Here is a 288,358-nt window from a genome sequence, read left to right as displayed (position 1 = left end):
GAGGTCGCCACTGATGATGTTACCTAACCAGGTAATTGAAACGTCTGGATATCAAACCTACAGCTCAGTGAGCAAACCTACACCCTAAACATCAATCTGAGCTACAAACCTTCACAAACCTTGCAATTGAATTAGTTACCTACTGACAACTCGTTCTTAGGTAGCAATTATTTGACATTTATTTGCAAGTCAATTTGAGAACTAAAGTGAGACAGAGTCAGTTACTCTCACAGGATATGTGCAAATTCCACAAGAAGAAAAAAGTAGACAATTCTCTTTAACTAACTGTTGGCCTAAAATTAGGTCTGTTCTCTTGTCAAAGGGGACATGTCAAGTTATTCTGTTGATTAACAAGTATCTGTTAACGATCTGGAGCTCTAAACACACAGCTTCAGCTGCAAAGCCACACCTAACACAATTCACTGGAGGTATAAATCAATGCAAAAAATATAACCTATAATCCACATTCAGAGTCACTCTTACAGGACCAATTAAGGCATTTATAAAAGGAATGTATCATGAGGCTTACCTTAGAGTACAGATAGCCATCAGTCTATTTGATACTATAGTTTCAAGGCAAAACATTACTTGACTCGCCCTTTCTGTGATTTATTCTGTCAATGATACAATATTTATTTATTCAAGATAGAATTGTCAAGTATTTGTCACTTCTGCTATTGAAACTTTAAAGGTCTGGAGGACTGAAACTTTTGTTGTACTGTACTAAATTGGCTTCATAGAATCCCCACAGCATGGAAACAGTTCACTTGGCCCAACAAGTTGAGGGTGACATGGTGTCTCAGTGTTAGCTGCTACCTCACAGCACCAGGACCTGGGTTTGATTCCAGCCTCAGCCAACTGTCTGTGTAGAGTTTGCACATTCTCCCAGTGTCTGTGTGGGTTTCCTCTGAGTGCTCTGGTTTCTTCCCATAATCCAAAAATGTGCAGTTTAGGAGAGGGCCATACTAAATTGACAATAGTGTTCAGGGATGCATAGTTTAAGTGTATTTAGTCAGGGGAAATGTAGAGTTATAGGGTAGGGCAATGGGTCTGGATGGGTTACTCCTCGGAGGATCAGTGTGGATTTGTTAGGCCAAATGGGCTGTTTCCACACTGTCGGGATTCTATCATACTAAGTCCACACTGACCCTCCGAAAAGTAACCCACCCAGGCCCATTTCCCTACCCTATTACTCTACGTTTACCCCTGACTTAATGCACCTGACCTACACATCTCTGAACACAATGGGCAATTTAGCATGGCTAATTCACTGAACTTCCACATTTTGGATTGTGGAAGGAAATTGGACCACCTGGAGGAAACCCACACAGACACAGGGAAAATGTGTAAACTCCACACAGCTTCTTTTAAAAGAAGTAGAAATTTATTAATGAATGATGGATGTGCGGAAAAGCTGTAGAAAACTAATCAGTTCTACTGGGTTTTTTTGCTTCTGTCCAGTGTGTGTATGGGTGAATGAGCATGGTTAATTTCTGTAAGTAGGGAGGATTTGAGGGGCCAGAAAAAGTCTGAGTGGGGGGCTTGGTAAGGGGCTTTGGGAAAGATCTTTTAAATATACCTTTCTAACGTTTCCCCTGCCCAGGCACTTCTGAAGTGCTGTGAACTGCAATATCTGGAAAAAAAAGCTGGCCTGTTTCCACAAAACCTGTGAGGGGCTGTGGTGGGGAAAGAGAGACCAGGAGATGCCTGTCCCCCACCAAGGACAGAGGAGAAAGTGAGGACTGCAGATGCTGGAAAGTCTGAGTTGAAAAGTGTTTTGCTGTGAAAAGCACAGCCAGTCAGGTGGCATCCGAGGAGCAGGAGAGTCAATTGTTTCAGGCATAAGCCCTTTGTCAGGAATGTGGAGGGGGAAGGGGGCTGAGAGGTAAATAGGGAGAGTGAGGTTGGGGCTAGGGGGGAAGGTGGCTGAGATGGCGATAGTTAGATGCAGGTGGGAGGTAATAGTAATAGGTCAGTGGGGAGGCTGTTCTGAATAGGTGGGAAGGAAGATGGACAGGTCAAAAGGTGCCGAGTTGGAGAATTGGCTCTGGGATAAGGTGTGGGGAGGGGAGATTTGGAAACTAGTGGAGTCAATGTTGATGCCGTGTGGTTGAAGGGTCCCGAGGTGGAAGGTGAGATATTCTTCCTTCAGTTGGCATTTGATTTTGATTTGGCAGTGGAGGAGGCCCAGGATTTGCATGTCCTTGGGGGAGTGCAAAAAATATATTTCCCTCCCCACCCCTATCTGTTCTGCAGAGACCATTCCCTCCACGACTCCCTCATTAGGTCCATGCTCCCCATCAACCATGCTCTACACCCAGCACCTTCCATTGTTGTCAAAGGGGGTGTACAACCTGCACCCACACCTGTCCAAGGCCTTTAAAGAAACCTTTCTCATCCAGCAGAGATTTTCCTGTGCATCCACCCACCTCATCTACTGTTACTCTCAATGTGGTCTCCTCCATATTGGGGAGACAGGGTGTCAACTTGCTGAATATTTCAGGGAACATCTCTGGGATACACTCATCAAACAACCCCACTGCCCTGTGGTCAACCATTTCAACTCCCCCTCCCACTTCCCCAAGGATATGCAAATCCTGGGCCGCCTCCACAGCCAAATCCAAAGCCACCCACCAAATCGAGGAAGAACGCATCTTCCACCTTGAGACCCTTCAACCACACAATATCAAATATAAGTTTCCAAATTTCCTCCCTCCTTCCCCGTCTCCTAAACTTATCCCAGATCCAACCCTCCAACTCGGCACCACCCTCTTAAACTGTCCTACCTGTCCATCTTCCTTCCCACCTATCTGCACCACCCTCCCCTTTGACCTATTAAAATCACCCCCCACCTGCATCTGCCTATCGCCATCCTACCTACCTTCCCCCACCCTTCTAATTGTCTCTCAGCCCCCTTCCCCCTCCACATTCCAGATGAAGGGCTTAAGCCAAAATGTTGACTCTCCTGCTCCACGGATACTACCTGACCTGCTGTGCTTTTTCCAGCTCCACACTTTTTGATCCCCATCAAGGACATGGCCAGGCTAGTTGTGCACTGGGCTCATGGACTGCACTAGCCTGCACCCTTCTACCACACTGGTGAAAATTGGCAGCACTAGGAGCAGGGCTTGAAATGCCAGAATCAGGTGCCGGCTGCCATTTTTAAAGATCAGAGGTCACTCTGTAAAGATCCACACCAGAAATTGCAGGATAGGCCCCCTTTAGGATGCTCCCTTCTTTGGGGGATTTGGTCCCTTTATCAAAGGAAGGATATATTTGTCGTAGAGGAAAAGCAACAAAGTTTCACCAGACTGATCCATGGGATATGGTACTGCCCTATAAGGAGAGATTAAGGAAAATATTCTCAAGTTTAGAAGAATGAGATCTAATGTCATTTAAGCATATATAATTCTTACAGGACTTAACAGAGAAGATGCAGGTAATATGTTTCTCCTGGCTGCATGGGAAGGCAATGAAAGGACATGGTCCTGCAAAAAGAGAGAGATCATTTAGTATTGAGATGGAGAGGAATTATTTCATTCACATGATGATGAATCATATGGAGGCCTATGGAGGCTCAGTCATTGAGTATTCAAGCTATTGATTTGCAGGTTTCTAAATATGAAAGAGTTTAGGAATTGTGTGTGAGATCCTTCAAGATAGAAGATCAGTCATAATCTTTTGGAATGGCAAAGGAGGCTGGGTGAATTATCTTCTACTGAAAATGTATTGCTGGAAAAGCGCAGCAGGTCAGGCAGCATCCAAGGAGCAGGAGAGTCGATGTTTCGGGCATGAGCCCTTCTTCAGGATTCCTGAAGAAGGGCTCATGCCCGAAACGTCGACTCTTCTGCTCCTTGGATACTGCTTGACCTGCTGTGCTTTTCCAGCAATACATTTTCAGCTCTGATCTCCAGCATCTGCGGTCCTCACTTTCTCCCTGAATTATCTTCTACCCTGCTCTGACTTGTATTAGAGTCTAAGGGATGTACAGCATGGAAAAAGACCCTCCGGTCTAACTCGAATGTGCCAACCAGATATCCTAACCTAATCTAGTCCAGTTTGCCAGCACTTGGCCCATATCCTTCTAAACCATTCCTATCCACATACCCATCCAGATGTTGTTTAAATTTCTCTAATTGTACCAGCATACACAACTTCCTATGGTAGCTCATTCTATACACATACCATCCTCTGAATGGAAAAATTGCCCCTTAGGTCCCTTCTTATATCTTTCCCCTCTCACCCTAAACCTATGTCTTCAACTTCTGGATTTCCCCAGGGAAAAGACCTTGTCTATTTAGCCTATCTGTGCCCCTCATGATTTTATAAATCTCTATAAGGTCATGCGTCAGCCTCCGATGCTCCAGGGAAAATAGCCCCAACCTATTCAGTCTCTCCCTATAGCTCAAATCCTCCAACACTGGCAATATCCTTGAAAATCTTTTCTGAACCCTTTGAAATTTCACAATATCATTCTAATAGGAAGGAGACTGGAATTGCGTGCAATATTCCAAAAATGGCCTAACCAAAATCCTGTACAGCTGCAACACGACCTCCCAAATCCTGTGCTCAATACTCTGAGCAGTAAAGGAAAGCATACCAAATGCCCCCATTACTACTCTATTTACCTGCGACTCTATTTTCAAGGACCTATGAACCTGCACTCCAAGGTCTTTGTTCAGCAATACTCCCTAGGAGCTTATCATTTAAGTGTATAAGTCCTGCTCTGATTTGCCTTTCCAAAATGCAGAACCTCACATTTATTTAAATTAGACTCCATATGCTACTCCTCAGCCCATTGGCCCACCTAATCAAGATCCTGTTGTACTCTGAGGTAACCTTCAGGTACCTCCAACTTTGGTGTCATCTGCAAACTTACTAACTATATCGCTTATGCTCACATCCAAATCATTTATATAAATGACAAAAAGTAGTGGACCCAGTACCGATCCTTGCGGCACTCCACTGATCACAGGCCTCCAGGATGAAAACCAAACCTCCTCCACACCCTGTCTTCTACCTATGAGCCAGTTCTGTATCCAAATGGCTAGTTCTGCCAGTATTCCATGAGATCTAACTTTGCTAAACAGTCTCCCATGAGGAACCTTGTTGAAAGCCTTACTGAAGTCCACATAGATCATGTCCACTAATCTGCCCTCATCAATCGTCTTTGTTACTTCTTTAAAAAACTCAAGTTTGTGAGACATGATTTCCCACACACAAAGCCATGTTGACTATCCCTAATCAGTCCTTCCCTTTCCAAATACATGTAAGTTCTGTCCCTCAGGATTCCCTCCAATAACTTGCCCACCACCTATGTCAGGCTCACCGGTCTATAGTTCTTGGCTTTTCCTTTCCACTTTTCTTAAATAGTGGTACCAACTTAGCCAACCTCCAGTCTTCCAGCACCTCACCTGTGACTGTTAATGATGCAAGTATCTTAGCAAGGGACCCTATCTTCCCACAGAATTAAACAGAACAATTTAATGCCACACTTCTTTTCAAAGGGAAATCATCCTGGAAGCGATCAATAATCATAGGGTAAAGATTAACTATTGAATATGTAAACACGGAACTATTTATGTTGGTAGTGATGTCATCATCACATGATAATAGAGTAACAATGAGAATGAGTGACAGCCTAGAACGTTTGCATGTAAAAATTAATTTTGTTGAGTTTCATTAAATAATTTTAATAAAATTAAAGTGAAATTTATGGAATTATTGTTTTGCATGGAAAAATTAATAGAATGCATTTTTAAATAGTTCTAGGTTCCCCCATAAGAGGAGTCTTACCTGGGCCTGACCAAGGAATACACTGGGATGAACTGGGTCTTACCATCCAAGGCATTTTGTCGGAGCACTTGTTGAATACAGCTTTACTTTGGTTTTAATCAGGATGGCCAGCATTTTTGTATCATCCCTCATAATTTCAATATCGATTTTTAACGTGAGTGAAGTAAACACAGTTTAATCCTTCTACTGTGGAGCTAAGGTAACTATGTGGTAGATCAGGGTCATTTCCGTACGTGGACAGACACATGGCAAAAGAAACATTTAGAAAAACGGTTCCAAGAGTGAGAAACTTCGGCTGCGAGGATAGTTTGGAGAAGGTGGAACTGTCTTTGGAGAAAAGAAGGCTCAGGGAAAATTTGACAGATGCTGTCAAAATCCTGAAGAGGCTGGCTCGAGATGGTAGGGAGAAGCTGTTCCTGCTCATAAAATGAAAAAGAACAAGAGGGCATAGGTTAAAGTGATGAGCAAATGAAGCAAGAATAAATGAGAAAAACCTTTCCCAATGGTTGGTTAGGGTATGGAATGTACTTCCTAGAAAAGTGGTAGAGGCAGGTTCATTTAAGGATTTCAAGAGGGCATTGGATGATTATTTGGATATAATTGTAAGGATATGAAGAAAAAGCAGGAGACTGGCACTATGTATTAGAATCAGTGCAGGTATGATGGGTCAAAAGGCCTTGTCCTTTGCTGTGACATTTCTGCATTAATCAGATGAACTGTAGACATGGAGTTTGAGCAGGACCTGGACTAGGCTGTCACTCATTCTCACTATTATTACTCTATTATCATGTGATTATGACATCATTATCAAACACAAACTGTCCCCTCTTTGCATGTTCAATAGTTCACCCTTTGCCATATGATTATTGATCTCTTCCAGGATAATTTCTCTTTGAAAAGAGTGGCATTAAAGAGACTGGACGTTTTTTCCTTTGTCCCTAAAGGTGCTTCCTTCACCACTGCCTTTGACACAAGGCTATGGGTCAAAGCTCAGCTCTGGGTTGGTGATACTATGTGTTGAATTAAAAAAACAGGAAAAATTTAGGAAAATTATCAGTATAAAAACTAAAAAGAGATGACACAAGTACCAATGAATCATTCTTTGATTTAAACAGAATAACGCACAATTATTTCCACCCACAGATCTGTTATTAGCTTATGTTTGATTTCTTTAGTTGTTAAAATATTTTTCCCCTGACACATTCCAGCACCATCTAAAAGCTTCACAGTGGAATTCCCAAGTGTCCCATTAAACGTGAAAGCTTATTTATTTATCAGAAAAATGTCAGTTATGGTGGGATAAACAAAATATGATTTGAGATGAAACTATTTTTCCAGTGTGCAGTGGGTTTGCCATTCGGATTCTTGGCAAGAAGCAGGGATATTAAATTCACAGCCTTAGTTTACTCATCTGGAGACAGGGAATCTCTCGGTCATTTGAACCCAGCAGTAGGGGATGAGTTACACTCATAGCATAAGCAACAAACTTAATGCATCTTATGGCACATCACTGGTGCTTTTGGATGTAAGTATGTAGCGTTGAGGTTCAGAGTTTTCAGTTTGAAGTGCTCCAGTGCACAGGATATCATTCCCTTCTAATAAGGAGAGATTCTGGGGTTATATACTTCTTCAGCACAATTCCTGATTGCTGAATATGAGAGCTTAAGGGAGGAGATGGGGAGGGTTTGGGGATCTTGACTCTCTGTGACGGTCTTGGACAAAAAGACAAGACAGTGTCACTTATGTTCAATTTGTTCCCACTCTCAGCACTGAGTTGGCAGATTTCCATCAGGATGTGGTAAGAAACCAATGGAAACTCTAATGATTATAACAAGGTCAGCCAGCTGTACACCACAGAATAGGAGTTCCCTGATTGGTGCTGTTAATCTGTTCCAATCAGGGAACCCTGGCTGACACAAAAAAGGTTGCGTGCAAGGGATACTGACACTCTGACTCCCTATGGGCTAGTATGTAGTCATGGAGTGTTGATTTGTAAATAAAGAATGATTTAGTGATGGGATACCGGCCTCTGGGGAGTTATTTCAGAAGTTACATATTCTGTCATATAAAGGAACAGAAAACAACAGAAGTCACTCCAAATCACTACTTACTCATTATCCCTCATGTCCAATTTGATTACTGTTAGCAATTCCACACCCTCAGCTGGAGTTCAACTCAGGGAAAGAGGAAAGAAAATTACTATTTTACTGTTTTGGATCGTGAATGGCATTTTCAAAATGTTTTATGATGGAAGTGATTGCAGCAAATGTGTTTTAGAAATTTCCACCAGTTAAAGTAGACTGTTTTGACACCAAATTATAAACAGATAGAATCAATTGCTATCAGAATCAGAGAATGTAAAATGTGCTGACTCATTGAAGATCATGCTGGATGTGTTCCAAGCTATGGCTCAAAGGTGAACTTACATATGAACATACAAGTTAGTAACAGGAATACTTTTGACTTTCTAGCCTGCTGCATCATTCAATAGAATTCATGACTGAATTGCTTGTGATCTTGACTGCACATTCCACCAACTCAATGACCTTTGATTCCCATGGAAGAGATGGGATCAGAAATCTCTGTCTAGAATGCAAAACCTAGAGAAGCTCAGAATAATTCAGACATACCAACCTAGTTCCTCTTATTCTGGGGCTTTTTATTTTTTTCAGAACAGTATTGCAGAGAAATTCACCCAAACTCCAAGTTGAACTAGTGGGCATTAGCTGAAAAACATGGGATGATCACAATCATGGAACGTGTTCAAACATTTACACTGCAAATGAATCAACGCATATTAGTTACCACATACCTACCTGGATTAAATTTATATGACCAGTCACTACATGACTATGAACATGATGCAGACGAAATAAAGGAATTTGGTTAGGGTGTTATCATGTGGTTGAGTTGTAATTTTTCACAACAGATTGAAGGAAATTCAGGCATAATTGATAAGCAGTCCTAGTCACCTCACCACCTCCCCAACCTTGCACTGCCTTGCCCAAGTGTTCTTTCGTTGTGGGTGGATGAGGACAGAATTTGTGTGTTTGGAGAAAGTTCAGTCATAGAAATGTACAGCATGGAAACAGATCCTTCGGTCCAATCAGTCCATGCCAACCAGATATTCTAAATTAATCTCATCCCATTTGCCAGCATTTGGCTCATATCCCTCTAAGCCCTTCCTATTCATACCCATCCTGATGTCATAGTTGTATCAGCCTTTACCTCCAGCTCCTCTGGCAGCTCATTCCATACATGCAGCACTATCTGTGTGGAAAATTACCTCTTAGGTCCCTTTTATACGTTTCCCCTCTCAACCTAAATCTATGCCCTCCTCTAACCTGGGGAAAAGACTTTGCTATTCACCCTGTCCATCCCCTCATGATTTTATACTGTGCATTCACTTTTAACGCGGTTTGTTGAATATTCTGACAAATGCAGCTACCTGTTCAGCGCAAAGATACACTTGTGAATACTGGAGGGAATGTTCTTTAGGCAGTATTGAGGACACTAAGAGTTTGTATGTCCTTGACTCGAACAGCAGAGCATGATAGCCAGTCATCTTGGACATTCTTCCATCTGGATCAAGGCGAAGCTTGACCAAGCCCATATGGTAGCTTCTCCAACCCTCTAAACAATGTTCAGGAACCCTAATGGACAGTGCAATAGTGAGTGACTAAATTGTTTTGCTGTCATCATAGCACAGGAGCATTTATGCTTCAACATTGACATCGTGGTCCTAAGTGAGACCTAGTGGACAGGGGATGGTCAGCTCAACAAACAAGATGGTGATTACACTTCCTTCTGGTAACACAAGCATTCCGCTAACCCAATCCCCAACCTCTTCTTCACACCCCCCCACCCCCTACCCAAAACCATCACCTGTTCCACCTGTGCCAAGGTCTGTTAGTCATGCATTGGACTCTTCAGTCACCTGAGAACTCATTTTTACTTGGAAAGCAAGTCACCGTGGCACCTGAGTGACTACCGAAGGAGAAGCATGATTCTGTTTACAAAATTCAAAGCAGCTTTATTTTACCAAGTAGCAAAGTGACACTTAAACAAAAACACTATACCAGCATGCGCAGATTCAACTCAAAAGGTAACTTTCTCGTTTAAGGTGGTCTGGTTGTAAGATTCTCACTAAGTTATAATTAACGAGTTGAAAGAATTTGTCTCCCTTTAGCTTCTAGAGAATCTTAGAAAATGTAATACTCTTTTTGAGCATTTTTTCCAGCATTTCAGATAGAACTCTTGAAATGTTTACTTATTAAATCATTCTTGATTCTTTTAATCCAAACATCAACTGATTAGATTAGATTACTTACAGTGTGGAAACAGGCCCTTCGGCCCAACAAGTCCACACCGACCCGCCGAAGCACAACCCATCTTCCCCTTACCTAACACTACAGGCAATTTAGCATGGCCAATTCACCTGACCCGCACATCTTTGTGACTGTGGGAGGAAACCGGAGCACCCGGAGGAAACCCACGCAGACACGGGGAGAACGTGCAAACTCCACACAGTCAGTCGCCTGAGTCGGGAATTGAACCCAGGTCTCAGCCGCTGTGAGGCAGCAGTGCTAACCACTGTGCCACCGTGCCGCCCACAACATGCAATACATTACTTCCTATTTTCATCAGGTAGTAACTCATAGCCATGTAGGAAAGCAAAAAGCACTGTTTCTGTGATAATTTGCTCAAAAGATTCTATCAATATCACAGCCTTGAAAACCAGTGTAGTCAAAACCCCTGAATCTGTTACACAGTAAGTTGTCTTCACTAAATGAAGATGGTGTTTAATATAGTGAAGAATAAGGATTTGAACATATCTCCAATTGATGTCAGCAGTATTAGCACTGAATATTCCCAGGTCAAGCAAAGTAAGGCATGACATAGAATATCTTTGCCTGTTTTATGTCTGCACCGAAAAAAAATACTGGCATTTTTGTATAAGTTTTAGCTTGTTACTATCACATTAAATTTAATCACTACAATTAAGTTATTTTTATATAATGGTTTCAGTAACAAAGATTACACTTTATCCAAACTTATTCTAGTAGCCATTTGGTCGTTAGCTCGAGGGAGCAGAAAGACTACTCCAATACAAATTACAGTATTGGATGCAAAGCATTTTATATTTTATTTTCATTCATTCATGAGATGTGGGGGTCACTAACTGTGCCAGCATTTATTGTCCATCGCTAGTTTCTCTTGAGAAGTTAGTCATGTTCTACCACCTTGGACCACTGCAATCCATTTGGTGTAGGTCATCCCCTAATGTGGTTTCGGAGAGAGTTCCAGGATTTTGATCCGGTGACACTGAAGGAAAAGCACCATGTTTTCAGGTCAGGATGGTGAGTGTTTGGGAGGAGAATTTGAAAGTGGTGGTATATCTGCTGCCCTTGTCCTTCTAGATGGTAATGATCATGTGTTTAGAAGGGGTTGTTTAAGGAGCCTAGTGAATTCCTTCAGTGCATCTTGTACATGGTACATTGCTGCTTGAGTGTTCACGGTGGCCAAACTACTGGACTGCTTAATCATGGATGGTGTTGAGCTTCTTAAACATTGTTGAAGGTGCATTCATCCAGGCAAGTGTGGAGCATTCCATCATAATCCTCAATCTCAACTTGTAGATGTTAGGCAGAGGAAATGAGTTAGTTGCTGCAGGATTCCTAACCTCTAACCTGCTGTTATAGAGTTATAGAGTTGTACAGCATGGAAACAGACCCTTCAGTTCAACTTGGCCATACAGACCAGGTATTCTAAATTAATCTAGTGCCATTTGCCAGGACTTGGCCCCTATCCCTCTCAACCCTTCCTATTCGTATACCCATCCAGATTCATTTTAAATGTTGTAATTGTACCAGCCTCCACCACTTCCTCTGGCAGCTCATTCTATACCTGCACCACCCTCTGTGTGAAAATGTTGCCCCTTAGATCTCTCTTAAATTAGATTAGACTTACAGTGTGGAAACAGGCCCTTCGGCCCAACAAGTCCACACCGACCCGCCGAAGCGCAACCCACCAATACCCCTACATTTACCCCTTACCTAACACTACGGGCAATTTAGCATGGCCAATTCACCTGACCCGCACATCTTTGGACTGTGGGACGAAACTGGAGCACCCGGAGGAAACCCACGCAGACACGGGGAGAACGTGCAAACTCCACACAGTCAGTCGCCTGAGTCGGGAATTGAACCCGGGTCTCAGGCGCTGTGAGGCAGCAGTGCTAACCATTGTGCCACGGTGCTGCCCACAAATCTTGCCCCTCTCACCCTAAACCTATGCCCTCTAGTTCTTACTCCCAGGGAAAAAACCTTGCCTATTTATCCTGTCCATGCTCCTCATGATTTTTATAAACCTTTCCAAGGTCATCTCTCAACCTCAGATGCTCCAGGGAAGACAGCCTTAGCTTATTCAGCCTCTCCGTATGTAAACATGATACTTATATAGATACACGGTTCAGTTTCTCATTAATGGTAACTCCCCCAAAATCTTAATAGGAATTTATTGTGATTCACATAATGCACCTTCTGAACCTAATTCATCTAATCCTACCATCACATCCTTGGATTCCCTACTTGCTGACTTGTTTTATTTAGCATCTCCATAAGTGCTGCTACATGTTATTTGCCTCAACTTTTCTTTAAAGTAACAAATCCCACATTCTAGCCACCCTCTATTAGAAAAGTTTCCCCTGAACTACTCATTGGATTTATTAGTGACTCTCTTGCATAAATATGAGCCCTATGTTATATACATGAACCAAACAGTTATGCCATTGATGAATCCTTGGATACTGTTCTATGGACACTTATTAGGCCATTTTTAATTGATTAAAACTCATCTAAACAATTTAGATGACTTTGATCTGAAGTCCTCAATATGATTGTGTGACATGAACTATTTGAGAGAGTAAGACAATCCAGAAAATCTCCTGCGTTTCTGATGAGAGGATTAAATTTTTAAAAAACCTATATACAAATATAATTTTAACATTACTGAAGAGAGCTGTTGAAACTTTTCATCAGGATACTTGTTGAAAAAAAATGCCTCATTTCAAGCAATCTCAACAAGTTAGGGAGAAACCATGAGATTGGATGACAGGTCAAGACTGATTGACCTAGACATTGCCATGAAGAATGCAACAGGAAAATAAGGACTCCTCAAATTCCTGGGCAATTCAAAAAGTCTCAAGATCTGAATAGATTTCTTTTATTTACAGAGAACAGGTCCCTGAATGTATTTATGTAACTTCGAGCAAATATAGAATAGACACATTGCGAGCTCAAATGATTTGTAAATTGGCTGTCAGTGGAGCAATGAAAGCATTTTGGGTTGTTGACCAAGTGCTGTCCAGTTGTGGAATCATACATAATACTAGATGTTTTGTGTGAAGTTTTGCAAGTACGGGCCATTTGATTATAATTTGTAATCTGTCAGAAATGAACAATTGGAAGAGCGTGCAATTTCATTCTATCAGTCAATTGTCGGGACTGAAAAGCTATGTACTTGCATTCAAGCAGTGAAATACCCAAGTAACATTGCTCAATTGTTTGGAAGGGAGACTGTGTTTCTTCACATGGTGATCAGTATTCCATTAGTGAAAGAATACCACTTGCATAACCATTATATGGTAATGCCATTAAAGTGGCATTGTTTTAATATTAGAGATGTGAACTGCAATACTGTTTCCTAATATTAAAGCAAGGAAAAGCAACTTTGAAGTAATGTTTGTCAGAAAATAAGCCAAAACTACCTAGTGAATGAGATGTAGGAAACTCCTTTTAACTCAATTTCTAATAGGCATCATCAATTACATGGTACCATATTTTTCCAGTTTCCACATCAATAATTGTTAAGTATCATTGCAACGTTTGTGAAAATTCATACAGATCAATGGACTAAGTTGGGCTTTGAACTATATCCTCTACTAAATGTCTTGAACTTATCCAGCTGATTTTCCTCATAGCAAGCAGAAAAATACTTACATCCAATCAGTCCCAGTTAGATTTGTCATTAGGATTCAAAAATGAAAGAACAATGGAACTAATTTGACTTGTGTTTAATTCTAAGTTTTATTCTAATACTAAAATAAAATGATAAATTCGTGATATAATATCATTGACAATCAACTGCCCTTCTTCCTAAGAATGTTTCCTGTACTGAGCAGACATTCATGTCATATATTTTAGAATAGATTGGGCAATGTGCCATTGAAAACTGACCCTTAGACCTTACCCACCTATTCAGTGGGTGCTGCTGTTGCTAATGTTAGGCGTGCCTCTAGGTAACCTTCAATCTATAAGAGATTTCACTTTCAGCTCCACCTGCCCCACAAAGTTCACAGGAAAAGTGACTTGAAGGTGGGAGGGGAAGGGATTGATGGATTTAGTTTTCAATTATTTGGTCATCACTCTAATTCCCCTTGAGAAAGTGTTGGGGAGCTGTCTTGCACTGCTCCATGTCCTATCGGTACGCCCACAGTGATGTTATGATTGAGGTTCAGGATTTTAACCCAGTGACAGTGAAGGAATAGTGGCATAGTGCCACATTGGGGAATTATGTGGTTTGGAAGGGAACTTGCAGATGCAGTTTTCCCCATGTATCTGTATCTGTTGCTGTTAACCTCTACCATATAGAAGGGCATGGATTTGAAAGGTGCTGTCGTAAGAACCTTACTGCAGTGCATGTTTAGATGTTTACATATTTCACAATCTGGCTCCTGTACTTGGTACCCACCCATGATGCAGTAGGGCCTTCATTCTTGGTGAAGGGCTTTTTCCCTAAACATCGATTTTCCTGCTCCTCAGATGCTACCTGAGCTGCTGTGCTTTTCCAGCATCACTCTGATCTAAACCCAACATTGAATCTTGGCCATGTTGCTGTTTTGTTGGTGTACTTTGTGCCCAGTTTATCAGAAGAATGAACACAATCTATATCAGTTTCTATCCTCTTATCTATACTGTGCCATCTCTGAAAAGTTTGAGTCATTTTCTCTACCTGCTGTTTTCAGCACATATCAGAGTTCACCTTAAGTAAAGCACAGTTGTCTGAAGACTGAAATAGACCTCTGTAATTTCACTGCATGTTCCTCATCAACCAGAGACTGCATGGCTCCAGTTAGGAAACTGAGCTCCTGACATTAGTAACTCTATAAATCCCACCATGGAAATGAGTCATACATGCCAGAAGAGTCCCAGGTGAGTCTGTGTTGAGTTAACTGATCACAACCGAGGCAACACTTGGGACACTTTTCTGGCCTTGGCCCCTCCGGCAAAAGAACAGGGAAAACAAATCTAACATTTCTCACTTATGATCATTGAACAATGGAGCCTGCTGGAAAGTGTGTAGGTATTGGCGAGAAACAAGAATTTGGCTCAGATTTGTTTCTGCATACTCTTCAGAATAAAATAGTCTGAAATTCGCTTGATTTTTTTTAGATTTCCACATTTAACCAAGGCACAGAGAATTGCCAACATTATGTCATAGGCACTGCACCCTATATTGTGTCACTTAGAAAAGTATTGTGGGGACAAATCCAGAAATATGATGAAATCTGTTCATGCAGTCTGTGTCCAAATGAATCTACAGTTATAGCTTTGGATGGCTTGAAATAGATATGTTTTTGTAAACAAATCACAGCACTGTTGAGGAGGGATCTGGCAATGTTTGCATGTTAGGTGATTAATTACTTCTAATCTCAGACTGCATATCCAGAAAATCTCTCAAAGTTTCACACATTCATTAGTAGCACAACTTATTGGTGATGCTGCTTTGTCAAAGAGTACAGGAATAATACAGGAGTAGTACAGGAATAGTGCTGTGAGCTGCATTTTGTTAGACTATGCTGGTAGCACTGTGGGCAAACATGATTTAAACATAGTGAAAATGGAAGTGAAGAGTGTTAAACCACAATCAATATTTGATCAGTACACATTCTGATTAACTCAAGTGACTAATAGGTCAGTGTTCATAGTGTCCGTGGAAGGGTGATGTTATTCAACTCAACACAAAAGGTTGAATCTTGGACTTTTGCATGGTACAGTATACGTCATATGATCCAAGAAATCATTGATTCTTTGCTACTTAGTGAATCTGGTGATGCTCCCTCCAGCAGTTTATTGATATTATTACTTGAAATTAATTTAAATTGGTAGAGTTATCATGCTTAGATATCTAAGCAGACAGTCCAGCATTTTATAAAAAGGCAGGCATGCAGAGAGAAAATCAGCAGATTCAACTCTTAACTCTGCTGTTACAGCATTTATGTTTCACATATATGTTATTATGCAATTTCTTACTGACTGTTCTGAACAAAATTATCAAACAAATGCGCCTCGACTTTCAATTTGGTGCCAGGATAATTTCTAGATCCTGACACTGCTCCACATCGATGATGTTCATGTGATATAATCATCAAAAGTGAATGCCCTATTTAGATTTCTGTGAGTTCAGCATCAAGTCTGAGGTGTAGAACAGCAAACACATACCGCATCTAGAAAGGGGCCAGCTGTTGACTTGCAGAAATAAGCTCTTTGAGAGGCCAGAAGCCTGACTTGAGCACAAATGTGACCTAATTCTAAATGCAAGATAAAGTGCACAATCTCAGAGAGACTCTCCAGGTCCCAATTGTTTACAACATTACAATAGGCCTTTAACGTCTGTCAGCGTGGTACCTGACAGTTGCTCACTAGCACGCACCAGACAGCTCCGATGTGGTGATTCGGAAATTGGCAATTGCCTTCTCGTCCTCCCTGGCCTGTTAACAAGTTCCTCCAAGAGCTCAAGTATGCCTTTAGATGAAAGAGCATGTGTTCCTGATTCCCTCACCCCTGCTTCCTCCCATCACCTGTTCTCATTTATAAAATTCAAGCATATCTGCAAGTCTTTGGACATTGTCTTGCTATCTGAGGGTGCCAGATCCAAATGTTCTTATTCTGGTTCTCATGGGCAATTGAAAATCATAGCCTCTGGTTCAGTGGTAACCCTTTCATCTTCAAGTCAGAAATGGGTACAAATCCCATTGCACTGACTCATGCACACTATTCAGGCAGAAAATCCAGTAACAGTATTGAGGGAGTGCTGCACTGCCGATTTGTCCAGTCATTTGGGCGAGATATTATTTTACTAAACCCTTTAGTATAAGATCCCTTTCCAATAGTACAGACTTTGTCATTTGACTTAATGCACTCATGCTAAGGAAGAAAAATAAATTCAGCTAAAGTTCCTGCTCTTGCTTATCATCTGTTGATATTATGTGTTGTTTAATATTTATCATTTAAATTAAATTTAGGGATCAAATTTGCTTGTGTTACTGAGACTGCTGCCTGAGTTCAGTTGGTTGTCTTCTAGAGAAAGGTCAATTAGAAAGGCAGCAAGTGGTACGCAAGCAGAACTAGCACTTTAAGTACTCTGACATGATTTTAACAACACAGTTGCCCTGTTTCTGTTGAGTAGCATTGTTTAAAATTATCCTTTTGCATCTGTTCCTGGCCAGAATGTAGAATATACTACAAATAGGAGTCATTAAGGTGAATAGCATAGATAACACATAAGGGAAAGCTGGCCAGGTTCATGAAGGGGAGGAAAAAGAAGGAAAGAACTGACTGGTATATTGGTAGAGTTAGGTTTTGTAGCATGGAAGGAAGCTTATGTGGAACATTTAAACACAGGCAGGGGCACATGGAGCAAAACAATATTTTCGTGCTGTGAAATTCTATGTAATTCTGACCTAAGGACAGAGAGTAAGCACAGCTCCAAAATGAATAGGTTTCGTGATTCCAACCATAACTCGGGTATAAAACCCTGAGGATGTGACAGTCTCTTATACCACTTTCTTGCGCATACCCATTCATCTCCTTTTGAAGGACTTAAGGAAGACTCCTGTGTGTCTCCTGAAACATTGGAGGGCTAATGTTTTGCATTAAGATAGTGTTCAGTTTATATGATTAATTAATATCCCATCTGCTGTTCATCAACTTTAACAAGATATTTGCAAGTTCTTTCAGACAGCTGTGGCTCACTTGTTTAAGGACCACTGGTTTTTCTCTAAATTTTATAAAACATTTGCAAATATTATACTGTGTTACTTAACAGCCTAGCACAGTATTTCTCTCTATACTTGGATTAAAATCCCAATCCTGGGCAATTGAAAGTAAGGTTCACTGTAACACATTATTTCACCCACTGATAGACTTGTAAGTACTTCAGCAAGCAATGGAGTTCTGCTGTCAATCACTTTAGCAGTTAATAGAGCAGAGGCTGGGATCGTGCTATGCAAGGTGTTCCATGTGGACATTCAACAGTAATATCCTCTCAGCATTTACCTGTCAAGAGTAACAGCCATTGGAGGTGGCACAGTTAATGCTGTTGGTAATGACTATTGACATACGGCCTGAAGTGAAAGTATGAAGAGGAAGAACATACATTTATGTCATGCCTTTTGCAGTCTTTATGACCATTGAATTGTTTTTGTGAAATGCCATTACTGTTTATCATGCAGAAAGATACCATTATTTAGCAAACCAACTACAAAGAGCCATTAAATTATTGACCAGGCTGTGTTTAAGTGATAAAAACAAAAAATGCTTGCGATCACAACTGGTCAGGTAGTATCTGCAGAAAGACAGCAAGCTAACGTTTTGAGTCTAGATGGCTTTGTCAGAGCTGCTTGGCCAGGACTGCATGAAAACTAATCTCACAAACCATGTCTCCCCTACCTTTTATATACAGTATCCTCCTTAAGTTAACTGTGCTAATTTCAGAGCTTCACTCCTAATCTCAGCCATGAAAAGCATCAACATGAGAACTGTACAAAATAACGCAAAATATGTTGACAAATCCAATGAAGTGTTTCAACTTCTGAAGACTGTTGAAATAGTCACAGTAATTGAAAAAACATACTTATTGAAAAAATTCCCATGCAGCTTCCTGACAGCACACTCTCTGGTTTGTCAAGATACAACTGGCAGTGAATATTTATTTTCCTTTATTTTGTAATAGCTTGAGTAAGAGAGGAATTCTCATTTTAAACAGAAAAACATTGTTAACACAACAAAAGCATGTAATCACAACCACAAATGTGCATTTCCCGGATTACTGGCCACATGCCTAGGAGATTAATCTTCCACTCCAGGATAATCCCAGTTAAACCAGGAAAGTTGGTTATATAATGGTGTGAATTTAAACACCATTTCACTCTTCCTTCAGTTCAAAGGAAAACGATATATTTTCTCCTATTACAAGGAAGAAATAAAAAGTCTGTCCACTTAATTTCCAATCACTCAATTTCCAATCACTCAATTCCCATGATGTCTTGGTAGTTCCTTTGCAGTAAGTCGGCAGCCTCCAGGGAGGTTTCTTGTGATGCAGTGGTTGTGTCCCTAAATCTAGGCCTCAGGTCTGGATTCAAGTCAATCTTTCTGGAAATGCATCATATTTTATCTAAACAGGTTAATTAAAAGTAACCATCATTTTCAGAAACAATACACAAAATAGCTAGAATAATAAAGTCACCATATGTATTTGGTTGCTACAGTAACAACTTTCGCCTAAACACAATTGTTAGTTGGGAGTCCTGCTGCCTACAGTGCTCACACAGGTTTTAGTATTGTCCACCATGTAAAAGAAACACTCTTTGTGCTTGTTTCCTAAGCCGTGCCTCACCTCATTGGTGCTGTGTCACTGTACATCAAGTCTACTTTGGTACTTTCTCCTGGCTGACCAGGGACCAAGAGATTAACATGTGGTTCCAGAAGTTGTGGTGATTGATTACGAGAACCCACTAGGGCATTTTCGGTTTTAAAATGCTTGTACCACTTTTTTTTCCTCACATTTGTTTCAAACGGGTTAACAATTTTGTAAGAACAACACAGACATCGGTATGAGTGTGTTAAGCATTTGTGCCTCAGATGTGTCAATTGGATTTTGACACATCGCCTAGTTTCGAGATAATTTTCTAAAATGCATTCTGATGCCAGGTCAGACTGAATTTCTGCTGAAGGGTTTATGCCCGAAATGTCGAATCTCCTTCTCCTCGGATGCTGCCTGACCTGCTGTGTTTTTCTAGTGCCACCCTTTTCAACTCGTGACTCTCCAGCATCTGCAGTCCTTATTTTCTCCTAGCCTTATTGTCTAGAATGGTCTTCCTCCTCCACCTGTAAATGGATTGCTGCCACTGGTAAAATGTAATGATCATGTAAAGGATGGTATTGAGTCAAAGCTGAATGAGCCACTTGTGACCAATTCTCTACCATGAATAGAGTGCCAACAGAATTGGAAAGGTAATGGGTACTATGTTCTCCCCACCATTGCATCTAATTTTATACCTTCCATGAGAACCTCTATAGCTGCATAAAATTCAAATCAGAACCATCATGAATATTTATCCATGGGTTCCCCCTTGGTTGGACTGCTTGGCAGTCTACATTTAGGATGTAAGGCTTAATACCATGCCCTTCCAAACCGGGTGGCAAGAAAAACCAGCAGATTGTTGTGATGATTCAACATGCCATAGGCCAACATTAAAAATGCCTTAAAAATGACCCTGACTATCTATCCTTCAAGCCTGAATCTATGCTGCACAGTTTGGGAAGCTGCAAAGGAAAAGGTCAGGACTGAAGGCAATTTATAAAGCTTAAGAATGACTAAAGGGACATCAATTATAAATGTGGAGAGAAATGAAGAGAGTCAAATAAATCATTTCTGATTTGATTTCTTCTGTTAGAAGAAGCAATTTCTTTGATGTCCCACTTTTGACATTTGCTGCTGTAACCAAAGGAAATTAGTCCTGTTTTAGATTAAGCAGCTCCACTCCTATTTTTCAACAAATGTTTTGAATGGACCCTGAGAAGCTGAGACCCTGAAACCCCCTCAAGAGATTCCTTCAAATGATTTTACTTACATACAGGAAAACAGTCCAACTCTGGGTTGCATATAACTGTTACTAAGCAAATCAAAAACACAACTGAGAAAACAAACCCTCCCTGTCACTCTAGCCACTCTGATCAATTCACTGCTCATTCTCTCAGATTAGATTTCCTCGACTATTTGAGTTTATCCCTACACAGCAAGTAGTGATAGTAGCAGAATATTAATAAGTGACATGTTCAAAAATATTAGAAGCACAGCTTATGAAGAAGGCTGATAGGTTATGGAAAATAAATTTAATCTCAAACAAAAATACAAATGGGCAGACCATCCACCAATCGTAGTGGCTTTGACAGTTACTAAATTATCATCAAAGAATTAACTTTTTAAAAAATAAAATGTTGGAGATAAGACATTTAGTAAATTCATTTGGCCTAATTATTTGAGTTGTTATCACATATGTAGTTTTATTTTTGTGCAGTTTCTCTCTTCATTCATTGTCAGCACTTGATTAATGTACTAAATGCTTAGGGCCTGAAACCGCATTGCTATAAGCCACTGCACATACAGCTCAGCTCATATTGCTAAGAGTATTCCAAGATCAGACTAAAGAATACGAGTTGAATTTGAATATATCTTTCCTATTTTGAGAGATTTGGCAGCTCCAATATTGGGAGTTGCCTTTTGATTTGTAGAAATTACCTTAAGCCTGCAGTAATATTTACTAAGTTCTGTAACAAGTATCTTTGTGGACAGAGTTAAAGGGAAGTCACTATAAGAAATCACAGGATGATAAATTTATGTTATTGTATCATACATAGTTCTAGCCTTCAACTTAGAGCAATAGTTTGACAGATTAACTCTCAAAATGCATGTTCATCTCTTTGTGTGCTCCATTAGTTGAACAATCCTGTCTGTATTTCCTGGTCTCTATACAGGTGTACTGCATCTGCCTCCAACATTAACAAAATGTGATGATGATAGGTGTAATGTATTGGCTTCAGCATCTCAAGACATAACAATGAAACAGCTTTGTCTGTGCTGTACTGTTCTATGTTTTGTATGTAATATCTTTCACAGCTTCAAGGTGTCCCAAAACATTGTAGGCCAAATGAAGTTCCTTTGAAACATACCCAAATTATAGGAAATTGATTGTGAACATGGGAAACTTCCTCAGTTTGAGATACTTGAGAGGAAGTTGATGAAAACCTGCACAACTATGCAAAAGGTCAATACATGTGGACATACCACCTGATAGTTAAGCAGACGTAAATCTTTCTCAACACTAACTGTGAAATAATAAATGATCTAATGACTAACTAATTACATTCTGGTCACTAGAATACTGAAGCAAAGTCTTTAGTTTCAAACTGTAATTATATCTAGCAGGTTGTTACTCCACCAATGAAAGTAGTCTTCATTCCTGGAGTCTGTTTGTTATCTGTAAGTAATATCTCTCGAGATTTAACAGATGGAGTCCAACAAATTTTGGTACACGGACAAGATATAATTCAAGAAAGAACAGAATACGGCAAAAATGCAAATCTGTTTATGGGATGTTTTAATGGATTTATTCAATTGAGAAAAGGCAAACTGACTTTTAATTTAGAATGGTGTATGTCGAATAAGCTGCTGTGATGAAATTTCTCACAGCTGTCTCAATGTGAGCAGAGTTGTCAGGTCAGGTTATTGCATGTGGATTGGCCGAAAACCACGTCAGTGAGATTGAAGCTGTTAATAAAAAGAAATTGTGTTCCCATCTATGTTGTAACTGCAATGAATGAAATATCTTTTACAGCAACAAAAAGCCTCAAGGAAAAGTTGTTATACTATTAAACACAGTGTGTATGGACTTTTCTGAGTGTCCTCTTCACTTGTTTTAAACGGAGTTTAATCTTTGGTCATTATTCATCATCAGTGGTACTGGTTTATTGTTCTTTATACCTTATGTTTCATGGTATTGTTTAAATATTTTGGTTTGAACTCTGCTGCGATATATTATTTAAATCTTAAAGCAAACAAATTAAAAACACATTGAATTTGATGTGGTAATTTATTTCAGTAACGTCAGTGACCAATGTTTAAAGATTTATACACATTATCTATGACCATGAATGGTAGCATGGTAGAATGCTTCTAGCCGTGTTCATAAATTGTGCAAGTTAGACTGATTTGAATGTTGATGGATTCTATAATCTCACCCCCTTTACAGACATGTAAACTGGGCATTACTGGCTTAAAGAGGCAGGAAGCTTGCTTTGCTGGGAGCAGCTGCAGTAAGCTATCAGCTTACAATTGCTTGTTCAGATCCCCTTCAAATCACAGGCCTTCAAAGACAAGAGAGAACCAGGCAGCCCATTATGGGCTAAAAGCAATCAATCTCTTTTGGACATTTAGCCAATGTCAATTATTTTAAAATGCCCAATGATCCCACAAGATGTATCATAATTTAGTATTGCTTTAACATTGACTCAGTGCCCCATTTCAGCAATAAACATTTTAAGCTTTTGAATTTTGATTTCTATGACTGATCTGGTCTTATTTATCGACCTGCACTCATGGGTTTTGGTGTGCAACCAGTTGGTGAACACTGAGTATTCTCAACATTTTAATGAAGGATAAGTTTAAAGTGAAGAAGAACACTACAAGTCTGTTTTTCAGTTACATGGTATAAGTACTTGATGAAACTTCTGAAAATTTTGCTTCCTCTCATGCAGCTTTAAATGTTCCTTTTCTGAGATGTTCTAAGTAGCTGTAAGCTGGTTCTATGTCACTTATGTTAACTTGTAACATGAAGTTGTGAGTGTTTAAAGGTTCTAACCTGTTTTATTTTATCAAATTGTTACAACACAAAAGGAAACTATTTGACCCATTGAGTCCACACTCGCTGTCTGTAAGCTAAACAACTCAGGGCTGTTCTGAGTTAACATGCATCTATAAGGGGGTCATTCTTAAACTATCATCAATCGTTATATACTTAAACCGTGTGACTTACTTGCAGGCTGGCTGTAGCAGCCGCAGTAGAAGTTGGATGTCCTCCTGTGAATATTATTTGTATATAATCTAGTCTTCAACTGAATAATCCATGTTATTGTTTCACCAATCCTTGTCTTTGGCAGTTACATTTACATCTGAGGGCAGAGTTGTAAACTTCGTACTCTATAAATTTAATACCTTCTTAGGTTTTTCTCCAACTCCCTATTGAAAACCACAATCCAATCTCCCCCAGCATGCTCGCAGGCAATATATTCAATCATAACCACTCACTGCATAAAAAAAATCTTTTCACATCAACTTTTGTTGATTTATCATTCACCTTCAATCTGTGATTTCTGGTTCTTGATCCCTCAGCCCAATGCAACAGTTTCTCTCTACTGACTCTGTACAAAGCCTTCATGATTTTGAGTATCTCTACAAAAGTCACCTGTCAACCTCTCATTTCTCTAAGTGGGACCGAAGTACCGCATCCCGGAAACCATTCCCATCCTTTTCTGTTCTGCAACTACCTAAATACCTTCACATTTTTCCTACAGGGCAGCACCCAGAATTGGACATGTTACTCCAGTTGAAGCCAAAATGCTGTCTCATCATTCCGTAACTTTCTTGCTTTTGTACTCTGCATAGCATGTATTTGGGAATTGACAGCCACACTTTAAATGCTGCCTGTTATAATTTCTGCTTCACAGAATTCACCTTGTTGGCCAATGCATGAGCTTCACATGCAGATTGATGTAATGGCATTTGTAATTCATTTCAAATCTTTGAGTGCCTGATTAGGGTGGCACGGTGGCTCAGTGGTTAGCACTGCTGCCTCACAGCGCTAGGGACTTGGGTTCCATTCCCACCTTCGGCAACTGTCTGTGTGGAGTTTGCACATTCTCCCTGTGTCTGCGTGAGCTTCCTCTGGGTGTTCCAGTTTCCTCCCACAGTCCAAAAGTGTGCAGGTCAGGTGAATTGGCCATGCTAAATTGCCCATAGTGTTAGGTGCATTAGTCGGGGTTAATATAGGTTGGGGAATGAGTCTGGGTGGGTTACTCTTCAGAGGGTCGGTGTGGACTTGTTGGCCAAATGGCCTGTTTCCATACTGTAGGGCATCTAATCTAATGGAGCCAGCTCCCATAGCCAAAGCAAAACAAATACTCTATGTGTGCTGGTGGCCATTTTTCATCTGCACAGCTGAGGTGTGGTTGAAGATGGAAGGCTTTCTCAGGAGCTCTCTGCAATGACTTACAGGCTCGGCCTGTTATTCCAGGTGACTCAACCCATCCTTCATGTTCTGTTGCTTTTAACAGTTCCTTTCAACTCTGAGCCTCCCATGTCTCATCTGACCCCATTTTTATAACCATTAATAGTCACAGGTTTCTGACTAAACCTGGAGGCCTAAGCATAGTCGTGCCCAACATTGTTATTCACGGCCTCCTCACACCCAAATACTGAAGCCAGGTGGGTAGTGACTTCCGATACCACCCCTTTTCCCACAATACCCCTTGTCTTCTGTGCTATTATTTTGCTCAATATTCCCTCGGTATCATACTTACTGGTGACAATCTCACACTTGACGTCTCAACTTTCCACAATGCAGCACTGTCATATTACATAAGTATGTTGGGCCTGGAAAGTTAAATTGATAGTGGGTGGGTTGAATCAGCTATAGTTGCAAATTAACTGAAAGAAATATCTGAATGGACCAGCTGGTCTTTATCTGTTGTTTTCTGTGTCCCACCAAGAAGTAGATGTTCAACATTCTGAAAGCCCGTCAATTCACAACCTCAATTCTTCCTTGTAATCTATAGTTTCTAACAGTTGGTGCCATCTAATCTCAAATTGGTGATTTCCCTCATCAAGTCTTTTTTCCCTTAGTGCTGAAAACATCCTGTTGCAAGGTTCTTGGTTTACTGCTTAAGTTTTGTAATACATCTCAAAGTACCAATGCATTATCTTGAAGGAACATTGAACAAAAAACAGGGCTAGATGTTTCGTGGTGTTTGCTTTGGAATAGGATAATTGATTCCTGGCAAACATTCAAGAGTTGGCTGAATTTACTGGCTAGGGTAGTTGAACTACTGGTACATGTGCGTCATGATCACTGTAATCTCTGAAACATAGGGAGCTCCATGGGTTTGGAAATGGGGCTGCCAAATTCCTATTCCCATGAATTAGTTGAGGCTTTTGTTTCTGTTGTCTCTTCCGGTAAGCAAAATGGTTGATAGTGGGTGGGTCGCATGAGCTATAGTTGCAAATTGATTGAAAGAGACCACCTGAATGGACCAGCTGATCTTTATCTGTTATTCTCTGTATCCCACCAGGAGGTAGATGTTCAAACTTTACTCTGTCTTTTACATGGCTCAGGGGAGCTGGCCCCAGCCCCCATATATCTGAGATCCTGAAAGAAGATCAGCTGCAATATTAAGTAAAGATGGTTATAAACATTACAGATGTAATTTCATTAATTTAAAATGCAGCAAAATAAAACTGTATATTTACTGAACAAAGGCATAGAACCTTTTTAAATATACCCACACATTAAAAACCCAGAAATGTTCGGTTATATTGTTGTATCAAGAATCTCACTGGTTTTGCGCCACTGTTCAGAGCTAAATGAGTGCTAATATTGTATTTTGTCTTCATTATGTTGCCTAGACGTAATTTCAGTCACTATGGGCTCTCTTTATAACATTGTCTTTGGAAGTCAAACAAAAATGTTTCTTGTCTACCAAAGATACTTTCATAAAGCAAGTTAGTTTATGTGGTTTTAGGAGGGATCCATTGAAATGAGCTTTGAATTAAAAATAATGATGCACCAAAGAGTTTTGTGAAGGGGAGTCCTGCCAATATTTGCAATAAATTTTTTGCTGCCTGAGTAGTCTGTTTTTATTTCTAACGAATAAAACAATTTTATTATCTGATATAGCACACGGATCAGAGAAAGATTGAGCAGCATTTCTTACCACAGCCCTCCCTTTCTCCATCCCCCCCTCTTCTTCTCACCCTTTTCATTCCCCGGCCCATTCCCTCCTTCTCACCACCTTAACGCCCTCCTCCTTGTTCTCCTCCACTCCTGTCTCCCCCTTACTCACTCACTCACTCACCCCCTGTTTATTCCTTTACATTTCCTCCCTGCACAATAACTAACACTGGCGTACAGTTCACTCACCCTTTCCAGGGTATGGTACGTCACTCAATTTCACTGAAACAGGAAGGCCCCAAAATCCCCTTAGGCCATCAGTCTGTGAGTAAATGCAATGCTGCTTTGATTTACTGGCATGTCGCTGCTCGGTGAGGTAGTGAAAGCCTGATTTATCTTCCCTGGCCAAAGACAGAGACCAACTGCAGCATCCCCTGCTGAAACCCCAGACTGAGATCAATGACCATGGAACAGTGCATGAATCAGACTGGAGTCTTAAATTGCTAACAGACACACTCAATTCCTTAAAAGGGTGAGATAGACATTCCTGGAATGTTCCCGGAACATTTTCAGGAGCCAATTGACACAATTAAAGATAGTGATAGGCATCCCTATCCACCACTCCAGCTCAATGGGTTTAAACTTCTATTGCATTGTTTTAAAAGATGTATCTTTCTGAGATATACCCTGCCTGAGGTTTTGAGATTAAAAGTTTTCAAACTTACACCGGACTTTTCCATAATAATGTCCTTGTTGGGTTGTGTTTTCTGTTTTGGATTCCGACACAGCAAGGATAATATTGAAACAATTTAACTCGAAAAGTATTTTGATCCAAAGTATATGTATTTGTGCAAGTCACCAATCAAATACAGGAAAATTGTAGAAGTTTGCAGGAAATTAAAAGTATTATTATCTCCTTGTGGAGGATGAGAATATGAGATATGAAAGTCACGAGAATAACCACTAAGAAATTCAGGAGGGAATTCCTTGCTGGGAGAATGCTTATCTAGAAATTTCCAACAAGCACAGTATTTGAGGCAAATCATAAAGATACACTTGTAGGGCATTTGGATACGTAAATGATGGAAAAGGCTGTCAGAGTTAGACGAATGAGCAGGGGATGGGTTCAAATATGCAGCATCAGTGCTGCATGGATCATTAGGGGAAAATGGCCTTTTTCTAAACTGTAAATTCTAGCTAATTCTGTATTTTATTCAAGTTTTGATTAAAATTTCCTCGAGTCATACAGCACAGAAACGTACCATTTAGTCCAACCAGTCCATGCCAACCATAATCCCAAACTAATCTCATCTTCCTGTCCCGGCCCATATCCCACCAATCTTTCATATTCCACTTTTACTTCTCTTTATCTTCGTATTTTCAACCTTTGGTTTAACGTTTCACTTTAGTTTAGAGATTAAAATCAGGACAGATATCAGGGGTCCTCCTGTGTATCATCAGACGTAATGACAAAACACATTAGCCAATCTGGCTGAAGTCTGTCAGAGAAAAACTGGGTGTGTTCCATTGAGGCATCCATATCGTAGAGATTTTGCTGTAGCACTGAGTAGCAATATCCTGGCTAGCATCTGCAATTTGCCACCCATAAGTACCAATATTTGACCTTCTTTTGTCATCAGATTCTGAGCAAGGACTAGCTGTTCTCCCACATAAGCGGTCATTCGCCTTTGAGCTGCTGAACAGTGTTTTTCAAGTAGACTGCTCATCAATTCATGTGACTGAAGAATTGAGCAGTACGTAAAAAGCTATTAAATATGAACAGTCTGCATATAGTAATGCAATTATAGAAATAAATAAAAGCCAAAATTTCTGATGAAGGGTCACTCGACCCAAAACATTAACTTGGATTTCTCTCCACAGATGCTGCCAGAACTGCTGAGCTTTTCCAGCACCTTTAGTTTTTATTAGAAATAAATAATTGCTTATTCCTAATCGTCTGCTCTATATCCAGTAAGTAGAGGACTGCTGGTTTAAAGGCTACGTGGATGTAGTTACACACTGATCACAGAGCAGATAGAGCTGCTTAATATAATCTTTACAAGTGTGATCATCAGTTCTGGTGCAAAGCTTTCTAAGCACCTAAGGTGAATCATTGTAGCTGGTAAAAACAGACTTGTTTCCATTTATGCTATGCATCATGATTAATTTCTTTCTGTTTTTAAATGAATCACAAGATTGCTTTGAAGTGCAAAGATCACATGCAGGTGTGTTATTGTCTGGACACCTGGGAAGAGCAACATTATTCTTCCCAGCTGTTCACACCAGAACTATTAAGATCAAAGGAAAGTAAAATATATAAGTAGCTTAATAACTTTCTGACCTGCATAGATTGAGGAACGATGTTTTGAACCATTCACAAAGTATAGTGTGTCAGGTGTTTATTATGTTACGGATAACTGACATAATCAAGAAGGTTTTTCATGTGGTTTTTCATTATTAGTGATGGAATTACCATGAAAACTATGCCAATGTAATGGCCAACAGAGAATGCTACATAGATTGTGTTTTCTGTTTTGGATTCCGACACCAAGCATCAAGGAGGCTATTCAGTCTATCTCATAATTCAAAGGTAATGTTCTTTTATCACCAGTACAGCTCATGCTATATGTCTAATAAACCATTGGACAATTCGATATAAATAATTCAATGAGTAGGAATTATCACTTCACTGACAATGAAGTTTGGTGCACTATAGAACACCAGACTACTGTCAGCTTTTTGGAAGAGCTTATCAATTAGTCCAATTATTCAGTTCTTTCCCCAAAATCTTGCAATTCATCACTTTCAATAAGCAGACCATTCCTTTCCAAAAGTTACTATTGAATCAGCAGGGTGTTTTGTGACTGGAAGCTTGTATACAGAGGCATATGTCAAGGTTCAGTGTTAGTTTCTTTGCTGCTTGTTGTGTCTGTTAATGATTTAGACATGAAAAGAGGTGGTATGATCACAAATGACACAAAATTGGTGCTAAGTAGTCACGAGGAAAGCCTTAGGCTACAGGATTATATAGATTGGCTGAACAGTGGCAAATGGAATTTAATCTTGAAAAGTGTGTGTTGAAGCATTTTGGGAGAACTAACAAGGCAAGGATGTACATGTTGAATGATATGACCTTAGGAAGTGCAGAGGATAAGCGGGACCTTGATGTGAAAGTCCATTGATCCTTGAAGGCAGCCGTAATGGTAAATAAAGTAGGTTAAGAAGACTTATGGGATATTTGCCTTCATTAGTCAAGACATCAAATACAAGAGACAGGAGGTTGCAACAGAGCTGTATGCAATATTAGTTAGGCCATAGCTGGAGTACTGTGTGCAGTGCTGGTCACCACACTATAGGAAAGATGTGATTACACTAAATAGAGAGGGGGCAGAGGAAATTTGCCTGGGCTGGAACCATTCTTCTATGAAGAGAGACTAAAGAGGCTGGGGTTATTTCCCTTGGTACAGAGAAGACTAAGGGGTGGTTTATGTACCAAGTTCTGAGAGTCATAGACAGGCTAGATAGTGAAAAACATTTTCCCTTCAGAGAGGCTTCAATAACCAGGGACATAGTTTTAAGATAAGGAACAGGAGTGGATTTGAAGAAAGATTATTTTCACCCAGATGGTGGTGAGTATCTGGAATCCACTATCTAAAGAAGTGATAGAGGCAAGAACTTTAAGGCATTTAGAAAGTATTTATATGAGCAGTTGAAATAGCATAGCAAACAAGATTTTGTAACCAAGTGCAGAAAAATGGGACTAGATTAAATAGATGCGATTGGCATAGACGGAATAGGTAGAAGGGCCTTTGTCCATGCTGTAAAATCTCTATGCCACTCGCTCTCTCACACCCGTGACCAGATAATCCCAAGCTTGGTTTTTCTTTTAAAGTTTGAAGCAGTGAGGTAGAGGAAAGGCTGAGTTGAGGAGTTCCAGAGCTTTAAGGTTCTTGGAAACAATGGGTGAATTTTCCCAGCATCTAAACAACATTGGCCAATGGCAAGTAAGATGCCAAAATGTTACAAGAATGACATTGAGAAACTCACTTTTTCAAAGAAAAAAAATCCTACTTTTCCTTGAAGGTTTCATTTGATGTGATGAAATTCTTGCCAGTCAGTGGAGAAGCCCCCATTTGCATACATTAATGTCTCATTAATTAGGTGAGTTTCAGTAATAATATGCAGGTTCCTATTCTCCCAGGTATGAGTGAGAAATTAGAACTTGAAAATCCAACCTGGCAGATGCAGCTCACTGGTATCTTCTTTGGATATCTGTCTTGGCAAGAATTGTCCAACATCTGAGGGCCACTCTATCATTGTGGCATATCTCTGATTAACCACACAGTTCAGCATTCCACAACTGCACTTGGGAGCTCACCAATACCTTACAATTCAAAGCTGCTGCCAGATAGCGTTTTGAGCACGGACGGGAAACATCTTGGGCATCAGAAAAGGATGCATCTCAGGGCTGTTAGCACTCATTCACTTCATGCTTACTTGATTGCTCATGTCTCCACCTTGTCCTTTTGTGCAGACACTGGCTTGTCATGATTGCCAGCACTATACAATGAAAAGGGTTGACATGTTGGTGTATGACATTATGTTACCCAATGTCTCACTGATAGAGTGTATGAGCTGTCCTGCAGCAACCACAGTGCATAAGCTTCAACAAAATGATCCAGTCTGAAAGCCTATTAAGAGTAAACTTTAGTCCAGTCAAAAGGGATATGGTCAGTCAGGAAAGGTGATGAGGTGCCCCAAGGGGGTGGGTAGGAAGCAGTGAGGGCATGAGGGGTTAGTGGTCTGGAAGATGGAATGATAGCGAGCCATTGAGGGAAGGTGTTGCATTGAATGGTGAGTCTTTATAAAGGGTGGGTGCGTATTGCAGAGTTAGAGTCTGAGTTATCATAAAGAAGAAGGTGACACCAGCCTAGTGTAGTTTACAACGTCATTTAACCTTTTTGAGGCAATGCTCCTGACTGCAGATCCTGCGCTGATCCTGGTTGCTACAGTGGCCTCATCCAGCAATCCTAATAAAGGACAGAGAGCCATAGAGATATTCAGCACAGAAACAGACCCTTCCTCCAACTTGTCCAGATATCCCAACCCAATCTAGTCCCATTTGCCAGCACCTGGCCCATATCACTCCAAACCCTTTCTATTCATATACACATCCAAATGCCTTTTAAATGTTGCAATTATACGAGCCTGCACCCCTTCCTCTGGCAGCTCATTCCATACACATATCACCCTCTGCATGAAAACATTGCCCCTTAGGTCTCTTTTATATCTTTCCCCTCTCATCCTAAACGTGTGCCCTCCAGTTCTGGACTCCCCCACCCCAGGGAAAAGACCTTGTCTATTTATCCTATCCATGCCCATCATGATTTTATAGACCTCTATAAGGTCACCCCTCAACCTCTGACCCTCCAGGGAAAACAGCCCTAGCCAACTCAGTAGGTGAACAGCAGAGAATTCTGTTGCCAGGACTTGGGGAGAGTATTCATTCGTGAAGCTTCCTCATATTGACACTTTACCAAAATATTGTAAAATTTAACCAACGAATGAAGAAAATATTTGGAAGAAAGACATTTATTTTCAGCCAAGCAAAAATTAGAGGAAAGTTTTTTAAAGAAGTTCTGATTTGAGCACCACTGACAAAATGTGACACGATAGAAAGATTATGACAGAGTGGAAAAGATGGTTGGCGAGGAATAAAAGAGGGAAAGAAATAAGATTGTTGATTGGGTGACATTTCTTTTATTTCCCACAAGGATTTGTGAGAGAAGAAATCAAATATCTTCCTTGGATTTTGAGGCCCTATTCAAGTGTCTCGATTATTTTTAAAGGGAGTCCTGACACCCAACTGTGAAATGATGGCCTCTGAGTAATTAGTCTGCCTCATCTTTCTGCTGGAGAGAGTTAAAGGGTGTGTGATGGTAGAAAGTGGAAAGTATCAATTTATGATAAATTCAAGTTCCACTCTATTAGTGTACACAAAACAAATCCTGCATTCCAGATCCCACGACCTCATAGAACGTTTTACCCCATGAGAGCTGTGGCTTGATATTTTGTCTATTCAGTCCCATCGAAACCTGTGGCAGAAACTCATGACTTTGCACATTCAGGCAAGTCCCTAGGTCGCAAATGAGGTCTGTTCTGGAGTCTGTTTGCAAATCGAATTGTACACAAGTCAAAACACAATGATGGAAAATAGCTGTTTAGAAGTCCGGGAGTTACTCATATGAACGTTAAAACCAAGTATGGGATTGCATTCGTAAATATGAGTATTCATAAGTCGCATGTTTGTAAATTGAATACTCCCTGTGTGTTATTCGGAAATCAAGGCACAGCTGACAATGAAAACATACAGGTCCCAAACTTGAGACTTTCTTAACAGTAAGAAATATGATTAATAATGAGAGTGGAACTGCATTTTTAAAAACTGTTTTGTATATGTGAATTGATGTGGTGCATTTAATGTTATAAACAGCATCCGACATGGTCAGAGCTTAGAACTTGCTTTGTCCAATGTAAAGTATCTCTCGTGAGCTCATTGCTCTTGAGGTATGATATCATCCACACATGCTAGACACATTCATATCTCACCATCAGCATGTTGTTCTACTTTAGTCTCCAATGAAAACCTACAGAAAGGAGAACAGAAAGCTAGTAGTAATTTATTGACCCCAGATGCTTAATGCTCCACATGATGTGGTGTGTAAAAGTACACCAGCCTTTAAATTTTCCATCAATTCATAATTCCTCTCAATATTGTTGTAAATCAAATCCACACGCTAATAATTTCCAGTATCAATAAATTCTTGAATATCAAAGTGGTGTTAGCAAATGTTAATTTACTAAACATTTTAAAATATTGCTCTTCAACAAGTATGCCAAGCACATAGTAAAATGCTGACTGATGGTCAAATACGCAATCGTAAGAATCTAGAGGCAAGCATTTGAGGAAATGGAATCAAGTGCACCCACACCAAAACTGTTATCCTGCAGGGACAAACAGATTATGGAGGAGCAATTTTTGTTTGGAAAAAAGAAGTTGCTTCTATGTAAAGCAATTTATCATCGTCAGAATATCACAGATGAGCAGAGAATTGTTTCTGATTTACTGCCTTGTTATCAATAAATAACGTTCCAAATCGTGCCGTGGGATCTTTTGCTGTTGCACACATTTGCTTTTGCATTACACTTGATACATAGTGGGGTTCACCTAACTTAACCTGTGCACTGGAGTTTGTGTCAGTATCGAACTAGGAAAGGTGGTAGGTCAGCCATTTCTGTCCATTTTCTCATTTAGCAGCTCTGGCAATGGAACACTCTTCCACCTTAAGTCCTCTGAGCGAAAGCAGTTCTAACTCACTGTTGCAATGTCCAGGACAGAGATCCACATTCCAAATCGACTCTGTGGTGATTGTAACAAGGTTAGCCATGTGGAGCTCATGGGATATGAGTTCCCTGATGGAGGCTGTTAACCTGGTCCAAGCTGGGAGCCCTAGCTGACAGATATAAACATGAGTATCTAAGGTTCTGCTCACTGAGGGAGCTAGATCTGTTCAAGGACTCTCCACATGTAAATATTGGGAGACTTGGTGATGAGATACTGGCCTCTGTGGAGTTATTTCACACTCCGGTTAGAATGGTGATCAAACATTTTACTGATGGTAGTAATCTGGTCCACACTGGCCATCCATGTACTGAAACAATCACCCTGCCCAAGAGTCCCAGTTACCGTCTGGATCTGGAGATAATCATGACAGACACTCCTTTTTTTTCCATCATGTGGTTGACCAAGAATCCCTCCCACTATTACCACTTGCCGCTGGCAGGTGTTAAAAGGGATTTCTAAGTTGCTACTCACCCTATGTGGCTGCAGTAAAAATTCACCTTTCTTGGTCATTAAGTCCTGGATTGAAAGTTGAATCTGGAGCTTTTTGGTCAGAGACAGGGATGTTGTGCACAATGCCACAAATCTTCTGTTTCTCTCTATCATGCACTGAACTGTCAGTCCCAATAATAGGCAAAATCCTTGGAGTTGGATTTGAGACCACAAACTCTAGATTCAGTTGGAAATGGTACCACTCAGTAACACTAACAGCATGATTATAAATAAAAACAGAACTAGTTGGAAAAACTCAGCAGTATGTGTGGAGAGAAAGCAGAGTTAACATTTTGGGTGCAGTGATTCTTATTCTGAGACTAGGAAAAGTATGTGGGTATGTCTATGAAGTTGGCAGAACTACATTAATAGATATTAGCAAGTGCGCAGCCCTCATGTCCAACCTTTTCTTCATTGAAGTCAATGGAAAAGAAATTTAAGCAGTATGTAAAATAAGCTGCCAATTCATTGTCATCCACTTAATATAACTATCAAAAATCAATTTCATTCTCGTGTACTGTCTCATTTAAGAAATCATTGGCATTAAAATAAATTATGACCAGACAAAGTATCATGCAGAGACCACAAACAGAAATGTCAGGAAATCCCCAATTTCCAACTGAAATGAGACATCGCAGAAACCAATGAGGTTGCAAAACAATTTATGAAAGAAAGGTAATAATAGTCAGTTTTTCTTTAATACAATGATTTTATTCTTGTGTGACCCCCACGTTAGAGAAAAAGCGCACTTTAGAAAAAGCACTTAAAATGTTGGCAACGTAGTCAGGACTGCTGCAAATGTGTTGCTGGTCAAAGCACAGCAGGTTAGGCAGCATCTCAGGAATAGAGAATTCGACGTTTCGAGCATAAGCCCTTCATCAGGAATAAGAGAGAGAGAGCCAAGCCGGTTGAGATAAAAGGTAGGGAGGAGGGACTAGGGGGAGGGGCGATGGAGGTGGGATAGGTGGAAGGAGGTCAAGGTGAGGGTGATAGGCCGGAGTGGGGTGGGGGCGGAGAGGTCAGGAAGAAGATTGCAGGTTAGGAGGGCGGTGCTGAGTTGAGGGAACCGACTGAGACAAGGTGGGGGGAGGGGAAATGAGGAAGCTGGAGAAATCTGAATTCATACCTTGTGGTTGGAGGGTTCCCAGGCGGAAGATGAGGCGCTCCTCCTCCAGCCGTCGTGTAGTTGTGTTCTGCCGGTGGAGGAGTCCAAGGACCTGCATGTCCTCGGTGGAGTGGGAGGGGGAGTTAAAGTGTTGAGCCACGGGGTGATTGGGTTGGTTGGTTCGGGCGGCCCAGAGGTGTTCTCTGAAGCGTTCCGCAAGTAAGCGGCCTGTCTCACCAATATAGAGGAGGCCACATCGGGTGCAGCGGATGCAATAGATGATGTGTGTGGAGGTACAGGTGAACTTGTGGCGGATATGGAAGGATCCCTTGGGGCCTTGGAGGGAAGTGAGTGTGGAGGTGTGGGCGCAAGTTTTACATTTCCTGCGGTTGCAGGGGAAGGTGCCGGGGGTGGAGGTTGGGTTGGTGGGGGGTGTGGATCTGACAAGGGAGTCACGAAGGGAGTGGTCCTTGCGGAACGCTGATAGGGGAGGGGAGGGAAATATATCCTTGGTGGTGGGGTCCGTTTGGAGGTGGCGGAAATGGCGGCGGATAATACGTTGTATGCGCAGGTTGGTGGGGTGGTAGGTGAGAACCAGTGGGGTTCTGTCTTGGTGGCGGTTGGAGGAGCGGGGCTCAAGGGCGGAGGAGCGGGAAGTGGAGGAGATGCGGTGGAGGGCATCGTCGATCACGTCTGGGGGGAATCTGCGGTCCTTGAAGAAGGAGGCCATCTGGGTTGTGCGGTGTTGGAATTGGTCCTCCTGGGAGCAGATGCGGCGGAGACGAAGGAATTGGGAATATGGGATGGCGTTTTTACAGGGGGCAGGGTGGGAGGAGGTGTAGTCCAGGTAGCTGTGGGATACAGCCAACACCGTTTTAAAAGTTTGTGCTGTAGAAACAGCATCCCCAATTCACCAAAACACGCATTATAGCAGAACAACCTGCATATCTGGCTACGTCATTAACATGTCACCTGGGAAGCGAAGTAATAGCGAGAGACTGGGTGTTCTTTTGATATAAATGAATACTGAAGGAGCAAATATATCATTAGCATTAGGAACATTTTTTTTAAACAAGTAGAATTACATGACCTGAAATACTGAAGGATGTTTACTGAAGGCTTGTGATCCGAGAACTTTTGTTTTTTCAGCCAGTTATCCCAGAGCCCAATAACTTGATCTGCTCTTTTAAATTCACATATCATTGGGGAATACTACAATGATCTGCTTTCTCTGAATGAAATATGCAATAGAATCTGGTCACTATGTTGGAATTAATCAGCAGGCTTTTCTCAGACAAAGGTATTAAACATAGAAGCACAGAAGATAGATGCAGGAGGAGGCCATTTGGCCCTTCAAACCTGCTCCACTATTAATCACAGTCGTGGCTGATCGCCCAACTCAATAGCCTAATCCCGCTTTCTCCCCATAACTTTTGATCCCATTCACCCCAAGTGCTAAATCTAGCTGCCACTTGAATACATCCAACCACTTCCTGTGGTAACGAATTCCACAGGCTCACCACTCTTTGGGTGAAGAAATACCTCCTCATCTCCATCCTAAATGGACTATCCTGAATCCTCAGACTGTGACCCCTGATTTAGGACACATCCACCATCAGGAACATCGTTTGTGCATCTACCTTGTCTCGTTGTGCTAGAACATTCATCAGTCCTGCCATCCACGTATTCTGCAACTTCAGGGAGAATAGGAGTTTAAAGGTATCGCCCCTCAAAACAATCACAGGGATTCAGTATTATGTGCGTGCTTTCTAATTTATCCACTAGATCCAGATTCAAACTACGTGATGTTACACTTTCTTAATAGAACGTAGTAATCTTGTATCATCAGTAAAACTTGGGCCTGTGCTAGGGAAACTTGATACTCTCTGTAACTATGTATTGGGCATCATCTTTACTAGTGTTTACTGGAGCCTTCCAGTACACATGTTGGCAGAGCGTTGCAAATACCTTATATATGCTGATCTATTCTGGGTTGCCATCAAATTATAATGGAATTTTCCATTCTACAGCAATGTTGTGCTTATGACAAATGCTGCTTTGTGAATACCATCCATGTGTGAAAATTCTACAAGTGACAAATTATGAAAATCCAGAATTCTCAGACTCAGAAGCGTAAATGAATAGAAGCTTTGACGAGCAAGCCTTTTTATGAGCAACTATTTTTATTCATGTCAGCCAGTTGCTTACAGTTGGATTCTGCCATATTAGCAGTTCAACATAGACTTACTTCTCAGTCAATACCCAGCCATGTGTGGGTCTGTCATATAAATACAGATTGCTGTGTTTATTTATCCTCCAGGAGATAAGTTGAAGTTGAATGCCAAAATGCATCAGCAAAGCAGAGCAGAGCCTTTGAGTAGGCCACCAGCTTCAGACCAAGAATTAGTCATCAATTAAAAGTCTGGTTTTCAGGCTAGCCCACAGCACCTTAAACAGACTTTACAGGCTACAGTGCATTTGCTTCATTTTTAGACATTCCCAATGACGTACAGTCCTCATATTTCACCTATACTGAAATGGTACTACTTTTCTTCTAACTATGCCTCCAAAAGGTATCCCAAAATCAATGGAATTTCGATTTTTTTTTAAATTCTCTTTGGTATTCCATAATAATTATCTGTTAAAATTTAACTGACTTTCACCTTGATATTAATCTCTCGTTGCCTGTTGAGAATTGAAGAAATACATGACTAGCAAAAACATAATGGATTATAATTGGAAAAGGTATTGAGCTTCCAACAAATATGGAAAGTCCAAGTTACGTCCGATCATTTCAATCTAATTCTCAAAAGAGAAACAAGAATTCAGGCAGAAGAACCGGAGCTTAGTGCTTTCTATAAACTCTAGTATTCCAAAGCACTTTACAGCCAATTAAATAGCTTTGAAAAGTAGTCACTGTTTTAATGTCAGTCAGTTTAAGAACACAGCAATGTTCTACAAACCACAATGTACGAATAGCCAGATAATCTGTTCCACTCATTGCTATGGGACAAATACTGGTCAGGACGCCAGGAAGAACCCCTGTCCTTTAAAATAGCGCCTTGGAATCATTCGCATTTACCTGAGAAGGGAGATGGGACCTTTATTTTTACATCTCATCTCGAAAGACTTCAACACTGACCTGCCCTGGCAATACTTTTGGGTAGTCTGCAATCTGCAGCACAGTTGTGACATTCAACACACATATTAGAACATGCAGAAATTTGCAGACAACTGCTTTTCACAGTTGGATTTCGAAAAACAGCATTCTATAAAGCATTCATTAGTGCTATCTGCAGCAATAGTACTGTAATTTAGTGGTTATGCAGCCATCTAATCTATGATTCTGACTATCAGGTGGAGGCCCATAGTTTTTTAGATAATAGCCAGTTGCTGTTGCTTCACTCCCCTTACCGTGGCGCGAACTGATTTATTTTTAGATTTTCAATCTTCGTAAATCAACACATTTCTCAGACTCTGACAATAATGAAGTGTACATGCAACGTAGACAGTGTAAGTGCCTTAGGAAATAGCCACCATGTTTGCTGGCTTGATGTAAAATACAGACAAGAGTCTCAACAGAACAACTCAAAACACTGAGTCTAAGGGTTTGCCTGTGAAGGCCTGTGATCTACTCCATTTAAATGCAGTCTATAAGAATAAATGATGTAGGAGCAGAATTAGACCATTGAGCTCATAGAGTGCACTGCCATTCAATCTTAGCTGATATGTTTCTCAACCCCATTCTCATGCCTTTTCCCTATAATTTTTGATCTTCTTCCTAACCAAGAAGCTATTTATCTCTGTCTTAAACACACTCAATGACTTGGCAATGAGTTCTGTGGGTTCACCACCCTCTGGCTGAAGAAATTCCTCCTCATCTCCATTCTAAAAAGTCATCCTTTCACTCTGAAACTGTGCCCTCAAATCCTAGTCTCTCTCCTAGTGGTAACATCTTTTCCATGTCCATCTTATCCAAGCCTTTCAGGATTCTCTAAGTTTCAATGTGACCTTCCCCTCGTGCTTCTAAATTCCATGTATAGAGCCAGAGTTTCCAACAAGCCCTTCATCCCCGGGAACATTTTTTTGAACCTTTTTATGGATCCCCTCCAAGGCCAGCACATCCTTCCTTAGACACACAGCCCAAAACCGCTCACAAAATTCCAAATGCAGTCTGACCAGAGCTTTATCCTGCCTCAGCAGTACGTCTTTGCTCTTGTATTCTAGCCCCTAAAACAGCGGGTTGTTATCTTATTCAGCAGTCTCCTCTGCACCACCTTGTCAAAGGCCTTCTGGAACTTCAAACAGATCGTGTCTACTGGCTTTCAATTGTGGCTCAGTGATTAGCACTGCTGCCTCACAGTGCCAAGGACCTGGGTTCGATTTCAACCTCGGGCTACTGAGTGTGTGGAGTTTGCACATTCTCCCCACACCTGCATGGGTTTCCTCTGGGTGCTCTGGTTTCCTCCCACAGTCCAAAGATGTGCAGGTTAGGTGGATTGGCCATGCTGTATTGCCCATAGTGTTTAGGGATTTGCAGGCTTGGTGGCTTAACCCCAGGAAATGCAGGGTTACAGGGATAGGATAGAAGGGTGGATCTCGGTAGGATGCTCTTCAGTGTGGTCTCGATCGGCTAAATGGCCTGTTTCAACACTGCAGGGATTCTATGTATTTGTTCATTACCTCCTCAAGCTGTATTTTTAAAATGAAAGACATTAATATTTATTTAATGTTTCATAGCTTTGTGGTTCTGAACTTAAAATTGAATTCTGAATGTTGGAGATTTATTTTGTAGCTTTAAACAATAGATATTAAATCCAAAGGTGACTCACCTGGAGAGGAAGATGAAGGGTCTCTTCCAAAATGTGTTTTGTCTCTCTTGCAGGCAGTTGTTGGGTAGTTCCATCACAGGCATGGAGTCAACATGATCCTGTTTAACAATAACAGAGAGGAAGTGAGAGAGCAGTTGAAATATTGACCAGGATTTTGAAGTCAGTGGTGAAGTCACTGTGTATTCCACTGACCTCAAAAGCAGTTGGTCACTGAATTAGAAAGCTCTGTGGCACAGATTTCTGTTTTACCAACATTAATTTCATCTCAGCATTAGCTATGGGGAGCTCTGGCAACCAAGAATACTGATGTCATTACTGAGGCTAAGCAGCCAATCACATTGAAGAATTCTCCCAGGCAGCAGACTAGGAAGTGACAAACAAGTTTTATTATTCACTTTTTAAAAATAATTTTATAGAAAATGAAATAAAGATTGGAAGGTACACATGGGATTAAGACACAAGCTGAAACATTGCAACTGTTTTTAAAAAGCACTTTTTAAAAATTACTTTAAATGCTAAGGATTTTTATCATGGAATGGAAAAGTTTGACATTTCGTAAAAATTGAGTTATTTTCTCGGGTGAGAGAGGTTGTCAGCAATAATTATGGTTAAATAGTTCAATGAAAAGTCAGTTATTTCTCATTCAATAAGACACAAATTTTTCAAAGGCTTTTTATAGCAGGAATAATGGCATAAAATGTATATGTTCACGTGAACCCAATCATTTCTAATTGTTTTCCATCTACAAAGACTTCAAAAGTATCCTGTGTAGAGTGGTGGTGAATCACTGACAGCAAGTTCCAGAATTCCACTTCATTTAACTGCATGTGAACATACCAACTGTGGCTGTCTGTTTCAGAGCAGTAATGACAGCAAATGTTAACAATTTCCCCGTAGTTTAGTTTAGGCCAATTTTACAAGAGAGGTAAGGTGGCTCAGTGGTTTGCATTGCTGCCTCATGGTGCCTGGGACTAGGGTTCAATTCCAGCCTTGGGCGACTGTCTGTATGGAGTTTGCACATTCTCCCTGTGTCTGTGAGGGTTTCTTCTGCGTCCTCTGGTTTCCTCCCACAGTACAAAGATGTGCAGATAAATGGATTAGCCATGGGAAATGCAAGGGTAGGGTAGGAGTGATGGCATGGTTCAGATACACTTTGGATGGGCTGAATGGCTGCCTTTTACACTGTAGGGATTCTATAATTCTATGGAAGATACCATGTTAGCTGTAATCCCTATTTATGTGTCAGAAAAATGTTACCCCTGATTGTTTTAGATTAGATTAGACTTACAGTGTGGAAACAGGCCCTTCGGCCCAACAAGTCCACACCGACCCGCCGAAGCGCAACCCACCCATACCCCTACATTTACCCCTTACCTAACACTACGGGCAATTTAGCTTGGCCAATTCACCTGACCCACACATCTTTGGACTGTGGGAGGAAACCGGAGCACCCGGAGGAAACCCACGCAGACACGGGGAGAACGTGCAAACTCCACACAGTCAGTCGCCGGAGTCGGGAATTGAACCCGGGTCTACAGGCGCTGTGAGGCAGCAGTGCTAACCACTGTGCCACCGTGCCGCCCACAACTACAAATCAGTTTTTTCTTAGCAACATTCACTGTAAATAATATGTGTGCATTGCTGAGCTGCAGTTCAAAACTTACCATGTAGCAGACAAATAAACTATACACAATAAGTGGTGGGGTGTAGAATTCCCTGCCTGAGGGGCAGTCGAGAGACAAAGCCTTGTTACATTTAAAAAGTACTTGGCAATGCAGTTGAGCTGCAGGGCTATGGATGAAAAGCTGGAAAGTGGCATTCAGTAGAATGGCTGTTTTTTTCTCTGGCAGAGATACAATAGACCAAATGGCCTACCTTTTTTGCTATAAATTGTTTTATTCACTCGTGGGACATGGGCATCGCTGGCTGTGCCATCACTTAGGGCATGCTAGCTCAGTTTTTAACACTAGTGCCTCAGCTCCAGAGACCTTGGTTGAATTCCTGCCTTGGGCAATAACCTGTGTGGAGTTTGCACATTCTGTCCATATCTGCATGGGTTTCCTCTGGGTTCTCCGGTTTCCTCCCACAATCCAAAAATGTGCAGGCCAGGTGAGTTGGCCATGCTAAATTGCCCGTAGTGTTAGGAGCATTAGTCAGGATAGGGAAATGGGTCTGGGTGGGTTACTGTTTGGAGGGTCAGTGTGGAAAATGTGTTGCTGGAAAAGTGCAGCAGGTCAGGCAGCATCCAAGGAGCAGGAGAATCGACGTTTCGGGCATGAGCCCTTCTTCAGGAATGGCTCTTCAGGAATATCATTTTCGGAGCTGTGAGCTGACTCTGCTTTCTCTCTTTTTACAGTTTCCACATAATTATTAAATTTTGAGAACTATGGGCATGCATGCAAAATGCATATGACTAAGCAGCAGTGATAGCTAATCTTTGGTGAAACCTACCATCAGCTGACAATGCTGCAAATACTTTTGGACTATAATACAGTCTGCTGGACAAAAACGGTAGTTCTGTAACACAACTTTACTGGGTGTATGAGACCCATCCACTGTCCAGCAACTAATTTCGGACTACAGTATTGAGAACATGGGTTCACAAGTTTTACCCATGAACCAATGCGGAGTGAGTTTTACAACCACTTTGATTGTCAACAGCCAACACTTCATCCGTTCCACACTGAGCATCTCCTGCAATGATCTCCACTTCAAACTCTGCATATTTTCTGGCAACAGTACAGAATTTGTCATTGTAAAGTTTGTTCTCAACACTCACCTTCCTCCTATCATTTTTTTCAGTCTTGCCCTCCCTGACCTTCCCAATGATACTTTGTTCCTTCCCTCTATAATCTGTCATGTGAATCCTATGTGCCACCAACTTGATCCTGAGAATGCAACTTCATTAAAAACCCTTTCACACTGATAAAAAATTATTATCATGCAAATGCATTGCAGGTACAAACCTGCCACAGGCCAGTGTAATGTTCAGCGCTTTGCAAGCTTACTGTTGATTTTATCTCTGCATCTCATCCTATCATCAGGAAATTCAAAGTTTGCATCCTGCCTTATTAAGTCGTCCCAGGAACTATGTTTCTTACACTTGTTGTTCAATAAAACTCCCCTTTCAGTTAAGGACCTCAGTTCCATTTCAGTTTCTTCAGTTCTGTAACACCCGTCCATATGGAAATATCATGTATTAGAGGAAATAATAAAAACCATTGCACCTTCTTTATGCGTGAATTTTATTGTAAATAAAGGGATTGTGTACTTGAAATAAAATATTTGTCATGATAAGGTATTTTATAATAGGTGACAACATTTAGGAAATGTGTTATTATGAATGAGTTCTCTTTCAATTTGGTAAAGTCTACAAAACACATGGATTTTATTTAATAGCATTTCATTTGATCCTAGCACCACATGGAATCTGTCTAGTCAATGGGTAATCTCTTTGTGATTCATTCGTAGAGTTATGTAATAATACTCCTGAAACCATATTGTGGATTCTATTTAATTATAGAATTTTGGCAACATAACCAGGATATATAATCTTTTAGTAAACACTATTCATTCACAATATCTATCTTGTTAGTGTTTTGTGAACCAAGGAATTTAATCTTAGCATTTATTAACGAGGCATTATGGTTTTATGATGGAGAACAAAGGGATCAAAGTCATCATTAGCCCACGTTTGGTCAAGGACCTAAATTTGTCTCTGGACAAGTTTAGGTCACCTGCCAGTCTGCACTTCGATGGCACAACAAGGGAATCTGCTTCTGAATAATGTTTGCTACAGTGGTGTAACTTGCATCAAATACATGTATTTTAATTTCGACAGTCCAATGTATACAGAGAATGCATCTCTAAATTGAAGCAATGGCCAAAGGGCGCATCCAAATCTAAAACTGCATCAGTAATACAAAAGGAGCACACTTCTCCTTTGAGCGGCCAGTTAACGCTCCATTAGGTATATGCTGATTTTTTTCTTTATTTTGCTTTCAGCTACAATTAGCAGATTAAACAGAAGTAAGCTTTCTCATGTGTTTTATTTTGTGATTTCTCTTCAGATAATCAAGTGTGTCAAGTTTGAATCAGACTGCAATATGCCATCTTGTATACGGTATGGATATTAAAGGCTCAATTTATCCCCAGTTATTGAACAATTTACCTGCTTTTAATGTTTAAGTAATGTGTGCTTCCATTCTGAGAGCTTTCCTTGCCTATTTCTGCTGGCTGACAGAATTTGTTTTCTAATCAGTCAGGTTTAAATAAAATAAACGTTGGCATATACCTAGGTATAAAACCAAGATCACGATAAACCTGGAAATTTATTTCAACTTAACTTACAAGGTAAAGGCAAGAGAGGGCAGTTGTAAACAAGAAAAATACAAGTTTGGGACCAATGACTGGAAATTGTTCTTTGTATGGAGAATGATTAGTACTCTGATTGGGTTACTTAGCAGCGCAGTGGAGGTGAAAACACTGGAGTTGACAGGGAGACCAGTAGGATCTCTCTGAACAAATGAACTAAGAGAGTCAAATTACATCCCTCAACCATATTAATCTTGTGATCTGGAAGATTATCTAATCAAACTTTATGAAACGGATTCTGTGAAACCACAACTGATTATATCATGAAGTTAATGTGGGACTGTCTGGTAAGCTGACTATGTATGACAATGATAGTTTAAATCTGATGGCTATAGGTCATGTGAAGAGAATTAAAGATCAGCGATTATGCTTTTTTAAAGTTGAATTTTATAACCTATTTAATCATAAAACTTCTCATTTTTGATCTTCAATATTGTTTTCTTTTTCTAACCTGATTAGATTCTCCACCTTCACACAACAGACCATCAGGACAATGTTGTTTCCAGACTACTTTCATTTCTAGTTATATTTAATTGGTGGAAGAAAGTTAAGTTATGCCTTTTAAATCACTAGGTAGGGCTCCTCTGATATGAGACTAATTCTCTAGGCACTTTAAGAAGGATGCCAAGGTCTTGGAGAGGGTATGGAATAGATTCACCAAAATGGGAACAGTGATATGAGACATTGGATAAATGGTGAGAGGGAAGCTTGAAATGTTACCCTTTGGAGCAGAAATTAAGGGATAATTTAAGAGAAAAATGTTCAAAATCATAAGCTTTGGTCAGGAAAATAAGAAAAAACCTGTTTCCATCAACAGGTTAGTCAATAATTGAAGGACATCAATTTAAGGTAGTTGGCATGAAAACCAGAGAGCAGTGAAAATCAAACCTCAATGAAAGCAGATACCTGTCAGTATAAATTCACAGTGAACTTTCTCATGACTATCATTCATTGTACTCTTGATCTTTTTGTTCCTCTAAGTTGCTTTGTCCTCAAACACCTATTCCCCTACGCAGATTCTACCACAAGCAATTCCACCATATGAGGGTAAGCTTAATTCCCCTTCAAAACTATCAGTAGCAAAATCAATATATATTACTCATTTGTAGATTTCTGTGTCTGATGGCAGCATAAATAAGGTTGAAGATTAAGAATTTTTTGAATGCTGTTTTCAAATTCAAGAGAACTCAATAAGAAATTATCAAATGGAATAATACTTGGGTTCATTTCAAACAGCAGATAGCCATGTGCGTAAGAGAAAGACAGGTGAACTAGAAAATGCAGAGCTGCGTATCCAGCTAAGTAACTATAGATTGTGGAAAATGGGGCTGAATGGAGGAAAAGAGGGATTAAATGTTGAAAATGACTTTTATGTCAAGTGGTCTATATGGATGTTGTAACTTGTATGCATTTCTATGGGGAGGGAAAATCTGATACAGGCAGTTGCTGGCCTGGGAATGGGTTCCAATCTGTTTGCAAGTCAATTTCTTTGCAAGTTGGGACACAATGCAGAACAATGTAAAGCAGCTGTTCATAAGTTCAGGAACTGTTCATGTGTTGGATCTTTAAAATGACAGCCCTGTATGGGATCACGTTTGTAAGTACGAATGTTCGTTAAGTCGGGCAATCGTAAATCAGGGAGCTCATACAGTTTATTTGCAATGGTTCACTGATATGGATTATGTGATACTTCATTATGTCCAGAGCTGTGTGTGAGATGGAGAGTTGATTTTCTTAGTTGTGCAAGCCCCCTGCTACTAATGCAGAACTTCACTCCCAAAAGGATAGTTCTGTTATAAAGAGTTATTTCTCATTACAAATTTATTTATCATCTGACCTGAAAGTGATAAACATCAACTTCATTGTGATTAGGACGTACACAAACATGCTTAGTGGGTCAGTGGTCAACATCCAAATGCATCATTGATATGAGATTTTAAGCAGATATGCCTGTCCTTTTGAATATCAGAGAACATATTTTATTGGGCACTTCAAGTATGCAGCAAATTTCTAATGGTAGTGTATTTACAATCCTGGATAATTTTGAAAATACACGTCACAGTTTCTCTCAAAGCTTTAAATGTGTGTTAATGTCTGTGAAATTTAATGTCCGTCGTACTTAGAGACATTTTCTTACATAATTTGACAAAATAGTCATGAGGGTTGTCAAATATCCTGAAGTCATAAAAGTATACAACATAAGGCCCATACCACAATGCAAATAGCTCTCTTTGTCTCCTATTTTTGTCACTACCATTTTAAGCAGAGTGAGCGATGTAGCCACTTACTCCTACATTTGATTTAATCTGACTGATTAAACCATGGGCATGATTTTTCCCTCCCAGGATGAATCATAAAGGGCTTTGCCCTTCTCGTCAGCACCGTGAGATCTATTGGGGAGTTTCTTGATTTGACTTGCCACCAGTTAAAGGCCCTAAGACGTGAGCGAATCATCACTGAAGGGCTTCTACTCTCACTGCCTGATTACTAGCCTTCCCAGCTAAGATTCAATGTGGTGGATCTCCCAGCTGGGTCTCAGCATGACCTGTCTGCTGATTTGGGAGAAGCCTTCAATTTCCCAAAAATGGTGCCACTCAAAGCCAGGGATTGTGGGGTGTTGAGGTTTAGTCATAGAGGCCTACAGCACTGAGACAGGCCCTTTGGCCTAAAGTGGTCCATGCTGACCAAAATATCCACCTATGCTAACACCATTTCCCTGCACTTGGCCCAAACCCTTTCCTATTCATGCATTTGTCCAAATGCGTTTTAAATGTTTTTTAATGGACCCACCTCAACAACTTCTGCTGGCAGCTCAGTTCATATGTGTACCACCCTCTGCATAAAAAAGTTGCTCTTCAGGTTCCCTTTTATTATTTTCCTTCTAACGTTAAACTGATGCCCTCTAGTCCGTGATTCCCTAACCCTGGGAAAAAGACTGAGTACATTCACCCTATCCATGCCTCTCATGATCTTATACACTTCTATAAGTTCCTCCCTCAAGTCTCCTACACTCTAAAGAAAAATGTCCTAACTTGACCAACCTCTTACTTATAACTCAGACAGTTGAGTTCTGGTAACATCCTTGAACATTTCTTTGGCACTCTTTACAGTTTAATAACATCTTTCCTATAATAAAGTAACCAAAACTCCAACATTCTGTACATCTGTAGTATAACAGCCCAACTTCGATACTCAATGCCCTAACTGATGAAGGCCAGTCTGCCAAAAGCTGCCTTCGCTGTCCTGTCTGCCTGTAACTCCACTTTCAGTGAACCATGCACCTGAACTCCAAGAGGGCTCTTCCACTACACTCCTTAAGGCCCTTCCATTCACCATGAAAGTCCTACCTTGATTTGACTTTCTAAAATGCAAGACCTCATACTTATAAGTCACATTATAAGTCATTGGATTTTTTTTGAACTGGATATGAGTGCCACAGGCAAGGCTACCATTTATCACCCTTATTTAATTACTCAGAGGGCATTTAAGCATCAACCATATTTCTGTGCGACTGGAGTCACATGTAGGCCAGACCAGCTCAGGCTGGCAGATTTCCTAAAGGACATCAGTAAACTGGAAAGGGTAATCAGCAGTAGATAAATGGTCACTGTTAGGCTAGCTTCCAGATAGGTATTGCATTCAAATTTTGCCATCTTCCATGGTAGGATGTCCCCATCACATTGGCCTGGAGTTCTAGATTACTAATTTACTGACATTATCACCAAGGCATTGCCTCCCATATTATAAAATTTTGTATGTTATTTTGTAATATAAGGAAACCTGACAGGCAGTTTACAACAACCAAGTTTTCACAAATAGTAGTTATTCCATTACAGTGGCAGTTGCTGCCAGATTATGCTGAGTTTCTCCAGTAATTTCTGTTTTCGTTTTGGATTTCCAGCATCTGCAGGTTTTTGGTTTTGTTTTTCATTATACTGATGTTGGTTAAGGGATACTTATTGGCAGGACACGAGGAAAATCCCTTTCTCCTCTTTCGTCAGTGCCCGGAAACATTTCGTGCCCACCTTCGAAAATAGACACTGTCATAGCTTAATATTTTATCTGGAAGAATAGTGAACATACAACATGGCACAGCCTCAGTAATGATATTGTAGATTATTCAAGTGTCTGGAGTGGGCTTGAATCCATGACTTCTGGGAGCAAGCACTGAGTCAATGCTACCTGGCAAAATAGAAATACTGAGGTCTTTGGGAGGTATTTTTTACCTTGGATGGGGGATATCAAGACTGAGGGGACACAGTTTTGAGGAGAGCGATTTAAGAAAAGACATGAGGGGCAAATGTTTTACACAGGGTGGTTCGCAAGTGGAATGTACTACATGAGGAAGTGGAGGATGTGGGCATAGCTACCACATTTAAAAAAGGTATCTGGTTAAGTATTCAGGGAAGATTTGGAGGGATATGGGCCAGGAGCATGCAGGTGGGACCAGTTTAGTTTGGGATTATGTTCATCACAGACTAGTTGGACCGAAGGGTCTGTTTCTGTGTTGTATGACTCTGTGGCTGAGGCTCATACCTGGAGCCAGAAATATACAAGCAGCTTGAAATCACAATTAACAATCAGCTGCAATGATCAGATTCACTTTAAACATTTTATTGAAACGTTTATTCATACTCGAGAAGACAATATTTAAACATTATTTTTTTGCAGTAACTAAGCAATATAAATTTTACTCCAAATTGTTATCAATGTTTGCAAAATTCCTATGTTATTTCAATAAGTTTCAAATTCGTGGCTTTCCGTGTACTTTGAACAATGACCATAGTATGAAAGTGAGCAGCTGTTATTCCCAGATCTGTCTCAACACTACCAGGTATGCAATAGCAGCTTGCGTGTCTTATTCTTCCAGTTCTCCATTTATCAATCTTGTATGTGTCACATCAATGCTCAGTCCATCTAGCAACTCAAAGCTTTAAGTGTTTAACGTTTGATTTTAAACATGTATGTTACTGTTATAATTCATCTTACTTTGACAACTCATAAGCTGGTTCATTCAATTAAACAGTGCATCTTTAATGCAACAAGAACCAATTTTTGTACAAATTGATTTTGGTCTTAAATTTAGAAAGCTGAATATATGTATGACAAGGTATGTATTCAACAAAGTCCCAAATGTAAGGTATACTAATTACCATGTAGAGTTTAACAATAGAAATCCTTCACTAAAAACAGGTCTGTAGCAGACTTCAGTGAATAGTTGATATTCCATTCAGACAGTGCAAACATAATTTCAAGCTATGCTCATGTTTTAGAGCTGAACCACCAATGAGAAATACAATGCCTCGTTCTAGGTATATAACTTAGGAACAGGAATATACCATTTAGCTGTTTGAACCTATACCATAATTGAATGAAATCATCGTTGTTCTGAGACCTAGCTCCACATGAACCACTTTGTCCCTTTAATAATGTTGGATAATGAAAATTTTAATGATCTTGCATTTAAAATTTGCAATTAATCTTGGGTTTAAAACTTGCAATTGATATAGTACCAAGCATGGTTTACAAAAGAGACTTTTGAACCTCTAACCTTGGTTTGTTGAAGTTTGTCCTGACTTCACTTCTGAAAGGTCTTTCCATGGTACCTTTGCAAACATATTCTGTATGTGGGTACAGACTGGGGATGTGTGTGTTAAGCATTATTTAAAATAAATAGAAAATGAACTCATACAGCACAAGAGGCCATTTGGTCCAGCATACCTGTTCTGGCTCTTTGAAAGAGCTGTCTCGTCCATCATTAAGAAGAGACTTGAAGTAAAAACTTTTGATCTTGTACTTGTCAAATTAGCTACCTTGTTAGATTCAACTCCACTGTTGTTTGCTAAAGTCCTGCAAAATTTTCATTTCCAGCTTTTTATTCAGTTCCCTTTTAATGAAATTGTTGAATTTGCTTCCACCACCCATTTCAAGAAATGAACTCCAGATCAATAAAAGAAAATTGCAGAAGCTTGCATTTTCAACCGATAAAACCATGTCATTTACAGGTTTGGAATAAGAAGGGTAGAACATTTCTCAGTGCTGAGGAAATGTTATTGCAACAACACAAATACTGAGACGTAATGAAGCATTAACAGCGCTCAATATAATTACAGTCATTATAGCCATTATTACAGCACAGAAGAAGACAATTTGGCCTATTGAGTCTATGCTGACTCTCTGCAGAGCAATTGAGTCAGATCCATTCCCTTTATCTTTGAAAACACTGTCAGTATGTCAAGAACCGTTTCTGCCATCAGATATTGCAAGTGATACGCAATCTAATGTTGACAGATCATTATAAATATGAAATCGTAACCATTTGCCACCTTTAAATATATTAGATTGGTTTGTTTCTATTGGATTTCAAGCAGTTGTCAGCAAATAATAACAGATCTGCAGCTTCTGATGATGCAAAGTTTATTGCCATAATGATGTAAAGCAACAAAGAGACTATGTTCAAAGTCAGATTTGATTTTCAATTCAAATGACTGAGATACTAATATTGGTATATACCACATACAACACTAAAATTATTCATGATCAATCCGCATTTGATATTAGTAAGTGATTAGCAAGTTAGTGTCTAATATTGAATTTGTTACACAATTAGTGGCTAACAATGAACATCAGATGAACATTTAATTGTGCATTCATCTGTGCCACATTAGCACATGATTCATTGGATTGTTGATTAGTATGTACATACCTGACAGATTTCTAGTTTGTCCAGATTTACTACAGGACTACAATTAAAATTGGAAATGGTAATAATTTAAAAGTTTCAACTGTTGTGCATTTGTTGTGATTCCAGTTTCTGATTTTGGTCACTGCTTATTATTTATAATGACATTATACAATGGGATAGTCCCCACTAAAGTTGGTTCTCTTTTGCAAACATTACTGATCGTCAGTTTTTCTTCTGGCATGGAAACTGTACCAGTTGGATTTTACCCAGATGGGAAGGTCCACTACTTGAGGCAGAATATGAACTAGTGTATTTCTGCACCTCCTACAGTGACCAGACGTTGGCTCCTGTGGTGTTATTGGGGTGTTATTGTGGCGGGGGTGCAATTTTCTTTTACTCTTTCAAGTCACATGAGAGTGACAGGAAAGCCCACATTTGCTGCCCATCTCTACTTGCCCTGAAGGCAATAGTGGGGAGCTGCCCAGGAATTATCCTTGGTCTGCAGTAAGAGAAACAGGATAGATGTTTTGAGGCAATCATAGTTGAGAGTGACCCGGAAGCCAGGACAGGATAGTGGCTTTCCTTAAGACCATAAGATATAGGAGTGGAGGCAGACCATTCAGCCGATGGAATCTGTGCCACCATTCAATGAAATCATGGCTTTCGGCACCATGTTTCCTGATGCCAAGTCATTTGATTGGAATTAAAGTACTAGTGCAAATGGCAGCCCAACTTTGCAAGCCTCGGACAAATCCTGAACAGCATTCAGGAGGCATGGGAAAGCAGTGCAAACCTCGGAGCTGTCATTAAACTTCAGTGGGCTCTATGATAATTGGTATCAAGTGGACCTCAAATGATTCTGCCTGAGATCCCTACATTAACTTTTCCCACCATTGCACAGTTGCGCGGCCTTTACTGAAAGGTACTGGGCTTGCCTCTGTTTCCTACCATGATGAGCTGAATTAAATTTCTCCCAAGGTGTGCTGAGGGTGGGTGTAAATCCAGTATTATATCTGTCAGAGCCTTCACCCCCACAGTCACAGACACTGTATAAAACTATGGTAAATCATTCTGCGGATAGGCCACTGTTTTCCAGTGGGGAAAGTAAAGAAATCATGGCATAGTTTTCTTTTGGCTTATTCAAGTCTTTATATCCCAATTTTGAGAAGAATATTGCCATTCTAAGTTCCCTCAGCTTCTTAAGAATAAGTCTACTTTATGGTGTAAGAAAACTTACCCGTTTGTTAAAAGGTCAAAACTGAAATTTGGTTACAATGTCAGGTTGAGGTGAAAACAACAGACAAAACTTGACGTTGGAAAGCTAACCTGTCCAGAGCTGTCTTTATGTGCATTAATCATTTGCTGATTTCATCTCATACTTCATGAGTTTAGATAATTAGAATCTGATTTCATTGATTACTGTTTCAATTCCTATGTGTTCTGGCTGTCATCAGCCTTGCCAGCCAAATCCTGCATGTTAGAACATCAAAGTCTTGACCCATTCTGCGCCACTATCAGCATGAGGGGAAAGAAATTAGCTTTTTATTTGTGTGCCAAGGTTGCAAGGAGTCTGTTTTACAAGCTGTATCTTGTTTTGTTAATAAAGTGTAACCTTACCACAGGCATTCACATTTGCCAAAAATTGTGGGGTTTGCGTCACTGCCTAGAATTGCTTGCAAATGTTCAATCAAGGTAATCTCTCCCAAGTGCTTCACGTTCGTCATGTTTTTAGCAGATAAGACAGCTGCATGATAAGAATTTTAACATGAATTTTGATTCTTTCTTTCTTCATCACTTGTGTTGTGCCAACTCCATCCAATTATTTTTTTTGAAGTACAAACTATGATTTGAAATGTCCTTACCCTTTTTGTCTGTTACAGACTCCTAACACACCATCTACCTACCAATAATTCAACAGTCTTCGTGTACACGCATGTTATACATGGACGTTCATGATTCATGAATACGTACAATATATTCCATTATAAACAAAATGTGGTAACTATTGAATAAAGGATTAAAGACTTTTTACAATGAAGGATAGCAGTTTACACATCTGTTGAGCAGTCAGTTTAGCAGTGGCTGGAATATGGGAAATGACATTATAAGCATGTGCTATAGGTTTCATGTAGTTATAGTCCAGTGTGAGTAAAGCATTAGTGGAAATTGCTGTGTAATCAAATGTACAATGCTCATCGACACCTTCAAATATAAAAAGCATAATTGTCTCAGCTAGAATAATTTGTGCAGTAAATTAGAATTAACATCAAAGCAATATATATTGTTTCTTTATTGCTGTAATGACAAGCAAGTGTTTGAGGACCATTCAGGCTGCGAATCCCTCTGATTGTCTTAATTTTCTCTGGACCTGCTTTCCATTTGCCAAGAGGGGAACCTTTCCATGGTGCTGATGTGCACCTCGCTGTCACTTGATAACCCAGTGCAGTGAAGACCAAGCTTCTAACGACTACTGTATTTGTGGCAATTACCGGAGAAAGCAAGATCAAAATTCATCTCATTCTGTTTTACCACCCTGGTTTTCACAGGTTGAACTGACGGATTTGTTGACTAATAATATCAATCAATTGCTCATCTACAGCAGATCCAAATATGATGTGAAGAACACCCCAATAGTGGAGAGCTATGGGAGTAATTATGTAGAATCCACCAGAAGGGGAGATGTGTGTGAGTGACTGACTTAGGCTGATGCAAAATCCAATATTCTGATGGCAAGTTGAAATGCAACAATATAGTGTGTTTACAGCACTAAAAATGTTGCAGGTTCATATCTGTAATATGTTTGTATGCTGTAAGTATTAACCAACCTCCAACAACTTTCAACACAGTCCTATCTTCAAGGTAAAGTCAGAGTGCTCAGGAATATAATGGCACTTGATCCCTGTTTGTTTACAAGAAGCTTCTTCCAGTTGGTTTTTGTTCTTCCATGCAAGGCCAGCAATTTTCCTTGTTAAACCCTGCAGCACAAGTGAAGAAAGCAAGGGAAATAGTTCTTGTGTAGAAATGTAGGGCTGGCAAGGATAAGTCACTGGTGAAGGGGTATTGATGTGGAGCCAGAGCATGGAAGAGAGAAGTGGAAATGGCCTAATATCCTAGATTTGGGAGGGAGGGGAATGCCAGTGTGGTCAGTCAGTCAAGGTAAGAATGTGAGGAGCCTAGAGGGCAGTGTCTGGACTGTCCAAATGTGTGTTCATCTCCAGATATTGGCTAGCAGAGATCTTACACAGCTCTGTGTTCATCCACAACATTACAATTATCCCCACTTTCACAAAAACACATCATTTCTACAACAATAACGGCAATGTCCTTAACTTCTCTGAAACCGCTAATGCAAGCCACTTATGAGGCATGCCAGTATATTTGGAGGACTCTAAATAAATTACTGTCCACAAACAACAATGATGTGCACATGAGTAAGGTGAAAACAATGCAGTATGAAATATTTGAGTGAAATTTGAAAATTTTGTGCCATCTTCGTGCTCTCAAGTCTTAAGGGAGTGACAATAGAATTAGACAGGAAAGTTGTGGCCATTATGCTGAGCTTTGCTGTTTGAACCAGAAGCTCTTTAAGAGGTCACTTGTGGATGCAGAGTTTTCAGCTGATAATTAAATCATATGTGTTTCGCATGTACATCGCAGACAATAGAATATGGGAAAAGGCAAAAAGAGAGAAAATGAAGTGGCATGCAGTTCCAGTTATCATGTTGGGTATTGCTAGGCTAGATGTCTGCAGTGCATATCATGTACCTCTAAGGATATTAATAAGTAATTTAAACTTTAAATGTAACTGGACAAGGACCCTAAAGACCATCTCCCTGGTTGCAGAAACACATGTAATAGCAACTGTAAACATAATCATCTTGGGCTTTTAGGAAACTAATCCTCTGGTTTCGTTGCAAAGAAATCTTGGAGGTTTTTACATTGAGAAAAGTTCCAGAGTAATTAACTTAGAACAGTACAGCACAGGAATAGGCCATTCGCCCCACCATGTCTGTGCTGACTATGATGCCATTCTAAGCCAATCCCACCAGCCTGCATATGATTCATATCCCTCTGCTCCCTGCCTCTTCATTTAAATGTCTAAATACCCCTTAAATGTTACTATCGCATCTGCTCCATCACCTCCCCCAGCAGCACTTTCCAGGCACCTACCACTCTCTGCACAATGCATTTGCCCCACACAAATCCTTTAAATTTCCTCCCTTCCCTTTAAACCTAAGCCGCCTAATATTTGACGTTTCCACTCTGGGGAAAATATTCCAACTGATCCATCCTATCCATGCCTCTCATAATTTTCTATATATCTATCAGGTCATTCCTTAGCTTCCGATGCTCTAGCAAAAACAATCAAGTTTTTCCAACCCTCCTTATATTTAATAGACTCCAATCCAGGCAATATCCTGGTAAATCCCTTTTGCACCCTATCCAAAGTCTTCACATACTTCCTATCGAGCGGTGACTAGAACTGCACTCAATATTCCAAAATGAAGCTGAGATAAAGGTTTACTTTAAAGTGTTACATAGCTGCAACAAGACTTGCCAACTTTTATGGCGAAAGTGAGAACTGCAGATGTTGGAGATTAGAGTAAAGATTAGAGTGATGCTGGAAAAGCACAACAGGTCAGGCAGCATCCGAGGAGCAGGAAAATCGACGTTTCGGCAGGAGCCGTTCATCACGAAAGCATACAAAAGGTCATGGCTGATCCGTGTTCACAATTCCACTTTCTCATCTGACTCCAAATTTTTAAATTTTCTTTGAACTCATCAATGGAATATCTATATCCTCTAGGGCAGAGTGCTCTTAAATGGAAAAATATTTCCTTTAACCTGATGAAGGGTTCCTGCCTGAAACTTCAATTTTCCTGCTCCTCGGATACTGCCTGACCTGTGCCACCACTCTAATCTTGCCAACTTTTATACTCAGTACCTCAACCGACGAAAGCAAGCGTTCTGTACATCATCTTTATTACCTTATCCACTTCTGTTGCCACTTTCAGAGAGCTATGGACTTGCATCCCAAGATCACTTGCATCTGTATATCAATGATCCTAACAAATTTCTGCCATTCACTGTATACTTTCCTCTTGCATTTGACCGCCCAAAATACATCACCTTGTACTTGTCTGGCCATAGAGATCAAAGTGAATTCTATGGTCTGTCAATCTTGGAGAGAAGATTTTGGGAAGCCAGTGCATTTTGAGCATGAAAGGACAGTGGGGAGAAAGTTAACGTGAAAAGAGATAGGAAAAAGCGCTTTTATTTCTTACAAAGCAGCATACAATATATGCAGCTTTACAGATATGATTGCTACATTAACTCCAGTTTCTGTTTTGTAGTTAATGAATGAGATAGTATGTATAGGAGACTGAGTTAGTACGGCACTTTAACAAAGCCATGTAGCCTAGGGGGTCTCAACAAATAGGTATAGGAATACATCTTACGTCCCCTCTGGCATACACAAGGTCATGGCTGTTCAAAATTCCACTTTCTCATCTGATTCCAAATTTTTAAATTTCCTTTTAACTCCAGTCTTATCAGTCTCAGCTTTGAATATACTCATCAATGGAATATCTGTACCCTCTAGGGCAGAGTACTGTAAGTAGAGAAATATTTCCTCACCACTGTCCAGAATGGCTGATTTCTTATTAAAAGGCAATGCTCCTTCATATTCAAACCTCCACCAAGGGAAAACAACACCTGAGCATCTACTTCAGCAAACCCTGTCAGAACCCTAAATGTCTCCTTCAAATCACTCCTGTCTAAACTCCAGCCAATTGGAGCAAAAGAATAAGGAGTTCTTGCTACAATTGTTCAGGGTTTTGGAGAGACCATATCTAGAGTTTTGTGTACAGTTTTGTTCTCCATATTTAAGGAAGGATATACTTTTGTTACAGGGAGTGGACTAAAAGCTTCACTGGATTGGTCTCTGCTCAAAAGGGTTGTTTCATGATGAGAGAATGACTAAACTGGATTTACACTTACAGGAGTTCTAAAGGGTGACAAGTGATCTCATTGAAACATTCGTGATTCTGAAGGGGATTGACCAAGTACAAACTGACAAAATGCTTCCCCGGCAAAGAAATCTAGCATATAAGGTGCAGTCTGAAGGTATAGAAGCAATCACTTAGGAGAGATATGAGGAAAATTGTTCTCAGTTCAAGGGTTGTAAAATTTTGGATTTCCCTACACCAGTATGATTGTGGAAACTCCATCATTGAATATATTTAAAGCTGATTGAGTCTGTCAGGGAATCAGAAGTTTGGGGAATGGGTGGGTCAGCACAGCTGGAGCTGAAGGTAAGCCATAACCCTATTGAATGATGGAGCAAGCTCAATAAGGTTTGTAGCCAACTCCTGTGTCTATTTCTTCTGCTCTACTTGCTTTTATTTATAATATGATGTTCTAGATTTTATATTCCAAGCAAATACAGTGTAGGAGTTTACACATTCTCCCTGTGTCTGCATGGGTTTCCTCCGGGTGCTCTGGTTTCCTCCCACAGTCCAAAGGTGTGCAGGTTAGGTGGATTGGTGATGCTAAATGCCCATAGTATTCAGGGATGTATAGGTTGGGTGGATTAGACATGGGAAAGGGACGTTACAAGGATCGGGTATCAGTCTGGGTGGGATGCTTTTCAGAGAGTCAGTGTTGACTTGTTGGGCTGAAAGGTCCAACTGTGGGGATTCTATAAAAAGGAATGTGGTCTTTATGTGACATTTGACACTTAGATATGGAACCAGTGGACCATGCAGTTACTGAAGCACTGACTGATGCATTCAATCCTGGGAAGTTGAGATCTTCAAATTTATTATTGTCCTTACCCTGTTATTTGTCACATGTTTGTTTCAAATTACACTTTAGTCTAATTACTGTACTCGGAGCAAAGTATGCAAATCTCACATACAGCTGTCAGGGAATAAAGCTTTCAGCAGTTGGAAAACAACAGCATTGGCTCCTTGTCAGGAAATATCACAGTTGACCAGCGAGACGGCCTATAGTTTAAATCTCTATTCTATTTGCAGTTGACTATTCTGTGGGCATTACAATCAGATTCTACCTTTTGAACCTGTTAAGCAAGACGTTATAGAGATCAAATCAGCAGCACAAATAATCCAGCCCTGTCATGAGTGAGAGGCCCGTGATGTTAAAGAAAGGATATCTGAATGAAAGGGAATATTTTTATGCATGTCTGACAAAACCATTCAATTTGCAAGTTCATGACAGTTCTGATAGAGCAAAAACCAATTCTATTATATTGGTCCAGTGTTAAGCAATTTGCTTTACTGATCCCATTGCGCATACTGGGATTCCACTAAGCTTTAAAGCCAAATTATAAATCTCATTCACTGTTCAGTTATCCCTGGAGAAAAGCTGGATGCCAGTTTGGCTGCAGACACTGTTTCATTTGCCCACCACAGATATCCCTTTATGACAAGCCATAACTATGCAGCACTTTAGTACGCTCAATAAAGTGCATGTTTCACTGATTAGTATGTCTGAAAGTTAAATTCGGAACAAATGGCACATTGAATTCTGCTTGGACATCATGTTGTAAATAATATGTAACCTAAATAATATGCATGTTATTGCACTTAAATAAAACTGAATTGTTCAATGGTTTTTAATGCAACATTGAGATGATTTTCTGTGATCTTTCCCTTGCAGCATTTTGCCTTAAGTTGGCAACTTTCAGCAGCAATGTTTCCCCATTGTTTACCTATGGAAAAGCAATAAGAGCATAATCGGACCAGTCAATATTTACCTGGGGCTGCTTTATGAAATGTGTTTGCAATAAAAAGAAAGAAGATCACAGTCCTCAAAAACAGAGTTAAAAGTGCAGAAAATGCTGCTGATCTCACAGCATCTGTGGAGAAAAGAACAATTTAATATTTCAGATCAATAACCTTCTATCACACCGGTTTTGACAGGAGGTCATTCATCTCAGTGTTAACTGTTTCTCTATCCATAGTTGCTGCCAAACCTGTTGAGAGTTCCTCGCAATTTTTGTTTTTATTTCAACTTTCCCTACATCCACAGTATTTCGCTGTTCCAGTTATATCACAATTAAAAATGCTTACTTTGTCACTGAATAACTGTTTTGGAAATGTTTTTGTTAGCCTTATAAGGTTAACTCCAGAAAAAGTTTAGATATGTCAGACAGATGAGAAATGAGTCACTATTTGCTCAATATTTTTCCATATTAGTCCTGAAGCTTGTGGGTTTATTGAATTTGCTATACTTTGTCTGGGTCCATTCTCAAAAAATTGATAGTAGTTTAGTACACAGGGGCCTCATTATGTTTGTGTATTATTTGTGTATCTGTCACGTTTCATGAAAAACAGTTCTGACTTCATTAAACAGCATTTATATTTTTCTTGATTGTGAATGGTAGATTATTGTGAGGTTAAATATTAAGGTGTGTGGAAGTAAGGGAGGTAGAACGTATTAAGATACGGACCAATAATGGTCAAATTGACTGGCAAAACGGGTCTGAGGGACTCGGTGTCCTACTCCATTGATTCTTTCACCCATCCAGAGATACTGATTTGCTTGATTAGACCAGTACTTGGAAATCTCTGTTCTTGCCCAGAGTCATAAGTCATTGACGGTACAGAATGAGGTCATTTGGCAGTTCACATTCATACTGATTTCCCATTGTGCAATCCAGTCTCTCCCATTCCATTTCACACTGTCCAAGTTGATTCTTTTTTGTGCTCATTCATTTTTCTTTGGAATTCCTTGGTTGTTTCTGCTTCCACCAAATGTGTGGGTAGTGAGTTCCAGAATGTAACAAAACACTCTTCATAGATTGCCTACAGTGTGCAACCAGGCCATTCAGCCCGTCACCGACCCTCCAAAGAGCTTCTCACCCAGACCCAACCCCCTACCCTATTTCTATAACCCTTCGTTTCCCATAACTAATCCACCTAGCCCACACATTCCTGGACATTATGACCATTCCACCTAGCCCACACATCCCTGGACACTATGGCCATTCCACCTAGCCCACACATCCCTGTGACACTATGGCCATTCCACCTAGCCCACACATCCCTGTGACACTATGGCCATTCCACCTAGCCCACACATCCCTGTGACACTATGGCCATTCCACCTAGCCCACACATCCCTGTGACACTATGGCCAGTCCACCTAGCCTGCACATCCCTGGACACTATGACCATTCCACATAGCCCACACATCTCTGGACACTATGGCCATTCCACCTAGCCCACACATCCCTGTGACACTATGGCCATTCCACCTAGCCTGCACATCCCTGGACACTATGACCATTCCACCTAGCCCACACATCCCTGGACACTATGGCCATTCCACATAGCCCACACATCTCTGGACACTATGGCCATTCCATCTAGCCCACACATCCCTGGACACTATGGCCATTCCACCTAGCCCACACATCCCTGGACACTATGGCCATTCCACCTAGCCTGCACATTTTGGAATGTTAGAGGAAACCCACACAGACACTGGGTGAATGTGCAAACTCCACAAAAACAGTCACCTGAGGGTGGAATCGAACCCAGGTGACTGGCACTGAGGCAGCAGTGCTAACCACTGAGCCACTGTGCCGCACCATACCACATTCTTCCTCCTATTTTGTCTGCATCATCTCTTGCCCCGAGCCTTAAAGCTGTGTCCACTCATTCTTGTATTGTCAGCTAGTGGGAAGACACTGGGAGACGCACTCCATATGCTTGAGCAAAGGTTGTGTCTCTGCCCTCTCCCATCACCTCACTATTACAGTCTCTTCCTGCCAACACCAGCTCCAAAAGTAGCACAGAAGGAGCTGAAAAGTTTTTTTTAATTATTGCATTTTTATTTATAAATAAATCATAATCTCTACGGTATAGGCATGAATCAATTTTATGAAATTCATCAAAAACAAAGCATATTTAAACAATTTCATTCCATTTGTTTCACAGTATAGGAAAGGAAGCTACTTTGCAGTATAGCATGCACTGAGTGTTTATTTGTTACAGTAAAAATCACCTTCTCTAATGGTCTTCAGAGCCAAGCATCATGTCCCAATCTGCTTGTTGAATGACAGCATCACATGGATCATTCACATTACTTTCATCGGCAATCATTATTGGCCATATCATCTCACAAGAAGCATCTACTTTGTTTCGAGTGCATTGGATATTCCACATTTCTCAATTGATTTGACAACGATGCCATTCTGATTTCATCCCAGATCTTTACAAATCATTCATACAGGTTTGCTGGCATCCCTATAGGGATCCTATAATTGGTCACCTTCGAACGTGGTGGCAATCTCACTCCTAAAGGAGAAAACCTGATTTATAACTATCGAGGTGAAACCTCAGAAAGAGAGATGTGAACAACCAGATCAATGCTGGTGCCTTCTGCAAACATTCTGAGATTCACAGATCTGTGTAAAGCTACTGTAAATGGTGATCCAAATATGAAAATCTCAGAGGTTCACTTGATGATCTGTGATGGAATGATGATCACACCAAGAGGATAAGTTACTGTGTGAGCCTAAGGCAAGAAGACTAAAGATCTAAAATTCCAGATATTAGACAAAAAGTCACTCAGCTCAGCAGAAGCAAGTTGAAAGCTGGGACTTGTAACTCTGATCATGTCTGGAATGATTTCGTATTCTGCAAACCACGTTGACTGAAGAACAGTCAATAGGTGGAGTAGGTCTAACTACAGCATCACAGAAAGCAACTTAATGTCTAAGTCACAAAACAAAAAGATTGCCTTGCCAGACATTGCAGGTGCAACTAAAGGGAAGAGGTATCTAATGACGAGAGCAGGAATCAGCAGAGTTAGCTGAGATAATTTTGAAGTAGAACCAGGGAGCTTATTATTCTAACCAGCTGATGTTGGAGGGACCATCACAAGACACAAAAGTTGGAAAGACTGTGGGCAGAATCTTATGGCATTGGATCAGAAGTCCTATCTTAATGCCAGGGATGCATCTTTTAGGTGTTTCACATGGAGTGTGGTGTCACATTGTCAATTCAAGGGGACTATGCACTTTTTTCCCCTCCTGGAATGTGAGGCAGGTATTATGGGAGATGAATATGGGTAACACTTTTATGCTTTTCACACATGGCACAGCAAGTTTCTCATTAACCCTGACAAGGTGAAAGCTATGGGGACTATTGCTTGTTAAATGCCACATGTTGACGACCTAATTCACCACAATACTATTCAGATTTCCTCTTTCCAATCTCTCCAAACAAGCTAGGTATCGAGAAAGGTCAACGTGAAACCAGAGTGAGTCGCTGGTGAATTCAGCTCATTCCTTGCTCAGATGGACCCCAGGCATCAGTATCTTGTGATAGATTTCATGAATACTGTTACTTTTGGAGCAGGTGGGAAAGCACCCCAAATGAGTGAGTTGGGGACATGCGTGGTTGGTGTTTTAGGAAGTTGTGCTGGGTGAGAGTGAGGAACAGAAGATGTTGTTCTGGAGGAGCACTGTGTATTGCCCAAGACTTGCCCCGAATATCGTGGACAAGGGAAAATGGCACCCTGCTCTGTGGACAAAATCTCAGACGTCCTGCTAGATGGGGTGGTGCAGAGGTCAGACATCCTCTTCCCTCAGGACCAGCAGTGGTGGCCATGACACCAAGTCGTGCCAGGCTGGTCTGACTACATCAGTAAAGGTTCCATCTGGAGGATTGCCCAGCAATGCAGAAACAAGATGAACGAGCTTCTTCACTGCGCAGGTAGAAATGCCACTATCTTCTCTCTGATACTTCACACTCAGTAGCTCCTTTGTGGCCCAGTCCAGCTCCCATCTTTACTCATGCTCTACCACTTTGACTAATGACTGTGGCATTAGATTAGATTACTTACAGTGTGGAAACAGGCCCTTCGGCCCAACAAGTCCACACCGACCCGCCGAAGCGCAACACACCCATACCCCTACATTTACCCCTTACCTAACAGTATGGGCAATTTAGCATGGCCAATTCACCTGACCTGCACATCTTTGGAATGTGGGAGGAAACCGGAGCACCCGGAGGAAACCCACGCAGACACGGGGAGAACGTGCAAACTCCACACAGTCCGTTCCCGCCTCAGACAACTGAGTGTGAAGTATCAGAGAGAAGATAGTGGCATTTCTACCTGCGCAGTGAAGAAGCTCGTTCATCTTGTTTCTGCATTGCTGGGCAATCCTCCAGATGGAACCTTTACTGATGTAGTCAGACCAGCCTGGCACGACTTGGTGTCATGGCCACCACTGCTGGTCCTGAGGGAAGAGGATGTCTGACCTCTGCACCACCCCATCTAGCAGGACCTCTGAGATTTTGTCCACAGAGCAGGGTGCCATTTTCCCTTGTCCACGATATTCGGGGCAAGTCTTGGGCAATACACAGTGCTCCTCCAGAACAACAGTACTTCACTAGATGCATAATGGCTTTATAAAGATCGCACAAGGGCTAGGGATGCCAGTGAATGGCATGTTCTTGGAACAGTGTGTGTTAATTATGTGCCTGAATCAGACATGTGGGATGCCATAGGGTTAGGGTAAGTAGTTAATGAGGTGAGTTTGTGAGATATGAGAGAAAAACAGCTCAGCCTCACAGTAGAATTCCTTCCTTAAAAACCCGACACAACTCGAACTTAGAGCTGATACTGATGGATTTTTTTTACTATGTCTAGAATGCATGTGTGGAGACCACTGAGAATAATGGACTGCTAAAGCATGAGCTGAAAATGTGTTGCTGGAAAAGCGCAGCAGGTCAGGCAGCATTCAAGGAGGGCTCATGCCCGAAACATTTATTCTCCTGCTCCTTGGATGCTGCCTGACCTGCTGCGCTTTTCCAGCAACACATTTTCAGCTCTGATCTCCAGCATCTGCAGTCCTCACTTTCTCCTGCTAAAGCATGAGTAATTTGCAGTGTGAATGATAATAATGCAACTTTTTAAAAAACTAATAGGACACTATTTGGGATAGAAATACAATACTGTACAAATTTATTCTTCTTGGCTTTCTGAAGTGATGAGATCTCTAGCAGCCACCATTCTGTTCCATTGAATTCTTAACATATAGAAAGGAACTGCACCCCCTCGCATTGTGCTTCAGGAACTTACGTAGAATTTACCAGCTTCCACATTTTGCCCCCACCCCCACCTCATCCCAGGTCCAGCCCCTCCTTTTCTGCCCCATGCCCTTGACCTCCTCTAACCTGTCCTTCCCACTGACCAATCACAATCATCTACCTGCATCCACCCATCTACCTTTCCCCAACCCCAACCCCAACCCCCACCGTCTATTTATTTCTCAGCCCCCTTTCCCCCTCCCCAGTCCTAATGAAAGTCCCAACCTGAAGCGTCGACTTCCCTGCATCTCTGATGCTGCTTGAACTGCTGTGCCTTTTCCAGCTCAACACTTCATCAACTTTGACTTAGCAGCATCTGTAGTCCTCACTATCTCCAATCAATGAGCAAGCCTCAGTTACGGGGATTAATGTTCATGGATTCCCGATGCTCAAGTTTAACTCAAAATTGCATGTGATCAGCTGCTTAATGGTCAGAAACAATACAAGATGTTCCAGCTCCCAACACAAAGCAATTGTTGCATTTATATCAAATTATGATGCAAGTAACATGCCTGATCATGACTTTATTATGAGAGTTCATGTAGGTCATCTCTGCATTCTCATTTTCTGTGAAACTTAAACTTTTTACTAGCATTAAGGAAACCCTGTGAGAAGAGAGTGCTTGTGTTTGAATTAACTGCAAGACCTTGCTCCAGTAAATACTAGCTGTATGTGTTTTGCATCAGCTGAACAGCCGTAGAGAATCATCACGTTATCTTCACCAGAATGGTAAATTCCAGATGCTGTTACAGTCAGAATAACAACTCACACTTGTGAGCTTTGGGCAGTGAAAAATCTTCTGGAACTTATTAATGTCAGCCAGACATCTGTCCTGCATAGTCTTAAACTACTGCTTTAAAAAGAAAATGTAATGTAGTCTCTGTTGTGTAATGCAATGTTCTTTCAGGTCACTTCTAGCTTTATTAATCTTTCACTAACAAGACACTGCCTTCTCTTAGCTGCTGTGCTCAATGATCTCAGTGTGTAATTGTAGAAATAACTCGTGTGATAACTGCAGATAAAAATCAGCATAAATTAAAAAGATAAAACTGAGAGCAAGAGCATTATTTTTCTGTTTCATTGGAAATTCGTGCGCAATGGCAAGACAAGTTACCCAATCCACCATGTGACTGACTGTGATTCAGACCATGCCTCCTAAGTTTCTATCTGTCACTTTGATGGAGTCAATCTTCCTCCTCCCCTGTCTCTCCTTCACAGCACTGCCCTCTTGAGGTTCCTGTCCTAATTCTCTATAGCTCCTACATTGTGTTTTCCTGCTGCCACGCCACCACCACCTTCGTGTCCCAAGTTATAGAGTCATAGAGGTGTACAGCATGGAAACAGACCCTTCGGTCCAACTCGTCCATGCCGACCCAAACCCATACCTGTTTCTGATGCCCAATCAATATTCAACTGATGATAATGTACCTTCAATGTTCCGGACAATCTATAACAAGACTTCAAAGACCACACTTAATCCCATCACCAAGCTGACCCATGGCTTTGGGCTCCAAACATTGCTTGCCTTTACCCTGTCACATTGCTGCTGCTGCCATCCATTCCTTTGCCACTTTCAGATTCAGCTTCTCCAATAACCATTTCACTCTTTTTGCAATCTCTGGCCTAAATGCTATTCCTCAGAAAATCTTGTTCACCATTACCTTATTGGGCTCAGTTGTCACATTAACTTCAACACATTCATTTTGAAAGTCCTTATCCCTGACTTCAAATTCCTCTATAGTCTTACTCCTATTACAAAATTCCTCCAACCATTGGTCCCTTCTCACATCAACACTGATCTGCTTCTCTTCCATCTGTCTTCTCTTCTCTGATCTGCAGAATTTCACATTACATGTAAATTAAATGAATGTCTTCATCTTGCTGCAGTTGTCCCAAACGTATCTTCAAACATCACCATTTTTGGTAGCTCTTTCCCGCTTTCAACTATCAATACTTATCACCCCTTTACTGACCAGCTTAATTGTCAATACTTTTTTTGAGAAGTTGCGTTTTCCTGCAATGATCAAAATAGAAATTGGTCCATTCAGTCACATAACAAGTGCTAATAACAGTCAATGAAAGACATACTGGGTGCCGCCTCACTAATGGGAAACTTTACTTTATTTATTGCAAATATTGCAAAGAGTACACGAAGGTCAATAGTATAGTGCAAATAAATGATTGTATGACACTGGCTGCATAATATAGTGTAAGGCATGAGACAAGTGGTTGACTTACAGCCTGTGTATATTCTCAATGCAATACTTATCATTTTAGGCATTTCCATTTCTAAGAATTTATCTCAACTTAACTATTATTTCCACATGTTGTGACATTTACACTGACATAAAAATCACTGTCAGAATATCTAGTATTTTTGGGTCTTGACAAAGTCACTCATAGGAGACCATCGATGGAAAATCCACACACATCATATGAATCAATTGTATAATGATATGCTAGGGTAATTTACACTACTTTCCTGTAAATGGCAATCTCAGTCACTCATTCACTCACTTGTGACCTATAAGTTCCCTGTAATCTCTTTGAAAGTACAGTAAGATTGAGTAACAACACTCCGAATAGTTTGAGTTTGGGAAACTGGCAGGAAGCCTCTAACCAATGAGTCATGGCATTTTCTTTGAAATTCAGAGACATCAGAAAATGTTCATCTCATCGAAGTGGGTAGTGTTCTTTAAGACAATGGTTCTGAAGGATTTAATGTTCATGTTGTACCCAATCTGACAATATCATATAGTTTTTGGGTGGAGGCAATTGAGTTCTGCACATGAACTCAAAGGAAAAGTATAAAGTTTTTTACAGTACTTGTAGGTCCTTGGCAATAGTTTTGAAGAATCCCTACAGTGTGGAAACAGGCCCTTTGGCCCACACTGACCCTCCAAAGAGTATCCCACCCAGACCCATTACCCTTCATTTCCCCTGACTAATGCACCTAACCTGCATACTATGGGCAATTTAGGATGGCCAATTCACCTGACCTGCACATTTTTGGACTGTGGGAGGAAACCAGAGCACCCCGAGGAAACCCACGCAGACACTGGGAGAATGTGCAAACTCCACACAGACAGTCACCCAAGGATGGAATCAAAATTGGATCCCTGGCACTGTGAGGCAGCAGTGTTAACCACTGTGCCACCATGCTCAGCAGCTTAATGTTACCGTGTAATAAAGCACCAGGTATGTAGGACTAGTGACTCTGCCGTTTACCAGAGGTCTGACCTCTACTTGTGATAATGCAGGCCTAGACTCAGCAAAGAGAAAGGAAGATTTGTAATATCAAACTATTCAAATCAGAAAATATGGTGCACCTGGTGTGATAAGTTTTTTTCTACAAAAAACTCTTTGTACTACTATAAATGATCAGAGAATGTTGAAAGTGAATTGAATGCAGTAATTGGATCTCAGTCCTCAGGGCTTAACTTGCAGAAGCTTTCCTCCATGGTTATCTGATCACCTTTTGGTTGGACTACTGTCTTGAAAGAAGTAAAACTTAAGCACTTAAATCACTATCTTCCAGTTCATTTAGAAAAAGTTTTACTTCTTAACTCGGTTCAAACGATATCTGGATTAATTTTACAAAGTATACAACTGTGTCACATTCACGACATTTAATTGACTGTGAAGTGCGGCTTTGAGATGATAGGAGCTTATGGGGAATATACCGCCAGGTTTTCGGATCAGTGACAAACCTTTGGCACTGGCCAGTGATCTCTGTATGTGATATCCGCGTTTCCTGTGTTAGTTGGAATCTGTGCCGTCAAGAAAATAGTCAGCTATCAAACTGTGACATCAGCCAATGTGAGCAGCCAATCACATTGAATTTTCTCAGACAGCAAACCAAGGAGTAAAATGTGGTTGACCATATTTCACATTTAATAATATTCTGTAGAGATCAAAATAATGGTTGAGACATATGCATGGCATTAAGATATAGACTAAATTAGAAACAAGCATTGAAAAAATACTTTAAGTTCATATGGATTTTTTAAAACAAAATGGCAAAATTTGGCATTCTGCCTGTATAAAATTAGACTTTTTTAACACCAGTAAAGCTGTTCATCAGTAAATATGACTTTAATGTACCTTTTAAAAAGCAGTCCAAATGATTCAACTTTTTTCAAGGGTTTTCCTAGCTAGACTAATTGGTAAAAACTTCTTGTGAGTTCAGTCATTTTTGATTGATCATGGATCAAGAGGTTTCAACAGTGCACTCTACAGAGAAAGTTAAAAATCACACAGCACTAGGTTATAGTCCAACAGCTTTATTTTAAAGTACAAGCTAGCTATCTAATGAAGGAGCAGCACTCTGAATGCCCATACTTTCAAATAAACCTGTTGGACTATAACCTAGTGTTGTGTGATTTTTAACTCTATCCACCCTAGTCGAACACTGGTACCTCCACATCACAGCTCTACAGAGAAGAGTAAGATCAGCATTGGGGTTTCTGTGTTTACCTCGTTATGTGGACTTGACTGAAAACAGCAAGTGCTGGGGATCACAGCTAGCATCATGGAGAGAGAGCAAGCTAGCATTTCAAGTCTAGACAACTCTTCATCAGCGCTGAAGTGAAGCGTGTAGGGGATAGAATTTATGCTACAGCTGCAGGGGGGTGGAGTGTAGAGTGCTGGTGGAGAAAGGATGTGGACACTTCAGACTAAATAATCAGAATGTGAGAGTGGTAGAACAATGGTTTGTTTACCTGCCAGACTTGAAAGAACAGACAGCCCCAATGGGGTGGGGGAAGGGACTGAGGACATGGTGACAATGAATGTAACAAGTGAAGCTAAAAGAAAGAGAAGAAATTTCACAATTTGAGGTATTGAATTCCATATGAAGTCCAGAAGGCTCTACAGTGTCCAGTCCGGAAATATCGGTCCTACGGTTTGTGCTGTTTTTCACTAGAGCACTGCAACGTGCCCAGGACAGATGTGGACATGCAAACAGAAACCCTGGTTTAAAATGACCGGCTGTAGGAAGATCAGGGACATGCTTGTTCACAGACCAGAGATGTCCTGCAAAGTGGTCACCCAGTCTGAGTTTGGTTTGTCCAAAGTGGAATAGGCCACACTGGGTGCAGTGAATACAATTCCCAAGATTGAAGGAGATACAGGTGAAATGATGCTTAACCTGGAAAGATTATTTAGGCCCTGGGATGGTGAACAGGGAGAAGGTGAAGGGGCAGGTAATGCACCTTCTGCGGTTACATGGGAATGGGGGAGATGGTTTTAGTGGTCGATGAATGGACTAGGGTGTCCCAGAAAACGATCCCTGGAAAATGCAGATGGGAGTGTGAGGGAAAGATGTGTTTGGTGATAGCATTCTGCTGGAGTATGGATTCAATGTTGTTGTCAATTTTACAAGAGTTATGGCAGAATCCCAGCAACTCTGCTGTGTCTCTACCATAACTAGGCCAATACAATGAATCTAAAAACTCTGAAAGCAAATGTTTATGGAGCAAGATTAGTCCCCCTGTGCATTGAAGAAGGATTTTAGGGTCCTCTTGGGCAGTTGAATGTCCTTTCTCATCCATCACACCTCTATCATTTGAAGAGGGGAGAAAAGGGGAGAAAAACATCTTCCAACTCTGTTGCACAATGAAAATTGTTCTCAGATCTCTGTGACCAACTGTTCTGGTGAGATCTGTCTTCTGAAGTGAATCAAGTGCCATTTATGAACAGGAGTTCTAAATATCCTGAACGGAGATGTGAATTAATCTATTAGGTTTTCCTCAGTTCTTTACAATACTGTGTCAGAGTTTTAAAAAGTGAATCTCAATATCATTGTATTTTTGAAATCAAATCACTATTGAAAATAACTTTTCTTCTTCTGGTTAATGTCCATTTATTTTTTTCAAAAATTATTCAGATGGTGAATAAGATTGCAGATTTCAGAGTTCCTAACTTCAGCTGGAATGAAATCTCAATTAACAAGCACCATGCCATTACAATTAAAGATCAGTAGGAACAGAGCAATTCCATTTTTTTAAGATATTTTTATTAGAAATTTAACATTTTTACAAGTTTACAAAAATAAACAAAACTCTCAAATACAAACATTGATATACAATTAAATCAAATATACAATAGTCAAAATTTAACAAAGGAAAAAAGAAAAAAAAATACCAAAATAGAGAAAAAAAACAAAACTCAACTTTCTACTAATCTAACCTACAACTAACCAGAGTGTATATTTAAGCCTCTTACATGCTCGGAATATATTAACATCAAATGTAATAAAACCCGTATTCGTGTGGGATTCCTCTCCTAAGGGGCCTCGGAGCAGCCAGGTTTGTAATCTCCATTAAATAAAAGCCCTTGTTAGGATGGCCAAAATATCTGTATTTATGTAATTCAAGAAGGGCTGCCATATTTTAGAAAATAATTCAGTCTTTCAGTGCACCATATTTGTAAGGAAGTCTAGGGGAATACATTCCATAATTAATCTGTGCCAATTTGAAAGTCCAGGGGGGCCCTCAGCCACCCAGTTGCAATTCCATTGTTAACAATTTGTCCGCTCCTGCTGAGCTTCAGCAGTTAAAATTTTTCAGTTTTTTTTTGCTTTCAAGTGAGGAATGTGTTGCAGATTCAGTTTCTTATGACAGTAGTCTTCCACGGTAAAAATGAGGGTGCATAAAGTGACCAACAGTATAACCATGGTTTGGAGTTTTAGTCTGGATTCTCTGCAAGTTGCCACCAATCTATTGTATGCAACGAGTGCTGTAAACCATCAAAGACCATAATATTAATGAAAACTGGGCTCATTTCCAATCTTTTTATTAATTATGAAGTATGATGACTTGAAAAACAGGGAATTTTATGCCTATGGTGGTGAGCTGAGCTGATTTCAACTTGATTGTGGCCCAGCTGGCTGATATCTTACTTTATAATCAAATGTAGAAAGGAGCTTGAGGAGATTGATGTCTCAGTTTAGACATTGCCCTCTTGAGGTTTGCCTGCATTGTAATAACATTGAATGAGATGGTCTGTGCCTCACGCAAAGAAACCGACACTGAGTGAAGGTAATTGTTTTTGTGATGTTTAACATGAGACATCTACTATCCTCGAACATTTAATGAAACCTTTGGACCTTGAAAAAACACTAGCATAGTTCAACCAAAGAGGGTTTTGTTGAATCCACCTCAAATGGTAACCAATCAATATATTATTTAAAATAAGGAAACAAGTTTGAGAAAATGTAGGGAGTGATGGATGCTCAGGGGAATGTAACACGAACAGCCAAGTTTCTGATATCAAGACTGACTGTAATGCAATGCAGGGTAAGCCGGATTCCAAAAGATCGATTGCGTTCGGGGATTCTCTAGTCCAAGGCACAGACAGACGTTTCTGTGACCGGAAGTGAAAAATCAGAATGGTGTGTTGCCTCCCTGGTGCCAGGATCAAGGATATCTCAGAGAGTGCAGAATGTTCTCAAAGGGGAGAGGGACCAGTAAGGAGGTCATTGTACACATTGGAACCAAAAATATAGGAAGGGAAAAGTCTGAGATTCTGAATGGAGAATATAGAGTTAGGCAGGAATTTAAAAAGGATGTCCTCAAGAGTTTCCATGCTGTACATGAGCGAGTGAGGGTAGGAATAGGAGGATAGAGCAGATGAATGCATGGCTGAGGAGCTGGTGTATGGGAGAAGGATTCACATTTTTGGATCATTCGAAGCTGTTTTGGCATAGAAGTGACGTGTACAAGAAGGACGGATTGCACCTAAATTGAAAGGGGACTAATATACTGGCAGGGAGATTTACTAGAGCTGCTAATGAGATTTAAACAAGTAAGGTGGTGGTGGTGGGTAGGGGGCAGGAAGGTGTTGTGGCCCAGGGAGATAGTGAGGAAAGAGATCAATCTGAGACTGGTACAGTTGAAAAAAGAAGCAAGTCATACAGTCAGGGCAGGCAGGGACAAAGCAGAGAACAAGGTAGGACTAATAAATTAAACTGCATTTATTTCAATGCAAGGAGCCTAACAGGATGGCAGATGAACTCCGGGCATGGTTAGGAACATGGGACTGGGGTATCATAGCAATTACAGAAACATGGCTCAGGGGTGGGCAGGACTGGCAGCTTAATGTTCCAGGAAACGAATGCTACAGGGAGGACAGAAAGGGGGGCAAGAGAGGAGGGGGAGTGCGTTTTTGATACGCATATAGTCGTACTGACAAAGGATATTTCTGGAAATACATCCAGGGAGGTTATTTGGGTGGAACTGAGAAATAAGAAAGGGATGATCACCTTATTGGGATTGTATTATAGACCCCCTAATAATTAGAGGGAAATTGAGAAACAAATTTGTAAGGAGGTCTCAGTTATCTGTAAGAATAATAGGGTGGTTATGATAGAGGATTTTAACTTTCCAAACATAGACTGAGACTGCCATAATGTTAAGGGTTTGGATGAAGTGGAATTTGTTAAGTGTGTGCAAGAGAATTTTCTGGTTCAGTATGTGGATGTACCTACTAGAGAAGGTGCAAAACTTGACTGACTCTTGGGAAATAAGGCAGGGCAGATGCCTGAGGTGTCAGTGGGGGAGCACTTTGGGGCCAGTGACTATAATTCTTTTTGTTTTAAAATGGTGACAGAAAAGGATAGACCAGATCTAAAAATTGAAGTTCTAAATTGGAGGAAGGCTAATTCTGATGGTATTAGGCAAGAACTTACAAAAGGTGATTGGGAGCAGATGTTCGCAGATGGCTAGAAAATGGGAAGCCTTCAGAAATGAAATAACTAGAGTCTAGAGAAAGTATATTCCTGTCAGGGTGAAAGGAAAGACTGGTAGATATAGGGAGTGCTGGTTGACTAAAGAAATTGATGGTTTGGTGAAGAAAAAGAAGGAAGCATATGTCACGTATAGTCAGGACAGATCGAGTGAATCCTTAGAGTTTAAAGACAGTAGGAGTATACTTAAGAAGAAATCAGGAGGGCAAAAAGGGGACTTGGCTTTCACAAATAGGGTTAATGAGAATCCAAAGGGTTTTTACAAAGAGATTAAGGACAAAAGGGTAATTAAGGAGAGAATAAGGTCCCTCCAAGATCAGCAAGGTGGCCTTTGTGTGGAGCGGCAGGAGATGGAGGAGATACTAAACGAGTATTTTGCATCAGTGTTTATTCTGGAGAAGGACGTGGAAGATATAAACTGTATGGAAATAGATGGTGACATCTCAAAAAATGTCCATATTAGAGAGGAGGAAGTGCTGAATGTCTTGAAATGCATAAAAGTGGATAAATGCCTAGGACCTGTTCAGGTGTACCCTAGAACTCTGTGTGAAACTAGGGAAGTGATTGGTGGGCCCCTTGCTGAGATATTTGTTTTATTGGTAGTCACAAGTGAGGTGCTGGAAGACTGGAGGTTGGCTAATGTGGTGTCACTGTTTAAGAAGGGCAGTAAAGACAAGCCAGGGAACTATAGACCAGTGAGCCTGACGTCAGTGATGGCAAGTTGTTGGAGGGAATCCTGAAGGACAGGATGTACATGCATTTGGCAAGGCAAGGACTGATTAGGAATAGTCAACATGGCTTCGTGTGTGGAAAATCATGATTCACAAACTTGAGTTTGTTGAAAAAGTAACAAAGAGGATTGATGAGGGCAGAGTGGTAGACATGATCTATATGGACTTCAGTAAGGCGTTCAACAAGATTCCCCATGGGAGACTGATTAGCAAGGTTAGATCTCATGGAATACAGGGAGAACTAGCCAATTGTATACAGAACTGGCTCAAAGGTAGAAGACAGAGGGTGGTGGTGGAGGGTTGTTTTTCAGACTGGAGGCCTGTGACCAGTGGAGTGCCACAAGGATCGGTGTTGAGTCCGCTACTATTTTTCATTTATATAAATGATTTGGATGTGAGCAAAAGAGGTATAGTTAGTAAGATTGCAGATGATACCAACAATGGAGTTGTAGTGGACAGGGAAGAAGGTTACCTCAGATTACAAGGGAAATCTTGATCAGGTGGATCAATAGGCTGAGGAGTGGCAGATGGAGTTTAATTTAGATAAATGTGAGGTGCAGCACTTTGGGAAAGCAAACCTTAGCAGGGCTTATACACTTAATGATAAGGGCCTCGAGAGTATTGCTGAACAGAGACCTTGGAGTGCAGGTTCATAGCTCCTTGCAAGTAGAGTTGCAGGTCGATAGGATAGTGAAGAAGGTATTCAATATGCTTTCCTTTATTGGTCAGAGTATGGTGTACAGGAGTTGGGAAGTCATTTTGCGGCTGTGCAGGACATTGGTTAGGCCATTCTTGGAATATTGTGTGCAATTCTGGTCTCCTTCCTATCAGAAGGATGCTGTGAAATTTGAAAGGGTTCAGAAAAGAGTTACAGGGATGTTGCCATGGTTGGAGAATTTGAATTATGGGGAAAGGTTAAATAAGCTGGGGCTGTTTTCCGTGGAGCGTCGGAAGCAGAGGGATGACCTTATGAAGATTTATAAAATCATGAGGGGCATGGATAGGATAAATAAACAAAGTCTTTTCCCTGGAGTAGGGAAGTCCAGTAATGGAGGACTGAGAGGGGAAAGATATAAAAGAGACCTAAGGGCCAACTTTTTCATGCAGAGGGTGGTACGTCTATGGAATGAGCTGCCAGAGGAAGTGGTGGAGGCTACTACAATTGCAACATTTAAAAGGCATCTGGATGGGTATCTGAATAAGAAGGATTTGGAGTGATATGGGCTTTGTGCTGGCAGGTGGGACTAGATTAGGTTGGGATATCTGGTCAGCATGGATGAGTTGGACTGAAGGGTCTGTTTCCATGCTGTACATCTCTATGACTCTAAGTCTGTTTGTCTATCTATCTATCTATCTATATATATATATATATATATATATATATATATATAAAAATAAATAACACACAGAGAGAAACTTAAATCACATTGGTTTGACGGTACTTGTAAGACCTTACAAATTGTCGATTTAATATGTGACGGATGCATGTATTCTCTTGCATATAATGATATGACCTAGAACCATACAGCATTCTGCACAGGTCATGAGCATGATCAAATCAAGTATTTTTTCACTCATGGATATATAATTAAACATCTCTTTGTTCCTTACACTTTAAGAATTCCTGTTTTTGAGCCATGTGATGTTAATTAAATCAATTAATTAAGTCTGCAACAGGAACAGTTTGTGGCTGAAAATTCTCTATTCCAATTATCAACATTTTTTATTAATTTCCCCATTAATTCCTTTTTTTATGACATTCATGAATTTGTTCTCCACTTGCTCTTTCATTAAATGTTTAGCATGGGTGCTTCACCGAGACAGAATCAGGCAAGATAAGTGATGAAGAGCTTATACCCAAAACTTTGAGTCTCCTGCTCCTCAGATGCTGCCTGATCTGCTGTGCTTTTCCAGCACCACACTCTCAACTCTGACCTCCAGTATCTGCAGTCCTGACTTTCTCCAAGATGAGTGATGAGCCAGAAAAGGAGAACCTAGCAGATGTACTCAACAGATCTTGAACCTCACAACATTAGTGGCTTTATCTTGCCAACAATCTTCAAAGGCACAGTTGCCTTGAATTCTTCAGATCATTATCAGCCAGGGACCTTAGTAGCAACTTACGAGACACTGGATTCATTGGTCAATGATAACTCTTTTGCCAGGCTGGGCAGTCCACTCCTTTCATGACAGAGACAGCTTGTAGCAACAGAAGCCAGTGGATTTCTCAGCCATCATTGGATTCTGTCAGGTGCACAGCATCATCTACTGCACCCACATGCCCACCAAAGCATCCAGCAACTGCCCACTCACTGGAGAACAGGAAGAGATTTTACTTCCTAAAACTGCAATTGCTGTGTGACAACAAGAGTCTCCTCCATTTGCTGTGGCCATGACCCCTTTCCTGTCTGACAATTCAGGGTGCCTCAGACCTTTATTCTAACCTCAAGTGTGTGAATGAATCTTGAGGTTGGAGAGTACCTCAGACAGAACCACACAGGAAATAGTAACAGGAAGATATACCCATTAAGGCAGACCACCATTGAGCAGACCACGGTGCGGCTCAGGGTACTATTCTGTCACCTAAATTGTTTGATTGATACCTTCTAATGCATTGTTGCAAGGCTCTCCATCTTTGTGGAGGTCCACTGCACTCTCTATAACATGGCCTTCCAGTGACATATGTACCTTGTGGATAGTGTGGTCCTGCTGGGGAACAGATCTTCAGAGGTGGGGCAGGAGCTTGCAGATAGAACAGGAAGAGAAATAAAACGGATATACGATGATGTGGTATCTACCTGACACCCACAGGAAGAGAAACTCCCTCCACTCCCTGTCAGCCTCCAGCATGAGATCCTGGGTTGGGCATTAATGAAATGAGCGACTGTTTTGCCGTGAATACCAAGTCTCTGGCAGTTGTGTGATGTTTCAGTTCCCTTTTAGTCTTGTGGAAGCTTTTGGCCCAATCAGCAGATCTGTTCCCTTGGAATGAACAGTGATTGAAGTGGAGAGTCTGAATGAGTCCCACACTTCATCAGATTGATCTACAGTCCTATCCTCAGCGGCTCTAAGTAGACAGGAAATCAGTATTCAGATCAATTGAGGGCTTTCCCCACATGACAATCTTAACTTTAATCTCTTTCCCACCAAAGGCAGATATCTGACCCAAAAACAAGCCTAGATTTTTTTTTCCAATCTCTGTGGCAAAAATCCAGCCTCTTGCTGGGATTCCCAGAGCTACACACAATGGTCTGACTTGAGTTTGCTAATTCTGGTTGAACGTATTCCAGCAAGTTTAATCAGACAACTTTCCCCCTCCAATCATCCTACCATTGGTTGTCTGAGACATGTATTTATGCGGTGCATCAAAGTACATGAATACGAAATGTTTGGAAGGATATGGGCCAAGTGCAGATGGGTGGGGCTAGTTTAGTGTGGGATTATGGGTGGACCGAAGGGTCCGTTTCCATGCTGTATGACTCTATAAATTTCCCGTGCCAACTGGAAAGCAAATGAACACTTGTTACCAAACCGGATGATTCGGGTTTTTTTTAAAAACAATCTTTATTCCAAGCTCCAGTTTTGTTTTTATATGTCACAAGAATCTAGGGCAATCTGGGCGAGTTGTCAACTCTGCATCCTATGTTTTCTAGTTCCCATAAATTCAACATATTTCAGATTCCAAGTACTCAAATGAGTGCAGTTCTTTCAGCTGTCCATGTGGCAAGTAGACTTCATAAACTGCTACATCATTAGTCTGGTTTGGAATTTCTGAGTTAATCCTTACACCCGTTTTCCCGGATAAGCATGTAACATGTGAAATTCTCTAGTCCTTGGTAACAATTCCCACACCCATGGAAATAGGAAGATTATGGGCAGAGTGTTCTTAGTCTTTTTCCTTGTATCTCTCTGCATCCTTGGATGCATCCCATACCTTCCTGGTGATTTATTAACTTTCAATACAGTCAACATTTCAAGGTCCTCCATTTTTAGCCAACCTATTATTTCATCATCCTCCTCATTCCTTGGAGCGTCAGAGGCTGTGGGATGACCTTAAAGAGGTTTATAAAATGATGAGGGGCGTGGATAGGGTAAATATACAAGATCTTTTCCTGGGGTGGGGGAGTCCAGTACCAGAGGACAAAGGTTTAGAGTGAGAGGGGAAGTAGTTAAAAGGGACCCAAGCGGTAACTTTTCCATACAAAGGGTAGTGCATGAATGGAATGAGCTGACAGAGGAAGTGGTGGAGGCTGGCACAGTTACAACATTTAAAAGGCATCTGGATGGGTATATGAATAGGAAGAGTTTAGAGGGATATGGGCCAAGTGCTGGCAAATGGCACTAGTTTAATTTAGGATATCTGGTCAGCATTGATGAGTTGGAGCGAAGGGTCTGTTTCCACGCTATAATCTGTATGTCTCTATATGGATAGAGGTGACTCCAAGAGCAGCTCCTACTTGATATAAACAAGTAAGCACACAGTAGTCATTTAATCTCTCAGCCGTACCCTCTCCTTTTTGATCCCAAATCAACCCCACACTTCATCCTATGAACCTTTTGCTGTTTATATATTTGCAGAAGACCTTTGGATTCCTTTTCATGTTGGCTATTGACCGCTTCTTGCATTCTCTTTGTCTTTCTTACAATCTTTTCCCCTTCTCATCCGCACTTGCTGTGTTCAGCCTAGTCCTCACTTGTATTAACATCTTGGCAGCTGTCAAACTCCCAGCCCCTCCTTTATTTCACTTTCCCTCTTTCGTAATCCCGGGAGTTTGGATTTGTTTGCATGCTTGCGTGACGCTTGAGACACTTGCCTGTTTTAGGTCCATGCCTCCTTCAGCTGCAGGTTAAAATCCAAATAATACAAAAGTAAACCACTCATGTTTAGTTTCCCACCCGTCTGGTGTCAACTTGGTGGTGTCCATTTACTTCTGGCCTTCCTTACCTGCATTGCAACACAAAGTAATTTATGTATCTATCCTGTATTTAATTTAAAATTATAATTCCAATTTGTTCAGAGAAATATGGTGATATTAAAAACCATCGAGTGCAAGCTTTTTTTTTACACTTGTTATTCAGCAATACTATTGGGCACCAACTAGATCAGCATGGTCCCAGATTCAACCTGCGCTGAGCTAAGCTGGGACAATGGTTGAAGGGCTGCATAGCATTGCCTTCAGTGCTCCTTGAACCCTTAAAAGTACAGGTCGTTCTTTCATAACACACGTTTCATCAACGTGAATTTGCTGGACCACAGTTGACAAATTGGGATGCTATTTCTATGGCGCAAACTTTTAAAACGTGTGTTACCTGAAACGCAAGTACAGCACCAACACTTGTCTTTCATTAACAGTTGCACAAGAACACATTTTGTGTTACAAAATAACTGACTATAGTTAGAATCCTGACGCCAACCTCCACTGAATGATGCAGAGGGTCCAGTTGGAAGTTTGATGTTAAAGATGGTGGACGAGAATAGATTAAATCCAACTACAGTGCTCCCCTGATTAATTCAGCTGCACATCCTCTCCAAAGCTTAAGAAATGTTACCCATGGTGGTAAGATACTGGAAGGGAGTTGAGCAGCCATACAGCTGTAACTCTGTCATAATTTAAATGCTCTCAGAAATGAGGAGGAAGTTGATTCTTAAAAAAAAGGAAAGAAACCAAGCAGTTAGACTGGCATCTTGCAGTGGTTAAAGTGAGCAGATTTGATTACTTTTTGAGTTGATTGCTTATCTCTTTCAACCCCAACCTACCTATTGCTCTTTGTAATACTTTATTGACATTGATCCAGGTCGACTCCAGAGAGAAGGGGGCCAATTGTTGGCCCCAAGATACATGCCAGGATCTTCTAGAATATGGAAGCTAGTGCCATAAAAATGGGACGTGGCTTGGATTTTGCCTGCTGATCTTCCATCATAAAGTTAGACTCCAAAGCAAGTACATTCCAGAAGTGGCCTTGTCCAGAAATGATGCACTCTGTTGGACCACTAAAATACAAAGGAACAGAGTGACAATTTATTGGTGTTTGCCCCCTCTCAGATAGTTTGGGCCAAAGTTGCCCAGGGTACCATGGCATATCATTATTGATTTACCTTGCCCAATATCACAGTACAGACATTTACCTAATGTTTGTCTGCCATATATATTTCTTATTATCTCATCCTAGCCTGCTATTGTTTAACAATAGTTATCCTGAGTTGTACCTCCTATAGGTACACATTGTCAGTCAGATGTTCAATGTCACTTCTCTTTAATTTTTCATTTTTCCCTCCTCCTGAGAGTTGGTCCCATTTGCTCTTCTGAATCAAAAACCTATGGATTTAATTCCCATGCCAAAGGTCTGAGCACATGTACAGACTGATACTTCAGTACACTACTAAGGGTTAGATCTGCCAGCTCTCGAGAGATACTTCCTCTCAGATTTGTCATTTAAATGCCTCCTCTTGTCTAAGAGCTCCCTAGGTATTGTTTTATAGAAGACATGGTGTTCCCCTTGCCCCAGTCAGATGTCCTGTGCAGTATTTTTTCCTCAAAAAAAGACCAATGATCTGATTCTGTGTTGCAGTTGGTAGGACAGAGCTTGCTGATGACAAATTGACAGCGCTGTTTCCTACATTACAGTAATGAATGCGCTTTGACATACTTCATTGACTTTAAAGTACTTGGGATGACCAAAGGTTATAAAAAGTGTGAAGTAGATTTCTTTTATACATGCATAAACTGTAAAAGGACTAGGACTAGGCAGTCCAGAAAAGATCAGGAGTTATCATAGCGTCTGAACAGCCAAACTGACCAATGGTAATTGAATTCCTACTTTGTTTTACAGCTTTAAATTAAGGGGTGGTAGGTATAGGACAGATGTTAGGGGTAGATTCTTTACACAGCGGGTTGTGAGTTCATGGAATGCCCTGCCAGTAGCAGTGGTGAACTCTCCTTCTTTATGGTCATTTAAGCGGGCATTGGATAGGCATTTGGAAGTTATTGGGCTAGTGTAGGTTAGGTAGGATTCGGTCGGCGCAACATCGAGGGCCGAAGGGCCTGTACTGCGCTGTATCTTTCTATGTTCTATGTTCTATGTAAGACATCAATCTCAGAATTTGCTTTAATTGAGGAGATACTGTATGAGTTTACACTGTGACTCTCAATCCTCATGTCTTTGCTTTGTTCTGTGAAAGTAATCCCATTTAAACCAGCAGTTCCTATGGAACTGGTATCACACAGTTTCCTGGCCAGGATTCATCACACAGGGAGTTAAAAGACGTCAGCGGAATTGATGAGGAACATGCTGAGTGTAGCCTATAGCCACTTTGCCCATTGCGAAGGCAGAGGGAAATGCTTTGTTGCTTTTAGCAGATATTCATTAATGTTAGAAGACTTGAAGAAAAGCAGAGGCAAAAGACAAAAAGTGCGTAAATGCTCACCAAGAAAGAATCCCACTTTATCTCTCTCTGCTATCACTGAGAAAATGGGAGCTGTTAATAAAACAATAGCACACTGTGATTGGTGACTTCAGTTATTTATTCATCAGTGTGACTCATTTTGATCATTGACATTTGACTGTGACAAACCTTTTTGGGTTAGAAAGCACAGAATGTGGTAATTTTCCTTTTCTGCTTGGGTGGTTTGATCCTTGATGATGACTGAAAAACAACCATCTCATGGAGTTAGTTTTGTTTCAAGTATTTACAGAATTTGAAGTTGCAGTTTCTAGCACACTTTACTAGGGGAAGGCCATTTTCTGTAGGGTACAGTATGTGTAATTACTTAGCATGGAGTAGCATTGTGATATTAAAACAGAGATCTCAGCTGAAACTGAATCTGTTGTAGTCCAAATCCGGAGTTTATTATCTTAAGTTCTTGCATGGGACAGAGGAGACTTGACTGAGCTGAAAAACATTAATGAGTTCAAAAATGTCATTTAATTGAGTGTCTAGTGCACACCAGTATGAAGGAAGCATCGAAATAATTAATTCTGAGTTATTCTGTGTGTGTTTCACCATAACAATTGGGTGTGAGAGTTTGCTGCTTTTCTTTCTAAATATTTACAGCTAGTGACTCAATGATGACAAATAGAGAACCTGACTCGACATAACTACTTCAGTGTGACAATTATTGCAATGCAAAGGGACTCTCTGTGAAAGTGTTCTGGTCCTTTTCTCTCAGGCATCAGTAATAATAACAGTAATTTTATACATTACTTAACCATGAGTGAAAAGTAGGACCAAAATATTGAGCAGGAGCACTTTCAATTATTATAATAATAGTCAAAGTCAATTGAAGATCTTCTATTTGGTTTGGTGTTGCTGTCAAGGCTAGAGGAGAAAGATCAGGCACTATTTTGGGCATCTAATTGACAGCAAGTGGTTCCCCCCTCCCACTTGAAGGAATGTTTATCTGAACATTATGTGCAGGACAATGCTGGGCTTGGTTCATACTTAATCATTTTCTGAGACTTGAACAGAGATTTTAATTTCAGGGTGAAAGAAGGGTAAATAGGCTGGAATGCAGCATTTACTTGGCAGATGATGTGAGAGGTTTGGTCAAATTTAAAGCTTAGGTCTTAATAGCATTTTGCTGTCCAGATAGACCAAATGGTCGACCGCCAGCCAGTAAAGGTCAGGCATTTTAGATGTCAACATTGGAACTCCGATAAGGAGGAGGATTTGGGACAAAGAGGGAAGAATGATTGAGTGGGATCAATTGGGAAGGAAGCAGAGGCCCGCAAGTTCATTTCCTTGACCATTTAAACAGAAAGCTATTGCAAAATAATATATGTAAGTAATTTTGCAGGACACCAATCCCAGATATCTCCATTATCTCTCTTTATATTCAAACAGAATTCAGTCATCATAACCTCATGACCCTCATTACTTTTAACCAAGTGTTTGTAAAACATACTTTACAAACATTTAATAGAACTAAATAGACTTTTTTAACCTAGTTTGGAATCATGTTAATTTAACATGGAATTATTATTATGCATTGATTTTGATGTGCAAGATCTTTGCAGTCTCCAAGTGGATGTTATTCACTGGCACTAAATACAGAATGTTTTGCAGACTTCATTGAGATGGAGTTTTCACTGACTCAACAAGATGTTCAAAAATCCAGAATTAACAGTCAAGCCAGTTAATTCTCAAACGCTCCATGGAAAATAGGATGACTCGGATTGAGCTGTTCTTTATGAGGAAGGCCTCCCACACAGAGCATTCCTCCTCCAGGGCATTCCTGCACAGCTCCTGCAGGAACGGTGATATCCCAGCTGGCTTACCTGCCATGTAACTGTGCATCACCAAGAAGGACCTCTGGACCTATTGTCATAGAAGTTGGCTGGGCCTTGCTATGGGAATACTTCCAGAGAGTTGGCAGAGGTTAACACAGGTCACTGTGTTCTCAGAGGCTGTACTTGAATACTGGATCTATTATGGCAGAGAAAAGAGCTGTTATCGTGCCCTGGGGCTTCTTTGTTTTTAATACTTTCATTCACGATCAGAAATCCTGTTTACAGTCATTCTTATTACAGGTTTCTGTTTCCCAGAGCTACCATGTGGCATGATTCATGCGACTGGCTTTAGACCTCAAGGGAAAGATGTAGTAAATCAATGAAAGTGACATTTTAACCTCAGACAGCAGCGAATTGGTCAAAACTATGTTGCAATTTTCTTTTGTGATTTGAATCAGCTAAAGGTTATTTAACAATGCAATTGAGAGAATCAATTTTCTCTGCAGTACAACTGGACATTTGTTAAATTCATAGAATGTTAATTGGCCTAGAAACTCGATAGTTCCTGGCCACTGGAGTGGAGGATGATGGGGCACAATGCAAACACCTTTCTCCATGTCCCATATTGCAGCCTATATTTGCACTGAGGTCTGATTAAAGGAATTCAATTGTCTACACACCTCTTTGGGGAGAGGGAGGACAAGATGGTCTGCATATCTTGACAATATTTAAAGCTGCTAGTACCTCTCACAGGAGAGCGGCAGTCTGCATGCAGACAGCAAGGAAACTTCCTAGATTGAAGAAACTGACTGAAAGATGTCTCGACAAGATATTATTCCACATTAGAGGGTTGCTTTACGCGATGATAGAAGCAGCAAGATTCTACTCCACCTCAAGGGACAGAAAAACCCTCAGCCAATAAGTCTGCCACAGAGTGGGGCTGCAGATGGTATCAAGTTAGCCTGGCTCTTGAGAAATGGCTGAAATGCCAAATGAAGATCAATAAGCTCACCGGTGTAAAAGCAAAGAGTAATGCTGTCTTATTCTCTGCATGCAGCATGTAATTAAAAGTCTTCACACCCATTTAGCACTGCCTGTGGTTGTAATTAAGCTAGATGCTAAGAAATTAACTCTGTTTCAATTCAGGAAGGTGTTAGTTTGATGATCGGGAGCTTGCAAGGCACTTGGTGCCTGGAAATCTGCAGTACAAATCGAGCCCAGTGATCACTCATTCTGCTTCGCTCTGTCAATGATGAAGAGATGTTCCACCTTAGTAACCACCTTGCTGAAGCATTAGATTGTAAATTGTGAGATGTTACTGACATTGATGCCTACAGAATGGAAAAGCCTGCTGCATAAAAGTTAAATGACACTATGACTTTGGTCACAGACAGTGCAGTCTTTGCCATGATTCAGTACTGGAGTTATATCTGCAGCCGGTGACTGAACTCAGTGACCACCACCTTGATCTGAACAAGGCATCTGAGATATTATTCCTCTGAAATGTTCTTACTAAATAGCCCTGAGGGATTCACCTCCCTCCAGTGTCCTCCCCCTTCCACTTCTCCAGGCTTCTCCTGCCTTCCTGACTGCTAAGCCTTGTCAGTTGGCCTCCCAAATGCAGCCCTCCCAGGCCACTCATGACTACACTAAAATTGTTGTGACAATGATCATAAACAGGGAAGCACCAGCATATATTTAGCGGAAGTCATAATTTGGTTTTATAAGTCAGAAAGTAAGGCAAAGATCACTCAGAGAAGTGTCAGAGCAGGTAGTTGCCAACTGTTGCCTGGGTTGGTGCGATTTAGCTGTGAAGAGAAATTAATGGGCTGGGTTTGTTTTTCTTAGAATAGGGAATCCTGATTAAGGTATGCAATGCTTTGGGAAGGATATTGTTAAGTTGGACAGGGTCCAGATAAGATTTACCAGGGTGTTGCTGGCAGTGGAGGCTTTGAGTAATAAAAATAAGCTGAATAGGCTGGGACTTTACTCCCTGGAGTGTAGGAGGTTGACGGGTGACCATATAGAAGTTTATAAAATCATGAGGGTCTTAGATACGGTGAATAGTAAGGACCTTTTCCCTAAGGTGGGGGAAGTTCAAAACTAGGGGGCATGTTTTTAACATGAGTTGGGAAAGGATTAAAAAGAACATGAGGGATAACGTTTTTTTAACAGAGTGGCTGGTTTGTGAACTTCCAGAGGAAGTGTTGGATGCAGGTACAGTAACAATTAAATTACTTTTGGATAAATGTATGAATAGGAAAGGTTTGGAGGGATATGGACCAAACACAGGAAAGTGGGACTAGTTTACTTTGGGAATATGGTCGGCATGGACTAGTTGGATTGATTGGTCTGTTTCCATGCTGTATGACACTGACTGTATGACTGTAATGTTATGAGGGGCGGAGATAATGTAGACAGGGAGAGCCATTGACTTAGTACAGGAGTTTTAATGTGAGGTGTGGATTGTATAGAAGGGATTTAAGGAGAATTATTTCACCCAGAGGATGGTAGGCATCTGAACTTCATGAAAGAGTGGTAAAGTGGGAGTCTGTGAGACATTCAAGAAGTTCTTAGGTGAGAACTTGAAATGCCCTAGCGCATGAAAGTCAAGTGCAGCAAAATAGGATTGAGATATATAGATGCTTGATGACTGGTGTAGGCATAATGGGCTGAAGGGCATTTTTATGTGCTGTTAAAGCTCTGACTCTCTATAATGCTGTGGCGAACCAACACACTAAGCAGGTAAACCAGTCAACAACTAACACGTATGTGGCCAATGAGCTGTTTAAGTAGAAATAATAACAACTGATCACTTTTGGGACTCAAGGTGTCAGCAAACTAGCAATGTTTGTTATTGCTGTGAAACTAACACAACATCTGGAATTAGTTAAATGTGGAAATCCAGATACTGTTATCAATGATTATGTGGTTCTCCACAGTGTGCGTGCTAAGTTTCCCCCAAACTGCAATCAAGTAATAAATCAGAGTTAATGTTTCAAATGCAGTATGACTCCTCTGAAACATTGATTCTGTTTCTCTCTCCACAGATGGCGTCAGACCTACTGAGTTTCTCAAGAACTTCCATTTTATTTCAGATTTCCAACATCCACAGCATTTTAGGTTTAAAAAGTCACTGAAATGAGGAGAGAGCTTGGACATGAGACTGGCTATAAAAGCACTTGACATACATAAAGTCCACTTTGTTACATGTAAAATGATATTAAAAAGGGAAGGATCATCAGTACATTGTACTTCCTGATTTACTGTTCAGTGAGAATTCTTCAATATGATCTGCTGCGTATCCTACTCATTGTCAGCACTGTTGCTGGACGCTAGGTTTGACTTGGTGCTGGATTCAAACTAGTTTTGAGAAAGGAATTCTTGCTATAGACCACTGTGGGCTACTTTCTCCACCTTCTTCAGTAACTCCTAAAAGGACTATGTAAACTCTTGATCAGGTGAGTTCAGAGTCATTTTGTTCAATTGGTCAAACTTTACTTTGTCACAATTATATAAAATAAAGAACCCTCCATACTTCCCCACATGAGTGGGTCACCTTTGACTTAAGTACTTTTGCTTTAAACAATCATTCAGCGTTTCAAACACTTTCACCTTAGGGCTGTTTTCCCTGGAGCATCTGAGGGTGAGGAGTGACCTTGTAGAAGTTTATAAAATCATGAGGGGCGTGGATAGGATAAATAGAGAAGGTTTTTTCCCTGGGATAGGGGAGTCTGGAACTAGAGGGCATAGGATTGGGGTGAGAGGGGGAAGATATAAAAGAGACCTAAGGGGCAACGTTTTCACGCAGAGGGTGGTACGTGTATGGAATGAGCTGCCAGAGGAAGTGGTGGAGGCTGGTACAATTGCAACATTTAAAAGGCATTTGGATGGGTATATGTATAGGAAGGGTTTGGAGGGTTGTGGGCCGGCTGCTGACAGGTGGGACTAGATTGGGTTGGGATGTCTGGTCGGCATGAACAGGTTGGACCAAAGCGTATGTTTCCATGATGTACATTCTATGACTCACCAGTCTTCCACAGCTTTCCCGTTAGCAAATCTTGCAATTAACTTATTTCCTGTCCCCATTGGAAACTGAGATACTTCTCCATTTAGGGTTAGTGAGTAAACCTGATGATTCAACCTGTTTCAATACCTCTAAATGTAAGACAAACATAATGTTCGACAAAAATTAGCAATCCTACTCCCATCTTAATCCTTATTGAGTATATGAGATGAAACCCTGACTATCATTCACATACACCCCAGCTTTAAGATGTGTGCTGCAAATTCCTGTAGCCTTCCTCTTTAATTCATGTGAAAATCCACTTTATTTGGAAACATAACATTTAATATTAAGTTCTTTATGTGATAAATGGCCAAAACAAGCCTGAAATGAGACAGACATGAAACCTTTATCTTGACAGGGCAATTGTAGATCTGCATTTTAACGTACCTCTGGCACCAATGGTTCCTGGATCCTGGATTTAGTTAAGCCATAAAGAGCACTGATGAATGGGGAAATGTGCATCTTTAGTCAGCTGCACCTCTGTAGCGAAAAGCCTTTAAATAGAGGGAAGGCAGTCAACAGAGTTCTAAACAGACAGTATTCATGTGGTGTGGTGACATCTGTTAATTTAGCTCAAAGTCTGTATCTCATACTTTCAATGTTGTGAGCATGTCTACAAAGTTTGGTTAAATTATGCCAGAGATTTCATAATTGACTGTGTTCACAGACAGAAGTGCTAGTACCTCAGAATCTCCTCCTTCCCTCCCCCACTTATCCCAGGCAGTCTGCAAATGGTGGCATGTTATTATTAGTTACACATATTCAACTAACTTCTAAGCTACAATAAAGTTGGAAGCGATAAATGAACTTAATCTGAAATGAGTGCAGAGAATTCAGTCAGTATTTGGTGCTGGATAATATCAATTCCATATATCTCATCCCCTACATGAATTCCTGCATGTCCACAGAAATTACACATTAATTCCACCCAGGTCTGTTGGATCCAGGCTGCTAACAACAGACATATTCTTCTTATAATGGGAAGTTGGAAATAAATATTTAGTACAGAGGCCCAAATGGAGCACACTTGGGTCCAGATTAATTTTTGATGTGTTTTGTTAGAAAACTGGCTTGAAATCAATACTTATCATCAAGGATCCATAACAGTGACATTTATATCTGCAAATGTTCCTTCTTTCCCAGGAATTTGCACCAATTCTCAGCGCAAGATAAATCCCCTGCATTGTTTCATTAATTTCCCTCTGAGTCTCCTGAGGACGAGCATTTATATTCATGTATAGTCTCTGCCAGGCTTACTGTAATGTTGACGATGCAGAAAACTGATAGAATAGAGCAGAGGTTATTTCCCAGGGATTTTCCACAATATACAAAGCTGCTACCACAGTGTGTGAGCAGGAGAATCCCAGCAGAAATGCATATTACAATATCCCCACAGTATAATGTTAGAAGCAAAAGTAGGATGGTCACCCAATCCTAACTGTTGGCCAGTCTTTGCACAAAACAACTTTCTGATAAATGTGTGCAGTTTGCCTGCCACTAGTTCAATCTTTGTCCGCTGCCCAGGTTTACTTTTAAGCCTTGTTCCTGATATACTTCATAGTGGAACTTTAAATCTTGAAATTGGTCAACGTACAATGAATAAATGCGCATTCAGACATTAAGTGGCACATCTATTATTCTCATTGTAATCAATATTGCCTTATGTTATGCAACATTGAGAATAAAATGGTACTGAGACAATATTGATTGACTAAATGGAGAAAGACATCTCTTTGTTCCAAGCCAGACCAGTGTATTCACTATACCTGAACAAAGTAACTGCTTCATTCAAAGACAAGTTGCCCATCTTGTTTATTATGGCCTCCCTCAAATTCATTCCTCCTAAGGATCTGGCAATGTTATCAGTGACCATACATTCTGTTTTAGGCTACATGATTCTGTTATGCTTTTACTTTGTGAAAGAGTTCACAGTTTACTCCTGAACTAATCTATTAATTAATAATTACTTTTGCTGAACTTTTTAAAACCAATTGTCTTTTTTTTATATTCCTACTGAGGTTTGCTCAAACTGCTATCAAGGATTTTTTTAAAAAATTCTTTCCTTTATGGCATCTTCTTTGCTCAATAAATATATCTCCAAACAGCCATTAAGCATCTGAATCTAATTTGTCCATGGAGGCAGAAGTGTTTGGATTTCTGTCTTTGGGGGTCAGTGACTCCAGTTCTGGTAATTGACTGCATCAATGGTTGCCCAGGAGACACAGGAACTCTGAATGATTTTATACATCTGTTTCCTGGATGAGCTGCTGTCTGCACAAGGTTTCTAGGTCATTAGGTTCTAAAGGGCATTGGATCTCACTTGAAAACATTATATATCTCCTCTTTGATGGGTCTAAACAGTCAGCGTTTACATAAAACAGGTCTTCAATCTGATCTCCAGCTTCCTCCCAAGACAGTCGCCTATTGCAATTTGGCCAGATTTGCTGTGTTCTTTATTTTTACTGGTTATATTCATAACACTGATGGCTGGTTTGTTTGTATTAGGTTTAGTGCGGTTTGGGGCAGCATGGAGCATATCCGAAATCAATTCTCTCTGGGAGAGGTGAACCAGTATTAGGATTGAAATCAAAACTACACTTCCCCCTCACGGCCCATCCTACAAAGTGTTGGTGCAATCAGTTCCAGTAAACCTGGAGTTTTATGTAAAATCAAGTTAGAGTGGTTAGCATTGATTTCACAGTGGAAAAATAATCAATGAGTATATTATAAGTTGCATCTGGTAAGAAGGGAAAATCATTGGAAAGGTGAAGGTATATTTTAAATCGTAAATTGAAACCAGAGCAGGAATGCAAGATGAATGAACCACAGTTATACTGATGTTATTTCTTGGCCATTTATTGCAGTCACCATTATTTGAATGATATTTGAATATAAATATTAAAACAGCCAATACCATGAAGGGTGATGAGAACTTGCACGTGGAGTTATACAATACTGCAGCTGAAGCAAAGCACGAGTATTGTACATCACTGACATTTATTCATACCATTTAAATTGGTCAGTCTTTCACTGGCATTCTTTACAAACCCACCTTTCCTCTACGTCTGCTCACAAACGAAATGGGAATACAAATGCGAGGAGCTGGAGATCTGTCACTGTGCAGCGGAAACCTCCCCAACGTATGAAAATCAAAGACGAAACTGAAAAATATTATTGAGTGAGTGCATGGTTAAGGATTTTACACTGAGTGAATTACTCACTGCTGAATAAGGGCTTTCACCTCTGAACACTGATCCCAACCAGAACCATCACTCATCTAACCCTGAGAAGCAGGCAACCTAAGGTTCGTCAACAGTGCTGAGGGTGGGGGAGGGGATAGTATTTATTGTAGTTATTTTACAGTCAGACATGCAGGACCATTCACAGGCCCATCTGTCTGAACATTGAAAACACGGAATGAAACCATTATATAGTCTGTATCACAGGGGATAATGAAAGCCACTAAGGGTCAGACTAACCTGATTGTTTTCCATGCTTGGGTGGCAGTAGCTGTGCATGAGGAGGTAGCACCTGAAGAAGTAACCAGAGTCTTCGGCACCTTCGAGCAGAGTCCTGAGAGGGGGTGCGCTGAAGACATTACATCTACCTGCAGATGAGAAAAGGCAGTGTCAGAGACATCTTCACATGACAGGGGAAGTTCTTACCTACACCTGCCACCTCCAGCAGGCAGAGCTCCATTTGGGCAGCTTATAGGGTGGTGCAATGCCTATGGTATTGAATATGGCATCAAATTCTGAGCGACCTGCTCCTTTCAATCCTCAACCAGCGAGATGTGTGGCATCCCCCGGTCAGTTGCCCATAAGTGCCTTCAGGGGTTCACTGATTTGTCATTTAGCAGAAAGCAATATAGCTTATTCAGTTCACGATGGAATCCGAGGACCAGAGCACCCAAACCTTCCAATTTATAGTCCCTCAAGTACGAGGGACCATCGACTGCACACATGGTGCTTGGAACTTCATTGTATCATCAAACTATATTCTTGAGTGGGAAGGGATTTCACTGCCATGCTTCCTTACCACACTGCCCTTGTATCCATTGGGCTATCAGTGAACGGACAGTTGGTTGACAAAAAAGGTGTTTGTGTTACCTGGACTGCTCAGGAAGAATGTTCCAGTACTTACCAGACAGGATCTCCTCGATAGTGGTTGTTTGTACCCTGTACGACCTCACTCAAAGACCGGGTGAAGACTGAGGGATGGACCAGCCACTTATCTCCTCAAAAGAGGAATCCGACAGATGCTGAGTGAGCCAGGGCTGGTGATGAGGGTGCTATAGAAGTCAGGGCAGCATTGAGATGATGTAGACATGGCTAAAGAACCTGGTAACCATTCAATTGAAGGGTGAATGACTGACTTTGCGTTAAACTATGCCAACAATCAGAACTGTGAGCCAGTTATGGTGTCAAGGTGTTCTTGCCCTCAAGGGCATGTTTGCTTTAATACTTTAAAATGTAGTTTTGCCATTTAATTGTAAATTAATTTGCTCCCTTTGCACCAAAAACCTTCTGGCCAAGAAACTGAACAGAGCATCAGCATGGAGTTATGCAGGATCACGTGAGTTCTGAACTTATACGGCTCAAACTTCCAAATGTCTCTTGCAAGCATTTTGCTATCGAGATGCACAAAATTTAAACTATGCTGCTTGACTCCCAGACACCTAGCTGATGTTCCCACTTTCGAGAGGTTATGTTCCTCCCAAAAGACAGCAAGGAATGACAGCCTCTGTTCTCTTTTTGCTCTTCCACGTGATGTGCACGTATGTGTGTAAAGTGATCAACACCACTTGAGGTATTCTGCTGGGAAAATGTAAGTTGTCAGAACCCTTAAATTGAGAAAAACCAAGGTCATATTGAGAGCTATGTTTGTAAGGTTGTGCAGAAAAGTTGATCCACACGTGCATCCAAATTAACCCAACTCGCCCTCCCTCTGCATCCTTCCACTATCCTAGCAGCTGCAGCTGAGCTTGAGGAATCTGCTCACTGCTTTGCTGCCTCACCACTGGCAGTCATCATCCGGTGATCCAAACCATGTTGAGCATCATCAAAGAATTCAAGTTGATGAAAATCGAAGCTTTATAAGATGTTTGTGTCTGGGTTACTTGTGAGCTGGTCATCTCAAAGTCATCTTTTGTGATTGTGCCCTTATCCAGTGCCACCCTTGAGCGAAAAGCTATCAGTCCTCCTAGTTGTGAAGAAACGCCAGTGAGCCGTTGAAAGATAACAAGTGACAAATGCTGCTAGGTGTGAGAGGCAATACCACTGTGTTTGCAACTGGTGCCCCATTGGTAGGAGCAGTGAAGTGACAGACATTGTTTCCAAGTGAAATTGCTGATGGAGATATCTGCCAGTCAACATCCTGTGTGACAGTCCTGTGTAATGGCAACTGCTGCAAATGTGTTGCTGGTCAAAGCACAGCAGGTTAGGCAGCATCTGCAGACCTCATTTTTTACTGTGTAATGGCAAACTAACTCCCTCTCACACACCCTCAGGAGCATGAAGTATTGAATCACACATCCTGTCAGAGTTTATCCTCTTGCAATACTGGGACCAGATTCTCTTGAGTAACCCGTGACCAGTGATGTTCACAGCCATCTTGGTCTTTATCATTTGGGATGGCTGCTCGTTACCATCCTTAGGGAAAAGAGCTTCCTTCTCTCCATGACTTATTCTGTGGAGACATCGCTAAAGCATCATACTACGTTTTATTTTATCATAGAAACCCTACAGTGCAGAAAGAAGCCATTGGGTCCATCAATTCTGCGCCAACCCTCTGAAGAACATCCCACCCAGACCTACCCCATCCCTATAACCCCACATGGGGATATTTTTTATCATGATAAACTCATCTGACCTGTACATCACTATGGGCACTAGGGGATAATTTTTACCACAATCAGTCCACCTAACCTGCACATCTTTGGACTGTGGGATGAAACTAGTTCACCCGGAGGAAACCCACACAAACACAGGGCGAATGTGCAAACTCCACACGTACAGCCTGGAATCAAACCTGGGTCCCTGGCACTGGGAGGTAGCAACGCTAACCACTGAGCCACCATGCCGCCTTGGTCTCTGACACCTCCAGAGGTGGGTGGGTGGAGGTGATGAACAGAGGTTGAGTGATGCTATTGGCTTGCAGGGAATGAATTGCAATAGAACCTCCTGCCCATAAAGTGTGGTGGTTTGCATATGCATGTATCAGCAATGAACTGAAAAGAATATAAATCTCACCCATCCCCAAGCAGAAAGTATGACCTTCAAACAAAAAGCCAAGTTCCACCTAATGGGTGTAGAATCAGTTTAGTCATCTGCTTTTCCTGTTGCGGTATTGCCTCTATATAGCAACCTGTACATTATGTACAGTTGGTGTACCTACATCTTGGTATTCAATATTAATTTATTATTATTCCACACTTGAGTCTATTGGAAAATCCGGTTCAGACTTTCCTAACTTGATAATTTAGCTTGTTATGTAGTAATAATTTATCTATTTTAGTTCTTCCAAGGTAATGGGCTTCATGTACAACGGTTAACTTTTAAAATTGTTCATACAGCCAGCACACACTATATTGTGAAAAATTCCAACTAGCTCATTAGTTAAAAGAATGGTCCATGCACATACATGTTGAGCAAGTGAAGGATGTTGTTGAGAAAAGTTGTTTGAAGTTTAGCAGTTACTTGTAAATTCCTGTCTCAAACCTTTGAGAAGATGTGATTATTAAGACCCTAAGATTGAGATCCAATGGATGGAGAATATAGATGGAAGACAAAGGAAAAGATAGCAATGCATTGGAATGGCATTGGAATAATAAGTACTTAGAGAAGCAATTTTTTTTACAGGAGGAGCAAATGTTTATTAAGTTCATAAAAATGGTGCATTTGACACAGATTTTTAATGTGAAAATCTCAATTCCTTATAACATTTCAAAAAAGGAGTAATAAAAACATAGGAGCTATCCAGGGGCCAGTTCACCCTCTACTTACTTTCTTTCTCTATGCAGTGGCTGCTCAGTTTTTACGTATAGCCTTAGTTTCTGCAGTATCATGCAGTAAGCCTGACACCAGTTTTGCCATCGGTTCCTGTGCATAGCAAGATTCATACGTGTGTGAAATCACTGCAATCATGTAGTTTTTAATGTTGATATCACATGCCAGATCTGCTGAGTTTCCCTAGTATTCGCTGTGTTTGTTTCATTATCATTCGTGCGGTTTGCAGTATTACAGCTAAGCATGTCAGCTAGTCAGTTTGTGAGCCTGGGAGATACTCAACTGGAAGATGTATTGAGGAAGATAATCTGACTTACAGATGTGCAGAGGTCAATGTTAGCCACATGGGGATCTGGTCAGTGTAATCAATACTTGGTGATGAGTGTGAAGAGCAAGCTTTTCAGTGTAATGACATATGTGCCAATATTCACCATTGTAGGTAGGCTAATGTTGCCTGGTCTCCAGTGGAATATTTGCATTCAGTTTCCAATGAGAGATGTGATGAGCTAGGCATTAGCTGTTAACTTTGTTCAATATATTGAAAGAGTACAGCTTCAGTTGCACTTTCTGACAGCATCTGTTGAGGCATATATTTCACAAGTGGGTTAAGATCTGAGAACACAGAAGGAGCTGTTGTCTTCATATTCAGTCTGGTAAAAACAATGACTGCAGATGCTGGAAACCGGATTCTGGATTAGTGGTGCTGGAAGAGCACAGCAGTTCAGGCAGCATCCAAGGAGCAGCGAAATCGACGTTTCAGGCAAAAGCCCTTCATCTTCAGTGTGACAAGTATAGTTTGCTGTGTGATTGTTAATTCACACTGTGTATCTTTGTATAGTAGCTTTCGGAGAGGCTCTGTGATCTCTGAGCACTTAGAAACTAATTTGTGATACAAATTAGTAGTACTGAAGAAGGATGACATGTTAGAATGGGTCAGACATTTCTAAGTGGCTTTACTCCAGCTGCCCTCACTCTGTAATCTAGGAAATGCACCTCTAATGCTGTGAATCTGTATTTGTCATTTATTGAGCATCAGTTTGTATATGCAAGCTGAGTGGGTACTGCTGGTAACCACTATTCATCATCTGTCTTGTCTCTTTCGTGTACAACACAATATCATCAAGTAGGTTGAGCATCCCCTCTGTGTGAATGGCCTGAGGAACTAACCTGCTGGAGTATGCTTGGTGCTGAGCAAAGTCCAGAGGGCATTGAATCACACCTTCTTGAGTAACAAGATAACTCCATTGCCTAATGAGCTTTGTGAAGAACGTGCAGTCATGAAATTACACCAGTCACTCTTGGATCATAAGTGGACAATAGACTGGAATAATTGTTTTGTTGACCACCTTTAATGTGTATGTAGAGTCTAAGGTGGCCAAATTTGCATCTCACAGTGACTGGGCTTGATATCCACAGCGGAGAGTCAACTCACTTGGTGATCTGCTAAGGGGTGGCACAGAGGTTAGCACTGCTGCCTCAGAGTGCAAGGGAGCCAGGTTCGATTCCAGCCATAGGTGACTATCTGTGTGGAGTTTGCATGTTCTTCCCACGTCTCCGTGGGTTCTGTCGGGTGCTCTGGTTTCCTCCTACAGTCCAATGATGTGCGGGTTAGGCAAATTGGTCATGTTAAATAACTCCATTGCGTGCTGTGACATGCAGGCTGAGTGGATTAGTCATGGTAAATGTGGTTTTACAGAGATGGAGTGGGCATTGGATCTGGGTGAGATGCTCTTCAGAAGGTCTTTGGTGACTTGATGGGCTGAATGGTCTTCATCTGCACTGTAGGGATTCTGTGATTCTATGTTTTGAAATGATTCAGGCCATTTTCAGCACATTTTGGGCAGATTGCAAATGGAAACCCTCTCAAATTTAGTAAAATAAACAGAATTAACAAGTGGATGCGAGGAGCATGACCATACCACTTAATCTCCTCAAATCTGGTAGATAATGAAGGATACTGGTGTGTGTATCATTCACATTTTGTGCTGTGCTGTGAACCTCGCACTTGAAGGCAGGTCTATTGAAACATTTTACTCCTTCAAGACTTCTTCCTTTAGCTTTGTAGAACGTGAACCTATTCAGGGTGATGGCATTGGAGCTTGGGAGCTGTTGTCATTCCCAAAGCCGGAATAATTACATAGTCAAAGCTTGAAGAGTGCTGCAGGAGTGAGAGAAGTTATGAAAACTAACCATGGTAGAGTTTGTCACTTTATAGTATTGGTACTTACACATTAAAATCAATAAGATGCTCACAATCTCAACTCAGCATTCCTTAAAGATAACATGGTGTTTTATTAACCATAATGATATGGGAAGAAACTCAGTCAAGTGTTGAATGATTGAAGTCAACTTCTTCAACAACCTATACACTTTTTTAATGAAGTGGTTTCCCTTTAAGTATGAGTTACAAATTTTCCATCGAGGTGGACACAGCATTATGGATCCAGCGGGGGAAGTCTTTAAGGGTCATTTAAGAGTGTAATTGGTCTACAGATGGGTGGGCCTCCTGCATCTCACACAATAGCCAGGAAGGTGCCTAGAAAGGTATCCATTGAGCAGCATTCAATGTTACACTATCCCTCCTCTCCCTGCCCATTCATTTGCAGGAGCTGAAAGATCTAGCCCCTTGTCATCATATAATGATAATTAAATCTAAGTCAGGAATCTCCATTTGCTCTATTAATTCATTCAACTTATTTCAAATGCTTTGCACATTCAGATAAAGAGCATTAATTTTGTTTTTACAACCATTCTCTGCATGCCCCTGCAAACTGATGAATTGATAAAGCGTGGTGCTGGAAAAAGCACAGTAGGTCAGGCAGCACCCGAGGAGCAAGAGAGTTGATGTTTTGGGTATAACCCTTCTTCAGGACTGATTTACCTTCCTGTCCCACTCTGCTTGTTTTACGTATGTTACTTTACTGTTCTATTGTCTCAGTTTTTCTCCTTTGGTTTCGAAATCCTTTTTCACATTAATCTTGCCCCACACCCTCCAACTACTTCCATCCATTAGGATAGAAACTTAGTTGTATGACTTTGTCAGGACTTTATTCCAATCCTGTTGAAGTGGATCCATCTCAATGGAATAGTAATGCCAGTGCCCCTCTCCATCTCCACTGCCGTCTAAGCCATACATTTAATTCAATGTGTGATTCAATGTTGATTTGCACTTAGCTCCATTAGATATCCAGGGATTTTTGTGGTTCTGCATTTCAATTTGGACCCAACTCCAAATGGAACAATTAATTGTTGCCTAAATTCCCTACACTCTTCCTTCATATTCTTTCTTCCACTGTGGAATAAACTTAATTTTCAAGAATATGGTCCACGTACCAGAGTATTCCAAACTCACAGTTTTATATCCAATACAACCTTATTTAAAATTTCAGACGCAGGAATTAGACCTGAAATATTATCACCACCCAGACTTGGAAATATATTTCTATTCCTTCAGTGTCACTGGATCAACATCCAGGAACTCCCTCTAAACAATATTGTGAGTCTATCTACAACAAATGGACCGCGGTGATTCAAGAAGGCAGACCTTCTCAAGGGCAATTAGGGATGGAGAATAAATGCTGGACAATGGATGCCAGTATCGTAGTTATCTCTTATGCATTGTATAAATTATATTTAAAACAAAACATAAACCTCCCATTTATATGGTGTCTTTCACAATTGAACACTTTTACGCTCGAATTAATGAATTACTCCCGAAATATAGTCACTATTGTTAATTTCCATGTTGAATTGAATTGAATGATTTACTGTCACTTGTATTTAACAAATAAATAGTGAAAAGTGTAATACGTCACCATGTTCTGGCACTATTTTGACTTAAAGAAAATATTCAGATATAAGACTGAAATTAAGTTGCCCCAGACAGCAACGTTTTAATGTAAACTGTTTTCAGTTATGTCTATTGAGTGATAAATATTGATCAACTCCACTGTTAAGAACTTGTCTTCTCTTTTTCAAAATAGTGCCATTGGATCCTTAGTGCAAACCTGATAGGGCTTTAATTTTGTGCCTCATATTAAAGATCAGTGCCAACAACTATGCAGAACCCCGCCAACACTGTACAGGAGTGTCAATCTCAATTTTGTACTCGGATCTCTGGATTGTTGATCAGAGACAAGGTATAATAAAGGAATGTAAATACATTCTTACAAAAAAAGGGAACATAAATCTTAATCTCATTGAGAAATCCTCTTGGGATATATAATTCACATTTACCTTGAATGGATTATTACATTTCAATATGACTTAACATCTCTCCCAGTAGCTTAATGCATATCCAAATTGGTTCTGATATGTAGACATATGGTCTCAGAGTGCCTCTGTCTGCAGACAAAAAATTGGGAAAAACTATTCATGTTAGATATATACCTATCTTCAGGTTTGTGGTTATGGTTTGATTCCACTTTGAATACTATTTAAACATCTCTTTAAGTAATTTACGGCATGTTCTCCATTGGGAAACGTCGGTTTTACTGCTCTCTGGATGCTGCCTGAACTGCTGTGCTCTTCCAGCACCACTAATTCAGAATTCCTTCTACTTATTACTTATGACTTATGACTTTCCTTCTTCTTATGACTGACAGTTTTGTGGCAAAGTTTCTTCCAAACTCATGCTATAGTATATTCTAAGTACGTGCATTTCTTCTTTGTGTAGACTATTTCAATTTTGTTCTCAGGCTTTTACACGTGAATGTTGCTAGTTACTGTCACATCAGCAAATACATTGCTGTCTAATTTCTCTACACCTCCTGTCCCAAATCAGCAACTGCTTTACCTCATGATAAAACATTCTCTACTGAACTGCAGAAATCTCCACTGCTACTCCAAATCACAACAAGTCAATCAATCCTGATGTGCAACCAAGGACATGAGAAGAGTAATAGCTTTATCCCTCACTAGCTTTCCAAGCGTTGCTTCTTCAGGTGATTGTAGAGCAGAATCATATGACACAGACTTTATAGCAACAGGATTGCAGTGTCAAGGAATGAAATATTAAGCAATTTAGCTTAAGCTTTTCATCTTTTAGAATGACCATGTTAGTTATGGTTCCTTCATATGAAAATCCCAGAACCTTTTTAAAGTTACATTCTCAAGATAAAGTTAAAAATCACACAACACCAGGTTATAGTCCAACAGGTTTAATTGGAAGCACACTAGCTTTCGGAGCAACGCTCCTTCATCAGGTGATAGTGGAGGGCTCAATTGAAACAGAATTTATAGCAAAAAATTTTGCTATAAATTCTGCGTTACAATTGAGCTCTCCACTATCATCTGATGAAGGAGCGTCGCTCCAAAAGCTAGTGCTTCCAATTAAACCTGTTGGACTATAACCTGGTGTCGTGTGATTTTTAACTTTGTACACCCCAGTCCGACACCGGCATCTCCAAATCATTCCCAACATAGCTTTTAACAATAGGTGCCATCTCAGCTCAGTGCATTGGAAGTGTGAAGTTAAAGTCTCTCTGTGTCCCACTGTTGGGTCAGACTGATTCTATTTCTAAAGTGGGAGTCTCAGAATCTTATATGGATTTATGCAGTTTTTGAGCAATTTACCTGTGGGTCTAAATATGTGTGTTACACAACAGCAGAAAGTGGGGCAAAATTGGGTATGAAGCATGGCCCCACTTCATTTCATATGTCTTCCAAATCTAGTGGAAGGTTTCTTTCTAAAATTGATTCTTCTCATCGCAGATTGACACCAATATTACCAAACTTATTTTGTCTTATGACAAAGAAACATTGGTTTAACATGCAGTGCTGATATGAAAGCAGGCTGCAGTTCAGGGGCTGACCCTAGTGTGCAGTCTGTCTGAGGCAGTGCTGTCAGTCTCCATGAAAGCCAAATTGTAAAATTGAGTAATGTAGTGGAACAGGATGTTTCTGTTTATGTTCTTGTACCTTGGGATCAATATAAAGACCAATGCTATTTAATGTAAAATTATTTAAGATGCTGCTTCATGTGTCTGTCTTCCTTCCTATCGTAAATTATGTATAATTATTTGCACTGGCTGAAAGCAATCAGATATTAATTCACTTAGCATAAGTGCATTGGGACATACTAGAGGCAATCAAGGTGTTTCCTCTGTGCAATCATTTCTATTTAAAGTACACATGTTCAGCACACTTGGCAGCAATTCACTGCAATTGCCCGAAAGTTCATGTCACAACCCCTTTCTCAACAAGTTTGTCAATGAGGGCCCTTCAATTTTCACAGGACCAAAACAGTGAATAGGTAATGACGGAAAACATAGCGATCCCGGATCTGTGGTCGCCACAGTGTAAGTTGATACATGGTGGTGGAGAAGAAGAAACACAATATGTAACATCTTGAATAGTGTTTCAGGAAAAAACAACAATATCATAAGTAGATTTTATTCCCCAGCTGTGCTAGTCAGTGGACATACCGTTAATTGGAAATGTTTGCTTCAAGGAAAATTTGTTCAAGCACTGATTCAATTCCACGCTCCAGTAAGAAAACAGTAGGGGGGAAGGTGAAGACTCTAGCAATGATAAATATCATGCCTGAATTCCTGAAGAAGGGCTTATGTGGAAACATTGATTCTCCTGCTCCTCGGATGCTGCCTGGCCTGCTGTGTTTTTCCAGCACTGCATTTTTCAACAAATATCATGTGTAGTCTGGATTGATGTCTTATACGCTCTGAGACATACACTGACCAAGTGCATGAAACAGCATTCCAAGGAGAGGTGCTGGTGCAGTCAACTTCAGCACTGGAGTGCAGAACTGTATTCTCAGTGGGTCAGGGATGTGCCACGAGGGTGAGACTGGTACGTGTCTTATGCCAACTTCTGTGGATGGGGGTGATGAGCAGTCGCTGCCCATGGAGTATGTCCTGAGATGTTTGGGACTGCTCTCCAAGTTGGAGATGAAAGGATCAAGCAATAATCTGGAGTTATCAGGTAGCTACTTGGATTTGCAAATTAGGAACTGTCATCTAGTATCCCTCTGTTGTATGGGAGAATAGGAAAATGCATATCAATACGGTGAGATTAAGTACTACATGCGAATAGACCTGTCATTGCTCTCAGCTCACTGTTGAAAATTTGGTCACATAATTGAACTGTGATTCCCTTGATGTTGAAAATCTTAGATCTCGCCTAATTGACTTGCCAATGGCCGTATTGTTCAGGGTTTTGGAAGATTCAACCTTGAGTGAATTCTACCTGACGAAACAAAAAGGAGAGAAATATGAAGAAAACAAAAACATATGCAGTCTTTTTGAATCTCATTTATAGTACATGAGGCACAAATGGTAAACGGGATGTTCTGTACTCTGGCTTGTCTTTGGGAAAAGTGTTGACACCCTGCTTGCCATCTCCCTTTGACAGGTAGCTCTCAATCTTTTCCTGTATTAAGTTTATGGGTGCCATCCTATCATTGCAAACCATGTGTTGGCGTCAGCCTGTAAAGCATTCCGTGATTTTTCTTTTAGTATCAAATACTAAATTGTGGGTGGCACGGTGGCACAGTGGTTAGCACTGCTGCCTCACAGCACCTGAGACCCAGATTCAATTGCCGACTCAGGCGACTGACTGTGTGGAGTTTGCACGTTCTCCCCGTGTCTGCGTGGGTTTCCTCCGGGTGCTCCGGTTTCCTCCCACAGTCACAAAGATGTGCGGGTCAGGTGAATTGGCCATGCTAAATTGTCCGTAGTGTTAGGTAAGGGGTAAATGTAGGGGTATGGGTGGGTTGCGCTTCGGCGGGTCGGTGTGGACTTGTTGGGCCGAAGGGCCTGTTTCCACACTCTAAGTCTAATCTAATCTAGTATTGATGTATACCATGTATACTTACAGAAAAAATCTGTAAGTACCAAATTTTTTCACAGATCAAGTTTTCCCCTAGGAGTTCTACTTTTTAAGAAGTAATATAAATCTATAAATTCTACAGTTTTGAAATTGACACATTTACATCACTATTACACATTGCAGATGCAAGAATGGAACAACCTTAAAATTTCAGTGTAATAGAGTGATAGAGATGTACAGCACGGAAACAGACCCTTCGGTCCAACCTGTCCATGCTGACCAGATATCCCAACTCAATCTAGTCCCACCTGCCAGCACCCGGCCCATATCCCTCCAAACCCTTCCTATTCACATAGCCATCCAAATGCCTCTTAAATGTTGCAATTGTACCAGCCTCCTCCACATCCTCTGGCAGCTTATTCCATACACGTACCACCCTCTGCATGAAAAAGTTGCCCCTTAAGTTCTTTTATAGTTTTCTCCTCTCACCCTAAACCTATGCCCTCTAGTTCTGGACTCCCCAATCTCAGGGAAAAGACTTTATCTATTTATCCTATCCATGCCCCTCATAATTTTGTAAACCTCTATAAGATCACCCCTCTGCCTACAACGCTCCAGGGAAAACAGCCCCAGCCTGTTCAGCCTCTCCCTACAGCTCAAATCATCCAATCCTGACAACATCCTTGTAAATTTTTTCTGAACCCTTTCAAGTTTCACAACAACTTTCCGATAGGAAGAAGATCAGAATTGCATGCAATATTCCAACAGTGGCCTAACCAATGTCCTGTACAGCCATGACATGACCTCCCAATTCCTGTACTCAATACTCTGACCAATAAAGGAAAGCATACCAAATGCCTTCTTCATTATCCTATCTACCTGTGACTCCGCTTTCAAGGAGCTATGAACCTGCACTCCAAGGTCTCTTTGTTCAGCAACACTCCCGAGAACCTTACCATTAAGTGTATAAGTTCTGCTAAGATTCACTTTCCCAAAATGCAGCACCTCGCATTTGTCTGAATTAAACTCTATCTGCCACTTCTCAGCCCATTGGCCCATCTGGTCCAGATCCTGTTGTAATCTGAGGTAACCCCCTTTGCTGTCCACTACACCTCCAATTTTGGTGTCATCTGCAAACTTATGAATGGTACCTCTTATGCTCACATCCAAATCATTTATGTAAATGACAAAAAGTAGAGGGCCCAGCACCGATCCTTGTGGCACTCCACTGGTCACAGGTCTCCAGTCTGAAGAACAAACCTCCACCACCACCCTCTGTCTTCTACCTTTGAGCCAATTCTGTATCCAATTGGCTAGTTCTCCCTTTGTTCCATGAGCTCTGACCAGTCTCCCATGGGGAACCTTGTCGAACGCCTTACTGAAGTCCATGTAGATCACATCTGCTGTGCTGCCCTCATCAATCTTCTTTGCTACTTCTTCAAAAACTCAATCAAGTTTGTGAGACATGATTTCCCACGCACAAAGCCATGTTGACTGTCCCTAGTCAGTCCTTACCTTTCCAAATACATGTACATCCTGTCCCTCAGGATTCACTCCAACAACTTGCCCACCACTGAGGTCAGGCTCCCTGGCCTATAGTTCCCTGGCTTGTCTTTACCGCCCTTCTTAAACAGTGGCACCACGTTTGCCAACCTCCAGTCTTTCGGCATCTCACCTGTGACTATCGATGATCGGCAATCACTTCTCTAGCTTCCCACATAATGATTGCAAGGAGATTATGTAAATTTTTAATGTCAATCTGTCAGCTATTTAAAAAAAGTAGCCTCTCCTTTCTTCATTGATGGGATATAGGAGTCAGTGGTAAGACCAGCATTTAAGACCAGGTTATGGGGACCTCCTTCATGAATACATCTGAGTGGCTTCCCAGGTCTTTACAGAAGGCATTTAAGAGTCAACCACACTATTGTGTGGCCAAGAGTTGTATGAAGTTCCGACTGTAAGTAAAGATGGCATAGCTCCTGCCCTAAAGGACATTAGTGAGGCAGATGGATTTTTAGGGCAAATTGATGGATTCATGATCACCATTACTGGCACTACCTTTAACAGATTAAGAGTTCTATAGAGTCACGGGGATTTTCCAGACAGCCCATTGTGTCTGTGACAGTCATTAAACATTGATCTATCCACTTTTAAGCCTGCAAAAACCATTAATGTCTCCTCCCTCTCAATTGTGATTTGTTCCGGTATATCACAGCCCTTTTCCCTGATTTCTATACCTATATCATCCTCCTCTACAGGGAATACAGATGTATTGAATCAAGATGTCGTCACAGTTTTGTACAATTATATAAAAGGATGACAAATCTTTTCCCACAAACTAGCATGGTCAATTAATAAGAATATGGTTTGGTATGTTGACTACATGAAGCAGTACAGCTATTTCCAGGCAGAGTGAACATGACCAGGTGATGCACCATCCCATATGGAGGTCACGCTGATATAAATGACTGGCATTGACTTTTTTGTGTATAAGCTTGAGTCTTGCTGTGTTGCATTGACTCAAGGGCCCTTTAAAAGTGTGACTGGAACCCAATTTACAGGAGTGAAGCTGGAGCTGTTTGTGAGCTGACAACCAGCATTCCCAACCTGACCAGCTCCATTCCGGAGATGACCATGGCATCGCCCACTGCACTCTTTGTGGGATTACTGAGTCATTCAGCATGGAAACAGATCCTTCAATCCAACGAGTCCATGCCGGCCATAATGGAGTCAAAGAATATGTTGCTGGGAAAGCACAGCCGGTCAGGCAGCACCTGAGGAGCAGGAGATTCAACACTTCAAGCATAAGCTCTTCATCAGGAATGAGGTGTGTGGCCCAAGGGGGCTGAGAGATAAATAGGAGGGTTGTGGGGCTGAGGGGGAAGATAGCTGGGAATGTGATAGGTAGATGAAGTTGGAGGTGAAGGTGATAGGTTGAAAAGGAGGATGGAGTAGATTGGTGGGAAGGAAGATGGACAGGTAGGACAGGTCAAGAGGGCAGTGCTGAGTTGGAAGGTTGGATCTGTGATAAGGTGGGGGTAGGAGAAATGAGGAAACTGGTGAAATCCACATTGATTCTGTGTGGTTGGAGAGTCCCAAGGTGGAAGATGAGGCGTTCTTCCTCCATTCTTTGGGTGGTTAGGGTTTGGTGGTGGAGGAGGCCCATGGCTTGCATGTCCTTGGCGGAGTTTGGGAGTAGGGGGGGAGTAGTTAAAATGTTCAGGCACAGGGCAGTGGGGTTGCGTATGTCCCAGAGATGTTATCTGAAACATTCCGCAAGTTGGTGTCCCCTCTTCCCAAAGTAGAAGAGACCACATCGGGAGCAACGACACAGTTGATGATGTGTGTGGAAGTGCAGGTAAATCTCTGACGGATGTGGAAGGATCCTTTGAGGCCTTGGAAGGAGGACCATATTTCCAAACGAAACTAGTCCTGCCTGCCTGTTATATAGTTAAATTGGTGCATGTTTTAATGGAGTCCCAGTTTATGGAACCTCAGAGGGATCACGAACCAAAGGATTCAAAATAAAACATCCATAGACAACAATAGACCAGGCTGTAATAAGAAACTTGCTCTACTGACTGTGTGTTAATTTAGCTTCTGACTTGGGTCAGTGAGTTCAGCACCTACCCTAATCCAGTTTCTGAATGACGCTATTAGCGCAGACTTGATGGAGAAAATAAAATTGCATTTATAACAACATACTGCCCTTTATACAAAATAAATACTGGTAATCAGTGCATTATTATGTTAAACAAACTTGTTACATTGAACAATTCTTCATAAGTGAGTCATCGATATTAATGGCTAAACTTCACACCTCCACTTCAAAGTAAATGACAACAGTGTATATGGAGGCCATCAAAGGTTTAACATACACACAGTGCAAGTCACCAAATGGTCTACTGTTCTCAGGATTGGCATTACTTTTCTGCAACTACATAAACAGAAATATAATGCTACTATTTGAAAAAGAACTGAGACAATTAGATCTGATTTGCCTCTAGCAGCATATTTATTGGATGCAACAATTCTTATCATTTGTAATATAAGAAATTAAACTTGGATACTGTGGAATTAAGAATCTAATTGATATTTATTACAGCTGATCTCATTCAAAATGGAGTATGTAATCTTTTGTACTGTCAGGTCACATGAAATGTTACGGTGGCGCTATCATGAGCATATCTCTTGAAGATATGCTGACATATTGTCCATGAGATATAGAGCTTTTTGCTCATGCAGTTCAAAGAAAATCCAACACTTGATTCTTCACATGCCAAAGCTAATTACACTGGATGGATCCTCACAGCTAAAAATGGATGGGTTGGAATCGGGTCAGGTTATATATTAAATTGTATAAGTCTCTAATCCAGAGCCAACGCATCCATTTCCAGCTCAACAGGGATATGCTGAAGATCAGGCAGCACATCCACTCCCAGGAGGCAGTTCAGTAATTTAGGGCAGAATTTTTTATTTTTCTGTAAATTGTAGTGGTCGGTGTAAGTTTGATTGGGAGCTACCATCCTCACCATTGTCACCAGGCCACACAGAGGACTTTCTACCAGGTCACTTTCCAGGACAGCGATATCTCATTTAAGGTGCTGGTTAAGCAGAGGCTGACAGCTTCGGGTAGATTCAGTGTAATCTGGGAAATGGGAAATCCTTCATAATTGGAATATACACTGGGTTGCAATCACAAAAATAATCGAAGTGAGCCACAGAATTGCTTCAGATGAGCAGGCTGCAATGTGGAAGCAACAGACTACAGTAGGTCACGTTTTGGGTTGTGATGACGAGGGGAGGGTGTCAGGGGTTTTGGACATGAGGTTTCAGCAGGTTGTGGGGAAACTCAGACATGTAGGATTTGCTGTTTGAATCTCCACTCACTCCTGTAATATCTAAATCAATTTCTCAGACATATATACTGTATATATTAAAGCAATATTGCAAAAGTGATGTTCAATGCAGTGTGCGAAATTTGAATCCATTAACAGTAGGCATGTCCTGAAAGGGGTGTATCATTACAGGGTTGAAGCATACTACAGGAACAAACATGGTATTCAGAATCAATTGCAAACAGGATAAAATTGTTGTTAAGCTTGTAATATGCTCAATATGTTTGGCTGTATCACAAAAACAATTTAACTCTGGTGCCATTTTTCATATCTTCTTTATTTTTAAAATATATATCTGTAATAGATCATGTCAAGGACTGGATTAATTGAGAATAGGAAAATGTTTAGTCCTTTCATTTGCAGTGTATCATTCTGCTACTAAACTGGGATAGTACTCCTTTAAGGATATGTAACATATGTTATGTAAATAGGGCCTGAGGTCAGCTCGGGTTCATCTCCTTTGACAGGCATTTATCTAGTAGTCAATTGAAGGATGATTGTTTCTCTTGAATTTAACTATTGGTTGCTAATCCCTGCCAGAAAATCCCTTCTTTCTCCTTTTTTAAAAATTAAAAACTATTTTGCATTATCAACAAAGTTTTTTTTATGGCAACTGTATGACTTCTGATGTTGCAGGAAACTTGCTAGATCCAATATTTTTTCTGCACCATTTCAACAAAGCTAACTAAAACCGAACTCTGTGTGAGATTAGCACTTCAGTTTCTCATGCCAGCTATCTTGGTGTCATACTGTTGATTTAATGCCCATTAATATCAGGTTATAACAGCAGTCTTTTACAAACAATGCCAATAGAATTGAGGTTATCTGGATTCGTTTCAAATGTGCAAAGTCAAAGGTTTTCCATCCAAACAATTTTGGATGCATTCAAATTACATCCCCAAAAGTGAAAGGACAATATTTTAAATCACTAAAACACCAATTTCCATCTAGTTGATCCAGTTATACAGCTCAAATATGCAACAGTAAGCAGTTAGTAATCATTGCCTTATTCCTGGCCACTTTTCACTTTCAAGTCAAGAACAGGGCCAATAATGGGATATACAGTATATAAATTTTTAATGGAAATAAGGATCACTGTATATGACAATATCTCTGTGACTACCTATTCTGAATAGTTATTTTAAAGTGCAAGATGCTACTATAGAAATCGGCAACATTGTCAAAATCCATTGTATGTATTTCTTCTATTTCTTGATGGGTTTCAGAATTATGAAGACTTATTTTCTCTGTGATTCATTTTTAATCAAAAAACAAAATATTTTGTACACTACAAATTCTGTAGTAGTTAATTGAAGGATGATAAATAGCTGAAAACAGAACCATTTCTAAAGGATTGCCAAAAGCTATTAGAGTACGTTGAAGAATCCCTCGCTGAGAATACATCAGCATCATGGGAACTTCATCCCATTTCCTTTTCATCAATGTCCACATCAACATATTTAAATATCATTCAACCCCTTGCCCAGAACAAAAATACTTTTGTTCATTTAGTGATTTTAGAAGTTAATCATTCGAAACACTAATCTAAAGTTTGATTGGCATACTGTTATTTGTTTGTTACAATATCATAAGGACAACATCTGTGGAAATCTTCACAGCTTTACAACATCAATATCCTTAGGAAGGAGCTGGCATTTGTGGCACCATAAGCTTATGACCCTTCTTGAGCTGGCAGAGCATCACTTCTTCCAAGTTTCCACCCTCCGCTTACTTAGGACATTATTCCTGAGTCTTTCCTTAGACACCCGTTTTTGCTCCATTACACTTATCGGTTGTATGTAGAATAACCCAATTGCCCGTTGAAAACAGGAAGAAAGTGCTGCTTCACAGTATGATAGAATCAAGTCTAATTAAACTGTTCAGTGAACTGTATTGTATTGCCGTTCTAAATTTACATTGGATTCTGTTCAACAAAATATCACAGACTGCTGTTGCATAGGAAACCAACATTTCCGGCAAACATCAATTATGTGTTATCAGCCGAATGGTAACATCAGAATGTCAGTAGACTGGACCACTGGCTGTTGGTGGATCATTAAATGAACGTATTAATAGTATATCATTGACAAATGTCTTCCTTTCTGAGCTATATCTTGGCATTCATTGATCTGGGGTTCAAAATACTCAGGCAATTCCATACCCAAAGTCATACTAGTTTAGCATGCTTAGGTTTCAGAACATTTTGCCCTCAGCAAAGTAAAAGTATACTATAAGTATAAACTGATAAAAGCATATTCAGGTCAATAGAGCAGCTGAGACAACGGTGAACCTCAGGATAAATAATCAATCTCCTTATCAATGGGAGTTAAAGATTGAGAAATAAAGAGGTTGATTTGAGGCAGAGGGTGAGTTCAGGAGCATTAATTGTAGTGAGTGAACTCAATGGCTTACAAAGTCAACTAAAGAGGGGGAGAATATTGGATTAAGATCATTTTAAAATTTCTTAAAGACAAGTTAAGAAAATAATTAACAGTTAGCATTTTTAAATATCTGAAAACACCTCACATCAAATGAATTCTAACATTCACTTGCTCATTTTCTGGGCAAAGACGTTAGTCGGCCTATCAGAAATTTTTATTATTTCATTCATGAGTTGCTTACTCTATCAATTACTAGCTTTAACTTTCTAGAGCAAGTTTAGTTAATAATTCATGTGCAACTGCAATAATTGGAGAGGGCTCAAAAAAGATCTACCAGGATGTTGCAGGTTATGGAGGGTCTGAGTTATAAAAATTGGCTGGATAGGCTGGAACGTTTTTCACTGCAGCATAGGAGGTTCAGAGTTAACCTTATATAGGTTTATAAAATCATGAAGAGTATAGATAAAGTGTATTGCAAAGGTCTTTCCTAAGTTGGGGGGGAGTTCAAAACTAAGGAGCATATTTTTAAGGTGAGAGGAGAAAGTTTTAAAAAGGACATGAGGGACAATTCTTTTACATAGAAAGTGGTTCGTGTGTGGATTGAACTGCCAGAGGAAGTGGTGGATGTAAGTACAGTTGCAATGTTTAAAAGACATTTGAATAAGTGTGGAGGAACATGGGCCAAAGGTAAGCAGGTAGGACTAGTTTAGTTTGGGAACATGGTTGGCGTGGACTAATTGGAGTGAAGGGCCTGTTTCCATGCTGTTTGATTCTATGACTCTATAACTTCATTAAATGACTGAGAGATAAAATTCAAGGTATCACTTTTCAAAACTTAATGACACACCAATGCAAATTGATGATCAACTTGTTGCAATATGCAAACAATGAGGTATCTCTTACTAAAAGTTGCTGGAAAATTAGCATGTTAATGTCTGCATACATTACTCTAACTTTTTTTTAACAGTGAAATCTGCTCTTTGTTTCTGAACATTTTCTATGTGTATGCTGTATTGAACAGTTTAACATCATACACATCTGTGATATATTTACCAGGGGCTCATCATGGAGTTTCCTTTAATACAAAAGCAATTCATGCGGGCATTGCTTTATATGTTCAATTAGGACAATAAAGATCGTAAGAAGTTCCATTGTTACAACCTAAAATTTGAATCTAATCCAGTCCGATAAACACCTTATCAGTGGCTGGGTATGTCGTTTCTGGGGGCAATCTCAGCTTTGCTCCAGTGTGTGTTGGTGATCAATACAACAAACATACCACCTTGGCAGTATATTTAGATTAGATTAGATTAGACTTACAGTGTGGAAACAGGCCCTTTGGCCCAACAAGCCCACACCGACCCGCCGAAGCGCAACCCACCCATACCCCTACATTTACCCCTTACCTAACACTACGGGCAATTTAGCTTGACCAATTCACCTGACCCGCACATCTTTGTGACTGTGGGAGGAAACCGGAGCACCCGGAGGAAACCCACGCAGACACGGGGAGAACGTGCAGACTCCACACAGTCAGTCGCCTGAGTCGGGAATTGACCCGGGTCTACAGGCGCTGTGAGGCAGCAGTGCTAACCACTGTGCCACCGTGCCGCCCAGACTGTGCCACCGTGCCGCCCAACTGTGCCACCGTGCCGCCCAATTTAGTAATTAACTCTCAAATCCTAATAACCAGCCAAATCATTGCTACATTTAGACTACAAGTATATAAGAAAGAGGAACAGGAGTAAGCCGTTCGGCCCCTATTCCCACCATTCAATAGGATCATGGTTGATCTGATGTTCCTCGTGTCCATTTCCCTGCCCTTACCCCATAACCCTTACCATAATCTTACTGATGGAGAATATAAGTGTTTCAACCTTAAATATACACAACGACTCTGTTCCCACATCTCCGTGTTAGGGAGTTCCAAAGATACTCAACCCTCTGACAAAGGAAATTCCCCTTCATCTCAGTCTTAAATTTGCACCCTTTAATTCTGGGACTATGCCTTCTAGCCCTAGGCTCCCATAAGAGAGCATCCAACAGCATTTACACTGTCAAGCCCCTTAAGTATCTGTTTCGCTTAACCATCTGCGATGATACTGCTTAGTGTATGCCTTTCCCAAGAATACAGTTAAGAACTAAAGTATTATGGATAATATTACAAACAGTTCAAATAGCTGAAATGGTGGTAATCTATTACAGACCTGTTCTTGCAATGAAAAGGACATTTAGTCAGACATACAATAAATTTCAAATAGAACTTTGCACGTAAGTATATGTGTTTTATGTTCATATGAGTCCATCAACGATTTTGGCAAGCCGCGGATTCTTTTCATGTTGATTTATTGTTTGTTGGTGAAGACTAGAACGAAATGTTCAGAAAGTATCCCATGATTTCATAGGATTACTATGTTGATAAATTCTATTGAAATGGAACTGAACTAATGGTTGTAGGGATGAACTAGAGGTAAAAATAACATAACGTACACCATACATTGTACAGTTAAGATTAGATAAATATTCTTGAGTTTCAGTTAATTAAATGAAGAAATGAGGATAGATTTTCCAGAAACTTCCCTCCCTTCCAGTAATGGGCATGATAATGTAATTGCTTTAGTTCTGGAAAAGCAAGCTGGAGGCTCTGGTGCTGATTTTCAAGTGCGGGCACCAGACTGGTGAAATGGCAGCTGAATAGTGACCACTCCAGGGCACTGCGGAGGCCCGCATGTCATCTTAAATTTAACAGAACAGTGATTAATGATTCCTGGTTTCTGTGCAAAGCCATTTCACTAGGAACATTTTTGGACAGATGCTTTTTCCTTGCGTGGAGGTGGAAAGCAGAGCAAATAATTGCATGAGTTGCTGCTTATTTGCCACACCATCAATTGAATGCATAGTGAGAAAGTTCACGGTGACCATCATGGTGCCATCATTTAAGGTCACTAAGTGGTCAGTTAATGGTTACATAAGACCCTTGACTAACAATTGGCCAGTTATCTGCTTTTCTGAGGCAAACAAAGTAGCTGATTTCTCAACAGTGAAATACAGGAAGCCTGATTACTGGGTTAGTGGGTGCGTCTATGTGCTGCAATATTGGTGCACTGGGGAGCAAGCATGACAGGCTATAAGCAATCCCACAGCCCATGCCTTTGACTCCTGACTCTTTCTTTTGGCATGGAAACCTCATCTCAAGATACTCCATCCAAAAATCATAACTTCTCATTGTTTCAGTGGCCCCTACTTGGACCTTAGTGGCAAGGCTCCTAATTAGAGAGGAAGCTGGCTGTTCAGTATTGAGTACTTAATTGTTACTTGATCCAGCCAGCTTTCTCATTGTTGGGTTTGGGGACAGATTCACCCGTGAAGAGTCAATAGCCATTCTTATTGAAATAGTCTTAGATAGCAAACCAGGATATAAGACTCAGTGATTATTCTTCACTTTTAAAGTAACAATTTCTTAGAAAGCAGTCAATTATTCAATCAGATATGCAAGAATCAATTAGAAGCTGAAGTATGAGAAATAAACCTTTTCAAAAAAATATTGGTTTGAAAGTATTTTCTTGTGATGGAGGAATTTGACATTCCTGAAATGATCAATTAGATTATCAATATCAGAAGGAATTTTCATCAGTGATATTGAATGTAGTACAATATCTAAAGCCCGGTTACACCTCATTTTACAAGGTGTAATTATTTCAAGGATTTTTAACATGAGACTAATAACATAAAGAGGATGGTCTAAACAGTTCAGTGATTTCTAATTGATCAACAGTACAACATCTGGAGAAATATGGATTTTTGACGGCAACCTTTGTATTAACTGTGCATGTGTGGAAGTGGCTGTGTTTCAGAAGTAATGAGGATAAACACTGATAGTTTCACAGAAACTACTAATGCAAAATCTGGAGCAATCAATCATAAAGTTAATCTACGACATAGCTCAACTGATTCGACTTTATAAGCTTTACTGCATAAATAATGAAGCATACTGAAGCAAAGAAAAGAGAAGTCTGTAGTCTGTAAAGCAGATAAGAATGAATAGTGTTCATTAGCAACGGAGAACACTATAAATACTTCATCCTGCTGGTAAGGATTAGCCCTGTACAAAAATAAGTACGAGGAAATAAACACTTAAAGAAGTATAGTTCTTTGACTAGTGCTTGCATTCTTATGTGCTTCTTCCCCTTCACTGTGACATTTCTAAAAACAATTCGAACTTTTAAAAAAATCTGCTTTGGTCTTTCAGAGGAAAAGAATATATGGAAGCCAAACACCATTGAAATATAGAAATAAACACAAAGTATTACAGTAATAATACTATGCATTACATTTTAATGAATATAATGGACATGTTTCATACAAATCCTTGTGTGTTATACCATCGAAAACATATTTTTAAAAATTTTTCACAAAGATTGGAATCATTTTTTCATCGTTTGTGTACAATAAACAGCTTGTTAACTGCATGGAAATTATGAAAGGTCTGCTAATAGTTTTTTTTGACAAAACATGAAATTCCTTTTTTTTCCCAATTTAATGAAAACACGTTTCAAAAATGACACATAACAGTGATCTGAAAAAAGTAACTGCAGTACCCAGCACTTAAAGTGGACTTGGTGCTAACACAATTTTCCTACTATTAGCTTTTGATAGCCCATTAATATCACTTGTCACTGAGTACTGTGGGCGGCACGGTGCCTCACAGCGCCAGAGACCCGCGTTCAATTCCTGCCTCGGGCTACTGTCAGTGTGGAGTTTGCACATTCTCCCCATGTCTGTGTGGGTTTCCTCTGGGTGCTCCGGTTTCCTCCCACAGTTCAAAAACGTGCAGGTTAGGTGAATTGGCCATGCTAACTTGTCCGTAGTGTTAGGTGTAGGGGAATGGGTCTGGGTGGGCTGCTCTTTGGACGATTGGTGTGGACATGTTGGGCCGAAGGGCCTGTTTCCACACTGTAAATAATCTAATCTAATCTTAAATGCAAGTAACTTTATAATTCTAGGTGCTTCTCCTGTCAGTCTGAGCACTGGGAAAAAGTTGCACAGTGCTATGGTAGAACTTGCACTGGAGAAAAATACAAGAAATTCAGCACTATAAATGGTTAGTTGTAGTGCCTCCACTGTCTCAGATTATGCAATATAATTCAGCTATAGATTAGATTACTTGCCGTGTGGAAACAGGCCTTTCGGTCCAACAAGTCCACACCGACCCTCCAAAGAGCAATTCACCTAGACCCATTCCCAACACAGACACAGGGAGAATGTGCAAACTCCACATGGACAGTTGCCTGAGGCAGGATGCTGCCTGAACTGCTGTGCTCTTCCAGCACTACTGATCCAGAACCGGGTCTCTGGTACTGTGAGACAGCAGTGCTAACCACTGTGCCGCTCAGGCAATCCACAGAGATCAGTCAACTTTTTCCATCTTCTCTTCAGGCAAATTTCTCATGTTGCTTCATAGCTGAGAGCTATTGTAGGTAATTGCAACTAAGCAAAGCGAAGACCCCTTGTGGAGCATGTGTATCTGCCTGAAATATTTACGCACTTACTTTAAGTAATAACCTTGTTGTTGAAAATAATGGCCACGGAAGTGTTTACTGCTGTTTAACTAATTGGGTGGTTTAAATAGTGAAAGCCTTAAATCAAAATTCAGACAAAGAAAAGAATGTATCTCATGTCAATAAACAAAGTAGGAAAGTGTTATCGTAAGAAGAGGAAAACCACAGCAGTGTGTTCTGTTCCCTTTCTAACTATCATTAGAGAGAGCGACAGTCAGACAGAACACTATTCCAGCTTCTCTGGACTGAATTCAAACCCACAGGTGAATGTATGGCCGGGAATTATTTCATGATTCAGCTCTCCTACACACAATAACTGTTTAAGTATAAGCTTAAGAAACTCTCAAGTCTGGTGAAAACATCAAATCCGACAATAAGATGATTTTTTTTCTGCAGTCAATTGACAAAGACATTGAATTGTCTTGGTTTGTCAGACACTTCCCCTCCTGCACCCCCCAACCCAAAACTAAGCACACAGACTTTCAAAGTCAGTCATTTTTTTTGCAACTGGCAAGTATGGGAACATTTGTAGAACCTGACACCTCGTGGGAAAAAAACAGTGTCAGCTTGGGGCAGTCTTGGATTTGTAGATTACTGAATAAAGTCAAATGAATTATACCATATCTCTATCCAAATGTGACTTAATTTGAAGCTGTGTGGTGATTTACTCAATGGTTTGGTCACCAATAAAACCCACCAGACTTGGAAACAATTTCAAAATAGTTGTTGTTTTGAGAGATTTACACTACACACTTTAATCGTGTAGGATTACAAATTGCCATCTGTTAAACTTGTTTCTAGTGTATGGGTACACCGGTAAATTTCTTTGTTTGGTTTGTTGTTAGATTGTTTTCTTGTGATCAAGACCTTAACTCACTAGTTTAGCATTCTAGAGGATAGGCAAGTACAAAACTAAGTTTTCAAAATAAATTTCACCTCAAGGCAATGCTGAGGAAGATACATTAAAGAATGTGGCAAAAATCTTTTTGCCATTACAGATATTCACAGGTTGTAAAAATAAAATAATCGTTAGCAGTTAAAGATTCACAACTCAAACCCCATCCCCAGTTTTAGGTTGTCACCATCCCTTCCTACTCCTTCAGTTAAGTAAAAAGTGAGGTCTGCAGATGCTGGAGATCAGAGCTGAAAATGTGTTGCTGGTTAAAGCACAGCAGGTCAGGCAGCATCCAAGGAACAGGAAATTCGACGTTTCGGGCCAGAGCCCTCTCCTCATTCCTGATGAAGGGCTCTGGCCCGAAACGTCGAATTTCCTGCTCCTTCAGTTAATCCTGGCACTCATTCTTCCTCCACTCCAACGTGCTTTTCCCTCTTCCTACATAAGGCAAATTGTCCACATTTCCTCCCCAATCTTTCTCCCCTTCACTGCCAGAAGAGAGTTCAGAGTTAACTCTTGTTTCTGTCTCCACAGATGCACTTCAGTTTTTGTCTTTTGAATGGGACTTGATTTCATGACTTTCTGTAAGATACAAGAATGCTACCAACTGAGTCACATTGACAACTAATTGCTTTATGGGTGAGGTGTATAAACCTCTTCTGCTTAAAAAATGCAATTAGTAGTGACTTCAGAGAAACACAGTTATAATATTTTAGATGTCCATTTTCTTAGATCTCTCTGCATATACCTACACACACATTTTTCTTATCTTGTTATGTATGCCTGTTTGGGTAAAATGCCAACAAGTTCTTCCCCTGCTAGGACCATGGTGTACATCTTTAAAAGATCACTGGAAAGCACTTCACTTTCTGCAATGTAGGACCATCAGTCAGCCTCCGCTTATCAACCCCACTCACCCTAGCCATGTGTGACACCAGGCACAGCAGCAAGAGAACCATCACAACTGATGACGGCAGCTGGGACAGAGGTGGCTGCAGAGGTCAATGCCTATTGGTGGTCCCAGTGCCACAAAAGAATGGATGATCTACTGTTCTCTGCTACGGTTTATGTCATTCTCTACTCAACATAGCATGTTCTCATGATTCGAATTAGCATTGTCAGGTTACTGCTGTAGCAACTATCACAGAGGAGGTTGGATACCAGGGATCTCCAACAGATACCTCGTGCTGTCAATGTCCGTTGCATCACTGCAACTACCAGTGTAGTACCAGAGGCTCCACAGTGGCCTCTCACACGCCCATCAGGTTCACACTTATTGTAGAATCCACACAGTGTAGAAGCAGGCCATTTGGCCCACCGAGTCCACCCCGACCCTCTGAAGACTGTCTCTTCCAGGCTCACCCCTACCCTGTCCCTGTAGCCCTTTATTTCCCATCGCTCATCCTAGCTTGCACATTCCTGGACACAATGGGCAATTAAGCATGGCCAATCCAGCTAGCGTGCATATCTTTGGACTGTGGGAGGAAACCAGAGTACCCACGCAGACACGGGAGAATGTATAGACAATCGCACGAGGATGGAATCAAATCCGGGTCCCTGGCACTGTGAGGCAGCAGTGCTAACCACTGGAGCCATTGAAAACGTGAAAGGAACTATAACAACACTCAACAGCTCACACATGATCAACTCACTGATATCTCATCGCTACTGGGAACACAGACACAGGTTTTCAACAAAGGCTTGCAAGTGACAAGGTCAAAACAACTAATGATTGCCTTTTGAATTGCCTTTTTAAAAAGTTCAGACTTGCTAGACTGCCCTGGTCAGTTTTGTTGTTATCAGCCCATGTGGCTTGTTGACTTGATCAGGTTTCGTCCCAAACACTTGTTAGCATTTAACAACAACAACAAGCCTGACGACATACGACTTGAGACTTCTCATGAGCTGAACAACATGGAGTGCTTTCACCCCTAATATTGTGTGTGCCTACGCAAAAAAATGTTTAGTTTTGAAGAGGTTTGGACTCAGTGAGGTTTGAGGGAAGAAATCTGGTTTGTGAGTGGACTTTTATTTCCATTCTTGATGAGCAACATTTTCCCACAAACTTAATTCCAGTGATTTGGGATGTTAATTAGTATTAATGACACGCTAATTAATGCAAAACCCATTCCAAACTAACCTACCTGAAAGTCTGTGAGAACTGAATGGCAGAACCTTTGTCTGCCATTGAGATGCTGAATTTTCGCCACTCACTCAATTGTGTTGCCATCCCTGACCCTTTAGAAGTACAGGCAATTTCACCCATAGAATTTCATTTTGGTTTCAAACACATTTTAGTTGGGACCCATGACATTACCAGAGATGACTCCAAGCAGCTCTATGTTAACTTTGAACCCAATTCTCAGAGATAAAAGAACACAATTTTGGCTCCATCCCACCTGGTCACAGCATTACATTTTGGATGGTTTCCAAGATGCAATTCACACTGTGTTGAAATGTTTGCCCTCAAATCTGTCAGCTTTGCATAAACACATGCCTTACTCTAGCATAGTTCCAGTCCAGGAATACAATTCGAATGTATTAAACCACTTCCTTTTCACTCCTGTTCTATGTAGCTCTTGATCCAAACAAAACACTCAAACACCAAATCCTGTCCCAAGATAAAACATTACTAAAGTATCTGTGTTTTTAAAAAGTTCATTGCACCAAATGTAGTCAGTCTGCTGCCAGCAGAATGCAACAGAAGACTAGTTAATCACTTTTTAAAATTTTAAATGTGTTTCTGTACAATGTTTTATGTGGATTTCATGTTTCATATTAAACTGCTAAATTTTAAACCAGCAGGAAGCAGAGATCTGTTGATCAGCTGCAGTCACTGAAAACAAAATATTGTTTCCAAATCAAAATTGGGGATCTACAGGACACTTTTAAACATGCTATTGATGGATTTGGACTTACTGTACACTCACTACTTAAACAATGGAGAGAGTGGAACTAATTCAAAATTTGTTATGATTCCATCTGATATTACTAGGCAAGTCAGATTCCAAACTGAAATCTGACTGAATGATCACATTTTTTACATATTTAACAAGGTGGTCTCTCATTGAAACACAAGCATGCAATGCTGCAGGTTAAAATTTAACAATAACACAGAATTTTAGGGACCTATGCAAAGTCTTATGTTGGAGAAGGATTTTGTTTTATCTCCATTTTCATGAACTGGAACCTACATATATTAATATAGAAGGCTCTGCTCTTTACAGACATTTACTGGTTCATTTCTCAAGACAATGCTTCCACCAATTAAAGTCAACCTACCTGAATGCCAAAATGTTGGTAACTGGGATAGGGGGGGAACATATCCCAGTTCCATTGTACAAGGTACAGTTGGAGTATGATTTGTTGACTAGATAAGGGATCATTGGGATAGTTAATAAATTACATGTAGATGGAATTGAATTACTTCTAGGGAGTTATTTGGTGAGTGAAAATCACAGGTTCGTCAAACCACAGCAACTTCAAGTGAGGCTAAAGAGATATAATAGTTGCAGGAACAGGTTCTGGATGCTTTTCCCTGATAAATAGTAACCAGAGCAATGGCTAAACAAAGTCCGTCACCAGAGGTCACAGTAATACTGCAAGCAGGAGTGAAGGTAGCACCAACTTTAATTGAGAATGAGCATAGCTCAAACGAGTTATTTGACATTTCTTCATTAAATGAGGCTCAGGAAGCAGACCCAGAATGAAATAAGTTAGCACAGGCAGCTTATTCTGAAGCTGAGGCTGAAGGGATTCCAGAATGTTTTTATTTTTAAAAGCTGAGTTCTGAGGAGGAAGTGGAGACATCTTCACAGGCCTGCAAATGATGAATGGATGAAGAATTATTCATCAAATAGTGCTGCCAAATAAGTATGTAACCAGCCCATGTTTGCAGAACTGAAAACCATATACAACATGAAATGTGATTCTGTGATTGGACAGCATTTGCTATTCAGCTAACACCTAAAGTATATCTGATCCACTTGCATGAACTAGAACCTACATATAATAATATAGAAGGGTGTGCTCTTTACAGATGTTTACTGGTTCATTTCTCAGGGCAATGCTTTCACCAATTAAAGTAAACCTACCTGCTTAAAATCTAATAGTTTAAAGTGTGATGAAACTGAAATTATATATTGAAAAAAGACCTGGGTTGTTTAAGTCACTCACATTTTAGAACGATTATGTTGGTTTCAGTTCTTTCTTATGTAAATCTCAGAACTTTTTTTCAAGTTGCATTCTCAAGTGAACTTGAACACCAGATGTCGTGTCGTCTCAGATGAAGGTGCCCTGTGTGAGGCAGTCTGTTCCCCAATGTTCAGGCTGATTCTGTTTCTTAAACAAAAAGGATATACAGTATCTTACATGGATTCATGCAGTTTTTGAGCAAAATAAAATGTAATTCTGCAAGCACAGATTCACCCCACAAACTTATATTTGTGTGTGTGCATGTGGGTGTGTGTTGGGGGAGATATGAGTGTCTGTGAGAGTGTGAGTGGAAAGTCTGTGAGAGGGTGCACGTGTGGGTGTGCATTTGTGAGCATATGAGATAGGGTCTGCGTGAGTGTATGGGTCCGTAGTGTGTGTGACATGGACCCAAAGTCCCAATTGCGACCATCCCCATGGGTACTGAACTTGACTATCAGCCTCTGCTCGGCCACTTTGCATTGTTGTCGGTCCCAAAGTCTGCCTTGGAGGATGGTCACCAGAAGGTCCAAGGTCGAACGTCTGGACCACTGAAGTGTTCCCTGACTGGCAGAGAACACTCCTGTCTGTTGTTTGTTGTCCAGTGTCCATTCATCCATTATCATAGTCTCGTAAAATGTAACTTTAAAAAAAAATTCTGGGATTAGCACATGTAAGACCTGAAACCAATGTGGTAATTCTAAAAGATTAGAGATTTAACAAACAACCCATATCTTTTTCAATGTATAAATTCAGTTATATCAAACTGTAAACTTTTGCTATAAATTCTGTGTCTTACGATCTTATACTCCACAACCACCTGATGAAGGAGCAGTGTTCCAAAAGCTAATGCTTCCAAATAAACATGTTGGACTATAACCTGGTGTTGTGTAAGTTTTAAATTGATATGATGTATTTTTAAATGTTCTGTTATGACTAGCTTTGAGTTACCTGTTTTTGTCTCCTTGCCTTTTTGAATGAAAGGTTACATTGACAGTCTTCTAATCCTCTGGGACTTTGCCAAAATCTATGGATTCTTGGAAGATTACCAGCAGTGCTTCCACTATCTATATAGCTACTTCCTTTAATATCCTGGGGTGCAACCCGCCAGTCCAGGAAACCTATCGGTCTTTGGTCCTATTAGTTTCCATTATACTTTTTCACTGATTATTGAATTTATTTCTTCTTCCTTTTTTGTCCTTAATTATTTAGTATTGTTGGAATGTTATTAGTGTCTTTATGAAAATTGATGACTGTCAGTTTTTAAATTATTCACACATTTATTTTCTTCCTTTTTTGGTCATTTTCTTGTTGGTATTTTAAAACTTCCCCAATAACTGGGTTACCACTAATCTTTGCCATATTGTTTGTTGTTTCTTGCAATTTGATCCTCCCCTAACTTCCTTGGTTAACTACGGTGCTTTATCCCCTTCCTACAATCCTCCTTCCTTATCGGGATATATCTGTGCAGTGAGTCATGAACTATTTACAGTGTATATTGTTCCTCAAGCATCTTTCCTGCTAAACGTTCATCGTCCACACCAGTTAACCCTGCCATCATTTCTTCCTTAATTACTAACATTTGTTCATTTGCTAATTTTAACCAATTAAATCGGCCCATTCCTGATATTCATTTCAATGAATTATGTATTACTGCTATCAGGCCGAACATCAAATCACTTATAAATGGAACTTGGGAGTATATTTTAATCAATTGATCATCAGATTTATTGCCAGGAATATTAGAAACCTTTATCTCTGTAGGGCAATCACCCACTTGGCCTTTCCAAATGGAATATAGCCTGTTAATCTAATGGTGGGTTCTGTTTTTCCTGTAATTTGACTTTAATCTATGCAGTACATAAGGTTATTTTTCAACTTGGAGATATTTTATGTTCTTCATGTTGCTTTGGGAATTTGTACTGAAGTCCACCCTCAATCCTCATAGTCTGAAGATACTCTTCTCAAGGAAAGAACTCAAAATGTCAATGTAAGCTTTTCAGGTATTATTTGCTTTGAAAGGTTTTGTTGAATCAGGTAGATACTGACACCCTTTCCAATTTTGGTTTCGTATGTTCCATTTCCAAGCCCCTCTCCAAAGAAATAACTCAATGCTGATTAGAAATGAAAACCTACTTTTTTGTGTGTACAGTTCGCAGAGCTCACATTACAGCCGTGCTGAGGGAGAATGTTCCCGGAAATACATCGAGGGAAGTTATTTGGGTGGAACTGAGAAATAAGAAAGGGATGATCACCTTACTGGGATTGTAATATAGACCCCCTAATAGTCAGAGGGAAATTGAGAAACAAACTTGTAAGGAGATCTCAGCTATCTATAAGAATAATAGGGTAGTTATGGTAGGGGATTTTAACTTTCCAAATATCGACTGGGACTGCCAGAGTGTTAAAGGTTTGGATGGAGAGGAATTTCTTGTACGTACAGGACAATTTTCTGATTCAGTATGTGGATGTACCTACTAGAGAAGGTGCAAAACTTGACCTTCTTGGGAAATAAGGCAGGGCAGGTGACTGAGGTGTCAGTGGGAGAGCACTTTGAGGCCAGCGACCATAATTCTATTCGTTTCAAAATCGTGATGGAAAAGGATAGACCGGATCTAAAAGTTGAAATTCTAAATTGGAGGAAGGCCAATTTTGACGGTATTAGGCAAGAACTTTCAAAAGCTGATTGGAGACAGATGTTCACCGGTAAAGGGACGGCTAGAAAATGGGAAGCCTTCAGAAATGAGATAACAAGAATTCAGAGAAAGTATGTTCCTGTCAGGGTGAAAGGGAAGGCTGGTAGGTGTATGGATTGCTGGATGACGAAATGAGGATTTGGTTAAGAAAAAGAAGGAAGCATATGTCAAGTATAGACAGGATAGATCGAGTGAATCCTTAGAGTATAACGAAAGTAGGAGTATACTTTAGAGGGAAATCAGGAGGGCAAAAAGGGGACATGCGATTGCCTTGGCAAATAGAATTAAGGAGAATCCAAGGGGTTTTTACAAATATATTAAGGACAAAAGGATAACTAGGGAGAGAATAGGGCCCCTCAAAGATCAGCAGGTCAGGCAGCATCCAAGGAACAGGAAATTCGACGTTTCGGGCCAGAGCCCTTCATGAAGGGCTCTGGCCCGAAACGTCGAATTTCCTGTTCCTTGGATGCTGCCTGACCTGCTGTGCTTTAACCAGCAACACATTTTCAGCTCTGATCTCCAGCATCTGCAGACCTCACTTTTAACCCCTCAAAGATCAGCAAGGCAGCCTTTGTGTGGAGCCACAGAAAATGGGGGAGATACTAAATGAATATTTTGCATCAGTATTTACTGTGGAAAAGGATGTGGAAGATATAGACTGTAGGGAAATAGATGGTGACATCTTGCAAAATGTCTAGATTACAGAGGAGGAAGTGCTGGATGACTTGAAATGGTTAAAGGTGGATAAATTCCCAGGACCTGATCAGGTGTACCCGAGAACTCTGTGGGAAGCTAGAGAAGTGATTGCTGGGCCTCTTGCTGGGCCATATTTGTATCATCGATAGTCACAGGTGAGGTGCCGGAAGACTGGAGGTTGGCAAACGTGGTGCCACTGTTTACGAAGAGTGGTAAAGACAAGCTAGGGAACTATAGACCGGTGAGCCTGACGTCGGTGGTGGGCAAGTTGTTGGAGAGAATCCGGAGGGACAGGATGTACATGCATTTGGACTGATTCGGGATAGCCAACATAGCTTTGTGTGTGGGAAATCATGTCTCACAAACTTGATTGAGTTTTTTGAAGAAGTAACAAAGAAGATTGATGAGGGCAGTGCAGCAGATGTGATCTATATGGACTTCAGTAAGGCGTTTGACAAGGTTCCCCATAGGAGACTGATTAGCAAGGTTAGATCTCATGGAATACAGGGAGAACTAGCCATTTGGATACAGAACTGGGTCAAAGGTAGAAGACAGAGGGTGGTGTTGCAGGATTGTTTTTCAGACTGGAGGCCTGTGATCAGTGGAGTGCCACAAGGATCGGTGCTGGGTCCTCTCCATTTTGTCATTTACATAAATGATTTGGATGCGAACATAAGAGATATGTTAGTAAGTTTGCAGATGACACCAAAATTGGAGGTGTAGTGTACAGCGAAGAGGGTTACCTCAGATTACAATAGGATCTGGACCAGATGGGCCAATGAGCTGAGAAGTGGCAGATGGAGTTTAATTCAGATAAATGCAAGGTGCTGCATTTTGGGAAAGCAAATCTTAGCAGGACTTATACACTTAATGGTAAGATCCTGGGGAGTGTTGCTGAACAAAGAGACCTTGGAGTGCAGGTTCATAATTCCTTGAAAGTGAAGTCGCAGGTCGATAGGATAGTAAAAAAAGGTGTTTGGTATGCTTTCCTTTATTGGTCAGAGTATTGAGTACAGGAGTTGGGAGGTCATGTTGCGGCTGTACAGGACATTGTTTAGGCCACTGTTGGAATATTGCATGCAATTCTGGTCTCCTTCCTATCGGAAAGATGTTGTGAAACTTGAAAAGGTTCAGAAAACATTTACAAGGATGTTGGCAGGGTTGGAGGAGTTCAGCTATAGGGAGAGGCTGAACAGGCTGGGGCTGTTTTCCCTGGAGTGTCGGAGGCTGAGGGGTGACCTTTTAGAGGTTTACAAAATTATGAGGGGCATGGATAGGATAAATAGACAAAGTCTTTTCCCTGTGATCGGGGAATCCAGAACTAGAGGGTGTATGTTTTGGGTGAGAGGGGAAAGATATAAAAGAGACCTAAGGGGCAACTTTTTCACGCAGAGGGTAGTACATGTATGGAATAAGCTGCCAGAGGATGTGGTGGAGGCTGGTACAATTGTAACATTTAAGAGGCATTTGGATGGCTATATGAATAGGAAGGGTTTGGAGGGATATGGGCCAGGTGCTAGCAGGTGGGACTACATTGGGTTGGGATATCTGGTCGGCATGGACAGGTTGGACCGAAGGGTCTATTTCCATGCTGTACATCTCTATGACTCTATGACTCTATTTTCTTATTGTTTTGGACTGTGGTTATAAGATGTGTTTTGCAGCATGATTATTTGTTATTCCGAAAACAATATTTATTACTTTCGGCAATATCAGTGCACTTAGAAATTATATTTTAATTACAAGTGACAAGATAAATAGATGTTAGCGATTTCGAGAAGATTTGTAGCTCAAGTTGATGGTAATTATGTAAGTTAGCTCGCTGAGTTTGAAGGTTTGTTTTTAAACATTTTGTCGCCATACAGTGATGAAACATCTGAAAACGAACGTTCAAGCTCAGTGAGCTAACTTACATACTTATAACTGGATGTCTCCACAGCTGATATAAAACGTGGATTGATTAGTACTGATATCATTAAATAATGAAACACGAAATTCAGTTTTCATTCTCATGTAGTAAATTCACAATTTCTCAAGTCACATTATTGCTTCTCTTTTTCTCTCTCTTCCAGTTGGTGCTTGAGAAACACAACAAATCCTGCTAACATTGAACATGTCTGTTGAATTCTGAAGCACATCTGTTGCACACATTTGGAACTCAGCAGGTGACTCCATCCTTTGACAAGATTATTTCACGCTTGAGTATCTCGTTGTGGATTGTGATGCCGTTTCGATGCTTTGACAGGCCTGTATCTAGGCCATATGGCCAACAATCGAGAATGGGTATTGACACCTTGACTGCCGTGAACTTTGTGTCAATTTCCTAAGTAAAGCAAACAGAATTGTCAAATGACATGTGATCCTCTGACTCAGATAGGCCTTGACTGACACAGTAATAGCAGCTGCAGTTTGACCACACATCTCATTTCCAAGCCTCAAAAGGCTTGTGAGAGCCAAACACTTAGATCCTACATCTGTAGTCACAACCTGATTTGTTCTTGGAAAATACTAAAGATATTCAGATTTCTACTGAGAATGTCACAGTTGGAACTCTCATGGCCATCTATTTAATGGGCTAATGTAATTAGAGGCTGTAAGTCACCTTCTGATTAACAGTTGGAAATAAACTTCCCCGTGATTCTCCACAATGGCAGCAACGTACAGACTTGTTGTTAGCACAGTAAACTCTTACAATAGCATTTTAATTGATCAACGTTTCCAGCATACTGTACATTACTGTAATGGGTCCTGCCAAGCCTTCCTGAATGCTGCTGGCATTGACTGCAATGTGGTCCACCATGCCACCTGTTCAGAGCTGCTGAGTCAGTCACCCCTTCCCTTGTCAAACCCAAGATTGCTAGGTGTGCAGGATTTGACCCATAGGTTTCTAACTGCTGAAAGCATGGCAACTTCTGCTGATATCACTACTGATGATGGGCACCAGCTTCTGCCTGGTGCTACCAAGGTCAAAAAGGGAATGGCTACACAAGGTATATCCAATCTAAAAGACATCACCAGTGATGCCATCAATCTGGCCAGTGGCAAAATTAAAGAGTTTTCATTTGAAAAACTTAAATGTCCCACGAGCCACGTGACCTTCAGGAAAGGAAGGAAAGTAAAACCAGATGTGGCCAGCAGAAAATCTGCTGACTTTGATCTGATATACAACCACATTGGTAGCAATGAAAACTGTCCACCTTTTGGCTTTGCACAGAAATCAGCCATTGAGCAAAAAGAGGCAAACTTTATGACATTACATGAACAAAATGTCACCAATGCCACGCAATTATACCTTCAAAGCCTCACAGAAGACAACTTCATCGCCAAGTTTTTAGGAAAACACAAAGCAGATAGTTCAGATTCAGGAGAGGACATAAGGATTTGCTTAGATATTTTGTTGAAATGCTCAGAAGACCTAAAAAAATGTACAGAAATAATTAAGCAATGCATTAAGAGCAAATCCCATAGTAATGATAACAGCGATGCCACCAATAATTCCGATCTAATCTACAAAAATGTAATGGCACGACTCTCAAGCTATCTGAAGAAGTTGCCTTTTGAACTTGAACATGGGTTATCTGGACGGGGCAATCAGCATGATCTTGCTGAACTGGTAAACAGCTTACACAGTTTGCAGCAAATGCCATATCCTCCGTTTGGGAATGATCAACCACCCAGATATGAGGATGTTGTCCAGGCATCACCATCCCTATCTATCAATCTACCTCTTCCTCCAGTGGACACTCCAGTTGTCCATAAAGCTACCAGTGGCAATGGTATGGTACCTTTGGAAAATGTTAATGGTCCTTCATATGATGGCCATCTTCAAGAGAATGGTATCCAGCAACATAACTCAACTGCTGTAACTCAATCCCGAGTACTACCTCATATAAGTCCACTAAATCACTCTGACAGTTGTTCCTCTCAAGATTTATTTCTGTCCAGGAATGTTGATGGTATTTCGAAGATACCTATGGAGCCTCTTTATATTCAAGAAGATTGTGACATTGATCAGGTTTTGGAGCAGAAATCAAAAGGCAAAGATTATTTCAACTTTCGAATGACTGAAAAATATCTTCAGCCTCAAAAAGAGGCCTCTCCTGCTGACACTTGCAAGAGAGCAGGAGCTGATACCATTGGAACTGGAGATAATTTGGGAGAAAGTAGACTGTGTGTGCAGCCAACTTCTGAATCTCCTAGCTTTTTCAAAAACCTAAGTAAAAACCATAACTCCATGGAGCCTTCAATAACAAGAACAAAAACTAAATTAGAAAATGATAAAGTAATGCAACAAGAAGACATCGAAAAGCTACTGATGGATTTAGAATCATTTTCTCAAACCATAAACTCCAGGCAGGAATATGATTCTTCCAGAAACAATGATATAGACTTGAAGACTTACAGTGAACGATCAGGACAAGTTAATTTCTCGACCTCTGAGTCAGGAAGTAAACACGTAGAAGTGTCACCCAGTGAAACTGTGTCATTGCCTTCTTCCACAAATGGAACTAATGGAACGAGAAATAACAAAAATGAAGAGGATGATGCAGCCTTGCTGTTACGCATCTTGGAGAGTATTGAGGGTTTTGCTCAGGAGCTGGTTGAACGTGGGAGTAGTAAGGGTATCTTGGCAAGAGAAACAGAAGTAATGCGGATACTCCAAGGCACACTATCACAGGCTTCTGAGTCTTGCAAATCTGCACACTCCATACCGCCTGTTGTAGATAAAGATACAGGCTCACACCTCTCAGTTCAACAGACACCAGAGGTAATCAAGGTAAGACTCAATTAATTTGGTATTAATATGTCAAATTCATATATTAATTTGATAATATAAAGACTTATTCATTTGTTAAGCTTTACATAATTTCAAATAACTCCAGATACCAGCAAGGGGAAATTTAAAAGGACCCCTTCCCTTCAATCTTTTGTTCACAACTATTTTGAAAGGTGCTCCCTTACAGCATTTTTAAATACAACACTTTGGAAACCCTAATTTTTATCTTGTTGCTGTCTCTGATGATTTTGCCATCCTCGCTAGTGAATTGGTAGTGATTAGACTCACTTGAGTATGTTAACCAATGTTGTATTTCAAAGCTTAAATATTAAACTTGAATGTAGGGTGTTATCCAGAGTAATTTATGGATCTGGCAAGTGAGGACTATGCTGAATTCTTCCAAGAACATACTAGAATTCTTTCTATTTCAGACTTGGATCTCCTAATTTATTTATAGTCACTAGACTCCTGCAATTTTTAGAATAAAGGGGTTACTGGTCATGCTGTTCCACAGAACTGTAACAAATTGAATAGTAATTGAGTCTGCTTGTTTATTTTAGAATTTCACCTTGGTGAAAAAAATGAAAGCGTTTGATTAATTTCTTCCAGAGTACAGAATGGAAATATCCTCTTTCATTTTGAGTGAAACAAGAAACATTTGAGAAATATATGTATTTCTTCAGCCTATATTTAAAATTAAAAGTGTCCAAAGATATAGGAATGTAGTTCAAGTGTGTGTCAATGGCGATTGCATTGAACAACTGTGCCAAAGGGAATGGGAAAAAGAGTGAATTAGCATGACTCATGTGGTTAACATGTCAGAGTGAAATTGGCCAATGGCAGTTGTAGAAACAGAATGGTTTACATGCCATCCAGCCTCCAATACCATTCAATGCAAGTGGTAATTAAGTGTGATATAAATAAGCTGCTGACTCCAATATTTGGTTTGTACCATTCCCCTTCCTGAACTGTCAATCATTCCCACCCTTTGCCCTACAATAGCTGGATGACTTAAAATTGAAAATCCTCTTCTCTTTCTTGTCAAATTAAAATGACTTCTTTGTAACAGTTGCATTGACTGGCTGTGCTCAAAGAGAAATTATCTGAATTAAATCAAATTACTGATCATTGTGAAGTTTTGGTTCAGCCGTGATCTTATTGAGTTGTGCAATAGGCTCGAAGGGGCGACTGGCCTGCTTTTGTTGCTTGTTTGTATTCAGTATGTGTTATATCAGGCAAAAGTATAGTATAATCAAAATCATACAAAATTGTGAGAGGGAATTTTTGCATACCAAACATGTTTTTCCATTTTATTTAGAAATACAAAATGCATGAAATTTTGCATAAGTCAAATTTGGCTAAAAGATAGTGAGTGGGTAGAATAATTACTGTAGTATAATCGCTGTATTATTGGAGTCATAATTTCAAGGCCTGTTGTGCTGACAGTCTCACGAAATGAGTTCAGATCACACCATTGCTGTTTAGGAGTTTGAAAACAAGTGGCTTGAATCGGTAAAAATGAACATGTAGCCTTCAGGTAGTGGCTGATATTCTTTGCAGTTGAAAAATAGTGCTACCATTATGACATCCAACGTTATGGGATGATCCAATCAGCCTGGGTGATACTATTGCTAGCCTCATAAGCCAGTCAGGCATCCAAAAAATATCAATTGATGAAGTTCAAGTAAAAGGCCCACCACCACCTCAGGATGACAAGCAAAGAGTAATGAAGGCTGGCCCTCCCAAAATCATCCACATCATGAATGAAGTGCTTTTTGAAAACTCTCCTTTATCGCACAATTGTTTCTTATTGTCTTAGTGGAAGGAGAGCAGTAAGGCTTGTTGGGACATTGCTGTACCTCACATGAAAACCGTTGCTAACTCACCCATTGGATTCAGATTGTCTCGCATTCAAATACAAAATCTAAATGTCCAGTCAGTCTTGTGTGCAGTAGGGCCCACAATTCCCTCCTTCCCTTCTGTCCTTGTTGCACAGAAGGGAAGAAGGGAAATGAGGAGAGTGTTAGTCATTGGGGACTCAATAGTTAGAGGGGCAGATAGAAGGTTTTTCGGGAATGAACGAGACTCACGGTTGGTGTGTTTCCTCACAGGTGCCAGGGTCTGTGATTTCTCAGATCATATGTTTGGGGTCCTGAAGGGAGAGGGTGACCAGCCTCAAGTCGTGGTCCATGTGGGTGGGGGTACCAACGACATAGGTAGAAAGAGGGATAAGGATGTAAGGCAGGATTTCAGGGAGCTGGGCTGGAAGCTGAGAGCTAGAACAAACATTGTTATCTCTGGTGTGTTACCTGTGCCACGTGATAGCGAGGCAAGGAACAGGGAGAGATATCAGCTGAACATGTGGCTGCAAGGATGGTGCAGGAGGGAGGGTTTCAGGTACTTGGATAATTGCAGCTCATTCTGGGGAAGGTGGGACCTCTACAAACAGGTCGGTCTTCACTTGAATCAGAGGGGTACTAATATCCTGGGTGGGAAATTTGCTAGTGCTATTCGGGTGGGTTTAAACTAACTCAGCAGGGGGATGGGAACCTGAAGTGTAGTTTCAGGGTCACAGGAATGTGCTGACAGACAGCGAATTGGTTTGTCGTGTGTCTACTTCAACGCCAGAAGTATCCGAAATAAGGTAGGTGAGCTTGCAGCATGAATTGGTCCCTGGGACTTTGATGTTGTGGTCATTTTGGAGACATGGATAGAGCAGGGTGAGGAATGGATATTGCAGGTTCCAGGATTTAGATCTTTCATTAAGAATAGGCAAGGCAGTAAAAAGGGGGGGGGGGTATGGCCATGTTAGTCAAAGATAGTATAATGGTGAGTGAAAGAACTTTTGACGAGGATTTGTCTACTGAGGTAGTGTGGGCTGAGGTTAGAAGCAGGAGAAGAGAGGTCACACCGCTGGGAGTTTTTTTATAGGCCTCCACAGAGTTCCAGGAAGGTAGAAAAGAGAATTGGTAAAATTATACTGTGTAGGAGTGAAAGGAACAGGGTGGTCATTATGGGGGACTTTAACTTCCCCAACATTGACTGGAAATGCTATAACTCCAGTACATTGGATGGATTAGTTTTTGTCCAATATATACAGAAGCATTTCCTGACACAGTATGTCGAAGGTCCGACAAGAGGGGATCTGGTGCTTGGTAATGAACCAGGCCAGGTGTTTGATTTAATTGTAGGTGAGCACTTTGAAGAGAGTGACCATAATACAGTTACGTTTAGTTTAGCGATGGAAAGAGATAGGTACATGCCACAGGTCAAGAGTTATCGATGAGGCAAGAACAATTATAATACGATTAGGCAAGAATTAAGATGCATAGAATAGGGTAGCAAAATGCAGAGGATCAGACAATGGAAATGTGGAGCTGGTTTAAGGAACAGATATTGCGTGTCCTTGAGGAGGAAATGATAAGGTAAGGGAACCGTGGTTTATTACAGAAATTGCATCTCCTGTTACGTAGAAGAATGAGGCTTATGTGTTGATGAGTCAAATGGTTCAGATGAGGCGATGGAGAGTTACAGATCAGCTAGGAAGGATTTAAAGAGAGAGTTAAGAAGAGCAAAAAAGGAGAACCCTAAAGCTTTCTATAGGTATGTGAGGAATAAAAGGATGACTAGGGTAGGAATAGGGTCAGTCAAAGACAGAAGTGGGAAGTTGAGTGTGGACCCTGTGGAGATTGGAGAGGTGCTAAACCAACATTTCTCATCAGTTTTCACTCAGAAAAAGGAGGATATTGTAAAGGAAAAGAATGAGGTACGAGATATTAGACTGGAAAGGATCAAGGTTAGTTATGAACAGGTGTTAAGAATTCTAGAAGGAGTGAAAGTAGACAAGTCCCCTGAGCCAGATGGGATTTATCCGAGGATTCTCTGGGAAGCTAGGGAGGAGATAGCAGAGCCTTTGGCTTTGATAATAGAGTCATCATTGTCTACAGGTTTAGTACCAGAGGACTGGAGGGTTGCAAATGTTGTGCCCTTGTTCAAGAAGGGCAGTCAGGATGACCCAGGTAATTATAGACCAGTGAGCCTTACTTCTGTTGTAGGAAAGGTTTTGGAAAGGATTATAAGAGATAAGATTTATAATCATCTAGCAAGTAACAATTTGATTTAAGATAGTCAACATGGTTTCGTCAAGGGCAGGTCGTGTCTCACAAACCTCAGTGAGGTTTTTGAGAAGGTGACCAAGCATATAGATGAGGGTAGGGCAGTTGACGTGGTATACATGGACTTCAGTAAAGCCTTTGATAAGGTTCCACATAGTAGGCTGTTGGAGAAAATGAAGAGGCATGGAATTGAGGGTGATTTAGCAGTTTGGATTAGAAATTGGCTTTCTGACAGAAGGCAGCGAGTGGTGGTTGATGGAAAATATTCAGCCTGGAGTCCAGTTACTAGTGGTGTGCCACAAGGATCTGTTTTGGGACCATTGCTGTTTGTCATTTTTATAAATGATTTAGATGCAGGCATAGGTGAATGGATTAGTAAATTTTCAGATGACACTAAAGTTGGTGGAGTAGTGGACAGTGTGGAAGAATGTTACAGGTTGCAGGGGGACTTGGATAAACTGCAGAATTGGGCTGAGATGTGACAAATGGAGTTCAAGCAGCTAAATGTGAGGTGATGCACTTTGGAAAGAATAACAGGAAGGCAGAGTACTGGGTCAATGGAAAGATTCTTGGTAGTGTGGGTGTGCAGAGGGATCTTGGAGTCCATGTACATAGACCCCTGAAAGTTGCCACTCAGGTTGATAGTGCTGTTAAGAAGGCTTACGGTGTGTTAGGTTTCATTCGTAGAGGGATTGAGTTCCGGAGCCGCAATATCATACTGGAACTACACAAAACGCTGGTGCGGCCACACTTGGAATATTGTGTATAGTTCTGATCGCCATATTTCAGGAAGGATGTGGAAGCATTGGAAAAGGTGCTGAGGAGATTTACCAGGATGTTGCCTGGTCTGGAGGGAAGGTCTTATGAGGAAAGACTGAGAATCTTGGGTTGGTTCTCATTGGAAATAAGAAAGCCAAGAGGGGATTTGATAGAGACATACAAGATAATGAGAGGATTAGATAGGGTAGACAGTGAAAGTCTTTTTCCTATGATGATGACTTCAGCTTGTACGAGGGGACATAACTGCAAATTGAGGGGTGATAGATTTAAGACAGATGTCAGAGGCAGGTTCTTTACTCAGAGAGTGGTAAGGGTGTGGAATGCCCTACCTGCCAATGTAGTCAACTCAGCCACATTAGGGAGATTTAAACAATCCTTGGATAAGCACATGAATGATGATGGATTAGTATAGGGGGACAAGCTGAGAATAGTTCACAGGTCAGCGCAACATCGAGGGCAGAAGGGCCTGTTCTGTGCTATATTGTTCTATGTTCTCAAGTAAGCTTTTTCATGACTGAAACAAATGGCCACCAAAATAACTTGCCTTCATAGATAACCTTTCATGTCAAAAGTTCTCATTATAAAAAGTTTTGAGAGGAAAGCAGAATTTGTTTTCACTATGCAGTCATTGTTATTATCTGATTACTCTGCCTACTCCAGCGCACATTTGCAATACCATTTCTTTTTTGCACTCCCCTCGTAATAAGACAGATTACTGCACACAATGGAAGCTGTCAATAGAAGCTTCGCACAGGCCACTAAACTGCTTGAGGATTACTTAACTACATTGGTGAAAGACCTGTTTAATCGGTATCAAATAATTATTGATACAGATGTTCTTAAATTTGTGACAAATGATAGGAGGAAATCTTCCTCGAGTTGCCGATTTTTTGAGTGTGACTCATTGTGTTTCTATAATTTAATTCTCAATTTAAATTCATGGAAGTAAAGACAGTAAAGGAACATCACGCAGAGCTGCAGATATTAGTTTGGCTTAAGCATTGATATGTGACAACTTCAAGGAAATGCAAGGAGAGAATTGTCATTGCATCCATAGAAGCTGATGACTCTGACTTACTAAGGATTTTTGCTGTCTTCATTTTGATGGAATCATTTGTTTCAGATATATATTGCTGCGAGTCTTCAGACATTCAATGAGAAACGTTGGAAGTCAAATCTGTTATTTAGATGTCAAATATTTATATTGCCCAGGAAAATAATTATTTCCATCAATTCTAATATTTTACATTCTGCATAAAAGTTACAATTGGAGACAAATTGAACACCAACCATCAGTTCAACAAGCACTATGTTCCAATGGATTTCAGTTTCAAACACATTTAGATGTACATAAATTTCAAATGATTATACAGTGTAATTCTTTGATTTTTTTTATCTTTGCATTCTCATTTTGATATCATTAAACATATTAACATTGTTCCACAGAAATGTGAAATTGATATATTAATCATCAGACATTGATTTTCTCTGCTCACCTTCAAAATACCCATCAGGATTTCAGCAATAAAATCTAGAAACACAGGTGCTTACAATGGGGAAATTTGCACTATTCTCAGCTGGGTTGGTGGAGAGAAAAAATCTTGGTAAAGGGATTAAAGAACGGAACAAAGTATGCTTGCTGTCAACCAATACCAACATTCCTTGATGATTGAAATGTTTTATCTTGAGCTATGTTATTCACCAGTGAATGTGCCCAAATAACATACATTATGCTATTACACCACCTTTTGTAATATGGATTGAGTGCACAACTGGGCTCAGTAATGTCAATGTTACGGTAATCAAAATGATATCTTCTGTACACATGCATACTTCTGTCATGAATTGCACAACATTCCAGATCGGTGATTGTATCAATGTGTACCCATCTAATATTCACCAGCGCAACAGGCAGTTTATAACTATCAGTGTGCAACATTAAATTGATGTCAGTGTTGCAATTTTAGGGCTTCACCAGCCAAACGATAGCCTTTCTTGATCCTGCAAAGTTGAATATGTGCAATGCAACATAAAGGATCTCCCCTCACCAGTGCTATTTAAAGGGATTATCAATTACTTGTAGATTAGTTGCTGCTTGATTATTTGTTTCCCACCTGTTGATAAAATTCTATAATAAAGCAATAACATCGTCATCTACACAACAATTTGGAAAATTGCCCAGGATTTTCCTGTACACAAAAAACAGGACAAATCCCTTGTAGCCAGTTACCATCCAAACAGTCATCTTTTGATCTTCAATAAAGTGATGGAAAGTGTCAACAATATGCTATCAAGCAACATTCATTTAGCAATAACTTGCTCACTGATGCCCAGTTTGGGTTGTACCAGGGCACTCAGCTGCTGACTTCATTAATGTCTTAATTGAATCGTAGACAAAAGGGCTGAATTGCAGAGGTGAAGTAAGAGTGACAACCCTTGACATCAAGACATATTTGACTGAGTATGACATCAAGGAGCTCTGGCAAAAATTTAGTCCGTATGAATCAGGGAAAACTCTCCACTGGTTGGAGACGTAGCTGACACAAAATGAAGATGACTGTGGTTGTCCAAAGTCAGTCAGCTCAGCTCCAGGACATCTCTGCAGGATTTCCTCCTGTTAATGTCCTTAGCCCAACCATCTTCAGCAACTCCATCAAAGACCTTCCCTCTATCATCTGATCATAAGTGGGGATGTTTGTAAATGTTTGCACAATTTTCAGCACCATTCATAACTCTACAAATACTGAAACAGTCCATGTTCAAATGCAGCAAGACCTGGACAAGATGACATCCAGATAGTCATTTTTAAAGGTTCGGTTAATGGATGCATTAATTCTCTTGTCTCAGTGCACTCGACCTTCGAACAAAAATCTAGGCCTCCCAAGTTTGAAATTTCAGTGACCAAGTGCATGATAACATAGGTGACTAAAATTAAACTCAGGCAAAAATTAAAATGCGTTGATACAATTTCTGTTGAAGGGCTAGAAACAGCAAATACAATTTTGTAAGCTACAGCATAATGACACCACTAATGAGCTGAATTCACTATCAAGTCTATATTGATGAGCAGATATTGCCTCAAGCACCAACAAGAAAATACCTACAATATAATATTGTGCAGGGCTTTCATGGTGCAGTAGTAATGCCCCTCCCTATGAGTCAGGAGACCTAGGTCCAAGTTGACATGTTCCAGAGGTGTATAAAAGCGTTACTATACAGGTTATAGCAAAATATATTTAATGTTGTGAAGCTTTGTACTGCACCATAGGACTCACTCACATTCACAAAAGTCACAGAATTCATTGTGGTACACTGAGACATTTCCATGAGTTTTCTCTAGTAAATACAATGAAATAAATCTTCATTTCTTCATGAAATTAAACGACAGGGATTAGAGACTGTTATTCAAAAATCACTTCAATAAAAATAAAATAAATCAGGAAATCTAAAAGTATGTGTTAACATATAAGTAAATCAGTTGAAATTTGTTCCTTTAATTTGCAACAGTCATTTTTAATGAGTAAATGAAATTCAAGCACTTTAGAAAGCACACAAAGTCAGTCAAAATTATCTGCCATGTATTGTAGCTGCCATTGGAGCCAAACAGAAATAATTCCCTAATAAACAGATTTATTCACCAATTAGACAATGTGATATATGAAATGCTGATACAACTTCATTATCAAGCCAAATGAAAATTAAAATCCGAATAATCAGAGATGGTTTGAAAGAATTTGAGAATCTCAACAATCCTGTGGATTTGATGGAATACAATCTGTTTACATTTAGGTATGCTACTGTGTTTTGCCAGATAATGTAAAGAATTCTGGTACTTTGACCGCAAATAAAGTTGAAGCTTATACGCAAGAGAAGTTCATGTTCTGGGGCATATTTGTTTGGATCATAGAATGGAATTGATCTGTACATGGGTTAAAACATGGAGGAATCTGTTAAATTCACACTGACTCTATAAAGAAAAGTCATGTATTTTTCCAATAATATCTGAACTTTTTCAATCTACTGATGATCAAATTTGAAAGATCAGTTATCAGATAATACATATTTAATTTTTAATCTCATTACAGCAATACTGGTAACAAATTGAAATCAGCTGCAATTGTGCATATTTTATATGGAAAAGGCATTACTGGTTTCTTTAATGTGCTTTAAAGTTCAGGTGTAATCATTGATAGGGTGAACACTGCGATAGACATTCGAACACAGATTTGATTGTGCTATGCTACATTTCTGCTAAGGCGTGATCTGTTTAATTTTCAGCAACATTTTAATATTAGATTTATGAGTCATCCCACTGATGCCATTTATGTTGCTGAAGAACGCAGCTGTTAGTTGAGGTATTCCTGTTGTGACACAGTGATGATGCATCTTTGGGTCTTTTTTGGCTCAAGGAGGCAAGTAGCAAAGAATGGCAACAGAATAACGGGGATGCTCTGGGACTTAATATATTGAATTGAAGTAGGTGTGCCATTGCCTGTGTCAATGCGGAAGGTATTAATGAGTATTGCAGTGATCTTTGCAGTTTGGTGAATTCCATTTGAGATCAGAATTTGAATGTTTGTTTACTTTCGTTGCTGTAGCCATGCGTTTTGTTTTGGATTGCCAAAGAGTTGTTCTTACAACATTTTCTTGTGAAGTTCTATTTTTTCACAAAGTAATTACTGAAATGTCTTATGTCCTAATAACTCTGCATGTTAGCTACAGTATAGTATAATGATAGTGCTTAATGTTGACATGCATGTGGCGTACCTCTGAAAGACAACATAGTCAGCTGATGGAAAAGTCACCATATGGACAACTTGCAGGAGTCACTTGCAGCGTGGAGAGTTCCATTTGCTTACTTCTAAATGTAATGCCTGCAGATTGTTTTTTAACTTATTTTCAACATAGGAAGGATTTTGGTAATCCAACAACAGAATCTAATCTGAATTCCTCTTTGTAATACCAGATCTGCATACTGCTTCTGTACTGCGTTACTAGATCACCAATATCCATAAAGAAGGAGAAAGTGAAAACTGCAGGTGCTGGGGAGTCAGAGTCTAGAGTGTGGTGCTAGAAAAGCACAGCAGGTCAGCAGATCTGGGGAGCAGGAGACTCGACGTTTCGGGCAAAAGCCCTTCATCAGGAATCTTCCTGATGCAGGGCTTTTGCCCAAAACGTCGATTTCCCTGCTCCTTGGATGCTGCCTGACCGGCTGTGCTTTTCCAACACCACTCTCTTGACTCAATATCCATAAACTGCCAATTACCAGATTCACAGGAACTCTTCGCTTTCCTTATTGCAGTTCTTTAAAATCAAACTCGTCATCTGGTTTATATGTAACTTTTAAGCTGCAAAAACAATTTAAATAATTTTTTGAATATTCCTGCTTGTTTTGATCAGAAGAACTCCAAAGCTGATCTCAATGCTTTCCTAAATTACCTCCAGACCTTTGCACCTAAATTATCTTCCAAATTTGATGTCTGGGAATGATAGACATTTCTAACATGTGTTTTCACACCCAGTTATCATAACCTTGCTGAAAGACTTTGAAGATAAAATATCTGGTTAATGTATTTTGGACTTAGTGAGATGTCATAAATCTCTATAGAGATGTTCTGACCAAATGACTTACTCAAGCAGAATTATCCAGGCCCCTCATTTTCATAAATGGTTAATGATCAGTTACTAATGCATAAATGTGCATCCGTTTATCTGAGGCATTGGACCACTATCTATTTAAAAGGTGAAAGCCTTGATTCTAAAAGAAACTCAAACAAATGAATGTAAAGGACGTTCACCTTCCTATGTAATTATGCATCGCCGTACATTCACTTTTTAAAAAAACTTTCTCATTTCTTGCCTTGGTATAGATTAATACTGGAGATGACACACTGGATGCCAATCACCTCTAATTCATCATCCGTTTCATTTGTTATAAAGTAAGACATTGGACATGTAGGAGTGAGTCAGTACACCCAAGCCCAATCCTATCATTAACTGACATCTAAGTGAGTCCATTAAGCAACTCGGATCACTGGGCAATGATAGAAATGAGAGCATCAGTTCACTTTTCCACCTATTGGTTCAGCTCTGAAAGGCAAACTATATGTTTTTTTAACACCAAAATCCACAAACTCTGCACAAATTAACACTAGCAGCCATGTACAAACTGTATGTTCTGTGTGGTCATAACATCTCATCCATTTTTAAATAGGTTGAGTCCATAAAAAGACATTTATAAAATGACTTGTAAAATTGTGTAAACAGTAGCTTTGTCAACATAGAAGCATCAATCCCAACATTTAGTTTGTTTAAAAAAATGGAAAAAATTACTTTAAATTGACACACAATTTGATTTTCAGAGTCAAAGCTTTTATGGAAGCCCTTTCATCTTGGCTCTTGTTGTTGTCTATAATCTATTCAGTGGTTTTTCTTTCTAAGAGTTAGAAGTTGAGAATTGCTAACAGCCTGGAAACGATGGGTTAGTCACTCAGCAACCTTTGATCTGCGAAGTGATAGAGCTGCTCCTTTCAGGGATTCTACTTTCCACATGTAAAGTGTCTGACACCCTTCCTACAATACCGTCCACTGCAGTCTCAGCTACAGTCAGTGCCTATTTCCTATCTTACTATCCGCAAACTTTGTTGCCAAAGTTCAAGTAAAGTCCAACCAATTCATTCACCAACTTTAATGGGTGAGTGATGTTGGTATCCTTTCCCACAGTCCTTTCTTTTAGTGTTCAGTACAATTATCCCCTATCCTATGTCATTTTGTAACTGATTGCTACTTTAATGTAATATGCACTAGCTGGCAGGCTCCTGGTTGCCATGCAGTGGGAGCAGTGTGGGATTGAGGTGGCCCTGTGATGAACTTATGTTGTTAGTGTTGATATGCTGGCAATGGCACACTCAAGCACTTGCTGTACAGAACCCTCTTGGCTTGGCCTTGAGGTGAATGCCTACTCCAGTGATATGACTAGTGCTGGGTGTTCCTCTCATAACATTCCCCAACCTGTAAGGGAGTATTTCTCCACAACTGTTTGAGAGCACTTATTTATTAGATTTTAGCCAAAGCATTCCTGAGAGATTTGAATCCAAGACCTTTTGTTCACAGAGGATAACATTTGCCCATCTTGATAGTCTTGCTGCTATTTTTGTGGAAGTCCTACAGCTTATACAGTCCAGTCCTCTAGGCTAAATAGGCAGGAGGAAATACTTGGAGAAAGCAGGTGCAGCTAGGGATCCTCAGTGGCAATCTGGACATGAGCATCCAGGGAGGTTGCAATAAGGCAAGGAGAGACTCACATTTGGACAATGTATGGGCACAGGTAGCTATTCGTGTTTGGTGGGGTGAGGGATGAGCTGTGGTGCTGGTGATTGTGACCAAGGGGAGGCATAAACTTTCCTTGAGCAGACTGGGGGAGGGTTGGGGGGAACATTTCTTCAGCAGACAGGGAGAGCTTAAAAAAAACTTACATTGGGGCAATGGGAGCTGTCACTGTGAAACTGGTGAAAACTGCCTCCCAGTTTTATCATTGTGTTCTAGGAATCCACATTTGAATGTGTTAATAAACACCTCAAAGTGTGCAAGTCCACATATCACTGAAGGTGGCAGTGCAGGTAGGTAAGGTAGTAAGGTAGTCATTGAAATGCTTGCCTTCATTGGAGGAGGCATTGAGAACAAGGATAGCCAAGTTATGCTGCAGCTTTCTAGAACTTCAGTTAGACCACACTTGGTATATTGCGTACAGTTCTGGTCACCACACTACCAGAGGGATGTGGTAGAAAGGGAGGACTGCAGATTCTGGAGATCAGAGTTGAGAGCGTGGTGCTGGAAAAGCACAGCAGGTAAGGCAGCATCCAAGGAGCAGGAGAATTGACGTTTCGGGCTTATGCCTGAAATGTCGATTTTCCTGCTCCTCGGAAGCTGCCTGAGCTACCAGAAGGATGTGGATGCTTTGGAGAGCATACAGAAAAGGGTGTTGTATGGCATGAGAGATTTTAGCTATGAAGGAAGGTTGAATAGATTGGTCACCATGACTTAGAGGTGCCTGTGTTGGACTGAGGTGGACAGAGTTAAAAATCACACAACACCAGGTTATTGTCCAACAGGTTTATTTGGAAGCACTAGCTTTCAGAACACTGCTCCACAACCACCTGAAGGAGCGGTGCTCTGAAAGCTCCTACTTCCAAAATAACCTGTTGGACTATAACCTAGTGTTGCTGGGTTTGCTTTCACTGGAGTGCAGGGGGTTGAGGGGCAATCTGATGGAAGTTTATAAGATTGTGAATGGCATGGACAGGGTGGAAAGTAAGGTGCTTTATCCCAGGTTGGAGGGGTCAGTTAATAGAGAACTCAGGTTCAAGGTGCGAGGGGGAACCTTTAAAAGAGATGTGTGAGGCAAGTTTTTCACACAAAGGGTAATGCATGCCTGGAACGCGCTGCCAGGGGAGGTGGTGGAAGCAGGCACAACAGCTTTCAAGAAACATCGGGACGAATACATGAAGAAGAGGAAGGGAATAGAGGAATATGGATCCTGTGAGTGAAGACACCTTTAGTATTGAAAGGCAAAATGTGTCAGCACAGGTTTGGAGGGCTAAAGGGCCTGTTCCTGTGCTGTATTGTTCTTTGTTCTATCTCACTTTTCCATCTGATTATACAAGATAATCAGAGAATCAGAGGGTTAGATAGGGTGCACTGGGAGAGCCTTTTTCCAAGTATGGAGACGGCAAACACGAGGGGACACAACTTTAAAGTGAGGGGAGATAGGTATAAGACAGATATCAGAGGTAGTTTCTTTACTCCGAGAGTAGTAAGGGTACGGAATGCTTTGCCTGCAACGGTAGTGGATTCGCCAACTTTAAGTGCTTTAAGTTGTCATTGGACAGGCATATGGACATACATGGAATAGTGTAGGTGGGATGGGCTTCAGATTAGTATGACAGGGCGGCGCAACATTGAGGGCCAAAGGGCCTGTACTGCGCTGTAATGTTCTATGTTCTATCTCACTTTTCTCACTATCTCACTATGCCAAATAGATACTGTGATCTATTCAACACTATTTACTCCACATGTCCAGGCAGAAGGATTGGGGAGAGGGTTAATATTGAAGTGAACAACACTCTACTTTCTAAATATCAAGCTTTTGTGCTCTCCCAGCTGACAATGTGAAAGTTGAACTGATTGTCAAATGTTAAGCCAGTAAGCCTTCTCCATTGGCTCTAAGATAGAGGCTCAGAGAAAGTACACAGCCTGGGAATATTTGAAGTTAAAAGTCAGAAGGTCCTTTTCTAAAAGCATATTGATTGCATCATTAATGCCTTTTTTGTATATACTCTGCAATCTCTTAAATTTACACAACGAAATGAAGATTAAAAACTCACCCCACAGGCTTTATTATTTACCAACCTATCATAAAATGAGTAATTTGTTCAGTCATTAGCCCTTTTACAATGATAAAAATTCCTGTTACTTACCTAAAACTAAGTGAAGGTACTTAAAATAAGAATCATCTTCATATTAGTAAGCTCCTCTTCAAGCCATTTCTTAGCTTCCCAACCTTGACCTACAAGGGAAGATGGATGGGCTCATGCTGAAGAAAGCCTACATAGCTCCGAATTCCACTGGAGACACTCTGTCGCCACTGTGAAAACCAAAACGTACTTCTCCTGAGGTCATTACTGGGTGTTGGAATACCTTCTCAGAATATGATCTGCTTCTGGCTAAGCAAGGTATGAAAACTTACACTGGCAGCCTCTTACAGTGTCTTATGCCTATGATTAAACTGGACGTGCTAATCTCAGTAGTTAACGAGTAGTTTGTTGCATGCATGATAATCCACAGGACATTGCTCCCTTGAACTGTCAGTAAAGCTTCAACCATAACTTTAGTGCACTAGTTTTCAAAGTATCTGTAATTTTCTCCCTCTCATGAGACAAACCTCTTGCTTAAATATTGAGACTTTGTAACTGACTTGATATTTTGACAGTTGGCTGCGTTTAGTAGCTATGAAAAAATAAATATTTTAAGTATTGTCAATATTTGCAGTATTAAGATTGATGTCTCAAATCAATACACTCTAATTAATTAAGTTAAATAAGTTAAGACTCGATACTGTTGCAATGTTGAATTATTTCAATAAATTATTTGCAAATGCGTGCTGCTGATATTCCTGCCCCGATTCGAGCTTATCTCCTGCTGTAACCACCAGGCATGCTTTTGTTTTCTCCCCCTTTTGCTATTGCAGTGCTCTCCAGACATGTCTCCAGTTTTCTCTCATCTATAAACTTGAGTTCATCTTTAACTCTGCTGTATATATTCTCATCCACACTGTCTCGCTCGCCTAACCTCCAGTGCTCATTGATCTACTTGGGCTCTCAGTCCTTCAAGTTTCCATCTTGAAATTCACCTCATGATGGTCAAATTTCTCCACAACCTCTCCCATCCCTATCTCTGTAACTTTCTTGTACAGAGAAACAAAAGCAGTGCAGATCAAACCTGGCCAATTAGGATCTACTCTTGATCATGAGTAAAATGATGGAAAGCGTCATCAACAAAATTAGCAAGTAGCACATGCTCAGAAACAAACTGCTCATTGGGCTCATTGGTAGTTTTGGGTTCCACCAGGGCCACTATGCCCCTGCCCTCTTCGCAGCCTTGTCTATGTTGCTTCCAGAGACAAGCATCTTATTTTGTTATTCTGAATTCTGTCTATCATGAGTAATGGTTATTATATGTCTGTACTGCACTTTTGAGGTTGTTCGATTGTCCCCACTCTGAGCCTGCTCAACTCTATCTTTACCCTATCTAAGAGTGACTATTGCCTGACTCTCAGGAGTTCCAACAAACTCTTTTATTCGCAAAGTAATGCGCAAAGTACTGATTTCAACTCTCCAATATAATTCTATTCTCAGAGTCTTGACAGCATGAGACTGTCAGAGCTGCAACATCAGATGGTCAGCAAGAGAGCCAGGAATGAGATAGGGAGAAACTTCTTTAGTCAGAGTTGTGAGTATTTGGAATGCGCTGCCAAAGAGTGTGATGGAGGCAGATTCTATGTGAGGTTTCAAAAGCGAGCCCCTAGATATATATTTGGAAATGATGAATTTAGGGGGCTACAGAGATAGGCCTGGGCAATTGGACTAGCTGGGTAGCTCTATCAGAAACAGTATAGACATGATGGGTCAAATAACCTCCTGTAATGTAAAATTATATGATTTTATCCTTATCAACATATCCATTTTTATTATACTACTGTGCAATATTGGAGAAAACAAGCTAAATTTCAGACATCAAGTGAATGCAACTAACCTTTACAGCAAGGCTGCATTTACTCAAGAATGGCATCAAGGAGCCCTAGCAAACCTGGTATTAGCAGGAAAAGGTTCTACTGATTGAAGTCATACCCAGCCCAAAAGAAGATGGTTGAGGTTGTTGGTGGCCAATCATTTCAGTCTCAAGGTATCACAGCAGGAGTACCTCAGGGTAGTGATCAATTCCCAACCAGTTCGTGCTGCTTTATCCGTCCCTCCATCAAAGAACCAAAAGTAAAGATGTTCACTTATGATTGCAGAGTGTTCAGCACCATTTGTGATGACTCAGATACTGTCCATATCCATTTCAGCAAGACCTGGATGGCATTCAGATTTGGGCTAATAAATGGCAATGGACAGTCATGCCACACAAGTGCCACCTCAAACGTGAAAGAATTTTACCATCTTTCCTTGACATCCAGTAGAATCCTACCACTGAATCCAGCATCATCAATATTTTGGGAATTGCCTTTGACCAGAACTGAAGTAAAATATCTGTATAAATACTGAGGCAACAAGAGCAGGTCAGAGATTGGAAAGGCTTTGGTGAGTAACTCACCTCCTGATTCCCCACAGAGTGTCCACCATCTACAAGACACGAGTTAGGAGTGTGTTGGAATACTCCCCACTTACCTGGATGAGTATACTTCCAACTGATGGGGGTGATGCTACCCAGGATAAAATGACCTAGTTGAATGACATCCATTCACCACTTTCAACATTCGTTATCTCTATCATGATACACAGCAGCAGCAGTGTTTAGCATTGACAAGTCACCACACCAAGGTCCTTTGACAGCAGTTTGCAAATGTGTGACCTGTACAATCTATAAGGAAAAGGGCATCAGATGTTTAGGAGAACCATGGCCTGCAAGTTCATTTCCAAGCCACACTCCACCCTGACGCAGAACAATATCAGTGTTGCTTCACTGTTGTGTCATAATCCTGAAATTCCCTTCCTTAACAGCATTGTGAGTATCACTATATCACAAGAACTGCAGTAGTTCATGAAGATGGATCACTACCACCTTCTCAAGAACATTTAGGGATGGAGAACAAAATGTGCAATGAAAACTGGTTATCCTTGTATGCATACATGTGCAGCAGGAGACAAAAAAGATTTGAGTATAGGAGCAGGATATTTGCTACTATCATACAGGGCCTTGGTGAGACCACATTTGGAGTATTGTGTATAGTTTTAGTCTCCTGTTCCAAGGAGGGATGCTCTGGCTATGGAGGTCATGCAGGGAAGCTTTACCAGACTGATTCCTGGTGGGATGGTGGTTTGAGGGATGTGGATCAGGTGACAGGAAAATGGTGGTGGGAAGAAGTTGAACAAATAAAGTAAGGAGATGGGAGTTGGCCAATAGATGCCTTGAAGCTCATGATCCTAAAATTTCACTCACTGTGCAACATTGAGAGATTGGGAAACTTGGTAATATTTGCAATGTTGAAGCTATTAAGTGTTGTATGTTGCCTTTTCATCTCTTAATATGGAGTTTGGCAGTAAACACTTTGCCTGCTCGTTGATGCCATTATCCTGTGTAAATCTGATGATAGCAGTTCTACAGCTGGAAGCTGGCACATCCAGTGTGGTCTGGAATGGTATGAGAAGGGGTTGGTCGTATTAGTTACCATGATAGTTCACTGTGTTTTAGGAAACATTTTCTTACTTTATGTCAGTTTCTTTGAATGTTGGTGATAGTAATCAATTGGCATGGAATTTTAATAGAACACAGTGTGCCTTCTGTACTCCTGAATAGTATTTCTAAATGATGAACACAATACATACCTTTTATACTGATGCAGTCACAATACAGTTCCTAATGCATTTGGATGACTGGATGAGTCAGGTGCCCCTGAAGTCTCTCAATGAATTATGATTATAGAGGTCAAAGGCCTAATTTCCTACTCGTTCGGGTGTTGAAGAGCAATTATTGCATCTGAAATCAGAAAATTTAGAGTTAATTCCCAATAGATGGATTCACAATCATACCAAATAGAAGTATGTTTCTATAGAGTTATGCCAGCAGTACAAACAACAGTAATCGAGAACATTTAACTGCTTGTTCCTAGGTCGTTCAGCCTCTAATGCACTGTAGTATTTGAAAGCAGAGCATTTAGTTTCTGGTAACTTTCAACTTGAGAGAAACTATGAAAGACTGCAAACTTTTTATTCACCAGAGATTGATGACAACATCCCATAACAGTGAATATTGTTGCTTTAGTCCAATCTCTGATCAAGCTGTCAACAAGCTATGATACCAAAGATTTTCTCTCTGTTTAATGTGCTGTTCACAATGTTAACTTACAGTGCATTGAAACCAGGAACTTTATTCATTTGGAAAACAGCACCTAATCTATGGTTCCTTTAGCTGCTCAGCAGTAACCAGCTGACTTCATTAAAGCCTTTGTTCCAACATCATCAAAAGAGCTAAATGCCAGAGGTGAGATGAGAGTTACCACCCTTAACATCAAGGCTGAGTGGGATATAAAGGGGGCCTAGCAAAACTGGAATCAGTGGGAATCAGAGAAAAATGTTTGCTGGTTGGAGTCATACCTGGCACCTAGGAAGATGGTTGTGGTTGTTGGAGGTCAGTCATCTGAGCTCCAGGATGTCTCTGCAGGATTTCCTCAGGGTAGTGTCATTGACCCAACCATCTTCAGCTGCTTCATCATTGATCTCCCCTCTATTATGAGGTCAGAAGTAGGGATGGTCGCCGAAGATTGTGTTAGTTTTACTTCCATTCAGAAGTCCTCAGAAACTACAGCAGTCCATGTCCAACTGAAACAAGAGCTACATTTTTAGATTAGATTCCCTACAGTATGGAAACAGGCCCTTCGGCCCAACACGTTCACACTGACCCTCTGAAGAGTAACCCACCCAGATCCATTGCCCTACCCTATATTTACCCCTGACTAATGCACCTAACACCATGAGCAATTTAGCATGGCCAATTCACCTGACCTGTACATCTTTGGACTGTGGGAGGATACCAGAGCATCTGGAGGAAACCCACGCAGACACGGGGAGAATGTGCAAACTCCACACAGACAGTCGCCTGAAGCTGGAATCAAATCCAGGCTGTGAGGCAGCAGTGCTAACCACTGAGCCACCGTGCACCCCTAAATGATACACAGGCTTCGGCTGAAAAGTGGTCAGTAATATTAGTGCCATGCAAATGCGACAATCTCCAGTACGATACATATAACCACTACCCCTTTACATTCAAAGGCATTACCATCATTGAACCACTGCTATCAGTATTCTAGGGTTGCCATTGACCAGAAACTGAACCAGACTCAACATCTAAAAGCATTGATGTACCTCCTGGCTCTCCAAAACTATTCACTGTCTTCAAGGCACAAGTCAAGACCACATCTACAAACATCCAGTCCCTCCAACACTGACCTCAGCAGCAGTGTGTACCACGTATAAGATGCACTACAGAAATTCACCAAAGGTCTGCAGGCAGCACCTTCCAAACCACCACAACTGGCACCTAGAAGGACAAGGACAGCAGATGCATGGGAATGCCATCACCCTCAAGTTTCCCTCCAAGTCTCTCTACCATCCTGACTTGGAAATATGTCACTGTTGCTGAGTCAAAATCCTGGAATTCCTTCTAATATAGTCTATCTACACCAAATTAATTGCAGTGGTTCAAGAAGGCAGCTCATCACTATCTTCTCAAGGGCACCTAGGGACTGGTAATAAATGCTGGCCAGCTGGTGATGCCCACATCCCACAAAAATAAATTTAAAAATTAATCCTGCAAAGGCTTTACTGTTAAAAGGGGATTTGTTTTACTGAATTGAAAGATAAAACTCCTATTATCTCCATAGGCATCTCAACTGCAGGGTTGAACATTTGAGCACAAAACCTTACTATTCTAACTGAATATTAGATGGATCGGAATAATCAGAATAACTCTCTTCTTCACAGACAAATGTAGAAAATGCTGTTGAACAGACTAGTCAAGATACTTTGAAAGTAAGCTCACCAGTTTCAGGACTTATCATACACAATGTAACAGTAGCACTATGCATCTCCCATCCTAAATCAACAATGTCCAATTATTTGGAAAAAGGTGCAATAACAGCAGCTTTTTCTCTAAGCCAATGAAAATCCAGCTATGTAGTTGACTCTTAACTGCTGGGCAATTAGGGATAGGCAATAAATGCTGCCCAGCCAGGGTCTGTCTCGTGAATGAATAAAGAAAGAAACAAGACAATATTTGAATATGTTTCAAAATAATTCCATCAACCTATTAGCAACCAATAAGTATTGAAAAGTAATTTTTCCAAGTAACGTCTCAGTTGCATTAATCAATGGATTAAGGCTAATATAAGTCTGTTTGCAGAATGTTTCACAGAAAACTTCTATAGCCCTTCCAAGCAAATTTTATTTTTATCCTCCAGCCTTGAAAACATAAAAACAATTTGTAATGACTCAATGTGAAATGCTTGAGTTGTAAAGGTCAAGGACACCAAAAGACTATAAGCCTAACCACTATTTTGTTCAACAATATTTTATTATAAGCTCATTTATTCATGCTTTACTTCTTGGCTTGAAAAAAATATCCAGTTACTAAACCAGCTATTTTTTTTTCTATTTGTACATAATCATTGACTGGCTGCAATATGCCAGGGAGCTGGAGCAGCCAAGGATCCTAGCCAAGTAATAGAAAATGAACAATGCAAAATCATTAGGAACAATGTAGTATGGTTATTGAACTGGCAGTGAAAGTAAGTATGCCATCAAAAACAAAAGGTCAGTCAGGGAAATACCAGCTTTATTAGATTCCAAGATTTATAGATTTTATCTCTGACTTTGAGATTTTTTTTATTAAAGTCTATGGGGCTCTGTTGTTTGACTTATACACTTTGAAAGCATGTATTATTGCTGGAACTGTAAAAGGAAAATTATACGCCTAGCGTATTCAATAAAAACTGTTAAATCTAATCAGATAGTTGATGGTCAATGTGATCTCTGGAGCTGGTTTTGTGCAACTAAGGAGGTCAGAGAGAAATTTTTGTCAGTTCTTTCTTTCCCTATTTGAACCTGAGAAATTTTCTGTTTTCTTTCTGTCACGGGAAATTATGAGAGTATGATTTTGGAGTGGTAGGTGCCATTACAGAGTGGGTAGTGTGTAGTCCTGAAACTCCAGACATCTTGGATGTCGAACAGGCTTCACAGACTCACTGGTCTTTTCCTGCCCATCACTTTAGGCTGTTTTTGCATTTTTAAAAATTCATTTTTGTGGGTTGTGGGTGTCGCTGACTGGCCAGCATTTATTGCCCATCCCTAGTTGCCCTTGAGAAGGTGGTGGTGAGCTGCCTTCTTGAACTGCTGCTGTCCACCTACTGTGGTTTGACCAACAATGCCATGAGTGAGGGAATTCCAGGATTTTGACCCAGTGACAGTAAAGGAGCAGCAATGTATTTCCAAGTCAGGATGGTGAGTGGCTCAAAGGGGAACTTAAAGGTGGTGATGTTCCCATATATCTACTGTCCTCTTCCTTCTAGATAGAAGTAGTTGTGGGTTTGAAAGGTGCTAAGGATCTTTGATGAATTTCTGCAGTACATCATGTAGATAGTAACGATTGCTGCTCCTGCGCGTTGTTGGTGTTAACAGTGAATGCCTGTGGATGCTGTTCCCATCAAGCGGGCTGTTTTGACGTGGGTTGTGTCAAGCTTCTTGAATGTTGCTGGAGCTGCACTCATCCAGGTAAATGCAAAGTATTCCATCACACTCCTGACTTGTTTCTTATAGGTAGTGGACAGGCTTTGGGGGATCTGGAGGTGAGTTACTCGCTGCAGTATCCCTAACTGTTGTAGCCACTGTTTTTACGTGACATATCTAGTTGAGTTTCTGGTCAATGGTAACCCCCAGTATGAGGATTCAGTGATGGTAACACAATCGAATGTCAAGAGCTGATGGTTAGATTGTGTGGATTTAGATATACATATTAGATCATGTTCTATACTCTGCAATTGACCAATCCAATCTGATGGGGTTTGAACCCAAAAGGGTCATGGATTTGGTCGGTAATTGTCAATTTGATAGGATTACTGAACGCAATTGTTGGTTTCCTTGAGCAGCTAGGCATGGTCCCAACCTAATAGAGAGAGGTGCTTAATGTGCCTGCAGTGACACTGACCCTGTTTTCAGTGAAAACATGATCAGGTATATAGAACAGGCAGCATCTCCAAATGTTAAGTCCCTCTCTCATTGGCCATAGAACAAGAATAGGTTTTTCAGACAACCAGCTGATATGATTGGTATCTACCTAAAACTCCAGGCAAGAGTGATGAGCATGGACTCTGAAGGTTTTCTTTGATATTATTTTAGTTTGGCTGCTTCTGTCATTAGATCATGGGGGCATGTAAGTTTTCACATTTATTTAGGTGAGGTAGTGGTGTCGGTGAGCATTACAGCAAAGATCAAAATCACTTTCCTGTTCCTGTGTCTTCAGTGGGCAGGGCACGTAGGATACAGCAATTGTCTTCCAAAATCAGGGTTCCAATATTGGGGTCAGGAGCACAGCCTAATTCAGGACCCTAACTAGACTTTCTAACACTATCCCAGCTCGCAATAGCATTTAAGTATCACATTGCACCTGTCTTATACCTGCTTATATTGCTATGCCAGCCTATGACCCCTCAGATCACCCATGCCAATTCTATGCACGGATGCATCCTTTGTCATCTAAGATCATTAGTGACCCCATGGCATACCTCTGCTCCATGTATCCACTATGCCTCCTCAATTCACCAATGACATCCCTAGCCTTCCCCTTGTGTTATCAAAAGTCACTTACCCAATATGCACTAATCTCTAACAAATGAAACCTTATGCTATACACAGTATCAACGGGAAATACTTTTGATTCCTTAGGGAAATGAATGAAACTCTAACCATGTATTCTGAAAGGTAAGAGTAAAGTACATCTTCAAATGTCTCACCATGTAATAAAAGCCTCTCAGCCATTGTTTCTATTGTATGAGCATGTTAATTAGTGATGGCAATGGCCTAGTGGTATTATTGCTGGACTATTAATCCAGAAACTCAGCTAATGTTCTGTGGACTCTGATTCAAATCCTACCGCAGCAGAAGTTGGAATTTGTGTTCCATTCAAAAAAGAATCTGAAATTAGGGTCTAACAAAATTTTCATGTATTAAGAATACATCTAAGTTACAAAAAAGCCTATCAGTGACATTAGAAGGTATACTTTAGGCTTGCCTGTCAGAATGTTCCAGACTCCTCAGCAGGCTTTCAAAACCCTGTACCACCAGATGAAAATAGTAATGAAAATGAAAATCCAATTTGCACCCACATTTCAAGCAAGGAACCTGCCTTCATTGGAGAATGATTGATTGTTTTACACACTAAGTATTTCCAGCCCGTAAAAAGATCCAATAAAAATGATGCACCTTTGAGAATGCAGAGGAATCACAAATTTCCTCTTACACATCAAAGTGCAAATCCAAACTCAACCGAAATTTTGGTCAGTGTCTCTTTTATTAAAGTCAGCAAGTTGACATTCTTGAAAGCTTGTTGAAAATCATTATGTGCCAGTGAGGATGTGATCAACAACATTTATAGAGTGCCTTTAACATAATAGGACATCATCTAGCACTTCACAGGAACCCTAATGAAACAAAATTTGACACCAAGCCACATGAGGAAATCAAAAGAGGTGAACAAAAGGGATACGTTTGGAAAGTTTTTATTGGTTGCTTACCAACATGAAATGGGATAAAAAAAAACTATGTCAAGATTCATCATCATAGTTGGTTTCTTTTCCCTTAAAGTAAATGAAAAAATTGCCAAGTGCTTTACCCTGCAGGCAGAAACCTTTAATGGAAAAGTGCCATACCATCCTTCAAAATGACAATCCATCCTAAAACTGCCAGAATCTATTCAATCAAAATACACGGCTTGGATTGTTAACTTAGCCACCTGAAGTAGAGAAGCAAGAGGTGGGAAAACAAAGAGGATATTTAAAGATTATTACAAAATGTTTAATTGCTGCAATTGAATCAGGAGTGTGGTTTAATTACTGCAGGCAATATTTTAAGTGAATAGATGCACAGCCAGTGGGCGATTTCTTTAGCAACTCTTCAAGACCATTAAAGAATTCAAGGGTTCTTTGTAAACAGTTTGATTCAATGTGACAGTGCCTTTTCCAAATGTCTTCTCATGCAGAGCAACATGCCTTTCTTTCCCCTCTCAGGGTAAAGCAATGAAAAGTTCAAAAAGTGTAAAACCATACCTTCGTGGCATCGGTGTTTGAAGCTCAAATGAATTTTTCCGGACAATAATCATATTGGAACAAACAATGCATAATGTTTTTGAAAAATCAATCAAAAAGGTAAAAATTACCTCCAATATTTTCAAAATGGGAAACATCATTGCTTTTCCAATGTAAAATGTCACTTTGCATCAGCACTCAGAGGAAATGCAGTATTTCAAAGGGTTAGTGCATACTGTGAGTTTAGAAATTGGATAAAAAGGAATGGCTGAAGGAATGTAAAACATTATAATCTGCTGAAAGAGGCCAAACCAAAATAAACTAATCACACAACTGTACATATTTGATTCAAGGTCATAACCCACATCTGCTGAGCATTCTTATTACGCAGCCAAGAAAATGCTTCAGCATTACACCTAAGGGAGAAACTGTCTAAACTATTTTATACAGGCAAACTGTATCTAAATATGGATCAAGACAACAAAGCTGAAATCTGAAATTCTATACAGGCTCAGGGACAAGCTTTGAAATACCTTAACTGTCTGGTATGTAAACAGATTTTTTTTGTAACTGTAAGTTAAAGACAAATCAATCAGTTTGTAATATAATCATACATCTCTATTGTTCAAAGCTATCATACATTTTATAAGCATAATTCTTGTCAAGGGGTAAAGCGAATTCCTTCTGGATACTATTGACGGTGGGGGGGAGGGGGGTTGGAGAAAACCTTATTGATCCTGACAAGATTAGATTGCAGTATTTTTAGACCATAAGACATAGGAGTGGAAGTAAGGCCATTTGGCCCATCCAGTCCACTCTGCCATTCAATTATGGCTGATGGGCATTTCAACGCCCATTACCCGCACTCTCCCTGTATCCCTTAATTCCTCGTGAGATTAAGAATTTATCAATCTCTGCCTTGAAGACATTTAATGTCCCGGTCTCCATTGCGCTCCGTGGCAATGAATTCTGGCTGAAGAAATATCTCCTCATTTCCGTTTTAAATTGAGCCCCTCTAATTCTACAGTGTGCCCACGGGTCCTAGTATCCCCGCCTGACGAAAACAAATTCCCAGCGTCCACCTTTTCTAAGACCTTTTTAACTCCAGGTTTGGCTGTAGTTTGTGTAATTTTGATCATGGTGTTGAACTTGGGCATTGTATCTATTCCTTTGAGTGTGTGATGGTAAAAGAGTAAACAATGTGAAGTGATGTATTAGTCTGTGGACATGAGTTAGGACACATTTGGAGACTTGCATACTGATTTAGGCATCTCAAGCACTGTCTGTCCAAACTTAAGCTGTTGTAGTGAAGTTTTACAATTTTGCTTCAATGATGTACAAAAGAAATCTTCCCTTCAGCCCTGCTCATCATTATAAAAAGTTTAGTAGATTCCTGGAAAGTGTACTACTCCATAGGATGATACTTGGATTTAGATGCTGAATTACAATGGGAATCAAAGAAATGAAGCCAACTTTCATTGGAGTATAAAAGTCTAAGAGACATGTTAAACATTATGGATGAGTTGAGGACCAGACAGTGAGAAATTATTTCTACAATTGGTGAATTGGTAACAAGACAACACCCTTGAGATGAAAAGCATAAAGAAGGGGGGCAAAAATATGTTTTAATTGCAGAGTGTTAGAATATGAAATATTTAGTATGATTCACTGCTAAAACTAAGCATGTGTGGAACAACACCTTCAGTAAGCAGACAAATAAAGGTTAGTTTTATTACCCAGTGGGTTGTAAAAGTTATGAAGCTAAAATCAGCTGTCATATTATAGGCAATTTCGAATCTGCTCGGTATCAGGATTAGCATTTTTACAGTAAAAAGGCCTATAATTTAAATATTAATGAAAGGATAATAAATAGTTACATCACTGAAGGAGTAAGCTGATTTAAATTCAGAAGCTAATCTTCAAAGCTGGTTCACATATTTTGGCATTCCTTTTGAAGGCCATACTCCTCGGGAAGGTACCATATGCCATGGTTTCAGCAACAGTATTGGTGTATTGTCTAACAATAAATCTTGCATCTGCACGAATGTCATAACAAAGTTAAATAGAATCCCTACAGTATGGAAACAAGCCCTTCGGCCCAACAAGTCCACGCTGACACACTAAGTAACCAAACAGACTCATTCCCCTACATTTCCCCCTGACTACACATCTCTGAACACTATGGGCAATTTAGCATGGCCAATTCACCCTAATGTGCACATCTTTGGTTTGTGGGAGGAAACCAGAGCACCCAGAGGAAACCCGCACAGACACAGGGAGAATGTGCAAACTCCACACAGACAGTTGCCTGAGGCTGGATTTGAACTGAGGTACCTGGCGCTGTGAGGCAGCAGTGCTAACCACTGACCCACCATGCCACCCCTAAGTGTTGCTTAGATAGTTGAACTACAGAAGAAGAGACCATGATCTCCTCAATTAGGCAATGATCCAGAACTTCAATTAAGCGTCACTGACGCTTCCATACCAGGCCTTCTCAATGGTATAATATTAAATTGGTAATTTATGCAATTCGTCAACCAGCCCTTTATATGTGCAATAGTCCCCATTGTAAGGACTTGCCCGTGGAATTTTCTGATGTTGCATTGCGGTTTCCACATGTTTCCTCACTCTAATCACCTGCATAAGTGCATTGAATGAAGTAACAGATTGATGATGAACCTGCTGAATACATTATGACTCGTCTGCTATAGCCATCAATTGCTGAGCTGGGACATGAACCAGGAGTTTCTGGCCCAGAGATAGGGACAGTATCCAGTGTGTCACAAAGCTACACTGTACTCATCTACATGCTCCATCTAGTGACTACATACAGGGCCTTGCTTCAGCTTCTGTGACCCTGATCTTGCCTCACAGTGTTGTATTCCTAGTTCCTACAGATTTCTTCCTGAGGACTGATATCAGTTCAATTCTCTGTTCCGTCCTGCATACCTTGGAGTCTACCTCAAGGCTAATTCACACCATACTACCCAGCAATTCCTAATTTATGCATATCAGGTAAGAGAGGTTTCCAAGCCCTCACAGCCATGGTCTGACAGTAATAGCGGGAAGAGGTGACTTGTCACACAATTACTTCCTCCCCTTAGAGAACAGAATCTAAAACTCATGCAGAATAAAAAGTGACATCTCGAATGAATGAGAGTCAAAGGCTTTTGAAATTAGAATGAATGAGAGTTGATGAGAGATTGTTTTGGGAGGTAGTCATCTTGCTTGTCTATAGTCAACATGCTGGGACATCAATTAGTACCTTATGAAGCTCAATGATCTTACACATCAATTATATTGCATCTTGAAAATATGGTAGACTGAAATATAATTGCACCTAGATTTAAAAACACTAATTATTTAATGTCTGGCATACCCAAATTATAACCTTGGAGCACTTACACTAGGGATTGTTTTTCACTCAGCTTGGTGCTCAAGCCAGATAACTTACAAACACTTCAAACCTGATTCAAGAGAAACATCCCCAAGAGGCTGGATCTTTGGTGCTGAGGGATCCCAGCATTCGGAGATTTGCAAGTGAAGTGGGGCCAGGAAACAGTGTGGTGGCACCAGCCATAGAGTCAGAGAGATGTACAGCAGGGAAACAGACCCTTCAGTCCAACCCGTCCATGCTGACCAGATATCCCAACCCAATCTAGTCCCACCTGCCAGCACCCGGCCCATATCCCTCCAATTCCTTCGTATTCATATACCCATCCAAATGCCTTTTAAATATTGCAATCATACCAGCCTCCACCACTTCCTCTGGCAGCTCATTCCATACACATACCACCCTCTGCATGAAAGAGTTGCCCCTTAGGCTTCTTTTATATCTTTCCCCTCTCACCCTAAACCAATGCCCTCTAGTCCTGGACTCCCCCACCACAAAATAATTTGTCTATTTATCATATCCACACCCTTCATGATTTTATAAACTTCTATAAGGTAACCCCTCAGCCTCCAGTGCTCCAGGGAAAACAGCCCCAGCCTGTTCAACCTCCCCCATAGCTCAAATCCTCTATCCCTAGCAATATCCTTGTAAATCTTTTCTGAACCCTTTCATGTTTCACAACATCTTTGCGATAGGAAGGAGACCAGAATTGCACGTAATATTCCAAAAGTGGCCTAATCAATGTCCCATTGAGAGAAGAGCCTAAGATTGAAGAAAATAAATTTCTGAGCAACTATTACAGATATAGTGTTGGTTAGGTACATTTGTCAGGGGAGATGTAGAGTAATAGTGGAGAGTAGGTCTGGGTGGGATACTGTTCGAAGGGTCAGTGTGGACTTGTTGGACCAAATGGCCTATTTCCACACTGTAGGGATTCTATGGTATGATTCTAGGACATAATTATATATTTTTTAAAAGCTGTTATCGATAAAAGCTTATTTGATGCATTTCAATTCCTTCAAATACTTAATATACAAACAAATATTTATATTAATAGCCCCACATGAAAGACAGTTGATCCCTATATATCCTCATAGAGCTGTCAATCAAACTGAAGTTTAAAACCCTCCACTATGACAATGATTGTAGAATCAGTTAAGCTGCACGAATATAATAATTGTAATCCTTGGCCTTTATGTCAACAAAGAGGTATAGCTATTCCAAGCACAGATTTCTTTTTTGATTAGTTTTGTTTTTGTTTTTTATTTACACTGTAGTAGATTTGAATGATCTGATATATTGACAAACCTTTTCCATTTTTTATACACATTCATGCCTAGTTATAACACTCCCCAAGGGGTATGACCTCTCCAAAAGGATTCCTGACCTGACAAAGGACTCAGTTAGGTTTAGACCTTTTTGTCAGATTTTTAAAGTCCATAGATCATGTTTCAAATGTTCAGAAAGAGAGGAAATAAATTATTCAGAAGATGTAACAAAATTCTGTCCCTACCTCTGGGCCAGAAACCTTGGCTTTAAAGGCCTACCTGCTCCAGAAGTCTGTCATAACGTATCTGAACAGATTGATTGGAAAATACCTAGAGGTACATGAGGTCAACCCTTTATTACAATAGGGAAGTTATCGTAACGTGGAGTGGGATTTGTTGTAATTGATTTTTTTTAGGATAAGCAGATCAATGTAACAAGATTGCACACTGAAAAGTTTGATGTTGACCTCCCCATGCATTTTTCCACTGAGAATAATTGTTCCAGACTAGTTGCTTCCTTTTTTGTCTCTTCTGTATGAATGTATCAGTTTCATTGTCAAACACATTGGATCCAACCGCAAAGTGTAAATTATTTAGCAGCCTTTTCCATTTACTTGTACAGTTTGGTGACTGATTGTAGACTTTATTGAATTGATGCTGGGTTTTGACAGATCTCAGAATGTTGTCTGTCTAATGTGAATGATGTTGCCAGATGCTTCCACATGTGGCCTGTAAGTACTGCTATCACTTTCACTGATCTTTGCTCTTATGGGATTCTACAACATCAGTGAAAAACAGACTGACAACTCAGGAAAGCTTTCACATGGATGTTAAGCACTCTAAACAACAGAATGAAAAGAAGACCTGCTGTTCAAGGTCATGTGTGTGTGTCTATTGCTCACACATTTATTTAAATAAATGTATTCATTCATTCATTTAACAAATCCATTTGTGTTTGAAGCAGCCATATTTTTGTACTTCTGCTTGTAATCCAGCTAAAGCATTTGCGGACTTGAGTTAATTCTGTGCTTTGGTTTTGCCACTGTTCACTAATAAACATTATTGTTACTACATGATGCAAGGCACATTCAGGTCTTATTGCCTTGTAACTTGACAGGCAGGTCATGGTGTGGTTTTGGCACATTGAGAGTTGTTTCGACCCATTAAGTCCATGCCAGTTCCCCATGCCAGAGCAACACATACACTCAGTTCAATGACTTCCTATTTTTTTCTTGGTAGCCTTGCTAATTTGATACTCCCAGTTGCATAGAAATCTAAGAAATTTACATCTGATCACCTTAGTATTAAAATCAAAACAATAAACCTATTGCTCTATGACTATGACATGAGATTTGTCAAATGGAAATCTTTCAACGATATAACTTTGTGACAACTGACACTCTTAGCAAGTTTCCTGTCTTCATCAGTAAACTCTTTAAGTCTTAAGCAATCATAAGTATCTGAAGAACCATGCATTGGTGCCTTTGTGTAAGTGAAGATTGTATGTTTAATTCTCTTAGAAACATCCTTTGCTCTCTACTTCTATTCTGTACTGGCAAAGATGCAGAAATGTTACACTATCCCACAGAATAAACAGTTGTTTCTGTTGGTTTGGGATTTATAACACTAAAAAAAAGAGAAGTATTATGATTCTGGAGAAAATATTACAGCAAATAGAACCATAAATCTTTACATCCAAGGCAATTCTAAGATTGTTATATTTCAGAGGGCCTTTGTATAAGGTGGTTCTTTATAGATCATCACTCTGTTCCCCCCAGTTTTCTAGTACAGAAGCAAAATACTGAGGATGCCAGAAATCCAAAACGGGAATAAAGTATGGTAGATATGCTCAATAGATCAGTCAGCATTTGTGGAGTGGGGAACAGAATTAGCAACCAGAATATTCTGAAGAGTCACAATCCACAATTGGATTGTCTCTCCAACTCCATTTGCTTTTAAGCACTGAGTTAAACATTTCTAGTTGGAAATTGCAATCCTAATTCCTTGAGAAATGCAGAGTTTAGCTGAAATCAACAGAGACCTCTTCCTATCCCACTTCATGTAAATAATTTGGATAGTGATGGCCTAGTGGTATTATCATTTGACTATTAATCCAGAGACCAGGTGATGTTCTCGGGACCCAGGTTCAAATCCCACCACGGCAGATGAATGGAATTTGAATTCAATTTTTAAAAGTCTTGATTAAGAGTCTAATGATGACCGTGAAGCCATTGCTGATTGTCAGAATAACTCAACTGGTTCACTGATGTCCTCTAGGGAAGGAAATTTGCCATCCTGGCCTTCATATGATTCCAGATGCACAGCAATGTGGTTGACTCTCAATTGTCCTGTGGGCAATTAGGGATGGGCAATAAAGTGGAGCTTGGCCAGAGACATCGAAATCCTGTGAAAGATTAAAATAAATTTAGGGTAAGTGAGAGATTAGGGTACAGTTAGGGTGCCAAGTAGGTAGGTTGGCAAGTTGGTAGAATACCAGGTGTATAGAGTGCCAGTGTATGAAGTGGCATGGGGTAGTGGACGTGGGGTTCTGGGATGGTTTTCAAAGTCAACTGGGAGGGACTAAGAAGTCAGGGCTGGTGGGAGAGAAGGTTTGCCAATGCCATGTGGGTGTCTGGTCCTGGAACTTCAGGCTGGCAGCAGAAGGTGATGGGTGAGGGTGTCAGATCCCAATGGAATCCTGGTGGTGGGGGGCTTGTCTGGTCGAGGGATGGGGGAGTTGACAGGGCTCCTGGGGGTCAGGGAATGTGTGGTTGGCCATGAGTGTAGTGAATTGTGTATCAGTAGTTAGCCAGAAGTTAGAATATGGTTTTAATAATCTAACCTTTTCTTCAAAGCTGTTCATTTAACGGAAATGGTTCACTTCAAATTCTCCAACGTTGACTGTTTTCTTGGAGGGCTACAGATACAGGGAATTGACGATTGGAATAAACAACTTCCTGGGCAGTTCCCACGGAATTCACTGCATCTGGAATACCACTGGGCCCCAAAGGACACCTGTAGTCTGTCCTGTTCCAAAATCCATCTAGCCATTGGAATATCAGGGCAAATGTCTGGGTTGGTGACCTTCAATCAGAACTCAGTCCTAGATAGTCACTGACCTGAAACTTTAGCAGTAACAGATACTACCAGAACTGCTGACTGTTTTGAGTATTTTGTTTTGCTTTTATGTCCCATTTTCTCTCTGCTAATATTAAGTCTGTCACATGCATCACCTTAAAGGCACCAAGCCCTGGCTGTAGCTGCAGGACTCTGACTTGATTTTCCAACGATAGACATTCTGAAAGTGCACTGCCATATAGACATTATTGCATGCATGAGTCATGTATACTCAACAAATGTTTTGACATAGTTATAGTTGTAAGTTGTTGTGATATGTTCCAGTGTCATGTAGAAGGTTAATGCCAGTGTTAAATTCTAGTCTTCACCGTTACAATCTGAAATATCTTCACTCAGTTCAGAAGACTGATAGTATTTTGTGCACATGAATTAACCATCAGGTATTGTGAATGTATCAGTATTTTATAAATGACTGTGGATTTCGGGAGGCTGTGGTATTATCACTGGACTGTTAATCCAGAGTCCTAGGTAATATTCTGGGGACCAAGGTTTGAGTCCCACTATACTACATGGTGAAATTTGAATTCAATAAAACTCTTGAATTGTGAGTCTAATGATGACCGTGAATCCATTGTCAATTGCTAGAAAATATCAAGTAATTCACTAATGTCCTTTAGTGGAGGGAACTGCGATCCTCACCTGGTCTGACCTGCATGTGACTCCAAACCCATGGCAATGTGACTGTTAATTGCCCTCTGGGCAATTCGGGTTGAGCAATAAGTGCTGGCCTAGCCAGTAATGACCTTGTCCTGTGAATAAATGTTTTAAAAACTTTACATTCAAAAAGGGGCTATGGGAAAGAAGGTACTTTCTAAAAGAGTTTTGTTTTAAAGAGGTCGTTTGAAAATTGACAGAGGTTGTCAAACCACCAACAATTGCCTTTGCATTTGTATTGTGCCATTCATGACCTCAGCATGCTTCTGAATGCTTCACAGTTAAACGTAGGCACTTGGAGAAAAATGGACTGATGCACAGCAAGATTGTACAAAACAGAAATTAGTTGGTTGTCCATTCAATAAGCTTCCATTATTTCAGATGAAGAATTATTGTTGGTCAGGTCACAGAATTCTCTGTTCCATGAAAAAGTACAATGGCAATTAAGCCTGAATTTAACTTTGCATCATAAAAAAGAGCTATCTTCAACTGTACACAACTCTGTCAGAACTCTATTGATCAGTCTGCATTGATAATGTGCAAGAGAATCTTCAGGTAGTGTTTTAACAGAGGACCTGTTTATCTCTCTCTCTTGCTCTGTCTCTCCCCCCTCCCTCTCTTTCTTTCTCTTTCCACTAAGAGCAATGGAAGTATGGCCTTTGAATATTTTTAAGGCTGAGTTAGGTTGCCGATTGACCAAGGAGCCAGAGGGTAGGCAGGAAATGGAGCAGAGGCCACAATCAGCCATGATCTTATCAAAAGCTGGAGCAGGCTTGAGGAGCTAAATGGCCTTCTCATACTCCTAATGTTTTATTTTTGTAGCTGTGCACGTAGCAGTCCAACTAGATCTGAGATAAATGTTTTAGCCAGTTATGTGCCATATATTTTCAAGCCTTTGGAATGGAGATGGAGACAGGACTGGGGGTAACAACCACATAGGTTGTGGTGTGAAGCTTTTTCTTGGGGAAAGATCATCATAGATTTAGATGAGAGAGTGAGATTGAGGTGACTAGCATTATGGTGAACAAAAGACTAAAGGCCGAACTGTGGTAATCGTCTTGGGAAAGAACTCTTACCAGAGGGAGGAGAAATGTGTGCTGAAGGATAATTGGAAAAGATGTCTGTGATTTAGATTATTGGAATAGAGAGACAACCTGAAACAATATTTTTAAAATCATTCCTAAACAATTGGTCTGGAATACTAGCAGCAACTCTTTGTTCCCCGCAGTGTGGAATTTCCGATTGCAAATGCAGAGGTGTGTGTTCTAGGCTCAGTGAGCTTGCTGGCAACAACTGAAATGTTCTTTGAAGTAATTAACAGGCCAGCCATTTCTCTCAAGTAGCGTGGATACTGTTGCCTTCGGACTTTTGGACTTGGTGCTTGGCACTTCAGGCCAGATGTTGGTGGGTCTTCTTGTGCGCTCTGCAAGTCCTATTATTTAGAATACAGTTGTAGCCATTATATAAACCTTTGCTATGCCCTGAGGAGTACTAAAATAGACAATGCAAAATGTCTTTGCATTTATGCAGCTAATTTGTGTTGAACAACCCAAGAAAATCATATAGAGAAAGGATCACATGATGCAAAATAATATTAATCCAGTGATCTTATTCATGTTGATACATTCATCACTTTAGCAATATTTGAAATAAAATTGTAGTCTTATAATGCCAGCAACAGTTAACATGTCTTTAGGATGAGAGTTATTTTGCACATTTCAATGAAAGAGATCTGTGCCACACAGATGGTGCTGTGCAATTTGGCACTGAGAGAAAAATGTCTGGATGGATGCTCCCATTCAAATTGGGGTTCCAGTGGGTTACAGCCACCGAGTCAGTGAGGAAATGCATGCAGATACCTCCAAAGAGGCATGTTTCATTGTGGATTGGCACACATTCAGCTGCCCTTCTGAAGACACACTGAAACACATCTGCAATGATTTTGTGGTCTTAATTCAACAATTTATTTTCTGACCATGGTCATCTGGGTTACGACTTTATTGTGAAGAGTGTTTTCAACTTTCTGATGGTGACTTAAGAATTTCCTTTTCTACATTTGTGGCTTGTTCACTGATTAGGACTATAGTAGTGTGGCTTCCCATGTAAAAACCTTAACAATTAACATAAAACCCTGTTATATGCAACAAGTTGGAAGCACTCAAGGGACAAAAGCTATTCTAAATTAGATTTGCATAAGCCAGAAACAAAACCAATTTGTTGTTTGAGGCTGCACATTGGGACTTAGTCAAGATTTGATTAGAATTCACCGACATTAGAACATTCCGGTAAAGTGAGCCACACAGGGTGCTGCAAAATTGTTAAGCTTATTTTGATTTGTTTCATTCATTTTAATATGTAAGATTTTCTTTCCTTGCCTTACATGTTCTGATCTGTCCAGGTCCATTGAGACCAGAAGGTAACCCAGGGAGACTGACTGACTGACTGATTGATTGATTCCTCCTTGCTTTGTATTGACTCTATCACCATCTGTTCGGAGCAGATGAAAACCTCCCAGGATGTGTTAGCAACTAATTTCCCCTCTTCCACTTAACCCCCCCCCCCAACCTAGCCACCATCATCACCCCTTTGGAAAGTGAATGGCCTCCGTTCACACCACTAAGCAATTGCAAGACTTAGGATTTCAATTCATTTAGTTGGGAATTTGCATGAAAATACGCAAAGTACAAAAAAATTGGAGTCCCAGTTGAATATTCTACCAAGGTATCATCCAATGGGATAAGTACAGAAAGGATGCAGAAGAATATGGGCCAAATGTTGATAAATGGCACTGGATTACTTTGGGATATCTGGTCGATTTGAATGAGCTGGACCGAAGGGCAATGCTGTACGTCGCCATAATTGTATGCTTGTTTTGAGCATCCTGTACTGGGAAAGATGTTGCATTTGCACAGCACCTTTCGTGATTTCAGGTCATCCTAAAGCACTTCACAGCCAATGAAAAAATACTCGATTATGACCATTAAAATAGTCCTTGGAGACCAATAATATTTCAAAACAGGCTGCAATACACAGGACAAAGAGAGACTGTTCAATTTACTTCTTCAGAATGGGCACCTCCAAGTTTGGTAGGGGTTGGGGTAGAAGGATGGAATATTGGATATTTCTTCCACAGTAGTCATCAAAGTGATTAATTCTGAAAAAAAAATGTTTCACCTTTTGATAGCAGCAGGAGTATTCAAACACAAAACGGATAAATCGTGCAGCGTGTTTACTATCCTGAGCAACATCAAGAAAGAGAAGACATTATGCTCCCCACACACAACCAGACAATCAGTTGAAATGAAAGAGAAATACTGGACACTGGAGAAATATAGTAGACACTGGAGATTTGAATTAAAACCAGTGCTGGAGAAACTCAGTATGTCTGTAGCTCCAGAAACTGTTAATATTTCGCATCAAGTTTGGATCTTTGTCAGAACTGAAGAGAGATGGAAAATTGATACATTTTCATACTGTTGAAAAATTAGAAAGCGACAATAGTATTGGCTGAGGGTTAAATATTAAACAGATTGCTGGAGCGAGTGCCCTCAGTCCTGGTTGAAATAGTGCAGAGAAATATTTGACATCCACTTGAGTGAGTAGCAGTACTTGATTTATCTTCTTCAGATCCAGTAGGTTGCAATTGAAATCATCAAATGCATCAGCTTGATGTCCTTTCTGAATTCTGCTTTTGGATGATTTAAAGACAATCTTGACTTTGTCTCCTGGAGTAAGCAGCTGCTAGGTTAGTTTGCTTTAGCTGCTGCCTGTTGTGGGTAGCTCATGACACAGAAGACAGGCCTCAAGCTTGCAGGATGGTTGGAGCCAAAGAGGAGAGAGACAGAGAGAGAGGAGGAGGAGGACAACTTGGAGTCTTTCCTCTTCTGCTCTCTCTGACCTCGAGAAAAAACAGATTCTTATAATAAAATGAACATTAGTTAGCTCATCACATGGTGTCCTCTTCCCAAAGGAGGGGCTCCCTAACATGGTCATAGTGATGAATTCCAGCCCCATTGTTTAGACCTGATTAACTTATGCCTCAAGATGTTCCTTTTGTCAGTCAGGCCCTGCAGTCGAAAGTGACTGTGTCGAATGGTTTGTTCTACATACTGGTGAAAATATACATTGTTTTGATTCTTCTGACTGCTTCAGGAGATGCATCATTCACCAAAGTGACTGTCTCTAGTCAGCTTCTAGGTAAGCTGCCTACATTCTAATGGCTTTGGAATTTTTAAAGTTACGGCAATGGTAATGTTCAACCATCTTACCTGCTGTGTTAAGGAACTGAAATGCTATTGTTAAGGAACTGAAATGCTATTGTTAAGGAACTGAACTGCTATTGTTAAGTCTTTTAACGACTGGTTCCATCTCAGTTTTAAAAAGTAAGTCATTTTTGATATAAAACAAGACTTTATAATAGCAATTGAGGCAAATAGTCTTTCTCTTCTGCTGTAATGTAACTCTGACTCTGGAGTGTATGATTGCTTACTTACAGGACAGAAAAACCTTTGGGCGCATACTATTCTCAAATACTTTCATGGTCTACGAATAGGGCCAAATAGGGCTGCACATTCCATACAAGGTGTTTGGAGTCATGGAAAGCTACTGAATTCTGTACGGATGGTTTAGATAGACGGTCAAAGCTTCCATGAAATGCATTGGATCTTGTCAACATTGTGAGGTTTTGCACAATGTAGGGAGAGAATTCCAGAGATTTGGACCTGGGCAGCAGGTCCACAGCTACCGATAGTGGGTGAAGAACATTGGGAAGGGGCAAAAGGGCACTGTTGGAAGAACACATATCTCAGAGGGTTGTGCAGTTAGAGGAAGTTACAGTGATAGAGAGGGCACTTTAAGGATTTAAATGTGGTGATGAAGATTTTAAAGTGGAATTCTTTGGAGAAGAGTGTAGATGTAAGTCAGTGTCTAAGGAATCATTGCTGTAACCCTTTTGCCCTTACTTTCTTTATCAGCATAACTTCATCTGCGTCTGGTGAACAACGAGAATGATTCCATAGTACAACCTTCAGAGTTCAAGCTTCATTCTATTCTCAGGGCTATTTTTAGGAATGGAACGTGTAGGAGTGACAAAAAGGAACAGAGCACCGTGGGCGGCATGGTGGCACAGTGGTTAGCACTGCTGTCTCACAGCGCCTGAGACCTGGGTTCAATTCCCAGCTCAGGCGACTCACGTTCTCCCCGTGTCTGCGTGGGTGTCCTCCGGTTTCCTCCCACAGTCCAAAGATGTGCGGGTCAGGTGAATTGGCCATGCTAAATTGCCCGTAGTGTTAGGTAAGGGGTAAATGTAGGAGTATGGGTGGGTTGTGCTTCGGCGGGTTGGTGTGGACTTGTTGGGCCGAAGGGCCTGTTCCCACACTGTAAGTAATCTAATCTAATTTAGAAATTTCTATCTCGAAAAGCAAGTCAGGTATTTTTGCACAGTATTTTCTGACTTAGCTCATGAATATTGATACAGAGATTCGTCACATTGCATTTAGTGATGACCTCTGCACACCACCTCCTACCATCCTTTGTGACATGGCTAGCGATCCCATTTAACGGACACAAGATTAGTTTCAAAATCCATTAGAAGCTTGACAAATTACAGCTAATTCAAAATGATATGAGTGGACTGTGCCAGCGATTACCCACACAATGAGGTTTCAATGGATTTGTGGGACATAATGCTTTCCCACAAAAAACATTAGTTGACCCTCAATAACATATCCACCAGCAACTGGTCACAGAATGGAAAAGGCTGAGGAAGTTGCCAATTGCAGTTCTTGCAATGCTGAGTCACAACACAGTAATAGGAGAAAGAGGAAGGGCATGGAGAAAAGACTTTTGTAGTATTCTACATGCAGATTTCTTATGTTGCCTGTGTTTGGTTGTGTAAAGAAATTGCAAGATTAACATGTTTATCTGATTTTCCTTGCTGCACCAATGAATGTTGCAACTGAAAACCCAACTGGGAAAAAATCCATAACAGAGAATACGTAATAGAAAATCCAGCGAAAATAAACTAATTAACTTAAAGCATCAAACAACACATCATAAAACATTCACATAAGTGTGGTAAATTAAACTTTGTTGTGTGTTATAGGCTAAATATTGCATGCTTAATTAACTAATATATATGATAATTGTCAGGTGCTGGTCTAATTGATACAATGTTATTATCTGTCTCCACCCAGTGGTGATAGTGTTCAATTACATCAAAATATTTACTTGTTGCATAGCAGGTAGTTTCCTTAATAGATGATGCTTTGTCTACATATTAGTGACAGGTCATAGCCACTGACTGATAGTCACAGATTCATTTCCAAATTCTGTTTTTAACATTATATTTTCACCAATGTTCCTTGGCAGCAAATTTCACAGTTCCACACGTTTACACATGGGATCAGTACTTCATAGTTAGTCAAATCGCAATTACATTACATGGGAATTTGGAGCTCTTATTGGAGGTTGAAGATATTGGAGATTGAATTCTTGGATTATTCTGTGACCTTCGTAAGCGTTCACTCCCTTTGCCAAAACACCATTGTTCAAGTTTATCCAACAGAGAAAATGTAATAGTTCTCTTGTTCTGAAGATGAGCAGCTGCTGAGATGCCTGGCCCATACCATTAATCCCCATGCCCATGTACATTGGGCTATAACTGTCTGTGGCTGTGAAACCTGACACAGGAGGCTGCCAAAATGATAGACTAGATTTCCTATTTGAATTTATAGAGGTCCATTTTATCTTTGGTAGTCTTTGTGTTTCAATCTGAATGTGATCATTTTAGCAACTGCTTTAAAAATGTACAGGATGAAGCTTGCAATCAGAAACTAATTTAATGGGGTCAAGTTGATCCTCACCGATCATGAATCACCAACCTGCTTTACACCACGCATCTAATTTTCCTTTTTTGTTGAAGCCAAAATCAGTATTGATTCACAGCTTGTTTAACGCAACTGCCCTAGACCAGTTGCCACTTTATTTTAGAATTGTTTTCAATAATATAACTCAACTCCATTTATTATTCAAAGCTATTTTATTGAGGACCCTAAAGTTGTAAAAAAACTGCAATATTCATTTTTAATTATGTTTCCACATCTGTATGTCATTCCCCATCTATTACATTAATCCACTTGTTGTTTGATTAAATTAGCAAACAAAGATGAGTATATTAACGTGTTGGTATGTTCACAGCCCACGGCATTACTCAGTCCAGTTTTAGTTAAAATAACATTACTAGCCTCTCTCAAGATTGAATTTTTTTAACCAAAGGGCTACCTATCGAAACAGGTAGCCTAAATGTTACACAGGATCCTAGCATCACGATGGAAACTGTGTCCTGAGCCTGTTCTTGCCAACAGTTGGATGGCTGGGTAATTTGGCCCGAGGTAGCCTAATGGCCCGCCCTTCAAAGAAGGAACAGTGTCTGGGCAGGATTCTGCTGCCGTTGAGTCAATCACAAAGCCAGCGGCACTGCCTGTGGGAGAGAGGTGGGCACTGCTAGTGCACACTAGACCCAGTCTTTCCAGCAGGAACATTTTAACACAACAACAAATTCACAGAATGCATGGGGCTGAGGGTTGGAAGGTGGCAGGAATTGTTGGTGAGCTGCCGTCGATGCCCATCGCCCTTCTCTAGGCCATTAAGCTTCTACCTCCACTGTCCTCGGGGGCACCCTCAGTGAGGTCTGAAGCTGGTTATTCTCCCCAAGTCCAGGGGCCACTGCTCTGCTGGCAAAATGCAACAGCTCCCCTTGAATAGACCTTAGTTAGCTCTTTAATAATTGGTTGCCTGCCTTCTCGGAGTGAACATTCGATTCTACCAGTGGGAGAATACCCCAGTAGGAGACAGAAGGCGAGAGCCATCTTGATGCAACTGCCCAATATTTAACATCACCTAGAACCCCCCACTCCCAATGAGACCAGTAAAATTCAGGCCAAGGAGGGATTTAACCTAAACCAATCAAAATTATAAAATTATTTGCTTGCAATCGAGTTTGTTTTTGTTACATTTTGAAAATGTGAATTCTTATCTCCTTTATAGAGACTTGTTTTATTTCACACCCCTTTTAGTTAAGGATGCTAACTGTGGTCACAGTGGTGTCAGCTGTCCAGTGGGGAATGTAAAGGGTAAGTACTGCCCTTGACTACTGCCTGAGGTGATGGTGAGCATGGAGTGAGCACTGTCCAGGGGATGAGTACTGTCTAATGGCAGAGAGGGGCTGAGCATGGGAGAAGGGAGGATAGAGCATATGCATTGACTGGGGTGGAGTAAGTGAACATTATCTGATTAGGAGGAGGAGAAGGTGTACATTACTGGGGCAGGGGATCAACATTGTCGGCAGAGAATTAATATTGCTGGACAGGTGTGAGAGAGGGCTTTACATAGAATCACCCAAATTAGAATGTAGGAACTTTGGTGTATTATAAAGATGCTGATCATGGTGAATAGAAAGGTCCTGATATGCAATAGGATGTGACAGTAAGACAGGACTTACAACCAGGACTAACAAACTGCTGCCCAGGGACCCAAGTTCAATTCCAGCCTCAGGCAACTGTGCAGAATTTGCCCATTCTCCCCGTGTCTGCATGAGTGTCCTCCAGTTGCTCTGGTTTCCTCCCACAGTCCATAGATGTGCAGGAGGTTAAGTGGATTGGCCATGCTAAATTGCCCTGTAGTGTCCAGAGATGTGTGGGTTAGCCATGGGAAATACAGGGTTACAGGGATAGTGTAGGAGGGTGAGTGTGGGTGGGATGCCATTCGAAGAGTTGGTGTGGACTTGTTGGGCTGAATGGCTGTTCCACATTGTAGGGATTCTGTGACTTCTATGAACTATTTCACATGATTAGTCAAAGTTAATCACAACATCCTAGAGTCTGAATGAGGCAACCTATACCTCAAATCATAATGTGTTTTGTGGAACTGGATATAGTAAACCAAAGACTGGATAGTGGTAATGTGAGTGGTCATGATGCATAGGACTGAGCAATTGAATCCAAAGGCTAATCGCCAGCAGTTGTTGGTAGCTGGAAGTCTAGTGTATGAAGTGATGTGAACAATTGTCAAGTTTGCAGGAAAAGTTACTAGCAAGGTTATTAATGGCCAGACATTCAGGACAATAACTAAGAAGTGAGGTCCATGGACTGGCAGAGTTGAGTGGAAGTGTGCAGTGTAAGAAAATGCAATGAAATGCCTAATATTGGTCTGGAACTGACAGTGATTGTGCCGAAAGCAATCATGTACAGTAGAGAGATGTTCTAATAGTGCAAGAGGGCGATCTCTTGGTTGCAGTTCCAGTAGACATGAAATGAGCATAGCTCAAAGAGATTAAGTACTTGCGATAACACCAGCAATACAGTTTTAAATCAGAACTAGATGCAGAAACTCATGGTCATGAGGTTTTTGTGATTGCATTTAAATTGAACAATAAACTAACTAGAGGGGCAAAGCAAAGGGGAAGGAACCACTAGTTTTGCCACATACAAAGTGTTGTAAGGAAAAAGCCCTTACAGATAACACTGCGAGGCTAAAAAGAGGCGGGTTGCTACAGGTTTTGAAGAGTGGCTTGGTGATACAGGTGTTAGATTGGACTTTCCCACATCTAGAAATGCAATTTTGAAAATCTTTTGGCTGATTGGTGGCGTATTCATGGGAGTGTAGATCAGTCTGCACCAAGCTACTTTTGTTTTTGCAAGGTATCACTTTTCGGAGAGAAGTGTTCCTGCAGCTGTCCAAAGAGGTAGCAGAGACACACAGGAAACTACAGAAACTACACAAATGCATTCAATAATCTGATTGATGCTGCAGAGTCTGATGTTTTTCAGTGGTGAGTTTTATTGCAAGTAAATGTGTGCAACTAAATCAGGTTCTGCAACATGTTATTGATATCTAAGGGAAAAACCTACATAATATATTTTGATGATTTCTTAGGGAATGCTACTGTGGATAACACATTGGCACAGTGGTTAGCATTGTTGCCTCACAGTGCCAGGGACCACAGTTCAATTATAGCCTTGAGAGACTTCCATGGGGAGATTGCACATTCTCCCCGTGTCTGCAAAGATTTCTGTCAGGTACTCAGTTTCCTCCTACAGTCCAAAGATGTGCAGGCAAGGTGGGTTAGCCATGGTAAATGCAGAGGTAGAATGGGGCTGTGGATCTGAGTTGGAGGCTCTTTGCAAGGTCAGTGCAGACTCAATAGGTTATATGGCCTCTTTCTACACTGTAGGATTCTATGATAATTAAGATTAGTGTCAAATTTAATATTGGGGAGCTCTTAAATACCTTTGTTTATGTTTAAGTAGTGTAGATCTGAATAGCTTTTCTATGTTGTATCTGAAGAATAGGCAGAGGAATTGCAAGGCTTGATTGGTCAGTTTCACATTCTTTAACTGGATCAGATGCTAATTTTGTACGCTCAGAGTTAACTACCTGTACTGCAATGAAACACGTTAATATCAAAAAGAAATCAAGTGTAAATAAAACATTAAAAAAATTAAACTTGGATGTAGGTGTAATTATATATCCTTTGACTGGAGCAGCATGAAACTAATAATTTTTAGCAATGCGTCTTGTGATAATCTGCAGCTGGTTTTATAATATTTTGGATGAGTATGAACAGGAAAGGAAATAAAAGTATTTTTGGCTGCCAAACCACTTGGTCTTGTGAGACAATGGAGATAGGATTTGGTTTGTCAAAAATCTGAAGCAAAATTCCATACACTACAGTCAACTCTCATGGTCCACCACTACCCTACCCAACAAAATTAAGATCTCCATATGTCTTTTAAGATTGGTGCCACTTTGCAATTAAACCAGCAGATGGTGCTTAAGGACCTTTTCTGGGCCCTTGGTATGGGGTGGAGCCATGAGCAGCAATGGGTAGGAACTGATCCCTACTATACAAAGTTAAAATCACACCACACCAGGTTACAGGCCAACAGGTTTATTTGGAAGCACTAGCTTTCGGAGCGCTGCTCCTTCATCAGGTAGTTGTACCACCTGTTGAAGGAGCAGCACTCCGCAAGCGAGTGCTTCCAAATAGACCTGTTGGATTATAACCTGGTGTGGTGTGCTTTTTAACTTTGTACACCCCAGTCCAACACCAACACCTCCAAATCATCCCTACCATCCAGACTACCAAACCATATAAACTCAGACGCAGTGCTCTTGTGACACATTGGTAGTATTCCTAACTCTGGGCCAGAAGGTCTGAGTTAAAGTCGATATATGTCAAAACAGATCTGAAAAGATGGACTAGACAAAAAGTCTATAATCTCACACTCCACTTAGAACCAAAGGGAGATTCACCCAGATGCATGAGGAAAGTGTGGCTGAGAAGTCAGCTGCTGGAGACCGACAGAGTGGAGACACTGGGGGAAAACAAATGTAGGAGAAAGTGAGGATTGCAGATGCTGGAGATCAGAGCTGAAAAATGTGTTGCTGGAAAAGCGCAGTAGGTCAGGCAGCATCCAAGTAGCAGGAGATTCGATGTTTCGGGTTAAGCCTGAAGAAGGGCTTATGCCCGAAACGTCGATTCTCCTGCTCCTTGGATGCTGCCTGACCTGCTGCGCTTTTCCAGGAAAACAAATGTAGTCAATAAAAGGAAATGGATTCTAATCAAATCAGTTCAGGGCATTTGAAAACACACCTCAGAGTTGTACATTGACAACATTTTTTCAAATGTCATCAACAGAATCAATACATTTGCCTCTCCAAATCCCAGCACGGGACCATGTCTATTCAGCTATGGTTCAGTGGGAACACAGTCATCTCTGAGTTAAAAATCACACAACGCCAGGTTATAGTCCAACAGGTTTAATTGGAAGCACACTAGCTTTCAGAGCGACACTCCTTCATCAGGTGGTTGTGGAGGGCTCGATCATAACAGAATTTATAGCAAAAATTTGCAGTGTGATGTAACTGAAATTATACATTGAAAAATTGATTGTCTGTTAAGCCTTTCTGTTAAGAAGTGATAGTTTCACTTCTTTCATGTATAAATCACAAAACCTTTTTTTAAAAGTTGCATTCTCAGGTTAGCTGTTAACAATGGTGATAGCTAGACAATATGTTGAAGGTGTTGGCCCCTGTGTTCTCTGTCTATGACCTGATGTTTAGATTGATTCTACTCTAAAAAGTGAGATAACAGAATTTTACATAAATTCATGCAGTCAAAAACCATTGTTAACAGCTAACCTGAGATTGCAACTTTTAAAAAAAGGTTTTGTGATTTACACATGAAAGAAGTGAAACTATCACTGTATTCTAACCGATGAAAGGCTTAACAGACAATCAATTTTTCAATGTATAATTTCAGTTACATCACGCTGTAAATTTTTGCTATAAATTCTGTGTTACGATCGAGCCCTCTACAATCACCTAATGAAGGAGCGTCGCTTTGAAAGCTAGTGTGCTTCCAATTAAACCTGTTGGACTATAACCTGGTGTTGTGTGATTTTTAACTTTGTACACCCCAGTCCAACACCAGCATCTCCAAATCATGACCTCTGAGTCAATACATTATGGATCCAAAAGCATGAGAGCAAAATCTAAACAGACGCTCCCGAGAAGTACTGAGGGAGTACTGTGCTGTCATAGATGGGATTTTTCAAGCAGCCATCTCAGATGATGAATAGTTTAGAAGATTAACTGAAGAGTTCTGCTCAGTGTCCTAGTCAATCCCTCGATGAACAAAACTGAAATAAAATATTTGGGTGTGTATTTCATCCAGATGTGAGCTTGCTGTGTGCAGATTAATTGCCGTACTTCCAACAATTCAATAGTACCTGTTTAAAAGTGCTTAATTAGCCCTCAAGTCGTAAAAGCATATCCTTTAGTCATGAAAGATACTATCTGCAAGTTAGTCTTAGTTCTCCAACAATCACTGATCTGAAATCTTTATAGCAGATTCAGTAGCAGACATGAAATGACTCTCGCTGAAAGAATACTTATCACAGTTATTTATGTTGATTTTCCTGTCATTTTAGAAGAAGATCATTAGCCCATTATTTGAACTTTATCTACAGTTGAGTTGAAGCTTGTCAGACTGTAATCAGAAATGTTCCTCAAACTGGGAAATGCATTAAATAAACGTATTGGGAAATCAAGCGTGAAAATTAATCTCCTTACTGGACACTTTCAGTCACTTGTTACATCTGAAATTGTTGCAAATTGTGCATTTTCTAATTTATTGTTTGCAATAGAAGCAATCAAATATACTCGCAGCTTAAGTTATTAACTTCCCATGTCCTGTTACACTTTCAATGGCACCAGTTATCTACTGGAATAACTGTAAAAACCAGGGCTGTTTCTCAATCAGGAGAAAGTGAGAACTACAGATGCTGAAGGTCAGAGTCGAGAGTGTGGTGCTGGAAAGGCACAGCAGGTCAGGCAGCATCCGAGGAGCAGGAGAATCAAATTGTCAGGCAAGGGCTTGTGCCCAAAACTTCAATTTTCCTGCTCCTCGGATGCTGCCTGACCTGCTGTGCTTTTCCAGCACCATACACTCGACTGGTTTCTCAATCAGTGTTTCGTGAGCCTATTTGATGAACTCATGGTACCTTATTAGGTCAATGTATACGCTGATTCCATAGCTGCCCAAAAGAATTTCTGAAATTTAAGAGATACTTACAAACCCAACATCTGAAGTTTATTTTATTCATTAGTGCCATGTGGGTGTCACTGGCAGAATTTATTACTTATCTTTAATTGCCCTTAAATTAAATGAATCAGTAGGCCATTTCAGAAACCAGTTAAGAATCAACCAGATTACTGTGGATTTGGAGTCACATACAAGCCTACCCAGGTAAGGATGGCACATTTTGATCCCATAGGAACATGAGTGAGTCAGATAGATTGCCAGAACAATCAGTGATTGCTGCCATGGTCATTATTACTGAAACTATTTTATATACCAAATTGTTTTAGAATTTAAGTTTTAGTTTCCACCGAACTCTATGGGAACAGAGGAGCAAGAGTAAGTCATTCAGTTAGATCATGACTGATCCTCTCCCCTCAATGCTAGTTTCCTATACTATCTCCATATCCTTTGATATCATTAGTCTCCAGAAACCAACAATTTTTGTTTTGAACATGCTCGATGATTCAGCTTCCACAGCGTTCCAGAGGAGTGGACAAGCCTCCTTGTGGCTTTGCTCCTGGGTCTGGCTAGATGGCCATTAACAGGTTTAGACAGCGGGCCACCGAATTGTTTGTCATTCCTGATTGTCAGCCCTCTTTCATAGTTATGTCTGCACTCAGGTGAGGGAGAGAAGAGGGAGCACTTGGTGCTCAATGGGACGTTTGAGACTTTTCGAGATTGATGGGCACTGTGGGGTGTGGACATCATCAACTTAGGAAATAAGGTTTTAATTTAGTAGGCTGCTGTTCCATTGTCTAAGTTTGTGTTTGATCCTGATATAGCTCCCCACAGGTGCTTTTTTTGCCTATTTTCATTTTGAACTCCCTGAAAAGAACAAGCAGGCTTTTGTTTCATTTTACCCCCTGTTCTTCCTGTCCCAGAGTATTTGATGAGGTTGATATGAGGAGAATTTTTCAGTCAGCCCTTGTGATCCCTATCTCAGGAGTGTTTGATGGGGCCAGAAATTAGGGAACTTTTTTTTATTTTCAGACCCAGAGGAACTTTATTTTGGTGTTAACAGAGTTGGAGTAGAGAATTTGGAAGTTTTACCACCCTAATGAAGAAAGTTCTCTTCATGTCCCTCTTAAATGGCCTAACCCTTTATCCTGAGGTTACATCTCCTGGTTTTACCAACACCAGCCAGGGGAAACATTCTAACTCTCTCCACCCCATCATGCCCTTCAAGAATTTTGATTTTTAATGAAATCTTCTCCAATTCTTCAGAACTTTAGAGAAGACAGATCCAGTTTATCCAATCAGTTGTAAGGCAATCCCACTACCCTGGGATTAATCCAGTGAACATCTGTTGCACTCCAACCTATTACAATTGGTGCCACATCCAGATCATTTATATAGATTGGGAACAGTTGTAGACCTCCACTGATCCTTGTGGTACTCCACTAGTAATAACCTGCCACCCTGAGAATGGTGTGTTTTTTCCAACTGTCTTCTTTCTGTCTGTTAACTAATTCTCAGCCCATACTGGCGCATTCTCCCAAATCCCTTGTGCTCTAATTTTATTGGCTAAATTCTTGTGTGGGACCTTTAGAAAAACCTTCTTAAAAATCCAAGTAAACCATAAAGACTTGTTCTCTTTTGTTTATGCTACATATCACTCCTCACGAAATTCCAACAAGTTTGTTAGCGTGACTTCCCTTTCAAAGGTCCGTGTTGACAGCCCATTTTTGTCATTCATTTTAAGTGTATCCAGTTATCACAGCCTTCATAACAGATTCTAACATTTTCCTCCAGTAAGATCAAACTAATAGATCTGTAGCCCTCCATTTTGCCCCTACCATTCTCCTTAAATAGTGGGCTTACATTTGCTACCAGCCAGTCAGCAGAAACCTTTCCAATATCTGTAGAATTAAGAAAGATATTCACCTGTGCAGCAATTACCTCTACAATTGCATCTTCAACACTCTGGAATGAAGCTCAACTGGGTCAGGTAGTTTTATCAACCCTCAATCCAGCTAATGTTTCAAATATTACCGCTTTCCTAACACTAATTTCTTTTAGCTCCTTAGTTACACAGGTCCCTTGGTTGCTTAGTATTTCAGGGAGATTTATATCTTCTTCCATGAAGGAAGATGCAAAGTAACTGTTTAATTTCTCCACCACATGTACTGCTGTGTCCACCTGTAATGGGCTCACATTTGTTCCAGCTAATCTTTTCCCTCTCATGTATCGATCAGCATGATGGAATTTTGAACCCATGTGCCTGGAATGCCGAAGCCTTTGAATTAGTAGACCATTGATATAGTTACACTGTGATTATCTCCCCAAGACACACAAAAATACTGTAGAATTCACAAAGCTATCAATCAGATTGAGGATGCTTTCCTATTTCAAGTAGAAGCATGGGTCAAAAGTAACATATCTCACTCCAAAGATATGAGCCAATTATCCAGGCAGGAACTCCAGTAAAGTTATCGAGAAAGTTGGACATGCTGGTTTTCAGATAAGACATCAAAGAAAGGCCCTATTTCCCCTTTAGGTGATAAATGATCCTGTGGCATTATTCCACGGAAGAGTGGGGGAGGTCTTCATGCTGTCCTGTCAATATCTCCGTCTCAAACAACCTCTTAAATAGCTGCAAAAACAGAAATTGCTGGAAAGGCTCAGCAGGTCTGGCAAGATCTATGGAGACATATCAAAGTTAACATTTCGGGTTTAATGACTCTCCCTAAGAACTTAGAAATGCCTTAAATAGGTGACCTAGTCATTTAACACGTTGCTTTTAGTGTATACTGTAAATTGATTGCTGTTTCCAACACTTCAACTCTGGTGACAATTCATAACTATAAGGTACATTGAGAGCTCATAAGAATATTTGATGAATGCAAGTTCTTTTATTTTTATGAATTAGATAAAGAGTCCCAAAGATATTACAAAGAAATACATTAGAATGGTGCACTTCCCAGGTTTGTGAATGTAACTGAAAGCTAAGTTTTTCCACACACAGGCAGCAGCTGAAATGATCCTTCAGTTGAATAGATTGGAGACTGAAAACATGTTTAAAAGTGTGACACGTGAAGCTTTGGAAGTATTGACATTCCTCTCCTAAGTTTATTAGCAAATAGAAAGGACATATGCCGCTCAGTGTCAGCGAAGAATCTGCTCTGTTGAAAGTGCATGTCCTTGTCACTAAGCAGTAGGAAGTTATGTGTCTCCCTTCAGAGGTCAACGCTGCTCACCACAAGACAGCGCTTGACTTCCTTAAATACTTCCTTGGTTAGGCATGGCTGGTGTGTTGGTTTGTAATGCGCGACCTTTGTTCTAAGTATAAACACAACAGCTGTCGTTTAATGATTTTGAACACGGCTGGTTTAAAAACCTCCATTTTGGGGTGTTATTTCAGTAAAATTACTTTACGCTTGGAGAAGCTGAAGCTTGCAATTTAAAACTACGTCAGTAATGATAGTTTGTGAGGTAGACAGTGCGTGATTTGAAGCTTTTTATAGATGCAGCAGCAGTTTTAAAACCCTTCGAGGGGAAGGCTCTTCCTTTGACCTAATTTAGCCATCATTTGCAAGCCAAAGTAACATTGTCTTCTACCTTTTCAGGTTATGTTTGAGTTGTGACTTCCTCCTCATGGGACTAAATGTGTCCTTTATCAGATTGTTAACTTTTTTCATTAAGGCAGAATGAAGGTCAACTTTAGAAGTATTTGCAAAATGTTCTCTCTATTTAGTGTGCAGAAAGAGAAAATGGAATCAAGTGTCTTTTTTTTTTAAACCATTTTTGTATTAGTCATGTCACTGGACTGATAATCCAGAAGACCAGGTTAATGTTCTGGAGCCAAACCCCAAACAGTAGCTTGTGAAATTTCGATTAACAAATTAATTAATACATCTGGAATTAAAAGCTAGTCTCTGTAACGGTGACCATGATACCATTATAGATTTTCATAAAAACCATTTGATTCACAAATGTAATTAACAGAAAGAATTCTGCCAACTTCATCTAGCCCTGCCTACATGTGCAACCACAGTACTGTTGTTGACTCTTAAGTGACCTCTTAAATGCTCTAGCAATTCACTCAGTTCAAGGGTAACTGAGTTCAGGCAACAAATGCTGGCAAAACACATCCCATCAGTGAATACATTTTTAAAACCTGAAATATCTCAGTGGGAACTACATAGTTTGGAAAATGAACCAGATAGATTGGAGACATAGCCAAATGCTTTGTACAAATATACAGCTGTGTTTTTCAAATCATTCTTCCATTTGATCTCTGCTCATCTTTTGCACATCCAGTGTGATGCTTTTTTTTTCTCTCTGTGGTGCTATAAAGCCCTCCAGCAATGTGGAAAAACAATGTTAGGTTTGGAGTAGAACTAGGCCAATCGGCTGGTCAAGTACTCACTGCCATTCATTAATGTCATGACTGATGTGATAATCCTCAACTTCACTTTCCTGCCTATTCCCTACAACCCTTGATTCTCTTGCTGATTAAAATTTTGGCTTTCCCAACCTGGAACATAGTTAATGACCAGCCTTCTGAAGTAAAAACTTCCTCAAACTAACAACCCTCTGAGAGAAGAAATTGCTCCTCATCTCTGGCTTAAATGTGTGACCCTGTATTCTGAGTAGGCAGGGATCCAAACATGATAGCTGACGATATGTTGCACACCCAGAAGCGATTACGAGGTGCTCTCAAAGTTTTATTATTGGAGACGCCAGTGCCTTGAATAATCAAAACAATGATATTTTCAGGATGTATTTAATATGTGAACTGAATAATTCAATCCTCACAAATGAAATTTCTTCACCGTTCTTTGCATTAATTCAGCAATGACTGCACAAACAACTGAGTATTCATGTTAGCATTGAAAAGCTCCAGTGAAACTAAATTTCAGTCAGATATGTATGGCTCAAGATAAATATCTGTCATGATTGCACAGGCCTCTGGTCTTTTCACTTACTTTAGGAATTTAATGCTGGCTACACATGTCAGCCTATGGAGTTATAACAGCAGCCTGTGTTGGAGAAATGTCAAACTGACTGCACATTCTGGACTTCATCTGACCTGAATCTGGAACTAAGTCTGAATCCCTAAATCTGAGTTACAAATTAGCAAAAAGGAACAATGCATAAGTATGACTACGCAAGATGAAAACATTCTGTTTTGTCTCTTCCTCCAAATGAGTAGCTGTGAGCTCATCAGGACAGAACTTTACTTTATCAAGTGCGTGGTGCTGGAAAAGCACAGCAAGTCAGGCAGCAGCCAAGGAGCAGGGTAGTCAACATTTTGGGCATAAGCCCTTCATCATGAATGAGGCTTGTGGGGCAGGGGGGCTGAGAGATAAATGGGAGTGGGGTAGGTTTGGGGGGAAGGTAGCTGAAGTTGATAGGTAGATGAAGGTGGGGTGGGAAGGTTATAAGTCGGGGAGAGGGTGGAGCAGATAGATGGGAAGGAAGATGGACAGGTCAAGAGGGCAGTGCTGAGTTGTAGACTTGGGAGTGGGATAAGTTGGGGGGAAGGGAAATTAAGAAAATGGTGAAATCCACATTAATCTCATGTGGTTGCAAGGTCCCAAGGTGAAAGATGAAGCATTCTTCCTCGTGACATCAGGTGGTTAGGGTTTAGTGATGGAGGAGGCCCAGGACCTGCATGTCCTTGACGGAGTGCGAGGGGCAATTGAAGTGTTCAGCCACGGAGTGGTGGGGTTGGTGTGCGCAGGTGTCCCAGAGATGTTCTCTAAAACGATCCACAAGTTGGCATCCTGTCTCCCTGATGTAGAGGAGACCACATCGGATACAGTAGATGACATTGGTGGAGGCATAAGTAAATTTCTGTAAGATGTGGAAGGATCTTCTGGAGCCTTGGACGGAGGTGAGGGGAGTGGTGTAGGTGCAGGTTTTGCACTTCCTGCAGTGACAGGGAAAGGTGCCAGGAGTGGGGTGTGGACTGGTGGAGGGCATGGATCTGACAAAAAGCTGAAACAAACACAAACAGAAATTACTGGAAAAAACAGAGAAGGTCTGGCAGCGTCTGTGGAGAAAGAAACCAAGTTAACATTTCAAGCCCAGTGATGTTACTTTGTTTTGAGCTGGTCTTGTAATCAGTAAGTCTGTTCAGGTGAAACAATTTTAAGAAGACAATTTTCTTATTTTAAAATGTTCAAAGAGAAAGGAATGGAATCCTTGAGAGAGCATCATATTTTAAAAATAAACAAAAATGATTGAACGTAAAATGCGTTGTTGTAAAGCAATTCCCTTAGCCTCTCCTGAACTCAGGAATGTGTTATGATGCCATGTTTACCTTTTGACCCGAACATTACTTCAGAATGCAACCGTAAGAGCGATAGAAAGCAAACTAGATAGGTAAATATTTCAGGAGGAAGTGAGAACTGCAGATGCGGGAGATCAGAGTCAAGAGTGTGGTGCTGGGAAAGCACAGCAGGTCAGGCAGCATTGAAGGAGCTTATGCCCAAAAAATCAATTCTCCTGCTCCTCAGATGCTGCCTGACATGCTCTGCTTTTCGAGCACCACACTCTTGAGGTAAATATTTCAACCAAGATGAAAGATTGGATAGTCAGAAGCTGTTTTCTTCAGAATTGAGGGAACTGAGCAAAGAATTAACTGAGATATACTAAAAAGAATGATTTTCTGTTGCCAGATAAGGTTGACAGGAAATGTTAATTTATTTTAAGTGTTCAATAATCAGTAGGAACAAACTTAAAATAATTGCCAAAAAAATCAGAAGGGAGTTGACAAATTGTTTCACCCAGATGATGGTGGGGTGTAGAATTCCCTGCCTGATGGGGTGGTAGAGAAACAAAGCCTTGTTACATTTAAAATTGTACTTGGTGATGCAGTTGAGCTGCAGGGCTGGATGAAAAGCTGGAAAGTGGCATTCAGTAGAATGGCTCTTTTTTTCTCTGGCAGAGATACAATGGACCAAATGGCCTACCTTTTTTGCTATAAATTGTTTTATTCACTCGTGGGACATGGGCATCGCTGGCTGTGCCATCACTTATGGTACGGTGGCTCAGTGGTTAGCACTGCTGCCTTACAGCTCCAGGAACCTGGGTTCAATTCCAGGCCCAGGCAACTGTCCATGTGGAGTTTGCACATTCTCCTCGTGTCTGTGTGGGTGTGCTCTGGTTTCCTCCCACTATCTAAAGATGTGCAGATTAGGTGAATTGGCCATCCTAAATTGCCTATAGTGTTCAGGGATGCGTAGGTCAGGGCAACTGTGGAGTAATAGGGTAGGGGAATGTGTCTGGGTGGGTTACTCTTCGGAAGGCCGACGTAGACTTGTTGGGCCAAATGACCTGCTTCTACACTGTAGGGAATCTATGATTATTGCCTGTCTCCAATTGTCCTTGGGATGGTGGTTGTGAACTGCCTTCTTGAACCTCTGCAGTTCATGTGTTCTAGGTAGATTCACAATGCAGTTTGGGAGGGGAATTCCAGGAATTTTATACAGCAATGTTGAAGGAATGGCGATTTAATTCCAAGTCAAGATGGTGAGTGGCTTGGAGGGAAACTTGAAGGTGGTGGTGTTCCCATATATCTGCTGCCCTTATCCTTCCAGATGGAAGTGGTCCTGGGTTTAGATGGATGTCAGGTATAGGTTATTGAGTCATGATACAGGTGATATAAACTGGAAATCAGCATAACTAGTGTTGCTTTGCTGCAAAAGATTCATTTACTGCACCTGAAACCAAGTTTTGACCACTTGAATTTCCAACCATGCAGTCTTGATGCAGGATATGTGAAAACCTGCTCAAAACACTGTAGAATAAGATTTTGTCACTGCATCCAGATACCAAAAAACTAGGGGCTACATTCTGTTCCAAAAGCTGGTGCTGAACTATTTATTTGCAGAGTGACACATTACAAGTACAGGCTGTCTAACCCAACAGTCTAGTTTTAACCTCTGTCTATTCATAGAAGTCTCAAGATATTTTGGAATCAACTTGTTCTGAGATTTATGACACACCTCTGGAGCATATGGGAGTTGAACACAGGACTCCTGACCCAGAGTTTGGAACATGACCACTGTGCCACTGCAGTGCTCTTATAGGAGAACCAAATAATGCACAATTTATGTGCATAACCTACCTACAACTAAACAGTTAACCTATTAGCTAATAGGCAAAGTTTCTAATTTTCACTTTCTCTGGAAAGTTAGAATGAAAATTAGATTTATTGTCCCCTATACTTAAATGAGTGCAGTGAAAAGTTTACAACTCACCACTTATGGCACCAGATACATGGGTATGGATTCTTAAGTACAAACTGTTAGGGGAAAAACAATAAGAAAAATAAAGAAATAAAAAGTCCAGCATTACAGAAGTGTACCAATTTGTAAAACATGGTTCCCCAAACACAGTCTAAAAATCCTGGAATGATATTAAATTAATATTCAATTTGGCATGCACAGCTATTGTGTAGCAGTGGCCCTGGTATTAGATCCAACTAATAGTGAGCCTCACCAAAATGGAGAAATGTCACCAGGACTGTGTGCAGCTACTGCAGGTAATAACAGCAAGATTTTCTATCAGAATCCAGCAGCAGATAGAGGCCATTCAGTTCTTTGGGCATGTGCTTTGAAAGAGTTCTTCCATTCATTTGACTCCCGTGCTCTTCAGTTACACTTAGAGTTATAGTTGTTAAATCTGATTAAGGATTGTGAACTTTTTAGTTTTAGAAATTCAAACATTTTAATCAATGGAACTACAATTCATAATCCCCCTTTTTTTAATCAAACGCTAATATTGCTGTATATAAAAGGCAAACAAAATGTTCACCATTATCAGTATGATTCAGATCTATGTATTTATGCATTTAAATTTGTTTCTTACTAACCCCAAGAATTCTCTTATAAGCCACTTCAGTCTTAAAATTATTTACTTATGGAGGGACCACTACTGTATACCATAGTCCTCTAGATAATTTACCTCAGCTTCAGCTAGTCTCAGAAGTAAAACTTTCGTTTACCCATCCCTTGGCTGTGGATGCCTCAGTTGGTTGTATTAGTTAAAATCATAGAATCCCTACATTGTGGAAGCAGATCATTTGGCCCACCAAGTCCATGCTGATCTTCCAAAGAGCATCTCATCTAAATCCATGCCCTATCCTATTCCCATGACCCTCCATATCCCATGGCCAATCCACTTAGCCTGCACATCTTTGAACTGTGGGAAGAAAGCAGAGCAAATCCACACAGACATGGGCAGAATGTGCAAACTCCATACAGACATGCGCCCTAGGGTGGAATCAAACCTGGGTCCCATGCTGTGAGGCAGCAGTACTAACCACTGAGCCACCATGCTGCCCGCTTGTTTTCCAAGCTAATCTGCTGGTTGCTTTCTTTGGCACAAGACTTGATGAAAGATGATTGTAGATATTTTCAGTTGTTTAAACTACACAATCTAGTTTCTGTTCTCTCACAATAATTAAGCCTTTCAGCACTGAATGATGAAGTTAATTTTTCCTCTTCTTACAGTGCATCCCTAGCTACCTCGCAACTCTAAATAACAGTGACCAAGGTCCTAAAAGTAACATTAAGCTGGAAGAAAAAAAATTTGTAATTTTGCAAAACAGTGTGCAGGTCAGAAAAAATGGGCAGACATTTTTTAAAAAAGCAAAGAATTTCTTAAAGGTTAATGAGAGTGTGAAATTAGAGCCTGTTGCTGCCTAGTTGGCTAAAAATGTTTAGAAAGATGATTATGTAAAAAAAAACTGTTAGTCCTGTAGAAAGTGAGTTTGCAGAATTCATAATACAAATTAGCGAATTGGCACTTGAATTGAATAGCCATTTTATATCTGTCTTCACTGTGGTGGATACAATAACATCGCCAATGTAATTCTGAATCTGAACATAACAGTGAATATGAAACTTAAAACAATTATAATCACCAGAGAATGTTTACTGAGGAAATTAATGGAACAAAAATCTGACAAGTCTCTGGCCTTGACAGACTTCATTGTTCAAAGTAAATTCATGGGTTTTAATTTTCCAAACTTCCCCAGATTCTGCAAAGACCCATCAGATTGGAAAATATTAAATGTGACTTTCCTATTCAAGAAAGAAGGGAGACAGAATATGGGAAACTATAAGCTGATTGATTAACATCTGACATAAGAAGAATTCTAGAAACTGTTAATGAGGAAGTTAAAGCAGATCACTTAAAGAGTCTTAATGCAATCAAGCAAAGTCAACATGCTTGTGTAAAAGGGAAATCATGTTTTATTTTGTTCGAGTTCTTTAAGAACTTAATAAGCAACATAGATGAGCAGGAATTAGTGAATATCTTGTACTTAGATTGCAAGAAACATTTGACAATGTGCCACATCAAAGGATACTTCACAACATAGGAGCTCATGACGTAGGGGATAACATGATATTGATAGAGGATTGGTTAGCTAATAGAAAACAAAGAGTGGGCACAAATGACTCATTTTACAGTTGGTAGTATGTGATGAGTGGTGCACAATAGGAGTCAGTGTTGGACCCTCAATTATTTACAACCCGTATAATGATGTTGGGACCCGATCAAAACCCCTCAACATTTATTAAGAATCTAGCCTAGACCCTAATGTTTTCTTATTTTAAAGGCAAATGCCAGACATTGCATTCCTGATGCAATTTGATTGGTCAAGCTAACAGTCATGAAGCAAAACATACTTTATTCACACACCACAGTTAAATACACAATGGAAATCAGAAATTGGAATAACTTAACTCTACAGGAAAACTTAATAGAATAATAGGTTATTTAGCTCTGTGTGTGTGAGCACGTGTATGAGAGAGGGTCTGTGAGAGTGTGTGTGTGTATGTGTGTGTGTGTGTGTGTGTGTATGTGAGAGAGAGAGTGTAGAGTGTAGTGTGGTCACCTGTAGTGTGACATGAACCCCAGGTCCTAGTTGAAGCCATCCTCATGGGTATCGACCTTGTCTAACAGCCTCTGTTTGACCACTCTGCTTTGGTGCGTATCCTGAAGTCCATCTTTGAGGGCGGTTACCCAAAGATCCGAGGCCGAATGTCCCTGACCACTGAAGCGTTCCACGATTGAGAGGGAACATTCCTGTGATTGTTGTGCGGTATCCATGCATCCATTGTTGTTGCGTCTGCTTGGTCTTGCCAATGTACCAAGATCTTTCCTCACTCGATACCTGATGAAGGAGCAGCGCTTTGAAAACTAGTACTCCCAAATAAACCTGTTGGACTGTAACCTGGTGTTGTGATTTTTAACTATGTCCACCCCAATCTGACACTGGCACCTCCTCATCATAAATAATTTAAAATGTCCTTAAGCTGCACCCATCTCCAAAATGGTGTAAAAAAGTGGAAAACATGAGAGAAATTCAGCAACAGTGATAGATAGAATATTAAGAGGAAGAGCCAAATCAGACTCAAAACAATAACTCTGTTTTACTCCAAATGATGCTGTCAGATTTGTTGATTTTCTTCAGCACTTCCTATTTTTATTTCACATTTCCAGCATCTGCAATACTCTACTTCCATAATCATGTAGCCTGCTCTGGATTTCCATTACACAGACTTCTAGGTTAATCGTCCCTAACTTACTTCATCAGATCAAAGAAGAAATTATAAAAGGGTTTTGCATCCTTTCAGAGTTCACAGAATGGTTTTAAACTAATTTAACTTTACCTCCTAAGACAAGAATATGTCTCTTGAGACACTGTGAATGTCAAGTTTGAGCCCACCTGCTGTTGTATAGTTTGATCTTTCCTGGTCTGACTTTATTAATTAAATTGGGGATACCCTTTAAACTACCATCACTTTACACATTCTGACAATCTGATTTGGCAAACCTGTGTATTTTCCTCGGCCCAGTTTGCTTCAGAAGTTCTCCCTGCCCCCGCCAAAACCCCAGCCCACCTGGAGAAGCTGCCTTCCCCTTTCTACCCTTTCTCCCACTCCCCAACTCCGAACTTCCACCCACTCTGGATCCCGTTTGCCAGAAAGTGGACTCCGTGTCTCCCAGTCCGGATCTGCTGTCACCAACTATGCCTTTGCCATCCCCCTGGACAGGACCTGTCTCCCTCCACCCTTGTTTCTACCCCCCCCCCCCCCCCCCCCGCTCTTTTCTGGAGGCTCATTGCTCCCCCTGCCCATGGGACCCTACACCACCAACCACTCCCACCCTCACCCCCACCACAGGTCATGTTATCTCTCCCAACCACCACCATCCTACTCTAAATACTACATTGCATGGTTAACCAGGCCCCTTTGCTTCTTTGCACAGATGCCAACTACACCACCAGCTGGCACCTATCCACTTGACCTCCTATCCCACCTGACACTCTACTCTTGGAATGCTCACTCCTGCCCCCTTAATATCTTGTCCATGAAGCCCCGAAAACTGTTACCCTAACCTCTATCTATGGCATCCTGCCCACTTAGCACCCTGCCCTCCTTAACCTCACTCCCCAAAAGTGGCTGTGTTTCTGGACTTTTAACTTTCAGGATATTGCACCTGACTGCTGTGAAATGGGAGCATGGTAGGAATTCCCTGTTTGGTGTTATGAGAGAGCTGTCAGATTGGAGTTCTGAGGGAAACCCCAATCCGAGTATCCTCTCAGAAATGCAGAGCTGTCTTCTGTCACCGAAAAGAGCGGCAGAGTGGAAAACCTGACCCATTGTTTTGGAGACAAAGTGACACTTACAGCCCCCCAAAAAATGCACACACTCAGCAGCTGAATTTCACAGCCAGTTTGACCTTTATTGACCTCATCAAAATCTTTGTAATTTCTACCACCTCTAGACATCTCTCAGCCTTCTCTGCTGTAAAATCAATGCCAGCTCCACAAGACTGTGATCCCAGGTACAATTCTAGTAAAATTACATCATAGCTGTCTAACTTTAACTCAGAACTGCATGTATACAATGAAGTATTGGGGGGTGTAACAGGGTCTCCCTTTTGGGAGCAAAATCAAAGTTCACATAGGAGATTCTTGCCTCTGACTCCTGAGCCATGCCAGTTATTCCAGCTCTATAGCAATCTTGGTGACATTGTGATACCTAAGTGCGTACATCAGAATTGCAGCTCCTTTGAGTCAGAAATGGATTCCTTTGCCAAGATCAGCCCAGAGTGGTGGCTGTCAGGTAAACCATGATAAAGAAATACTTGCGGAAGCAGCTCAGAATCTTGTAATTATTCAAGAACGTTGTAACTCAAACTGAGAATGGAGTGCGGGAAAGCCCGATGCTAAAATAACCTTTGGAAATGCATGATTGAATAGCAAAAGGAATTGGACAAGTACTTATCGAATGCAGTCTGGATTAAGTCCAGGGGAAAACTTTCAACTGCTATGGAGTAGTGTTGGCTTTGTGGATCAGCCACTGATTGCAGAGGCTACCTGATTTCAATTTCTAATGAGTGCAACCTCACGGCACTAAGTGCAGCACTTACTCCTTTGCATTTCAGCTCATTTTCATGAGAATATCTCTAAAAGCCACAGACAACTGGGACTAGCTTCCATGTCGCAAAACTGTTCACAGAGGCTGAAGGGAATAGAGTCCTGGCTGGGGCCAAACACATTGGTGCCTCGGAATCTTGATGTGTTTGATATTCTCCAAACAGCTGCTGTTGATTGGTGGAGTAATCTGGGACTGCAGTTGAACTGAAATGTCAGGAGACTGTGCCAACAGCAAGTGTGGAAGTTATTTATACACTGGGCTAGGGATGGAGCATAGCAAAAGAGGGAGGCAGATTTGGGGGGAAGAAAGGGTGCGTTAGGACGATAGTTTTCCAACAGTCAATCAAATACTTGCAGAAAGCTGTTTATAAAATCAAACAGATTCATCAGGTCGGATTTCTGTCTGAGAAACAAGTCTGAGAAGTTTTCCATAACTTTTTATGTCAGTCTGTTTATTGGAAGATATTTCCCTGTTTCTCTTTGGTGTAATGATTTATTCCACATGCCGCCTTGAGCAGTGTAGAGCCTTTTTTCACATTCTGCAAAAGCCATGTGATTTATTGAAGTCCGTGCCTCACATTCTCAGTTGAGAGTCTATTAGTGTAAACAGTGTCATAACAGGTAAGACTATTCTCGGGTCTTCTTCAGCAAGTGCTAACTTTAGCTCTTCTGGTAGAGGGTTCTTCCTTTCCCACAATGCACTCGCACCAGTCCTGGACAGATCAATTGTCGAGAAGCCCTTCTATCAAACAGATCGCATTGCAGGACATGTTTCTGGGTACAACACAGCAGTTGAACATCGAGACTCAAAGACAAGAATAAATGGACTCTGACCTCGGTGGCGAGGTACAATGCATGGACATTGTCAGGCTGTGAGAATACAGGAAACAGTGTGGTCTTTCCAGGAGGCAACTCTCACCTTTCTGTGCAAACTGGGACCCTGAGTGCTGTTCAGTCTATATTTACCACATTACAAAAGGACATACTAACAAACACACGGAAGCATTGCTGAGCAAAGCTTTTCAAGATGATGATCAAGGAAACTTCTCTGCGGAGGGACCCCGATTTACGAGGGGAGTTTGCTTTCCTTGCCCGTGGATGTGATTTTGTTCTGCCATCACGATTCAAGAAGAGGTTGAAATCGTTCCAGCAAGCACAGGTTTGAAATGATTCTTCACGCCTTGACTTTAAGTTCTGTTGCTGTTTAGACCGTGTCCTGTCTGCTAGTTGCTATCAGTGCATGAATGCTGTTAAAGACAGCTATTTTCACTGTACCAACAGGTTTATAAATAGATCCCTAGGATCTGGTTAAAAGTACTGAGACTGTTTCATCCTTCAAAGGGAGGTCGAGAAGAGAAAAAGAGCAAGTGTATTTTGATGGTTACTTTTAAAAAATATTTTACTGTTTTTTTCACAGTTTCAATCTTAACCATATATAGACTTAATCTTTAGTGCATGAAGCAAGGGAGGGTTGGTCTGTGTATCTCCTTACACTTCTATGGGTACTGCTTTTTATATGGAGATTTGTTGAACTGAAATCTTCAAGTTGTGTCCTCTATCATGAAACTGTATTCTGCCCATTGTTAACTCTTTAAACACAATATTCCTAAAAGGAGTCAAAACGACAGCATTACTGACAATCGAAAGTGAGGCAAGAAACTAATTTAATCAGGAGAAAATATAACAAAGTAAATGTGCAGCAGCTAACCTTCGCATTCAAAAATGTCAAAGAAACACTTAACCCTTACAAGTTGATTCTGCCCTGATAGAGCCATAGAATAGCAGTGTTAGTTTTGGTGGTCTCTCCCTTGTTACTTGGTTAAATTATTTTATATTGCTGGGGTTTTCTCTCTGATTGCGCTAACATTATTACATAGTCATAGAGTACAGAAGGCCATTAGGTTCCTCAAGACTATGTGGTTCATTGAAAGGGCAAATCCAGTTTGTCTGACTTACCTGCTCTTTCCACATTGCCCTATGATTTTTTTTTCTTTCATTTCAGGTACATGCCAATTTTTTTGAAAGTTACTACTGATTCAGATTTCACCATACTTTCAAACAGTACGTTCCACATTTGTATTAGGAGGAAAAAAATCTCCTTTTCCTCCCTCTGGCTCTTTTTCTGGTTACCTTAAATCTGTGTCCTTGAGTTACTGACCCCCCCCGCCAGGCAATATATTTGCTATTATTTATTTATTCAAAGTAGAGTCATCCCTACTTACTCTTATAGCTGCTTTGATAGGCAGTTTTAGTAGGCAGTTAAGAGTCAACCACACTTCTGTGGGTCAGGAATCACATTAAAGTGACACTGGGTACGGATAGCTGCTTTCCTTGCCCAGAAGGGAAGTAGTGAACTAGACTGGCTTTCTATCAATTTGGGGATTTCATGGTAATCCTTATTAATTATTCAGTTTCACATTTCTTTATATTTAAATTGCCTTAACAGGACTTGAACTCATGCCTCTGGATCCCGAGATTACTAATCCGGTATTAGAACTACTCTGTTACCATGCCAAATTAAATTCAAAATTCAAGTAAGCCCATTTTCAAGCTGAAATATACAGAAATGTAGGCTCCTGCTATATCAATAGGATTTGGTTCAAAGGCCTGTGAAATGCATGAGACAATAAAAGCAATTTTTAACTCTGCTCATATCCTATTACAATGAAAAAATATGTTCTGATAAGGACTTTTGGCTTAATTATTGGAATAACTTTGCATCGAATTCAACATGAACTATTGACCAAAGTTGAATTTCAAGGAAAGGTACATAATATTTTACTGTCACCCAGCTTCAATTCTTCACAGGCAGTCTGATATCCACAAACCAGAATGGGAGATCGATTTTAGTCTTTTGTCATCTTGCAATTTCTATGAACTCCAGAAATGTGTGGAAAACCAGGCTGTTTGATGTGCATCCCAAGGACTTCATTTCTTAACTCCAGTGTCTTATTATAAAACATCTAGGTTCCAATCAGTTCAACAGGATACTGTGAATATAAATGTATTCCCAAATCAATGAAAACAAAAATCACTGCTTAGTAGAGGTAATTGTTCAATGTTGCATTGGGAACAAATAAGAATTAATGGAAGTGTTACACATATTGATTTTCAATTTAACATAATTTCTGATGCTCTTTGTTGTTTAAACAAAGCAGATGTTAACCATTAAATCAGCCACCTTGCTCCTTGCTTTGAGTTTAAATTCTGATTTAGACTCACTGTGATGTTATCAGGAATCTAACTTCCAAGCTTGTGACTATTAGCAATGTATCAGTACCATTTTGTGGAAGTAACAATGTCAGTTTGGGATTAATTTGTGCATATCATTACCTGTTGGTTGGAAACTTGAGGTTTGAAGCCCTGTATCAAAATATGAGCTCATATTGAGGTCAACATTTCAGTCAAGTCTACATGGAGCTTCTGTCCCTCAATAAGATGTTAATCCAGGATCTTGGCTTATTGTTGTTGAAGTTAAGAGAGTAGTAGGGATCCTGTGGCACTATTCAAGGAAGCTCGATATTTTCCTCTGTGCCCTGATGCTGTTGCCCTTACACAGTTGTCACTGGAGCTTCACAGTCATCCTTTATTGAAGCATTATAGTGATCATGGCCTGATTTCTCTCCTCTGCCTCAGGAAAGACGGAGGTTTTTTTGTTTTGTCTTGTTTAAACTTTTTTTGCTCCGACTATCGTGACTGAGGTTAGCTAACTCAACACACAGAAGGGATCAAATTTGAGACCATTCCTACTTGGTGCAATTCAACGATGTGTTGGCGACTTTGCACATTAAACCATGTTATAAGTGGGGGGAAAAGGTGTCCCTCTCAGCCCAACTAGGAAAAATGTATTTCTGGTTGCAATTGAATGGTGTGGAGCACTCAGTGGTTAATTCTGAGTTATAAGGGTGGTTTTGAACCCTTTATTCCAAAGTTTGGATCGTCCCTATTGGGTCTGTGTTCCAGTAGGCAATGACCAGTGAGCATGCAAAAATAAAAACTCTGCAAATCACTGTTCACTTTCACTGAGTTCCAACCAATCTGAGTCATGGCACCACTGAGTGATTTTAACTCCATCTTATACCAGACAAGACTCCAATATCTTTGTTAAAACTTTTGTTTTTGAAACAAAGATTGGAGCTGTGCATCATTTTTGGAAAAGAACATTTCCTGTGCCTACATGAGTACGGTTTTAACAAAGAAACCTCAGTCTCTTCTGGCCTAAGGGGGAATAAAAGGTTAAAATCACCCTTTCAGAGTGTAATCTGAACAGTTATATATCAGAGCAACGATTTGAAATTCCTTATTTTGTCTCTTGCTTCCTCAATTTTTCAGTCTGCAGTTCACACTAACAGCATCTGGCACATACAAACGTGAAGTTGCTAGTAAGATCCTTGTCCTTTTAGGTAAAGCAAATAGATTAAAGTGTGTCATGTGCCTCAGTGGTGAATGTAAAGACTAATGTCCAAACAAGTTGTGCTGCTATGACAGTTTTATGGTAACATAGAACAGACCCAGTATTCTGCCCAAAACTATAACTGAATATGTCCATAGACACCGCTTCAAGGCACCAAACAGAATTCTGAAATTAGATTAGCTTGAATTTATTTATTAAATCCTCTTAACTCCTTGACTGTGCTGCTGACAGTTCGTGCACCCACATTCACATGAATGTTTCTTTCCATTATGCTGTTTGAAATATGGAAGACAGCTGTTTCTTATTAATTAAATGACAGCAGTGCAATAAACCAATGTCTGTAACCTTGCGTAACTTGTCTCAAGTAAACTTGATGTTCCCAATGTGTACATTATTCATAGTGATTAGAAGCATAGATACAAAGAATGATTACTGTACAGGAGACCATTCAGGCACCCGTGTACATGCTAGCTGTCTGCCATGGCAACTCTGCTAATCCCTCACCTCTACTCCTGTAGCCCTGCAATCTTCTCTCTTCAGGCGTTCACCAATTTCCTTTTGAAAGATCCAGTTGTATACACTTCCATCATGCTCTCAGGCAGCACATTCCTCACCACTTGTCAAATAAATGATTTTTCCTCCTATTGCTTTTGATTGTTTAGACATGCATTTTAAATGGGTTTCCTCTGGTTATCGGGCCTCTTGTCAATGGGAACAGTTTATCTCTATCCACTTCTGACCGCTCATGTGTTTGAAAACTTCTGTCAAATCTCCTCTCAACCTTCTGTTCTCCGGGGAGAATAATTTTAGCATCTCCAAAATATAACTAGCATCTCAAACCTTTTCTGTACCTTCTCTGAAGCCTTTACAGCCTTTCTGAAGCATGGTTCCCATGACTGAAGATGCTACTTGAATTTTATTCAAGGTCATCTGCATTTGTACCCGATCCCTCTTGTAGTGATCCTAGACCAGATCGCCAAATTTCTTATGTCAGGTTAGGGACCAGTAACATGTTTTTTAAAGTAGCCAAACTGTACAATCCAAGGAACTTGCAAAGTGAATACATCCACATATTTCCACAGTATTGAACAAGCAACGGTAAAATTAACTGTACATTAGAACCACAATGCAGCCTACAATACATATATAACTTGTATTCTAACACAATTAATGTAGGGAAATTTGGGTAATAGACTGCTATTAGCACATGTATTCAAGAGAGATCACACAGCTGTCTTAGCAATTCGTGATTTCAATGGCATGGTAGGTCATCAAAACTCATTAAAGTTCACAAGGGATTACAAATCTTAATTTTGCTGATCTGGCCTTGAAACTTCCTCTCAAAAGAGCTGTTCCATCATGGACTGCCTCAATGATTTTCTACTGTCCTCGTTGGTTGCCTTTGCCTTGTCTACTCTCCCTGACACTCTAGAAACTACACTGCAGCATGCACTCACAGGCATAAATCCAGCTCCTCACAGACAGCTCACCTCAACTGAGCCAGTCCTGTTCCTGAATCTCTTCATGAATACAAACCTGCTGAATTGCACTCAACCAAATACCGTTTGTGAGCTTTTCAACACACATTCTCAACTACATTGAACTACTTATCGCACACAATGTTCTTTCCAACTTTCTAGGCTTCCTAAGACTTCCTTGAGCCCTCACTGCATAATTAAAACTTCCCTGAGTAGCAGAACATATGCTGCTGTTCAGTTTCTTTTAGCCGTACAGCATATAGCAGCCCTTCTTAATGTGCAGTATGTTTCTCCTTCTCTCTTTACTCTCTGTCTCCTCCCAATTAACTATGCCCCTGGAATTGCTCTTCAGTGAGCCCTGAACAGTCCTGAGTCATCAGTTGAAAGCCCAACCTTATTGCTAAGCAAAATCCAAAGTAACTAATATTTCGGTATGCTCAATTGGATCATTCTTAGAACTCCTGATTCCTTTAAAAATTCCCAGTTTCACAGAATGTTGGCTTAAATCACAAATTGCATACAGCAAAAAAAGTCACCACACTTTGTCCATAAAGCCAAAAGATACCAGCGAACTTTTTAACTACTTTTGCAACCTGCTGTGCTGCCGTCAATGATTTAATCACCTAAGTGTCCCTGGTGCTGTGCTCCTCTTTAGAATGTTGCCCTTTAGTCTAAATTGACATTCCTCATTCTTCACGTCAAATTGACCACGTCACACTTCTCTATAGTGAGGTCCATTCACCATGGGCTTGCCCATTCTATCAGCAAATCTACATATTCTTGAAGTCTATCGCTATCAGTTTTACAGTTCATGACACTTGCAGGTTTTGTGTCAACTGCAAATTTTGAAATTGTAACCCTCTATACCTAAGTCTAGATCATTATTATATCTTAAGAAAATAATGATTCTAGTAACTTAGGGGACCCCAATGTATACTGTTGTCCAGTCCAAAGACAACTATTCACTGCTACAATTTTTTTGTCAATAACCCAACTTTATATATAAGTTAGACCAGAACATATAGGAGCAGAATTAAGTCAGGAGCCCAATCAAATCTAATCCACTATTCGATCGTGGGCTGACATGTTTCTCAACTCCATTACCTCTGTAACCTTTGATCACCTTTAACAATCAAGAACCTATCTATCTTTGTCTTAAATAGACTCAATAACTTGGTCTCCACAGCCCTTCTGTGGCAATAGATCTTTCACGCTTTAGCTAAAGAAATTCCTCCTCGTCTTTGTTCTAAAGGGTCGTACCTTCACTCTGAGCCTGTGCCCTCAGGTCCTAATCTCTCCTACTAGTGGAAACATTTTCTCCATGTCCACTCTACCCAGGCCTCTCAGTATTGCCTAAATTTCAAACTGATCATCACCTCATCCTTCTAAACTCTGACCCATAGTCCTCATCAGCTCCTCGTGTGACAAACCCTTCAACATTCTTGTAAACCTTCTTCCAGACCCTCTGCAATGCCAACTCATTCTTCCTTAGATACGGGGCCTAAAACTCTCACAATATTCCAAATACGATCTGACCAGAGCCTTATTCGGCCTCAGCAATACATCTCTGCTTTTATATCCTTGTCCACGTAAAATGAATGCTAACATTGCATTTCCCTTCCTTACTGCCAACTGAACCTGCATGTTAATCTTAAGAGAGTCTTGAACAAGGACTTCTAATTCACTTTGTGCTTCAAATTTCCAAAGCTATTCCCCATTTAGAGAATAGTCAATACCTCAATTCTTCCTCCCGAAGTACATAACCTCACACTTCCCCACATTGCTTTTCATCTGCAACTTCTTTGTCCACTCTCCTAGCTGATCCAAGTCCTTCTATAGCCTTCCCACTTCCTCAACGCGACCTAACCCTCCACCTATCTTTGTGACATTGGTAAACGTAGCACATTGTCCTCAGTTCCCTCATGCAGTTTGTTAATGGAGAATGTGAATACTTGTGTCCCAGCACTGATCCCGGCAGAAATCTACCACTCACTGGCTGCCATCCTGAAAAAGAGCCCTTTATCTCTACACTCTGCCTTCCGTCAATTAACCAATCCTCTATCAATGCCAGTGTCTTGCCCCTAACATCATGGGGTCTTAAGTGGCCTTACCTCCTGTACGGCACCTTGTCAAAGTCTTCTGGAAATCCAAATAGATCACATCCACTAACTTTCCTTTGTCTAACTTACTCATTACTCCCTCAAAGAATTTCAATGATTTGTCAGGAATGATGTCCCCTTGACGAAGCCGTGCTTACTCGACACTACTTTATGCACTTCCAAGTACTCTGCAATTTCATCCTTAATAATGGACTGTTAAAATCCTACCAACAACTGAGGTCAGGCTAACCAGTCTATAGTTTCCTGTCTTCTGCTTCCCTCACCTTTGAAATAAAGGTATTACATTAGCCACTTTCCATTCCACTGGTACCTTCCCTGACTTGAGTGATGCCTGAAAGATCACCACCAATGCCCCTACAATCTCCTCAGCTGTCTCTTTCAGAATTATTGGTGTAGTCCATCCAGTCTGGGTGATTCATCCACCTGCAGACCTTTCAGCTTCCCCAACACCTTCTCCTTGGTGCTGGCCATTACATTCACCTCTGCTCCCTGACTCTCTGGTATGCTATTGGTGTCTTCCACTGTGAAAACTGTTTCAAAGTATCTAGTTAGTTCCTCCATTATTTATTTGTTCCTCATTGCAATTTCTCATCTCATTTTCAAACGGTCCAATGTCCACTTTTGCCTATCTCTTCCCTTTCAGATATTTAAAAGAACTCTTGCATCATCTTTTATATTACTAGCAAGCTTACTTTCATATTTCACCTTTCCCACCTTCTTGTTTTTTTTTTAAAGTTATCTTCTGCTGGTTGTTAAAAAATTCCCAATGCCGTGGCTTTCCATTAATTCCCTCTACATTGCATACTTTTATGCTGTCCCTGACTTCTCTGGTCAGTTATAGTTGCCTCTCCCTCCCTTTAGCAGGTTTCTTTTTGCTTGGAATGAATTTCTACTTGTTTTCTGAATTACCCCTGGAAACACCTGGCCTTGCTGCTCCACTGTCTTCCCTGGTGGGCTCCCCTTCCAATCAACTCTGTCCAGCTCTTCCTTCATGTCTTTGTAGTTTCCTTTCAGTTGTAATAAAATTACACCTGAATCCAGCGTCTCGCTCTCAAACTGCAGGGTGAAGTCCGTTGTATTCTGGTCAGTGTCCCCTAGAGGTTCCTTCACCTTAAGCTCCCTAATCAAGTCTGCCTCATTACACATACTAAATCCAGAATTGCCTGTTCCTAGTGGGCTCCATCATAAGGTGCTCCAGAAAACACCATCTGGTTGATATTCCGCAAATTTCTCTTTTTTTAAGCTCCGCAACCAACCTGATTTTCTCAGTCCATTTGCATTTGAAGTCCTCCATAATTATAGCAATGGTGCCTTTCTTGAATGCCTTATCTATCTATTGATTTATTTTCGTCCCCACATTCCTGACAACGGCTAGGAGGCCCGTACACAATTCTGATCAGGGTCTTTCCTCCTTTGCAGTTCGTTAACTCTACCCATACAGATTCTACTCCTTCTGACTTTGTGCTATTGATTTCATTTGATTTCTTACCAACAAGCAACCAAGCCCCCTCTGCCCATCTGCCTGTATTTTTGATAGGTCGTCTATCCTTGGGAACCTTATCCCCTTGCAGCTGCATCTCTGTAATGCCTACAGCATCGTACCTGCCAACTTCAACCTGCACTACAAGCTTATTTTCCTTGCTTTGTATTCTGCATGCATTAAAATACTACTCCCTCAGCCCTGCATTAACTGCTCCCTTATTTGCTGTACCTGAAGTTATATTCCTGGCTAGTTTCTCTGGAAACTTTAATATCCACCGCTCAACTCTTCTACCCCCACCACCACACTTTAAATTCTACCATAATTTTCCATGCATCTAAACTGCTGCCCTATTTAGTTTAAAGCCCTACCCACAGTCCGCATTAAGTAATTTGCCAGGACTCTGATCTCAGCATGATTCAGGTGGAGGCCTTCACATCAAAACAATTCCCTCCTTCCCCACTGTAGGTGCCGATGTCCTATGTTTTCAAACCCATTTTTCCTACACCAATCTTTGAGCCACGTGTTTACCTCGTTAATCTTGTTAACTCTGTGCCAAGTTGCTGATGGTTCAGAGAGTATTACTTTTTTGGTTCTGCTTTCTAATTTAGCCCTTAACTGTTCATATTTCCTCAGTAGAACCCCCTTCCTCTTTCTGCCTATATTATTGGTTCCTACATGGACCACTAACTGTATCTTTCCCCTCCCACTCCAAGGTACTCTGCAGCCTAAACGAGATATTCTGAACCTGGGCACTGGGCATGCAACATAGTCTTCAAGACTTTCGATCCTGGCCACAGAGTACAATGTCTACTCTCCTGACTGCACTATCCCCAATTGCAACCACATTTCCCTCTTCTCCTGACTCCTGAATGGCCCCGTGCTATGATAAGTTTGCTTATCCTCCCTATAGCCCCCACTTTCATCAACACAGGTGGCAAGTATCCCAAACCTGTTGGACAATCTCAAGGGCTGAGCCTCATTCAGCACTTCTTCTTGGGATCCCTCATGGTCACACCTTCTTGTCCCTGAGCACTGACCAAATTTGAGGTAGTTAATCTAAGGGGTGTGACTACCTCTAACTTTTCTCCTCCCTGATGTGTCGCTGTATTTGAAGCTCAGACTCAAGCTCATCAACTCTGAGCTGGAGTTCCACAAGCAACCAACACTCGTTATAGATATGGTCACTGTGAACCACAATGGGATCCACCAGCTCCCACATCATGCAGTTACAGCACATTGCTTGGTCCTGCATCTCTGTTTTAACTACTTAGTTCTTAATTCAATATTTAAAATTTCATATTTGTCTTTTAGTTTGTATTCTGTAAACATTTCCCGTATTTTCCTTCAATCAGAAAGAAAGCTACAATAGATAGTCAAAGAACAAAGAAAACTTACAGCCCAGGAACAGGCCCTACGGCCCTCCAAGCCTGATCCGATCCAAATCCACTGTCTAAACCTATCGCCCAATTCTTAGGGATCTGTATCTCTCTGCTCCCCACCTACTCATGCATTTGTCCAGATACACCTTAAATGAATCTACCATGCCTGCTACTACCTCTGCTGGCAACACATTCCAGGCACCTACCACCCTTTGTGTAAAGTACTTTCTGTGTGTATCCCCCTAAAGCTTTTCACCTCTCACCTTGAACATGTGACCTCTCATTATTGAATCCCTCACCCTGGGAAAAAGCTTATCTCTATCTACCTTGTCTATACCCTTCATGATTTTGTAGATCTCAATCAGGTCCCCCCTCAATCTCTTTTTTTTTCTAATGAAAACAATCCTAACCTACTCAACCTCTCTTCATAGCTAGCACCTTCCATATCAGACAACATCCTCGTAAATCTTCCCTGCACCCTCTCCAAAGCGTCCACATCCTTTTGGTATTGTGGCGACCAGTACTGTACACAGTATTCTAAATGCAGCGAACCAATATCTTCCACAATTTTAAAATGACCTGCCAACTCTTACACCCCGTCCAATGAAGGCAAGCATACCAAATGCCTTCTTGACCACTCTATCCACCTGTGCAGTCACCTTCAGGGTACAATGGACCTGAACTCTCAAATCTCTCTGCTCATCAAGTTTCCCAAGGCTCTTCCGTTTACAGTATAGTTCGCTCACGAATTAGACTTCTCAAAATACATCACCTCACATTTGCCTGTATTGAACTCCATTTGCCAATTCTCCGCCCAACTCTCCAGTCTATCTATAGTCTCCTGTATTCTTTGACAGTCCTCGATGCTTTCTGCTACTCCATCAACCTTCATGTCATCTGCAAACTTGCTGATAATATCAACAGTGCCCTCTTCCAGAAAATTTATGTATATCACAAACAACAGTGGCCCCAGCACTGATCCCTGTGGAACACCACTGGTCACCCTTCTCCATTTTGAGAAACTCCCTTCAACTATTACTCTCTATCTCCTGTTACTCAACCAGTTTTTTATCCGCCTAGCTAGAACACCCTGCACACCATGTGACTTCACTTTCTCCATTAGTTTACCATGGGGAACCTTATCAAATACCTTATTAAAGTCCATGTATATGACATCTACAGCCCTTCCTTCATCTATCAATTTGGTCACTTCCTCAAAGAAATCTATTAATTTGGTAAGGCACAATCTCCCCCGCACAAAACCATGTTGCCTATCATTGATAAGCCCATTCTTTTCCAAATATAGATTTTAATCCCCCAGTATCTTCTCCAGCAACTTTTGCACCATTAACATCAGGCTCATTGGTCTATAGTTACCTGGAATATCCTTATTACCCTTCTTGTACAGGGGGACATCATGAGCAACCCTCCAGTCCTCTGGCACCTCACCTGCATTTAAGGATACTACAAAGATATCTGTCAGGGCCCCAGCTATTTCCTCTCTCGCCTCCCTCAGCAACCTGGGATAGACCCATCCAGTCCTGGGGATTTGTCCACCTTAATATCCTTTAGCCTACCCAACACATCTTCCCTCCTTATACCAACGTGATCCAGAGTAAACAAACTTCTGTATCTAACCTCAACATTGATCATATCGCTCTCCTCAGTGAGCACTGATGCAAAGTAATCATTGAGAATCTCACCCATTTTCTCAGGTTCGACACACAACCTTCCTTCCTGATCATTTAGTGGACCAACCCTTTCTCTAGTTATCCTCTTGTTTCTTATATAAGAATAAAAGGCCTTGGGATTCTCCTTAATTCTGCTCGCTAAAGTTATAACATGGCCTCTTTTAACCTGTTTGATTCCTCATTTAAAATTGGTCCTACTCTCCCGATATTCCTCCAAGGCCCGTTTTGTCCTTAGCTCCTGGACCTTATGTACACTTCCTTTTTCCTCTAGGCTAGTCGCACAATTTCTCCTGTCATCCACGGTTCGCTGACCTTTCATTTCCTATCCCTTATTTTCAAAGAGACATATCCATCCTGCAATATCGTGAACCTATCTTTGAAAGCCTCCCACATATCAAATGTGGACTTCCCTTTAAATAGCTGTGACCAATCCACATCTCCCAGTTCCGTCTAATTTTGATGTAATTGGCCTTGGCCCAGTTTAGTACTCTTCCCTTAGGACCACTCTTATCTTTGTCTATGAGTATTGAGATGTACAAGAACAGAAACAGACCCTTCGATCCAACTCATCCATGCCGACCAGATGTCCTAAATTAATCTAGACCTGTTTGCCAGCACTTGGCCCATATCCTTCTAAAACCTTCCTATTTATGTACCTATCCCAGGTGCCTTTTAAGTGCTGTAATTGTACCAGCCTTCACCACTTCCTGTGTCACTGTTCGCAAAGAAATCCCCCACCGCAACTTGTACCACCTGGCCTGGCCCATTCCCCAACACCAGGTCCAATGTGGCCCCTTCCCTCGTCGGACTATTGACATACTGAGTTTAGTATCTATCACAGACCAATGAACATGCGGTTTATCTGTGATGTCACATTTTTTGTGCTGGGCCCCTGATCCTGGGCTTCAATTTACCCTGTTTTAAAAAAAGCCTTGCAAGCTATGAGCCAAAAAAAGCTCCGAATTCCCACACTGACTCCAAATTCCTCAAACAATATACTCACTCAGGCTGTGTCTCATTCTGGACTTGATCTCTCCTTCCTGACCATGAGAAGCTTACTGATGTACATTCAACAGGCCCTCTGTTAAATAGATGTAAAGTTGCCAAGGTCCTTGATGTTTCATGCATTTTAAATTCACTGACAAGTAAAGTAAGTGACATTTTATCAAATTCCTATTGAAAGTCCACATAGACAATATATTATCATCAACCTTCTCTGGTAACACTTCAATCAAGTTAATTAAACACAATCAACCTTAAACAACTCCTTGCTTACTTTTGCTAATGAAACCATATGTAACCAAGTGATTATAAGTTTTGTCCCAAATTAGTGCTTCAGAAAGCTTTCCCACTATTAATGTTAAACCCTAAATACTGGGCTTAGCCTTATATTTTTGAGTAAGTGTGTCCCATTTCTCCAGTCCTCTGGGATCACCTCTCTATCTAATGTTAAAAGGTTATAGTCTGCATGCAGGGATGTCCCCACGATGGTGAGTACTTCCAGTGATGTCATGTCAGAGAATCAGGTCAGCATCAGATGAGTGGTGCCAAAGGGGTTTGGTAGGTAGTTAATGAGGTGAGTTTAGGATGGTCACTCAGGAAAGTATGCTGGGGAGAGGAAGTTGCTATGAAACTTAACAAAAATGAAACTACCAAGATTTAAGAAGCCCAATAACTTTGAATTCTTCATTGGTAACAGCAGATTCAAAGTATTCATTCTGTAACTTAGCCCAAATTCCAAGGTGCAATCCTCAGTGTATTTAAATGCAGGAGGTATAATGTTCATATAATTTTGTTTCACTTGAATGATAAAACACCATTGATATATTAAACATAAAATATTGCAGATGCTGAAAATCTGAAACAAACACAGAGAATGCTAGAGATATTCAGTGGATCGAGCAGTATCTGTGGAGAGAGAAACAGAGTTAATGTTTCGAATCTAGTATGAGTCTTCAGAACTGAAATGTGTCAGAGAATGACAGACTTAAAATCACTTTAAACATTAATTGCATCTTTACCCAGTAAACATAATGTCTGTACTTTTGGGGGTGGGGTGGGGTGGGGGGATGTAGGGGAGGGATTTATGCAGAATGATTGGAGCCAGAGGAAAAAACAGAGATCAGAGGATGAACAGAATTAGTGCTGAAGCAAACAAACTACATCCAGCATATATGTGAAAGGCATTTGTCTACTGGATTCAGCAGATCTTGCCTCCCTGAGCTTCCCAAAGTCAGTGACAGTCAAATTTAAACTAGTGGCTGAATTTAGATATGTAACCTTACTTTAATATTTACCATTCTTTCTGAAAGAGAGTTGGTTTCTTTCCATCCCACCCCTGTGTCGCAAAACTATCCAGGCTCTACTCAAGTTGAAAATTGGAGTCAGGATCAGTCTTTTAAAATTGTCATACCTCACCAGCCCAAAATTATAAATGTAATATCTCCCTTTACCTCAATGATGGGTGAATGCTCCATGGTACTCACTCACTGTGGTACTAGGCATTCTTCATATAATAGTCTGAACAGATAAAACAAAATTCAAACATCTTTGAAAATATAAGGCTTTCTTTGATGGAACAGCACAAATTATGGGTGATATAGTGAATTGCTTAAATTTCTAAATGGATGGTGAGAGCCCATTGGCTTCTATCTGTTGTGAGGTCAGCAGTTAGGATGCAAGGTGGTATGGTGGCTCACTGGTTAGCATTGCTGCCTCACAACGCCAGGGACCCAGGTTCGACTCTGGCCTTGGGTGATGGTCTGTGTGGAGTTTGCAAATTCTCCCCAGGTCTGCGTGGATTTCCTCAGGTGCTCTGGTTCCCTCCCACAGTTCAAAGATGTCCAGGTTAGGAGATTGGCCATGCTGAATTGCCCCATTATGTCCAGAGATGTACAGACAAGGTAGGTTAGCAATGGGAAATGCAAGGTTACAGAGATAGGTTAATCCAGTAGGCCAAATGGCCTGCTTCCACACTGTAGGGATTCTATAATGGATCACTGACATTATGAGTATAATACTTTAGCAATGTAAGTATCATATGAGACATTTGCACGTCCACACACATAGCCTTAGCTTATGTTTGACCTCATCCACACTTACCATATGAAATATTGAAGGCAATTGCAGTCCTCCAATGTCGTGAAGGTTAGTAAGGAGCAAAGGGATTTGGAACCCTTTTAAAAACCAGCAGGGCAGCCTAAAAGAGCAACAAGGGAGGAAAAGGTGAAATTTGAAGGTAATAGCTAGTAATGTAAAGAAGATTACAACAGTATTTTAGATTTTTAAAAGGTAAGAGAGAGGCAAGAGTGGAAACTGGACTGCTAGAGAATGAGGCTGGAGAAGTAGTAATGGGGAACAAAGAAATGAGGGAGAATCTGATTAGATACTTTCATCAGTATTCACGGTGGAAGACACGAGTAATATACCAGAATTTCAAGAGCATCAAGGGGCATAGGTAAGAGTAGTGGTCAACACCAAGGAGAAGTTGCTGGGGAAATTGAAATGTCTGAAGTTAGATAAATTGCCCAAACTGATGGACTACATCCATGGTTCTGAAGGAGATAGCTGAAGAGATTGTAGAAACATTGGTGGTGATCTTTCAGGAATCACTGTATTTAGGGAGGTTCACAGAGGACTGGAAAATGGCAAAAGTAATGCCTCTGTTTAAAAAGAAAGGGAGGCAGAAGATGGAAATTTGTAGGCTGGTTAGCCTGGCCTCGATGGTTGGTAAGAGCCTAGACTCCATTATTAGCGATGAGATTGTGGAGTACTTGGAAGTGCATGGTAAAATAGAGCTGAGTCAGCACGGCTTCATCAAGAGAAGGTCATACCTGACAAATGTTAGAATTCTTTGATGAGATAACAAGCAAGTTAGACAAAGGAGAGCGAGTGAATATAAGTAAGGTAGGAGCCCATGGTGTTTGGGGCAAGATAGTTGCATGGATAGAGGATTGGCTGACTGACAGAAAACATCGAGTGGGAATAAACTCATCTTTTTCAGAATGGAAGCCAGTGACTAGTGGAATTCTGCAGAATGTGTTGCTGAGACTATATAAAGCTCTAGTCAGGTTACATTTTGGAATATTGTGAGCAGTTTTGGAGTCCTATCTAAGAAACAATGTGTTTTGATCCTATCTAAGGAAGGTTGTACTGGCATTTAAAGGGATCTGGAGAAGGTTTACAGGAAAGGAGATGAAGGGCTTATCATCAGAGGGATGATTGAGAGCTCTGCATCTGAACTAAGGAAGAAGGAAAATCCGACTGAAACTTGGAGAACACTGAGAGGCTTGGATTGAGTGGACATAGAGAAGATGTTTCCATTGGTGGGAAAAACTGGGACCCAAGGGCACGACCTTAGAGTGAAGACATTACCCTTTAGAACTGATTTGAGGAATTCCTTTAGCCAGAGGGTAGTGAATCTGTGGGGGAAGTCTGTGGGATTGAGTTTTTTGAAGAAGTAACAAAGAGGATTGATGAGGGCAGAGCAGTGAACCTGACCTATATGGACTTCAGTAAGGTGTTTGATAAAGTTCCTCATGGTAGACTGGTTAGCAAGGTTAGATCACTTGAAATACTGAGAGAATTAGCCACTTGACTGGCTTGAAGGGGAAGGCAGGGAGTGATGGTGGAGAGTTGCGTTTCAGACTGGAGGCCAGTGACCAATGGTATGTCACAAGCATCAGTGCTGGGTGCACTGCTTTTTGTGACTTTTGTAAATTATTTAGATGTGAACATAGGAGGTATGGTTGGTTTGCAGAAGATACCAAAATTGGAAGTGGAGTGAAAAGTGAAGAAGGATACCTGGGACTACAACAGGACCTTGATCAAATGGGTCAATGTGCTGAGGAGTGGCAGGTGGAGTTTAATTTTGATAAATGTGAGGTGCTGAATTTTGGAAAGGCAAATCAGGGCAGGAGTTCTACACTTAATGGTATGGTCCTGGTGAGTATTGCTGAACAAATATACCTTGGAGTGCAGGTCCAGAGTTCCTTGAAAGTGGAGTCCCAGGTAGACAGGGTAGTGAAGAAGGTGTTTGGTATGCTTTCCTTTATTGGTCAACGCATTGAGTATAGGAGTTGGGATGTCATGTCGTGACTGTACAGGACATTGGTTCGGCCACATTTGAAATATTGTGTGCAATTCTGGTCTCCCTGTTATAGGAAGGATGTTGTGAAACTTGAAAGGGTTCAGAATGTTGCCCGGGTTGGAGGGTTTGAGCTACAGGCTAGGGCTATTCTTCCTGGAGTATCCTGGTGACCTTATGGAGGTTCGTAAAATCATGAAGGGCATGGATAGAGTGAATAGCCAAGGTCTTTTCTGTGGGGGTGGGCGGGATTCCAAAATTAAGGGCATAGGTTTAAAATGAGAGGGGAAAGATTAAAAGGGATGTAACAGCCAACTTTTCCATGCAGAGGGTGGTGTGTGTATGGAATGAGCTGCCAGAGGAAGTGATGGAGGCTGGTACAATTACAACATTTAAAAGGCATCTGGCTGGGTGTTTGAATAAGAAGGGTTCAGAGGAATATGGGCCACATGCTGGCAAATGGGACTGAATCAGTTTAGGACATCTGGTTCGCATGGATGAATTGGACCGCAAGATCTATTTCCGTGCTGTACATCTCTATGTCTCTAACTCATTGCCACAAAAGGTTGCGGAGGCCATGCCACTGAGTATATTAAAGACAGAGATTCATAGGTTCTTGATTAGTAAAGGGGTTCAAAGGTTACAGGAGAAAGCAGGAGAATGGAGTTGAGAAATATAGCAGCCACAATTGAATGGCAGAGCAGACTCAATGGGCCAAATGGCCTAATTCTGCTCCTGTAATTATAGTCTTGTGGTGTAAGTTGAATGTAGCTGATCCCATGCAGACCGATTATCAAACCTTCTGTTCTATATGAGTTAGTCATCCTAAGTACTATGTCATTCCCTACACAGCTGCATCACAGTGACATTAAGTTCAGAGACAGAAATTTTAAATTATATTTAATCTGTTACCTATTCTCTTACTCAAGTCATAAGTCCAATTTTTTTTCCTTTATGAGAGTCTGCAGGTTTGCTAATTGAATAAGAAAGCATACTGAGAGATCGGAGTCCCAGGAACTGGCTCACAGATGAGCAGCGCTGAGAGCACTAGACTCTAACTATGATTGTCATCAGATATGACATTGAAACAGTACTCGTAATCATTAATAGGTGAACATGTTCACACAGCTGGGTAAAATTAATTAATTTATTTAACAAAAGCATAATCCTGTTTGTCATTAAATGCATTATGTCTTTGGTAAATTAGCAGAGGATCTTCATACAACTAGGTTCAGTATTATTGCAGTACACTGTGATCTGTACGCTCATCCACTTCTACTTGAATGACAAGTATCTACTAACTTTTAATTATTTCTCATTTGTTAAAAGCCAAATTCCTCTTGTTAATTTGACAACCTGCTTTTTCTCAGTGTGTAATCATAAATGTGTTGAATGTTGATTGTCTTAAATGGAAAATCATTGGAATACTTTCCAAGTGTTCTTAGGAATACAGTTGACAATGATACAATTCAAACTGAAATATGATCATAACACTGCAAAATAATTACTGCAATCCTTGCACAGATCAACAATATGAAAAATTACACTGATCTCTTCTAGACTCCCCCTTTCCCGAAATGGTAAAAAAAAATTAGCTTATGAACCCAACAACATGAAGAAACAAGGAAGGAGTTACTGAACCTGACTGTGAAAAGGAGCAAGATTCTGACAAGAGACACTATAATTAGGTAAAACATTTTTAAACTCCCTGTGATTTAATTCTGCTCGCTTTAACAACTCTGATATTGATTGGCACAATTATTATAGAGTTAATTCCCTACACATCAGGTCTTATTGGGTTATTATGGAGTCTGGAAGTACATTCATTGATAGTTGTGATGACAGAGAATTGTGATGTCAGAATAAGCATCACTTATTCTCCCCCACCACCCCAGTGGAGAATTTGAGTTGTATTAGCCATGATCATGTACCAGTGATCTCAGCTGCAGGTAGCAACTATTACAACAAAACAATTGGACTAGAGGGAGATGAAAATAAATAAACAGCCCTTTATAAAGTTAAGGATTGGGATGCATGGCAGAGCTCAACATTAAAATGAGGAGGGCTTCAGATTCTAAATCAGAGACCACTATCTATAAAATCAGCAAGAGGAGGAAGAAGGAAATAAGGAAGAATCCATTAATTGAGAAACCAAACTGAAGGATTCAAAACCTGCTGACAATAGCAAAAAGAAGAGTATAGGGAACTATGGAAAGCTGCAATATGGTTTTGCCATGAGTGTTACTGCTATTATTATTCTTGTAGCAGTGACCATAGTAGCAGCAGTACGCATATGACCCAGACTATTTGTAAGATTGATATTTTATAACTGCGTAAATAGTTAGTGTTATTAATAAACTTCAAGATATCTGCCTAAACAAATCTTCATGTATATATGTTACAAGGTCTCAAGGAACGCTGAAATCATATGATACTGACAATAGTGTTATGCCCAAGAAAATATGTAATGATGGCATTTACTGGTGACAGCTAGTTAGTGGCAGCTAATTGGTTTGAAAAGCTGAAATCATGCCAATGTCAACTGAAGTTGTCCCAAATTTTAAGCTAGACTTCTAAAACTTGAAAAATTTTGTCAAGACCTTTGAAATTCCTGAGGAATTACTTTTAAATCCTTCATTTCTCAAGACAATTAGAAATTTGACGACCTGCTTTTCCCCTCATTAACTATTTGTTGATCCATGAAGCAAATATTTATTTTAAATAACTGGAACTCTGACAGGATATCATTGAGGAAAAAAGCAGGAAGTCAAACTCCAAAAGGCTACAATGTTGTGTTCAGCTTAGATCATAGATAGTTGTTATGAGCAATGATCGAGTCTTGCAAAGAAATAAATGACACATAAGAACTGCATATATTCATCAAAAAGAATGCAGACTCAGATGCTGAAAATACATCATTAGTTCCAGAATTCAGCCACACAATTATAATAAATGACACACATCCACCTGTCATGACCGACAGCATGTTGCAGAGTGATGCTGCACATTCAAGTCATGATAACTGTATAAGGATTAGAACTGGTTATGTCATACATCCACTGAAGTGTGATCTTCATGTGTGAAGATAACGAATCTGTATGCATCCTTCTAGCTGTTTATCAGGTCTGAAGAAAAGGTGGAGGGTGGGGTGTATTTTTATGTAGATTTCAAATCAGACAGGTACCTTCAAGACAGTTGGCATCACAACATTTGGCCTTCCAGTATACAGAGTGTAAGTCTGAGATAACAGTGAAACAGACATTTTTGTGCAGAAGAATAAGTGGTTTATATGGAATTAATAGAAAATAGTGTTCATAATGCAGGTCTTTTCATTCAGTATTGTGTAAAGCAAGTTAATTTTTTCCTTTTAAAAATCATAGACATTTCAGTCCAGTAAAAAGCTGTAGAACAACAGATGAGAAGAATTAAATGGACAATGTGAGCTGAATGTTCCTGTTTCTTTCCAAAGTGCCCTTTATTTAAGTTTCTGTTCAAACATAATAACAAGTGAAAGAAGCCAAGCTCTTGGTGATACTATTGTACATTACTGTGTAAATGGGAGTATGGTTTCAGTTTCCTGACTAATCAGAGACATTACTGCACAGCACAAAAGGTTCCAGAGGAAAGTTTCAATGATTTACAAGTTAAGAAACAGGAGGTCAGAGGTAAATCCCATCTAGAAAAGATTAGGGAATATCAGTGAACTACACCCTGAAAAACTATAAGCTAATTTAAGTTCGCCAAGACTTTTTAGTCACTGAAAAAGATAACTTTAGAGTCAATGATAAATCTTGTTTTAATGTCATAATTTTTAAACAGGAACAGATTCCTCTGTGGGAGCCTTATGTCACCAGGATTAAATTGTGACCATTTCACTCACAGATGCTGTACATAATAAGCTTGTTAGGGTCTCTTATGGCACAGTGGTACTTCTGAGTCAGAAAACCTGGGTTCAAGTCCCAACTGCTCCAGAAATGCATCATAGCATCTCTGAACTGGTTGATTAGAAAATATTTAGAGGGCTCTCATTATGCACTGGTAGTGTCCCTAACACTGAAGCAGGAAGCCTGGGTTCAAGTCCAACATGCTCCACAAACGTGGAATATCATGTCTATACAGATGGATTCGAAAATATCTAGCCCAAGTTTGATTGCGATATGTGTCAGTGTTTTAACTATTTTGTTGTCGTTTCATCAATTACATTAAATTAGGCCGGAGATATAAAGATGGCTGAGTAGATTGAATTGCATTTAAAGCTATTGTTTTCAAAAAAAGTCAGACATTTGAGTAACCACACAAAGATACTCATGTGAGTGTTATCTCTCAGTATGGATTGTATATTGATACTCTGTTCTGACATGCGTTTTGGCACTCAAATGGATTTTTATCGGTGTGTGCTCCTATAAATATATGTACTTTTAAAGCTTTCTGTTTATTAAAAAATAAACTCATCACGGGATCTTTGACTAAGCATAACATTCTCACATTCAGACCCTTTTTCTAGGACACCATGACCCCAGTGTTTTTCCTGTTGTATTCAGGTTTTTTTCTGGTCATTTCTTTTAACTGTGCACACAAATGCTTAGCATATCAAGTACACACATAATGAGGGCGGTGGGGGAAGTGATTCATTCATGTTACCCTGCTTTAAAACCACACAACACAGACTACATTGATTCCCTGGGGCAGGCAGCACACACAGGCCACCACCTCTGCAGTGAGTGTGCATTGTCTCAATGATGTCAATGGAGAAATCTTACAGCCTGTGTGAGGAATTGCTACTGAAATAATCTTTTCACCACCAGCTTCAATTCTTTCTGCCTTGGTTTTGAGAGCAGCCCTATGGATCTCTGGGATTATAGCAAACTTTATTTTTATTACTGCTATAAACCTTGGCGCTAGGATTGTGCCCTTCTCTTCCTCTTCGTTGTTTGACTATAACAGGACTTTTAACAAGATATTGTTGCTAATTCAATGACTGCTACTGTTTGCATGCTATGACAGTAACAGACACAGTCAAATTCCATTGTAGATTAACAAGAGAACAGAATATTTATTGTAATTAATCCCAAGTCTAAATAAACCTCTGAGTTTCATGTACACATGCACTTGAAGTTCACTCACACACACCTACCACACGTTCAGGCAAAAAGAGTAGGAGAACAAATTAAGTAAATTTGTTAGAACCCCATAAAAATATTAAAGGTAAATAGTTCTTGTAGATTGATGAACCTGGATTGTTCCAGGCAGGACTCTATGTTCTCTTGGCATTGAGGCCAGGATTGGACAATATTGATGGTCAATTTATCTTTTCTACTAGAGCCCGCAGCTGCTGGGGGTTTATTTTTAATAACTCTGTTTTTGTTGTGTGATGGTCAAATAACAAACAGGGCTTGAGGACATTTGTTTTCAGGCTCTTCTGTTCTCATTTCTGTTCTGACAAAATCAACTTCTTCAACAAAGCTGGCTCATCACGTGATCCACACTCCCCAACTGACCAGTCACCCAGATACATCTATAATTTCTGGATTCCAAGTCCATGGTTTCAATTTGATAAGGTTATAGTTGAATGAGTTCTTTTTTGGCAGGAGTTTAGTGTCAGAGGTGCTTTTACTTAAGACATAGTCCCCACCCAAGTGAAAACACCTAGTGATTAGATGTCCTGTGAAGAGTTAGGAGATGACCCAATTCACACTTCTTTAAAGTATTTTTTTCTCTTCTGAGGCTTTCCAGACAAATTGATTTCACTTAATGTCTTTGAAATGTGTCAGGTACAATCATGAAGATGTTAAATCATCTTATAAACTGCTATCTTAACTGACCAGAATGAAGTTTCGATCTTGTAAAACTCAATCTATGGTTTTCTGCCAGTTAATACACAAAGCCATTTTTGACAGAAAGCATGGCTTTGTAACAGTACAGATAGGAATTTGTTATCTGAAATATGTACTGTTTATTGTCACAAAGCCTTCCTGTTAATCTCTCTACAGCTGCTTGCTATTTTTAGTCAGTGTAATACTGTATTTATTCCAACTGCTATTTCTGTTTTCTTTCTTTTTGGGTTTTCCACTCTGGATATTTTTCTCCTCTGAGATTTCAATTGCATTGATTTAGTGCCCCTTTTGTTTATTTCAGATTCCAGCCCCCCCCCTCCTTTCCCCTTTTAACTCATTTTACATTTTCTATGGGATGAAATAATTCTACAGCTTCTAACATGTAAATGAGAAAAGACCTTTCAATCCTTCAGTTCTGCTCCACCGTTCAGTTAGAACAAGGCAGGTCTCTGCCTGGTCTTTATTTCCTGCCCTAACTCTCTTACCTAGCAGATATCTATTGATAACAGTTTCCTACCAGACGTTGTCAAAGATTAATTTTCCAGACTTGGTCATATTGTTAGGATGTGCTGCTCAGCAAAGTATAGGCAGTTCTCTGCAAGAAACGGTGCAAAATTTGGTGGAAAATTGCTATCCCAAACTCCACACAGTGGTCCAATCCAAATAATTCCTTCAAGACAAAATGGTCGATATTATTTCTCTGTGTGAAGCCAGTCAAAAAGTTTCATCCCTTGAAAACTGCAGCATCAGGCAATTTGGCTCAACACATCCACACCGACCATCTGAGGGGTAACCCACCCAGATCCATTCCCCTACCCTATACTTAGCCCTGACAAATGCACCTAACACTATGGGCAATTTAGCATGGCCAATTCGCCTAACCTGCACATCTTTCGATTATGGGAGGAAACTGGAACACCCAGAGGAAACCCACAGAGACACGGTGAGAATGTCCAAACTCCACACAGACAGTCACTCGAGGCTGGAATTGAGTCAGCAATGCTAACCACTGAGCCACCGTGCCTTTAGACAAAAAAACATTTTGAATGTACATTTGTAAGAGTTTCATTACTTCCTTCAAGGGTTTTGAATTTCAGATTGTGGTGAAACATGTGTAATCTATACATATATGATGTATAAAGTTTTGAAATTTGGATGGATTGCATTGCAAGTGATTGAATGTCTTGCCAGTTGCCAAGTTGGTGTACTTTGGCAAGTGTAGTGTGGTTTGGACCTGGAGAAGACATGGCTGGAAAAAAGAATGTGGGTGGTTAAGACCTTATAAGGAATGCTCTAATTCGGTCCAGTTAAGGAGGGAAACCTGCCAGGCTGGTGACTTCACAAGGGTATTTACTGCCACAGCTTAATCCAACTCTGCACCCGTGACTGGGAAAATTGTGATGGGGACAAGGGCATGTTGGTCACTGGCAAGCAGACCACCCACTAGATTTTAGGTACCCTCACCACCTTGAAACCTGTCAGCAGGAGAAGTGTTAAAATCCAGTCCTGGGTATGTAACAATAAGATATAACATTTTAAATATAGAGTTTTTGATTGTTTCAAACATTTAAAGGTTTTGACTGAACTCAAAGCAATAACTTTGATAGAGAATTTAAAAGAATTTGCACTACATGGCAAGATGGGGAACTATGCCTGTCCTTGGCTCAATTCCCAATAACAGCAAAAAAAGTTGCTTTTTGATGGCTCCTCATTTTGAATGGATGCCCTATGAGTTGAGTCCAGATATTGCTGCTGAGGAAGGACATGACCTACCATTTCCTGTTCCTGTTCACTTACTTAGAGACAAAAAAAATTCAGATGCTGGAACCCAAGGTAGACAGACAGGAGGCTGGAAGAACACAGTAAGCCAGGCAGCATCAGTAAGTGGAGAAGTCAATGTTTTTGGGTGTAACCCTTCTTCAGGACTACCTGAAGGGTTAGACCTGAAATGTCGACTTCTCCACCTCCTGACGGTGCCAGGTTTGCTATGTTCTCCCAGCCTCCTACTTGTCTACCTATTCACTACTGTCTCTCACCTGATAAACAAATGATCAAAATCCCTGGAATGAAAACTCCTGAGTTCATTCTTGCTGCAGAAGGACTGAATGACATATGGTGTGGTGAAACCTGCAGAGGGCTGTTGGGTTTACCAATAAAGAGAGTGGATATTATTTACAACAAGGGAAAATGAATGCATGTGAGGAATGAAACAAAAGTGAGAGACCTTATCCCTTGCGAGAAAATATAATCTTGGTCTGCTTTCATAGGCACTTGGGTTCCAACAGGTCACTTGAAAATATCCAAATGGTTTAGAAATAGGATGCTGTCCTCCAGTTTGTTTATTGTCGTATTATACACTTTCCAGTAACACATGTGAAGAATGAGCTTCAAGGTGTTAGAGGAGCACTGATAAAATGAGGATCAAGTTCCCACTCTACATCCTAGCATTTATACAAGTAAATGAACATGCATTGTGCAGGTACTATTCAAGATTGATTTATGGGCTTCACTTCTAAAGAAAGTATTGTAACAACAATATAAATCTGCATGGCAGTCTTAATGCAGTTCAGGCTTGTGTATGAAACTTGGAAAGAGAGACAATGCTCTTTATTTAAAAGGGCAGGAGAAAGCCCTGCCTTGCAAACTATGCCCACCTATTAGATCTAGTGCAGTGCAATACTGGCCAGTCCTACCTTGGCAGCCGACACCATGTTGTTAAACCTCTTCCTGATCTACTCCAATGTTCTTTGGCTATCAGATAGAGAATTAATTCTGTCCACCACCAATCAGGCTGGATAGAACTCCTGCCTGGGAGACGGCCCAAGCTTTCTCAAAACAGAATAACTCCTTTGGTGTACTTCTTTTATAAGCATGTCACAAGTAGTATCGCAGATTAACATGCTGTACACACTAACTGTTATCCTGAACTAAGAAGCACCTTTCAAACAGGAGTTAGACTAACAGCTCGATGATATTTCTTCCTTCCTCTCCCAGCTCCTGCAATACAATATCCATACAGAAAATAGTTAGGCTTCATTGGGTTGAATTTATGAATTGTAGTGCTGCGACAAGAGAATTATTTCCTGTAGTATGTTTGTTCACAATTAGTTATTTTCCACAGAGAAAAATGCTCCACTATCAGAGATGTTGAAGTCAACTAATTAATAAATAACAGACAATAAACAGCAACCTTGCTAATATGTGGTTAATGGGCAAAAAATCCTTCACTTGCATTTTCTTTAAAATAAAGGCTGTTCGGCTCAGAATTCAGATGGCAAATCACGTGTTACAGGGAAATGGCAGGAAAATAGATGTGACAGATGTTGGATCAGCCCTGAAATGTATCCTGGAAGAACTAGCAAAGGTGGAAGCTGTACAATCTTTATCATTATAAATATGTTAAATATGTGTTTAATTCAACTTTTTAAAGTTGAATAACGACGATGGCATTTTGTTATTCCTTTGTCAAATGGAAAGAAAGAAATAATTTCTATTTGTATGCACTTTTCCTAACCTCAGAGTATCCCAAACCATTTTACAGATAATGATAAATATTTGAAGAGGAGGCACTGTTGCAGTGTATGGAAAATCGACGTTTCAGACAGGACCCCTTCATCAGGCTCCTGCCTGAAACATCGACTCTCCTGCTCCTCGGATGCTGCCTGACCTGCTGTGCTTTTCCAGCACCACACTCTCGACTCTGATCTCCAGCATCTGCAGTCCTCACTTTCTCCCAGATTAAAGCCTCATTTGCACAGTTCTGAAATGCAGAGCATGTACTTTAACTTTGTTCATCCAACCGTGAAATTGAAAAGGGGGGGGGGGGGAATAAAGGTAACTTCAGTTTCGTTTAAAGCGAATGCAAACGCTATGTTAGGAGCACTTCAAAGTTGTATTTTAAATGTTTTGGAAATCTTACCCACTAACCCTCACCACAAAATTGGTACAAAATCCAGAAAAAAAACTGTTTTACAATTAAATGTTTTAATGGTTGCATTAAAATATCACATTGCAAACATGTTACCATTTATATATGGTCTCGTATGCACAATGTTGGAGAGCTGTATCCCCAGATCAACTCTCCATAAAAGGAGGTGAGTTAAGATAAGCAACAATGGGTAGGCAAGCCAGGCTGGACAAAAGTGAGGACTGCAGATGCTGGAAACCAGAGTTTAGATCAGAGTGGTGCTGGAAAAGTACAGCAGGTCAGGCAGCATCTGAGGAGCAGGAAAACCGACCTTTCGGGCAAAAGCCCTTCATCAGCTGATGATGCCTGACCCGCTGTGCTTCTCCAGCACCACTCTGATCTAAACAAAGCCAAGCTGGAATCTGAAAAGGTGGCAAATTGTGGGATGAAAGGAAGCCTGACCACAATGATATTAGAAGGATGCAAATTTGACAATTTAACCCCACCCGGTAAATGTTGCCATTTGTTTAATCCCAATTCGTTTTGTGGTTAACCACTTCAGGGTGGAGATAAGTTTATTTCAGTGCAGGCATCTTTGTGGTACACTGGGGTCCTGAGAGGAAAGGGAGGGGGTTTAATCAGCTTCTTTGTTCAATCTTTCCTCGGCAATGAATGGAGCAGTGAATAATGTGCTGGGAGATAGACGGTGCTCAGTCGCAAACTGCAAACTCAAACCTCTCCGCGCACTCCAGCCTGCATTCGCCTTGGACCTGGTCCAGTGGCCCTGGTTTTAACACTTTAACCCTTTGAGGACAGCAGCAGGAGCAGCATTCTCTGTCCCCGGGCTCTCGCTGGGCTCCAGCATTGGCTCTTCACTCCAAAGCACTGTCGATGGTTTCTGTCCGTTTTTCCCCTTACTCTTCACCATGTCTGTCATTCAGAATTTACAGAAAGTAATTTCTGCAGATGCTATACGAAAGAAAAAAGGTGCGTGGCAGCATTTTCGAGCTCTCAAAGGGTTAAAGTCTGAAGGGAGTCTGTGGAGTTTATTGTGTCTTGTCTTTTTATCTGATTTACGTTGCCCGCGTTAGTTGAATAATATGGAGATTTAGTACTCCTTACTCTGGATATGGGGAGTGACTTTTCACCCTTTTAATTGATTTGTAATGATGAATGAGCAGAATCCTTTCCCTTACCTACTGTAGGACTACCCGAGGGAAGGGTTTCATCCCAGGAAGTGTTCATGAAAATCTAAGCTTTGTTCCCTTGTGCAGTAAAACACTGGAGTGAATGTGATGTACCTCTCCTGACTGGCCAACCATCCTGGATACAATCGGATGTCGGGTCCACAGTTCCTACTTCATCACTGGTTTGCGGGACAGGCGGCACTGAGTTGTGCCCGCTGCTGCCTGGGGCTTCTCACTTTCTAGCAAACTCGTGCAAGCGGCGCACTTCCCAAACAGGAAAGCCGCCCCCGGCGTCTGCAGCGTGTTGTCTTCGAGATCTTCAATCTTATGTTGGTGCCATGGAATTCTTTTAACAACATTCCCTGCTGTTCTGAACCTCAGATCTGCACCCGGCTTCCTGCTAAATATTACAGTCATGATTAAAGTGGCAGGGTCTTAATTAGGAAGGTGCATGTCAAAAATTCTTTGGTCGGGAGGCAGAACTGCAATGACTCAATATCATTTCGGTGAAAGTAATATACAAGCGATGAGATGATTTGTAGTTACTACTTTTTCGTTGTGAATTTTGTAATGCTGCTACTTTATGCTTCTACATGGGACCAGACATAGTCAATTGCCACTGGGCTCATAGATTCCCTCACCTTGAGCTGCTGTGGATTTTCACTGGGATCTTCTGAGCAGACCTTTTGTAAAAGTTGCAGCATAGCTTTAAGAATTCTGTCAGAGTGGAGTTTACAGGCAGGGGAATTCAGGACCTGCACCCCTTTTATGATATTAGCAGCTCTATATTGAGTATGGCAACTCACCACTACCTTCTCAAGGGTCATTGGGGATAGGAAATAAATGTTGGTCCAGCCCAGATCCTATGCATGAATTACAAAGAAAATAAGAGTGCAGAATCAGAATGATGTTGTGAAACTTGAAAGGATTCAGGAAAGATTTACAAGGATGTTGCCAGGGTTTGAGGATTTGAGCTATAGGGAGAAGTTGAATAGGCTGGGACTGTTTTCCCTGGAGCGTCGGAGGTTTGAGGGGTGACCTCCATAGAGGTTTATAAAATCGTGAGGGGCATGGATAAGGTAAATAGACAAATCTTTTCCCTAGGGTGGGGAAGTCCAAAACTAGAGGGCATAGGTTTAGGGTGAGACAGGTAAGATTTAAAAGGGACCTAAGAGGCAACGATTTCACATGGAAGAATGAGCATGTATGAAATGAGCTGCCAGGGGGAAATTGGTGGAGGCTGATACAAGTACAGAATTTAAAAGACATCTGGATGGGTATATGAATAGAGTTTACAGGGATATAGACCAAGTGCTAGTAAACGGGACTAGATTAGGTTAGGATATCTGGTCAGCATGGACAAGTTGGACCAAAGTTTTTGTTTCCTTGCTGTACATCTTTCCAACTCTGACGGTCACTGAGTAGATCAAAGAGTCAATATATAGATGAGTGAGTGGTAGCAGAAGGGTGAGTTGGTAGGATGCAAGGTGGGCAGGGATGGGTGATTGGCTGAGGTGGGTGTGCACCTCGTGGCGGGGGGTGGGAATTTGCCAATGGGTGAGGTGGGTCCGCAAATACTATGGTGAGTTGAGTAAGTAGGTGATGTTATAACAACAATGAGAAGGTCATTGTTGTCCTCTTGTTACAATAAAATGTCATTGATGCCTTGTGGTTGGAGTAGAGTACAGTCACCAATCCTCTTTCCAGTGCTAATCTAAGGGGCAATTCAGCAGTTTGTGATGGAGAATAGACAATAATAAATCTTAGCTGAAGAGACCTTTGTTTTTGAGAACAAAATGTTGTTCCAACTCAGTAACTATACACAGATTACATTAACTCTTGGGCATTTTAACTATTTCTAACCAGAGGAAAAAGAAGACCCATATGTCTCCATCAGGAGATCGTGCAAGAGTCGCAGATGTCCACTTTTGTAGATACAATTTCCAGATGATGTCATTATAATTGTTTATCTCTACATGGTGATATTGAAAGAATGTATATGGAGGATTCATGAGGCATGAATTATAAAAGGATGAAAAGAGATATGAGGTACACGGTGAATTGTGGGGACCATGAAGTGAACATGAGATAGGGGCAAGGCAGAGCAACATGAGGCCTGACAAACATGAATACAATTGAGTTGGTGTCTCAATGAATAAAGGCAGTCCTTCTAGCCTCCCTATCTCACTATACAGTCTGCCTTCAATGTTACTTGGGCTACCGCTGAAGGCAGTAGGCTGACCTCCATCTCACCCACATCCTGACATCTCACTGGAATGAAAATATAGCAGCCTGAAACCTCTTGAATGGAGAGAGATTTTTGGGGTCAGGAACTTTCCCAAATTTCCAATCTCTTTCACAACCACCTGACCTGTACCTATTTTACTTTGAGCCAATAAAATTGGCAAAAAGACTGCTCTGGAAGGGCCCAGTCATCAGCGAGACTGCACTTATAAAATATTTGAGCATATGCAAAATGTGAACTGATAAAGCTTAATGCTAAATAAAACATTGTTACTCCTCTGATTAAGCAGCATTGTGCCCTATGTTTTGCATCAGTTTGGAAAGCCTCCTTATCTACATGACATGGTCCCATATCAGTGATACATATTTCCATTAAACATGAAAGAAGCATTTTAATTAATGTATGTACAATATAAAACCATACCCATTGGAACCTTTGAAGAGAGCACGTGCAGAGTTTATGTTGCATGTTCTGTTATTTGTTTTACAGGTCCAAAGCAGTAAAGAAAAGAAACCTGGAACTCCACCCCCTACTGTGACAAATATTGCTCCCAGTCCTCCCCCTTCAAATAAAGTTGTTGTCAGCACTCCTGTATCCATAAACATTCCACGCTTCTACTTCCCGAAAGGACTTCCAAGTGCTACTAACAACCACGACGAGACCATTTCCAAGGTTCAAGCAGCCTTTGCCGAACTTGAGGATGAGAAAGCTGATATTTATGAAATGGGCAAAATCACAAAGGTAGGGGCAAGTGTTTTAATCAAAAATCATGCATGACAAGGAAATTTTTTTTCCCCAGTTTAATGTAAATTTTCCCTTGTATCTACTCCACCAGAATTCTCAAACTAATGTTATTGTTGTGGTTGTTTAGTTATTGGCCATGAATATCATTAGGAATCTGCATACTGTTACTGGCCTCCAAAGCAAAATATTGCCAACTGGAGGTGTTAAACTACTTTTTTAAAGGTCGATTCTTGTCTGCCAATTATTTTTCTTACAGATTGAGAGATCTTCCATCATTAGACTTCAGCTTGCCACCCTCGTCAGCTATACTTGCATGTGACAAGAGGTCAATCATTTATCCCTGCCTACACTGCAGGACCTTGGCGCCTCTTCTCTCCTCCCGCCGCCCCCAAGTTATAGGGCAGATCAGTGAATCTATTGTGACAACTTTTATTTCATAATGTTCTGTATTGCTGCAGTTTGTCAAGTAAACGTTTAAGCTTACAATTGATACTGCTATATATTTATGCTCTGGGTTGCTGGAACATCAGTCCAAGGTCAGAATTGCATCTGCAATCTGTCAAATATCATGCCCAATGGTTTATCCCTTTGAGCAATGACTTTAAAAGAAAGGAGTTACAGAAAGAAAGTGTGTCTAGATTTTGAACTCCAGTTTCTTTGAATGGGCCGCAACATTCTGATCCAGATGGAAATGCTCCCAACTGATTCAATTCCATGATTTTTCAGTCATTGCACGTAGTGATTGCTGTGCTTGCTCCTCACTCCTGTTTCAGTATATTTTCACCAAAGGCAAAACAAAATTAACTGCAAGGTAACAGTATAGTAGTATAAGTAAGGTAAAGACCTGAGTCAGTTACAGGTGAGTCTGAATTGCCACCCATATTTTGGCAGCTACTGTATGCTGGGGAATTATGGGCAGTTCCACTAAAGCACTTTGCCTGGAATGATCCCTTCCCTGGAGGTGTCGTAAGAGGTGACAAGAAAGGGAAATGTTGGGAGGAGTTGGTCCTTGGAGAGATCCTCCCACCTTTCTCCCACATTGGAGAGATACTCCCACTGGATGGTGGCTCAGTGGTTAACACTGTTGCCTCACAGTGCCAGGGACCTGGCTTCAACTCCCGCCTCGGGCGACTCTGCGTGGAGTTTGCACATTCTCCCCACGTCTGCGTGTGCTTCCTCTGGGTGTTCCGATTTCCTCCCACAATGTGCAGGTTCGGTGAATTAGCCGTGCTAAATTGCCCACAGTATTCAGGGATGTGTAGGCTCGGTGCATTAGTCAGGGGTAAATATAAGGTAGGGGAATGGATTTGGGTGGATTACTCTGTGGAGGGTCGGTGTGGACTTGTTGGGCCGAAGGGCCTGTTTTCACACTGTAGGGGTTCTAATTCTAAAATAAAATCTCTACAGCTCACCCTAAAATCACCAAAGTTTCTATGGTCCTGAGGGAGCCCATTTGGACTACCATGTCTGCACTAGTTCTCCAAATTAACATTATGATTTATTGCCATTCTGCTATCCATTCAACAATACGCTGCACTTGTTTCAATTCCAATAATCATCTCATGCCCTCTTGAATGCCTCCATCACATTTCCAGATCATAACTAGTCTTTGAAGATCTTCTTTTCCCTCACATTGCATTTGCTGCTTTGCAAGCAATTTGAACGTGAGGCTTTGGATTGATGTTCAAGTAACTTACAGCACAAATATACTGCAGTTGTGAGCATAAACTTGACACTGCAGCAATATAGGATTTTATGAAATAAAAGTTCTCACAATAAATTCACTGATTTGCCCTATAAGGGGAGGGGAGGTCACTATCAAAAGTCCAATCAGTATTGAAACCCTATTATCACTTCTCTGCAGGTAGAAGTGGATAGATGAATGACCTTTTGTCACATGTAAGTATGGCTGGGGAAGATGCTTCCCTTAAAAAGTCAGGGTGTGAATTTAATACCTCAGTCGTGCCTCTTGCCTCCATGTGTAAATCCCCAATTTTGGTCCCTACTCCTCCTCTTAATAAACCTTTACTATTTATCTGCCTATATTTTGGGTATGCTTTTATATTAATTCCAAGTCTCTCTTCATAACCTTTTTGCTTCTCCATTTTTTTTCACCTCCTTTCTGATCGTTCTGTATTAAGGTTGTTTCTCAACTGTATTTTGTCCTGACACATGTTAAATGTAAATTTTTTCCACATTATCTTAATTTCTTTCTCATTCATCCAAGGAGTCCTGGATTTGTTTGCCCTACCTTTTCCATCTGAGGAATATACCTTTTCCAGACCACCTCTTCTTTGAAGGTGGCCCATTATTCGCCTAAAATGTTTCCCATAAAAATTTTAGTTCCAGTCTATCTGTTCTTGCCCCATTGAAATCAGCTCTCTTCTAATTAATAATTCTTACTCTGAATTGTCCGCCATCATTCTAAACCTTATAAATTAATCCTTGTCTCACTGACACTTGATCTCCTTGGCCTACCTCATTTCCAAGAAACAGATCATGTATTGTGTTCTTTGTCAATAGACTGGACACACATTGCTGTAGAAAATAATCCTGAATACAACTGAAAAATGCTTACCTCTCTGCTTTTCCGCCACCTCTGTTCCAGTCTGCATTTGGATAATTGTCCATTATAACAGCACAATAATGTTTGTATCTTTCTGTAACTGCCTTGCAAATTTGTCCCTCTACATCCTTTCCACTAATCAATGATCTATAGACTACACCAAGCAGTGTAATTGCACCTTTTCTGTTCCTTGGCGCTCACTAAATTGATTTTGTTCTTGAATCCTCTGAGACATTCTCATTCTCTAGCACAGCAATGCTCTCCATAATCAATACCAGCAACCCCCTCACCCTCTTTCTTCTTCACCTATCTTTTCTGAATATCTTGCTTCCAAGAATATCCCAGTCCTGGTCCTCATTGAGCTAGGTGTCTGTAATGACTGCAATACCATAATTCCATATGGCAAAATGCACCTATAGCTCTCCAATCTTATTTACTATACACTGTGCATTCACATTCATACACCAAAGTCCTGGTTTAGGTTTCTCCTTACTTCTAATGCTACGTAAAACATACTCTTCTCTACTCTGATGTTAATGGTCTCTCCCTATATTTCACCCTGGTATTCCTCTATATACTCCTTGTTCCCCACCCATGCTAATGTAGCTACAACCCTCCCCAGCTGCACTGATAAAACACCCTGCCAGGAATTTAGTCCTGACTCTGTTTAGGTGCAATCTATCTGGCTGTGATGGGTACCATCTCACCCATAGCCAGATAGTGTCCTGAGAATCTGAAGTGCTCCCACTTTATTTTCAGCAATGCATTTGTGTGCCCTCTTATTTCTGTATGCATAGAATCATACCGTACAGAAGGGGAGGGGGTGAACTTATCATCCTGGAGTCATGTCTACAGCTGCAGATGCACCTGTCTGTTCCCTAAACTAACAAGTATCTCTCATTAATGCTCTTTCACTCTTCAGTCTCTCCTATACCGCTGAGGCACCTGCAGTACCATGTGCTTATCCTCACTCACATTCCTGTGTGAAACCATTGTGCTTACCAGTATCCAGAACAGATTAGTAAGCAAAATAATGTCAGGGGACACCTGCAGCACCTGCTTGGTGGTCACCCATTCCCTAGCTGCCTATAAGCCCCTATCCTGAAGTGTGATCACCGAGCTAAACATGCTATCTGCAAAGTCCAAAGCCTCACAGATGCACGAGAATGTCTCCAGCTGCTGTTCAAGCTCTAAAAACCTACAGCACAAGTGCCTGCAACCAGTGACAGTTCCCGCACATATGCTGGTATTGGGCGGCACGGTGGCACAGTGGTTAGCACTGCTGCCTCACAGCGCCTGTAGACCCGGGTTCAATTCCCGACTCAGGCGACTGACTGTGTGGAGTTTGCACATTCTCCCCGTGTCTGCGTGGGTTTCCTCCGGGTGCTCCGGTTTCCTCCCACAGTCCAAAGATGTGCGGGTCAGGTGAATTGGCCAAGCTAAAATTGCCCGTAATGTTAGGTAAGAGGTAAATGTAGGGGTATGGGTGGGTTGCGCTTCGGCGGGTCGGTGTGGACTTGTTGGGCCGAAGGGCCTGTTTCCACACTGTAAGTCTAATAAATAATAAAAAATAAATAAACCACAAGTCCCCACGTGACACAGGATAACCATTCCACACAACAGAGCTGCACTGCCTTACCTTAACCTGACTTCAGGACTATTTGCAATAAACTGCAGATTGCAGAGTAGAAAATAAAAGTACTCCTCATTACTCACCAATTAGTTCCTTCTCCCATTTATAAATTGAATACTTAAGAGTAAGAACCAATTCCAACAGGTTGACAAAACGATTTTAGCAACACAAAGGAGAGGTTCGTTTCCCTCAGCACTTAACTGCTTCAACTCCATAAACTCCTAGCACGCAGTTCATGTCATGATTCCTGATGAAGGGCTTTTGCCCAAAACGTTGATTCTCCTGTTCCTTGGAAACTGCCTGACCTTCTGTGCTTTTCCAGCATCACCCTCTCGACACAGTTCATGTCATACCCATCCATATCAATTAAATGCTATATGAGAATATTCTTTAGGGACTTCAAATCATAATATCCCTACAGTACAAGTGGAGGCTCTTTCTGCCCATCAGGTCAGCATGAACCCTCTGAACAGTATCCATCCTAGCCCGTTAACCCGCCTAGCCTCCACATCTCTGGCCACTATATTGGTGCAACTTATTATGGTCAAACCACCTAAACTGAACATCTTTGGACTGTGGGAGGAAACCAGACCACCCAAAGAAATGCATGCAGACACGGCAAGAACATGCAAACTCCACATAGTCAGCCAAGGCTCGGTCAAACCCGGGTCCCTGGCACTGTGAGGCAGCAGTACTAACTGCTGTACCACTGTGACGCCCACACATTCCCATCCCTCCGCCAGTTAAAGGGCCTTAAGGTGCTATTTGTGGTAAGGGTTAGCTCATTTGGCTGCACAGCTGGTTTAATGTACAAATTGGTGTCAACAGCATGAGTTCAATTCCCACATCAGCTGAGGTCACCACAAAGGTCCCATCTGCTTGACCATTCCCCTCACCTGAGGTGTAGCAATCTCAGGTTAAACCCATGTCAGCCATCTCACTCTACTGAGAGAGCAGCCCAATGCTCCTCTGGGATTGTAATGACTTTACCTTGTTCACCAGTTAAGGGCCTCAACTCACCACTGCCTTTATTACCTGTCATCCTGGTAGACTGGAAAAGTGGCTAAATTCCTGACTGGGAATTGCCCCAATCTGGAAGCAATCGAAGGCACAAGAGGGGCAATGCAGAATTCCTACCACTGCCTTTGACTTCTCTGACCCACATTCCATATGACCCTAACCCTGGCTGAAGAATATAAAGAACACTTACCTTCTCACGGCTGGATCCCCTGAGGAATAGTCCTTGATCAACTATTGTTTGGACAAGCTGACAAGGTCTGGCTGTTGGCAGTCATCAGCGCCAATGACAAAGCTTGCAATAGGTGAAAGAATTCGCCTAAGCTGCTTGTCAGCGCTTATTTAGCTGATTGATACCTGATAGGTCATGGTATCGTGATGGTGGAACTGCTGTATTGGTGTCCAGCTAATGCCTGCCCCCCAACATTTTGATTAATAGTGTGAAAATCAGACTCAGCGAGTCTCTCATTAACTAAGGTAGGTTTGGGTTGAGTCTCTTTGTCAGAAGAAAGGAGAGAGTAATATTGGATCCTATAAACCTTAAAAATTTATCATTCAACAAACTTAAATTTATTTTAGCCAAACCAAGAAGAGAACTTTTTAAAAAATCCTCAAAGTAACCCAGTGATGCAATTATTAATACAAGCCAAAATATTTCATAAATCTCTTTTAACCGAAGTCCAATGCTTTTGATTCTAATGTTTCCATTTTCTACCAGACATCATCATAAGGTAGAGTGGGTAAAGTAAAATGACTTTTTTCATATCCAGGCTGAGACCTGTAGCATTTCTTTTACTGCACCACTGCTACCATCTGTTTAGAAATAGTCAGCTTCGTAAAATAATCATTTCACTGTTAGACTTTAATATAAACCAGGGTTTACATTAATGTACGGAGTAAATACTAGTTTTTTTTTTAAAACCTGTCATTATACAGAATCAATCATTCAGGCTGTATTGAAACCCAGCTTAGAGGAGTGAAAGGACAAATGTGGGTGGAGAAAGTTTCAAAATGTTGGGCAATTGAAGAAATAAAGCATGCTTTTATCACAACCAATATCAGCTAAATTGCAGTGAAAACCCCAGTTTATTTTAAATATATTTGTTATAGATTTATCCAAAGATTCATCATTCCTTTTTGGCTTCTGTGAAAGGTAAGCTATATATGGAGTTGGATTTTTGTTTTTTATTTCAGGCATGCGCCTGTCCTTTGTACTGGAAAGCCCCCATGTTCATTTCTGCTGGTGGAGAACGGACAGGATTTGTGTCTGTACGCTCTTTTGTAACAATGTGGAGAAAGTGAGTATCAGCCCTGTCCTGTGTTTCGCTATTGCAGTCACCAGCAGGTAATATATAAGGATGCGTGTACCTCACATTCATGGAAAATGACTACAGCACCTTGCATGACCTCCAGATGTCTGAAACCACTTTATAGCCAACTGGGCACTTCTTTAAACTGTTGCATTGAACTATGAGCACAGCAAGATCCCACAAACCACAATAAGATTATTGACCAGATAATCTGTTTGAGGTGATGCTAGTTGAGATATAAATAAAGGTCAAGATATTGGGAAAACTCCTCTGTTCTTCAAAACTGCCAGGGAATCATTTATGTTTTCTGAGAGAGAGCAAATGGGAGCCTGGTTTAAAGAGAGAATGGCACATCTGCCAGTGCAGCACTCACTCTGTCCTGTTTGAAGTATTAATCTGGATTGTGTATATATGTATCTCTCTTGAAAATGGGCTTGAAGTCATTATCTTCTAAATGTGAGGAAAGAAGCGTATCCTTGAGCCACAGTTAACTACGTCGATTCTTTTCACTTATTTGATTTAGTCGTTTAGATAAGTCACTTTTTTTTACATGTTGTTGCTTTTACAATGAGATACGAAGTTGCCTGAATGTTGTTTAGAAATGTGAAACAATCCTAAAACAGATTAATCTTATTGCGCCCATCAAACCAATCCTCTCCACACGGCTTTCGGGCAGGTTCATTTCTTGCAAGCTGGCGTGGTTTATGTTTAGAAGGCAGTTTGAACAGAGCCATAGGTTTAAAAACAATTTGTATTTATTAGCATCATTAACAGAGAGAAACATCCCAAGGTACTATATAGAAGCATAGTCAATTCAAACTGAACTCCAAACCAAACAAAGAGGCACATAGGATGGCGTCTGTAATTTTGGTCAGGGGGACTTTTGTACTCCTCCAACTATGGCCTTCTGTGCATTCCCAATTTTAATTTACTCTGTCGTTGGCAGTCCTGCTTTCAGCTAGCTCGTGACTGGAATTCCCTCCCTAAAGACCTCTGCTTCCTATTTCTCTGTCCTCCCTTAATATGATCATTCAAACCTAACTCTTTAACCAGGTTTTTGATTACCTGTCCTAATCTCCTCCTGTGTCAACTGATCAGAAATTTTGTTTGTATACACTTCTGTGAAGCAGCTTGCTCGATGTCAAAAGATATTATCTGATGAAACGTGTTGCTGAAATATATGTTCAAGGAAGAAAGGGAATTAGAAAGGAAAAAATGTCGAATGAGTGAAGTCTAGGAGTTAACTTCAGATAGTGCAAGGCACAACCCACCAGTGATGAAGTGAAGGGGATGTGCAAGAAATTTATACTATCCTGATTCCTTTTGTTTGAATTGCTCTTTTATTCTTAAATGTGGCTTTACAGGATCTTCATGGCTGTCAGTGAAAAACTTCTTATCAGTTTAAACTGAATTGGAATCCCATCATCAGACATCAAGCTGGCAATTCTAAACCCTGTGATCCAGGACATTGTCTGATCACAGGGAAACTGTAGCATAGTGGTAATGTCACTGGACTAGTAACTTGGTAGCAAGAGGTTCAACAACAGCTTCTTCCCACCTGTTATTAGACTTTTGAATGGGCCTCTCAAATTTCAAATCTAATGTTGATCTTGATTTTTGTGCACCTTCTTTGGGGCTGTAACTTTTTATCCCTCACTCTGTTCGATCACCCAGTGATCTTTGTGTGGAATGATCTGCTTGTACTGCTTGGAAAACGAAACTTTTCACTGTAATTAGGTGCGTGTGAAAATAATAAATCAAATCACGGGTTGGCAGCTGGTGGAATTTGAATTCAGCTGGTACGCCTGGAACTGAAAGCTAATCTTGATACTGATGACCATGAAGCTCCCATTAATTTTTCTAAAATCCCAACAGGTTCAATCCCAAGGGCAATTAAGGAAAGGCCACAGTATTGACCCACATCCCAGAAAGAATAAAAGTTTCCTTTCAAAATTGATCTGTATTTCATTTAATCTCCTATTTTAATCTGGAAATTTTCTTTCCAGGACTTCTGTTTACTTTTCTTTTGATTTTAGCTTTTAGTTCATAAAACTTCCTTTCAAATCCTAGTGGATATAATATCAAATCCTTAGTTCCTTAGTATGTTGCTTTAACTTCCGTTAAATTTATCAAAGTTGTCGCTTAATTAATCTAGCAATAAACAAGTTTGAATTTAACATGAAAAATTTCTAAATTGCTATTAAAGATCAATGATTTTTACTCTTATGTATGTTTGAAACAGTCTTGCAGATAGTTTAGCAGAGGAAGAAACACAAGCTGAATCTTATGTGTAAATGTCAATTTCTTGGGGATTGAGTGATCGGGGGATAAAATGCGATAGGTAAAATGGCCTTTTCAAATTCTTGGCTCATGTCATGAACATTTTCCACTGGGTCAATGAAAACATTAGGATTCTGGAAAACCTGTTATGATCTATTGTCACCAAGCAATAATGTGCATACTATACTTATAAGTATGCCCTTCACAAAGGTCAAAAATATCTAATGGTAATTTGAGTCGTTTAATGTAATATAAGGAATACACGGGTAGTGAAAATGTTGCAAACTGTAAACTATACTGCTTAATATAAGACAAACTGCTTCCTATATTTTATAAACTGAGGTGGAAAGGCAAATTTCACTTGACAGACTGAATAATATGGATATAAAACTTTGTTTTTACTTTTGGGACCTTCTTTGATGTTTTATCTTGCAACTGTAGGATAATGGCTTTGATTATCTGAATGATGTCTGAGCTTCAGCAGAGGTGAATTACACTTTAATTTCATGCTAATACCTGGCTAGAATTCGAAAGTTCCATTTGATTGTAATCCTCAGAACTTAAAAAAACTAAATTGATAAATGCGAAAACTTACACTGAGACAAAGTCAACATTGTTAGATTTTTGAAATTGCCTTTAAGGTGGATAGTTAATGAATAATGTAGACAAATTCATCTTTCTTATTAACATTATCTAATCTAGGTGATAAGAGTACAAAACTAAAGGAGAAAGTAAAGCTTCCATTTCTATAGTGCTGTTTCTGACAACTGGATATCTTAATGAAGTTTGTTTGAAGTACAGTAGCCAATATGCACACAGCAAGCTGCCGTGAAAAACTATTTGATAATGGTACGGTAAAGATTTTTTTTAAATGATGGTGTTGGAGGAATAGTTCTTCACCCGGTCACCAGGGATAACATCCCTGCTCCACTTTCAAATAATACTTCAAGATTTTTTATATTTAACCAAGAAGGCTGCTGGAGGCACAATTTCTCAACTTTTTGGTCAGTTACACAACAATGAAAAGTTTTGTTTTGCAAGCAGTACAGGCAGATCATTTCACACAAAGATCATAGAGTGATTGAACAGAGTGAGGAATACAAAGTTACTAGAAAAATTTAATAGAAATTTTTTAAAATTTATTGTGACATTGGACAGTTTAAGAGGGAATCAATGAGGTGATTTGATTCAGTTTTTTCAATTGGTGAAGTAATCATTGAATCTCAGCGCAGAAAGGAGGAGATTCAACCCATGGGCCTGTGCCAGTTCTTTAAAAGAGCTTTTGGCTTAGACACCTGTTCATTCCTGTGAGCCTTTTAGATCCATTGGATGGAAACAGTTTGTCTTTAGTGGTTGATTAGTATAGAAAGAGGACATTAATATAAGATGAAATGAAAAAAGATCTAAGGCAGGACTATTTGTTGATCTGTACAAAATGTGTTTTTTTTTAACTGTCCCTGAGTAATATGTGCAATGTTCTATCTTTCACAGAGTACTGCAGAACTACTATGATGATGCATCTAAGTTTGTTTATCTTCTTGCCAAACCAGGCTGTAACTATCTAGAACAGGAAGACTTCATCCCACTGCTGCAGGTCTGCACCTACTCTTTTGTCATCTTGTGAATGTTTCAATGTAATGTACTATTTAACAAAACCAATTTTTTTCATGATCATTTATGAGCAATTTTTTAAAAAATTGTGTGAGACTGGCTTGGAATACTGAGGAGACATGAATTGATGGACATTGGGAGGATGATTCCTCTTGAGAGGATGATGATAATTAGGGGACATTTAGGGGATGTAATTAGTTTAAAAATAAGAGGTTTCCCCTTTTAGGTTGAAAATGAGGAGACTCCGAGGTGCCTTGATAAGAATTGATTAAAACTGTGAAGGGATTATAGACTTGGCCAAGATGGTGTTCCCTCCCAATGTGAGCAAAATGTCAATGGTGTAGTGAGAAATTTTTAATTTGGCCCTTAAGTGATGCAGCTGATTCCCCAGTAGGTGGTAAGGTTCCCAATGCTGGTGATATGCAATGGCAGAAGGAAGATTTTGGACTCCCCTCCTTATTTCATTAACTGCTGTATGATCAATCCTCTCAGTTTGTCACCAGAAACTGGTAGAATTAAGTCCAGTGTATTTACCTGTATGAGGATAAAAATGATCAAAACGATACCCAGAATGCGAATCATGGCCCTTTGGGCGGGGACTGTTCCAGTGGAGTTGGAAGGGGAGTGTAAGTGTTAGGTTATTCAATACTTGAGAGGATGCAGATTCAGAATGGAGTCCTACACAATGTGTAACCTGATGCCAGGGTAAATTACATCTTGAGCAAGGATACTGGGGCAAGGAGTATAGCATTCAGCTATTGTGGCCTACAATAGGTTCAACAACATAGGGAAATTGATGGGAGGTCCAATTCAGCAAATACTAGGGGCTCTTTCTTTTTGCAGAACAACCTCCAGGATTAGATTCTGGAGATTATTACTTGAAGGATCTGCACATGCCAAAGGGATATGTTGTAGAAGAGGTGCTGTCAGAATGAGAGGTTGTACTTCATACTACACCAACATAGTAAGGGACTGTTGCTTTGAGATGAGTTCCACTTGAACAAGGCTGGGCCCAAGAGCCAATGGGAAGAATAAAATAAGGCTGTGCAAGCATTTCAATGTAGTAAATTTTGGTGGAGCAATCTTAGTTGGATAAAGTTTAAAAATCATACAACACCGGGTTATTGTCCAACAGGTTTAATTGGAAGCACACTAGCTTTCTGAGCATCGCTCCTTCATCAGGTGATAGTCGCTCCGAAAGCTAGTGTGCTTTCAATTAAACCTGTTGGACTATATCCTGGTGTTGTGTGATTTTTAACTTTGTACATCCCAGTCCAACACCGGCATCTCCAAATCTTAGTTGAATAAGATAGTAAAAATGATGTGAAAGAGACTACAGTCATAGTCAGGAATGGTGCATTGGGCATTTTAGTTTAAGAGAAACCTAAAAAGGTGCAAAGCAATTAAATCAGGAGACGAGTAAGAGAGAACTAAGCAGTACAATAACAATAGCAGAAGAAAAGTGTGCCACAGCAATGAGTTCTCTGCATAAATGGATGGAACATAAGAAAAAAAATGAGTAAATGCAAATGAAGGAGGTGGTGGCATAGTGGTAGTGTCACTAAGCAAGTAATCCTGAGGCACAGGCCAATGATCGTGAAGATATGGGTTCAAATCCTACTAGGGCAGATGGTGAAACTTGAATTAAATTCAAAATCTGCAATTATCTTTTTAAGAAATAAAATATAATTAACCTGGAAATATTTTTAAATTCTCTGAAGCATGGTTAAAAGTTCCAATATCTCAATTGGCCTTAAGTAGTTTTCCAGTGAATGCCACTAACAAAGGTTTTTACAATGTCAACAACAGTTGTTTACAAAGTTGTCTAATGGAATGCTGAGCTTTAGAGATTAGAATACAATGGGTTAGAAGTCATGTCACAGCTGTACAAAGCTCTGGTTAAACCATAGCTTGAGTGCAATGTTTAGTTCTGGCCACCATGCCAAATTCACAGTGTGGATATATGAGATTGATTCTGAATGATAAAGGTTAAATTACGTGGCAAGACTATATACATTTGATGTGACCATTAGCCTGTTCCTATAAAAAGTGGAACAATGTGTCAACAAATTCTATTCCTCCATGTTCGTAGATTTGTTCATAATGTGTTGAATTTAATTATTTAACCTCTAATTAAAATGTTAAAAATGAGAAATCAACTGAAACAAAGAGAAGGCAAAATACTGAGAATGACTAGAAATGTGAAATTTGAGCAAAGGGCTTTAATGGCTCAGCTAGTCAGGAGGCATCTGTAGGAAGAGAAACGAGGTAATGTTTCAGGTTGGTGACCATCCTGCTAGTCATTGACCTGAAATGGCAACTCTTGTTTCTCCCTCCATAGATCCTGCTTGATCTGCCTTGTGTATGAAACAAAAGAAATAAGTTGCAAACTGAAATCAGGTGTCTCCTGAGGCAGCTGCATCAGAAATAAAAATAGCTGTTGATGGTATAGCTGACTGGCCACCCTGTGCAGTGTACTGTATGTGTGGAATGTGAAGAAAATTTTTAAAATGGTTGGAGATGCCAGAACTTGCAGGATTTTAAGCTAGGTCTTTGTGTCCCTGATAAGTGCTCGACCTGCATTGAGGTGTTCCCATGTATTTGTTCTCTTTATTCTTCTAGGTGGTAGAAGTCACTGGCTGATAAAAGAACATGAGTTACTGAGGCTCTCTTGTAGATAATATACATTGATGTGACTGTACGTCAGTGGGGAAGGGAATGAATTCAGATGGTATTGATTAAGGTGCCAATCAAGTGGGCTGTTTCATTCTGGATGGTGCCAAGCTTCTTGAGTGTTCTTGGAGTGTACCCACCTAGGCAAGTGGAGAATATTTGATCAAATTCCAGACTTCTGCCTTATAGATGATGGACAGCTTTTGGGAAGACTGCAATTGTTATCTTTTGCACTGATGTGCTGGGTGTCCCCATCATTGAGAATGGGGATGTTTATGAATTCTTCCTCCACTGAATTGTTTAATTTACGAGCAGATGATGTAGGAACATGGAGCGTGGATCTGATCTGTTGGTGAGTGATGTTTATATGGCTACTCCAGTTCAGCTTTTAGTCACAGGTATTGTCCAGGATATAGTTAGTGGAGGGGAGTTAACGATGGTAGTGCTATTGAGCCAATTAAGGCTTAATAGATTCTTCCTTCTTGGAACAGGGCATTGCCTGACACTTGTCATTTATCAGTCCAAGCCTGGATGTTATCTGCATATGGACACAGACTGGTTCAGTATCAGAGTCTCGAATGCTAGTAAACATTATGCAGTTCTCTCCAAACATCCACATTTTTGACTATATGATAGAGGATTGGTCTTTGAAGCAGCTGAAGATGGTTGGGCCTAGGACTCTACTCTGAGGAACTCCTGCAGAGATGTCCTGGAGCTGAGATGACTGACCTCCAACAAGCACAATCACCTTCCTCTGTGTCAGGTATGACTCCAATCAGATGTGAGGGTTTCTCCAATTCCCGTTGACTAATTGGAACTCTGTCATGCTCAATTGAATGCTATCTTGATGTCAAAGGCAATCACTCTCACCATGTCTCTGGAGATCAGCTTTTTTGTCCATGTTTGATCCAAGAGTGTGATGAGGTCAGAGACTTAGTGGTAGACAGCATCCAAACTGAGCATCTGTGAGTGGGGTTTGTTTAAATGCTGCTTGATAGCACTGTTAACAATCCCTTCCACACTTTGCTGATGATAAAAAGTGCACTAATATTGCAGAAATTATCTGGATCGATTTGTCCTGAACTTTATGAACACAGCATACTTGGGCATGTTTCCACATTGTTGGGTAGTGCTCTATTGGAACACTTTGGCCCGCCACAGCTAATTCTGGATCACAAGGTATCAGTATCAATGCCCGAATGCTGCCAGGGACCACAGTACCTTCAGCTATTTCTTGATGCCAGCCCCTCCGGGTGATATGTGATTCTCAGACCTCAGGAGGAGGCTGAGTTGGATCACCCACTCGGCAATTTTAGTTTCAGATGAACACCAATGCTTCAGACCTATCTTTTGCGCTGATGTGCTGGGCTCCCCAGTCATTGAGAATGGGAATATTTGTGAAATCTTCCCCCAGTGAACTATTTAATTGTGCACCATCATTTATGACTGGATGAGGCAGGACTGCAGAGCATGAATCTGATACATTGTTGTGTGATATCGACATGGTTTTTTTGCGTGCTGCTTCTGTATTTGGCACGCAAGTCGTCCTGTGCTTTAGCTTCAATGAGTTGATTCCTCATTTTTGATGTGCCTGGTGCGGCTCCTACACTTTGTGTATAGTATACTTTCCTTTGTTCTCAGTTGACCCCTTGTGACTACTTATAGGTGTGATAGCTCAACAGCACAGACAACCTTTCAGTCCTGAATTATGATAAATATCACTGTGATGAAAGTTGATCTATCACTTCCCCTTATTGTTATCAAATGTTAAATATCTAAGTTTTGGATTAAATTTGTTGTCTGAGCTTGATCTCCTTTTTGAGTAAAATTGCTTTTTGTACTAGTGACAAGTCAATTTTCAATGTGCACAAAATTGCTTCCTGCTTCTGTTACCCCAGGGTTTTAGGGACTGCAAAACAGGAAACTGACATTCAGAAATGATTGGTATCTTCATCAATATAGTTTTAATTTAAGGCAAAGCTTAATGTGCTTATTAGGAAAATATTTAATGGCGCTAATTCACTGCATGAGCAAATTCAAACAACGCTCTTTGTAACCTCTCAAGGAATCATGTTCTATTTGGGATGCAAATTTTTTTGTGATTTCTGAAGGACTTTGTTCACAAGGATTAGCTACGTAAATAACACCAGCAGCACACTTTTGCGGCGGCACGGTGGCTCAGTAGTTAGCATTGCTGCCTCACAGCATCAGAGACCCGGGTTCGATTCCAGCCTCAGGCGACTGTCTGTGTGGAGTTTACACATTCTCCCCGTGTCTGTGTCGGTTTCCTCCAGGTGCTCCGGTTTCCTCCCACAATCCAAACATGTGCAGGTCAGGTAAATTTGCCATGCTAAATTGTCCATGGTGTTAGGTGCATTAGTCAGCGGGAAATGGATCTGGGTTGGTTACTGTTCGGAGGGTCGGTGTGGACTTGTTGGGCCGAAGGGCCTGTTTCCACACTGTAGGGAATCTAATCTAATCAAAGTGCTGCCCACGGTGATTAATTGACCAACTTTAGTGGGGTTCAGCTGAAATACACATTAGCCAAAGAAAGTGGTAACATTATAGTGTTTGGCTGTAGTTGATGTGCTAAGAAACAAAAAAAACCCGCAGATGCTGGAATCCAAAGTAGACAGGCAGGAGGCTGGAAGAACACAGCAAACCAGGCAGCATCTGGAGGTTGGGAAGAGTTACACATAATACGTTGACTTCTCCACCTCAGATGCTGCCTGGCCTGCTGTGTTCTTCCAGCCTCCTGCCTGTTTCCTACAGTTGGTGTGTAGCAGTGATGGGAGGATAACGTTTAATTCCAGTGATTTTCTTCTAAAAAGAAAGTTGACTTACCCCTCTGCACACGACAGCCAAACTGGTCAACAGTCTTCAAATTGCATTTAAATAGTGTGACCTGAAGCTTTTGTGATATGTAATTGTTGCTGAATTATAAAATCACTCCCCTGGGTTCAGTGCCAACCATATTCCTGTAGGTGCCTAACACAGCAATTAATCTTTTCCGTTGAAGGCAGTGCTGTGATTTGCAAGAGCAATCTTATCCAATTGAAGGTAAGACTATTTTTGGAGCAAAGAATTAAATTGGTTAAACCTCTAAAAGCCAACAAGCTGTTTGTGAAGAAGCATCATGCTGATGTGTCAGTACACTACCCCACAGAGGTGTGAAGTGAGCTCACACCTCAGATTTTTAACCAGATCAGAGGAGGAACATGATGCTGACATTAACCTAACAGCTTCTAGCAGTGGATATCGGAGCAACATGGGCCTTGAGATTATGCCACCTGTGGATGATTAGCCTGTCATTATACAGTTTCTATGCTGATAAATCTAATATGACACCAGAGCACAGTTTTGGAGATATGCTAGTGCTGTCAGTGAAGGCATTCCCCTGTCCGCATAACAAAATGAAATGCATAGCAAGAGACAGTGTCATGATGGTAATGTCATTGGACTTTCTTTAATTCAAGGAATGTACACTTCACTGGCAGAGGCAGCAGCAGTTATTGGCCATTCCTAATTGTTCTTGACAAGATGGTGAGCTGTCTCCTTGTACCCCTGCAGAGCAACTGACGTAGGTACACAGACTCAAAAAATGTGGCACTGGAAAAGCACAGCCGGTCAGGCAGCATCCGAGGAGCAGGAGAGTCGACATTTCGAGCCTAAGCCTTTCATCAGGAATGTACACAGATACCCCACAATACTGTTAGGGAGGGAGTTCCAGGATATTGACCCAGTGATATTGAAGAAAGTGTGATATATTCAATTGGCCAAATGGCCTTTTTCCACACTGTAGGGATTCTATGAGAGTGAAGGCCCCTTCCTTTTTTAAAGTTGTCAGTTTAGAAATATTGGAGAATATAATGAGGGTGCACGTGTCGTAAGCATTTACGTGAATCACTGGAAAAGAGCTTTTGAATTTAACCCAGAAGTTCAAACAGCATTCTCCCACACTTAATGAGATTCTGCACGTACATTATGAGCATCACACACAAACCTACTAATTACTCATCTGAGAGGAAATTCAGTCATTGAGTTGCAAGGGTCACCTATTTGAATATATTTTTTAAAATAAGAATAGATCAAATTATTTAAACAGGTTTATTCTGATGGTAAGTGTGGTTCCTAATGTTTCTGAAATTATTCTGTGTGGGGGTTAAGCCTCACTGCACATGACCTAGGAAGGGGTGCCACCTACTGTCCTGTTGAAGCAACTGAGCAAATTTGGGGTAAATCTTACTAATTTTGTTTGCTTCAGACAGGAACATTGAAGACTTTTCACTTGTGGACATTCAGTCAGAGTTCTGGGCTTTGGACCAAGTATGTTCATGTTGAACTCACTACTTGCCCATGGGAGCAGATGGACAGTAGAAAGAACTTTGCTCTATTCTTGTTACTGTTGAAAGGGCTGCAACAGAATTTAAATGCTTGCATTGTTAGTTCAGCAACAAGCATTGTGAACTGAAAGCAAAGTGGCCACATTCCCAGCAATCAGGTGGATGCACCGTGCAGTCCAATGTAGGGAAGCAGCAGCTGAAGCACTGCTGCATGAATATGACCCAAGCAAGACTGGCATATTTGGCAATCCAGGTACTCCCCAGTTACAAACCCTCACCAAGATAAATGCACACTACACATCTGTGACTTTGTGTCTGAGTCGGAAAACCTCACCTCTGTGAAATAAATAGGTGATCTTTAGAAAACTGCCAAGTTAAGGATATACTGTTGCTTCTTATATCAAGTGATTGCTTTAATCACCAAGATTTCCTCACATTCTGTTAACTTTTTCCTGCTGTATCTTTCAAAACATTCAATTCTCATCGTGCAGTATCCACAGCCCCATAGGAGCCTAGCACCCTCTCAAGCTGCAGTTCATAATTCAACTCCAAGTAAAACTTACCTGTATTCAAACATGCTCATTTACTCATGCATTCAATGAACTGTAAGATGAGTACTCCGGCATTACTACTGCAAGCGGTTTTGAAACTCAAAACATCGGAATAGGTATCCCCTCCACTTTCAGGAAAAGGTAGCTCATAACCAAGCCCCAGCTGAGGAAAATTGCAAAATGTCAAATTTTTATCTGCCTTCAGTGAGGCATGTTGGACAACACGGGATGTTGAAAACACCATTGACTGGGAGGTCTCGAATGAGTACCATCCTGCTGTTGCTGTACCTTTTCCCTCTCCTCACCCATTCCTTCTCATATAGCCATATGCTCAAGAAACAACAGTGCCATCATTTGAATCTGTGGGCAGATTATGCCTCACTAGTGGCATAACTGGGGGCAGAGAGGGCACTTTAAAAACCCCACCAGCTTCCTGCCTTCACCCCCAATTTTAAGTACAGGGATGAAATCCTGTGGTCAGTCTCAGCATCCCACCTCCCACTGAGGCCTATAGGTGATGACCACAGGTAGTGATGACCACTGATGTTAACCTAGATACAGATAGGCCTGTTGCCACATGTTATGCATGGCACATAAAGCTGTTAGCAAGCTTGTTTGGTGTTAACTGTCTGAACGAGAGACCTGAGATTAGAAAAGGTGGGGAGAAGGGAAGGTTAGGGAAAATGACGATGCTCTCCACCGCATCTCCTCCACTTCCCGCATCTCCAACCTTGAACCCCGCCCCTCCAATCGCCACCAGGACAGAACCCCACTGGTCCTCACCTTCCACCCCACCAACCTCCGGATACATTGTACCATCCTCTGTCATTTCCGCCACCTCCAAACAGACCCAATCACCAGGGATATATTTCCCTCCCCACCCCTATCAGCGTTCCAGAGAGACCACTCCCTCGTCAGATCCACACACCCCCACCAACCCAACCTCCACTCCCAGCACCTTCCCCTGCAACCGCAAGAAGTGCAAAACTTGCGCCCACACCTCACCCCTCACTCCTTCCAAGGCCCCAATGGATCCTTCCATATCTGTCACAAATTCACCTGCACTTTCACACACATCATTTACTGTATCCACTACACCCAATGTGGACTCCTCTACATTGGGGAGGCAGGCCGCCTACTTGCGGAACGTTTCAAGGAACACCGCTGGGACACCCACACCAACCACCCTGTGGCTGAACACTTGAACTCCCCCTCCCATTCCGCCAAGGACATGCAGGTCTTTGGCCTCCTCCATCGCCAGACCCTGACCACACGACGCCTGAAGGAAGAACGACTCATCTTCCGCCTAGGAATCCTCCAACCACACGGGATGAATGTAGATTTCTCCAACTTCTTCATTTCCCCTCCCCCCACCTTATCTCAGTCCCAACCCCCGGATTCACCACCGCCCTCTTGACCTGCAATCTTTTTCCTGACCTCTCCCACCCCACCCCCTCTCCGGCCTATCACCCTCACGCTCACCTCCTTCCACTTATTGTATTCCCAACGTCCCTCCCCCAATTCCCTCCCCCCAACCTTTTATCTCAGCCTGCTTGGCACACCAGCCTCATTCCTGAAGAAGGGCTTATGCCTGAAACGTTGATTCTCCTGCTCCTCGGATGCTGCCTGGCCTGCTGTGTTTTTCCAGCATCACATTTTTCAACTCTGGTCACTAGCATCTGCAATCCTCACTTTTTCTTCAAGAACCACACCCTCCCAAGTGATGTCTACTTTTTCCCCACATCACCTATGCCATTGTCCTGCAATACCGTTGACTCATTACCTAACCTCTGTCCCTTAGTGGATATGGTTCCAACAGCAGCCACCACCGTGGCATGGAACTGCTGAGCAAAATGGCTGCTCAGCAGGCAAGCTCTCTGCCTTTATAGACCTGATCCCAGGGCAGGGCCCCGTTGTTGGCCTGTCAACTGCCTGATTGGCTTATGATTCAGCTAACAGTTCTACACGTGAAGAGAAATCAGCACTTGGCATTCTGTGCAAGCTGTTGTGAGCACTGGCACAGCGACACCTACCCTGGAGATCTCAAAGAATGAGGAGAAAGTTATAAGGACAAGCAAGTACTGATGGCTCAGGATAAAACGGGAAAGCCTTGTGAAGTAACATCAGATATCTATATTAAAAAAAAATTGCTCTCAGTCCAGCTGTGGTGGACTGGTGGTGGAGTCTAAATGTATTTCTTGACTGCAGTCTTACCATAAGATGCTTGGAAATTGTGACTAGTAATAGCAGAGATCCTTAATTATAATGCGGATTCTAATCACTTCCTGGTGAAGGGCTTTTGCCTGAAACAAAGGCTCTCTTGCTCCTTGGATGCTGCCTGACCTGCTATGCTTTTTCTGGCACCACGTTCTAGGTTCTAATTACAGTTGAGGAATCTCTCTTGAATGTTTACTATTCCTGAATAGTTGTAGTCTAGTGTATAATAGGTTGACTCAGTTGTTTGCACCATTAATAAAGGATGATTGTTACATTTTTATTTTCCGAAGTCCCTTACATCTCATTAACCGCTTTTAGAATATAAGCTAACATGGCAGTTAAAATACCACAAAGAACGGGCGGCACGGTGGCACAGTGGTTAGCACTGCTGCCTCACAGCGTCTGTAGACCCAGGTTCAATTCCCGACTCAGGCGACTGACTGTGTGGAGTTTGCACGTTCTCCCCGTGTCTGCGTGGGTTTCCTCCGGGTGCTCCGGTTTCCTCCCACAGTCACAAAGATGTGCGGGTCAGGTGAATTGGCCAAGCTAAATTGCCCGTAGTGTTAGGTAAGGGGTAAATGTAGGGGTATGGGTGGGGTGCGCTTCGGCGGGTCGGTGTGGACTTGTTGGGCCGAAGGGCCTGTTTCCACACTGTAAGTCTAGTCTAATCTAAAAAAAACTACAAGCCATGGTGATCAGATAATCGGTTTTCTTGGTTGATGGTACGTTCAGACCAGGCCAAGTTGCCCTACTTGTGTTTTCGGTGTGTTCATGGAGTTTGATTGGGCATAGGGAAAGATCTATGACCAAAGATCAACCCTCTCCTCAACATAGCACTGAACTAAAGAGTCAACCCTAGGTGTATAACATGCTACCTCACACCAATGATGCATCAAAAGGTTTTCCAAAGATAAATTCCTCTATCTGTTACGACTGGAAAAGCCCAGACAGAAGGATGCCACACAGTTCAGGGAAATGATCTGTGCCTACTTTCCTGTAGGTTTCCCTTGAGCCTAGGATGTCAGTGTATAGACTAAAACGATAAAAGTCTCAGTGAAAATGCTATTAATTGGCTCTGAAAAGTCCTCTGAGGTAATATTCAGAGCTGACCTTACATGGCCTACTCACTACCACAGCGTTGATCATATCTCCAATTTCATTTGTCGGGGGGCCCATGAGGTTTTGAAGATTTTCTTGGAAATCACGTTCTTTGTTAGATATGACAGCTGTAACCGAGAGCCAACTGATGTGCTAATGTTCGATCTGTTAAAGCACAGATTACTGCATGATGTGTTTCCTACTAGTGAGCCCAGTGACCCTTTCCATTCCATTCTAAGATGTTATAGCTACTGTAATGTCAAATGGCACAAGCTGTTTTTTTTTATTTATCGGATAGTTGCTCCTCCTTAATAATCTTATCTTGCCAAAAGTTCCATGCTTCCTTCTTGTACCATCACCAACACCGAGCCTCTTCTCTCACCTCCCCCACCCCAAACCTATTAAGTACATTGCAACGTAGTTTGAAGTAAATTATTTCACACATCAACTTAGGAATGGTGTTTCTGACTACTTGTAAAAATGTGACCAGATATCCATCAATTGGCATTGTGACAGGCCTAGGAATATGCAACTGAGTCAGACATGTGATTGACCATTACAAGTATCAGGCCATTATCATTAGCTTTGGAGTATTCTAATGCAGTTAAGTGAACTGTCTTTCATAAGTAGTCCTTCAATAAGGCTTTAACTGCAGTGACAGTTAACAGATCATCTTCTACAATGTTACTGTGGAGTGTGTTAAATAAAACTCTCTGGACTGGGAGAATATTCCACTGATCATATTACAGCACTTTGCAAAGAGCAGGCCATTCAGCTTTTGCTGGAACGGACATAAAATATTCCCAATTACCAAAATATTTATCACGTTTCAGTCAGTACATACTTATGTCATTATATTATGTGTTAATGACAGAAACATTAAACAAAGAGTGCAGCATGTTGTGATTAAAAAGGAGATGGATGCTGGTGCCGCTCAATATAAATTAGGTTGTTGATGATGAATTTTGTCTGAATCTGAATCCTTCAGATTGGGTGAATTGAGAGAGTCCTGAATTTTTTTTCATATTAGATTTCAGATGACACATGCTGGTTGGATTTGGCAAGTGCAATCTCAGAAATGTTTTCTCTTCCCAGGACTTGGATATTCAGGTCCTATTTTTGAGTTAAAGGGTGTGAGCACCTTTATGCTAGGCCTGTGCCACCGATAATCTAAACTGCATGAATTAGACAAGCAAGAGCAGTGCAGCTCATTTGCCCTCCTCATTGCTCAGCAGTTTCTGGACTCTGTATAGCAATTCTCAGCAGCAGCACAGCTAAAATCAAAAAGTCACCAGAGACCAATGATGTGAACCTGTGTTTTGTTACTTCCTGGCACAATAATGGATCTTCAGTTTTTCATGGCAGTGTGCTACCTTCAACTTCAGACTACTGTCCCAATTCTCTGTTTGAACCGCAATGGTACAGTAATAAAGTGGTTGTGTTATTGAACTAGTAATCAGGAACACTGACCTCGAGATGCGCATTCAAATCTCATCACCAGCCCCCAGAGAAATTAAATATTATTAATTAAATAAATATGGAGTTTATATTTGAAGTGGAATCAGTAACTGTGACCAGGGAGCTTTCAGGTTGGCATATTCACACCGTGGACATCCTCTGTTTTTCGTGGCACTGCCTCTGTAATTAATGGGAAAAATTCATAATAGATGCTGCAGCAGAAAAGGCACGATGGTTTTATCAACAGTAGCAGCAGAAATATATCTCACTGCAATGATAAAGCCCAGTATATCTCTTCCCCTGCTGACCTGCCGAGGAACTAACCCTGGCTCAATGAGCAGTTTGAAAGGGCATGCCAGAAACTGTACCAGTCATTCCTAAAAAAAAAACGAAATGCCAACTTGGTGAAGCTACAACTTCGGATGGAGTACGTTCTTTAGGCACAGCCAGGTATTTCCACAGCCAATAGACCAGATCAAAGCTCTATAGTCCTGCCACATCTTGTTATGAAGCACAGTGGACAATTGAGCAGCTAACATAAGGAGGAGGATCTTTAAGGTGGAGTCCATCATATCTGTGCAAAAGTCAAAGCTGATACATTTAATCACTTTCATCCAGAAGTGCCAAGTGGTGATCCATCTCAGCATTTTCTAAAGGTCCAGAAATCAGGCTTTAGCCAATTCAGTTTACTCCACATGCTATTTAAGAAACTGCTAAGAACATGTAGATGTAGCTTGTGCTCCAGATCTAACCATACCTCTGGCCAATCTGTTCCACTGCAGCAACAACAATGGCATCTACCTGACCCAATGGAAAAATGCATGTGCATGCCCTGCCCACACAAAGCAGGACAAATTTAAACATGCTGATTATCATACCATTAGACTACTCTTTGATCATCATCAACAACATGTTATAAGAATTCAACAGGACAATGAAATAGCACATACTTATCTAATCACCAATACCCCATTTCAGTTCGACCAGAACAATTCAGAGGGGGAAGATGCGTGCGTGGGAGAGAGTGTGTGTGAGAGAGAGAGAGAGAGTGTGTATGTAAAAGAGCGAGGGGATGCGTGCACGCTAGGGAGGGAGTGATGAGGGAAGGTGTATGTACGCATGAGAGGGGTATGTGTGCACGTAAGTGGGAGAGAGTGAAGTGGTGGGTGCACACAAGGGGTTGGTGGAGAGAGTGAACAGGCTGTGCACACAAGGGGTGGGGGGAGAGAGTGAACGGGATGTGCACGCGTGAGGGTGAGAGAGAGTGATGGGGGTGTGTGCGTGCATGATGGGGGGAGAGAGTGTGAAGGGGGTGTGCACACGCATAATGGGGGAGAGAGTGCGTGTGCACATCGGGGGAGAGAGAGAGAGAGAGTGAGGGGACGTGAGCAAGAGAGTGAAGGAGGCGTGTGCACATGCATGCAACAGAGTGAAGGAGGTGTGAGCGAGAGAGTGAAGGGGGCGCAGGAGAGAGCGAGAGTGTGAAAGTGGCGAGGGAGAGTATGTGAAGGGGGCGAGAGCGAGAGAATGAAGGGCGCACGCATTACAGGAAGAGAGAGCGAGACGAGGTGCGTGTGAGGGAGAGAGGGTGAGTGAGAGAGGGCATGCATGCGTGTATACATTAGGGAAAGAGAGCGAGGTGGGCACGTGCGAGGGAGAGAGGTTGAGTGAGGGGGCATGTGTGTGCATGTGCATTAGGTAGAGAGAGATAGAGTGAGTGAGAGGGCGAGTGCATTAGGGAGAAGAGAGCGAGAGGGGGTGCGCAAAAGGGAGAGAGGGTATGTGTGTGTGTGCGCGCGCACTCACGGATGAGGGGAAAAGAGAGTAAGAGGGCATGCGTGTGCACATGTAGGGTGAGAAAGAGTGAGAGGGGATGTGCATATGTGTGAGGGGGAAGAGAGTGAGAGGGGTTGTGTGCGAGCAAGGGAGAGAGTAAGAGGGGTTGTGTGTGTGCGTGAGGGAGGGAGTGAGGGAGGATGTGCGTATGCGCATGAGGGAGAGTGAGTGACAGAGGTTGTCTGTGCGCATGAGGGAGAGGGTGAGTGAGAGAGAGCATGTGCGCGGGTGATGGAGAGTGAGTGAGGGGAGAGAGGGAAGGGGTGTGAGACGTGAGGGGGAGAGAGAGAGAGAGGGAAGGGGTGTGACGTGAGGGGGAGAGAGAGAGGGAAGGGGTGTGACGTGAGGGGGAGAGAGAGAGAGGGAAGGGGTGTGACGTGAAGGGGAGAGAGGGGGGGGATGAGACGTGAGGGGGAGAGAGGGGGGAAGGGGTGTGTGACGTGAGGGGAAGAGAGAGAGGGAAGGGGTGTGACGTGAGGGGGAGAGAGAGGGGGAAGGGGTGTGTGACGTGAGGGGGGGAGAGAGGGGGGAAGGGGTGTGTGACGTGAGGCGGAGAGAGAGGGGGAAGGGGTGTGTGACGTGAGGGGGAGAGAGAGGGGGAAGGGGTGTGTGACGTGAGGGGGAAGGGGTGTGTGACGTGAGGGGGAGAGAGGGGGGGAAGGGGTGTGTGACGTGAGGGGGAGAGAGAGGGGGGGAAGGGGTGTGTGACGAGAGGGGGGGGAAGGGGTGTGTGACGTGAGGGGGAGAGAGGGGGGGAAGGGGTGTGTGACGTGAGGGGGAGAGAGGGGGGGAAGGGGTGTGTGACGTGAGGGGGAGAGAGGGGGGAAGGGGTGTGTGACGTGAGGGGGAGAGAGGGGGGAAGGGGTGTGTGACGCGAGGGGGAGAGAGGGGGGAAGGGGTGTGTGACGCGAGGGGGAGAGAGAGAGGGAAGGGGTGTGACGTGAGGGGGAGAGAGAGGAAAGGGGGTGTGTGACGTGAGGGGGAGAGAGAGGAAAGGGGGTGTGTGACGTGAGGGTGGGGGGGAAGAGAGTGACAGGGTTAGATTAGATTACTTACAGTGTGGAAACAGGCCCTTCGGCCCAACAAGTCCACAGCGACCCGCCAAAGCGCAACCCATCCATACCCCTACATTTACCCCTTACCTAACACTACGGGCAATTTAGAATGGCCAATTCACCTGACCTGCACATCTTTGGACTGTGGGAGGAAACCGGAGCACCCGGAGGAAACCCACGCAGACACTGGGAGAACGTGCAAACTCCACACAGTCTGTCGCCTGAGTCGGGAATTGAACCCGGGTCTCAGGCGCTGTGAGGCAGCAGTGCAAACTACTGTGCCACCGTGCCGCCCACATGAGGTGTGTGACATGAGGGGAAGGGAGAGTGTGAAGGGGTGTGTGACGTGAGGGGAAGAGAGAGAGAGAGAGGCAAAGGGGTGTGTGACGTGCGGGGGGGGAAGAGAGTGAGGGAATGTGTGTTAGCGTGTTAGGGTGAGAAAGAGAGTGAAGGGTGTGTGTGCATGTGAAGAAGAGAGTGAGGGCATGTGCATGGATGAGGGAGAGTGATTGGATGTGCACATGTGAGGGAAAGAGAGTGGGGGGGTGGCTGTGTATGCGCATAAGGGAGAGAGAGTGAAGGGGGTGTGTGCGTGCGTGTGAGGAGGAGATAGAGAAGGGGGGTTTGTGCGCGTGAAAGGGGGGGGTGTGCATGTGTGTGAGGAGGAAATAGAGAAGGGGGGTGTGTGCATGTGAGGAGGAGATAGAGAAGGGGGTGTGCATGCATGAGGCAGAGAGAAAAAGTAAAGGAGGTGTGTGCGTGAGAGGGGGAGAGAGAATGAAGGGGGTGTTTGCGAGTGAGAGAGAGAGAGAGTGAGTGAAGGGGGTATGTGCGCACACGAAGAGGAGAGAGAGTGAGGGGGGTGTGCATGTGTATGAGGGGGAGAGAGTGAGAGGGAATGTGCGAGCACAAGATGGGGTGAGTGAGAGGGGTGTGCGTGTGTGTGTGAGAAGTAGTAAGAGGGGGTGCATGTGCATTAGGGGAAGATAGATTGAGAGGGGATGTGTGCACACGTGAGTGAGAAGGGTGTGTGTGCGCACGTGAGGGAGAGAGGATGAGTGAGAAAATGTGTGCTTAGGTGATGAAGAGAGTGAGAGGTGGTGTGTGAGCGCGTGAGGGAGAGGTAGTGAGAGGGGGGTGTATGGGTGTGGGAGAGAGATTGAGAGGGGGGTGCGTGCGCAGGTCTGGGAGAATGAGAGAGAGAGGGTGTGTGCGCGCATGAGGGAGAGTGAGTGAGTGAGCAGGGTCTGTGTGCGCATGAGAGTGAGAGGGAGCGAGGGAAGGTGCGCGCATGTGGGGGGGGGAGAGAAAGTGAGAGGGGTTTGCACTTATGAAGGAGCAAGAGAGAATGAGAGGGGTGTGTGCACCTGAGGGAGTGAGTGAGGGGGAAGATGTATTGTGCATGTAAGGGGGAGAGAGAGTGAGGTGGGTGTGTGGTGTGAGGGGGAGAGAGAGAATGAAGGGGCTGTGAGACGTGAGGGGGTGAGAGAAAGTGAAGGGGTGTGTGACGTGAGGGGGAGAGGAGAGAGTGAAGGAGTTGTGTGCGCGTGAGGCGGTGAGAGAATGAGAGGGGTATGTGCGCACGTGAAGGGGAGAGAGAGTGAGTGGGGGTGTGCATGTGTATGAAGGGGAGAGAGTGTACGTATGCATGTGTATGAGGGAGGGAGAGAGTTTTCATATGCATGAGGGGGAGAGAGTAAGAGGGAATGTGCCTTCAAGTGAGGGGGAGAGTGAGTGAGAGGGGTGTGCGTGCATGTGAGTGAGAGAGTAAGATGTGTGCGTGTGCATTAAGGGAAGATGGAATGAGAGGGGATGAGAGAGAGCATGAGTGAGAGGGGATGTGTGAGCATGTGAGGGAGAGAGTGAAAGGGGTGTGTGAGCACGTGAGGGAGAGAGAGTAAGGGGGGTGTGCATGTGCATTAGGGGAAGATGGAGTGAGAGGGGATGCGTGAGCACGTGAGGGAGAGGATGAGTGAGAGAGTGTGTGCGTGCGCAGTTGAGGGGGTGTGTGAGCGTGTTAGAGAGAGTGAGTGAGAGGGTGTGTGTGAGTGTGTAAGAGAGAGTGGGGGGTGTGAGCGCATGAGAGAGAGTAACTGAGTGAGAGGGGATGTGTGTGCACGTGAGGGTGAGAGAGTAAGGGAGTTGTGTGCATGCATGAGGGGAGGGAGTGAGAGGGAGTGTGTGTGCATGCTCAAGTGAGGGAACGTGAGAAGTGAGGGAGAGAAAGTGAAAGGGGTGTGCGCGTGTGAGGGAGCGAGAGAGAGTGGGGAGCGTGTGCGCATGAGGGGGAGAGAGTAAGGGAGTTGTGTGCATGCATGAGGGGAGAGAGTGAGGGAAGGTGTGTTAGCATGTGAGGGGTGAGAGAGAGTGAGAGGTGGTGTGTGTGTGTGTGTGTGAGGGAGAGAAAGTTAGGAGGTGGTGCGTGCGTGAGGAAGGGAGTGAGGGAGGTGTGTGTGCATGAGGGAGAGTGTGTGAGAGAAGTGTGTGTGCGCACGTGAGGGAGAGAGAGTGGGAGGGGTGTGTGTGCACGTGAGGGAGAGAGTGAGATGTATGTGCGCGTGAGGGAGAGTGAGAGGCAAGTGAGAGTGTGAGTGGGGTGTGCATACGTGTGAGGGAGAGAGAGAGGTGCATGTGGGGTGTGTGAGAAGGGGTGTGCATGTGCGTGAAGGAGAGAGTGAGCAGGGTGTGCATGCATTTGAGGGAGAGAGGGTGTGTGCGTGTGTAAAAGAGAGGAGTGAGGGGGGTGTGCACGCACATGATGAAGAGTGAGTGGGGTGCGTGTGAGCATGAAGGAGGGAGGGAGAGAGAGTAAGTGAGAGGGAGTGTGCATTCGCGTGATGGAGAGTGTGAAAGGGGGTTGTGCGTAAGCGTGATGGAGAGAGAGTGAGAGGGTGTGCTTTCGCGTGAGGGGGAGGGAGTGAGAAGGGGTGTGTGCACACGTGAGGGAATGAGAGATTAAGAGGGGGCATGCGTGAGGGGGAGAGAGTGAGGAGGTGTGTGTGTTCACATGAGGGGGAGAGAGAGAATGAGGGGAGGGAATGAGTGAGAGAACATCCCTGTCTGGTGATTGTTGCATGCTGTTCATTCATCCATTGTGTGTAGTGTCTGCTTGGTCTTGCCAATGTGCTATGCCTCAGGGCATCCTTGTCTGCAGTGTATTAGATAAACATTGTTGGCTGAGTCACATGAGTACTTGCTATGTGTGAGATTGGTGGTGTCCCCACTGGTAATAGTGGTATCCATTGTCTGTGCTTTAACATGTGTTGCAGAGGTGGCTATGACAGGGTTGTCTAGTGTTGTGGTCTGTGTTGACCTGAAGGCTGGGTAGTTTGGTGTGAACAATGGTCTGTTTAAGGTTTGACAGTTGTTTGAAGGGGAGAAGTGGAGGCGGTGAGAAGCTCTTGGTGAGGTAACCCTTTGATCTTTTACTCATAAATTCTGTGTCCAATGTATTCTCTCTCACTAACTGCCTGAGGAAGGAGTGGGGGCTCCAACATCTTGCTGTTTCAAATAAACATCTTGAACTAGAACCTGGTATCATGTGATTTTTGACTGAATTATATTGTTATTCTGACATTAACAATACATTAAAAATCTCAAATTTCCTATCTATCTATGCTGTGGGAATACCTTACACTAGATAGGCTGCAGCGATTCATGGAACTGATTCAGTAGCAGCACCTTAAGGACAGGTGGGAATGGAAACAATATTAGCCTTGCCTGTAATTCCAATGCCCCAGCAATGAAGAAAAATAAAGCTGTGTGGAAAATGCTGTCAGAATAATCCATGATTTCATTTGTCAAAGAGGAGCGTTCGGAAACAGATCTGGATTGGAACGCAAATTTTGGATTCAACTATAGATGGCAACCAAATATCTAATTACAAGCATCCTAATGGTGACATTATCAGAAAAAACTGTGGGTTCTTCCCTCTCCATCTGGCATGGAAGAAATCTCAGAGTCTGAGATGGTTGCTCTTGATGTCGTAGCCTTTATGCTGTTAGTGCCTGAAGAAGAGGAGGAATTTCTTCCAAGGCACAAGAGATAGGCTATAGTGCAGCACATGCCACTTGGTCCTAGTCAGGGTCGGAGGAAGCAGACCTGTGGTGAAACATTCCCTGGAAAGGCAACAAGAACAGGCTTACATCCCCGGACTACATCCCGCAGGAGAGGAATGTTGTGGTTGGAATGAAGTTGGCTTGGTGAATCTCATTAGGCCAGGTTTACAACCCCGCACTCAATTGGAGAGCCCTGACTGACAGATATAAACAGGAGATTCTCACTACTCGAGGATCTAACTCTGAATTAGCTGGTCAGAGTCCATGTATGGTGCACGTGTAAATACAGAGTGACTTGGTGATGGATACTGGCCTCCATGTAATTATTTCAGACATAAAGGAACTAGTCAAAGTTAAAATGTCCTGATTAGGTGGCCCAGCCAGAATGCCCAAAATTGGGCCCTGGATTTCGGTCATTAGAATATACAGCCTGCACTCTCTTACCTTCACCAGCAGTGACATGGTAGCTTGTCCTGTAATGTAGCACCAATACAGATTGGGCAGATGATGTTGAGCTTCTGAGCTGGTTCCTTCCTCATACAGTAAACAGAAGCAACAAGGCCCAATTTCTACATATTGTATCCTTGCACCATGGTTAATTAAATAGAAAAAAGTTGCAGATTCCAATTTGGGGTTGGTAAGCATGGAATAGCCAGAGGCACGAGAACGAAATTATTTATCCTAGGCTGCTCCGGGAAGCGAGAAAGGATGTTGCTAAGCCACTGGCGAGGATATTTGCCCCCTCACTCTCCACAGGACCCGTACCGGAGAATTGGAAGGAGGCAAATGTTGTTCCTCTTTTCAAGAAGGGTAATAGGGCACTCCCTGGCAATTACAGACCAGTCAGTCTTACATTAATGGTCAGCAAAGTTTTGGAAAGAATTCGGAGGGATAGGATTTATGACTATTTGACAAAGCATAGTGTGATTAAAGGCAGTCAGCGTGGCTTTGTGAAGGGCAGGTCATGCCTCACAAATCTTAAGTTCTTTGAGGAGGTGTCAAGACAGGTTGACAACGGTCGAGCAGTGGATGTGGTGTGTATGGACTTCAGCAAGACATTTGATAGGGATCCCCATGGTAGAGTCATTCATAAAGTCAGAAAGGATGGGATACAGGGAGATTTGGCTATCTGGATTCAGAATTGGCTGGCTGACAGAAGGCAGAGAGTGGTTGTAGATGGAAAGTATTCTGTCTGGAGGACAGTGTTGAGTGGGGGCTTGCAGGGCTCTATTCTTGGGCCTCTGCTCTTTGTAGTTTTTATAAATGACTTGGATGAGGAGGTTGAGGGGTGAGTTAGTAAATTTGCAGATGACACAAAGGTTGGAGGTGCCGTCGATAGTATAGAGGGCTACTGCAGGCTGCAGCACGACATAGACAGGATGCAGAGCTGGGCTGAGAAATGGCAGATGGAGTTCAACCTGGATAAATGCGAAGTGATGCATTTTGGAAGGTCGAACTCGAATGCTGAATATAGGATTAAAGACAGGATTCTTTGCAGTGAGGAGGAACAGAGGGATCTAGGTGTGCAAGTACATAGATCCCTCAAAGTTGCCACCCAAGTGGATAGGGTTGTTAAGAAAGCATATGGCATTTTGGCTTTCATTAACCAGGGGCTGGAGTTTAAGAGCTGTGAGGTTTTGCTGCAGCTCTACAAGTCCTTGGTGAGACCACACTTGGAATGTTGTGTCCAGTTCTGGTTGCCCTACTATCGGAAAGATACAGAGACTTTGGAGAGGGTGCAAAGAAGGTTTACCAGGATGCTGCCTGGACTGGAGGGCTTGCCTTATGAAGAATGGTTGAATAAGCTCAGACTTTTCTCTCTGGAGAGAAGGAGGAAGAAAGGAGACCTGATCAAGCTGTACAAAATAATGAGAGGAATAGATAGAGTCAATAGTCAGAGACTTTTCCCCAGGGCAGAATTGACTGGCACGAGAAGTCAGTTTGAAGATATTAGGAGGAAGGTATAAAGGAGATGTCAGAGGTAGGTTATTTATGCAAAGAGTTGTGAATACATTGCCAGCTGAGATGGTGGAAGTGAAGTCATTGGGGACATTTAAGCGACTGCTGGACATGCACATGGATAGCAGTGAGTTGAGGGGTGCGTAGGTTAAGTTACTATATTTTAATTTAGGATTAAATCTTGGCACAACATCGCGGGCCAAAGGACCTGTTCTGTGCTGTACTTTTCTATGTTCTATTCCAACAGAAGTTGTGGGGAATCAGAGGACTGGTGCACCTTAGGGTGTGTCATTAATCCACTGTCTTTTTGCCAAGAATCTCCTGAAAATTACTACTAATAGGAGCATCAAGGCAGAGGATACCATACAACCCTGACAGGCAGTGCAAATATTTTGCGCAACATTTGCTTGATTATACTTCAGAATTGTCCTTTCGAAGCAAACCTCTCCACTTCAGAGTACCTACTTCAAAGATTTAAACTTCTGCATTCAAGGATTTGATTCCAGACCAGCTCTAATACTCCCTTCAAAAGCCTACAGAATTTTCAGGCTAGATAGCTTGTGAGCACAACCCAGAAATCAAAAGGCTCGATATGTAGAGCAGTAACAAAAAATGTAATCCTAAAATCCACCTTATTTACTCAGTATCTATTGATGAAGTCTGTGCTTCTCTGTAGATATTATCAGGAGCAATTTAGTAATTTTAAATATTGTTCTAATCCTCTGAGATATCTGATCAATGATATTTAATTCACGTGACTTCACACCAATAGAATGTCATGCACTGAAAAATGAATAGCAATTTGTCAAATCCCTGGCTGTGAAACTTTTGCAATGATTTTGGGACGGACGTCATGGTTCACAAATTCTCTTTCTACAACTTCTGTCTAAACCAATGGAAAGCCTTCTGCTCCAGAACAATCTTGAACACAGTCACTGATCCCAGTTGAGATGGTTTTAAGGCTTCAATTGTATAGATGTGAATGACCTGGTCTTTCTGGTGGGGAAAGAAAGAGAACCTGAAGTGAGAGCTAGTTCAGTCAGGAGCACCTCTTCAACAGGTGGGGTCAGGAATACAGAACTCTTGTTCCCACAAATTAATACAGGGTTAACTGGAGCTTTCATAACTCAAGTCACTAGATTTTTATCTGTTGAAGATGTCAAGAGGTAAGGAACAAGGGCAAATAATTAAATTGAGATGCAGGTCAGCTGTAGAGGAGCAAACAAGGGTAACTCACTGGCCTACTCCTCCCTCTTCTCCTGTGCTGTGGCCTGGGGTCTTCATCTGCACAATGCCAAATGAAGGCAGTGGTAATGTTTCCAGGTGAACCATCTCCAGGTCTAAAGACTAACTCCATTTTTTAAAATATCTTCCCCAGGATATCGTGGATACACATCCAGGTCTAACGTTTTTAAAGGATGCACCAGAATTCCATTCACGCTACATTACCACGGTAAGATCAGGTTGGAGAGGTAGCATGTAATAATCGTAGGCTTCAAGCTGGGACCCCCTACACCGGAGGGAAGTCCTTGTGGGAATCTGGAATCCCAGGATCATCAGGCATCTCTCTGTCTCGCAATTATCTTGTCAAATTCCTTAAATTTATTTCTGTTCCCATATCCCGATTTAAAAAGTAGTTTTCAACAATGGTAATGCTTTGATATCTTTGGATATTGGACACTAATCTTCTGAAAAAAGTGGCAGTGTTTGTAGTGGATTATCCCTCTATCTCCATACAGGAAGGTTTTGGAATCAACCACTAGAACAGACAGTTGTGAAATAGTTCCTGCATGCTGAAGTCTAGCTGATGGGTTTTTTAAAAACATCTCCTGTCACTTTACAATACAGTTAGTCAATATTTTGGAAACAACCTGGCGTGAGTTTCCATGTCATTTTTCAGAGAGATTTAAAAGGAATATTAATGATTCAACGAGGAGATATTAGTCAGGAATAGCTTCTCAAGCATTTCTGCATGTGTGGACTTTTAAGGGTGGACAGTCCACATGCATTTACTGATGGGCTATTCAGTTTTAGTGTGTGAACTTCGACACAGTGGTTCAAGTAGTTTTCCATCACTTTGTGACCCTTGCTCGCAAACTTGGTGAAAATGACGACATAGTGATGCTGGCACTTTTAAATCTGTTTCTGTGACATCCGCAGGAATTCTTATGAGAGTAGTCCCAAGTGCCCTCAAGATAGCAAAACTGGAACATTGCCAGTGTCAGGGACACTTGACCCTCTCGTGCCTGGAAAGAGAGAGAGTTTGCGGTTGAGATTCACACTTCCAATATGTGTGTCTCCTGTCCAAAGACACAGCCATTTTAATTTTTTAAATGGGCAATATTTTCCTTTGGTTGACACGTTGCCATGAGTGTAAGTTCAGTCTCTCATTGTGGATCCAAAGGAAAATGCACTAGTGGTACAAATTCAAACAGCAACTCAATAGGATCCCAGTTTTCACTCAACTGCCCACGTTATGCCCTTGATCAGGAGAGATTGTAGAAAGGTCACAGTAAAATAGAAAACCATTCAGCCCATTTGGTTTCTGCAGGCCCTCTGCAAGAGCATTTCAGGTTTTGGACACCTGCTCTTTCCATGTCGCCCTGTATTTTTTTTTTCCTTTCATGCCCTTGTCTGTTTCCCCGATGAGAAGCAGTACATTCTGAATCTTAACCGGCACGGTGGCTCAGTGGTTAGCACTGCTGCCTCACAGCGCCAGGGACCCAGGTTCAATTCCAACCTTGGATGAATGTCTGTGTGGAGTTTGCACATTCTCTCTGGATCTGCGTGGCTTTCCTCCAGGTGCTCCAGTTTCCTCCCACAGTCCAAAGATGTGCCAGTCAGGTGAATTGGCCATTCTAAATTGCCAATAGTGTTAGGTGCATTAGTTGGAGGAAATGGATCTGGGTGGGTTGCTCTTCGGAGATTTGATGTGGACTTGTTGGGCCAAAGGGTCTGTTTCCGCATGGTAGGGAATCTAATGTAATCTCTCTTGCTGCCTAAAGAGGTTTTCCTACATATCATTATCACATTCCTTCCCTGTTCTGAAGACAAGTCATATTGGTCTCGAAATATTATTCTTTTTCTCTCTCCAGGGATGCTTCCAGACCTGCTGAGTTTCTCCAGCTCATTTTTAAAATTTCTTCATATTTCCTTTAATTCTTTTGCTAATCTATGTTCTCTGATTCTCAACACTTCCTCCAAGCAAAACAGTTTCTCTCTATCTGCTTTATCCAGATGCACATGGTTTTGAACACAGGTATCAAACTTCCTTTCAACATTCTCTGCTCTAAGGAGAGCAATTCAGGGACGTCTGATCCACCAATGAATCTTCATCCTTTGGGATAATTTTCTTAAATCTCTGCTTTACATTCTGAAAGCCTTCATGTTTTTTTCTAACGTGTGCTACCCAGAATTAAACACAATAGTCCAGTTGTGGCCAGTTTAATGTTTTTTCACAGGATACTTACATCCGTGGGCCCGCAAGAAGAGAGAGAAGATATTTACCCATAATAGGTACACACAGCCAATGTTAAATGCAACTGTTGAACAGAGTCCTGTGTTAATTATTGCTCTACAGAAAGTCACTTAGTCACAGTTGTTAGAGAGAGATAACCAATATTATTTTTCCGTACTATTATTCTGATTATTTTCCATGACATTTCCTAAATCAGTAAAATATTTTGCTGCATCTTGAGTATATTGGGATTCGATAATTTATCACGAGTTCAAGACATATATTGTTTAAACTAACATTGTTCCAAGTAATCTACCCTTCCAAGATTCTCTGAAGGTTAAAAATTAAATTTCGTCCAAGCCCTGCCTCCCATAAATAATAATTCTTCGTTGAACTGTCCATTTGGTCTGCACTCTGTCTCTGTCCAACTTTTATACAGATGACTATTGCTGATGAATGCAGGTCACATTAATGGCATTCCATGGAATTAACTCAAGTATAACTATTTATGAATTGCCATTGCCAAATCTTATTTCCCATCCACTTTAACTTAGTTAGTACACAGTGCTATTGTGGAGTACCATTTGTGGTGAATAACTTTGGAGGCATGTCGGAGTGGGGGGGAAGGTAACTGACACATTTCAGTTTAATTCCAGAAGATTTCTGAACCAAGCTCAGAAGATTTCACATTTGGCTAGAATGAATCAAAGGTTGGGACTTTTACATTTTTTTTTAAACCTTACGCTTCACTGCTAAATGGCCCAATGGTTTCCACATCTTAATTATCGGTCAAAGTTATCACTGCAGATTTTTAACTTGCCCCTCTCAACAATGCAGGCCATAAGGAGTTGACCACACAGCTTTTGGAAATAGTGAATGCCTGTTTTTTTCTCTCTCTCTCTCTTTGTTTTTCTCACCCTTACACGGATTTGTAGCAGCAAGACTAATTAAAAATTGTTTCTTTGTCCACTGTATTGTTTCCCCCAAATGTTAAAGATGCTTCCAAATATGCAGTAATATGTAAATAAATGCACCTCGCTGATACAACAAACCAATCCCAGTCGTAGAAAGGTGGAAGGATTTTGAATTCCTAGCATCAAAAAAAGAGATCCGCATGACTAGACCCAAAAAAGAAAAGGACTGACAACAGTAACCAGTTGTGTATGATGAGTAAGTGGCAAGGATTTCTCAATTATCAGGTCATGGAAAGAGTGAGAGTGCTTGAAGGTGATCTCTATCCTGTGACTCTCCATATTAGGTACGTAGTTTGTCATTTGGTTTCTTGATGTGTGAATAATGTTAATCCCACTGTTTGTTCACAAGTCATAGTGAGGTGATTTAAAATAGAATGGTAATTTCTCTTTGGAGGCCACACATATTGAATGACGTGTGAGGTTGGCAAGACTATGCTGTCAGTTTTATAGGACATCTGTCTACAAACTGTGGCATGTAACCATGCTGCCAATTTGCCCTTTCTCTTATTTCCTGGTAATAGGATCTGTCTGATTTGTATATGGTTTTATCATGAGGTTGATTTATGGTTTACCTACTGTTTACTTCCATAGGTCATACAGAGAATATTCTACACAGTCAACAGATCCTGGTCTGGCAAGATAACTCTGACAGAGCTGAGGAAAAGCAACTTCCTACAAGTATGTACATCCTCTGCCAAAGGCCACAGAAATCAGTCATGATTTATCTCAGACTGTCCAACATGCTGTTAATTGTAGAGGTCAGAAACAAAAAATTATGAGTTGAGCGCATCAAATTCTACCAATGTATTTAAAGATTTCATAGCAAAGGAGATGTAGAAATACACAATTTTCTTCCACAAGACTCCTCCAATGGCATTAGCAAATTCTTTGAATTAAAAATTAATTCGACATTTATTATATCAACTCTAATCCTTCCATTGACTAAATGCAACTGTCCCGAGCGTGAACCCAGCTACATTTATCCAAACATGGTCGTAATATTAATTAAAACTTATCAAACTAAAATAAAAAAGACAAAACCAAACTCAAGGATATCATTCTAATGTTGCAATTTACCTAGTTATATTTTGACAATGCAGCGGTTCTGACAACTTGCAGCTTTTGATCCAATATGTCTAAGATGTCCTTTAAACCTTTCATCCTATTCCTAACTTGATACGTAGGTCATGAAGAACATGTTCCTCAATATTAAGTTACCTTTTGCTACTTCTGCATGGTTGCAATTAGAATCATTATAGCCTTATGCTTACAAAGGCTCTCACTGCCGAAGTCAGCACTGGATATGCATCTTTACTGTCCACATTCTTTTTTTCTGTTCTTACACGCAGAGGCGTGTGAGGGAGTCAAAACAGGTACTTGCATCTCTTTTCGTAGCTAGGCTTTTTCTGGGAGAGAGTCACCAGCATGCTACCAGAGTCTGTAACTTGAGGTTGTCACTGCACATCAAGTATAGCTGGCAGGAGACGTTCACGCACACTTTCTGTGAAAGGCCTATCAAAAAAATTTATAGATTGGTAGTCAAAACTGTTTAGCCAGTTACAAGCATACCTTCCATGGCCATCAAATCCTAGAGTGGAACTTGAACACAGATTCAGTGGTACCCACTGCTCCTCACAACCACTGTCTTATCTAATAATAGTGTGGGATAATTGAGTTTTAAGATCTTCATGCACTCTGACAATTCAGATTCTCTATGTTGGGTGAGATTCTGCAGTAACAGTGAATCTCATGGCCAGTCCTGTTCGTTGGAATTGTTCACAGAGATTTTGATTTTAAAACTTGCTTGTCCACAAACCTCCTGGTGTGAGCTGACAAGAGAGGTAGTAGTGGAATTTTAGCGAACAACAGAATGACTACTGTTGTTCGGAATTTTATCAGGCAATGGGAGCGGCTTTGAAAGCGGAGCAGGGTAGGAGATGCAGATTTTCAGAAAATGTGTCACAGCAACGTCCACTTCCAAGAAAATTGTTCAGAGGCAAAGGCGAAATGGCCACCTGCCCACCCGATATCGATTGTGAATTACAAGCAATAAAGTTCCCTTCCCACAGGCAAGTGGCAATGCTGTTGGAATCTTGGCACCAGTGGATGGGTCCATCACTGAAGAGGATGCCACTCAGATTCCTGGAGGTGGTCCTCTGGTGAGAATTTAGAATCTGTGAGGTCCCCTTAAACAGCACCCCATCTTTCCCCTGACTACAGGAGCTCAAGGTACCAAATGCTACAGTGGTGAACGTAGCCCATTCTCTGACGCCATCCACAGTGACAGCTTGGCAGCAATGGCCATACATACTCCAATTTTTCAATCCTGTGGGGGCACCTCCATATTGAGGTGTGGCTGCCAACTGAATGCTGCCTCAGGCATTCCAATTGGTTTTCCCAGTTATATTGCTTGCCCATGCCTCTCATTGGACAGAACCCCCAGATCTGTTAATTGACTACCTCCAGGAAGATCATTGCAGGCAGGTGAACTTCAGGCACCATCGGGGTCCTGACCCACATTTATCTACCAAAGTGGTGAGATTCTGCTTCACTCAAGTCTCTTCACCTCTTGGTCTTCTAAACGCCAGCAGTTACAAGCCTAGTTAATCTAACTCCCTCATAATCAATCCACTCATTTCAAATAACAGTCTGGTAAGCCTGCTCTGAGTTGCATTTGTATGTTTCCTTAAATAAGAAGTACACAGAACTCCAGATAGAGTCTCCCCGTTACCCTGTGTAACTGAAGAATATCCTGCCTAATTTTGTGTTAAATTCTCCTCATGATAAATGATAACATTCTGTAAGCTTTCTGAATTATTTGTGGTACCTGCCTATGAATCCTTTGCGGTTTCTCTGAGATATCCTCTGAGCTTTGCAATCTCTCACTGTTTAGATGAAATGTCATTCTATTCTTCCCTCCAAGGTGGACAGTTTCACATCTTTCAACATTATACTCCATTTGCTCGATCTTTGTCCACTTGCATAACCTAACTATATCTTTATGCTCCTTTGTGTCCTCGTCACAACTTATTTTTCTACCTATCTTTGTGTCTTCAACAAATTTGACAACAGTACCTTCCATCCCTTTATCCAAATCATTTATTTAAATTTCAAACAGTTGATGTCCCAGCACTAACCCTTGTGGCACACCACTTATTATGTGTTGCCAGGTTGAAAAATATGCCTACCCTCTGCTTGTGGTTTTGGTTAGCAAACCAATCTACCATTTATGGCAATATGTCAACCACCTGATGAAGGAGCAGCGCTCCAAAAGCTAGTGTTTCCAAATAAATCTGTTGGACTATAAGCTGGTGTTGTGTGATTTTTAATTTTGTCCACCCCAGTCCAAGACCTGCACCTCCAAGTCATGCCAATATGATACACTCTATACCGTGGAATTTTATTTTCCACAATGCCCTTTAATGAGACATGAGGATATTCTGGAAATCTATACACAGTAAACTCACTGGTTACCTTTCATCTCCAGCACATGTGACTTCCTCAAAGAGCTTCAATAGATTTGATAAACGTGAATTCCCCTTCACAAAACCATATTGACTGATTATCTTGAACTTAATTTAGTGGTCCTGCTATAACTTGTTTAATAATAGCTTCTAACACTTTTCCAGTATAGATGTTAAAACTAATTGGCTAGTAGTTTCCTGCTTTTTTGTCATCCCTCATTTTTTACTACAGCAGTAAGTTTTGCCTTCTAATTTAATAGGGAGTTTTGGAAAATTAAAACCAATGCATCAACTATCCCATGAGTCACTTATTTTGCAATTTGAAAATGAAGTCCGAGGACTCAATCATTTATCAGCTTTCAGCTCTAATAGTTCACTCTGTATCACTTACCTGCTGTTTGTAATTTATTGAGTTCCTCCTTTTCTTCCATATCTTGATGTATAGCTGCTTCTTGGATCCGCAGTATTGAAGACTGATGCAAGATAGCTCTTGAATTCATCTGCCAATTCTTTGCCCCAATATCAATTTTCTAGATTCAAATTTTATAGGATCAATGCTCACTTGGTTTACTCCTTTTCTGTAAAATATTTATATAAATTCTTAAGATCAGATTTTATACTTCTGGCTTGCCTTCCTTTGTTTTCTATTTTTTTACTCTGTTAACTTGTTACTCATGCTTTGCTTTTTCGCCCTGTTCAGTTTTCGGAACAGCACAGTTATATATTTTTTTTTATTTAAGCCTTATATTAACCTTTTTAGGTAACCATGGATTGTAGATCGGTTCCCTTTGAATTTTTCCATCTTGCTGTGAGGTAGCTATTCTGTATATTCAGAAAAATCCACTTCAGTGTCAACCACTGCATCCTATTGATCTATACTTTAACCTTAGTGGGCGGCACGGTGGCACAGTGGTTAGCACTGCTGCCTCACAGCGCCTGAAGACCCGGGTTCAATTCCCGACTCAGGCGATTGACTGTGTGGAGTTTGCACGTTCTCCCCGTGTCTGCGTGGGTTTCCTCCGGGTGCTCCGGTTTCCTCCCACAGTCCAAAAATGTGCGGGTCAGGTGAATTGGCCATGCTAAATTGCCCGTAGTGTTAGGTAAGCGGTAATGTAGGGGTATGGGTGGGTTTCGCTTCGGCGGGTCGGTGTGGACTTGTTGGGCCGAAGGGCCTGTTTCCACACTGTAAGTCTAATCTAAAAATCTAATCTAATCTAGTTTGCCAATTCACTATCGTCAACTGTGCTTTCACTGTTATTTTTGAAGAAATAGGCTGAATTCATTTGGTCGAAATACGAATTGTGCTGGTCAGGTAGCATCCGAGGAGCAGGAAAATCAACGTTTCGGGCAAAGCCCTTCATCAGGAAGGAGGCTGGGACCATCAGGAGTGGAGAGATAAATGGTAGGGGGTGGGGCAAGGGAGAAGGTAGCTGAGAATGCAGTAGGTGGATGGAGGTTGGGGTAAGGCTGATAGGTCAGAGAGGAGGGGGGAGCGGATAGGTGGGAAGTAAGATTGACAGGTGGGACAGTGCTGACCTGGAAGGTTGGACCTGGGGTAAAGTGGAGGGAGGCGAAATGAGGAAACTGGTGAAGCCCACATTGATGCCCTGGGGTTGAAGAATCCCGAGGCGGAAGATGAGGTGTTCTTCCTCTAGCCGTCAGGTGGTGAGGGAATGACGATGGAGGTGGCCCAGGACCTGCGTGCCCTCTGCAGAGTAGGAGGGGGAGTTGAAATGTTTGGCCATGGGGCGGTGTGGTTGATTGGTGCAGGTGTGATGGGGTGGGAAATTGTGTTCTTTAAAGAAGGAAGCCATCAGGTGTGTTCTTTGGTGGAACTGGTCCTCCTGGGAGCAGATGCAGCAGAGGCGGAGGAATTGGGAATATGGGATTACATTTTTGCAGGAGATAGGGTGGGAGGAGGTGTAATCCAGGTAGCTGTGAGAGTCATTGGGTTTGCAGAAAATGTCAGTGTTGAGTCGCTCATCGTTGATAGAAATGGAGAGGTCCTGGAAGGGGAGGGAAGTGTCAAAAATGGTCCAGATGAATTTAAGGTTGGGGTAGAATGTGTTGGTGAAGTTGGAGCACGAGGTGGCACCAATACAGTCACCAATGTAGCGGAGGAAAAGGTGGGGAGTGGTGCCAGTGTAACTCTGGAAGATGGACTGTTCTATGTAGCCAACAAAGAGACAGGTACAACCGGGGGCCTTCCATCTCAGCACCTTTCAAACCCATGGCATCAATGTGGACTTTGCCAGTTTCCTCATTTCTCCTTCCCCCCCCCCCCCCCCCCCCCCGCCACCTTACCGCAGTTCCAACCTTCCAGCTCAGCACTGCCCTCATGACCTGTCCCACCTGTCAATCTTCCTTCCCACCTATCAGCTCCACCCTTCTGTCCAACCTATCACCTTTACCCCCACCTCCATCCACCTATTGCACTCTCAGCTACCTTCTCCCTAGCCCCATTCCCCCCTCCCATTTATCTCTCCACCTCCAAGTCTCCCAGTCTCATTCCTGATGAAGGGCTTTTGCCTAAAACATCGATTTCCCTGCTCCTCGGATATTCTGCAACTGATTGGCATTCCTGGTGCTGGTGCCACCTTTAAAAGGCCAGTATAAGTACCTGCACAAGTGCTGTCAGTCTGGAATTGCCTTGCATGGTTCTGTAAATTTGGCTTGGACAATATTATCAAGGGAAATTTGGCAGCCCACTTGGTACACAGGACCAGGTGGAGGTCTTGACACCAGACCGTGTCAGCCTGGTCTAAGTTTACCATCTTAGACAGTGCAGCTTCAGTCACCTGGAAGAATGCACAGCAACATACTGATTGACCCTTCTCCACTTTGCCAATATAAGTGCCACCTCATCATCTCTCCTATGCGTCATACTAACACTCTATCTCTGCTAGTATACCCACCTCATATTCTCTTGCTCTCAATATTGCCTGCAATGTCTTTCCTCACTCGCTGTCGCCCATCTCAGCCCCAACATCATAAATCCTGCATGTGCTCTGCACTGGCTACTCACGCGCTCAGTGCACCTACCCATCTGACCCAACAGCAATAACTTTGTCACCCACTTTTATTGGCGTTGCTCTCTTTTCAGGAGGAGAACACCCCACAATGGGCAAAAAGTGTCAGGGTAGGTGGCAGAATGCATAATATTTAGCTTCTATCCTCTTATGTGGAGAATCTTACCTGTATTGGAAAGGCAAGGACTGGTTAGGGATAGTCAACATGGCTTTGTACATGGGAAATCATATCTCACAAACTTGATTAAGTTTTTTGAAAAAGTAACAAAGAGGATTGATGCGGGCAGAGTGGTGGACATGATCTATATGACTTCAGTAAGGGCATTCAACAAGATTCCCCATGGGAGACTGGTTAGCAAGATTAGATTTCATGGAATACAAGGGGAGCTAGCCATTTGGATACAGAACAGGCTCAAAGGTAGAAGACACAGGGGGGTGGTGGAGGGTTGTTTTTCAGACTGGAGGCCTGTAACCAGTAGATTCCCACAAGGATCGGTGCTGGATCCACTATTTTTCATCATTTATATAAATGATTTGGATGTGAGCATAAAAGGTATAGTTAAAAACTTTGCAGACAACACCAAAATCTGAGGTGTAGTGGACAGCGAAGAAGGTTACCTCAGATTACAATGGGATCTTGATCAGATGGGCCAATGGGCTAAGAAGTGGCACATGGAGTTTAATTTAGATAAATGTGAGGGGCTGCATTTGGGAAAGCAAATCTTAGCAGGACTTAAACACTTAATGGTAAAGTCCCAGGGAGTGCTGCTGAACAAAGAGATCTCAGAGTGCAGGTTCATAGCTCCTTGAAAGTAGAATTGCAGCTGGATTGGATAGTGAAGAAGGCATTTGGTCTGCTTTCCTTTATTGGTCAGAGTATTGAGTACAGGAGTTGGGAGGTCATGTTGCGGCTGTACAGGACATTGGTTAGGCCACTGTTGGAACATTGTGTGCAAATCTGGTCTTCCTAACAGAAGAATGTTGTGAAGCTTAAAAGGGTTCAGAAAAGATTTACAAGGATGTTACCAGGGCTGGAGAATTTGAGCTAGAGGGGGAGGTTGAACAGGCTGGGGCTGTTTTCCCTGGAACGTCGGAGACTGAGGGCGTGACCTTATAAAAGTTTATAAAATCATGTAGAGCATGGATAGGATAAATAGACAAAGTCTTTTCCCTGGGTTAGGAGAGTCCAGAACTAGAGGACATTGGTTTAGAGTGAGAGGGGAAAGATATAAAAGATACAACTGGTAACTTTTCCATGCAGAGGGTGATAAGTGTATGGAATGAGCTGCCAGAGGAAGTGGTGGAGGCTAGTACAATTGCAACATTTAAAAGACATCTGGACCAGAATGTGAATAGGAAGGGTTTGGAGGGATATGGGCTAGGTGCTGCAGGTGGGACTAGATTGGGTTGGGATATCTGGTCAGCATGGACAGGTTGGACAAAAAGGTCTGTTTCCATGCTGTACATCTCTATGACTCTATCCTGACTTTGACTGCTCTGAACAACTGACTGAGCATGTCCAAATCACTGGAATGGTATCAGATGCTTCCCTTGACTTACCATTCCAGGACACCCTGACCAATGATCATTTCCTTTCATTTGACTGAGTACTACTGACAACCATGGCAAGCTTCCTGACTTTACATCTGCCCTAGAAGACACAGCAATACAGCAGTACTATGAGCTTGACATTCCTGGCTGAGGGGAAAAATACAGAAGGCAAGGCTGGATGTTGTGAGTATCCAGGTAGGCTCAGAATAAGTGATGCTAAGCAAGCCAGTGAACACCTGTTCAATTTAGATGCAGCCTGTATCACTCCCAAGAGTTGAGTATACATCCGTGAGTGTGCAATGTCTTTGCTACAGCGTTATAATGATAATAGACAATAGGTGCAGGAGTAGGCCATTCAGCCCTTCGAGCCTGTACCACCATTCAATATGATCATGGCTGATCATCCTTAATCAGTATCCTGTTCCTGCCTTATCTCCATAACCCTTGATTCCACTATCCTTGAGAGCTCTATCCAACTCTTTCTTAAATGAATCCAGAGACTGGGCCTCCAATGCCCTCTGGGGCAGAGCAATCCACACAGCCACCACTCTCTGGGTGAAGAAGTTTCTCCTCATCTCTGTCTTAAATGGTCTACCCCATAGTTTTAAGCTGAGTCCTCTGGTTTGGCACTCACCCATCAGCGGAAATATGCTTCCTGCCTCCAGAGTGTCCAATCCTTTAATAATCTTATATGTCTCAATCAGATCCCCTCTCAGTCTTCTAAACTCGAGGGTATACAAGCCCAGTCGCTCCAGTTTTTCAGCGTCAGGTAGTCCCACCATTCCAGGAATTGATCTCGTGAACCTACACTGTACTCCCTCAATAACCAGAATGCCTTTCCTCAAATTTGGAGACCAGAACTGCACACAGTACTCCAGGTGTGGTCTCACCAGGGCCCTGTACAGCTGCAGAAGAACCTCTTTGCTTCTATACTCAATCCCTCTTTTTATGAAGGCCAGCATGCTATTAGCCTTCTTCACTTCCTGCTGTACCTGCATGCTTGCCTTCATTGACTGGTATACAAGAACACCCAGATCTCTTTGTACTGCCCCTTTACATAAATTGATTCCATTTAGGTAGTAATCTGCCTTCCTGTTCTTGCCACCAAAGTGGATAACCATTCATTTATCCACATTAAACTGCATCTGCCATGCATCTGGCCACTCACCTAACATGTCCAGGTCACCCTGTAATCTCCTAACATCCTCCTCACATTTCATCCTGCCACCCAGCTTAGTATCATCAGCAAATTTGCTAATGTTATTACTAATACCATCTTCTATATCATTAATACATTTTGTAAAAAGCTGCGGTCCCAGCACTGATCCTTGCAGTACCCCACTGGTCACTGCCTGCCATTCCGAAATGGAGCCGTTTATCACTACTCTTTGTTTCCTGTCAGCTAACCAACTTTCAATCCAAGTTAGTACTTTGCCCCCAATACCATGCGCCCTAATTTTGCTCACTAACCTCCTATGTGGGACTTTATCAAAAGCTTTCTGAAAGTCCAGGTACACCACATCTACTGGATCTCCCTCGTCCATCTTCAGAGTTACATCCTCAAAAAATTCCAGAAAATGAGTCAAGCATGATTTCCCCTTCATAATTCCATGCTGACTCTGTCCTGTCCTGTTACTACTATCCAGATGTGTCGTAATTTCATCCTTTATAATAGACTCCAGCATCTTTCCCACCACTGAGGTCAGACTAACTGGTCTATAATTTCCTGCTTTCTCTCTCCCACCTTTCTTAAAAAGTGGTACAACATTAGCCACCCTCCAATCCGCAGGAACTGATCCCGAATCCATCGAGCTCTGGAAAATAATCACCAACTCATCCACGATTTCTTGAGCCACCTCCTTCAGTACCCTGGGATGTAGACCATCAGGCCTCGAGGACTTATCAACCTTCAGACCTAACAGTTTCTCCAACACCCATTCCTGGCAAATATAAATTCCCTTCAGTTCAGGTCCTTCAGCCATTGTTACCTCAAGGAGATTGCTTGTGTCTTCCCCAGTGAACACAGATCTGAAGCACCAATTCAATTCTTCTGCCATTTCTTTGTTCCCCGTAATATATTCCCCTGTTTCTGTCTTTAAGGGCCCAATTTTAGTCTTAACCATTTTTTTGCCTTTCACATACCTAAAAAAGCTTTTACTATCCTCCTTTATATTTTTGGCCAGTTTACCTTCGTACCTCGTTTTTTATCTGCATATTTTTTTCTTAGTAACCCTCTGTTGTTCTTTAAAAGCTTCCCAGTCCTCCGTTTTCCCACTTATCTTTGCTATGTTATACTTTTTCTCTTTTAACTTTATATGTTTCTTAACTTCCCTCATCAGCCATGGCCACCCATGCCTCCTCCTAGGATCTTTCTTCCTTTTTGGAATGAACTGTTCCTGGATCTTCTGTATTATACACAGAAATATCTGCCATTGTTCCTCCACTGTCATCCCTGCTAAGGTATTGCACCATTGAACTTTGGCCAGCTCCTCCCTCAAAGCTCCATAGTTCCCTTTATTCAACTGAAATATTGTCACTTCCGATTGTACCCTCTCCCTCTCAAATTGCAGATTGAAGCTTATTGTATTATGGTCGCTACTTCCCAATGGCTCCTTCACTTCGAGGTCCCTGATCAATTCTGGTTCATTGCACAATACCAAATCCAGAATTGCTTTCTCCCTGGTAGACTCCAGCACCAGCTGTTCTAAGAATCCATCTATGAGACACTCCACAAAGTCTCTTTCTTGAGGTCCAATATCATCCTGATTCTCCCAGTCTACCTGCATGTTGAAATCCCCCAGAACAACTGTAGTAACATCTTTGCAACAGGCCAATTTCAGCTCCTGATTCAACTTATATCCGACATCCAGACTACTCTTTGGGGGCCTATAGATAACCCCCAAGAAGGTCTTTTTACCCTTAGAATTTCTCAGCTCTATCCATACTGACTCTACATCCCCTGATTCTAGGATCCCCCGTACAAGGGACTGAATATCATCCCTTACCAACATGGCCACCCCACCTCCTCTGCCCGTCAGTCTGTCCTTACAATAGCATGTGTAGCCTTGAGTATTCATTTCCCAGGCCCTGTCCACTTGAAGCCATGTCTCAGTTATCCCCACAATATCGTATCTGCCAATTTCCAAAAGACCCGCAAGCTCATCCATCTTATTTCTAATGCTTCGTGCATTTGTATATAGTATTTTTAATTTGTTACTGCTCCCACCCTTCCCATCAACTCCTATTTCACTCAACCTTACAGCATGATCCCTTTTTGAGTTTTCTGCTTCGTTGATACAGTTGTCTTTCTTGACTTCCCTTGTTCTAACTTTCCGTTCAATTTCTTTTTTAAACATCCAGTTTGTCCCCTCCCCTCCACTACTTAGTTTAAACATAGCTGTGTTGCAGTAGCAAACCTGCCTGCCAGTATGCTGGTCCCTAACCTATTAAGGTGCAAACCGTCTCTCTTGTATAATTTATGCTTACCACAAAACATATCCCAGTGATCCAAGAATTTAAGTCCTTGCTTCCTGCACCAGTTCCCCAGCCACACGTTCAAGTCCATTATCTCCCTGTTTCTGGCCTCACCAGCCCGAGGAACTGGAAGCAAACCGGAGATAACCACCCTGGACGTCCTGCTTTTCAGCCTTCTTCCTAGTTCTCTGAAGTCCCACTGTAGTATGTTCCTCCTCTTCTTCCTGACATCACTTGTGCCGACATGTACCACCACCTCTGTCTCTTCACCTTCGTCCTCGAGGATTTCCTGCACTCTGTCTGTGATATCTTTAATCCTGACACCAGGAAGGCAACATACCATCCTTAAGTCCCGCCTGCTGCCACAAAAACCCCGGTCAGTTCCTCTCACTATGGAGTCCCCATTACCACGGCTCTGTGCAATAGTTAGCAATGTACTCTCCAGTGTAGCATTGAAATGCACAAGCATAATGTAAGTAGGTTGGAGATGTACAACGAGGGTTCTTAGAGACTATTAGATGCCATTATCCCGTGGATATGCCATGAGTTGTTGGCGCCTGGAGGTCAATGCAGTTGGCCTTTGGTACCTCCTTTGACTTCCATGTAAAGAATTCCCTATGTTCAGCTTGTTCAGTGTATTTAGTAAGATAGAAAGCTGAAAATTAATGAGGTGAGTTGCAGCATTACTAAAGCATTTAACAAGCTATAATCCTCCTGAGTTGGCAGTGCAACCGCTGCACAGTGCCAAACTTGGCAAGCTGCCTAAAAGACATAATGATTTGCTCCCAACATCAGGATAGGCCTTGCTGCACTTGTGTGATTCTGTCGAGAGTGTGGTGCTGGAAAAGCACAGCAGGTTAGGCAGCATCTGAGAAGCAACACAATTGACGCTTCAGGCATAAGACCTTCAGGAATTCCTGATGAAGGGCTTATGCCCAAAGCATCAATTCACCTGCTCAGATGCTGCCTGACCTGCTGTGCTTTTCCAGCACCACACTCCTGACTCTGAGCCCCAGCATCTGCAGTTCTCACTTTCTCCTTGTGTGATTCTGTCAGTGATCTCACCATTGGTACTTTCTACTTTCTAACAATTATTAATCATCACTTCTTGATTTCCTCAGACTCTCGCCCTTTTGGAGGAAGAAGATGATATAAACCAAATTACAGACTACTTCTCCTATGAACATTTCTATGTTATTTACTGTAAGTTCTGGGAACTAGACACTGACCATGACCTCTTCATTGACCAGAAGGACTTGGCCAGACACAATGACCATGGTGAGTTACTCTAAAAATGACATGCCACTATGTTTTCTGCACATTTTATTTTTCCTGTAATGTTACGCATTTTATTATGTTATTGTGTTATTATTATCCTATATTTCTCATTGAGAAATATTTTAACTGATTCAGTTAAGTATTGCAATTTTAATTTTTAAAATTTATTTGGCTCACCTTTTTCTCTGCACCCAACATGGACATCTCACTTGGGATCATTCCTTGTTTCTGAGTCCAGATAGTAGATGGCAACATGCCAGAATTTGCAAGTAACATCAAGATGAATGTTAAGAGCTTCTTTCAATATATGAAAAGAAAGAGAGAAGCCAAAGTGAACATAGGCCCCTTAGAGCACAAGGCTGTAGAAATAATAATGGAGAACCAGGAAATGGCAGAGGAGTTGAATGAATACTTTGCATCAGTCTTCATGTGGAAAATATTAACAGTATTTCAACATAACGAAATAATCACGGGGTGAAAGAAGGATAACAAGTAAACAAAATAACTATCATTAGAGAAAAAGTGCTAGGGAAACTAGTGGTACTAAAAATTGATCGGTCGCCTGGACCTGATGGCATATCCTAGGATATGAAGCAAAGTTGCTGTGGAGATAGTGGATACTCCAATACTAATCTTACACAATCTTTAGATTCGGGAAGAATCCCAGAGGATCAGAAAACTGCCTCTATTTAAAAAGGAAAGAAATTTAAAACAATAATTACCCATGGTCTACTTAGCTTGACATCTGTTGTTGGAAAATGTTAGAATCTGTTATAGTGAATGTAATAGCAGACCATTTCAAAATGCATAATATGGTAACACAGAGTCATCATGGCTTCATGAAGAGGTAGTTGTGCCCGACAAATTTACTAGAATTTTTCAAGGAGGTAACATGCAGGATAGATAGAAAGCACTGAATGTAATGTATTTGAATTCTTGTTTGATAAGGTACCACACATGATTAAGGTAAGAACTCATGATATTGGAGGTAGTAAATTAGCATGGATGGGGATGGCGAACTATAGAAGACAGAGTTGGGATAAATGTGATAACTTCAGAATGGCAACCTGTAACTAATGATGTGCTCCAGGGATCAGTACTGGGACCACAATTATTTACAGTTTGTATTCATGATTTGGATGACAAAAGTCAATGTACTATGGCCAGGTTTGCAGTTGGCACAAAAATAGGTGGGAAGACAAGTGGTAATGATGGCACATAGATTCTGCAGAGAGATAAGCAATTTAAGCAGTGGACAAGAATTTGGCAGATGGAATCTAATGTGGGAAAATCTGAAGAATGAATGAGTTGAATATTATTTAAATAAAGAAAAACTACAGAAGGCTATAGAAGAGAGGTCTTTGGAAGTTCACATCAGTGAATCACAAAAAGCTGGCACCCAGGTTCCATGGGTATTGAGAAGGCAAACGGAATGTTGGCCTTCACTTCAAAGGGAATAGAGTATAAAACTCGGGAGGTTTTACTAAATCTGTACAAGGCACTACTCAGACCACAGCTAAATAACTGCAAACAGTTTAAGGAGGATTGATGAGGGCAGAGCGGTGGACATCTTCTATATGGACTTCAGTAAGGCGTTCGACAAGGTTCCCCATGGGAGACTGGTGAGCAAGATTAGATCTCATGGAATACAGGGAGAACTAGACATTAGGATACAGAACTGGCTCAAAGGTAGAAGACAGAGGGGGGTGGTGAAGGGTTGTTTTTCAGACTGGAGGCCTGTGACCAGTAGAGTACCACTAGGATCATTGCTGAGTCCACTATTTTTCCTCATTTATATAAATTATTTTGATGTGAGCATAAGAGTATTGTTAGTAAGTTTGCAGATGACACCAAAATTGGAGGTGTAGTGGACAGTGAAGAAGGTTACCTCAGTTTACAACGGGATTTGATCAGATGGGCCAATGGACTGAGGAGTGGCAAATGAAGTTTTAATTTAAATAAATACACGGTGCTACGTTTTGGGAAAGCAAATCTTAGCAAGACTTATACACTTCATGGTAATGTCCTGGGGAATGTTGCTGAACAAAGAGACCTTGGAGTGCAGGTTTATCTCTCCTTGAAAGTAGAGTCGCAGGTAGATAGGATTGTGAAGAAGACGTTTGGTATGCTTTCCTTTATTGATCAGAGCATTGAGTAAAGGAGTTGGGAGGTTATGTTGCAGCTGTGCAGGGCATTGGTTAGGCCACTGTTGGAATATTGCGTACAATTCTAGTCTCCCTATTGGAAGGATGTTGCGAAACTTGAAAGAGTTCAGAAAAGATTTACAAGGATGTTGCCAGGGTTGCAGGATTTGAGCTGTAGGGAGATGCTGAATAAGTTGGGGCTGTTTTCCCTGGAGCATCGGAGGCTGCGGGGTGACTTTGTAGAGGTTTATAAAATCGTGAGGGGCATGGATAGGATAAATAGACAAAATGTTCTCCTTCGAGTGCGGGAGTCCAGAACTAGAGGGCATAGGTTTAGGGTGAGAGGAGAAAGATATAAAAGAGACCTAAAGGGCAACTTCATCACGCAGAGGGTTGTACATGTATGGAATGAGCTGCCAGAGGAAGTGGTGGAGGCTGGTACAATTGCAACATTTAAAAGGCATCTGGATGGGTGTATGAAAAGGAAGGATTTGGAGGGATATGGGCCAGATGCTGGCAAGTGGGACTAGATTGGGTTGGGATATCTGGTTGGCATGGACAAGTTGGACCGAAGGGTCTGTTTCTGTGCTGTACATCTCTATGACTCTATGAAAGATATACTGACCTTGGACGCAGTCCAGAGAAGGTTCACTCAACTGACACCAGATGGGAGGAATTTTCTTATGAGAAGATCCTCAGTAGATTGGGCCTGTACTTTTTGGACTTTAGAAAAATGAGACACGACCTTATTGAAACGTTCTCAGAGGACTTTACAGGATAAATATAGAAAGGTTAATATCCCCTAATGGGAGAGTCTAGGACCTGACAGCATAATCTCAGAATAAGGGGTTGCACATTTAAAATGGAGATGAGGAGGAATATCTTCTGTCACAGCATAGTGAATCTGTAGAATTCTTTATTGCAAGGGTTGTCGAGGCTGATCATTAAGTATATTCAAGGATGGTATGGATGAATTTTTAAACAGAAAGGGAATCAAGGGTCATAAGAAATTGGCAGGAAAATGGAGTTGAAGATGATCAGATCTGATTGAATGGCAAAGCCAACTTGATGGGCAGAATGGCCTACTTCTGCTCATTGTCTCATGATCTTCAGTCAGGAGTGATAAGACGGCTAACCTTCATCCTACATCCAGCTAGCAATTTTTAGACAATAACTGGGTTGACAAATTCCATTTTTTGATCATTGTGTCAGCATCGCTTCACTCTCTTCAATTCGATTACAGAGAAATTAGCTCCGGTTTTAACCCTGGGTGTTCATGGGACTGTAAAGAGCAATCTTCAGGTTCCTTGTTTAAGTATACTGGGCAAGGCTTCCTGCCCAAACCTGTAACTAAAGCTGTGAGGCGAGCAGGCAGGTGTCAGCTGAGCGTGGCATTGAGAAGTCTGCTGAATTGATTTTAGGAAGTCTACCAAGTCGATTGTGTTAAGGCCAATATGGACCTTTGAGGAAGTGTAAGGGATGCCCATGAATGATGAGGATGAAGGTTTCTTTGTACAGTCCACAGGAACACTCCTGCTCGTCCTGGACTTGCAGCAAGTAACTCACCTTCTGTCTCCCTAATGTCTACCACCATTTACAAGGTAAAAAATGAGGAGTTCAAAAGTGAGAGAGCTTCAGAATTCACTGCCTTGACCAATGACACACTGACAATAGTCTGTACCATTTACAAGATGCACTGCAATAACTCACCCAGGCTCCTTATCATCTTTCAATTTTGTGACCACTGCCAACCAGAAGGACAGAGGAGCAGATGCATGGGAACACCACCATGTGCAAGTTCCCCTCTAAACCACACACCATCCTGACTTGGAAATAAATCACCATTCCTTCAGTGTCGTTGAGTCAAAATCCTGGAACTCTATCCTAATAGCACTATATGTATACCTACACCTTGTGACTACAATAGTTCAAAAAAGCAATTATTAATGTACAATCAATATTGGCTCAGCCAGTGATGACCACATCCTATAAACAAACAGTAAAAGTAAAGTTGTTGCCTTCAGTTCTATCTTGTGCTATCAGTTGACACCTGAAGAGGCCAGACAGAATTTACTGTGGCTTCACGTCTATTTTCTCTATTTATCACACAGTCCATATTTAACCATTAAGCTGTTTATTAAGAACATACGTTTCTAACAAGTGGCATGATCCTTCTCGTGGATATGTTTACGTCAAAAATGAAGTAAGATATGGGCTGGTTTTAACCATGCCCCCCCCTCTTCCTTTGCTACCCAAATAGCATGGCCCAAATTTGTATTGTAGATATAATGTTTCTGTAGCCTTTGCCCTCCAGCTTCCAATACCTAGCAAGCCGTGGAGTATTAGGCTGGCATGGTATGATGTTTTTTCAACCCCTCAGCCCGTACAAAACAAATTATGTGATAATATCCATCCTCACTTAGAGTCATATTTGGAAACTGAAATGTTTCATGTTTGGCTTTCTTTCTTTCTCCATAGCTATCTCGAATAGAATTATTGAAAGGATATTCTCTGGAGCAGTCACAAGGTACGTAAACATAAAACTGAAAAATGTGTTCCGTAAAACAGATTACAAGTAGAAAGATTTCTGTGCAGCACTTTATTTCATTCACATGGAGATGTGCTTCATACTTTTGCAGGGAACTCCTCTGAGTCCCTTTGAAGGGAGTTATTAAACCTTTTGTTTACCACTGCTGGAGGAGTTGAAAAAAGGCTCATTTGACTGATTCCTGGGATAAGGGGATCGTCTTATCAGGAGACATTGAGTAGACTGGTATTTCATTCCCTGAGAAAAGCAAAAACTAAGCTCATTGAAAGTGTATAATCTGTGTAAAGGGCTTCAGTGGATGCTGGAAGGAGGTTTCCCCTGACTAGGGAGTTCAGAACCAAGGGTTATAATCTCAGAATAATAGTGGTCATTTAGGACTGAGTTGAGGTAAACTTTCTCCACTCAAAGGGTTGTGAATTTTTGGAATCCTCTATCCCACAGAGCTGTAGACATTCAGCCATTTAACATATTCAAGACAGAGCTTGATAAATCTTTGAATACTAAGGGAATTAAGGGACAATACTATAGTCAGGGGTGGGAAGTGAGGTTGAAGGTCAGCCCTGATTCTGCTATTTGGCTGAATGATCTACTCATGCTGCTATTTGTTGTGTGGTCATTTTAACAGAGGCATTGATTAAACTAATAGACAAAGATATTTTACATAAATAAGCTCATATTATATCCACTAATTTTATACATTACAGTTTCACCAATTTATACGAGGACTTCATATCAGGATGTACATCCTGATGTACTGTGCAGGGGCTATGCCTGCTTTACATTTTTGTGCTACCTGCCACCTCAACATCAGTTATATTCCTGAAGAAAGAAATCAAATCATACTTCTGCTCCTCACTTAAAGTGATGACCGTCATTTATGCTCCAATTATAAATCGAAATAAGAAACATTGGTTATGTAGAAAAGGTGTCAATTTGTCTGTCAATCAGTCTGTCCTGCCTCAACCTCTTATGGAGGCAGAGTTTATGGGTGTGCTGACTAGTTGCAAGCCATGACTTTCAAAAACGTTTGCATGCATTGAAGAACTTAGTGTTTTTATAAAGCCCATTTTCAATGTGTCATTTTGAAAAAGAATTTGGCAAGTACTTTCTGCTCTGGCCTAGTAAATACAACACCTCCAATTTCAGGGGTAACTGTGTGCAGAAGGAAGGTCGGATGAGCTATGCTGACTTTGTCTGGTTTCTGCTTTCTGAAGAAGATAAGAAGAATCCCACCAGGTAATAACACTAATGAAATTGTGAATGGAGGTTCAACTCCCTTAGTTACTTTATACATGCAGTCAGAGAACTTTACCCCTGCTCTGCTACAACACCTGAGAGGCACTTTCTCAGGTCTGGACAGCTGCATTTCTGTAGAAACCACCTTCCTTCTCCTGGATTTACATGTCTATACATCACATATAGGGGTAAGTGAGTTCTTTGTACTTGGATACTGTTATAACGCCACACAGGTTTGGGCACCCACCACGAGTGAAGGTGCTAGTAGTTCCTCATTGACTACCAGAACCTGTTCCGAGTGAGGGAAAGAGGTGATTCAGAGAGAAAGAAGAGTAGATTTGTTTGGCTCAAAAATATGAAATTAAACATTTTCACTAAGGTGCTTCTCTTCACTGCCTGATTAAAGGCCCATGTGGAAGCAGATTTCAACTGTGTGGCATATATAGCCTGATCATCTTTAATCAAGTAAAGATTTCATTATAACTACATGTTATAAAAGTCAGTGACTGCAACAGGGAGCATTTTGAAGGCAAACAGTGTTCTTGTTCTGCAATGACAAATCATTTATGTTTATGATTCTCATTTTGAGAGTTTATGTACAGGATTATGTCAGGTAAAGTGCAATATCTTTTCCTAATATCTGATTACCTTAACATAAGTGATCTCTATGTGCTTTACAAGATTCTTTCAAGCAGTAAATGAAGGGTGCATTAAAAGTGCCCTTAGTTCACGAGGAAATGACATGGGGTGAATTATAACAGTGCATTCTCTTAGGTCATCAAGAGGTCATGGACATCGTAGCCTTACATCTAGTCATTTATTTTGTAAAAGCTAACTGGTGTACAATGCACAAAGAACTCTATTTGGAGGTGGTGGGGTGATGAAGAAAATAAGATGCACTAAAGATTAAAGAACACTAAATTGCAACCTGATTCCCTTGTTTAAGGTTTAATGTCCAGGATGAATGTATGATTGTGATTCACATAAGATGAAAGTGCCTTTTTGTTAATTGTTGGTAATGTATCCTTTAACCATATTTCATGGACAACAATTTTGTGAAGTAATAAGCATTTGATTTCTTTCTTTAGCATGGAATACTGGTTTCGAGCCATGGACATCGATGGGGATGGCATAGTTTCAATGTATGAGCTTGAGTACTTCTATGAAGAGCAATGTGAACGCATGGAGGGAATGGGCATTGAACCATTGCCATTCCATGACCTCCTCTGTCAACTGCTGGATTTAGTGAAACCCGAATGTGAAGGTAAATAAATGGAGTAGAATTCAACTGAAGTGATTCACAAATTCAATTCCTCTACAGGAAGCAACACAACAATGAGGTGATCTCTGAAAATTAATGGTCAAAATTCATGGATTGTAGGTACACAGTTTTCAAGATGTGCTCCTCATTGATGTCCCATCTCCATTATGGAATGATGTAAATCAAAAGAATCTCTTGTGAGACCACATTATACCTAAACTGGAAATGACTGTGAACAATTAGCACCCAGTATCATACACACTTTGCTCTCTGTTATTTTAAGAAGTAGAACCTGCACATCTCACTCCTCTCTGCAACTGTAAAATATAACACCCAATTATCACTTCCCTCTCTTTCTCTGTCTCTTCTATTTTAAAGCAAACAGGTTACTGCCCTATCCTAAAATAGCAGATATGCGAATATGTTGAAAGCACATCAGCATTTGAAAATACCATCTCTCACCTTGATGTTTGAGTTAAATGCCTTATAAGTGATCCAGTTTTAACTTTTTTACTTCATATTGTTAAAATGACTATGTTGCCTTTTCATAGAGTTGTCAAGAGCACTCAACTTCTGGATTAGTGTTTTAACCATATGTTAATGATTGCCAGAAAGGTCACACTCTGAAGCTATGAAATCACATACAGGTGCAACCATTTGTCTTAGATTCTCCCACTTCTCCCCTGCCTTCTTGCTGTGGTTCATGTTAATTGCGTAGACACATATCTGAAGAATGGCTGCTTTGATGAGGTAAATGAGGATGTGAGACCAAATGTCAGTGCTTTTGAGTGATAGAGGGGAAGCAAACAAACTTTTTTTTCTCTCTCCCAGGCAAGACTAGCAAGGGCATCATCCATGTGGTATGTACTTGTGCCTCATGTCTTCTATTAACACGTTCATAGTGAAAGGGTAATCAAAGAAGAAATAGGGCCCGATAGGTGTCAAAATGGGGATTTACATTTAGGGACAAAAAGACATGGTTGAGTTCTTTGTGCTGAAGTATTACAAGGGTATGATCTGGTATCACACCCTCTTGTTGCCTCGACATGCGTAAATAGTCTCCTGCGTGAGTAAGAAATGCCATTTTATTTGCAACTGTAGAGAATGTCAAACTCCAATGTTTGCTTTTCTTGTTCTGCAAAGATTGTACAGAACTACTTTCGTACATGTAAATGAAGATAAAGTTTTTTTTATGAATAAAGTATATTTTTTGGAAAAAAAGTAAATATTTTGCATCTGCCTTTACCTGTGAGGCAGAAGCTCACTGATTTAAGAGTTCAAAATTGACGAAGTGGAAATATTTTAAAGATTAGATTAGATTACTTACAGTGTGGAAACAGGCCCTTCGGCCCAACAAGTCCATACCGACCCGCCGAAGTGCAACCCACCCATACCCCTACATTTACCCCTTACCTAACACTACGGGCAATTTAGCATGGCCAATTCACCTGAGCTATTGGTGCTTAAAGTTGACAAAGCAGAGGAGCCAGGTGAGATGCATGTAAGATAAATTAAAGGAGGTCCACGTGGAAATTGCAGAAGCATAGGGTATAATATTTCAGCCTTCTCTGGATTTTGAAGTAGTGCTGGAGAATTGCAAACGTAATGCCCTTGTTTAAAAAAGATTGTAAAGATAGGTCCAAGAATTATAGACCAATCCCTTTCACTTTGGTGGGAAGTTCTAAAAATAATTATTTGAAATAGAATTAATAATCACTTGGAGAAATATTCAGAAGAGTCTGTATGGCTTTGTTAAGGGAAAATAAAGTCTAACTAACTTGCTGGAGTTGCTTGAAGAGGTAACTGAGAGGGTTAATGAGAATAAGGCTGTTGACATAGTGCATGTGGGCTACCAGAAGGTATTTGATACAATGCCACACAACAGACCTATGAGAAAGTTATAGCTCATTGAATAAAATGGACAGTAGCAATGTAGATACAAATTGCCTGAGGGCTAAGAAACAGAGTAATGGTTAATGGGTATTTTTTAGACCGAAGATGGTTTATAGTCGTGTTCCCAGGGATTAGTATGGGACTCTTGCTTTTCCTGGTTTGTAAGTAATCTGGATCTAAGCTGCAAACAGCACAAAGCTTAAGAGAATGGTAAATTTTGAGGAAGATGGTGTAAAACATAAAAAAAGACAATGACATATTGTGGAGAGGGTGGACAAGAAGCAGACAACGTGTGGAGAAGTTTGAAATGATACACTTTGGTACAAAGAACATGGAGAAAGATTAAAGAATTCTATTCTAAAGGTATGCAGGAGTAGGGAACCCTGTATGTATTTGTGTTTAAGTCAATAAAATTGGCAGGATAAGTTGAGAGATGTCTTAACAAAATGTACAGTATTCTAGGCTTTATTAATAGGGACATAGGATACAAGAGCAGGGAAGTTATGATAAATTTAAGCAAGACGCTGATTAGATCTCAGCTGATGTATTGTGTACAGTCTGGGCAACTCTACAGGAAGGATGTAATTGACAGGGAAAAAGTGAGGACTACAGATACTGGAAATCAGAGTTGAATAGTGTGATGCTGGAAAAGCACAGCTGATCATGCAGCATCCAAGGAGGAGGAGAGTCAATATTTCGGGCATAAGCCTGTTGAAGGGCTTTCCTGCTCCTTAAATGCTGCCTGACAGGCTGTGCTTTTCTTTGATACAGGAAGGATATGAATGTATTGAAGAGAGTGCAGAAAAGGTTTGTAAGAGTGGTGCCTGGCATGTGGCACTTTAGCTATGATGAAGGATTGGTGAAGTTGCGATGAATTTTTTTAGAGAGGGGAAGGCTAACAGGAGATTTGATAAATGTTTTCAAAACAATGAGGGAGACTGCTTGATGGAAGCTTCCTGCTCTTAAAGGGATTAAAAACCATGGGACACAACTTCACAGTGTTTTGCAAAAGATGCAAGAGAAAATTGAGAAAAAAACACATGCATATAGCCAGTAGTTATAGTAGGAATGCACTTCTGGAAATGTGTTGAAGGAAGTTCAGTTGAGGTATTCTAGAGGGTATTTGATGATTATTTAAATAGACACAACGTGTTGGGTTATGTGGAAAGGCAGGAGATTGGCACTAAGTTAAAATGTTCAGACAGCCAATACATACATAATGGGCCAAATGGACTCTGTGTGCACCATAACAATTCTGTAATCTGGTTGTGTAGTACACGAGATCAGATCATGATTCCCTTTCCCTCAAAAGATATTTGTTAACCAGTTGAATTCCAACAATAATCCAACAGCTTTGTAGTCAATTCTTTGAAAAAAAATAGATTTATTCAATAAAAGTTTGCTAATTAATTTCGTATTTAAACTTACTATCAATGGGATTACTGTTCCATATTTTTATTCATTCACGAGAAATGGGAATCGCTGGCTGACCAGCATTTATTCCCATCTCCATTTACCATTAGGAAGGTTATGGTGAGCTGTCTTCTTGAATCGCTGATGTTTGGTGCAGGTCGATTTTGAACAAGCAACAATGAAAGGACAGTGATATATTTCCAAGTCTGGGTGGCTTGGAGGGGAACTTGCGCATGGTGGTGTTTCCATTAACATAACCTTACACCATGGTACCAACAGATATTATGAAAATAAGGAGGAGTTTGTCTTTAGCACAGACAGCAAAATATTCTTGTTACCAATTATCAGAGTTCCAATCAGAACAAAATTATTAACAAAGCACTGGCCAAAAAAATGGAGTTATGGTTGTGACCTGAAATTGTTGAATTGAATATTGAGCCCAGAGGCTGTGAAGTGCCTATTTGAAAGGCGAGGTGAGGTTCTACTCTTTTAAGTTTATGTTAAGCATTTTTTTTGAAACAGTGGAAAGTGCAGAAGAAAGAAAGATCATTACAGGACTGGTGCAGAGACTAAATATGACAGATAGATAGAAGTTTGGGGTCAGACGTAGCCACCCAATCTTAATTCGTGAGCAACTAGTACATTATTAGAAAAGTGCAAACATATTGTGGTTCAACCTGGAAGGAATGTTTGGGACCCTGGATGGTGAGAAGGGAATGAGGTGAGAGTGCATCTCTTGTGTTTGCATGGAGAAATACAGTTGGGATGGGCAGGGATTCAGGAGTAGTTTAGGGTTTCATGGGGAAATAGTCCATTTTTTAGAATGCTTAAAGAAGAGGAAAGGGGACATTGTGTTCAGTTGAACAAAGCAATGATGGCCTATTGAATATGTAGGCTGCTGGCATGGAACGTCAGGAAAGAGGAAACCTTATTCTGGCTTTGGGAGGGAGAACATTGGATAATCTGTATATAATCGCGATGTTAAGAGACCTGTCAACTTACTGTGGTAAGACAGCAATGGAGGAATCCCCAATAAGGCATACAAAGACATATCAGAAATGCCTGTCTTGGATGGAGTTGTACATATAGTTGCAACAGAATGGGCGAAACTGGCTAAATGGAACAGAAGTGAAATATGAGAAAATATAGTTAAGGTAGCTGTGGGAGTATTTGGGTTTGCTTACTGAGGATGTTGTTCCATTGATTAAAGTAGAGAGGTTGAGGAAGAGAAGACAACTGTGTGAAGGTGAGGCAAGGTGGAAAATGGAAGGAATGTTAATGAAGTTTTCAGAGAGCAGAAAACTGCTAAAACAATAGATTTGCTAGACAAGTCTTATTTTTGATTCTTGTGAAGGCAATAACAGTATGTTGTATGGATCTGGTTTAGTAGGTTGTGGAGGGAAAACCTCTAGAATAGGTCAGGTCAGTGGCAGTCTTAGAAACATTCACATTGCCTGGAGCAGGAGGAAGTGCCAGAGAGTAGCATTCACCTTCCATTTTGTTGAAATTGGTCACCAAATAAAAGCAAGACGCCCTTCACAACAAGTTTAATGTTGACGTTCAACCTTTTAAGATGTGGAATGCCACAAGAGGGAGCTTAAAACTGGGGGAAGCAGAAAAACTGAAGTGATTGATGCAATGTTCCTAATTTCCAAAGGCCAGCTACAGCAGAGGTGAGTCTGTGGATGAGGCCAAATCGGGTTTTGCTGAGGTAGATGTCTTAGTTCATTAGTCTATAGACATTTTCTGTTGGGTTCATACAAGGAAAAGGACATTCTCCTGCTCATTTCTCTCACTGTCTCACCTGAATACAGACACATGAAATTCATATGTTCAGCCAACTCAGTTTGTTGGCAAATTTCCGAATAGCAAGTGCAAAAAGGCAGCACAAAGGCAGTGGCAGCGAATATGTTACCAATTATGTGATATTTGAGATTTTAGTTCTTGTCTTCATCACTTATTTTTATTGTTATTCTTCATTCCAGGTAAAATAACCATGCGGGATCTAAAGAGATGCAGAATGGCTCATATTTTTTATGACACTTGTTTCAACTTGGAGAAATACCTGGACCATGAGCAGAGGGATCCATTTGCTGTACAGAAGGTATTATAAATGGAGCAGATTAAAAGTGGATAGCAGATTAATAACACAGGATTAGAGGCACATACTTTAGGTTTAAGGCAGAGTTAATCAATCTAAGTTCCAAAGCTTCATTTGATCTGAATTTACTATCTGATGTGTTGAAATGTGCGAGTTTTATTTTACAAAGTAATTGCAAAGTCAAATATCTTATAATAGAATATTATAAGGAATGCATCTAGAGAGATGTTTCAACTCTTAGAGCTATACTCTGCCACAAGGGTAGAAATAGAGAATGTAAATGGAACATGTTTTGCTTTGTTAAACTTGTTTAGCAATTTGGTTAATTATTTTATGCAACTAAATCAGATTCCTTTCTGTTGAGGCAAGTTTTTATAAAAGAGCCAATCAATACTTTTGTTGACCACAAAGAAAGGATAAATAAGGACATGAATATTACACATTCAGAACTCCCTTTCATTCACATAGTTTTATATTTGTTCTGCATGATAAGAAAAGTGGACATTACTGCAGTGGGTCACCAGAACAACCATGTCCAATATTGAACCCACTGACATTAGGGCAAGGTGTATCACAGGTGACCTATGCAATAATGCCCAACTTCTGCTACGCATTATACTGCTACATTGATGAAAGTGTGCATGATTCTTTTCCATGACTGGATGTTTTCAAGTAAAAGTTAGTTGAAATTTTTGCAGAACCAACACTTCAGTAATTTGAGGTCTACTTGAATTGTGAAAATTTTGAGCTTTGTGTGTTTTGATATGGAATCCGTTTTGAAGTATAACTTTTTAAAAAAATTAATGAGTGAAGTCAGTACATTTTTACTGAAGGTTGCCTTTTCTGTCTTGGAGGATATTGAGAGTGATGGCCCGGAACCTTCCGACTGGGACAAGTATGCAGCCGAAGAATATGAGATTTTGGTTGCTGAGGAATCAGCCAATGAACAGTTACAGGAAGGGTAAGTGGCTTCAAAGTGGAATTAATCATTCTATTTTCCACATGATGAAGGTAGTTGATAACAATTCAACAATAAGCACAGTGCACTAGTCTTCAGGTCTTAGACTGGTTACATTTCCTGACTACAACGACTGAATCACAGAACCTTGGTGGCATCAAATACCAAGGACATTGGTCTCTCGCAAGGAAGCTCATTGAAAGGAAATCTGATAAGGCACTAGGTATTGTGTATGAATTTTACATGTCTCTTCCCATAACTCTGGTGGAAGAACAATGGAACTCCCTTGGAAATGGTGCAGACCCATTCACATTGCTTCTACAGGTACATTCCAATGCAAGGGAGATTTAGAACCTCTGACAACCATCAAAGCCTTTGTTTATGTCAATTAAGCCAAAAGTGATGTCATATCATTTTAATTTTGTTTAAGTGAATTCTCCCCTCTAATTTGGTATGGCCATCAGTAAGAATTCATACAATATCTGTTTTTGTGGAGAATTCATCATCTTTGAGATAAAGTGTATTACCTAAAGAATTGAGAAAAGAATTTCTCCGCTTCAGTGCTCTGTAAGTGATTTTTTAAAAAATTGGCCAGGGAATTAATTCAAACACAATTATTCAAGGTGGAATAGATAATGTGATCTATGTGTTACTGGCTGCAAAATCTACAGCAGCCCTAACACTAATCTGTTAAAAAGCTGCCTCATGTATAACTGAGATTGATAGGTCAAGAAGGTCTCAGGGTTACTCTTCCTTTGGGCATTAATGTCACTAATGTTGGCTTCAGTACCATTATTTGGGGAAGAACAGCAAGTATTAGCATTTAGTGAGTTGTGGAAAGACTGTTGCTTGCATAGAACTCAAGTGAAAAGAGGATTAGTCATAGTCACATACTCTGCTGACACTTCCTCTGAGGGATTAAACACAGAATGCACAGCTCAGATGAGGAGAAAATTAGATAGAAATTAGCTCAACTGGAAAGAATTGTAAGAGCAAAGTAGAAGTTAATGTCACCAGTGGTTGTTGAGCTCCTTGACAAATAGTCCAACTGACCAGTGTTTCAGGTGGAAAGCTGGGGAGGAATGACCAGAAGTATCTCCACATGTTGCAGCAATGCTCTCCTGGATGAAAAATGCAGCCCTTGCTTAGAACAACTCAGACCTTGGGCTCAGGGGTTGTGAATTATTACATGTGCACGCAGACAGAAGAGGCTGATAGAGTGTCATGTTAAGCCTCTTCAAATGGTGCTATCAGAACCAATCTAATGGCTTATGTATGGACCATTTGTAAACATTGTGGTGCTTAAGGTAGCTCCTTTGTGGTGAATAACCTGTCCGTGCCCTTACCTATATCCCCACTCAGTAGTTTTATCAGAGATGATGTAGAATCAAACTACAAGGTTGTTTTACTCAAACTTAGCCCTGTGTGTATTAGTGTTTCAACCAAAAGTGGCACCACCTACTGTTAATTTAAACATTATAGCCACTTGCAGCGCTTATATTTGACAGCTCTAAGGAAGTCAATTTAAAGCATAAAAATTTGAGTCACGATTTTCAGAAGCTGATTATCAGTTTGCAGATAAGAATATCAGAAATGAGCACATTTCTGCGCTGCATATGCAATGCATTATATGTGTGAATAATCAGGATGTGATAAGGCGAGTGACTAGTGAATAGAATGTCACGGCGTACTGCCACCTGTTGATTAAACAGTGACATTGCTAAAGTTATATCTTACTCTATTTTACTCAGGAAAAAAATGCATTGAATTCTTCTCACTTGCAGCCATTATTTTTTGCCCAGACAGTATAACTCTTTCTGTGGGTCATAATTTCGCAGAGTCACAGAGATGTACAGCATGGCAACAGACCCTTCAGTCCAACTCGTCAATGCTGTCCAGACATCCTAACCTAATCATGTCCCATTTGCCAGCACTAGGCTCATATCTGGCAAAACCCTTCCTATTCATATACCCATCCAGATGCCTTTTCAATGTTGTAATTGTACCAGTGTCCACCACTTCCTCTGGCAGCTCATTCCATACATGTACCGCTCTCTACGTGAAAATGTCCCTTAGGTCCCTTTTATATTTTTCCCCTCTCACCCTTAACCTATGCCCTCTAGTTCTGGACACCCCACCCCAGGGAAAAGACCTTGTCTATTTACCCTACCCATGCCCATCATGATTTTATAAACTTCTATAAGGTCACCCCTCAGCCTCTGATGCTCCTGGGAAGACAGCCCTGGCTTATTCAGACTCTCCCTGTAGCTCAAATCCTCCAGCCCTGGCACCAGCCTTGTAAATTCTTTTATGGACCCTCTTTCAGTTAGTCCTCTAATGGGTCCAATCTTTAAACCTCAAATGAAATTTTGTAAATCTCACAAAAAGTGAAAAATTTGTGAAACTGCCAGTTTGGAAAGCATTAGTTTAATAGGAGAGGGGGTGAAACTATACAGTGGAGAGAAGCAATCTTGAAAAGGCACCTCCAACTGAAGTAAATGTGTCATTGAAATTTACAGCAAAGAGGAAGGCCATTCATCCCACCAATATAGCCTACCTTTGGAGGGTAAAATGATAAATATGCCCCGCTGCACAATTGAAGTTTATTTCTCAACAACTTAAAGGATATTAGGAACAGAATTTTCTTAGCTGAGAAGCAGGAAGGTGTTTTAATCAGGCGACTTGGTGGTGGACCAGAACCTTTTAACTTCCCACCTTTGCTCAAATTCAGTTCTGGCTCCCATCTTTCTGCCCTGGTGCCAATTGAGGTCCTTCGGTTATCAATTAATTTCCACTTAGGTCCTGCCTGAGTTGTAATTATTTCGGTTCTAGGCTGGTTGGGAAGAGATTGCCCTTGCTGACTAGTGAACCAGTGTGGGTAAGTTCTAAATTTGGGAGGGGAAATCAAAGGACTGGATCTAAGCAGAGAGACAGCTTAGAGAATCATCTCTTCTTCCAGTTCCACCCTGCCCACTCTCTGCCCCTCCAAGCCCAGAGTGTCCCCCTAAACCATACCCCCAACAGCATTTAGTGAACATTCTTCCATTATGGGAGGCCAAGGACTAAACACCAAAAAACACTATGGCCTGTGCTAAAAGCCCAATCACCATTGCTGGAAGATCTGGCAGTCTTCCCTAACTTCATAGGCCACAGGTATCTCTTCTTCAGAGCTCCTGCTTTTTGAAATTGTCTGAAGACAGCAAACTCCTAGCAGCGACTGGGAAATGCATGTTGGGATCTGAAAATCATCATCAAGAACTCCCTGCTCAGGAAATAGCTGGATACAGCCACCTATATTCAGCGCCAACTGTTTTTTGAAACTCAGCACACAGACAAAGCAACCAAGACCCTATGGTTCAGATTTCTTGCAGGCCTGTGTGGGGAGTTAGGAATACAAGTTTTCTGGATAAAGATGATCTAAATAAACATGAATAGGTTATAGGAATTCCTAGTGTCTGCCAAGGGCAAGAAATGCCTGAACATGTTGAATATACTTAGGTAATGTGTTAGGTAATGGTCAATGCCCATACGGAATAATTTACATCAAAAATTTGAAAGAAGGGAATTTTTCTTTTCCAAGACAATTCTACCTCTGATTTTAACTCCCGGGGGAGTTCTGCTGACATCATACCTTCTGCACACTTTGGAGATTTTACATCCTGAGCCTGACTTACACATGTGCGTATCAATCTCCCGTCTGATTCCCAGTGGGATCAGCTTGCAAACAGGAAAATGGGAGCAAGATCTTACACACTTAGATAACATTGCCAGCAGTCCAAAGGAACAGATCCTGGATTGGAGCCAGGGAAGCAATTAGAAGAGAAGTTGGGAGAATATAGTGGAATAGTCTCTAAGGCTGAGGAGGCCGAGGGCTTCCACATGGATCTCAGTGGAGTTATCACACTCCTCCTGGTCCAGAAGAGAATGCAAAAATTATGGTGCCTTGCCTGTCAGAGTGCCGAGCATCTCTGGATCTTCTTGTTTCATGGTGGCTTGGCAGCATAGCCATAGTGGCTTCCTGAAACAGACCTTGTGTTAAAAGTTAACAGTGATCAAGCTTGATGTTCATATTTGGAAGAGGACCCTACTACCTTACAGCATAAAACCCACTAATGAAGAACAAGAACAGGCTGTTTTCGGTCCTCTGAGAGTCTGCTTTGCTTTTCCATACTAGCATGGCTGATCATCTACCTCCACTCCACCTTCAGGCACTAATCCATATCCGCTAATTCCTCAGTCCCCAAAAATCCAATCTCTGTCTTTAATTTCCACAACAATTAAACATCCACGGCTCTTTTGGGTTGAAAGATTCACTAACAGTTAAGTAAAAGGAGCAAGGTAAACTTGCAACCTGAGCGAAAGCGTTGGTACTGGGGAGTTGAAGTTGCTGCATCGATTTTGATGCTCAGTTTCTGTCAGATGGGTAGGAGTAAAATTGACTGACTTATTCGGTGGTGACTGACAAAACAACTATAGCCCTTAAACAGCAGTTAGGATCTGGTTGGATTTAGGAACAATCTTTCTTTTGCTTTTTCTTTGCAGCTCATTTGAGGAAGACTACGAATCAGATGAACTATCTACCCCAGAGCTCAGCAACAAGATGGACAAACTTGTCATTTCTGACCTTCCGACATAAATTCAAAGCTAGCTCAGCTGCTGGACAGTCAGAGTGACCAGTAGACACCAACTTTAAGGACTGACCATTGCCTGGTCAGACATGTAGAGAAAATAAATTGTTTATATTGTTGTTTTTGTTGAAGAGATTATGCTAGATTTTATATCAGAACAAAAGAAGTACATGCTTACTGTGTGCAATGAAATTTATCCAAAATCAAAAAAATACTGTCTGTTTGTGCAATATGTCTTAAAATGCAGTGTTATGTAAATGGATTTCTACAAGATGTCCATTGCTACATTTGTCCAAATTTAGTTGTTGCTTATTTTTCTAATTCCTCCCATTTTATTTTCTTGTTCACATTTCAGAGTCATTATCTTTCCAGTATGAATCATCCATTTTTCAGTGCCTTATCAAGGCTTGGTAAAGTTCATTTCTTCGTATTTGAAATCTCACACTGTGATTTTTTTAAAATGGTTTCATTATCTGAACATAGTAAAACATCCAATCAGCACGTGCTGCATTGCCTGGAAAATATGTAATGAAATGCCCAGAATCAGACCAGCCAGTTGGCTGGCCCAAAGGAGGTAGCCAAATTTACATTTTCTTTACATGTTCTGTATTTCCACTTTTGTGGAAGTTTCTACAAATTGGAAAAGAGAAAGGTTTTTTTCCTTAGAAGAGCGACTCAGTACCTTGCGCTTGCTCAGTGAGTTCAATTCACAAACTTCCCAAGGAAACCTTTTTGAACTTGCACTTTGGGCTCTTGTAGGCACCTCTTCCTACTTCCATGTGCAGTCCCATTCAAGTACCTGTATTTGCCTGACTGCAGTCTGCACATCTGATGCACTCCAATCGCTGCTATTATGGGGATACCTTCTTTAGTTCAACAACACTGGCTTCACAGTTTAGATGCAGTTTAAATCATATTTACTGACTGAGGAATTTGTTTTTGCTAACTATAAATTCACAAATCAATGCTGGAGGTTCAAGAGAAGAAAAAGATATCATATTTTCATATTTTGTCACATTACTGGTCCACTTCAGTTTTTACTCAGTCTTAAAAACTTTTCAGAATCTGCTCTATATTCACTCAAGTGACAAACAGGTGTGATTATTGAACACGAATCTTACCCCTTCAGAGACCAAAGTCCTTAAAACTGTAAAGTCATAAAACTCCCTGTCACAAAACCAGACTGAATTCAGCATGAAAACATATCAAGGTGCCTTCTGTTTCTGAATGTTGAAGGAAATTTATAAATTTAGCAAATTCAATGTCACAAACATTAACTAGTTAATCATGAAGAGAGTGTAAGTACTCATATTAAAAGGTCAATATGAGTTTATAGGAAAGGCATAGTAATCGTTTAGCCAATTCAATTCATTTTTATTCTAATATCTGCAAATGGCAGGTTTATTTAGAAATGTTGTACAATATATAGCGATTCTTGGTTTAATGCATGAGGTCATTATTTCTGACCTTTGGCACTTTCCCGTGCTGTTG

At 41.0% G+C, this 288,358-nt stretch overlaps 1 protein-coding gene across 3 annotated transcripts; it reads left to right on the top strand.

Annotated features, from left to right (window-relative positions):
- Positions 1-126,035: 126,035 nt before the first annotated feature.
- ppp2r3a (protein phosphatase 2, regulatory subunit B'', alpha) lies at positions 126,036-287,020 on the top strand. Of its 3 annotated transcripts, none has more exons than XM_060834272.1 (13): positions 126,036-128,256; positions 219,539-219,790; positions 226,204-226,307; positions 230,091-230,193; positions 252,837-252,911; positions 256,481-256,567; positions 268,529-268,685; positions 273,308-273,356; positions 274,524-274,613; positions 275,702-275,877; positions 281,166-281,284; positions 282,136-282,242; positions 286,782-287,020. In XM_060834272.1, the coding sequence occupies exons 1-13, from the start codon at positions 126,127-126,129 to the stop codon at positions 286,873-286,875; spliced, it is 3,543 nt and encodes a 1,180-aa protein (XP_060690255.1). In that variant the 5' UTR covers positions 126,036-126,126; the 3' UTR covers positions 286,876-287,020. The 3 variants fall into 3 exon arrangements, with proteins under 3 accessions (XP_060690255.1, XP_060690257.1, XP_060690258.1); XM_060834274.1 differs by lacking the exon at positions 126,036-128,256 and adding an exon at positions 189,115-189,384; XM_060834275.1 differs by lacking the exon at positions 126,036-128,256 and adding an exon at positions 216,319-216,604.
- Positions 287,021-288,358: the final 1,338 nt, after the last annotated feature.

The sequence above is a fragment of the Hemiscyllium ocellatum genome, chromosome 13, assembly GCF_020745735.1.
Source record: "Hemiscyllium ocellatum isolate sHemOce1 chromosome 13, sHemOce1.pat.X.cur, whole genome shotgun sequence".
NCBI classification, from domain to species: Eukaryota; Metazoa; Chordata; class Chondrichthyes; order Orectolobiformes; family Hemiscylliidae; genus Hemiscyllium; species Hemiscyllium ocellatum.
Note: the sequence above shows the minus strand (reverse complement) of the source record. Positions and strands in the feature narration are given on the sequence as shown.

What these genes read in the sequence shown, in the direction of transcription:
- ppp2r3a (XM_060834272.1), top strand. Translation starts at nt 126,127, where the DNA reads ATGGCAGCAACGTACAGACTTGTTGTTAGCACAGTAAACTCTTACAAT. An exon ending in TTTGTAACAATGTGGAGAAA is followed by an intron (nt 226,308 to 230,090) that starts GTGAGTATCAGC and finishes TATCTTTCACAG; the next exon opens with AGTACTGCAGAACTACTATG. An exon ending in ATCCATTTGCTGTACAGAAG is followed by an intron (nt 281,285 to 282,135) that starts GTATTATAAATG and finishes TCTGTCTTGGAG; the next exon opens with GATATTGAGAGTGATGGCCC.